General features: G+C 40.1%; 3 protein-coding genes across 6 annotated transcripts; 1 reads left to right on the top strand and 2 right to left on the bottom strand.

Annotated features, from left to right (window-relative positions):
• Positions 1–32,374: 32,374 nt before the first annotated feature.
• On the bottom strand, positions 32,375–34,990 carry SKIDA1 (SKI/DACH domain containing 1; the record flags this gene model as incomplete). The annotated part of the gene is made up of 1 exon (XM_084282184.1): positions 32,375–34,990. One exon carries the CDS (start codon positions 34,988–34,990, stop codon positions 32,375–32,377), a length of 2,616 nt encoding a protein of 871 aa, XP_084138310.1.
• Positions 34,991–50,522: 15,532 nt separating this feature from the next.
• On the top strand, positions 50,523–168,485 carry MLLT10 (MLLT10 histone lysine methyltransferase DOT1L cofactor). 4 transcript variants are annotated; one of them, XM_084282179.1, is made up of 21 exons: positions 50,523–50,760; positions 51,319–51,487; positions 55,126–55,205; positions 69,760–69,814; positions 82,938–83,047; positions 88,925–89,028; positions 91,463–91,556; positions 93,560–93,655; positions 102,105–102,200; positions 108,720–108,975; positions 110,622–111,188; positions 133,429–133,607; positions 148,991–149,108; positions 150,451–150,523; positions 154,744–154,898; positions 156,687–156,875; positions 157,297–157,385; positions 157,511–157,872; positions 163,754–163,856; positions 164,601–164,813; positions 166,808–168,485. In XM_084282179.1, the coding sequence occupies exons 1-21, from the start codon at positions 50,539–50,541 to the stop codon at positions 166,850–166,852; spliced, it is 3,375 nt and encodes a 1,124-aa protein (XP_084138305.1). In that variant the 5' UTR covers positions 50,523–50,538; the 3' UTR covers positions 166,853–168,485. The 4 variants fall into 4 exon arrangements, with proteins under 4 accessions (XP_084138305.1, XP_084138308.1, XP_084138306.1 ...); XM_084282182.1 differs by having other exon boundaries at positions 166,791–168,485; XM_084282180.1 differs by lacking the exons at positions 50,523–50,760; positions 69,760–69,814 and having other exon boundaries at positions 51,439–51,487.
• Positions 168,486–172,124: 3,639 nt separating this feature from the next.
• On the bottom strand, positions 172,125–275,816 carry DNAJC1 (DnaJ heat shock protein family (Hsp40) member C1). Its single transcript, XM_084281325.1, has 12 exons — positions 275,557–275,816; positions 239,606–239,707; positions 238,574–238,620; positions 232,028–232,193; positions 231,022–231,119; positions 229,867–229,960; positions 220,065–220,155; positions 209,997–210,163; positions 186,043–186,162; positions 175,151–175,199; positions 174,154–174,638; positions 172,125–173,095 (listed from the first exon to the last, which is right to left on the bottom strand). The coding sequence occupies exons 1-12, from the start codon at positions 275,698–275,700 to the stop codon at positions 173,027–173,029; spliced, it is 1,632 nt and encodes a 543-aa protein (XP_084137451.1). The 5' UTR covers positions 275,701–275,816; the 3' UTR covers positions 172,125–173,026.
• Positions 275,817–288,358: the final 12,542 nt, after the last annotated feature.

The raw sequence follows: 288,358 nt of genomic DNA, 5'->3' as shown, positions 1-288,358 counted from the left end.
ATGAATTTCAGCCAATTCACTTTTACTTATTCACATTTACAATTTCATTGCACATTAAAAAGCTGAACATAATATTTATTTTGAAGTCACGCATGAACTTTTAGTTATGGGATAGAAAATCTCAAGTAAACACTGCAGATTGCTTCATGGAGTGAGTCTCTCAACAGCTGCAGTCACCATCTAGTCCAAGCCTCCAGCCAGAACTGATACACCAAAATGCAAAGCTAAGCAGAAGACAGTAGGTACAGCCCCCAGTTCTGCCATGCCCAAGCAAATTCAGTTTGGCATTGAGGTCTTGCTACCAAAATGTTGGTTTCACATGTAATATTTCACCCACCAAGATAAACGGCTGAGCACATATAAAGGAAAGGGAAAAGCAAATAATATACTTGTAATGTCAAATTTTAAATAATTTCTTCCTTCTTCTCTGTTTGTATGATTTTATTTGATACTGTCCATGAGTATCAAATGTCTCTTGTTGGTAAAAATATTTAAGTGATAGCTCCCAGCTTTCATGTGTAAATGGTTAAGGCTTATTTTTTTATTATTTTTTTTAGAGTCAAACAAGATAAGGTGAAGAAGGGGGTAAAAATGATACAAGATAGGAAACTGCAGTTCTACCTTCAATACTTACCATTCTGTTTATTGAAAACCTCAGACCTGTGCTGGCCATCCTGCAATCTGGCAAGCCTGAGCTGCTCAGGCATGTGTTTTGTCTGACCACTCCAAGCACAGCAAGAGGAACAGAGGCAGATACATCTGGGACAGCAGCACCATATTCTTCATAAACAACAACACACACAGATACATGCACAAAATGTGGCTAATGGAGAGAGATGGGAGGCAACAGAAATTTTAGGCTTGTTTACTAGGAGAGGCTCACAGCAGAGCAGTGATGTCCTGTTTGTGCTCCCTGCCTGCTCTGGATGGAGAGCAGGAATAAGACCACTGAAGGGTGAAATGGGAAGCTCTCGAGCCTTGACACATTAAGGCACGGTGGCAGTCTTCAGGGTCATAATGCTGATACTGAGTGCAGTGAGATGATCACTCTGAAGTGCTTGACACTGCCTGCCCAATGTCCTTCATGAAATGACAGCCCATCATGATAGGACTGTGCTTGTCCCACCAAGGTGTCCTGCTTGGGGATGGCACCACAATGCAAGACTGCCCCAGGCATATGTCCCTGAAGCAGGGGTTCATCCTTACTCCCCGCTGCTGTGAGAAACACAGTTTCTAATCACACACATGAGCTATCTGGGCTTGAGACGCCCTCCACACATGGGATTTCTCATTAGAAGTATAGAGAGTACAGTCTGTAATGTCTCCATGTGCAAACAGTGGCTTTGTTTCAGTTTCAGAATAAGAAAAAAAATCCTGATCTGAGACCCTTACTCCCCATCCCAATATTAGGAAGCCTGTTCCAAAGCAAGAAACTCATACACTATTAAAAAACACCACTAAGAAGTTGGTTCAGATGGTTAAAGATTTACATTTTCTCCTCAGCAGATGAGCCATTTTGGCTAGTTTTCCAAATAAATTCAGCACAACCCTAGTTCACAGACAGGGAAATCTCAGTCTAAGCAGGTAACAGATGGCAGCGTTTTAAACAATTGAGAACTGGATCTTTTAGCAGAAACTAATAGGAGACCTTAATAAGAGGTCGTGCTAACATGTCTGCTCATAAAACTTAACTTTTACATGGCATATTCTTATTTCAAAGCAGACATATGAATAGTTATCATACAATTGTGTACTTACTTAACTTTATAGTTTTCATCGCCTATTTCAATAGCTCTGAGACAGTCCATGTTACACATTCATACCATATGAACTTATGAAAATAATAATAGAATCTCATACTATAAATCATTTGGAAAGGAAAGAAAGGTGATGCTTTTTAGAAAGGAGTCTATGGACTGTACACTCATTTAGGTTATTTAAGCATATATAAATATTTACATTGGCCCTTGGTATTAAAATGTTTGAGCATTATTTAAGAAGTAAAAATACAAAGGGGGGGAAGTTTGTGATCAGGAAAACATGTTTCAAGAGAGCACTGCCAAGGCCATGTTGGGGTTGGCTGGACAGGGAAATTGATCAGTGACGGCTATGGTTCCAAGCAGGTGAACACACAAAGCAACGTGCAGGAGGCAAGCTCACCACTACTTGTGAGCATGAGCTAAAGCTGCAGTTCCAGCCATGGCCACTTGCCTCGAAAATACCCGAAAAGTCGCCTTTCATGTGCCTTTGATGTGATAGATCATTTTTGATCATATAACGCCTAGGACAGGTTGACAGGTCTCAGGAACCTCTTAACCTGGGGTGCCACAGCCAACCCAGATCAGGGGTGCACAGACCATTCCTCTGCTAGTAACACAACTGTACAACTGTACGAAATCCTACCATGGAAAAGAGCATAAGACTGAGAAGGTACAAGTTCCCAATGCTCTGAAACATATTAAAAAAAAAAAAAAAAGAAAGAAAAAAAAAAGTCAGGATTCTGTTCAACATTTCTGAATTGTGGCTTATTGCCCACCAAACAAAATGTTAACAAGATAAACTTGTAATTTAAATTACTAGTACTTCCAGGATACTTAGAAATGTATATTCTTTTCATCTAGCCTGATGATTAAAAATGCCTTTGGGATTCTGCCTAGAATAATGTTTTACAGTATGGAGACCAATAAAGAGTCTTTTGCTAAAAACTTGGATCAGATACACTGTTACTGTTCCCACCTCTTAATCAATTAAAAATATATACCGTAACAGCATATGCCTTGTAAGAAGCAAAACACAGAAGTTATTCTCCTTTCCATGAACATGCGTAACTGCTACTCAATTTAATGGGACATATATATGTATAGTGAATGAAAAATATCTTCCAGAATATGAAGGATTCATAAGTATCTATAAATTATTACATGGTTAGGTGCAGATTGGCCTTTAGCCATGCAAGACTCAAAGCACCCAGTTTTGCCTTGTCTTGGAAGCTGAACAGTCACAGGCCTGGTGAACATTTCAATGCGGAGACCACATGGGAATTCAGTGTGCGTGGGCACAAGCCCAGCAGTCTCAGGGTGCTGAATATTAGACCACCGAAACTGAAAGAATGGAAGATTTCCCTCAGCTCTATCAGTACTGCCAAAGTGATGAGTGGGGAATCCCTGTTGCTCACCTGCATTTCCCTATCTTCCCAAATATTCAGATTCATTTTGAAGGGAAGTGTGCTGGAAGAATGGAAGGATACATACAAAGTGAAAGATGCAATGCAAAAAAATATCTATAAATGCAAAACAAAATTAGAAATGTAGTGAAGAAAATATCAATAATACAAGTGGTGTTTGAACACTTGAAGTCAAGTGAATGAAATCTCAGTTTGCAGAAATCTGCATGGTTTTTTAAGCACTCACCTGGGTCTGACGTGAGGCATTTTCTCTAACAAAGTAAACGAAAAGCCCTGTGGCTGCACGCATCAAACCTGTGGTGCTTGCATGCACTGTGACTGGTACCAAACCAAATGGAAAAGTACTTCTGGTTTGCAAGTACATGTACACGTATGTTGGATTTCACTGGCGTATTATAAATGACAGGAATGCTTTTGACAGTCAAAACATTTAACACGATGCTATGCTTCGAACTGAGAGTTCTAACTAATGCCTGAGGCTATTTCACAAAGCATAGAAAAAATCTAAAAAACATTTAGAGCTTCAGCAGAAAGAAGGGATCAGGGAACTGCAATAACTCCATTTCTTTGCCTTAGGTTTGACCGTGACTTTGCCTTAAGTTTGACCAGACTTCTGTGAGGTATCACAGCTTTGACAATAGCCAGTCCATGGTCTTGGAAAATGAGATCTTTTAATTACTTGATTTTTTTCTGCTTTTCTATATCTTTATCCCACCAAGAAGTGCAGAACATTTAAACTGCAAACTGTTAATGAAATACAATTAGAGAATGGTTAATGACGTTTACACACAAAGCATTTGATAGCTTAATTTTTCCTGGAATTTATTTTACTTATACTTGAACAAGCTTTCATATAGTCTTTATTTTTTAAGCAATATATATATACATATTTGTTAATTATTTTTTTTAATGTCATGGATTTAGGCACAATGAAAAAGGAAAATAAGAGGATTTATAACAAACAAGTTTTGTAAATAAAAGAAGCCATTGCTGGCAAATTACTAGTCATGATCATGTCAGTTATGCTTTCTTGGACTACCAGAATCTATAAAAACATTCCGGTACACATCTACCCAGAAATGGAAAATCTGTTGGGACTACTGACCTGGCTGGAATCAAAGGTCCAGTCCTCCTCCCAGCATTCTGCCATAACTATTTGGTTACAGCTACGCAAAATGAACACATGGATTACTAAACCAGAATAGCAGCACTTGACAACAATTTACAGGGGTGTAAAATTTCTGTGCTATGTTCTAGGCAACAAAGAACCACAGGAACTATAATCCGTTATCTGAAACTTCACTATCTGCACACACAGACAGATACAAGCCAATCCTTCACTGCAAACAGCAACGGGCTTGCTGTCATTAATCACTACAAGGAGGCTATTGAAGACAGACTCTGGGATGGATTTCAGCGGCAGGCTGCAACTTTATTAGCTTAACATATCCAAGCATTTAAGTGGATCCAGTGTAGGAGTTGCAGGACTCCCCCCATACGACTTATAATTCATGGCTGACTGTTCTCAGCCTACCTACAGAAACCAGCTTCTGCCATCTGACATCTTCTCACCTTAGCGAGAGAGAGAAGGGAGCACGGAGGGGGGCTCTCATGCTGCAGAGGCTCTGGGTCTCCTTTTTCATCAATCCACCAGCAAAACCCCAGCTCTTCATTTCTGGGAGATCGTCCTTCAGCCTCCTATCCATGCTGGATACCAGCTTCAAGTTTCAAAGTAATTACTACACTAAATATTACAAAGGTATAAAATGTACTTACTATTTATACCCATATCCTATATTAGATTTATTGCTATAATGATTCAGAAGTGGAAAAACAGACAAATGAGAAATAAAAGCACCTGTCCTTCCTCTGTTTTATCCCAACAGGAAAAGATGTTATTCTGACAACAAAACAGGCGGCCTATTAAATTTGAAAACTGCTGAAAATACAGTTCCTAGTTAATAACTACTGCTGAAAATACAGTTCCTAGTTAATAACTACAAGTCAGGAACAAAAACACAGTTTAAACCCACAATGGTAGTTCACAAAGGGAGTCCCCAGGTACTACACACACCATGCCACTTAACCTCAGGAAGCACCTTCAAGCCTCAAAAACTGTGCTTTTCTAGTAGCAGCAAACTTTCTCCTGATTTCCACCCTAAGTTTATTCTTTGGCAGCTTATAGCTCAATTGACCAAACACTGTCTGATGGTTTAAATAGCTTTTCTTCCTTCCTGGCATTTGCCTCATAACCTATTTGCAGATGTTAACCATGTTGATGAGAGAGGGAGTGCAAGGTCCTACCATCTTCCGGCCATCCAGTGGAAGAAGAAGCCCCCCTTGGAGAAGAAGAACCACTTTTTCTGTCCTCTCTGGTGCTCACTGCCCTCCCTGCTCCTTCTGCAAGCCGCTCACTACAAGCAGCTAACCAAGACTATGACCACATTTGTCATTGCTTCAGTGGAATAAAACATGGCCTAAGGTGTTTATTAGGCATGAAACAAAGAAACAATCTACCCCTAGAAGCTAAGATTTGACATTAAACAAATCATGTTGAATGGACTTGAAGTGATAGTCAAGCCAAAGAATTTTGGAAAGCTGAAGAAAAATGGGAAAAGGAAAGAATGGTATTTTGGAAGACCTGATCTGTAAGGAAAGTATTAGAAAGCTTTTGTGATCTGGGTGAGGTCAAACCTACCCCCTCCCTGATATTGTTTAGTGGATTGGCTAGGTGCAGTTCAGCATAGTGATGTGATCTGTCGTAACATGGACTCTCAGCACATCCATCCATCCTCCAGATACTCCACAGAAAGTTGGAAGTGAAGGGAATGACACAAAGTTCTCCACCGATTCACAGGCTGCATCTCCTCTCACCAAGAAAAGACAATAAGCAATGTTCTCTTTATTAGAAATCACACAAACTTGCGAAGAAATGGAATTTTAAAGTTATGTTATGTGGTTTGGAATAGTTGGCCAAAGACTGTGTCTGAGGGCACAAATGCCTCTGCCATGTCTATCTTCTCTTCAGAGATGGAAAAATGCAGATGAAAGAGATGCAGCCCTGGGTCTTGCTCCAGATTGTGGGTGGGGAATTGGAAGTGTAAAAATATAAAGGTGGTTTCTTTAGGAACTGCCAGAAGACTCCTTTGTCAGACCTTTACGCACTTGAAGAAATGGTGGGTAGTGGAGCAGTTACCCCATCAAAGAGGCTATGGGTCAGAAGCTCAGACCATAAAACTGAAGCTCAGTTTTACAAGAAATTTCCCCCCCCTGGTTCCCAAGCCAGGCATTGCCCACAGAACATGCTGGGCAGGCAATGCCACTAAGTCCAGGGAGAAACCTTATGCAAGGGAATAAAAGTGCTGGCAGACAAGATCTACCACCAGCAACTCCATGCAGAAGTGCAGCATGAGATCCTTTGGGCCTGAAGACATCAGCAGCTGGCATACCACGGTAATGGCTCAGAAGTGAAATTACTCTAGTTCTTGGGAAAAAAAAAAAAAAATATATATATATATATATATATGTGTGTATATATATATATATATGCGTATATATGTATATATATATATATATATATATATATATGCGTATATATGTATATGTATATATATATACACGCTGGCAGGAAAGAAAGTGGGTACTACACAAATAGAAACAATGGCTATCACCAAGCAGGTAACAGCAGAGGCCCAGCTCTTTCTGAAGTTGGTGAAATCAGTGTTCCTGTGCTACTGAAGCTTTAAGTAGGCAGGATTGCCATTCAGCAGAAGCATCTTCCAGACTGAAGCAAGCACAAGAGCAGGAGGTGCAGATAGTGAAAAATCAGGCCCTGGAGACAGCACCTCAAAGCCTCTCACAGCACCAGAGGTGGAAAGTGCCAAGCAGCCTGGCCGGTGTGAGCTGGAGATTGACTTAACAGAAGCCTTGGTGGAAGGCAGTGAAAGGAAGCAATTAGCGCAGCTGCGGTAACACTGCCCCAGTGCATCCTCCCAGAATAAAGGGGAGCTTGTCAAGAGATGATCAAGTGCAACATCGAATTGCGCTTAAACTGGGGAGTACTCCTGGCAGGCAGTTCCCAGCTTGAATTCCCTGAATATCAGGTAACAGCGAAGCTAAGTGATATTCTGGAGGTTAGCCCAACTGGACAATGTGCCTGACCCTGGACATCCCCACCTGCAAACTCCCAAAAGCCCAGAAGAGATGTGAAAATGTTCACAGGCTGCATGAGGTGCAATGCACGGGCAGGTTGAGGTAATTCCCTGCTTATATATACAGGCAAACACATGGATAATATGTACTTCTGAGAGCTGAAGAAGCCTTTTGCGTATTTCATAAGACACATTGGGACTGCCAATGATTCTTAAACTTTTTAAAGGTTTAAACCTAAAGAAATAAATAGCAGCCTGAAAAGAGCTGCATCCTGAGCTGCTGGTGAGGACAGGCTAAGAGCTTCAGGCCCCCACCAGAAAGAACAGCAAGCATACAAGGTACTGGCAAAACCACAGGCACAGGAGACACTGACTCTATAAAACCATTGAACATGTTATCAGAATGGACAGCACCATTTTGGCATTTAAGAAATAAATTATCCCAGCAAAGGAAGAACGCAGAGCTTAGGAATGAAACAAAGAAACGGTTTCTGAGCCACCCCTCAGCCTGTGGGAGCCTGCAGTGCCCCAGAATCTCCTGCTGACACTGGTAAAGTTGGTAGGAGATCTTTGATGAGTTTCTCACAGGTTAAACAAGGGTTGCTACAGAACTGGAGGGTTCAATTGTTGTGGAAGCCCTCAAATCCCCTCATTTACATTCCCTCAGTGAGGAATTCAGTGTACACAGACTCACAACAGCCTTTAACTCCTTATCAAGCACAGCCTAGCACGACATCCATGGAGATGGATTCACAAACTATCTGAATAAACATTCACAGCTGGACAGAAAACAAATGAAAAGTGTGACTGGTGTTTGCAGGGCACAGATGTGCACAGACTCACTCTGCTTTCTTGCTACATTGGACGAAACTGACCTAAGTATCCCAGTTATTTTTTTTTTATTCTCACTAAAAGTCTATCAAAGGAGACCCTAGTACATTTCAGGAATATAGTACTGATAGGGCAATCGCCTGGAGTTCATACGGATTAATTTCAAGGACCGAAAAATACCATCTGGAAATCTCTGCTTTCTGGTTGTGTATGACACTTCTGAAAACACATACCAGCAGAGCCACTGAAGCACGAAAGGAAGCTTGAGACTGTTACAGACACATTGACGAAAAGAGTAGTGCCGCAGTTCTGCCCATGGGGCTACATCTACAGTGAGACAGAGAGGGAACCTGGGGTAAGAGCGCCAAAAGGTTAACGTAATCATAAGATCACATCGTATATTGTATACTATATACAAACTGTGTTATAAGGTGGTTTAAGAAAGGAATGAAGAGTAATCACCTTACTGGTTTCTCACTCACAGTTCTCATCCAAGAACAGGACCGGTTGAGGAAGACACCTCCAAATAATTGCAGTTAATGAGCTCAGCTATCTGTCTGGCTCCCAGTGGGACTTTTTTTTTTAACCCCACAAACACCAGCTTGAATTTCAGAAAAGGTATCTTGCCTCCCTACAGGTGTGGGAGATGAAAGGCACCAGTTTCAGTGACCCCAGGACAACACAGTGCCAAGAGTGGCAGAGAGCTCAAGGCTCTCAGGAGTGAGCACACCAGGAATGAGATGGCAGGGGAGAGAGGAGGTAGGTGCCCATCCTGCAGGGAGGGCAATGAATCTGTACAACAGAAAAATTCTGGAGAAAAAAATCCAGACACACCTCTCCTTAAAAGGAATTTTACAAAGATATTGAGAGACTAAATAATCTATGTGTGTTGATAAAAATAGTCAGAGCATAATCCCATGTAACGTGTTAAGAAAAGTCTAGAACACTATCTTCTATGGCATTCAGTTGATCTCTTGTTTTATAGTAATTAATGAAACATTTATTATTAAGTTCTCAAAAGCCCACTGCTTTCTATGAACTGTTTTGAAAAATTTTGTTTTTTAAATGCTAGAAGGCAAGTGTCAAGTCTGAGTTAGTATGAAAGTAGGAACTTCACTGCTGCTGGATCCTCCTTACTCAGACTTCTTTCCTTTTTGAAAAAGAAATAAAAAATGTAACTTGGCAGTCTTGTATCTGACACAATTAGAGTCTATTTTGCCCAGATTTAATTTATATATTTGCAGGTAATAAAGGAGCACGAATACACACAATACCTACTTTTAATTTTAGACAAAACTTGCCAGGGATGTACAATAAGAAGATCTGGAAAGCAATTTGTCTCTGTAACCTGATTTGTGCAAGCTTCAGACAAGGACGTTTATCATTTTTCTTTCCACCTTATCCAGGAAACAGGCAGGGGAAGGCTCAGCAATAAGTAACGCCTTGCAGAGCACGCGGCGGTTAGGCAGGAAGAGGCATCCTTCCTTCCTCTTGGGGCAACACGAACTGTTCCACTTGAGCCAGCGTTTTTTGTTTTCCTGAATACCGACCTCCTTGCTACGATGTTAAGATAAGAACCCAGAATGGCCAAATTGACAAGACAGCAACAAACAAAAGACAAGAAAGAGAGACAACAGGTCTGACAGATACAATTCACTTGCAGACGTCTAGCTCCGTTAGGGTCATGGGACATTCACTTTCAACAGCATCAAAATTTGATTCAAAAAACACTTTTCCTGAGAAAAATAATACATTTTTACTCTGCAATATACGTGGCCATTGAGCTATTGCTGCTAAACAATTAAAATAAATTTCAACTACCACAGGAAAAGAAACACCTTTAAAGAGAAAACTGTAAAAATAGTTTTAGTTTGCATCATAACTGCTACACAAAAGGGGGACAGAGAAGGAAGATAGCACAGAAAACCTCTGTGTGGCATTTTCTAATCTCCAACCCCTGACTTCACACCTTCTGCTCATTTTTGTATGCAGTTTCCTGATGGAAATTTCCTTCCTGGGATGGGTGGGAGCTTTGTCAGGTGAGACCCGGCCCAACTTGCAAGGAGGAGCACCCCACCACACAGCACTGGTGCATCAGGCCTTGCCTTGGGCCCTGCCCCACACACCCATGCTCCCCAGCCCCATGTCCCCTAACTGGCCACCCACACAGCTCTTTTCCTGTCCCTTGTCCCCTCCTGGTCACCCCAGCCCCACATCTGCCACTCCACGATTTCTCTTTTTCTCCCCTTGCCTGGGTGCTGCCCTGGCCTCACCAGAGAACTATGCTGCAAGGCCAGGAGAAGCAAGAGCTCCAGCTGGGCCAAATCCTAGGGAGTCTTCTGTGGAAAATAAATAAATAAATAAAATAAAAGATGTTCCAACTGTAACTTCCCTGAGGACCAAAACTCAACCAAACTCACACACATTTTTTTCAGGAGCAGATTAAAGTATCTTTCCAAACACTGTTGTTCGCTTAAATACTAGATCATGACACCATTTCAAAAAAACATTACACCTTTTCTGTAAGGCTTTGGGTTTTCTTGTTTGTTTTAGTTTTGTCAACATACGCCAAACAAAACAATTTTCTCACTCTTGTTTTTAGAGAAATCTGAACTCTTTTAGCTGAAACTTTCCATTGCAAGTTCTGCCTCAGGCTCAATATTTCTTTGGAAAGTTTCAATCTGAGCTGTTAAAGTTTGGCTAAGGTTATAAGCATGGCCACATAACAGAGTCAGAAAGCTTTAGTTATAGGCAATATTCCTAGCTCAACCACTACTATATGTGTAAATACAGGGACACTTGCTCAAATTACAGGAAGATACACACTCATTACACCTGGAAGTGTTCAAGGCCAGGCTGGATGGGGCTTTGGGCAACCTGGTCTGGTGGGAGGTGTCCCTGACCGTGGCAGGGGGTTGGAACTGGGTGATCTTTAAGGACTCTTCCAACCCAAACCATTCCATGATTCTGTGATTCTCTGTCTGTGTAGAGACAGTGTATCTAAGTCAAGAGAAAAGAATAAAAAAGTTTTTTTAAAAATTAAGCAAGGCTAACTGTTAGGAAAAAAAAAAAATTAATGGATAAGTTATTCAGTATATGAGTATGCACAACACTGATGGCACATTATAGCATGCCATCATTTCATTTTGAAAGGGGAAAGAATTTTTATCATTTTGCCACAATGAGGAAAAAAAATGGAAAAAAAAAAAAATAAAATAACAAATGAAAACTAGCTTTTTTTCCTCTGAGGCATAAGTAGAGGATTTTTTGCTCTTTCCCTGTTCAACAGAAAAAGTCTATTGACACTTTTACCACATTCCTTCACATACCTTAATCCTCCCTCTTCGCTGGGATAATCCCCAGGCAATATGGCATACAAAGTCAGGGCAAGTGGGATGACAAATTATCACAATGAATTGCAGCTGATAACCTATGGGACACAACCACATGACTTTGCACGCAGCTCCGCATTTACTTAAACCAGCCTTTTCTGCCATCCTGACAGTGGAACAGTCCTACTGTGCAACAACCCCATTTCAGCTTTACGTGCTTATCATTCTTGTTGTTCTCAAATTGACCTAGACAGGTAAGTATTACAACTCAACTTGTAGATGGATTTTCATGCAGATCCTACTGTGATCAAGTATAGCCAGTTTGATTTTCAACAACCCTGACGGATAAAAACTTACAGCCCATCTTGAAACAAAGATGAATGGGATGATCTTTGATGTTACAAGCCCAGTAGGAGGGAAAGTAGATAAAAGATGTTTATATGCCATCTTCTGCTGTTAAAATAGTGCACAATGCAAAGTAAAAGCAAGCATTTCAGTTTTAGTAAAATCAACAGTGGCCTGCAGAAATCTGACAGGGATAAGTAGACTTTTGCAAGGAGAGGAGAGAAACAGTCTTCCCTTTATGTTTCCCTAAAATAAATTGGCCTGGTGGTAAATTTTCATATGCAGACATAGACATCAGTAATAAAGCCAGTCCTTTGTAATGGCAGAAGCATTAATTTTAAAATGAGGTTGGAAACCACAAGCAATGAACACCTTGTCAATGGAGTACAGGAATTAACACAATTAAATTAAAATATTGGTAAACTATGTAAGTGGTTACCTCAATACTTGTCATGTGAAACATTTCCCCTTATAAAACACTTTTGGAGCATATTTGGGAATTTATAATACCTTCAACTTCCTTCCAAAATATTTTTTAAATTTAGCAAAAGGAAAGACCCAGAGCCAGAAAAGTGCCTTTCCTCCATCCCCCGACTCCATGTTATGATTTGGCCAAGATATAAAGCTACGAGCATTCCTCTCAGTCGCATTTTCAACAAAAGTGGTGGCGACACACCAAAAATAACTGAGCATGCACGTTTTATCCCAAAGCCAGGCCAAGCCACCACCGAGGGAGCAGCCAGAGGACCCACTGCAAGGGGGACTGGGGGTGGCTGGGGGGAGCAGAGGGGTGCACAGCCCACTCCAAGGATGACCCCGGGAACCCATTCTCCACACCCAAAATAACACCATTATCCTAGATGCAACTCGCGCACTTAGTCTTGTAACTCAAGCTGTGGTGCCCTGCTGAAGGTTCAGGTTTCAGACCCTGCTAACAAGGAATGCTGCAGCAGTTGCCGGGAATTCCACATTGAAGGAAAAAAAAAAAAAAAAAAAAAAAGAGGGAGAGATCGTTTTCACCTTTAGAAAACCCACCCTACAAAGGAAGGTACCGAAAAGTTAGGATGCCAGAGTGTAGGTTGCTTGTGTGGATTTAATTTAGTCCCTTTTGTGCACACATAAGACAGTCTTTAATTGCACAATCATGTGTTATTAGGATTTGGTGGTGTTTTGTTTTTTTTTTTCCATGAGGCTTGATTCAGTAGTCAATAAACAGCTACAGACGTAAAGCATTAATCAGGTCTATGTAATGAATGAGGTTATTTTTAGGGAAATATTTATCTCATTGCGATTCAACGATGGATATATCTCACTGCCCTCAGCTCCAGATGAGGAATTTGTTCTGGACTGATAAATCCCAGTTTTGTATCATCCTCACTTTCCCAAAAGGGGGTTTGGAGCTCCTCGGGAACACTGGGATGGGATGGGATGGGATGGGATGGGATGGGATGGGATGGGATGGGATGGGATGGGAAGGGAAGGGGTGGGATGGGGTAGTAGGGAAGCCCCTGCTTACGTGGTTTTGGGCTCAAACAGGCGTCCCGTGAGCCTTCCTGCAGCCTCTTTTCCGCAGGAGCCGAGCGCAGGGCGCTGCGCGGCCGCGGGATGCTCAGCCCGGCGCCGAGACAGGAGAAGGGGCTGCGAGGGCAGGGGAAAGCCGGCCGTGCCCCTGTCCCCCAGCCCATCCCCGTGCTCCCCCTGCCCTCCCAGGAACCTCTTGCAGGGCCCTTCCCCTACCCGCTCCGACCCCCCCGCAGCAAGCAGCCCCCCTGCACCTCTCCCTCCCCGGCACAAGGACAGGCTCGGGGCTTAACTCTTCCCTGCCTCTCCACCCCGCCGGGAGGGTTATTAAAACCCCAATTAGAGGCCCGAAGCTGCCAAAGGAGGAGGGAGCAGGCAACGGTGCAGGGAATTAGGCACCAGGGGGGCTGCGCCCCATGGGGTCTCGGGGCTCTCTGGAGCTTGCCCGATGGAGCTGTGCTGCACGACCCCACCTTGATCCCCTTCCTAAGAGGCCACGCAGCATAACGGGGCTAATGCCTTGCTGTTATTTACAGCATCCTAAAAAAAAAAAAAAAAAAAAAAAAAAGGACATTTGGGAAGCCACATTTTCCCAGTTCCTCTTGGTTTCGCCCTGGGAACCAGGAGCAAAATGCAGTGACAGCCCCATTAGTTAAGCCCGTGGAATAAGCGGGTGAGTTTATAGCTCTCCCCCTCCGCAGATAATAGAGTTAGACGTTGGTGTAAACACTTGTGAATCTTTTCCCCCCCAAAAAAAAAAAAAGTTACCAAAAAGCGGCCAAAAAGCTGCCTAATGTAAACCAGAAGAGATGCACTTTTTTTTTCCACAGTGCTCATTCAAAGAGGAGAATGTATTATTTTGTTAAGATGGAGAAGACGTCTGCTGCTGTGTGCTGTGAGCCCACGATGTGAGCTCTGAGCTCTAGGGGAGCGTTTTAAAGCAGATGTCACTGAAATCTGTCTCTCTGCCTGGCACCGATAACTCACGTTTCGCAAGGTGATTTTCGCCTCAGCACAAAGTGTTATCAGCGGGTTTCCCTCCCTGTAAAATAACTGCTTTTTACCAGCTGGCAGAGGATTCCGGTTTTTGAAAGACTTGGTGGTGTTTAGACTGACCAAGCACTGCCTGCAGATGCTTTCATTAGCATTTTAGTTGGACCAGGCTGAAAAGGGGTTAAAAGTAACCGTAGCCTCACGGTCCAGAGAAAGCTATTGAAAAGTTTGATTATCCCTGCAGCAAAGGAAAGAGGATAGTAATACAACAGCAACCTCTCTTGGGGTGAAGTCAAGATTTAATAACCTAGGACCAAAGCAATTGTTCAAATCAAGCAAAAGGAAGTTCAAAATATTTTCACGTACAATCTATTTCCTGGTGTTTATTTTGATCAAGATGCCTTCAGATAAATAGCCCTCTTCCACGGGAGGCAATAGAAATGTCACCAGTGACTCCAGGGAGATCAGGATTGATGCCCGGACATCATGTGGGAACATTAATTTAATATTCCTCAAAAGAGTGTGGTTAAAGACTCAATATTGTCTCTCCGCTCTCTCCCTGTTTTGACAGATCTTTTTTTATTAATGCCATTTAATCAAATCACTGCCCTAGGACTCGGGGACGGAAGGGATCCAGCAGATCGAGTGATCTGTGCCTCCGGACACGAGGTTTCAGTGCTGCCTGGTGGGGTGAGGGTTTTTTTTTTTCCATGTCCCAGGTGCTAAGGGCTCCTCAAAGAGCCTTGCTGCACTTTGTGATGGCTCTCGGACCCCGATCAAACCCTGCTGTTTCTTGCCAGGCAGGAAGGCTTCCCAAATTAGTCTAACACCACGGCCGAGCACTGTGACTAATAGGCATAACCGCGCCGCTCCTGCTATCTGCAGGGCAGGTTCAGCAGGGGAAGGAGCGGCACCAGGAATGTGCCTGCTCCTCCACAGCGAGGGGCAAAATCCCAGGGAAAAAGAGCAGGGAAATGATTTGGGAGGTTAAGCAGTCCCTAGCATGAATAATTATGCAACGCAGCTCTGCTCTGGAGGTACTTCTGCAGTTACAGCTCTAGATAAACTGGAGGAAAAATGAAAATCTGCTGGGAGCAGCCTCCAGGGAAGGTGCCTGGGCTGCAGGATCTTCTCGTGTTCCTTCAGCAGATCGCTGTGCTGGTCTAGAAGGGGTGACCGTGACCCTCGGCGCTAAATCTGTGAATCTACCAAAACATCACGGCCACGAGGAGCAGATACGGTTTTGTTTATCCCCGGTCATTAGATCTTATCCGCCTCTCCCACTGTTGTGTTCAATAATTTGTCTGACAAAAACATAATTTCCAGCAAGGCTTAGAAACAATAAATAACCCTGAATTAACCACTTCCCCGGGCAGCAGCTTACAAATGAGTGCTCTCCTTCACGTGTGAATTTGTCCAGTTTCATTTTGCAGGTATTTGTTCAGGCTGTGCCTTTCCCCTTTAGTTTCCACACCTCTCATTTACACCCCATATGGTATCTCACCTTGCAATCCAGCCCCTTAAGCAGGGAGATGCTGCCAGAGGATCCTGTATGGCACTTTAGGGATTCAAAACACAAGGGGCGGAGGGGAGGGGTTCTTCTCCATGCTCTTCAAAATGTCAATATGAAAAAAAAAATAAAATTAAAAATGAAAGTGTGGCAAGGTATCATAGCCCTGCCTGGACCTGGAGATGAGGGAACGGCTTGTAAGGGAAAGGATGGGAGTAGAAGTGTGAACAGGGCAGTTGTGGGAGGGAGATCCCAGAAGCCACATTTTGGTCTTGGCTGAAGATGAAATTTTGTTTTGTTATGTGCTCCCACAGAATTTGCTCTTACCTGTTTGAATAAGTATTGCTGGGAAGCTTTGCCTTTCTCTTCTTAATACTGGTTATTGGCCTTCAAGATAAAGAGAAAAATATATTAAAAAGAAAGAGAGAAAAAATCTGAGGCCCCTGTGCAAACAAGATAATAATTTTTTTTATTTTTTTTTTTAAGGTCAGGATCACCCCTTTCTTCAATGAAACCCGGAGGAAACCTTCTGCAGTCCCTTCTCCATGGTGCCTCGTGGGGTGGGTGGGGAGCTGCACCCCGCAGCCCCGCCTGCCCGGGGGGGTCAGCAGAGTCCCAGGGGCTTGCGAGGTCCCCAGGGGCCTCCGTGAGGTCCTCGGGGGCCACCAGGTCGCGCAGCCAGGAGCTGGGGGCTTCTTGGTGCTCGAAGCCCCACGGATGGGTGCTCGGAGAGGGAGCAGCCTCCCTCCCAGTTTAAACCAGCCACTGGTGAGCAGCTCTCCTTCAGATTTCACCGCCGGGCAACCATCCATCTCTACAGTCTTGTCCATTTACTGTGACACTTGTTTTAGCCCGGGACAAAGAAGGTGTTTGATAAACCGAGGGCAATATCTTCTGCGTTTATAGAGGCAATTAGCTCCACACTCGGTGTTGTCAGAGCGCCACGGCATCAATCACGGGCAGGCACCGGCCTCTGTAAAAGTTACATTCCCTGCTGCTGGCCCTGCCAGCGCTGGACTCGCCAGCACCGTGTTTATTTTGGGGGGGGAAAACGTTTTTCATTCGGGCAACGGGAACAGAATGCGCTGGATGAGGGCTCCTCTGTCAGAAGAAGACGGAATATTCCTCTGCTTGAGATAAAAAGGGGCGATAAGGCACCTGATTTGCTGCTGCTGCTTTAATCGCGGTTATTAGGGCTCATTGCGCCACGCTCCGCTGAAGTCTATCGGATTGTTGCTTTCTCAGGGCACAGCTCGCCCCCCCCAGGACCTCGCCGCCTTCCCCTCAGCGTTACACTCATCAATAAAGCCCCGTGCGCTGATTTTCATTCCCCCCCCCCCGCACCAGCTGCTGGAGCAGCATCGCCTCGCCTCCCCAGAACCGTGCCCTCGGGGGAATTTAACAGGGTGCACATCTCTCGCTCTGCTTTCCCTGCTTTTTGCTTTCCTCCCCCCCCCGGCACGGCAGATCTGGAACAGCCAGGCTCGGGCGGGACCCGGCGCTGGCTGCTCGGCACAAACTTCGGGGGAGCAATAAAGAAAGAAAGAATGGGATGGGGGAAAAAAAAATAAATAAAATAAAAATAAGAAATATATAAATAAAAATAAGAAATATATAAATAAAATAAAATAAAATAAAATAAAATAAAATAAAATAAAATAAAATAAAATAAAATAAAATAAAATAAAATAAAATAAAATAAAATAAAATAAAATAAAATAAAATAAAATAAAATAAAATAAAATAAAATAAAATAAAATGAAAAAACCACCGAGGGGAACATCGCCCAGCCCTCACCCCTCGGGTGTGCTGCTCGGGAAGAGGGGGGGACACACCAAAGGGCCCCGGTTTTGGGGTTATTTAACTGGAGTTATTTCGGCTCGGAGGGGCGCGGGGGCTGCCCCGCCAGGGGGCCGAAGCGCGGCGCTCGCAAATCGCCGATGAAAAAAAAAAACACGAGAGGGGAACCTCGGCGTGCCTAGCGGCCTGTGCGGATTGAACTCCGTCATCTTCCAACAAAAAATATACAAAAATAAAATAAAATAAAAAATAAAATAAAAATCCCGGTGCCTGAACGTCAGAAATGTTGGCGCTGAATTTTCGGAGCAAGGACCGAGATCGGCTTTATTTTTGCGAGGAGAAGGGGTGGGAAGGCCGTGTGGTCACCGCCGCTGCTTTGCGCCCGGAAAATGCTGTAGAAGGGGGAAAAAACCCTCTAATTTTTTTTAGTATTAATAATATTTTTTTTAATTAACCTTATTTGCTGGGCTCCAGGGACGAGCAGCGGCACCCAACCGGGAGACCACCTCTCGAAGAAGGGCCGGTCCCCGGCCGGCTGGGGGCGGCGGCGGTGTCGGGCAGGGTGGGCGCGGAGCCCCCGCGGAGCGCTGCGGAGGGGCGGGGGGGGGGAGCGCGGAAGGGCCGCGCGTTCCACCTTAAGGGAGCGGCCCCTTTAAGGGGCGCGGCCGCCCGCGGGCGCTGCTGCGGCGCCGCCGCCGGCCTGCAGGGGGCGCTGCGGGACCGCGCTTGGCGGAGGCTGAGGCGGAGGAGGAGGAGGAGGAGGAGGAGGGGGAGGAAGGCGGCGGAGGCCCCTCCGCGGCCTCGCCTGGCCTCGCCCGGCGCCCCCTTTGTTCCCCCGGGGGCGCTGCCCTCCCTCGGGGCAGCCTCACAGCCCCCCTGGGTGCCGGCCTCCGCCCTGCAGCACCCCAAAATTCACAGGGGGGTCTGGGGGGGCTCCGCTCCCTTCCACTGGATCCGGAGGGAAAATTTTGGGGGAAAAAATAGGGATCCCCTTCCCCTGCCCGGCATCCCCTATTGTAACGTGCCTTTGTTCCAACTCCCTAACGAGTTAAATTGCCTTGCCCGGGTAATTCCGACCGTAATTAGGGCTGATTTTTTTTATGTATTTATTTTTTAAGAGCCTAAATAAATTAAAATAATCTCAATTTTAACGCGACGCGACCTCTGTTTTTCTCGAGCGTAATGAGAAGAAAGCAAGCCATTAATTACAGCCAAGATGTCTCCACGTACAGACGATATCTGGGTGCGGGGAGCCTCAGTTTTAACCTGAAACACCGCATTTATTGGGCGAGATCGCCGAGGTCCTAATTATTTCTATTCCTGGTCGCCGAATAAATAATAATTATAATTTTTAAAAAGTCCCATTTTCCATTGTTCAAAGAGATGACTTCTGAGAAATGCTCGGAAGTGTTGGGAATATGCTCAGAAGCTTTGGGAAGCGACCCAAAAATCGCCAGCACGGCACCCTTCCCTTCCCTTCCCTCGCACTCCCTTGGTCGTGATGCTGGCTGGGGGCTTCACCAGCCCTGCCTGCATTTCTGTCCCTGAAGGTGACAGGGAAAAAGCACTCAAATATTGAGAACCTGCTGGCCCTGAGCGGTGTTTTCGGTTGCAGGACCCCGGAACATTTTTTGGGGAATGGGTAAATCCTGCCCGCCCCTGGCCCCGACCGGGCAGCTCCTCCGGGGACCTCTTGGCACCGGTTTTTCCCTGCCCTGCCGCACACCCTGCGATGTGGTTTGCTCCCAGTTTTGTGAAAAGCAGACTTTGTCCCTACCCGACGGGTCCTCCAGGCAGAATTCAACGTCCCCCCTCGCAATTCCATCTCCTGTCTGTATTTTTTACATTTTTTCTCACTTTTTTTTTTTTTTAATATGCTTAACCTCTTTATTTTTTTCCCTCCAGTTTCTTTGCCCTTTTCCTGAAGATTTTATATGTAAAATGTTCATCATGGAAAAAAAAGCAGTGATATCTAATCAGTAATTCGTATCAGTCTGCCAAATATCCCTCTTATTAAGTTATCCCCGCGCCATGCGCCTGTTCCCAGCCCAGCTCGCCGCACGCCCGCAGGTCCCAGAAATCCACATTTTGTCGTCTTTAGCCTCCTGGTAGCGACAATATTTTTAGTTGGCAAAGTTCATTTTCTCCTCTTAAACGCTGCCTAAAATCTTAACGCCGTTTCTTCCTCTATTTTGGGGGCTTTGAGCAATTAAAGGAGCATAAAGGAGTAATTTCTTTCCTCTTTCTTTAATTTTTTTTTCTTAGAATTGGTATTTTCCCACTATAATTTAGACCGAAATAGGATTTTTAAAAGATCCAGAGTTCTAATCTCGGTTGATGTTTTGGTGAATTCACGGTAATGAGTCCTATTCCCTCGGGTCATGAAGCCCCCAAATGTCAATCAAACAAACTGATTCAGAAATGCCATTGTTCGGCTCCCACGTCACTCGCCTTCCTCTCATTTTACTTAACAATACCGGGGTTCTCTGATCACTCACTCGGAATATGGGCATTATCTGTGGAAAATGCACAAAGTGTCTTGATCTTTCGCTGGCAGATACTGTTATAGGGTTTCCGCAGAGCAGGCACTGCGTGTTTATACTTCTGCCCCCGGACTTTATTACAGCTCGCGAGAGCCAATGAATATCTTGAAAGCGAGCCGTGCCATAAATCCGTCAAAAATTAATTTGTCTGCGGAGATGTTACATTTCTATTTCCGCGGGCAGGGCTCCACGCAGCCCCCGCCGCAGCCGGCTCCGTGCCGGGGACACGCGTGGGAGCTGCCCCCGGGCAGGGGACACTGTGGGAAGCGACACCCTCTGCCAAAAAGGGGACAGGGGGTGCTCAGGGAGTGCCCCCCTCGGGGTGCCACCCCCGGGGGCAGTGCGTGGGGCACCCACGGGTGCCCCGTGGCGCGGCGGGCGGGTGCCGTGGGTGCCCCAGGCGGTCAGGGGGAGCTGGTCGAGGAGCGATCCCGGGGCTCGGCTCCAAAAAGCGCATCCCCGGGAGGGGAGGCAGCAGGACGGGGGCAGCCAGCCCTGCCCGCGGCCCCGCAGCGCCCGGCCGGGGGGATTTGCGCCGTCCCGCAGCCGGCCCCGCAGCGCTTGCGGGGCAGGAGAGGCGGCTGCACTTAAACTCCGCGGCGTGAGCTCCCCAGCAGCCCGTCCTCGGCGTTTAAAGCGCCTTTTGTCTCTTCATTTCACTTAAGCAAGGGTTTTGTTGCCGGTTGCCAAGTTCTATTACTGCAGAATTTAATCGGGAAATGCTTTTCCCCGGTCCGAGCAAGACGGGAAGAGCAGAATCCGAGGCCTAAAACGGTACGGAACAGATCCCCGGGTGATTATTGCTAATACCCTACAATTTGGTGCCGTCTTTGGGAAAAAGCACTTCTGCGGCAGCAACTTTTTGCGCTCAAAGGAAAAATTAGCCTTTTATTTTTCCTCCCCAACATGCAGCAATCACGCCCGACGCTGGAATATGAAACCGAAAAAGGATTTCTCTAAAGAGAAGGGCCTTAATTACTGGATTCCGTGTACAACTAATCCAAAGGCACACTTAAAAGGAAATTTAATAGCGCCAGTTTCTATTTCACCCCGGCTCGCATGTGTCTTGTGGCGTGATGCTCCCCGCCCGCCTCTCCCAGCGCCGCTGCAGGGCAGAGCCCGACAGCTTCCCTCCCTCTCCATTTTGGCCGGGATCAGCATCCCCTTCTCCCTGCAGCGGGAATAAATGGCAAGCCCTCTTTGGGATTAAACCTTCAGATTTTCCCCTTTGCTAACCAGGAAAGAGAAAGCGAGGGGAGAGAGGAAATGAAATTGTTATGGAGATTACAGTGGATGTCACCGGGTCTTTGGCCAGTCCCTGGGTTTTGTCGCTGAACGGTTAAGTGCAAACTTGTATTTCCCTTCACAAGAATGGACAATTTTTCTCGCTTATTTGCAGTTTTCCAAAGTTCTACACACAAATCAGTGAACCTTAAGAGACCCTTTCACTCTTTTATTGTGAATATTTGTCAGTGCTCGGGGGCCGTGATTGCAGTGACAGGTGAATCCAGGGGCCCAGCGCTGGCATCCCAACCTCATAGGTTTGGGAATGCAGGGGACTACCGGCCCTTTCTCTCGGGACGTGGCACTCAACAGGTTCACGTTTCCAGGGCTGCAATTCCCCTGCCCTGCAGCCGAGCGGGAGCGGAGCAAACCCGGTGGGTGCCCGGCCACTGCCCGGCTGAGCCCCGGAGCCCCCCGTAGCGCCCACCCCGGCATCCCCGGAGGAGGAGGAAGAGGAGGAGGAAGAGGAGGAGGAGGAGCAGGGAGGTGGCTCGAAGGGCGCAGGGGGACCCCAGACCAGCTGCCCCGCACCTTTTCCCCCTACCCCCGGCACCCGGGCGGGCTCCCGCGGGGCTCGGAAACGCCTCGCCCCTCCTCTGCCCCCTCTTTAATTTCCATGCCGCCTTTTAATTATTAATTAAAGCCGAGAAGGGCCGTGGCTGAGGAGGGTCGGGGGGGTGCGGGGGGAGGGAAGAGAGGGCTGGGGGCAGAGCGGGAGCGGAGGGTGGCTGGGGGACAGCTTTGTGTGCCGTTTTAATTGGCCTGGCCACAAAGGGGCTGCCGGGGGGGCCGGGCCGGTGCCTTTCCCCCAAAGCTCCGTCCCGTCCCGTCCTGGGCTCTCGGCTGCGGGAAAACCCCGCTGCTCCCCCAGGGCTCCCCCGGAGGGGCACCCCGGTGCGCGGCGCTGCGCGGAGCCCAGCCGCGGGGTGCGGGACGGGTGCGCAGCCCCTCCGAGGGGCCGCGACCGGGGGGGTGACCCCTGCCCCAAGCACGGCTCGGCACGGTTCGGCACGGCTCGGCACGGCTCGGCCGGGTGATGCCGAGTTTGGGCAAGCGACCTACGCGGAAGATGCGCGGCCACAGGCGCACCCCCGGCTCCGGGAGCCCCCGCTCCGGGCACTGTTTAATCCTTAATTTTCAATCCGGACAAAGCCCCATCTTTATATCAGGGAGAAACTCCATTGAGTTGGGACTAACCTTTAGGTTTATAGCCCAAATCGGGAGCTGGGAGCTTAAAGATGCTTGCCCAGCCCTCTTCTAACCTGAACAAAAAGGATCCGCAGAAAAACGCGGTTTTTTCTTTTTTCTTTTTCCTTCCAACAAAGAATTCCTAATCATTTCATCTTGGGGGTGAATTTTTATTCCCGTGTCCACTCAGGGTATTGAAATCGATCGCTGCAATATTTAATATATTACTGTCTTAGAGTCCTCTCTCTGTATGGCAGAGTTTATTTCTTCTCAGACTACGTCCCTACCTCTAACAGCTCCTCTGCACCTCCTCTGCGGTGTGAAGTAATGACAGCCCTCGCCAAACACACAGTCATTAACTGCGGTCAGTTTTCTCATTATGTGAAAAATCAAACGCCGGGCAAATAAAGGTATATTAAGAGAATAAATTCCCAATAAACTCACGGGCACTCGATTAACAAACTCAACAAACGTCTGAGGGTATAACTACAGCATAGGAACTAACCATTTTTTAATTACGTGGGGTTTATATAATGTACCCTTCATTTTTTGTTTAACTTTCCTATAGTGACCTGTCCCATAACCTTGTAATCCACTGTGGGATATTTCTTTCTGGCCTCTTTCCTTTTGTTATGCCCCCACAGGTTTCCAGCTTAGATGCCTTTTTTTTCTCTCTCTCTTGGTAAATGCGTGTTTAAAAAATATTTGACCTGTTTGACTTAGAGACGTGCAAAGACATCTGTGGATCGGGGGAGCTCTAATGTTTCTACGTGATTTCACGACCTTCCTAAAGCAGCACCTGAAAACTAAAAATGTTACTCCTAAAATGTTTGGGGGGCGATGAAAAACTGATGCATCGGCGGCGTTTGCACGCGTGGCTAACTCCCGCACCTCGGTTTTTAGGGTTAGAGCCGTGGTTTTCGGCTCTCCCTGAGAACAGATCCTCGATGGTCGAAAAAGTCCCGGCACGACCGAGTTTTTGCCACCCCATCCTGGTACGACTGAAGGTGATTGAACATCCCTTACGAAAGCCAGGGAGCACCCTAAGGTGCCTGCAGCACCCCGCTGCGAGCGGGACCTGGCTCGTAGCACGATTTTCCCTCTACCGTCGGCTCGGGGCAGCCCCAAAAGGCGAGCCGGGGGGAGGCAGGACGCAGCCCTTTAGCACAGACCCGCTTCCCTTGCCGGGAAGAAGCCGGCTGGTTTTTCAAGCATGATCGTTGCAGGTATTCGGGAGGGAAAGCATTTGAAAAGAGCGCTGAAAGCAGAGCAAGGGCGCTGCTGCTGCTTTACACCGCTGAGCAGAGCCGGGGCGAGGGGTGCTGAGCTCGCCAGCAGCCCCCCAGCACCTATGCGGGCAGAGCCAGGCAACCTTCACTCGCAAATGCCTTTTCTTTCGGCAAAGCAGCATTTATCTTCGGGAACCTGAGGCTGGTGGGGATGCAGAAACGTTAATCGCTCTCATGTCTATGCAGAGCTATTAACGCTATTGATTCTTAACTTTCTTAGCGAAGACAAATTTACCATATGTCGATGTGTAAACACTTTGGGGATAAAATTAAAACCAGCTCCGCGCAATTGTCACCGCGCTTGATTCCCCTGCAAACTATCAGATGTTTATGGAGCTCGTCTCTCGAAATGATCAGACGCAATCAGCGTCGCTAAACCAAAGACAAGCAGTAAATTGCGTCTGAAAGGCGCCTCGCATCCGCAGGTTTGGTGAAGCCAAATTCCCTCGCAATCCGTGCTGGAGTCGGGCTGGGAGCCGCTGCGGCTCTCGGCTCCCCTCCGGAGCTTTCCTGAAGCCCGGTGTCATCGCTCTCCTGCGGAAAACGGGAGGAACAAATGCGGCCCCGCAGGCGCTGGCGGAGGAGCCGGGCTCCGCGCTGGAATTTTCACGGGCAGGCTCTGCGCATCTGTGCGCCCGTGTTTACAGAGGGAGGAGGAGGGAGGAAGGCCTCTGGAAAGGCAGCAGCCGCTTTTAAGTCTGCCGCCGCCGAAGGATTTGCTGTGCCGGGTATCCTGCTTGTGTGCCACGAGCAGTGCAAACACGTTGTAGAGAGGAGCTACCGAGATTCCCAACTTTCAGGTGTGTTCTCCAAAGTTGCCCCGCTTTCAAGCCCCCCCCTTTCCGGCACGGAACAAACACGGCCGAGTGCTCGGATGGAGCCCGAGAGGTAGCGGCGGTTATCTGGAGAGCCTCGCCGTTTATCGGCCTCCCCACGGCCAGATAGCGACGGACGTCCCCGGGCTTGATGAATGGCAGGGCTGGTGGAGAATTCATACCTTTTACAGGCCCCCCTTTTACGGGAGGAGGCTACAGAAATCATAATGGCACGAATGAGCTTTTACTAGCAAAATTTGTAAACCCCAGGTAACCGTTCATAAACTTCCCCTAAAATAAAAAGGAGGCTGCGAGATCACAGGCTCGGAGAGCTGACATTATTTTATAGCACGTATTAAAGGCCGCTCTCTCTTTCCTCCCACCACATCATTCAGCGCGAACATCTTTTTCCCTCCGGCGACCTCAGCCAGCTTTTGACGGGGGGCGATTATGTCATAGCAAGAAACAACCTGAAAATCCTTCTCCCGCTTATAATGCCCTGCTTCAAACACCCGCGGCAGGCACGGCAAAGTTTCCCAAATGGGCTGGAAAACCGGTCGCGGAATAGCACGTTATCGCTATTTACCCGTCCCCAAGCTGGCATGTCCGCCTCAATGGAAACGAGCATTTCCGAGGGCGAGCGGCCCTCTTTTTATTTTTATTTTTTTTTAATTTTTTCTTTTCCTTTTTTTTTTTTTTTTTTTTCCTCCGCTTTTAATATTTCTCCTTTTGCTATTGTCTCGGCCGGTTTTACCCCGAAACCTTGGGGCATGCGAAAGCACCGTGGGTAAATCCAAACCACATGTTCGCACCCGTGCCGCGGCGCTTTTAGCGCTCGCAGCCCCTCTCTCCCTCCCGCACCAAAGCACAAAGAAGCCTGCGAAGGCCGGCCCGGGGGCTGCATCCCGCACAGCCCCGCACAGCCCCGCACTGAGGCGGCCAGGAGCCGGCAGCCGAGCCCCGGAGCCGCCCGGGAGGTGCCGCCCGCACCCGCATCGCCATCCAGCGCGTCTTTTGCAAGGCTCCGGTTGTTTGTTAGTTTATTTATTTTGCCCGGGAAGGCAGAGAAAGGGGAATGACAGGATGAAATATAATACAAAGATGTGAAGTGACCCGAGTGGCAGCTGAAGGCAAGGGTTTAGCCGGGACGTGTTTCCCAGCTAAACTCTCCGCTGCTCTTTGGGGAAAACCAAATGCAGGTTGATGGAAACATCCTGTTTGGAGGGAAATGGGCTGTACAGCCCTATCTGCCCGCTCCGACAGCACCGAGCAGCCGGGAGGAGAACTGCGGGAGCCAGCCCCGGGAAGGAGGGAGCCGAGCAGCCGACCCCTTCGCAATTCAAGCCCGGTCCCCGAAGGCACCGGGGGAAAATCGCCGGGCTCCGAGGGGCAGGGCTGGGGCTGGGGCTGCCCCGGGGAGGCTCGGCCTCGGCCCCGCAGGGAGAGCCGCGGAGGGGAAGCCAACAGATGTGGGCTGCACAACAACAGCAAAAAGGGGAAAAAAAAAAAAAAGTGAAACAAGTGCTCTAAACCCAGGGGGGATTTCTCCTAATAGCGAAATCAGAGGGAGGGAGATTTCGGGAAAGAGAATAGCCCGAGATAAGTTTCTGGGCTGGAATTTACATTTCATCGCGATTTGTATTTTATAAGGCGCCGCCACGTGCCGCCCCTACACGGCCCGGCGGCGGGGGGCTGCCCCCGCGCCCCGCTTTCCTCGGGGATCCCGGGGTTTAAGGGGGGGACGAAGTTTTGGGGAAGTTCCTTGCGGCTCCCCCTGCCCTCCCCCGGGCGGCCGGCGGTGGGAGGCGGGGGCAGGGGCACCCCAGGCCGGGGAGCCGGGGGGATAACAAAGAGGAGCGGCCCCTGCACGGCCACCAAGGGGCCGGGGGGCTCGGCCCGGAGCTGGGGGAGCCCCCCGGGGCGGCGGGGTCCCGGGGTGAGGGTGGGCAGCGAGGGGAAGGGAGGTGCGGGGCTGGGCGCGGGGCGGCCGTGTGATGGCGGCCGCGGCGATGGGGCTCGGGCAGCCCGGCACAGCCCGGCCCCGGGGTCACCGCGGCCGGCCCCGGCTCCTCGCTCCGGGCCACATTAGCGGAGCGGCCATTTACTGCCCCTCGATTGCACCCGAGACCAGGTTAGCTCATAAAGCCATTCACACCCAACAATGGGGATTTTCTCAACAATTAACAAGAAACAACATAATAAAGCCATTTACAAAGCCCCGGCTATTTACTATAAATTAGCCACTCTTTAAGAGACCAGTGCGTAATTTCACACGCTTTACAGCCCCGGCTGCGTTTTTTAAACGCGACCAAGCCAGCCGCCCTGTTGCACTCCCCGCTCCGACCCCTCTCCCCCGTCCCCTCCCCGGCTCTGCCCGGGGGGCCGCGGCGGCGGCGAACCCCGCGGCCCCCCGCGCACAAAGCAGGCAGGGCGGAGGGGCTGGGGAAGATGGACGCCCTCCGGCCGCGGAGCCCCGGAGGGGGGCGCGGGGCGGGGGCCGAGAGGCCGCTTTGAAGTGCGGGGGCCCGCGGGGTGCCTCGCCGCGTCCCCCCGCACCCGCTCCCGGCCGCGGGGAGCAGCCCCGGGGGCGGCGGGGCCGCCGAGGGTGCCGGCGGGGCCGGGCCGTGTGGCGCCGGGCAAGATGGCGGCCCGAGGCGCGCTGTCCCCCGGGCCCGCCGCGCAGGGGCCGCCCCGAGAGCGGCTCAGCGCCGCCCGCGGCCTGCGGGAGCCCGGCCGCCGAGCGGGCAGGCCCGTGTCCGCCGCTCGAGGGCCCGCTTCTCCCGCTGGGCTCGTTGGGTTTCCTCCCTCTCCCTCCATGTTTGTTATATATATATATATATATATTTTTTTTTTAAAGGCGAGGAGGCAGCCTTTAAAAGGAGAGGGAGCGGCGGCTCCCGCCGAACTCTCCCCCCCTGTTTACAAACACAGCTGTTGCCGTGTATTTGCAATGCTAAGGGTAAAGCCACCAGCGGCGAGGAGCAAACGAGGGGATGGTGCGGGAGAGGGGTCCTCGGCATCTGGAAAGGACAGGGCGCCTTGTTTTTGAAACTGTCAATTCCCTCAACCCCTATTGTGAGCGCTTCATGCAAAACATCTAGGGCCTTTTAAAGCTGGGGCTTGTGAGGCCGCCTCGGAGTGAAAAGGAGAGAGGGAGAGAGAGGGGCCTAGGGCATGGCAAATAATTATATCAGAACGGTAAAAAAAATGCGACGTGGAAGGCCTAAAATCAGTTCACCCCACGTCCCCGTGTCCCTTCCCGAGAGCTCTGGGCAGCCCCCTGCATTGCTCGGAGCGCTCCTGGGCTGCCCCGCGCCCAGCCAAGGAGCTGTGACACCGAGCTCTCCTTAAACACGATGCTAGGGCTGAAATACCAGGGGAGGCTTGTGCATGGATAATGTCTGCGAGTGTGACTTTAGCGAGGTAGAGCCCAGCGCCTCGGCCCTGGTTTTTCTAGTTGTTAGTTTTCGCGTTCCTGTGACGGCCCTGCTTTTGTACCTAGGAGCTGGCCGAAGAGATCCGAGGATGAGCCATTACATATTCCTTCCAGCAATCATCTTAACCATAAAAACCACGATTAGCAACGTTATCTGTACGTCACGTTCTCTAACATGCTGCGTACAGGGGAAATTTTCCTCCGGCTCACCACCGTGTGTAGAAAATGCTGCTTTTTTTTTACACCTCCACGTCTTAACTACTCACACGTGTGAACAGTAACAAACAAAAACATGATAGCATTGTTCTCATTTCTGCAGAAACTTTAATTTATTGGCAACTAAATCTGTTATAGGAAAAAAGGATCAGAGACCATGTAAAAAATCACCGAGTGAATGATTGAACAGCAAACTTCATACAACAGCTACCACTATTTTGCATTATTGCTTGTAGTGGTGTTTTAAATAAACAACCAGTAAAGAGATTATCCCACTGTAGTCAAGTAAGTGTAGATTATAGAACAATCACTTCTTAAAAGTAAATTGTTGTAAACTGCAAGTTACATGTTTTAAGGCAATATACCTCGTTGCTGAAGGCATTACACGTGTTCCCTTTTTAATGCTATAGAGAATTAAACATAGTCCGAAACTTTCTTTTGTCTTCAGTATGGTAACAGAAATCTTCCCAGAAAATATATCAATGAGCTCGACTCGTGGCAAATACCTATGGAGGCTGGCCCAGAAAGTACACGCACGTCCCTAGACTGCTTTTTCCTTTAGAAAATGCTGTTGGGTTTTGTGTACACCAGGAGCTGGAAAATGGTGGCAATTCATTACCAATACATTTTGCGTTTTCTCCCCTGTAAGCGTTACAACAACGTTGTGACCTGGCTCGCTGGAACACCCTTGTTTTTCCTCCTTCTGAGAACTTACCTTTCTAGGAGAGAAGGGGTTATTTATACATAACTCAGTGATACGACTTGATAGTATTAAGGCCGAAATGATAATGAATTCTGCTCGCAATAATAATCACAATGCCATCAGAAACAGCTACCAAACTACCAGAATTTTAAAGAATACCATTTCTTTCTTTCCCTTTTTTTTTTTTTTTTTTTTTTTAAATCCCTGCGTGTTATTGTACCTGGCTAATTTCTCCAACGGCAGTAAAAAACGCGAAGGCTCCTGTTAGTGGCTTGCACTAAACTGAGGTGTACACGTGTGAAAATTATTTGGCTGTTTAACTTCTTGCCTTTTGATGTTGCCTGCGTGGAGGGGAGCCCAGCGGAGCAGCAGGGCCCTGGCCCCGGCCGGTGCCTGCCCCGGGTCCCCGGTCCCGGTCCCGGGGCTGGGTCTGGGCTCCGCTGAGGGCTCCGCAGCCCCTGGCAGGGCCGGGCGCCATATTTCACGTCCTCAACTCTGCAGAGCCTATTTGGTATAAATTTATGCTTATTCCTCCCCCTCCCCCTCCAGGATTATTTAGGCAACCTGAAAAGGCACCTCTGTAATTTACAATTCCTGGCCAAATCAGCATATCTCTAATTGGAAGTAAACAGGGTCAGGGGACAGAGTTACTTTGAAAGTGATACGTTGTTTAACTGGCAAGGCGAAATTTTAGGTTTCGAGTTTGCATATTGCACCTTTGTAGCTTTTGCGTTTGGTTCTTTTTTTTTTTTTTCTCTTTTTTTTTTCTTTCTTTCTTTTTTTTTTTTTTTTTTCTTTTTGGTCAAGGGAAGACCTTTGTCAAGCAGACACGGCTTTCTACCAGAGCTGGGGGCTTTCCTGAGCAGTACGTTTGGTACGTCCTTACAGTTCTCTGGAAATAAGGCTGTAATCTGTGCGGCTCTAAACACACGAATGTAAACATTCATCTCAGAACAACTTCAGTAAGCAGATTTTTCACGACCATCGTAATTTCAGCAGAGCGGCTAAGTATGCAATGCACCTTTTGCAATTGGCAGTTTAAAGTGATGTGTGTGCGTGTGAGTGTGTGTGTGTGTGTGCGTGTGCATGCAGGGGGGAAGGGAAACTCCACTGAAAGGCAATTGTTTACTCTTTCTAAATATATTTGGCTGCAGGTATTCTTAGCCTGGGCCTTTTTACAAGGAGAGGAAAACTCCGGTGGATATAGTAAACAGAGCTGAAATCAGTCAGTGGCCGCTCGGAATATTTAGCGACACGAGGGGTTGGGAGAGGGCATCACAAAAGGCAGGAATTAAAAAACTGAAAACCAGGCAGCGGACTGCCATCAGAAATGTTGACTTTGAGTCACACAGTAAACATTACATTGTTGCTTTGTTTTCCTTTTTTTTTTTTTTTTTTTTTTCTTTTTTGATTTACGATAAATTATTCTCCCGGGATTGATCGATGAGTGGAATCCTTAAAATTTAATTTGGGGATGATCTAGTATAAATAAAATGCTAATCCAAAGAAAGAAACCAGCAATTATTCATCCTAAACTCTGCTGATTCAGCAACTCAATTAGAACTGCCTTTCTCAAGCTGCAAACTTTTCAGATTGTTTTCAGAGTTGCTGTGCCCGTCCTCCCCCCGAGACAGAGACCTTCCCCCGAGCAGCCCTGCCTCGACTCTCGGGCCTGCAGCCTTTTTTTTTTTTTTTTTTTTTTTTTTTTCCCTTTCTTTCGGAGGGGCTGGGGGGGAGGGAGGGAAACAGTTAACCTCTTGAAGCGTATTTCCTCCAAATAAAACCAGTGAACTTACAAACGGAGAGGAAACCGTGGGTAACTCTGCAATAATTCAAAGTGTATGGAATCAGGAATTTTTAAACAGTGTTTTTAATTGAAAATAAAGCTAAAGCATGCTTTTCAACAGTGCAAATTTCCATAATTTTGATTTACTGCTTCCATCATCACAATATATTATACCAGCATGTCTCACCGAGGGCTAGACTCTAGAAGTCTGCCTGTTCGACTATTTCGATATTAAGTGCAAATATAGATAATTGCCTCTGATTGTCACGTGCAGTAGAAACGTTTCTGCTACATAGAGAGGATGGTATGGAAACAAAAAACAACAACAATCAAATCGCAAGAGATGAGGATAAAACCGGGCAGTGTGCTACGGTAGAAATGCCTGAGTTTTGGTGCCAGAGAGCTCTGAATAACATGGTATTCTCATTTTGGGTATTCTCGCCACTTATGGCCTCTCGTTTCACTTTCTGTGTTGTATTTACTGCTTTGCTATTTCCTCCAGCCAGCGTGAGGGGCTGGACCATAAATTGTACTGCTATCCGGGCAAATATTTTAGTTGCTTTGCAAGTTTGTAAGGGGCATGTTCAGACCACAACTTAAGTATGACATTAGTGGGTAACAGTAACCTTATTTAAGACCTCTGGGTGAAACAAAAAAGGCTTTCCAAATGCAAAGAGTGGCTGTACAAGTAAAAAGACACCCTTTACCAAAAATAGAATTCCACATTTATTTACTGGTTTCAGATGAGGCAGCTTTTCCCAGTCCTGGGGTCGCAGGCGGACCTCAGCCTTTGCAAACCGGAGAAAAACGAGTAAGTGCAACTGCTCTTAGAAAGAGACACCCCTACACCCGAAAACAAAGCTCCCGAAAAGTAGGCTGCTGCCACATTGAATTATAGTGAACCCTTACTGTGCAACCATGTAACTTAACAAACTTTAACTGAATTAACAGTTAGACTTCCATTTTCGAAATCTAGTGCATAAATTTAATGGCTCATTCTAATATTTATTATTCAACCTTTTGACATTTATTTGCAGCAGTTGAATTGAGGTACTGGTGCATTATTAGCATTTAAACAGTAAAGTGTTCCAGCTCTACCATAATAACTGAGTTTAACTTGAGTCTTTAGCCTGAAGTACTCTGTGGAATGTAACCCCAAAAAAAAAAAAAAAAGTAAAAAAAAAAAAAAGCACCAACCAACCAACCAAAAACAAAAACAAATGAAACAGTAAAAAAAAATAAAAAAATAAAAAAGACCCAAAACAAAACAAAAACCACGGTTGTAACGGTAAAGAAAATAGTAATCCGGTTTCTGTCTTCACAATGTGATAAAACAGGATTCCAAAAGCGTGTATAGCATTAATGGGCTGGTACAAACCATCCTGCAGAGTTTAAAAACGTAAGAAAGTTAAAGGTGGTTCAAGAAAATATTTTCCAAACTATTTTATTAATTAAATTTCCTGAATTTGTGGCTAGGTGGAAGAGGTATTGCAGAACCGCCCAGCTGCCATTTCCATACAGGATGGGCCTTGTGAGGTGGTTGGGAATCCTTAGTGGTGTTTAAGGAATAAGCTGGCAACAAATCCCCATCATTGCCAATAATTAGTGATGGTGGACAGGGAAAATTTGCCATGAAATTAAATGGCCTTTTCACTGCTGATGCTACATTGCTGGCTACCCTTTTGCGTCTATTGTTAACTGTAAAATCATCCAGTGTTCCTTCATGTGTCTCAATTTTACCTGTAGGACGTGGGCTTCGAGCTGATTTCAAATTTGGTTTGACTGGAGGAGTCTGCAGTACAGGTCGCTTTCCCAAAACCAGTGTCCTGTAATTTTTTCTCACCCTCGCTCCAAATTTATACTCCCCATCCTCAGGTTTTGGAGTACCTAAAGTGCATGAGAGGACCTGACTCTGAGTCAGCGGGTTTAAGGAAGTGGTTTCTTTCTCAGTGCATGCAGAATCTTCCTTGGCTGTTAATAAAGCGTCCTGGTTATTACTCTCAGTCACACCGTAAAACTCATCCTTAGTATCATTGCACTCACACTTTAGCTTATGTGTTGTAAGGTCAGGCTCATACTCGTCGTTCGCACTGCTGTCCTCTATTTTGATTTTAATGCTGTGCAGGAATGGCAATGCCTTATTGCCTGTATCAGTGCACTGGAGCTCAGCTGCTGCTGCCCCTGGAGAAGCAGCATCCTCCTCAGGATCAGTTTGTAAAGAGGGCAAATCCGTGGCAAATTCAATACAATGAGGGATTTTGGAATCTTTCTCTGAATTTGCAGCCGCTGATGAAGAATCATTATTTAAGAACCTAGCAGCTATTGTATTGTTATCTGCACAGTGTGTAGTAGTTGCTTGAAGGCATTTCCTTGCCTCTCTGAGTATTCTTTGTTGTGGAAATGCATTGTTTGTCTTTGGGCTAGGTGAAGAGGCCCCCTTTGCAACACAGTTAATTGTTAGGTCAGTACTCTTGGCATTATTGGAAAATTCAGAGTGTGGGAATGTGAGCTCAGATACCCTATCAGCTCTTATCTCCGCGAAGCAGCTCCCCAGGCCGCCGGAGCAGCACAGCAGCGCCGGGCCGGCGGGAGCCCAGCCGGGGCGGCCCCACTCCTCCGGCGGCTCGGGCTCGGCTCCGCCGGGAGCGGCGCGGAGGGCGGGCGGCCCGCCGGGCTCCGCCGGGGCCGGGGCCGGGGCCGGGACCGTGGCCGGGGCCGGGGGCCGGGGGGCGGCGGCGGCCAGATGGTACAAGAAGTTGGCGTGGACCACGCCGGGCGGGTTGCAGAAACTGGTGCGCCTGAAGCGGATGCTCTGCACGGAGACCTGGCTGGAGACCGAGCTGGAGTCGGAGTCCGAGGTGCTGTCCTCCTCCTCCTCCTCCTCCTCTTCCTCCTCCTCCTCCTCCTCCTCTTCCTCCTCCTCCTCCTCCTCCTCCGAGCTGCCCTCGCTGGACTCCGAGCCGCCGCTGCCCTCCTCGTCCTCCTCCTCCTCCTCCTCGTCCTCCTCCTCCGAGCTGCCCTCGCTGGAGCTCGACAGGCTGGAGCCGCAGTCCGAGTCGTGGGCGGCGCGGCCGGAGCAGCAGCTGGACTCCGAGTCGCTGCTGCCGCTCTCGGCGAAGCCGGCGGCGCCCGGCGGCCCCGGCGGCACCGGCGGCGGGGGCCCGAAGCCGGGCGGCAGCGGCAGCGGCAGCCGCGGGGCTCCGCGGGGCCGGCAGGGCCGCGGCGCTGCCAGGGGCCGCCGGGCGCCTCCGGGGGGGCCCAGCACGCCCGCGGCGGCGGCGGCGGCGGCGACGGCGGCGGCGACGGCGGCGGCCGCCCCGTGGTGGTGGTGGCGGCGGCGGCGGCGGCGGCAGCGGGCGGGCAGGGGCGGGGGCCCGGCGGCCGGGAGCCGCGGCCGAGCCGCGGAGGAGGCGGCGGCGGCGGCGGAGGGAGGGGGGCGGGCGCGGAGGGGCGCGCAGCCGCCCGCCGCCGGCGCCGTTTCATAGGGAGCGGGGGGTTTGCGAGGCGCCCGGGCGAGGTCTGGGTGGCTGTGGCCAGTGTATTTACTAAAAATGTGAGGTAGGTGAGAGGCCGGCAGCGAGGCGGCGGCCCCCGGCCGCAAGGCTTTCCTCCGGAGCGGCAGCAGGGGCCGGGGGGGGTCGCTGAGCCCCAGCCAAAGTTTGTTCTCCTTCCAGAAGCCGCAGAAGGGGTCGGCGGGAGCGGGCTCCGGCCGGAGGTCGCTGGAGGCCAGAGCCCGGCCGATTTTCCTCCGTTTCGTCTTGAGGACGCGCTCGGTTTTGCAGGATGTGTACAGGGCTTCCACGTCCTCTCTGGAGATCAGGGTGCATTTGGCGGCGTGGAAGGCGATGGAGTTGATGGCTTTGAGTTTCCTCAACTCCTCCAGGTCGCAGTGATGCTTTTTGACTTTTAAATGATCCATTCGCTTGTGCACGGTAGTTCTCGGGATGTTTTTGAGCAGGTCTGTAAAAACCTGGGAGAGTGCAAACATTTGCTTTCCTTTAATGATGAGGTAGCCGAGCCTCACGCCATCCACCTCTTCAAAACCCGACTTCAGGTCTCCCATTTCGTGAATTAAATTATTCCCAGCATTTGCAGAGAGAGAGAGAGAAGAAAAAAAAAAAAGGAAAAAAAAAAAAAAAAAAAGAAAAAGCCACACACACACAATCCTCAGCCAGATGCTGTATTTGTCTCAAGGCATCCTGCTAATAAAATGTAACAAAGGCTGTTATTCCTGGTGAATGAAGTGCCAAACTTTAGACGAAATTAAAAAAGAAAAAAAAATAAATTAAAAAAAAAAAGCCCGTGAGACTACAATCGGTGTATAATCTTAAAAATCAGGTTTGCCAAAGTGTTTCTCTAAGTTGCTGCTGAAGATCAGTACCTGTTCCCTTTCATTCCCTGCTTTTCCATTGGAAACTATGATAATGGAATGTGAAGGGAGGAAGAGAAAAGAAATGCAGCTGCTATTCCCGCCGCTGCTTTAGCTACAAATAAAATGACAGAGTGAAGTGAGCTCGTCCGGAGACACCTTCATCAATTAATTCCCCTAAAGCCAACGCTGATTGGACACTCCTGACAGGTGATGCAATAAAAATTGATATTCCACCCCTTCCCCCAAAAAATCTCCCACTAATTAGCATACCCTTATACTGCCACCTCCCCTCCCAAAGTAAATAATACAGTTAGTATATAAATCTTTCTATTAAACAATCTGAGCTCAAATACGCTCAGACCTCTCAGACTTCCTCCTCGCTAGCTCCAGACGAAGGATTTGCACGCTTTTTCCCGTGTCGTTTCGTGTATTTTCAGGCTCTTTTGGCCAAACGGTGCTCTTTTGTGCACGCCGTGGTTTTAAAGGACATAAGTCTGATCGTGGCGATGGAAAATTCTTCGGTAACGTAACCGTTTTCAGCTGGTATTTTCTTCTGCATTGTGCGGAAAGCGAAGCTTAGCGAAAACGTGCAGAACAGCCTGGTATTTCCCTTCCTGGAGCTCCGAAGTTAAAGGCTCGGCTGTTAACGAGAGGGAATACTTACATTTTCGAGTTTCTCTTGATTTTCCTCTTCTGCTTAATTAGCTTTTTACAGCCGGGGACTAAGGTTATTTTGCTGCCTGGATATCGCGGGTCCCCGCACCGCGACACTGTACCACTTTTAACCGAAATCCTGCCTGTAGTATTGCGGGAGGGGGGAGGAGGAGGACGTGGGCTCACGTCAGACCCATAACAAAGCATAGATAAGCCAGAAATGTATACACTTTTCACAATTAACCGCGCCGGATCACGAGCTGGAATGCCCTATAGTCCCCGAGCCCACGTCAGGATTCCTGCGTGCTGATTGCTTCCAGCAGAGAAAGGAGAACGCGAAATATCCAAGGTGCTTCCAAGAGGCTTTACGTAATGACAAAAAAGTGCTGGCACACACAATGTACGGCTCTGCAACGGGCTAGGATGCTCCTGCCCTGCAGTTTGCATCTTCAGCTCGGGGTAGCCCTGCCGCAGCTTTCTGATGTTCCATTTACAGCAGCCCCCCTAAAATCAATTCGGAGAAGCAGCACGCAGGTTTAACCTCTTCGGAGAAACGTGAAATTATTCGAGCGTCAGCCACGACGGTTTCGAAAAATGTTGCGATAGCTGCGTGCCTCTTCCTTGTCACGTTAAAATGATGCTCGCGGTTTGCACGTTAGGCGCTGCAAAAGAAAAAGAAAAAGAAAAAAATCACCAAGCTCTGCCGTGCATCCAGCGCTCAACTGGCTGCAAACACGAGCACTTTTATGTATCGCTGCACATCCAGAATTAGACATATCCGTGAGATTAATGAGACATCTCAGATTTCTGGGACTTGGCAAAAAAAAAAAAAAAAAAAAAAGAGAGAGAGAGAGGGAAGGAGGGAAAAAAAAAAAAAGGCTTCAATTCCAAATGTCAATATCCACTCCGTGTATTGGCAACATGGTGCGGGGAGTTCGCGTTACCCCGTCAGGTAGAGCTAAAATAAAGAGCGAGATCGCCCTGCCAAAGAGGCAGCCTCGCATGCCAAGGCGAAATGCAGGCGAGCCCCCAGTTTCGCAGGAATTCTAGAGAGACCTGGGAATTTCGAGGAGTGCATCCGGAAATTGAGGAAGTCTATTGAAAGGAGCCTCTAACTCGGAGGGCAGAGATTTAGGAAAGTCAGCCCTGGACTACTGTTGCTCTCTCCGCGCAGATGTAAAAAATCGCCGCTGTTCAACTTAATCCATGTGTGCGCGAAACCGCGGTGGCTACTTCTCCCCTCGGGAAGCTAAGGAGAGCCTTCCCGTCCGAGAAACCGGAGCTAGAGCGAATTACATTTCGTCCCTCGAATTAGCAAAGGCTTCACTGGGTGGATCTCGTGATATTTCAGCCTTGAAACGCGCCCGAGAGGCAGCGGGGAACAATGCCTCGTCGCAGCTAATGCCAGCCGCCGGGGCAGCCGGCGCTGCAGCTGGCTGGAGCAGCGTGCGCCTTTCGGGAGAGAGGCATCGAGCCGTGCTCGGGGGGCTGCGAGCGAAGTTGCGAGGGAAAACAGCTGCTCCCGTTAAAAAGGAACCACCGTGGTCTTTCTAGAGCGAGAGACAATAAGGGTCGTTTCAAAATTCCTCCTGATGTACTTATACGCCGCCAACACCCCCCCCCTCCCCGCACACACACACACACACCACCCCCCTCCCCGCTGCTCTCCTCCCCCTGCTTTAAGGTTAAGGCTAGGGAGTCAACAGTGAGGGAGCAGTAAAGTCCGGGAAAGCTTTTCAGCAGACGTTAAAAAAAAAAAAAAAAAAAAAAGGAAAAAAATAGAGAAAAAGAAAACAAGAAAAACACAAAACGCCCCCCCTTAAAAAAATAAAAAGAAAAAGAAAAAAAGAAAAAAAAGAAAAAAAAGGGGGGAAAAAAGCCCCTCTGGGCTGCAAAGCCATTCGTTTGCAGGCATTTGGGGTGCTTTGGGCTCCTGTGCTGGGGCTCGCAGGCAGGGCCGCCCGCAGTCCCTGCAGCTGACAGGCTGGCAGCGGGCTCCGGCAACTATTTCAAAAATGCCTCCTTTTTGTCTGCCTCATTCCGGCGCTATCCAACGCCTCGGAGCAGGAGCGGCTATTTGGCCGAGCTCCGCTCCCGGCTAGGCACAGCCCTGAGCCTCCGGGTCGAAGGGGAGAGGGGCGGCGGGCGGTGCGAGCCGCCCCCCGTACTTACAGGCACCCGCACACCCTCTGAGCCGCATCCCTCTCCCCGGCTCCCCCGGAGCCCTCTGTTCCTCTACTTCTCCAGCGGGTTTTTGTGTGCGAGGCGAACCAGGCGGCTCTCCCCGGGCCAGCAGCACGCGTTGTGCATCCGGGGTCGTCTTGGAGCCCGCCGGGGGAGAGCCTGATAAAGGGCCGCCGGGGGCCCCTTGCACACGCACACGCGAGGCAGGGGACTTTCAGATGGATTTGCACGCACGCAGGGGAACGGCGATCAATAGCGAGCCACGTTTACGGCCGGGCTTGGGAACGCGCAAGGCGGCCGAAAGGATTAAAATTAAAAAAAATAAATAAAAAAAAGAATGAAAAAAAAAAAATCGAGGTGTCTGGTAGCAATTAGGTGCAAAGTTAGGCACTAATTTACTCGCTCGCAGCCTGCGTGGACGCCTGCGTGGCGGTGTGCTGTGCATGTGTGCGCGCAGCCGGCCGGACGTGTGGCCCTCTCTGGAAAACGAGGGAGTTTCTTTGTTAATTCCGTGGCCGGTGTCCCCCTCAGTCGCGATCAAAGATGCACATGATTAAAGGCATGGAGGTTTGGCTCGCCTTTCTGCAGATAAGGAGGCCCGGAGATGCCCGCTTTTGCCAAATCCACATGCATGCAACTCCGCGGAGTTGTGAGCACAGGGCACACACACACACACACCCCGAGACTATCAATCAAACGTGCTCCTTTTCACGTTGAGTAGCGTGCAATCTGCAATCTCCACTCTATAGGCAGTAGCGTTTCAGTCTTGAAGCTGTCTGGCCGAAGGATAAACCTCATTAGGAAAGAAAGAGAAAAAATAATATTCATAATCGCTCGCCGTGGACCTATTCCCATTTATTGGGAATCGCATACTTTCATTTTGGTAAACTTGTGTTAAAATATACGTGCTCGCGGGGAAGCGCTTAACCACATTGTTCCAGAAAGAAAACGCACGTAGCGTTTGAAATGCTCCTTTTACGCGATGTTTTGATTTATTTTCATAGGATGATTATGTTTAAATACCAGCGCAATTCAGCCTGACCTCTTCCTTCTGCAATGAAGTAATGCACACACCATTTACAGTCTTTTAAACGTGGAGTTGGGAAATGCAACAGCGATGTCCACCAGCAGTTGTACTAATGGGGAGAAATCTTTTGAAAATCTTCAGGAAAACCTAAGAGGTCACGTGCATTTTCACACTAGGATTGCCACATTATTAGAGTCTTATTATTATTTATTATTATTTGTTAAGTGCTGGGCCACGTCTCCAGGTATTGACAAGCATTAAATAAACCTTTTGCTTTCCCGGCTCTGGGCAGAAATATAGATTGCAAATGAGAACTTCTTTTCTAGCCCTATACCCTGCTTTTAGATATCGCTGTGCATATTTTGCTCAAGGAGGACACAGAAAGCAGCTAGAGGCTATCACAAAGAGTCCAGTAACGTAAATATAATAGGGTCAAAGAACAGTATAATGGGATCCTTCTGCTATTTTAAAGTCAGCCAAATGTGACTGTAGTACGTAAAATTTGCCGTAAATTCTGGTGTGACAACAAATGAGAACGTATAACTAAATCTCCTAAAAATGTAGGACAAAGAAATGCCAACCATCAGCCCGAACAAAAAATCATAATCTGGCCAACACCGCTATGCCTAGGAGTTTCAGTGGGTATTTTCTTTTCCCTTTTTTCCTTTTTTTTTTTCTTTTTTCCTAAACAAAGCAGCAATGTCGAATTCTGCCGAGTGCTTTTTAAGTTGTAATTTATCCGTGGGGGCTGGGGCGTCCCTTGCGCCTTCAAATTTTGTGCAAATTTTAATGGTCGCGAGCTAAGGCTATTTCTTGAGCTTGCTACTCCCGGTAGTTTTAAAATACTTTTTTAGCAGGAGTTTCTGGACACATACTACATGCCATGTTGTTTACTGACCCATAATCAAAATGCAGTGACCTTCTACCCTTTTTTTGCCCCTTGACCCATGCTGAATTCAATGCAGCCTTTATAAATTTGCAAATCCTTGGACGTAAAGGGGATTTGGTGAGGCTTTGTTCTGAAAGGCTCCTAAAAGTTTGCATTTTTAATTAGACAAAGGTAAAGCAACAAACATTGGGAAATAAGATCCTCTCCTGCACATAGGTGATGGCTTGTAATTTCTCCGCCAGGGAGCTACATCCTAAAAAACGTACCCTGCGAAGGGACAAGGGGTTGCAAGCAAGGGAGATCAGGAGGTTATGAATTGCACCAAATTAGCAATGTGGTACAAATCACTTCCATGACGTAAGGGCCGGCCAGGCCGCAATCTTCCGGCGCTCCTCATCTCCAAGGACTGCGCGGATCCCGGTGACCCGGGGAGAGGCAGCGATTTGAGCTGGAGCTACAGGCGCATTCCCTTATCTCCTCCGCTATCAGTCAGCTTAAAGGACACCGTAATTATGATGGTGATAAAACAATGCCCGCTTATGTGTGCTGAATAAATAAAGGATGTTTACAGCCCTAGAATGTTTCAATTCCAATTAAACGCTATCAAAGAGAAGCCCCTCTCCCCCTTCTCCCCCCTCTTTCCCCCCCACGAGTCCCTATTTACCTTGGGGGCTGTAATGCAGCCCTGTGAAAGGAACCGGCCTTCCACTTTGCCTGGGGAGGGGGCAGGGGAGACACCAAGGGACCCTGGGGGGTCGTTTTCCAGCCGGGAAGGGGGTGCTGGGGAGGGGGGGGGGTGGTCCCGGCCCCAGGATGGGCTCACCCAGCGCCCTTGGGTGCTGGGGGCCCTGGGGTCGCGCCCCCCCGTGTGTGTGTGAGCCTTGGAGCCGGGAGGCTGGAAATCCATCCCATTCACCGAGACACCGGGATCATTGCAAATATTCATTGTATCAGCAAATCTCATCATAATCAGATTAAAGCAAGGGTTGGTTCGGGGAGGGGGGGGGGGATTGCCCGTGCGGCTGGGTGCTAAACACCGATTGGGCTACAAAGGAATCGGAAAAAGGGATCCCCTCGGATCTGGTCGCAAGGGGGAAAAAAAAAAAGGAAGAAGGAAAAAAAAAAAAAAAGAAAAAAAAATGCCAGTTATTTTTTGCAAGAAAGGAGACACTGAGATTCTGCATCCACCCCCTGGGGAGCGCATTCCTCTCGGAGGTTGTTCCCCCTCAACCTTCACGGGCAGCACCGGCCTGCTTTTCGCTCGCCTCGTCCGAGGGCAGAGCTCGTCTACATTTCAGCGTTAAAATGCCTGTTTTATTCGGCTGCCCCGGGTAGAAATGTTTATGTTTGGGAGCAGAACCCAGCCCCTGCTCTGCTCTGCTCTGCTCCGCTGCCTGGGCTCAGGCCCAGGCCCCCGCTGCCCTCAGCTCCCTCGGAGGGTCCCAAACGCGGCCGTTCACCGAGGCGGGGGGCTCCAGCCTGCCACAACGTGCTCGGCAACTTAATCTCAGGCTAAAAAAAAAAAAAAAGGAGAGCGAGAGAGAGAGAGAGAGCAGGGAGCGAAAAAAGCGCGGCACACACAACTCTCCCGACGGCTGCGGTTCACTTCCGAGGTGGACCGGGCATTTTAAAGCCGAGGGGAAGGCGTGCGTGTGGGGGCAGCCGGCAAGGCACGGAGGTAAGCGGCTCGGCCTCGCCTCGCCTCACCCCACCATGCGGTAACAAAGGCGGCCGGCACCGGGCCCTCCTCCCCCCCGGGCCCGGCGGAGCTCGGCCTCGGGGCGCCGGGGGGACGAGGCGAGGGAACGGGCACCAGGCGCAGCGGATGGGGCCCGGGTGGGTGCTTCGTGGGGTGCTTTTGACGTGTTTTGGGGTGGTTCTGAGGTGGTTTTGACGTCTTTTTGGGTGTTTTTGAGGCGTTTTGGTGTGTTTTTGAGGTGTTTTGAGGTGTTTTGGGGATGGCTTTGAGGTGTTTTTGACGTGTTTTGAGGTGTTTTTGTGGTGTTTCGAGCTGTTTCTCCGCCGCCACACGCTCCCCGGCTGCCGGGAAGGGGGAGGCCGGGACCGTGTGTAAATTGGCGATTTCTTGGCGAACGCCATAAATCGCGGCACGGAGCGGGTGGGGGCGGGGAGGCGCGCACCGCCACAAAGGGCGGCCGGGCTAGAGCCGCGCCGCGCCGTGCCCGGTCCCCTCCACACATTTCTCCTCCGGGGCAGCCCCTTCGAGCCCCGTCACCCCTCTCCCCATCGTCCCGGGGCCGATCCCGGGTTGCCGCCCGCCGCCGGGTGCCGCCCGCCCCGCGGAGGCGCCGCCCGCCCTTGGCGCGGGGCCCGGCGGGCGCTGACCCCTCACCCCTCCCCCTCCCCCCCCCGGGCCGCTCTCCTACCCACAATTCCCCGCGCCGGCCGCGCTCGTGCCGCGCTCGAGCCTCCGGTGCCCGCCCCCTTCCCCCCCCCCCCCCCCGGTTCTCCTCAGCGCCCGCCCGGGAGCCGCGGCGCTGACGGGCGGCGGGGGCGGCCGCGCCTCGGGGCCCCGGAGGGGTTTTTTTTTTTTTTTTTGGGGGGGGAACCGTGGCCGAGGAGGCCCCTGGAAGGGGTGCGTGGGGGTGCGGGGAGTCTCCGCCTGTTGAACATCGCGGGCGCGCTCCCGTTGCACCGCACCTCTCGTCAGCGGCTTTCGGGAAATGAGACGTGACGCTAATCAAATCACGCGGGTGTAAACATTTATGAGTTAAATCCTAATATTATGCAATTATTTAAATCGAGGCGCCGTGGCGGTGCCTCTGTGTGTGCGTGTGGGTTTGTTATTTTTTTTTTTCCCTCTCCTTTCCCGTTCCTCCCCCCCCCCCCCCCTCGGCTGAGGGAAGGAAATGGCGGCGGGGGGACCCCCCTGAGGTGGGGGTGGGGGGGTGCTGGGGACCGTCCCCGGCGCTTCCTCTCCCCTCTGGCGGCCCGCGGGGGTGAGGGAGGAGAACAATGCTGCTGCGCGGTCTTTTGTGTGTGCAGCACCGTCCCCTGAAGGGAGGAGGCGAGCACTGCAGCGCCCAGGTGCGGCGGCGGCGGCGTCTGTAGTGCTTCCTCCTCTCCTGCTGGTAGTGCTCACGGCATGCGGGCGGCCGGGGCCGGTGGTGGTGGTGGTGGTGGTGGCGGTGGGGTCAGGGCGGCGAGCAGGAGGCCCTCGGGCTGCCCCGGAGCCCGGGATAGGCTCGGCGGAGCTGCTGGATGCGGGCCAGCCCGGTCACCCCCCCACACACACCACCACCACCATAGGGAGCTGCGGGAGGGAGAGTGTGGAGGGTGAGTAACGCCGGGGGGGGGGATGCTGAGAGAGGGGCTCCGGGGGAAGCAGGGCGGGGAGGTGCTGCGGGCCCCCAGCCCCATTGTGGGCAGGCCGCTGCCTGCTGCAAGGAGCGGGGAGCTCCCGGCCCTGTGCCCCCCCCCCCCCACCCCCCCCCCCCCCCACACACACACCCCGAGGCAGCCGCTCCGGGGGTTTTCCAGGCAGAAAAAGGGTGAACGAGGAGCTGCTGCGGGGCTGGGACTCGCCTGTGACAGCGGAGCCGGGCGTGGAGGAGGATCTGCGCCCGGGTGCATGGATGTAGGCGAGCGGGACTCCTCGCAGGAATGGAGAGGAACAGCTCCGAGCCGCAGGATTTGGAGTAGTCAATGTAGCCCAAGTTGGGAAGGAACTCGTCTTAATGGTCTGTTTATAAAAGTGAAGATTAATCTGATTCATTTGAACACCGTGAAGTCTGGATTTTTATTTTTATTTTTTTTCCAAGTGATTGCTGTATGTCGGTTTTAAAAAATTGTTTTATAGGAAAAGTGTTTGTGTCTTTTTTTTTTTCCTAAAAAATAATTGCAAGTCAAATTGTTTCGGTGTGCCACTCAGACCTGCAGTTTCTCCTGTGTTTACCTAGAGAAGAGCCGACTAACTCCATTTTCAAGAAAATTTCCAACAAGTGCCCTTGATCTTCTAAGGGAAAAAAAAATGTGTCTTTGCACGTTGTTTCTTGAAGCTTAAATTAAAACGGATAGGGGATTGTGTTTGATGACGAAAGGATTTCTAGAGAATTTTTTTTTTTTTTTTTTTTTTTTTTTTTTAAGAAAATCCTTTCTAGGAGAACCGTGCTTATTTTTAGCAAGTTATTTCAGAGTTTGTGAAATTGATTTGCAAAGGTTAGGATTGATGTCTAGCTATTTTTTTCTAAACGTATCACCAAAAAAATTTTACCATTTTACATATTCTACAAGTAAAAGAAGTTAACGGATGATGTTTACAGATAGCACCTAGCTGAAAATTATTCTCAAGTGACTTTCCCCCCACGCACACACTTGGGAAGTTGCATGCTTGCAGTCATTGTTTCAGATAATACAGTTTGGGACTTCTCTTTCACTCTTTGTAAACTTGCAGTCTTTTGTGGGATTCCTCCAAATAAAAGCCCGATTCAGTTCGGATGGTAAAAAGCAGCTATGTTACTCGAAAGCCGAAGATACAAGAAATAGTTAATAGGAAAGCACCGCTCTGGTAATATCTCAAGGCATTAACTTTAAAATCGAGGGGAAAAAAAAAAAAAAGATTTTTTTGGTTTGCTTCTCCTGCTTGAGTATTCCGGAGATGCATTTACTCTTACTTGCTGCCTGGCAATTTTCAAAAGGTAATTGCAAATTTCGAAAGCGTCCTTCAAAAAGACATTTAATGCTGTTGTATTTCCTGAAACAATATATTACTACTGGAAAACTATTTTATTGAAAAGGAAGATTAAAAAAATAGGGAGAGACCGTTTGGTGCCGTTATTCATTGCTCTTTATTTTGTTTTTGTGCGGAATGCGTTGACGTGTTTCGTATATTAGATATTTATTTTTTTTTTTCACAAAGGAGCATTGTTGTTACTTTTAATTGGGAAGTACCACGATATAAAAATTACCCACATTCCCGACTCTGAACTACCATAGTAAGATTGACAAAAAGTGATCCGAGGCTTGCGCGCTTAATTCGCCAGGAATGTTAAGCTTCCCAGATACACCCTATGTGGTCAAGTTAGACTTTCGCTCTTCGAGAGTTTTTAATGGTCAAAATGGTAGAAGAAACGTATGTATGTATGTATATATGTGGGGAATTGAAATTAGATGGTAACTAGCAGTGGGAACAGAGCTCACTGATCGAAAGACTTTTTTTTTTTTTATTGCATTTGGCAACCTCTTTCTTTCAGAGACACAATACAATTAATTAACATATTCTGGGGCGTGTTTTTGAGATTGGGAAGTGGTGGCCCCTTGTTGAGAAGAAAACACTTTAAATAAAAAAGTAACATTGTTGTGTCCAAATGGTACTGGGAAAAGCAGAGTAGGATTGCTTATACAGCCCACGGATGCGGTTGATTTACTCCAATTTGCTTTAGCATATAACAAACCAGCTTTTCCTTTCCCACGCCTATATTAGTTATGTGTTTTGTTTATACAAATCCATCTAAAATAGGTCTGTCTTTAAGGTATTTGATGGGAAATTCAGCATGTCGTTTCTCGTATTTATTGTGTAGTACAGATACGATTCCTGAATTGAAATCAAATAAATGTGACCTGTGACACGATACAGTATCACACTGCTGATCATAACACAACGAACACGAAAAAAGGCTATTAATTTATATGGAATGTTAATTTAGCAAATCCTACACGGAGGTACGCCTATGCAAGAAAAGTAATCTGAGGCTTGGTTTTGGTATGATGCGACGTAAATGTATTTAATAAAAATCCAATGAATTAATACATACCTCATAAAATCCAAACTTTGAAATGAATTATTCTTTAAAGAAAAGCCCTATGTTATGTTGAAGGCGGATATAATCTAAATTCCAGAGTTTACTAACCCAGCTTTTCAGGGCTTAATAAAACATTAATATTCAATATGGTTTGCTAGAAGTTTATTTCAGGTTCTTTTGTATCATACTGTAATTATCATTACTTTGACTTGACTCACATAAAAATGTGGTTAACATTTAAATGCCTTTTTAATGTAGAGAATTATAAATTAACTGTCACATTTAAATCTTTTAACTTCTATCACTTAGGGAATGTTAAGTCTTTTAAAAGGAAATAATCACTGTGCTTAAAGATATCCCGTGCTAGGATCCCTTATTTAGAATTTTGGTTTGAGATTGTTCATTCAAAGAAAATCCCTTGTTTCGTGTTTACTGTAAACCCCAGTCTGAAATTAACATTTAAATGCCAACATTAGTAACAGAAGCAGTACTTGAAAACCACCAATTTTATCCATTGCTGCTAGTTAAGTGGAATTTACCAAAGTCTCCAAAGGTGATAATACAATTAAAAACAAGAAAATGAATACAATAGTTGGTGAAATTACTTCCCCCTTTCTTTGCACTCTAAGGAATTACAAAATTTGTAATTATGTTCGCACAAAAGAAAAGAGCACAACATATGAAGAGGCATGGTGTCCAGGAGATGCACTGACGTGACCTTTGATGCTACTACCTGTACTTGCGTAGCGTGTAAATATATAACACGCAAACTCCCAGTGAAGAAGTGACTGCGTCTTAAATGTTAAAAACATTTTAATTATTCAGTAAATTGCACTTGGATAAGTATTAAATACAGATTTGGCCATGATATTAAAGAATAGAAGGGAAAAGAAAACTTTACTTAGTATAATTTAAGAGTAAGCCTGGAAAGATGCATTAACATTTTTAATATGGGTTCTGTAGACGTGCTATATCCTTCAAAATTGAACATGGATAGAAATAATTTGTTAGATCCAAGGCGGACTGTCATTTAAAACACACTACGTGCAAAGGTCAACACACAAGAGTCGCATTCTATTTTGTGTAAAGTGACCATTTTGCTACTGCCTTCCCGGGAATGAAGCAAATGCCCACGATTAGAATGTATTTCAGTGAAGACTGTTAATGATTTAAACCCACAGAAACAAAAGGCAGACCAACATCAATCTATTTTAAATAGATAAACAGGAGATATATTATTCTACATATTGAGAATTGCTCGGTTACTGCAATTTGCCCGGCCTCAGTTGCATGTTTAGCTGTGCAGCATGTATCCTTTTGCTCATAGGTAAAGATCAAAGCTTTCTCAACAAAGACCCAAACTGAAAAAGAAGTAAAAATGGCTGTGAGAAAATTGCTTTAAAGAACTTGCTGTATAGAAGCAAGTTTTCTCACTCTGCAATTCCAACTCCAATGTCAGTGCATGTTTTCTAATATAGCATGCTTTTTTTGTAAAATCTGTGCTTTTCGCTGTTGTTGTTATTCCTGGAAGACTCCTCTGATGATTATACCCAACTGATAATGTGGTTTTGTAAATGAAAGACTTTTTCTTGTTCAGTGCTTTGTTTTATTCACCAAACTTACAGTGATTTTGCACGTTACAGATAAAAAACAGTGGAATTTAAAACAAGTATTTCAATCTTAGCATTATTGGTGGAACTGATCAGTTGGTAGTAAAAATTTAAGGTGAATACCTCTTTATTTTTGCTAATGAAGCTAAAGTGCTATGCAGTAAAGTATGTTAATATTTTCTTCAGGAATCCCTTAAACTCTTTAAAACTATTTGCATTTGGACAGTGTAATTTTCACTCACTCATGCTTTCATCCTACTTGGAAAAGTTATCTAAAAAATATGAATACATATAATCTTGTTGCATGTTTTTTATAATCAAACTTGTTTTGCTCCTAGGTTTTGTATATTTCTTTTAAGACAATTGGATTTTCTCCTTGCATTTAGATTAACAATGAAATTATTCATTCTTACTCACTGAATTATATTCCTCTCTAATTATTTTAATCTCTTATATATCACTATAAGAAGGACAGGCTTCTTTTTTTTCAAAAAGAAAATTGGCCTTCTGTGTCATGTCAATGCTTATTAAATACTACAATCATAAGAACATATATGCTACAAGATTTTATGTTCTGATTCCATAGCTGTTACAGGCTTAGCGTTTGCAGTATTTATTTAGTGGTAATGCAGTTCTTTTCCTATTTTGCATTTCAAAGGTCTCCTCTAAATGATTGTTTTACAGAACTATCAAGAGGTTATCTAAATTTTTCCATCAAATATTACACAGTACCATAAGGTGGTAGTCATGGAGTTTCTTTCAGTCCATGCACATTCTTTGTATTGAAATAATTAAACATAAATCCATAAAAAAAAAATACAAAAAAAATGTTTTATTAAATAATTGAATGTATTAGGCTTGACTGAATTTTGACCAAAGCAAAATTTCAGGATCTTCACTACTGAGCTGGTGTTACATGGTGTGAGATTAGAGTATTTTTATTTGAAAACCACACAGTAGGTTTATCATGAATATGTTCTTGTTGCCTCGGTGCGGCTTTAATCAAGTTGTTGCAAAGTGATTAATTTTTTCCTTGGTGATGTTTCTTTATAAAACTTAAAATTGAGATTCAGAATTGCTAACGTGAAAAAAAAAAAAAGACCTGGGAATCGTACTAGTTGCTTTTCAAAGAAGATATTGCAGGAAGACCTTCTCAATGAATTAAAAAAAAAAAAAAAAGGTGTGAAAAAAAAATACAATTGTTTGTTACAATACAAGCTTACTATATGTATAAATTTATCCAACAAATTAAAATATACTTAATATATTTTCATTTTAAAAGGATATTTATTTTAATTTACCTGTCAGGGAAATAAAGGACAGATTTGCTGCTGTACCATGATTTTTTTTTTTTTTTTCTTGTCAGGGTTAACAGAATCATTGAGAATGCTTTTTAAATTAGATGTCATTTTCTTGACAAGAATGAAGAAGGGCTGGGACACTGTATCTATCAGCTCCAAATAATTTGCGTTTTTTAAAACACTAGAATATTGCTTTATTTCCTTACAAAGTAATTACTTGCACCTGCAATTTTCAGGGTATTCTTAACAAGCTTTAAAAGTAATAAAAATAGTGTTGTAAGTATGTTTTGTCACATAAGTAGTTTATGTTCAAATTTGTATTCTTCACTGTTGAGATAGAACATTCTAGTGTGGGGTATGGTTGTTTTGAGAGCAGTATCTGAATTATTTTATACAAACTGAAACATACTAAGTTCCAATCCACCCCTATTTTTATTTTTTTTACATGTGCCTTAAAAATTTCTAAACTGCCAGAGATATTAGAAAAACACATTTACAGAGAAATGTGTAGAATGCGTCTGAAATGGCTGTTATTCACGTATTTAGTTGGGCCCTTCATGTAGGAAGCTACCTCCCTCATTCCTTTTTCCCTTGCCCTCCATTCTTCTCCTAGCTATATAATTTCACTCAAAACTTTCAAGGAGAGAAAAGAGCTTGACCTAAGATACCCTGCATACAAACTTGCAGACTAAGATGTCTCTAGAGGGTAGAGAGTTGTGCACATCCCACCTCTCCCTTACGCGTAGTTTTTCTTCGTACTCTTGTACGCAAGTGCAGATGTTTTATCAGTTAACACTGTAGAAAATACAACTAGCCCTGCGTTCAGAGTTCTAGGTAGCCACACGTCCAGGAACGTACATAATTCAGCAGTGATTTGCACAGATACTGCGTCAACTATGTCGGCCTTGCAAAATCACCACCACAAATGCACAGACCACGCGCAAATTCTGCTCGTCTGCCTTTTAGCATGGTAAGATAAATCACTTGCATCTTCCTCGCCCAACACTAAATAAATAAATAAATAAATAAATAAATAAACAAAATAAATAAATAAATAAAATACTGGCCCCGGGGCAAGCGAGTGAGCAGAATTTTGCAAGGCTGCATTTCATTTCTCCGTGCCCCTACCAATCGCCACAATTAGTTCCTTCTGCTATAGGCATACCTGCTCACAATGGCGAATTGAAATGAGAGATTGGCTTGAGATTTTCCTCCCTGCTGACCACCTCGGCTCTGCCAGGTTTATTTTTTTTTTCTTTAATTAAAAGAGACAACAGAATTAGAATTATTTTAGGTAAACTGAATGAATAACCAACCCACCCACCCCAAAACACACCCGAAATCCCCCCCCCCGCGTGGGAGCAGGGCTGGGAGCTGGTGGCTTTTGTGTGTGCCTGCGGCCTCCCCGCTCGCCCCCTGCCCTAACCCCTCGCTGCCGCTGCCGGGGTGGCCACGCGTGGCTGCACCCACGCAGGCTGATTTTGGGAGCAGGAAGGTGTAATTGGCACCGCAGGATTTCGTTATCGGGCTGGCGGAGGGGAAGGGAGCGGAGGGCAAAGGAGGAGGGGGAGCGGGGCAGCGGCGAGGCCCGCCGAGGGGACATAAACAGGACAATAAAAGTTGGCAGCGGGGAGGCGTGAGCCACGTCGGGGGGAAAATAAACAAGATAGTAAAAAAAGAAGGAAAAAAAAAGAAAAAAAAGAAAAAAAAAAAACAAAAAAAACACAACCACGATTTCTGCCGGCTGCGGCGGAGGAGAGGAGAGGGGAGGGCGGGAATGGGGGCGAGTCCTCCAGTCCTCCTGAAGGGGGCATGAGCAGAGTGACATCGCGGGTGGGAGCGGGGCGCATGTCTGCCACCTCCCCCAGCCCACACGGCGGGGAGGGGGGCAGCAACAGGCCCGGGCTCGGCAGGGCAGGGCGGGCGGCTCCGCGCGGGCCGTCCCGAGCCGCGCCGAGGGCTTGCGGGGCCCGGCCCGGCGGCGCCGCCGCCATGGCTCGCCCGGGGGGGGACGCCGAGTGGCAGCACGCCGAGGTGGGTGGACGAGCCGAGCCGAGCCGAGCCGAGCCGGGGCGGGCGGGGAGGGCTGCGGGGGACGCGGGCGGGCCGTGCCGTGCCGTGCCGGGCCGGGCCATCAGGTGGCCGGGCGGGCCCCGCCGTGTGCGCGGCGCTCAGCGGGGAGGAGCGGGGGGGGGGGGGGGGGAGCGCGGCCGTGCTGCGGGCGGCCCCGCAGCCATCGCTCGGCCGGGAGGAGGCCCCGCAGGCCCGGGCCTTCCCCGCAGGGCTCCGCACTGCGCCTGCGCCGCGGCCCTGCCCGCCCGCCCGCTCCGCTGCGCGCCGCCGCCGCCGCCGCCTCAGGGCTGCCCCTCGCCGCCCGCTGCCGCCTGACGCAGCCCGGCCGGGGGCGAGCGGAGGCCGTGAGGCGGCGGGCATGGGCCCCGCGCGCCCGCCGGGGAGGCGGCGGCGGTGGTTGAGCGGCTGAGGGGTTGTTTTATTTTATTTTATTTTTTTTTTATTTTTTTATTTTTTTGTGAGGGGTTGGGGGCGAAGCGCGTGTGCGGGGGGGCTGACGGCGCTGTGTTGGCCCCGCAGATGGTGTCCAGCGAGCCCCTGCTGCTGCCCGTGTCGCTGGAGGGCGAGTTCTCCAGTAGCATGAAGGAGATGATCGGCGGGTGCTGCGTGTGCTCCGACGAGAGGGGCTGGGCCGAGAACCCGCTCGTCTACTGCGACGGGCACGGCTGCAATGTCGCAGTGCATCAAGGTGAGTGCGCGGGGCGGCTGCCCCCAGCCCCGCTCCTTCCTCAGCCTCCCAGCCCGCTCCCCTTGGGCCTAGTTCCCCCCCCAGCCCCCCTTTCCCCTTCCTTCGCCCCCCTTTACACCCCCAGGTCCCGCTTGTCACCCACGGAGCCCGTTTGGCCCCCTCCAGGGCCGCGTGCTCCCTGGGCTAAGCCGGGCTGTCATCCCGTGGCCCTCCAGCCTGCCTGGCTTTTCCCCATGGGAGATGTCCTACGCCGTGACTTCCTGTGTTATGACTGCTAGAAAGGAAGAGCAGGCCTTCCATTTTTCCCTCTCTTCCTCCTCTTTTACCTCTTCTGTGTTTATTATGCTTCCTCCTGTGCACCCTGTTAACAACCCCAGCTACGGCAGTCCAAAGACTCCAGGAAACTCCTTTCCTTTTTCACATGACTTCTCGCTGATCTCCGTTCTGGCAGTTCTTGCTGTATTTCTTTCTTCCTGCGCTCAGTTCCTGCCCTCCCTGCCTTTTCCAAGTTAAAAAAAGAAAAACTACTCGAGGGGCAGCCGATAGGTGAGGAGGGTGTAGGACCGGGAGGCAGCAGCGTGTAGAGAGGACTTAGCTGTCATGTGCTCGCTTCCCCTGCCTGCCTTTCCTTGAATGTCATTTGGCTGCTGGTGCCTGGCAGTTGAGGAGACTTCCTGTTGTGGTTCTGCAGGAGGAGGGTGCCGCTCCGAAAGGGCTGATGCAGGATTTGTTTGGATTAGTAGAGCCTGGTTGGTTGGTTTCCAGCTCAGCTCAAGAGCTGGCATGTTCCCTGTATGTGTGATTGTTTTGTTTCTGTCAGTGGGTTGACCCTTCTTTAGAGAACAGAGGGAGGGACTGGATTCTGCTGCTTACATTGTGAGAGAGGAAGTTGTGATGACTTTTGCTTTATGCATAGCAGAAACAAGGAATAAAATGGTAGCTTCTCTGTATCAACTCCCAAGCAGTCATTTGAACTCTGTGGTTGGTTCTTAGACTCCTAGGAAAGGTAAAATCTAAAATCCAGTTTATTAGTCTGAGTGGCTAGTGCATGTGAAAATCCTATTAATGTCTCTCTCATACTTGGTCTTAGAATGTAAGTTTTGGTGAACATGACGTGGCAGATGGTTTTTACATGTATATGCTCATTTGTAGACCAAGAAGTACTAATAATTTAAGGAGATGTGCATAATTCAGTTATTGGTGATGCTGGAGTTAAGGCAGAGAGGAGCTGAGAGGATCTGTGAAATTAGCCTGGTTTTGAATTAGTATGGTGTTGTCTTAAAGGCTGAATAAAGTTAACCAGTAAGTTAACTCTGCTTTTGTGGAACCCTAGGATCATGGAAAAGAACATTAAACCATGAATACTTCTGGAAGTCATACCTGAGCCACCTGTTATTTTTATATTATTCTCGGCATCTTCCTTTGCATCTAGAGCCTCGCTAATGGTTGCAGTGAACAAATTTGATGATAGCAGTTGGGTGCTCGCATACTCATGGACCTGAAATAGGGGTAACACGAAAAGTCTGTTTTGGGAAGTATTCCTCATATAGGGAGGGAATTAAGCAAGCTGGATACAAGAATATTGCACTTCTATAAGTTCAGGTCCAAATCTGAACTTGAATATGGAAGTGTGCAAAGTACTGCTTCTAAATCCAGATGCAGTTGTAGAGGCCTTAAGAGAAGGAAAACTGTATGTTTTGTCTTACTGTGTCAGTAATGTTTTACATCTTGAATTCGATGTGTCACCGAAGGTGTTAGAAGAAACTCATCCACTCTAAATTTTCTTGTAGCCCTTCTGTATTCAAAGTAGTTATTGTCAAGATTAAAGCTGGTAGTCCTCCTTTGAAATTCAGGCGTAAGTATTCTCCACAAGACTTTCGAATCTGATTTTTCTTTTTAATTATTATTTTCAGTTAGTTCAGAGGCACAGCTTTTTCCAGCATTAAGTCATTGGCAAGTTGTGGAGTACAACGTTCCTTAATGTGTTTAAAGAAGCTTTGCGTAGTAGTACAAGTATTAAACCAAAGGAAGACACGGAACTCAGTAAATGATATCAGAGCACAAACCTTTGGTGGGTGTTTTTTTTAGGCTCTAGATAGTCTCTGTTCCATTTGCAGATAAAAGAGTACCTCAGCCTTGGTCTTTGCCCAACTTGTGTTGCCTTTGGATCTGATTGCCAGCTCTGTCTCTGAGTCGCATTCTGAAATCAGTTTCTTATAATGCCCTGTCTTCTGGTAATTTAAATGTGTGATTGCACATTTAAAGTCTCCCACTTAATTTCTGGAGGAATTCAGAATTCCCCCTTTCCCATCTGTTGCTAATAGAAATGCAACTAAAACAAGATGTTTTCTCTCATGTTAAAGAACTTTATTGTACAGTGGAAAGGGGTTATCAAGATGGTTTGGTCTGTCAGTACTTGGATAACGTATTTGAAAATCTGACAACTGCTCTTAATATGACTACATGTATGCATATAATAGGAAATAATTTCATTGATGTTTCCTTGTAGAAGGAAAGGTGCATTGGCCAGATGTTTAAATACTACTACTGCATTGCTTGTTCTTCTTTTCTTTTCTTTTTTTTTGGTATAGGCTGGCACAAAACCAACAATATTTTGGGATATCTACTAGAAGATACTAATATAGCCTCAGATTTTCTCTGAACTACTAACCATTTACACCATTAACACCTTAACCGTTTTTTTATTTAAATAAAACATGTTCATAGGTAATTGAGATACTAAAAACATAATGACAGATTCAGGATAATTTTTGAGGAAAATTTCTGGATTTGTTAATTGTTATTAGTCATTAAACCCATGAGGGTGTAAGAAGACAAGTGCTATGAGCAAATCTAAAAGTTTTTTACTCCATCAGCCGTTTTTAAAGTTTCAAATTGTGTTTCAGAGATAACCAGTATTGCCAAGTTGATAAACTGTTGAATTTCTTATCAAACTCCTGTTTTTATGTACTGTGAAGACATTGATGATAGTCTTGCAGAGAAATTTGCCTATCTCAAAAAAATCTCTCTCCCAAGGGTTAATGCTGTAGCCTAGTTGTATGTAATCAGTGTTAGTCATGATGCTGAGTTTAGTTTTTATTTAAAGCTTCATGTGAATTTTCAGGGCAAAATCCCCCAACTTTTTATCTTATTTAAGTTTATTATGGATTCCCTACTTAAATATGAGTATGAAAACTTGATAGTAACTAAGCAGATGAATGAATGTATTATGACAAACATGAATGTGTTAGTTGCTTTTAGTTTTCTGTTAAAAAAAAAAAAAACACAAAACTTTACTACAAATGGCTGATGTTTGTTGCTGTAAAGCGTTTTACCTGTTTTACAGGTAAATAAATAGCAAAACATTCATATAAAACATTACTGCTTTTGAATGATTATATTACTCTTCAACCAACCTAATATTATTTAATCATAACTAATATTTTGCATAAATTGAAGTGGAAGGTTGTACTTTATTTCTAGTACCATCATGGTAGGATTTCACGTGTGATGCATAGATGTGAATTTGACTTAATTGATGTGAGATCTATTAATATGAATGTTACAAAAAAGCTTAGTATTAGTTGTACTGTAGTGCTGCTTACATGTGCTGAAATATTGTATCTTGTTCAAAACAGCTTGCTATGGAATTGTTCAAGTACCCACTGGACCTTGGTTTTGCAGAAAGTGTGAATCTCAGGAAAGAGCAGCCAGAGTGGTATGTGCTTTGTTTTTTAAGTAATGCTGGTTATAATGACTGTGTGGATGTTTGCCCGAGTATCTCAGTAACAGTAGAAAACAGCTTAGTTTCCTGTCATAATTCCATCTAGGTGCTATTCAAAAAGACTTTTTTTGAGTGGAACAATTTATCTAAGTATTCTGACAGATATTTTTCTTCAAACAACTGTTTCAAAGATGATTTCCTTACCTGTGGTGTGGGTTCTGTGTTTTTTTGTCTGTTTAATACTTTTAGAATTAGACACGGGGAGGAAATAGAATTCTTGTCCAATTTTCTTTTACAACAGCTGTAGGTTGCTAACTGAAAGATTCAGTCTAGGAACACTTAATCGATAGGGGTGTTCTTAATTGCAGAATCTAATGCTTACTTTGAATTGACCGTTGTCATCTGATACTTCTAATCCAAGAAACATTTTCTTCCTGTTTTCCTATTTGCTTATTTATTTATGGTAAGTAACGGGGATTCAGATAATCCTTCTGAGCAAAAGAAACCCCACTTTTTTCTTGATTACATGCAGTTCTACTGTTTTTTTTTGCTTGTATTTTATGAGCCCAAGCTGCATGGTATCAGGCATTTTTAGAAAAAGAGAATCATACTTCTCACTATTACTCTTTTTTGCTGTTTTTTTTTTTTTTTTTTTTTTGTCTTCCAGCAAAAGATGAAATGAGTTTCTTTAGAAAGACTAAGCTGTTGTTTTACCTCTGAAAACAAAATTTTCATATAAAAATCAGAAAAGAAGATGGTGCAGCATCTTGGGGCAGTGTAAATTATTTTTAATTTTCATATCTACAGACAAATGAAGAGCCTAACACCAAATTTTTAGTTATATCAGTGACTGGCAGCATGTTTACATGAACTTTTTGCTGTACCTATTTCCATTTCTAATATAAAGTGCTATAAAAATTGTAGGATGACCTCCCAGGTTGTGAATTTTTGGCACAGGACTGAAGGATCTCTCTTGTTCCTTTACTTTTTCCAAACTCATGATTTATATTTTCATGATGCCCTAGAAACCTAGCTTTTTTTACTCCTTCCAGAGCAGATCTGTTGTTGGGAGTAAGAGCAGATTGGAGTCAATGTGCTTTCCAAGTATTTGTCAACAGAAAATCAAAAGCACTTTCTAAGGAAAGGCCACTTCTTTCTTTTCCTGGGAAGATCATAAACAACGTAGAGATTGATGATAAATTGATAATATCGTGTTGATGATAAAGAGGAAGGATTTTTAATGTTGCTGAATTCGAGATATATATATAGTTTGACAACAAAGGAGAAAAATTGTAGAAGAAAAAAGATGTGGAAGGAGCATTTTTCTGGTTTGTGATAGGGAATTCTCATTGGGATTTAGGATATAGCTGTTCCTGGCTTCTCCTCACACAAGTTATGAAGGAGAACTGCACTGCCTTCTAAAATAAACAGTGTATCACTGCATTTCTGATAATTTATTGAGTTTACCAGAGAAAATAGCTTTGACAGGTGTTATACTGTTTCCCAAAATTAGTGAAGAATAGTGAACAACTTAACTGAATTCTCTGCCCAGTGTATTCTGTTCTTGGTTCCACCTATTAAGATATCTATTTATGGTATAGTTCAAGAACTTGATTACTGTTTTTTATAGAAGTAAGTTTTTCCTTCCATTTGTAATATAGGATAGGCTTGGGTGGTTCTTAAATGACCATGTGAGGTAGAACAGATTGGTAGTAGCTGAAATCTTAACAACTGCATGCATGTCAGTGAGTTACAAATGTGGTAACCGTCTCTGAGGTGTCTTGAAGAAGCCCTTAACATACAGAAACTGAACTGAAGATCTGATCCCAGTGGGAAAGCTGGAACTTTATTGTAATCAGTTTATCATAAGCAGAAGTTGTGCCACACTTAGACAAGCAACCCGTCAATCCAACCATCAGTACAGGAGGCTGAAGCTTAGTTTTTCTGGTGGCATTTTTGCCTAGAAACAAAACCAGAATTAAATTAACTAAATCACTTTGAACATGCACATGCTTCAACTTACTTTTAATCTTCAAAAAGACCTGCAAAGTCTTGCATTCAAAGTGTATTTTCCCATGTTGATGTGCTCAGAATGTTTTTGTTAGCTAGTTTGTTTTAAACTGCTGTGACTGGGCAAATAAGTCCCATTGGATGAGAGACAAAGGTTAGATGCTTGCACTGAAGTTAGCCTTGCTTTAGTCACTGAATGAAACAGGCTAGGACAGGAGGCTGAGGCTCAAGTAGGTGGATCACCAGAGAACTTCATGCATCAGCAGATCAGAAGTCAGCCTCCCAGATACTTTCATTTGTTCCACGCTGTTGTCTGCCCTGTTCGCTTTCCTTGGTGTCCTGCTGCTAAGCTGGTGCACGCAGCCCTGATCTGCAGCCCGTGCAAACCTCCTGGCTGACTGACTTCTGCAGTTTTGGTAGTGAGGTAGCCAGCATGGGTTTTGAATGGTCAGCTACTATTTGGAAAGCATAGGTCTGTGCCTGACAAGCTTGACTGTGTCGTACCTCTAGTGGGGTCATATTTTTGTGTGTGTGAGAGAAACTGTGATTTTGGTAAGCGTGAATTGTTTGGTTAATGGGTGCTTGAAGGTGTCTAGTAATTATTTGGCTTATAAATCATAGTCCTGCATATATAATGCATAACAAACAGAAGGATGTAATCCCAATATGCATTTTCTTAAGTTGCTGTATAAGTTTTTTTGTTTGTTTTTTAATTCTTGCTTAAAAAAATACTAATTTTTCCAAAGTTAACTAGTTTATCTTGGATGTCTCATGATGAGCATGGAACATGAATCTCTTCAAAATGGGTGGGCATCAGCACTGAGCTCTGCTGCTGTCAGCATCAGCTGTTACAACACTGTGTAGTGGCGGCCTTTTGATGTCTTCAGATGTACCTGAACTTCTGAATCAAAAAATCAGGGGAGATACGTGTTGATGTAGGAAAAAATATTATTAGGGTCCATGTGAGGATGTATATGTATGAAATGATATGTTACAGGCTTTGGGCCCTGGTTTGGGAAGTTGAAAGTGGTGTGTATGTTGCTCAGACCTGACAGTACTGCTATGCAGTATCCTAAGGAAGCTAAATTGAGGAATTGTAGCACCGCTGTTGTTCAGGAAACCTTTTTTCCCCATCATCCTGTTTTGAGCAAAGCATTTTTTGATGATCTTCTAAGAATGATTTAATTATAGTATTCAGTGGGCTATAAATAGACAGTGCATTTGTTTTACTACGAGCTACTCTTCCTCATGCTTGTCATGAGGGAGCTGGAGTAATCCATGTGATGGAGATACCAGGCAGCACAGAGACATCTGATGCTCGCAGTTAGTTTCTGTCTGGTCAGGCTTATTAGCTGCAAGGATCCTTGTGAATCCAACGTGAACCAGGGAGACAAAGAGATCTCAGTAAAACTTCCAGAAAAGTCTGAAGGTCAGTACCACCTCAAGCACAGCTCAGCTGGTACGTGGGAGGTCAGATTGCTTATGGCATTGCATGTGAATTAACGTGATGTTGGTCTGGCTCACTGGAATATGCATGTTACGAGCATGGCATTGGCTCTGGAAGAAAGGTTGGAGTTGGTTGGTAGAAATTGCTCAGACTTGGTAAAGATGCTGTTTTTTCCACTTGGCATCTCTGTGTTGTTCTTTTTTGATGTCTTGTGAAGTTGAGTGCAGTACTGGCCTAGAGCTGAATCCTCACGTTGCGTGACACTACAGCTGGCCTAACAAGCCACCTGGATTTTGGTCCTGGGAATGCGTTGTGGGAGCTGTGACTCCCTGCAGAGCTGGCCACGTTTGAGTATTGCTCATCTGGAGCTCAGATGCGTTCAGGGTTACTGGAGTCCCTGCACTCACATGTGTATTTCTTAAAATTTGGTGCAGAGACAGAAAGGCTGCGTGCAGAGCCAGTGTAGGTTGTACCATCTTTCATAGTTAAGGAGTCTGAGCTGGGGAGACCCAGCTATACTGGTTACCTCCAAAGCCAGTCCAGGTACGTTGTGCTGCTGTAGTCGTAGGTTTCTGCTACTAAATCCTGCCAGACCTGAGCTGTGCCTGCATCTGCTACACAGATGATCTGCAGTTGGAATGCTTGAGAATAAATTTTTGTAAATCTGTAATATAACAATGGTTGTAGTTCTCCTCTCCAGATCCCCCCTTATTTTTTTTTTTTTAAAGTTTTCATCACATGCATCCACAAGTTTGTTATTGAAGAACTGCTCGTATAAGAGCTGTTCGATGTATCCATAGTTTAGCCCCATTTCCCCCAGTGTTTATATAATATAAAATAACCATGCTTGCAGTATTGCGTGCATTTTGTCTAGGCAGGAAGAGGCAAAGGAGGAGGAAATAGGAATGCAGACTTCGGATTTGTAAATAGGCTTGTGATCAGAGCTCTGATAGCTCTGGCTCAACAGGTTGCCTCCAAGGGAATGGGATCTCTGTGTCTGCACTTAGAGTCAGTTTTGTTGTGGTTATTAAACCTCTATCTGAAAACTAGAGTGCACATTGGTAAATGTGGTCTCAGTGGAGGGGAACAAAATTTTGGAAGAAGAAAAAGGATGGTAATAACTTCCTTCTTTCTTTTTTCCTTTACTTTCAAATATTGGCCAAATAGCTCGTTTCAGGATTAATTTACTCTGTGTTCTCTTTGAAGATACCCCTTGAAATAATTCTTAGAGAAATTCTGAAATGAATATGTATGTGTCCATAATTTTCTTTAGAGGACATCTTTTATAAGAACATTATTACAATAGCTTTCAAGAGTACTGTAGTAGTAGAAAAGTTGCTTTAAAAAAAATAATAAAATAATACATTTATTTGTATTAAATAGATTTATTTGAAATAATTTTATTTCTACACAACAGTAGAATAATAATCTTCTAAATAAGAGAAGTGACTGTAAAATACAAATTGCCAGGAGATTTTTTTTTATAATTACGGGAAACTGCTACTTATTAATGATATCCCCATGCTTCCCCTTCCTTCCTGCCACCCCAAAAGAAGAAAAACAGCCCTGCCTTGTCTTTTATGAATGGCTGTGCAGTCTAGAAGGCAGTGAATGTTTGTTCATAGTTGGCTAACTGGAATAAAAGGTCTGTCTGAAGATACGTAGGCATATCATGTGAAACTTCTGCTTCCAGTCTGAAATCCTGTGGACTGAGAGATGTGTGTTTTTCGTCTGGTAGACCAGTGACTGCTGTTTGCTTTGCATTTCCTGAGTAGGAGAAAATCATTTTTCACGTTCAGATGATTTTCCTGTAAGTAATGATGGTAGACCTTGAACTTCGCTGCACTGTGACTCAAAGGATGAGTGAATAGCTTGGGGTCGTGCAGTAGCTGGTCAGCAGCTGGTAGTACAGGTGGCAGAAGGTGCTACAGAAATGGGCTACAGGTTCTGGGCACCTCCCTCTGTAACTGGTGCACTGAACCTTGTGCACTGTATTGTGTGCTGCGCATGTAGAAACGAGAATGTTACAGGGGTTTCTGTTTGTGCTGCTGTTCTCCTGCTCCATTTTTCTCTGCTTCTATGCATACTTGGCTACCTGGTTACTAAATAGCTAAATTCATCAACTTATTTGAAAGAGAAATTCTGCTTTTTTTTTTGGCTTTGGTTAGTCGTACCAAATGTTTACCAAAATGAACACTTTACTTCTATAGTAATTTGTACATACGTTATGCTAAATGTGGATATATAGGTTGGTCAGGCTTTTTTTTTTTTTTATTTTTTTTTTTAAAAAAAAAAAAAAGAAAAGCATAGTGTAAAGGCAGTATTACACCGGATTACAGCTGTATTATATTTCAGGAGAACACTCAAGCAAACCATCTCATACTCTGTCCTTCAGCTCTTGGTTTAGTTGGGGTACTTTTTAGCTTGGGGTGACTGGTTGGAAATCCAGCCAAACATATGATGGGTCTCTCTCCTGGCTTTCTGACACTTCCTATTTAAGATAAGTGTGTTAATTCTAAATTGTGTGTGTGCTTATAGTTGGATTCCTGTAACGTGTCAGGACTTGCTGGTCTTAAATCTGTGGTGGGAAGTTCATGGCTTTGCACTTGGGAGGTTGGAGCTGCGTGTCATCACGGCTGTTGGATTGCTCTGCATGTTACCACCTCTCTTCTCGTTAGCTTACGTGTGCTGAGTGAAAGTGTGCCTGCATGTCCCCTGCAGTACGTACTGCCTGGATGGCCTGGGAAGAATGCTGATTTGCATGTTGAGTGCCTCTAATCTTCTTGTCATATTCTGTAAATTTATTGCCTGTACTAGATGTTTTTGACAGAGCTAACTGAATCTGCATATATCTTTAGCTGATGCCTTGATAAAGAGAACTAGGTTAAGCCTCTGTAATTTATCCAGGTATAAAGCCCAAAATGCTTCAGGTAGTCACTCTGTTTTTCTTTTACCTGTCAACTGCCTGCTTAAAAAAAAAAAAAAAAGTTCCTCCTGGGACAGATGACTGAATAGAGATGGGGCAGAGATTTGGCAAATTTGTCACCATCAAGAAATGATTATTTGAAGAGGGAGATGACTTAATTTCTTAAGTTGTCAAGTTGCAGAACATAGCACTTTGGAAGAGAAGTACTGACAGCACGCGTTCGTTTGCTCTATTAGTGGTGTCAGCCGGTTGGGGATTCGGGAATGCTCTCCCCATGGTGGCAGAAGATCTGATTCCTGTTGGTTCTCTACTGCGGCTTGTAAGCACTGGAGCCTAGCATAAATCTTAGGTTAGAAACGCTGCAACTTCAGTAGTTTGCTTTTTTGGGGTTTCTTGTTTGGAAAAATTGCGTAGCAAAAGTCAGCAAGTAGCTAACTACAGATACTTATTGCAAGCTGTCATTTGGAGAGCCATTTGGATCAAAATACAGAAGGTGAGCATTTGGTGTATTTATGAATAAGGTCGTAGTTCTGAAATGCTGCAAGTTGAGGCTATTGATAAGGTATCTTGCTAGCAAGCTATAGTTTAGGAACTGATAAATAAGGAAATGTGGATTTGATAACATAGCAGTCAGATACATTACATGGATATTACAGATATTGTGTGTTATGTAGATAACACTGTAGGCTATCTGTTATCTCGATAGCAGTATTGGCTGGGCTCTATATTCCAACAGCTTTTAGAAAAGAAGTTATGTATAATTAATTCTTTTTGTTGTATTGAACAAGTGAAAATGGAAATTGACTTTGGTAAGTAATAATAGGCAAGGGCTTGAAAAATCAGAATTAAACTCTAATGGGAAGTTTGAAAGTATCTAGCTGGTTTTAAGGGAAAACCAGTTAGATACTTTCAAATCATCAAAGAAAGTATTAGTAAAATATCAGAGTGGAAGGGTTTGGTGTGAACAGGTAGCTTGAGTTTGGTGTGAGTGAAGGTTCAGTGATTTCAGTAGCACCTGGGATTTCTCGTGAGTTTCGAGGGGTTTTCTGGAGGTTTCAAGGGCCACAAGGTTGATCTTCTCTGGCTTGGCTTTCCATGTTGGCAGTATCAGTTCTGCTTCACACGAGATAGTTTGAGGAGGTGAATGGAAAAATGAAATGTCACTGGGTTCTGAGGGCTGGGGTAAGTTATTGCCAGCAGATGTAGACATGGTCAGTCTGGTGTACATCCTGTTGCTGGGTCTGTTTTTGTATGAACAGCCTGTGAATTCTCATCTGTTGATAGAATATATGCCAAGATCTAAATTTCCAGTATATCGGTATGCCCCACTCTGCAATTTTTTGTCGTTGTCTGTCGTTCAATGATTATATTTTTATGCAAGTCATTTCAGAGTATTTTGTCTGTATATAGGGGAAGCTGTGTTTACGTTGGCTGTTCAGTCCCATGTCTGCCTGAATCTAACAACCTAGTCACTAAAAGTAACCCCAAACTTTTTTTTCTTTGTTCGGTGTTTTCATTTCAATGCATTTTTTTTCCTGTCAAAGAAATGGGCCAAAACATTAGGAAGAGGAGGGATGTAGAAATAAAAGCATAAAAGGATGATGAGAAGACGTAAGGTTTCCTCCTTTGTTTGGAGAGGAAGGGATACTAATTTCATACCATTTAGGGGAGAAGGAAAACATAGAGGAAAAATGTTTCTGGCTTAGAAGATAATTTTTCATCAAAAAAGGGAATGAAGGAATTCAACTTCAGTTACATGTGGGCAGGATTACTTTTAGCAGCATTGGCAAGTCTCAAACTTTAGGCATGATTTATCATCGACTTTGTATCCAGAAATATTTTCTAGATACCCATTTTTTCAGAATTTTAAAATTTTGGACAGCAATGGGCATACATCTGCCAGCATCAAAACATTAACTGCAGGGACTACCCATGTGGATGTCTTTACCCTTCTAAACCAGTTTCTTAACTCGTATTAAGATGCTTTCTATTATCTGAAGTAGCAGTGTCTAATACTATCTGGCATATTCAAAGCCTATAGGATTGGGAAAGATCCTCTTATGTGTGATAAAGAGCATCAGAGGTGACTTCTGTGGTTCTTTTTCCTTCTAACACCCGTGGGGTGAGACAAAATGGGATGGACTGCTGGTGGTGTTAGGTGAAGCTGCACCACAGAACTTAGGGGATGAGTACCTGGACACCATCAGCTGTGCTGAAGGCCCCCACAGCTACTGATAAGTGAGAAGCTGAGGTTGCTGAGAGCATCAGGAGCTGCCAGTGAGGAAGCCCCTGATTAGAAAATAACTTTGAGATGGGCTGCTTTGGTTTACCTTTGTAAGTCCATCCCCGTGCTTTGGGGGAGTGTCCTGAGTTAGTGCAGTTAGATGCAGGTGGGAATACTCAGCGATTTAAAATAGACGTATTTTGAAGCAGATTCAGAAGTAAAGCATAAAAATTATTTCTGCCTGGCAGCTGTCTCCTAGGCTAAGATAAAGAAAGTCCTGGGTTTGTGTGTGCAGGGTCTGTTTTCACTAAAAACGCGAACTAAAACTTGCATCAAAAGCAAACGGACTTAAAGTCAGCTGGGTAATGATTAACAGGAGCGGCAGAGTAAAATGGTTTGTATGTCAAGTTTTAACTCCTGTCAAGGAAAGGATTGATGTGATTAAAGGCAAGGCTTCAAGAACTGTGATACTAATTTGGTGTAACGCTGTTTAGCAGTGTATTCTGTAAGGCATTGTGTTGTAACTTTAAGGGTCATGTGTTGTAGTGTCTTTAAGAGGTTTCCTTTCAGTTAAATCTTGTTTGTCATTGTCAAGCACTGTAAAACAGTAATTCTGTCATCAAAACATCCCAGGGATGAAAACTATCCTGGAAACGTAGCTGTCGTGCTGGGTACAGGACCATTTGGGATGGAAAATAGGCTTGTAAGCAGTCTACACACATGGCTGATGCCTGTTCCAAAACTTGGAATATCTGAGTGTCAGGTTAAAAATGATAGCCTAAGAAATGTGTCCGTATTACTATGGGGTGGCTGCGTTCCTGTCCTGCTCCCTCTCGGTGTTCCTGTTAGGTCCTTTATCTGGTGGAGGTGGCTGTATGGAGGGATGGCTCAGAGGAGTGGTCTGGCTGAAAACTAGGGGGGGGGGGAGAAGGGAGGAGTATTTTATTTTTAGCTTGCCGATCAGGATTTCCATATGGTCAAATGATTGCTCTTCCCAGAGCAAGGGAGGCAGTAGAAAGTACACAGCAGGAGATGGCCAGTGATCTTCTTTTGGCAGCAGTCAGCAATTATGTTAGCTTCCAGTGAGGCTGAATTAAAGTCAGCTGGAACTGCAGCCTCGTTTCTCAGCTAGCAGCTAGGAACCGTGCTCTGTTTGAGCTGCTGTAGATGTTTTTGGGTTATTTGGGTTAACAGGTCACATTGAGACACCCTGTTCATTGCATCACTGTAACACAGGGAGTCAGGCCTGCAGGACTTGGCTTGGCTGGACAGTCACTGCGCAGGGGAATGGCTCCGTTGGCCCAACTCAGGTCACAGCTTGCTAAAGAGCTTGCATAAGGATTTTTCAGGTTCTGTTTCCTTATGACAAGGTGCAGTCTAAAATGGATCTCTCCAAATTATGAAACTTGCTCCAAATGTAGAGAACCCCGAGGGGAGAACAAGGTTATATTCCTAAGACTCTTCTTGTCTTCCCTCCTGCTTGTATAGTCTTGTTCTTATTTACCTACCCTACCTACTACATAAGCGTCTCTTTCTCTTCATTTCAGCATGAATAATCTGGGCTGTTGGATTAAATCAGTTTCGCTGTCTTCTCTCATTTTCTAATTGAAAAATCAGTGCAGATAGATTAACCAAAAGGGCTTAATAAGAAAGGCCAATAATCCAGTAATTAGACTTGTGTAATATCTACTGCTGGTTTAGTTAGTTGTTAATCCTGGTTAAAGCGAAAAGGTGCATTTATCTAAAATGGGGAGAAAATTTGGGGCCCTGATGTGGTAGAGCCAAATTGTAATGTATATTGTAACTCAGTGTAGGAAGATGAGTTTATTTAACTCTTGCTTTGCTTGTCTTATTTTGCTCTTTCAGTCTTTAGTGGATGCCTTCATTCTTTACTCTTTTTATTTTACTGTGTTATTTTTTCTGGATTATTTTTACTTTTTTAACAATGGAAAAAAAAAATGTTCCCCTTCTCCATGGGCCTTCCTTGATTATCAGCACTTAAGGTTTCTGCTGGGTGACTTTTTGAGACTGAACCCCACAGGAGTCAGTGGGTTTTTCTTCAGACCCAGACAGCCCCGGTTCATCTGGGTGCTAAGGTTACAGGGCTGGGCTTCTCTCGCTCAATGAACTTGCTATTTATGTGGTTCCGAAGTGAGTTGTGACAGTTGCGCTGTCAGACAGTTCCAGATACAGATCTTGGAGACTGGTTTCACTTTACTCCTCTACAGGAGACCTCGCAGTCCCAAGCGATTCCTGCTGTGAGTTCGCCTGAGTTATGCTTGGACGGAAGCTTTATCTGTGAATTTAGGCTGTTCTACCAAAGCCTTGCAGAAATGAGATGTCCACGTTACGTTCTGAGAGCCAGTATTGGAATTTTTTCCACTCTCCTCCCTCAGATTTAATTCATTTGTCTGTGCCTACAGCACCACATGTGCTCATCACGTGCTCGTGCCCTTCCATGCTACAGGATTAGAGCCCTTCCACACGGCAAAGGATGTGGTTATTCCCTTGGATCGCAGTCAGCCTTTTGGTATTTACACGTGCGCTGTCTCACCTGACGTTGTTTATCCAAGTAGTTGATCAGTCAGGAGTTTGCCCTGCTCTTGCTGGGCACGAACATGCCATGTTCATTTTACGTGTCGTGTCGTCCCTCCCTTCCCCCGAGTTGATTCAGTAGTTTCACAGAACGTTTTTTGAATGCTTACACAATAAATCTCCAAATCCTCTGCCATGGCTAAGACCTATGGCCTACAGCTGGAGAAGAGAGCCCAGGCATCGTCTGCATGTGAATATTACAGATCATCCCCCCAACCCTACAGAACCCTTTGTTCAACCGGTGCGGAGATGGAAGCTTTGTTCCCCTGTGTGAGTTATATGGGGTATGGCATTTAGCAGAGACGTTCAGCTGTTGTTCACGTAAATGCTAAGGTTTGTCCATAAATTAACTGGGAGAAGGAGGCGCTGCTTGGACGTTCAAATAAGGAATTACAAGGAACTGGACTTGTGGGGTACGTCTATGTGGATGCTTTGCGTTTCTTTTCTCCTGCGGAGTCTTTTGTAAGAACATTTTGAAAATACATGAGTTTTTTTGTCACTGAAACGAATCACTTCTCTAAAGTGATACATTGCTGTCAGATTTTTAGAGCTAGTAATAAAACCTTAGTTCAAATATAATGCAAAAATCATCTGCGCCCTTAGTTTCTTGTCTTAAATAGGCAGGGATGAGGCACATCACGGCCATGTGGCAAAACTGCTGGCTTTACTGCCTGGTGCCTGTTGAAAACGGAGAGAGCAGAACAGGTAGCAGGAGCCGAGTGTGTGTAGGCGGGGAACGAGTTAGATTCATAACCCAGAGGGAAAAGGGCCAAGGGTCACTGTGGTACCTTAGATTATGATGACATTACTCTGTTGCAGGACGCAGCCAGGATTCACAGCACTTGAGCTGCTGCCTGTCTTCAGTTCCAGGCATCTCTGCAGAGGTCTCCAGCTCCCTGAAAGCAGGCATACAGCTCCGTGCCCGTGAGAGGATGCTCTGCAGAGCTCCCAGTGCTTGAGTTTCCTTCTGTTGTCAAAGCTCCCTCCTCCAATTCAGTTTTCTGTCTCCTATCTTAAATCTTCTCTGTGCAGCTGGGGCTGTACAGGAGTAATGAGGGGAGGCCTAATGGACCTGAGCCCTATGGGGATAGGAGACAAAAATAAATCAGCGTGAAACTGAGCTCTGAAGAGACTGAAGGGAGCAGGCTCAGCTCTTACACATAAAGGGTTGGTTCAGTTCCTTCTCACTTGGTGGCCTGGGATTATTTCTAAGTTTTCATTCTGCAGTTAAGTTTGCTCAAGCCGTTTGTTCCTTACTCATGAATGCTGCAGCTCCTTGCCTTCAGTTTTGCCAGCATAGCTGATTGTTGGGTTGGGTTGTGAACTCCATCAGGGATAGGACCTGGATTAAAAGTGTTAAAGAGCCATGGGTTACTTCACTCCATTGCGCTGGTTTAACTGGCAGCCTTACAGATGGTTGGGTTAGCAGCTGTGGGGGTGGTGGAAGGAGAAATTAATGAGGGAGTGGTGAAGTGAAGGAGACGAGAACCTCCTCGACTGGTTTTGCCACTAGTGAAAATGTATGACAAACTTCCACAGGCGTGCAGAGGTGGGGCAAGGCTGTGGTAAGAGTTTCCCTGTCTCTGTGCTAGATACATCATCGCAGCTCACTGCCCTTACGCTGCCAGCTCACAGCTCCGGGGTGGGAACAGACTACAGCACGGGCACTGTCACATACACCAGGCTGAGAATCTGATCCGGTGTATGGGGAATTCATTAAAGTCAACCTGCTGTTACCGAGTGTCTCTCAGCTGCTTGCATCTAGTGTTTGGAGAGCTGAAGTGTGAAGATACAGCTGAGTACTGGCTGTGTAAGGTGTTGTTTAAAATGAACTGATAGTTCATTGCAGTTTGCAAGAGAGTCCTGGCTTGGGTAAAAAGTCTTGACTTGAAAAAGTACTGATATAGTGCTCTGAGTCTGCAGGCAGTGACAAAATGGTTCAGAAGTTTTCAGACACTTAGACCTCTAAATTTCAGTGTAGACTAAATACTGCCTTGTAATAAATTGCTCATCATTGTAGCAGGTCAGTGTGAGGAGATGATGAACGAAGCAAGAGACAAAAAGCAGGAATCGTGAAGATTCTCTTTTTCTCCTGTGCATATGTCTGTACAAATGTATTCAGCAAAAATAATTCACAAACTTTTCTATTCTACCCTTCGTGAAAGCCTCTTTCCTGCTAATACCAGTTTTCTTATAGGTTAAGGGGAGTAGGTAGTCCTGAAGGTATTCCTCATCCGTATGAGTTTCAGGAATGGGATTTCTCATTCCTCCAGTAAGTTGGGGCAGTCTGTTTCGGAGGGACTTAGAGCATCATAGGCTCTCTTACCTGCTGGCTTGCCAGTTGGCTGATAATGGAGACTTGTGCTGCTCAGGGAGCACAGAGATCTGTACTGATGCCCGATGTCCCTCTCTGTTTGAAGGATGTGGTATTAAATTTGCATCTGAAGAGCTGACTGTTCCTCAGTTTCTTAAAAAACTTGTTAGATTGGTGTGCTTGGAGTTGTCTCTGATTAAGGAATGCTTAAAGGCTGTAATGATGTCTGGGTGTAGGTTCTTGTGTAGCAGTGATCCTTTGCATGTCATTTAGACCAGTTGAATGTGTATCAAACCTGTTCTGTTTCTGTCATCTCTGAACTGATTTGGAATTGATTCACGCTGCTCTGGGACACTTAGAGATGAACTGGATATTAGGAAGTTGATAGAAGCAGCTGTAGCAGAAAGATTGTGCTGTTGTCATCCTGGTATGTGTCAGAAGAATAGGATGTCAAGCTGCATCTTTCAAGGCATGCAGTCTTTGGGAATTTCAGGGATGAGTCAACTTTTGACCTCCTTTTCATGAAACAGAAAGCAAAATTGTTTTTACTTTGTCAGAATAAGTGAGAGTCAGCAGGGACTGCGAAGCCAGCTGTAGTATGTGCACTTGTACTAATTACATCCATGGCACAGCTCGGTGATTGACCATCTTGGTGAACAGGGAGATCCCAGGAGAGAGCCGTTCAGTAGGGGGTCTTTGGACTGCACCCAAGTTCCTATTTAGGGAGCCTACCCCATGCTGGTGTTCTTGGAGACTTGTCTCCAGGATGCCAGGGTGTGGAATCCAGGAATTAAAACTTGGGGGTAGAACCGTGAATAGCTTAAACATGTTGGGGTTTTAAGATCTGAAGGAGAAGGCTTTGTGACAGACTAATATTGATACCCGAGTAAGGGTTAAGGGAAAATTACCCATTCGCTTTTAAAGAATGGCTACTTTTTTAATGACACCTAACAGATTTGATTTGTGTGGTTTCTTTTGTAATGCTTCTATGATCATTCCATTTTTTTATTTTATTTTTGCTTTTTTTCCTAGAGATGTGAATTATGCCCTCATAAGGATGGTGCTTTAAAGAGAACAGATAATGGGGGTAAGTTTTATTCTTATTTTTTTTTGTGAACTCTTATTTTATGTGAGGGAAATAAGACTGTGCAAAGAATATGTAGGGATCCTAACAACGAATGAAAACGGGCAGCCGGTTTATCATGCTGGCTGGTTTGGAAAGAGGGAACTATTTTACAGTAACCTTTAGTTGTCCAGCTTAGGATGAATTTCTTTGAGAACATGGATCATTATTCTTAATTTTACTTTTAGATAAAAGTTACACAAAAGAGAAACTTAATTTTAACGCAAGATTTTGTGGGGGAAATGGATACATTTTGTGGATTTAGTTGGAGTTTCAACACTTATAGAAGTTGTTGAAAGTGCATTGTTCATGGGGAAGTGGATTTTTGTCTAGCCCTGACTGAATGCACCAGTGCATTTTCAAAGGGTAGCTCTTTCGTGCTTGGTTTACTAATAGGTTCTGTAAGAGAGGAGTTAGAGCTGAAAAGTTGCAGTAATGATTACCTGTCCCTTGCATCCTTCTAATTGTATCATTCAGCTTATCGTCATTTCTGCATCTGCTGAGTAGAAGTGCTTAAAAAGTCTCCACTGAATGTTCTGGCTTGGTTAGATTTTTGCTAATAGCTGGGTGGTGTAAATGAAGTCTTTCAGTTAAGTTCCCAGTCACTTTGGGAATGCCCTCTTCTGTCTTAATGAGACGCTTCTAAATCGTTATGCATCACCTGTTTGTAAATCTAGTCACTTTGATACTGAGATCCTCCTCTTGTGAGAGGAGATAGGGTGATCAGGATCCTGTATTTCATTTGGACAGGCTGTGTTAATTGTGTTCTGGAGATTTTATGCTGTATACATCGTATTCTACCTATTTTTTTTTTTAACCTTCAGCTTAGTGTGGATGCAGTTGAGGTGCCTGAGCACGGAGCCTGCTTGCATTTGGGCTGATCTACCCTTTCCCTTTTCTGTGCTTTGACTATAATGTGCAGTACGTGTTCCAGTATTCAGCACTCTAGTATTTGCTTATCTAGGACATATTAGCAAACCTTGCATCATTTGTGAGTGTTGGGAGATTGTCTTAGTCTGGGTGTCAGTGAAAGTAAAAACTACCTCTGAAGTGGCAGCCCATACTTTAGCCTCAAAACTGTTCTTTCTCTCTCAGACAAATTGATACCTGGCAGTGTGGAATTAATTTCTTCAGAAATGGCGACTGGAGTGTTTTCTGGCTTTATACTTACAGTAGTGTTTGGGAATGTCTTGCTATTCTGTGTGGCAATTTTTTTTTTTCTTCAAAGAAGTCTTGAGAGCATATTTTGACAGTGTGCATCAAATATCCGAGCATCCTATTGATTCTCTCTTGCAGCTACGTTCTTTGCAATGATGAATTTGTCTGAAAGTGAATGACTATATATGATTGAAATTATTTTAATAGCAAAGATGTTACATTGTACAAAGAGGATTGTCCCTACTCTAATTTTCATGGCCAGCTATTTTAATCAGTGCAAAGTTCATAGCAGAGAAATCTTGAGGATTTATGCTTTACTTCTTGGAAACAACTCTTCCTTAGTAATAGATGGTGTTGAATGCAGCAAATCCTACTTTATGGACCAAATGTCCTTTAAGTAACAGCTTTACAGAAGGATGTGAACCTTGGAAAAAATGAACTCTGAGCAGTGTTGTATTTCAGAAATCTACACTGTTAATCTGAAGCTTTCCCTTGGAAGTGTTGCCTAATAAAAGATTGTGCCAAAGCAGTTTAAGACTTAAGGTAGTACTGTAGAAGGTCATATCATGGGCTTGTCAGGTCAAAATTATTTTTACAGTAGGTTAATTTTTTTTTTTATGCTGTTGGCCAGAAAACCAAGGCAATTTTAGATTTGAATATGCCGGTAATGCATACATGGTCTGCTGCTCATGCGGGTGTATATACGTATAGATGTATTTTGCAGCAGTCTTCTGGTTATGTGCTTTTTACTAACATGAAGAAATGGTTTGTTTGGGTGTTCAAGATGCTGTATTTTGTGTTAGGAATCTTAATGTTTTTTGTCTAACGAGCTTTTACTGTAGAGGTCCATGATTTTCTTAATCTGTGGTAAGACGCTGTTATTGCAGGTAGGGTTGCTCCCTCATCCTTTGATTGCATTGGTATTCAAAACTCACTTTTTTTTTCCCCCTGGGTTCATTTTGGGCTTTTCCTGCTCCAGCTGACCATGCTTAATGCTGATACCAGGGGATGGCCAGGACTGTTCTTCCAGCAGCAGCCTAAAGCTGCCTTAATTCCGCTGTATCTGGAAGCAGCCTAACCTGCAGCTAACCAGCACTGCTTGTGTGCAGTGGTGTTACCTTGCCTTTCAGAGCTCCTGGGCACTATAACCTATATGGCAAAGATGGCAAAGTAGTCTAGGAATTAAACTTCTATTGTTTCCAGGTATTACCGACTAGGAAACAGTGACGGTGTTTGCTTTTTTTATTTTTTCCTTCTTGTCCGCTTTCCTTCCCTGTGTCATGTGAGGTTCTTTCGTGCATGTTCTTCCTCCCTCTCCCCCTCCTTTTACTCTTCTGTTACAGCTTATTTGACTTTTTGGAGATACATTGTCCTTTAAATTTGCTTTCTAGGTTTGATATTTCTGTTCGGAGACATCTCCTTTCCCTTAGTTATGCTTACTGGTACAGTTGCCGAGGGGGTAATGTTGGGTTTTCCAATGTCACAGTAATTAAGGCATTAGAGTTTTCAGCGATAGGATAAATGCAGCATTCTTGGAGCAGCTCTGTCACACAGCTCCTGCAGGACTTGAAAGTGTCAGTATGGGGTATAAAAAGAAGGGGATCCTGTTATTGAGGCCAGACTTTGTTTGGCCTGTTCTCTTTATCAGTATGAACCAGATTCTTGGGCAAGTTCTTGTATGCTTTCTCAGCATAAATTACCAGCCTACAGGTACATATGTTTTGGTACTTTTGGACTCAGTGATGTTGGTTTTGTGTTTTAATAGAACAAAAGCCCATCACACAGTTAACTTGTACACTTCTGTGCAAGGTTTTAGTGTCTGTAAGGCTGGTTGGATGGCAAGGCATCTGACAGCTGATCTGTACAATTTGTAAAAGTTGTTTACCAGTTTGTTCTCAAACCGTTAAATCACACTGCTATTTGATGCCACTTGGCAGTTGCCAAGTCGAAGGAAATGACAAAAACTAGTTACTTTATGGTCACCTTTTCAGTACAGCTAGTGGTTTTATAGACCTTTGTCATATTCTTCTTTGGTCTTCTTTTCAAGATGGAGGGCCCCAGACTGATGGGGTGTGCCTTGTATGAAGTATGTTTGTTCTCATTCTGCTTCTCTGTATCTCTTCCAAATGATACGTAATCTTTACCAGAGCTGAATACGAAATTTTAGAGAAGCAAATCTGTATCTCTCTAGGCTGCAAAATGATTACAGTATGATTTAGTGTTCCCTAAATGTAATTACAGCTCAACATTTTTTTGGTATAATTTTTTCTCATTAATAATATTCATTATATAGTATGTATATAATATAATAATATATAATTTATTCTATATATATATATAAATATATAAATATATATATATATATATATATATATTAAAAAAAAAAAAAAAAACATTTTCACTGGCCTAAAGATTGACACTACCTTGAAACTGGGATAGATCGTGAAATTGGAACAAAAATGTTAATTTCAACAAGGCTTTTTTCTGAAGGCTGTTCTTAAAATTGAGAACTCTTTCTTGAATCCCCTCTGAAAACAAAACACACAAACAATTTACATTTTTGAGGCGTTAACTGTTTTTACAGCCATTGTGAACTCTTGACTGTTTGGGTCGCTGGAGGTGGAGTGGGATAGGGGAATTGCAGTTACCCTAGGTAATCGTAACTATACGAGCTAAGTGGTTTCTCAACAGTGCTGTGTGAGTGTTCATTTAGTCAGTGTCACAGGTTCATCCAGATGGTTCTGCACTAAGGTGCTGATGTGCCTGGTTCTGGAAGGACAAAAGAGTTGAGCTGCAGTGGTAGCACCAAGTGAATCTAGTGTTTTTTGTTGGTGATAAGCTTTTTTGGTACACTGAGGAGTGCACAGATGCCTGCCTGTTCTTGGCTTCGTGATGGTGGCTGGGCTTGCTTGTAGTGAGCCCAAATTGAGAATTCAGTTTGAATTCGAGCTTCTTCCTTTTCCCTCCAGGGCTTTCCATTGTCAGAGACCTCTACTATCCCAGAACAGAAGCTGCTAAGATCTGGTTGCCCGTTTTTGTTCAGTTTCTTCACACCTTGTGAAATGGTCATTCTGCTTTGGCACTTGCACAGCCCTTGGAAACGACACAACTGCGTTTAGCAGAGTGCAGCCTGCACTAACATCCAGGATGTGTTTTATTTGCCTACACATTGTCTGCGTTGAAGATTATTAAGAGTTGACTGTCTTTAGCTACAATTTTCATTTAAATCATTTGTGCTGAGACTGCATGATTATGATCAGGGTGATTGTCAGAAACTTTAGTAATATGCATAAATAATACATTTTAATGTTTTGGCTGCTTATCATCTGCAGTTGTCTTTGGGGGAAAAAACCTCATTGGACCTTGTGGAACTAGGTTTTACATAGCATTAGAGCTCTTTCAGTGTTCATCGACTGCAGTTCTAGAAATTCTGCATTTTACTGTTTCTACTGAAAATAAAGTAGGGTTGAGATGAAAAAAGAGCTTTGGGCTTTGAAGATACTTATTAACAATTGCTTGCTAAATTGGGTATTCATGTCCATTTTGGGGCGTCACCGTGGTTAAGATACATGACTGAGTATAAAAGGTTTTGGAAACAAGGAAAAAGTGATGTGTTTCTGAGTTGTGCATTGATTGCCCTCCTATGTGTAAGAAGGCCACCTGAAAGAGCAATTAAAATATTTTTAGCAGTATCTGTACTTTGTTTGCGGGTTAGTAGTTCACAGTTTTTTTAGAAAAACAGAAAAGGAACAAGTGAGAGGTTTTTTTGAAGATGTGAGAACTGGCTCTTCGCCAGTCTTGGTTGTTTTTGATACAGTGATGTTTTCTTAACTGTTGCAGTAATTTCTTCTGGGTTTTTGACACTCAGGAGGAAATAAAATCATGATCAGCTAAACTGATTATAGTCCTTTTGAATCCTAATTCTTTCATCCTTTGAAAATATTGTGTGCAGTCTGATGGCTTTTTCTTTATTTTTAATCAAATTGTTTGTTGGGATATGTTGTTGGACCTCCCATTGAAATAGTTTTCTTACAGTAATCCTTATCCACATTTTTCTTTAAGCCTAAAAGGCTTCATTTTGGTGTACAAGTTGTTGCTTTGAAATCTGATGCCGCTGGATGATGATCAGGAATGCTGTGTAACAGCATTCTTTGTGTCGACTTTTCACCAAGACTTCTTTCATGCAGCTGCTTGGGAAAAGGCCAGCTAACAATGCCGTGGTTTTATGTCATCCTTCGGGCCCTCTTCCCATCCCCTGGGTCAGCGAAGGGATCTCCTAAGTCTATAAAAACATCGCATGCTAGCTTCTCTTACTCTTATTATTGGTGTCAGCAGCTCTCCCTGTCAGGTTTTATGGTCTGATGTTTTCCTGGTATTAATGTCTAAGAACATGGATGGCATAATGGTATATGTGCATATTTAGGAGTTTGCATTTTGCAAGAAGTGCTTATCTAAAAAAAGTCCAGGCCTGTTGTACAGATTCACAGGACGTCGTGTATGTATTTTTTTTTTTTTTTTACTAAGAAAGGCAGGGAAAGCAGACAATTTTAAAAATATTTTGCCAACCTAAACATACATCTCACCATATCATCTGTATTATATATTTACTATTTATTTCACTAGTAAATATAACATAGGAAACTACCTTACAAATGAGGAAAAATGTTTAGAGCAAGCTTTAAATAAATGTTTGACATTTCTTTCTCTTATTGTATGAAGTGACTCCTTCAGGGAGTGGGAAGAGACTCGCTAATACCATAGCATAAAGATAAAATTATTAAAGCTATCATCTTACTTAGCAGACCAGTGGAATGTAAGCTGTAGCTTCTTTGAAAGTAAACTACTTACTGTGCTTCCAAATGAAGACCCAAAGAGGATTTTTCATATGTACTAATTCTTTTGTTGGGGAGAAACTATTGGTAAATGCAGATTTTGGTGTATTTCTGTGGAGTGGAGCCTTTTCTTTGCAGATGAACTTTGTTTTAACAGCAGTTTTCCCTTCATTCTGCGCACAAATGACTGTCAGCCACAGTGGTGAGATGCCTAGCAGGTGGTGTGAGCATCCTGTTTTCGTCCATCTTTGAAGAGGGTAAATCAAATAATACAGTGAATAATACTGCATCATCTATAACAATCTCTAAAGCTGTTTGCTAGGTTAAGGAAAGTACAGTATCTCAAGCAGATGAGTCTTCTCTGCAAGTTTTATCATTTTGCCAGGAAAAGGAAGACCAGGGTCAAACCCGAAGCATATGGAATGCCTTACTGAGGAGACACGTAAAAAAAGGTCTAAAATAGTCTTACCCTCTGGCAAATAGGGACAATATTGGTCTTAAGTACATCTCTGCTGGCTTCACCCTTCAGAATGGGACACAGATGGGTCTTGGGGCCAGACAGCAGATCTGCTGGTGGTGAGGGCTGTGGGTGCAGTTTCCTGTAACCTAGGCCAGCCACCAGCCTCTGCTGTGCTTTTCCCATGACTGCTTGTTTTTTTCACCTGTGGTTTTGCTTATGGTAATCAACCTCAGCGTCTCTTGCATCAACCTGCTGATCTGACTGGAAGGTAAACTTCAGTTTTCCCCCAGGTTTAGTAACGAGATGAATACAATTTTATCTGCCCTGGTACACAGCAATCATCTGCTTCAGGGAAAGTGAAGGGTAAGGTGGGACCTTGCCTTTTGGTGGCAGGTCACAGCGGAAACGGTTTGAGTTGTATCCTTAAAATACCTCCTGAGTGGCTGTAATAAGAAACTAATGTTTCACCAAAGGAAGGTTTTCCCTTGCAAGAAAAATACACTGTCTTGGTTTAGGTGTGAGCTATAGTTACAAACAAAATAAAAGTTCCTCAGTGAGATACAATGGATTCACCAGGAACTGGCACAGAATGTGTACACAATTCTTACTTCGGAGCTGGTGCAGGCTTAGGAAATGGCCATGACAACCCAGAGCTTGGTTTTGGGGCTGGACTGGCACTGCGGCTGGACCTACGTGTCACTTTGTGGCTCTGGCTTCCAGTCTGCTATCGCTTTCCTGCACAGCTTCAACATGGATTGTGGGATGTGGCCTTAGTATAGCGCCTACTCTGTGTGTTGGTTCACTACCTTCTCTATACTTGGGTGGTGGGATGGGTTATTACTGTTAAAGTCTCCTTCTGATACTTTATTGTGATGCAAAGATCATAAATCAAGGCTTTAAAATTTGCAGTGGAAGGTGGTTGAATTTCTTTGCAGTGAAAGTGCTTGTGAATCAAGCTTTGAACAGTTGAACAGTAATTGCAGTGGCAAAAAAAAAAAGGATGGATAATGCACTGTCTGCCATTTATCTTCTTGGGTTTTCTTTGTTAATTTTACATTACTTTGTGAAAGTTTGCTTCTAGTTAGCGGGTTCTCTGGTTGCAATAGTCTCTTATTTGCTGGTGGTAAAATTCAAGTTAGCTATTCCCTGTCACTAAGATAATACGCCAACCATTTTTAGTTAGGATTCTGGAGCCTGAAATTTGTCACTCTGAATGATAAGGAATATCAAATACTCAAATTATATTTAAGTCCGTAGTGTTAGAAGTGTTCAGTTACACACCTGAAATCAAAGTCTCACTGAAAAATTTGTAAAATGTGCATAGATTCTGTGCTGGTAATTAAACATTTGGCATACCGGAGCAAAACCTAAAATTGGCAAAACTCAGTAGTGTGCCTTCCTGAGGAATAAGTCAAAATAAATTAGAAAAAAAACCCAACCAACCAAAAAAAAACTCAAGTGGGAGGCTGGAAGTTTTCATAAGACATACTTGAACTTTGAAGACGTTTTGGCATGCATTTCCAGTTTTTGATACCAGAGAAAACTGTTTCCAGTATTATTGTTATTGAAGTAGATCTTGGGGTTGTTTTATATGTGGTTTTGATGTTGTTTTAACGTTGGTTGAAGTTGTTCCCTGAGATCTCTTCAAAGGAAAGTGTTTTAGCTACACTTGTGCAATGTTATCTTAGAAAGCAAAGTGGATTTTATTTTTGAAAGGTAAGGAACATTTCCTAGAGTTACTGGACTAGAAAGTGCAATTGAAATAAATACAGGGAGTTTTAAATTGGCTGTCACCAGTAGGTTGTCTCTAATAAGCAATAGCCAAAAACTGTTGATATTTTAAAATTTCTGGATGCGGGCATTGGTTGTTGTAGAACAGTGGGATGGCTTAAAGGGAAAGAGGGAGTAAATCTGCTAGCCCTTAGCATCCTTCTGTGAGTATTTTTCTTCAGCAGTTTCAGAGAAAGCAGTTCTGATCAGAATGCACAGAAACAAGCAGAATCAGGTGCTGATTTGAATTCCGGTAACAACTTTCTTAATTTCTTAGTTTTAAGTTAAAGCCTAAGTTTATATTAAAACAAGAAAACGGGTGTTATCATCTGGTACAAATATTATTACTGGGAAATGTAAAATGGCCACCTTCTCTAGGATTGAAAAGCAGTAAGTTAAATAAGGGAAAAAACATACTGAGTTCAGAAAGCTTTAGGAATATTTTACACGATGCTAATACATGCAGTTGCAAAAATGTTTCCTCTTCCTCCCATTTCCAGTTAAAGCTCTCCTGAAGGGAGGTGAAAGTAAAAACAAATGGAGCATGAGCAATCCTATAGTAATAGTAAGACTTTGTTAGCAATTACTGTAAATTGAGATACAGAAAGTTTCGAAGTAAAATTAAAAGGAATGAAAAATAAAACTGTGGCCAGTTGCTTGTATGCAAGATGTGCACTACCAGAGTTGCAACCAAAGAAGCTTATTGATTTAAGTGAGAAAGGGTGAGGGCTATACAGATGATTTTAAAAGGCTTTTAGTAAGTTTTATAACAAAAATTATCTGAAAAAAATGGAATTAGGCCCTGGCTGAGATTGGGGAACAATTGGAAATCAGAGTATCCTGTTAGTATTTCTGTCCTGTTCTGGGTGAAGGGGAATGGTAATAACGTAACTTCAGATTCAGCACTAACTAGTAGAAAAAGTTACTGAATGTGTAGAATGGTGATACTAGAGTTTTTTTTAAATCTTAAAACTTGTGTATACAATAATATTTTCCACACTTAAATATTGGGAAAGCTCAAAAGGGCTGGATTTAATTATGTTGGGAGGGGAAGATGTATAGTTGCTGATGAAGTTGATAGCTTCCCTCAAAACGATGTAGTAAGTGATTTGAATGGGAAGTTTACAGTACAGTGTTTATAGCTTACATGAAGTTAATTGAAAAATGTGAATTTAATGGAGCTGTAAGGATTATACATCCAGATGTGAAGTGTGTGCTTGCTTCTCTTACTGGTTTGGGTGGGTGTCTCTTCAGAACGTTTTGTCATCGCAGCAGGCAAAGCATCCCTGTCATCCACTACGAAATGACAAACTCAGCTCTGAACATGGCAAGAGGTTCCCTGTTCTGCTGGGATACTGAGTGCTGGGCAGTGTGTGAGAGGAGCTGCCTGAAGAAGGACAAAGCAGCTTCTCTTGGCTGAACAGCAGAATGATGAACGTACCTGCCAAGGAAGAGGAAGGAGGAAAGCACGGGTTCTGGCCTCTCAGCCAGGGGAGGTTGAGCTTGCCAAGGAAAATGTCCTGTTATGCCTGGCTGAATAATCCCTTGGGGCTGTGTGTGTGTGGTTTAATCCTGCTTCCTAAACCTGGGCTAATACATAGCGAGGAATGCAAGATAGCTGGAGGTAGACTGTGTGTGAAGGATCATATGTAGCCTTACGGCTGTGTAGCCTTGAGATGTTTTCCTGGGGAGGATAGTCCTGGATTTCTGGTTTCTGCTTTCTCTCCTATTTATGCATGTTTGCAGAGTTTTGGATGCAAAAGTCATAAGCAGGAAGCAAAATCCTGGGCTCTCGTTTCTGAGGGGATGAGGGAGGCATTTTCTCACTCTGTTGTTTAGTCAAGGGCCTTCTTGGTTGCAGAAGCCATTCCAAGTGAAGTCTGTCTGAATGCTGCTCATTCCTTCTTCCATCAGTGAGACAAGAGAACTGTCATGCTGGCCTTGTTGGCTGCAGGTGTCCTTGTTCCCATTTCTTACTTACTGATTGTAGCAACAGTGAGTAGTCTCATTTGACATTAGTGAAAAAGGTGATGGTTGTCTGCTTCCTTTTTGGATGTCCTCTGCTACTATCTGGTCCTTGTATGGTGAAAAGGAATGTTTTCACCTCTCTTAAGCCCATGAATTTTGTGGAGGAGTCTCCAGGCCTTGTGGAGTTCTCCAAGGATGGAGATTCCTCGGCCTCCTCAGGCAGCCACTCCGTAACTGTTAGGGAACTATTTCTTCCTTATGCTTTCTTCAGGGAGAGCTGCTGAGTGTGTCTCTTACGGTTCACCCAGGTGAGCTGTGGGTTGCTTTCTCATACTTTAATTTTTCTTCAGCAGGGAAGCTTTGTCCAAAGTAACATTTAAGCTGTACTGCGTATGAGCCCTTCTTTTATCATGGAGGCTTTCGAGGCTGGTAGAGAGGGTCACGAGAGCGCTGCAACCTTCCTCATGGTTTAAATTTACATTGGACAGATTGTGACTTTTCAGCAAGGTCAGATCGTGTGGGATCTAGAGAAGATTCTGGAACCAAGTGGAGAAGGACTCTTGTGCTTATTTCCTTGAGCACTTCTGAACCCCTTGTTCAAACAGTGCGTTAGTGCTGTTGTACTTCATTTCATTATACACATCCTGGTAATGTTCTGGTGAGGGATGAAAGTGCCCACAACTGTCCTGGGTATATGACACACGCTCTTTGAAATCAGAATGCATAGATCTTGTATGTTTTGGGACATATTGTTATATTTTTTTATAGTGACAGAGTAGTGGTCAGTTAAAGTTACTTTTGAAACCGGTTTCCTGTAGTAAAAATTCTTCACTTGTGGCTTAAAATATGGAAACTCAGTTGGCTTAGTAAGTGATTTTTTTCATGATTCTGGTATATTTTTTTGTATTTATGTCTTTTTAAGTTGGTGTAGCTGGAGAACAATCTTAGTTATGTTCAATGTAAAAGCTTTTGCCATTTGTTTGTGATGGTCTTCAACTAGCTGAAGAATGGGCTTTCAAAATTTTTATCTGTCACTTTTCTGTGGGTTTAATGGCCTTATTAGATGAGTGGTGTTTATATCTGAGTTATTGCGTGGAGAAATAAATATTCACAATTAACACCATATTAACATTTGTTTATCTGTCTGTAGTAAAATGGTTCTGGTGTAGGGCATTGTGCAAGTCTTAGGAAAGTCCTTTTAAATACTGATTCTCTGGAGATATTAAGAGCAGAGAACAAAAAAACTAAGTTTTTATATTTTTTTCCAGTCTGTTAATGATAATTTTAGAATGGTCTGTAGAAAAGTTTTTAAAAACAGCTTGAGCTGGCAGTTTCTGCTTATGTTTTCCTTACTCTCTTACTAGTTTAATACTTTTTCTGTGTGTTATAAAAGTCTACAAACTGTATATGAATAAAATGGAGAAGCAGCACGGATACTGTATTTAGTTACAGATGAGATTCTAGAATGGTATGTTTGCCAGTCTGTGAATGTTGACAGTAAGATTTATGCTTGTACTTTTTCATTTTCTTACACAAACTATGACTATCAATTTAGTAAACTGGAGCATGGGGGAGGATCAGTTGGAAACAGCTAGAAAGGATTTGTGACTTAATAGATAAAGAAAAAGCATGTACCCAATTCCAGACACTAGATACCATTCCAGAGTCTCAGCAGTGGTGTTGTTTTTTGCATTATATGATACATTCACATAAAGATAGTTTACTTGCTTTACCTAATCTAATAATCTGTTAGATTAATTATATAAATGTGAAATTTTATGCCCTTAATGTTCACATACACATAAGACAGCCAGGGCAGGGGGACAGCACAACTACTTTTAAGGTGTACTGAAGGTCTTGTGATGAAAGATTTCGGTTTTCTTCCTTGGAGAGAACAGAACTCGTGTTAAATGATTAGCAACATCAAACTCACTTTGAGATGGAGTAGCTCTTCACTATGTGATAGCACTCTTGTCATTCTGTTAGTAATGTTGGTATATTTGTCTGTTGGGTTAGCTTTTGTTGAGTTTAGCCTAGGATAGGATATGGACAGTTTTTACACTTACGGCAAACTGTCCTCCACTGGAAAAAAACTTGCAACTCAGGATCTTAGTGTTCAAAGAAAGCCTGAAGGGGAATTTTCTCTCTGAATTAGCACTTTTTCCACTCCTTAAGTGAAATGCTGGAGAATTAGGTATATGTCTTTCTTGAAATGTTAAAGCACAGTATGGTAAGTAACTAAGCACTTACTGATGACCCTAAGTTAATTGCTTAGAACAGGACTGGATACAGGAGTTGATATGGTTTTGAAAAAACAGATTGGCCACGTCTTTAAATGAGGAAAAGAAGGGAGTTTGATAGGTGTGCGTTTTTGTGTGTGGGGATGGTGGTGGTGTGGTGGGATTCCTTGCTACAGAAAGAATATGTTGGTCTAGTCAAATTGAATGTTTTTGTTTAAACAAAAAAAAGTGTCTTTAAATAGAAAGAAGTCTTACATGATGGTAATGCTTGCACGAATACTAGGTTGTTCAGACAGTATTTCCCTGTTGCAGAAATTTGCATCGTTTTTAAGTGCTGACTATGTTAATCCAAGAAATTTTAAAGAACAACCTGTTTTTCCATTTGTGTGTCACTGTTTGTATAAATCATTACTATTTGCAGTCTGTGGGGTATTATTTGTAGGAATTGTCTACACAATAAACTTTAATGTGTTACAGCTCATCTTAACTTTGGCTAATATGAAATGAAATGTAAACATGGTTTAAGTAATTTATGTCTGTAACGTTCTAAATGGTTAAAGCAGTCCGTGGGGAAAAGCGCTGTTCTTCATGCTATAATTGAAATGTCCTTTGAGCTTCTAGAAAATGTTAAAATTAAATACAATTATAACTTTTTGTAGGTTGGGCTCATGTGGTTTGTGCTCTGTACATTCCCGAGGTGCAGTTTGCAAATGTTTCTACAATGGAACCTATCGTGTTGCAGTCTGTTCCTCATGACCGTTATAATAAGGTATAATTATGTGTCTTTTTATCTATATGTAACATATGTATATAACATATATATAACATATTTATCTTAAAATTTGTGAGCTTTAATAATAAAAAACTACACTTCATAAATGTAGTTTACATAAAACTCATGAATGTCTACTGTAAAGCTGTACGTTTCCTTCTGTGACTGATAAATTCAAGAATTAAGAAAGCTGTATTAGGCAATTAAGCTGCAAAGTTATCGGCAATGTCTCGTTGTTCCTTTACAGAGTAGAGACTATTTTGTTAATTACAAATATCATGATCTTTGAATAATAGTTTATTTTGAAAGCCATGTGAAATATTTCCCATATGTAAAAATGTTATTACAGCTTATTTGAAATGTTGTTATTAATTACCACTAAGTCCCACTGGTTTAAGTATTGATAAGATGTTCATAAACATTTCTCTTAGGAAGAACAGCAATGCTAATATGTTAAGGCACAAGCTTGCAGACTTTTGCTCTTGTAAACAGTGTTCACTCTAACAGGATTATTTGCTTGTAGAAGAACTGCTCCTAAATAAGCATCAGTGAGATGGAATGCTTTTGGAAGTGTGGCAAGACTTTATGTACAAGAAAAAAAAAAAGTAACTTATTAATGTTCTATCCTGAGAGCTACCTTTTTCTGCTTGTTCTTCTGCTCATGCTACCTCTTCTCTAGACTTAACTATCTCTTCCTTCATGTTTTTGTATTTTATCATCCGTAGGCAGCAAACTGTCTGCATTTCTGATTAGTTTTATTACACATTTTTCTTGTGCTGTTCCTTTTACCACCAGTGTCTTTTTCTTTTATGGTGGCTTGTGGACACTGCAAAGAAAGAAGAATAGGCTTTATTACAGAAGAAATGAGGGGAAAAAAAAAAAAAAAAGAGCATAATTTCTGGTATCCTTTCTACAGGGGAACCAGTCCTTTTCAAGTTGTTTCTGTAACCTCTCATTTTTGTTTCTTTTTTCTCAGCTTACATCTCTTTTTTTCTATTTTTTGTTATGTTGGTCTTTTCCTTGTTTGTTTCACATTCTCATAATTGCAGTTTCCTATGTTTTGCCCTTATATTTACCAGTATATGAGAAAAGCCAAGAGTCAAACTGTGGGTCCTTCTAATGCTTTCTCGTTACATACTACCTGAGTATCTGTATCAGCTTCTTGCTATTGGCTTCTTTCTGCATTGGCAAGAACATGCAACAGTGAGATTAGATGCAGAACTAATAAATCTTTTGTGTTTAGACATAAAGCTGTACAGATTTGCTGTTGCAGATAATTTTTTTTCTCTGCTCAACTTTGAGCCAACAGCGTATCTGTTTTCTCCTTTTTCCCTATAGTGGTTTCTATATTTGTAGCAGTTCTTTCTTAATGCACTTCAAAAATTTCATTGAATGCCTTGGGTTTTGTATTATGTTGCATCTTTTCCATTGATACTAGTTGACATTAGATGAGTAATTACTTGTAACTTCAAAAAAATGTACTTTGTGTTGTTTAATATTACTTGTTCACAGCATCTGTTGTTCTGTCAACAACGGATTTTTTTTTTGTCTTTTTTTTTTTTTTGAACTTAATTTACTTCTTTCTTGAACTGTTTCTTCTAAATATATGATGGATAATTTTTCCCCGATGAAATTCTCATTTGCATTTGACTGGTCTGTACTTAACAGTCTTTTTTTTTTTTTTTTTTTTTTTTTTTTTTTTTTGCTAGATAAATATTAATGGCACACAGATCATGTGGAGTTCCTGCTGTTGTCTAGCTTTTCATTTTCTACTTTTTTGGCTGATGTTCTGATTAGACTCTGGAAAATAGGCCCAAAAGCTACTTTCATACAAGCCAATAGAATATATCTTAAAATATACTAAGGTAATATATCAGAAATTGCAAGGCTTGGGACCAAACTCCTAGCCTACAAGTTGTTATTGTTAGTTATTTTTTGTTCTTTGTTTCAGAACACAGACTTTATGAATTTTATTTGGCCTTTTTGGTTCAGGGAGATAGTAATTGTGGATGTCAGGAGAATGAAATTACTGAAGTGCAGTCGATGCAGTGTACCTGATGAAATCCATCTGACTTCATTGCCTAGTCTAGTTATACAGGACAGAATGTGAGAGGGAGTCACTGATGGGGCAAGCCCAACTTTTTGAATAAATCTATAGCCAGTGCTGAGTTTAGTCCTGCTGTGGCTATGCTGCCACCAGGTCCTGAGTAGTTTTGAGCAACACCACCAAAATCAATGCAACTCCTAATTTCCTTTTCAGATAGCCTGCAACAACTTCACCACCTTGTTACTTAGTATAAATTGTATTTATTTAAATGATGGATTTTTTTTTAGATCAGCAGTTTTGTAAAGCATTTAGCTCTGACTTTATCAACTTAACACATACTGTTTAGGAGGAAATGGGAAAGAAAAGGTTTTTTCTCTTTAAATTACATATGGCAAAAAGTTCTTAAGACATAACTTCTTAAGACATTTTGAACAAATGTTCGTATTTAATTAGGGGAAAAAAAACACACTAGAGCTGCTTGCCTTTTTAGAGAGGTATAGTGCCAATTTCATTCTGTCAGTCAACTCAGGTTGGAAAGAAATGATTTTAAAGAGGGATTTCATTTCCTGTGAAGTCCTAAGTAATTCTGTGTATGTGGTTGGGTAAGTGTGGGAAGCTAGCATATGGGATTGGGGGAAAACATGGATCAGTGAAAATTATCATATGGGAGAATTCATACCATGGTCTTTAAAATCAAGACAAGCTTCTTTGGAGCTTTGCCAGGAGTTAATACTTCATGTAGGATTCTCTGTGCAGTTGTTTCTTTAATGAATACTGCAAAATATGCAAGATGACAAAGTACAAGAATTTTGAATACAAGTAAAAACACAGCTGACACCAAAGCACGAGGCTTGTTAATATAAAGGCATTTGGCCACTATTTCCACGATGTTTACCTATTTCTGGGATAAAAACCTTCACATTATAGAGTTAATCCCTTGAGTGGCCTGATTAGTGAGGTAACTAACAGGGAAGTTCTTCTTACTCAGTTGCTTCCAAAAAGAAATGGACCAGTAGATGCTCTTTTATGAAGTAGGTGCTTTTTAATTCTTGGATGCTTACGTATGGATAATCTCTTATTTTATGTGAGCTTTATTTGTCTCTTTTAGGTTCATTTGAAAGTAAGTGGTCATGGAAGAGGCTCCAAAAGCAATAATTATCTTCAGAGTTGATTAAAAATAGGTGCATTTGAAGTTCCTTGATCCACCTAGTAGTAAAGGTAGCTGATAAACTTCCATGTCAGTATTTGCTACAGCAACGAGAAATTTCTGGACAAGTTCTAAGTTTGATTCTATAAGCTGAGAATGCTTTAGGGTAGCTGTTACAATTAGAGGAGAAAGCTTCCCAAATTCTTTTTTTTTTTTTGTAAGGCTTTCCTTGCCTCATCTTACCTTCTGTCTTTTTTTTGCAGAGGAGGTTTACAGTTTGAAGAGTATTGGTAGGAAAGGAAAGGCAGCTTTGCAAAATGTCTCTTTTGCTGTTAAAGAACCTAGAATATTTGTCACATTTTTCTAGTAAAATTTCCTTGCGGAGTGCAAAGCTCTGTGTAATGCCTTATTTTCTACTGAGCTTGGGAAAAGTTTAAAGTACTCTTTTTCCCTTAAAACTTCTGTAGAGTAGTGCTGGGATGTAGAGACGTTTTACACTTCTGAATTCAAGAGGCTTCAGGGAAGGTGTGGCAATTGCACGGCTTCGCAAATGGGTAAAAATCTTCACTTTTCTGCTTTCTGAAAGGAAGATAAAGCTTCTTGAGCTTCAGGAGCTGTTTGGGCATCCAAGAGAAGATAGGAGAGGCTGAGCTTTGGAGAGAACTCACAGCCCATGTTGGGATGGGAACATGCATCATCTTTGGCCCTATTTCATGTATAGGATTAGGAAGTGGGCTTTATACTTCTGACTGTTGTAGGAAGCATGAAAGTTCATTGAGCTTCTTAAAATCTGAAGGCAGTCCACAACATTGTTTAGATTTGTTTGTAGTGTAGCTCGTCAGTCTTCATTTTTTTTTTTTTCAGTCATTTTACTGTAAATCAGTTTAAGGGGTCCTGAAGCTCACATCCTAAACACAGTGTATAGTATTGAAAAACAGGGCCTGTGTCCTTACTAAATGGAATGCTTATACCACTTCTTGTTCTGAGCTACAATGAGGAAAAATTTTAAGGCAAAACTCTAGGGAAAAAATACTGAACAGTAACGGGAGCTTGAGTTTTATGGGTCTGCTGAACTCTGCTTATAGAGGGTACCTTACTTTGAAGTGACTTAGGAATAGTTACTTAGATGCAGTTGATAGATTTTATGAACAAAATAGGTCATCATTTAAATATGTCAGGTATGATTTGGAAAGCCAGAGCGCAGCCAGTCTCAGCCCATGCCAAATGACTGACTTGCCTGTATGCACTACTGTGACGTACAGAGGGGGCAAGGGAAAGAATCAAGTCCCCCTTTCTGAGCCTTCAAATGTTTATGGTTGTTGGGCTGTATTATCTGTAGAGCATAATGCTTCCTAAAAGCCTAGTGAAAACAGTGCAAGAACGACTCATCTCTCCTGGAGCCTTGCATAGTAACAAAACTGCTTTACCTGATGTTACGTGTTGTAGATAGCTCTGTCCCATTCTGTTCTGATTTCAGAATTTCACTCATTTTCACTTCTTTCTAAACAATACTTGTTTTGCATTACATCCTTTTCCATTTTTAATCTCAATGATGTTTTGGTGTATTTTTCTTACACTGTATTTTCTACCACCATTGTTGGTGTTCTTTTTATTTATTATTCTACTTGTTTTCTTTGCAATGCAATCACAAGAAGTCAGTTACAGCTTAAATGGTAGACAAAGGAGAAACCAAGTAAAATTTGTTTCTCCTTCACTAACCACCAAAGATCTTCCAGTGGGATTTTTACACAGGTAGAAACTGTTGGTGCTTGTCCCTTCAGTACAGTTCTGTCTAATTTAGAAATAGACACTTGACTGTACTGATGCTGGAGGATATTTTCAGTAAGAATCAACTGTTAAATAGTTAAGTTTTACTTGGGCCATAGTTTGCAACTGATGATATAAATGTGACGTGATAAATCTCTCCAGATGGTACTTTGGTAATTAGAAGAGTAAATGGGAAGAAATGTAGGATCCTGGTAAGACACACACACACACACAAAAATTCTGTGAAAAGATTTTCAGGTAAAGAGAAGGTTGTTTTCATTTTCGCTTGTTTTTAAGCTTGAAATGGGCTTGGTGTATTAATTTAAACTTGGTTTAGAGAAGGTTCTTGCTTGATGAGTTTCTATGATGCCTATAATTAAGCAACATTTACAGGTAACTGAACAGCACGTGCTATGGGATTTCTGAAAACTTTTTTTACACCAAATGCACAAATAGAAAAACTGCAAGCTGAAAATTTTGTTGGTAGCTTTGTGTAGAGGTATGCAGACGTACTGTATGGTACGCATTGCATTAGGCACTCAGTCCAGTGAGATGTTTCTGAATGCCATCAGTACAGGTAACGTTAAATGATTGTGACCTAAAAGGACATGAACTCAAACTTGAAAGCAAGAAAAATCGTGAAGCCTAATGCTATTAGCCTCTGGTTCTTTGACCATTTTGGCTGAATAGGTAGCAGCATAGAATTTAAATAAGTATTCATATTGCGTTAGTATTGATGAAGTGTTACAGGTGATCTCCATTTACAAACAAATGTAACCAGACTTTTACAAAAAAAAAAATCTTACATAAAGTTACATGCAGAATTCAGCAGTTCTTACCGTAGAGTCTCCGTTGAGTAACACAGAACTTATTTGAATGCTTTTTATCATGTTAAGTATTTTCTTTTTGGTAGACCTGCTATATTTGTGATGAGCAAGGCAGAGAAAGTAAAGCAGCCTCTGGTGCTTGCATGACGTGTAATAAACATGGATGCCGACAAGCTTTTCACGTAACGTGGTAAGTATATTTTATTATTTAACATCTCTGAAAGAGTTTTCTAGAAAGAATCAATTGTATACTATGTAGTAAACTCTTTCTTTACTCAAAAACATTCTAAATAAATACAGTAAAGTGGCTCGTGTTGAAATACCCATCTCTTAGAATTTACTAACTATATGACAGTGGTAGCATATACATCTACACATTGCTGCGAGCTGCAAAAGCTGTCTGATAAGACACCCTTGTGTTGGATTAAGTACTCTGTGCTCTTGTGAACAAGGTTTAGTGTTTCTTGTTCTATGGTGGTTTTTTTCTGATGATGTTTTATAGGATACAGGAATGTGAAGACATTGCTTACCTGCTAGCTGATTTGATGTTTACTTTGGGTTAGGCAGTGGAAAGAATGTTGAAATATACATAAAAATGCAGTAAAGTGACTGCTGCTGGTATAGATTTCCAAGCATTTTAGGGTAATTCACTTCACTAGCTTTATCTAAATGGTACACATCCATCCTGAACTATTCATTTAGGTTTCATCTATAGCTGCTGGATAAAAACAGCCGTGTCCATCTGATTCATTCTGCTTCAAGATACTGTGGATGGCAAGCATTCAGGAGATGGGTGTCTCTCTTTATAGGTTTCTAAAAAGAGGATGGATAATAAGATGTAACCTCATGTAAAAGGAGACGAAGGGAATTCTACCCCAAAATTTCCAGGGGTTATTTGTTTTTTCAAATTCAGATGAAGCTATTTTATAATAGATAGCAGATTTACACAGGCTATCTGGGTACGTTATCTATGAATTTACTCATCTGCTTTATGAGTGCCCCAGTATGCTTCATCATTTCTGTGTGCTAGCTCAATCAGGGAAATGGTATTTGCACACCTACTTCAATGTGTTTTCTTCAGTGTAATCAAGAGATACTTTGAATGCCACGTGCAGATGACGTTCTGATTTCTTTGCAACTCTGCACATCCTCATTTGCAGTCAGGGCCTCTCTGTGGTTGTGTTTTTTGATGTGTTCCCCCCTCAGTACTTGAGTATCTGGCAGGATGTTGAGGTCTTAATTCATAACCATCTAATCTCTCATTAAATGTCATCAATGTCAAGTTTGGTTTTATGGTGACAATGGATTTTTCTCCTGAAAACTTGTTTACCATGTAGAGAGGTTACATATGAATGTATCATCTACTGTATTTTTTCCAAAATGATGTTATCAGTGAGTGTAAAAAGAACGTGAGAATTGTGTTCAAAATGAAAATACCATTCCTAATCTTAACATTTCTTAGGTTTTTATTTAGTTGTGAACAGGTATGTAACAAAATATCTAGCCAGAGAGTTTTATTACTATGGATATTGAAAGGCTTCTGTAATGTTTATAACAGGGCGGGAAAATGTGAAAACTACAGAAAGGAGAGGTCCAGGGCAAGGTGTGTCAGTTTTGAGTTGACAAAACTAATGTCTGAAGAAGAATGAGCTTGAGCCCATCCATTTTTGTATGAGGAGCTTAGAATGGCAAATCATAGCTTAGAGATCCTGCTAAATGTTTTCTGTAGCTGGTATCTGCTGTAGGTGTGCATGTATTTAGTAGACAGGATCTCTGGCTTGCCCAAGAACGTAATGTGTAAATAAGGGGACAATGACTTTTAAAAGCAATGAAAATAAGCTTCTGTGTATGTTGTTCTTTAGTTTAAATACTTGCTTGCATCATTCTGACTGTAACTTTGCATTATTATGCTAATTAAAGTGATGCAGAAAATGAAACTGAATATTTGTTTTTTCAATATCGAAGTTGGCTTTGGTACAGAAAATAAATCAACATTACAAATGGTGGAAAGCAAATTTGATTTGAAAAATGTAGTAGAATGAGGTAATATTAACCCAGGGAAAGTGATATTATAAGTCATTTTCTTTTAAAAAAGAAATTAACCTGCCACAGTCTTTTAAACCAATAAAATAGGGTTTGATTTATTATGTCATTGAAGTTCTATTAAAAAAAAAAAAAAAAAAAGTAATTTTCCTGGTAGAGCGTAGAAGGATATATGCAACTTTAGAAAAAAAGTCTTCTTTGGATCCACCGTATAGGCTAGGTTTTTTTTAAACAAACACAAACAAAAACGGTAACAACAAAACCCTGTTCTTTCTTGACTTGAATTTGAGATAATAAGCAGCAAACAGTTGACAAGGATTGGTTTATTTACTTGTGGGAGTAGCTGCATAATAAATGTAAATTCAAGCTATACATTTGTGTGAGTAGCTTATAGACTTAGGAAAAAAGTATCATGTCTAAATATAAACCACAACTTTTTCACTGGACTGCAAAATTGGGTAGGGTGCTGGTACAAGTCACTTAGGTTGAAATCTCTTCTATTAAATGCAGATACAAGTATCTGTACATTAACAGCTGCGATGCTTTGCTACAAGTTGATGTTTGATTTATTTTATTTTTAGTGCACAGTTTGCAGGACTTCTTTGTGAAGAAGAAGGCAATGGTGCAGATAACGTCCAATACTGTGGCTACTGTAAATACCATTTTAGTAAGCTGGTAAGTATTGGTTATGTTCTGTTACTAAATGGCACTAACTTGTTTCACTCTGAATTGCCATTAACACTAGCAATAATGTTTTCATGCATCTCAGAAAGTAGATTGGATTTTTCTAGAACAATGTTTTAATTGCCATTATAGAAGTACTAGCTAGAAATGTTTTTGTAAGTGGTTACTTTTCTAAATAGGTGTTTTTTCCCCCTCTGCCAGAAGTAGCATGCACAGTAGTTTTTAGGGTGTTTTCTAATATATACTAGTAGTAGATTATTATACTTTAAAAGTATCTGATTTCCTTAAATTCCTGTAATGTTTTCCTTTGCTATTTTTTTCAGTTGGCTTCTAGCAATTTAGTCCATTTTAGAACAATCTAGAAAATATTTTTTTCCTTGCTGTCCTGTATATTGAAATATAAAGAAGGCCTCAATTTCTTTTTCCTTCTGTCACTCTATTTTTACTGTTTTTCCTTTTGTGCTGTCTCCACTGTGTAGCCAGTGGATATTCCCTAACTAGTAGTTCTCCAAAACACAACCTCAAGGAAGTGACTTGAGGTTTATGTTTGTTTTTTTTTTTTTTTTAAAAAAAAAAAGAAGAAAAAAAACAAACACCTTTGACATTCCTCAGTTATTTCAGTAGATTCTTGAGCTACTTAGACCTCTTGAGCTTTTCATTTCACTTCTTAACACCAATTTAACCGTTCCAGATGTGTGTGTGTGTGTGTATGTGAAGGATGTATATGTGAATATTGACTTATGAAAATTAAATATACATGTATAGACTTAAATTCATATGCAACTGTAAATATGGTTAAACATGTTGCTTACTTGTGGAAAGAGTGGAATATTTGAGACTTCTGAACAAGTTGCAGTGAGGTAAAAACAGGGTCAGTGAGTCGTTTTAGATTTCTAGAAGATAAGCTTGGTGAGGTTAGCTCTGTGCTCTTGTGAATATTGATGAGTTTGCTTCATAATGAAGATAAGTCAGGGCTTTCCAGATCCTATCTAAGCTAAGACTTTTTTTAAAAAATCTTGAGCGAGGTATATAAAAAGAACAAAAAAGGTGTTTATTACTTAGCAGTGAAGGCAAACTCTTATTACGCTATTTCGTGTTTGATTTGAATGTGCCAGTGCAGCTGTGATCGAAAAACACGTATGATTATTCAAAATGTAAGATTAATGAGCAAGACACAGCTTAATATTTGACATATAATTAGTTAACTTTCCATTATGAAACTATAAGAGCAGTAAAGACTGGCAAGATCACGTTAGTGTTCTAGTGTTTCTTGAGGGATATTGTAACTGTTGATGCCTGGCAAATGCAGGTATTTATTATCTGTTACTGATGATGGTGGATGGGGTGTACCTACTGTACCACTGAAAACTTTGGAATAGCACTGACTTGAAATTCTTTATGCTACCTCAGTTATGATACAATAATTTACACGTTTTAGGCACTGGCTAACATGAAATATTTCTAGTCTCAGACTAAGCTCTCAAATGTTATGGAAATGCAGGCAATTATGTGCACTGCCTGTAAATGCATACATGACCATAGCACCCTGCGGTTTTTGTAAACAATTTAAATGAAAATATTGCAGAGAGGTCACTTGAATAATAAATTATGAAGCCATAAAACAACTCTGTCAGATTATATTTTAGGCATGTGGCAGTGTTAGCACTGTGGCTTCAGGTGATACTCGTTTGAGCAGCAACTTTTCTATTTTTGAAAACCTTTGAACTTTTGGAAGGTGGTATATCTTATTTCTTTGTTGGAAGCATATTTTGCATAGGAGATCTAAAAGTCAATATGAGGGTAGACTTAAGAATAGGATGTACAACGGGCAGTCCTGTTAATTGTACTCATGTTGGTTATTTCTTGGGTTTTCACTAACTGAGGTTTTTGTTTCTTCAAGCAGTAAGGCATTTTATCAGTTGAAATGCTTTATATTTTTTTATTTATTCAAATGATTCCTTTTTTATATCCATAAATATGTTTTCTCTTTTTAGAAAAAGAGCAAACGGGGATCTAATAGGTCATATGATCAAAGTTTAAGTGATTCTTCCTCTCACTCTCAGGATAAACATCATGAGAAGGAGAAAAAAGTAAGTGGATTTGTCGTTGCTAATTATGTGGCACATCTGCTTAATAGTAGCACTTTCTGATAAACATTTAAATAACTTTTGCTGAAAGGCATGAAGGAAATTTTGTTCCTGGAGCACTGAATAACACAGATGACAAGCTAGAGGTGCTAGGGTCCAATGAGGAAACATCTTCAGGCGCATTTGTACATGCTCCTTCATTTTCCTGTTTATTGTTTCAGTGTGCATCCCAAAACCAACATCTGTTGGGAAGGTTGTTTCCACGCAGCTTCCTTTGATTTAGATTTTCCATTAGAAATCTTTTTGTTTTAGTCTTTGTGACTAGGTGGGAAAGAAAAAAGGGAGTAGACATTTTAGGAAATGTGTGGGCAGTGAGGTGCATCTAATTCATTACGTTTTTATCTGTTGCACCTCTTCTCGTATCAAAGAAGTGACATCTGTTGTTCACACATCTTAGTGGTACTGGTGGTCATGCCTGCTGTCACAGCAGAATACTTTGTCGGTCACCTGGGAATCTTCTGGTGAGGGTGCAAAGACCATAGCTAATCACTAACTTCTTGTCAGTGGCAGATTCTTTCAAGAATTTAAATTCATATTAAGAAAAAATAAATTGTGATGATTATTAGTTTAACACAAATTTGCATTGCATCTTTGTTTATCCTCCTTTCTGAGAATACAAGCAAATCTGCTCACCTGCTTACATTCTTTACAGCTAACTTAATAACTTTTCTGAGTATGGGTGGTCTTAATTTTGTATTATTAAAAAGCATAACATGAAAATTTGAAATAAAAAATATACGTTGACCAAATATGTACTGTATGGAGGAGCTCTATTTATAGTCACAAGGAATTTAATAACATATATCCGTCTTTGGGCCCTTGGTCTCCTTAGAGACTTTTACAATTTACAACAAATTACATTTGTTTCCTCTGGATGGATGTTAATCTTCATTTTTCTATGATAACCTTCTAAAAAGTGTCTTTAGGTCTGTTTAATAGTTTAGGTGAATATTTCTATATTAATCTGTCAGTAAAGGAGTGTATGCATTGTGATGTAGTTGTACCTCTAAATGCAACTTCGTGACCAACAATAATAAAAGTATGTGGTTCTTGGCAATTTTTTCTTAGCAAAATGGAGTTAGAAGGAAACAGTTCTGAGTTACAGATGACAATTACCTGCAAGTTAAAAACTTACTAATATTTGCTTTACTTTTTTCTTCATTTGCTTAATCTTTCACCACTGTTGTATTGCTGGTCATGTTTTGTTAAAATACATTGCATGGGTTTTCACTCGCATTGGCAAAACCTTAAAGTTGAATTTGAAGAAACAAAGTTGGTGTTGAGTGGAAGTACTATGCTTCTGATAACAAAATACCTGTAAAATTTTTCAGGAACGCCTGGGGGGGTCTTTCTTACAGAGTGTGTTTGGCCAATGTATCTGCTCTTTATTCTGCTAACTGCTTGGCTTCTCCAGCACTGGGGTCTTCTAGAAATAGTTAATGGACTTCGCGTTGGCAAGTCCTGGCCTTTTGCTGCAGCTCTGAGAAGCTTTCCATAAATGAGATTAAATTTCTGGAGTATCTATGAAAGGTAGAAGATTGCATGATCTGCAAGATCAAGTGAAGCAGTGCAGTTGGCATTACCCTTGAATTGACATTCAGAGGTTCTTATGGCATGTTACAGCATGTTCACTTAAGTTTAATTTGCTTTATATGTTGTGTAATGAGGCAGTGTTCTGTCACTAAGGCACCAATTGGTACAAGAAGTTGCAATTTGACTTACTCTATGGTTAAGGAATGATTTGTGCTTTGGAAAATACTGGTCTTCGCTCAGTGGGACAGCTATGGTATTGGGAGCTCATTCTCTTCATAAAGTTGACTACCTTCTGTGTGTGATGTCTCATTTTGATGTACTGTGTATTTGATATACTGTATCTTGGAGGAGAAAAATCATTATTTAGGGTGACTTTCCTTATTTCCTCTTCTGCAAATCCATTTGGAATCTCAATTGTTGTCATATTGGAGTAAATGTGTGTATCTTTTATTTTGTATAGAAGTTTTAGGGAGGGTGTTTTTCTTCTCCCATTAAGAGCACACAGATTTATTTGTACTTTTTCTTTCATATTTGTAGTTTGGAAATTTTCTGAGAAACTATCCATTGGTTGCATATAAAATTGCCATAAGAATAGTTTGGTCTGAAAATATCTGTGTGGGTAGCTGTCATTTTTGTAAATAAACTCTGAGTTGAAAGGATGTGTTTTTTTCATAATACGTATGAGTCTCTTCTGGGCATTGCTTATAAGATCGATGGCAACTATATAAGGGTTATATACTCTAATAATAAGAGTAAAACCCCAAAAACTTGGATGTTATTTAATTGTTGTGAGGAATTTGAAATTATAAATTAATTAGCTTAGTTGCTGCCTGATTAGTCTGCTGCACTAAAAATGGATAGTTGCTATGGGAGAGAGGTTCTTCAGAAATGATTACAGATGAAGCTTTTGGTAGTACATCGTTTGACATCCTGTTATAATATCCATTTTGTCAGTGCCCAGGTGTTTACCTCAATTTTTTTGGGGGGGAAAAACTTAGTCAACGTGAGGCTGTGGAAGAACACCTTATTCCTGGTGTTGCTGATAGCTTTATCTTTGGAAGGGAATGAAACAGGAATTTTAAATGTGTCTGGGATGCATCTCTGCATAAAAGAAATGCTTTATTAAAGTAACACATAAGAAGTGCCACATGAAAGTGGCAGAAGTGCCACTTACATGAAAATTAAACAAGTTTGCTGGCATTATACGTTTATGAATTCTAAAAAATGTTCTTTTTGCAGCTGAATTAAATAAAAGTCTGTACCAGAAGTGCTTTGGTCTGGGTGGATGAGGAAGGGAAAATTTAAAATTCTTTGCTGTGATAGGGTATTAGTCTTTGTAAACTATTAAAAAATAATAATCCACGGATGGCAAAATTCTGAAACACTTTTCTGAAGAAATTCTGCTTACAGGGATTTTCAATTTCTTTAAAGTAAAGACAAGCTTTGTGTATTAGTTCTGACATGGCTGAGTGATGCAGGGAAGGACTTGAGAGAAGAGCATTAGCTGCTAGTTGTTTGTTTCTTTTGTAAAGCTCTTTCACTGTGGCTTTTGTGGGAGTTCTGAGAGGAATACTCAGTGTCAGAATTTTGAATAGATCTCTACTATAGTTTGTTTGTTTGTTTGTTTTTCTCCACATGCAGTAAACAAGAGCTGTGGTTTTATAAAGAAAAAACCACTTTGCTACTCCAGATCTCTTCGTGACCTTTCAGGGATCAACCAAAATACATTCAGTTAAAAATAGCCATTATATACTTCAGGTATTATTAGATGTTAATTTTATTTATTTTCTTCATTATGTGTGTTATTATGACATTATTTAATTTCATCAACAGCTTCAAAAACTTTGAAGTAGACTTTTTGAGAGATTGTGATTTTTGATCTTCAAGTTCAGTGTGTTGGAGCATCCTTTGCTTAACTCCCTACTGGTGGAACTCTGCCACGCTATAAGATAGAGGAGAGGTGCTTGGAACAACTGGGGTAAAAAGTAAGCTGAAACTGGATGCAACTTGGATATTTCTTGCTTGAGAAAATTATGCAATGTAGTTTGTCTTAAATTGAAAACTAAATGACACCTGAACATTAAAAATTGGTCATTATAGGTCATAGGTCTGCTTGATTTTGATTCCGTTTGTTCAATATGTCTTTGTCTAAATAACAAGAGAAAGATATTTTAAATATCAAAGGAAAAATAGCTTGTCTGAGCAAGATTTGTTGTACGTTAGCCTTGTAGGGAAGTTTTGGATGGCGTTTATATTGCCAAGTTTTGAATCTGTTAATGACTGACAGTTAAAATTCTGACCATTAGCACCATATTGAAATGAGTTTTTGGAGTCTTTTAAGTAACTGTTTCAAGGACTGGTACTTGGTAACAAGTTTTATGCCAGAGCTGAATCGGTAGCTACCTGAATAATGGCAGCAGTACTGTTCCACCTCTTCCTGGAAACCACCCTGTGTCTATATCCTTTCACTGCTGTGACCGTAGCAGCACTGCCACTGCATTTAATTTTCCTGCTGTGGTTTATTCCGTATAAAATGATAGTTGAATGCCTTACCTAGGGCTGTTTGTGTCAGAACAAGATAAATTAGGATTTGGACATGGGACGTGTGGACCATGGGCATCTTTCATTCTGGAATTGTTGTGGCCGTATCACTAAAAGCTTCCAGTCACTAGTAAGAGCCAAATAGGTCTTGTATTGGGGATTTGCAAGAGCTATACACAGCTTTTTATTGAACATGCTAGTTGTGATGGTGACAGCCATGGATTTACAAGCTTCAGGGATGGAAAGATGGTGCAGAAAATCCCGGAATAACAGTAGTACCAATATGCATACTCTGTGATAACACAACATTCAGATACATTGGAGTTATTTGAGGGAGTCAAAAATAGTGGTGACAAAATGGTGATTTAGACATTCAGACGGTGTTGCTTACAGGAATCGCTAAATTTGAAAATGTTAACTCCATGGGAACTTGGGACAGCCAAAAGCAGTAGGGGTGGTGATTTCTGTGATGGAGAAGTGGATAAAAATGGAATACTCCAAGGTCAGCCAAGCAGCTTTGTTTGAAGGGCCAAGCAGTGGTGCTTGCTGATAGCGTGCATGTGCTTTGGTAATTCCAGTGGTTAGTCTCCTGTTCTGCAGGCAGGTGAGCTGTATTCTGCGTCTGCTTCTTCATGTCCCTGTTACTGTCTGTCTTAGACTTATTCACCAAAATAACCTAACTTACTAAAACAGCAGAAAACTATCCACTTTGATTTTTTTTTTTCTTTTTGCTGCTATTGTAGAAGTTTGGGCTGGCACATAGAAGGTCTGAAAAACTACACAGCATGGGACAGGTGAGAGAGGGGCCAAGATTTTTTTTTTTTTTGTAATGGGAAACTGTTAAATGCCAAACTTCAAAACATACTTTCATGATACGAAGTACTGTTGAAATGTCTTCTGAGGAAATCGATGCATTCCAGAGACAAAAATGAATTGCAAATAAGTGTACTTACCTTTTAACAAATTAAATGATTCTTACATGTGGGAACGTTATAAATGTATGCTGTTAGAGAAAAGCTGAAGTCATCCATTCCATCTGAACTGAAAAAAGTGATCACTTGCTTAATTCAGTCTTCCTGGAGATTGAGGTCCAGCCTGGGAAACCTGGATGTGATAACACTTACTCTGTTGGTAGCAGATTAGAGCTAAATAAAATGATACAAATATATTAACTTGATATTTTGATGAGATACTTTCATTTGGTAATCTGAAAGTATGCTAAAGAAAATGAGTGGACAAGTGCTGGTCTTTGGAGTAACATGGATACTCGAAGGTGTGAATGAGCTTAACAGAACAAAAAATAACAAAAAACCAAAGAGCTGGAGCCAAACTGTATTTGTGAAATCATATTATTTAATTGTCTTGTATATCTGGTCTTTGTAGAAGAAATAGACACCATTGAGATGTGCCTTGTTGCTGTTTCCCCCCCCCCCCCCAAAAGAAGGCAATGAACAGGAGGTGCTGTAGAATTCCAGAACCCTTGGACCCCATTTGTTTTCTTACTTTGCAGCATGTAGTTATTTTAATTAAGAAGGTATTACATAGTTTTGTAGGTAAGAAACAAAAGTCCCAAATGAGCTGCCCACTGGTAAATAGAGCTTTCTGATTAATCACGACGTATGAACTCTGGGTACTTTGTATTTTGTTTAGCTACATCATCAATCAGGGCTATTCGTCTTCTAGGACAAATAATACTACAGCTGCTTATGCAATGGCTGGCTGGCAATCAGACCTCATCTTTTTCTTACAGTAAGAAAGGGTTCAGGAGCTGCCTGAACCTGGTCTGATGAGCTGCCCGTTTGTGAACCAGGACTGAAGGTTGCTTTGCCAGTTCTGTAGCTGGTCCCATATTTATTAATGTTCCTTACAATGTTTTTCTGCAAACTCTTGTTTTTTACAGGATGTATTCTGTTCGGAATAATTGAACTCATGCCTGTTAATCTTTTTTAAAAGAAGTTTTAGTATGTAAGGGGGATGCATGGGTTCTGCTTCCCCTCAGTGCTCCACTTACTAGCAGCCCTATTTTCAGTCCTTTTAACGTATATTTTCTGCTTTTTTTTTCCCATCCAGTAGAGGTTTGCTTTATGGTCAGACAGTTGCTGTCATTACTTTCTCTAGAATGGTGGCTTTCCATGTGGCTTTCAGGATAAATGTTTGTCTCAGGAGCTGTGGCTGACCAGAGGCCAGACAAAAAGCTCAGTGAATTGCCATGAAGGACCGGCTGTTCGTCTCTTTTTTTCTGATGGACGGAAAGATCATTGGTTTGTGTCCTTTGAGGCCAACTTGATTGAAAGCTTTCATGTTGATTAAATACTGTGGGAGTTCATATTCCTCTGTTACTCTTCCTGTGGATCCAGAAGCGGATCTTGCTGTACTTTGTATGTGTCTTTAGGGTGAGACAAGGTGCAACTGCAAGGGCTCACCCTGTTGGGAGCTATGTCTCTTCCTCTCAGCAGGTTGCAGGAACATTTATTCTTATCTTTGTAAAATCTGGGCCTTCATTTCAAAGGTTTTCCTGCAGTGAAATTTGCCCTGCTTCTTTGATGTTATTTGCATCTGGAGTCAATTCCCATTCAGAAGTAGGGCATCTGAACTTTCTTAGAAAGAAAAAAAAAACAGGATGGGGGGAGAGATTATTTGTCAGAGGAGGTATAACATGAAAGGACGAGGGAATATAGAGCTTAGGACATCAGACCTCCTCGGGTCGAGATCTTCCTATGCGAAAGGCCTGTGGGTGGGGTGCCCTGCCAGTGGCCCTCAGGGATGTCCAACGGTGCCATCTGCGAGCACCTGGGTAACCTGTCCTAGCTCACTGCGTGTTGGTGTTTGGGTCTGGGGGAGACATTTGATGTGGTTACTCATGTTTTCTTTTATAAGATTTAAAGCATCTTCTTTTCAGGTTCAAGTCTCTTCAAGCTAATGCTCCTGAACATCACCCTCCCCTTTTTTTCAATCCTTCCTTCCTCTCCCCTCTTTTTTGTATCCCTCTTTCCTTCTTCATGACAAATCCTTTTGTGTTGTGACTGCTATCAAAGTGATTTCAGTGCATTACAGAATATAATTCAGAATCTTTTTAACTGTTCTTTTGATCAGAATTCTACAGTCCTCTGCCTTTCAGACAAAAATAATGGTAGAAGTAAAACAAACAAAAACCCATGACAAAAAAAAAAAAACACACAAAAACAAAACGCTAGAAAGTCAACAGAAGACATTGTAAAACATGTTCACTGAATTGTTTCCTGTTGTTTACTGATGGTGCTGCAATGTTTCATCTTAAAGCGTTTGAAAATCTCTTTGCTCCAAAATTGTAAATGAAAAAAAATCCTTCAGGGTGATTCGAATTTCCTATTAAAGTGATGAAAATCAAATAGGAAGTGGCTTAGTTCTATTTCATAATTTCTTTCTTGAGGCTTGTTTTGGGGTTCAGTGAAATTGCTACTCAAGTTTATCTAAGCGTGTGCACTGATGACATGGAAAGCTGGGTAACTAGCACCACTGAAATGCTTTTGAATCAACTGTGTTGTGCTTGAAACAGATTTGATGGTGACATAGGAAACCTGGTGTAGTTGCTCTTGTTTTTTCCTGCTCCGTGCTTGTATTTTGGCAGGATGAGGTAGCACTTCTTGGACTGTTGCATTTAAGAAATGATTGAAATGACTGCGGTGCAGTTGAATCCTTCCTCTCTTTTTTCATTTTTTTTTTTTTTTCAAATTTTTACTTTCACTATCCAGAAAGCCTGAAACAAGTAATTAAATTAACACTGCCAATGCTTTATGTTGTGTTTAAAATAAATAAATAAATACATTATTTTTAGAAAAGATATGATTTTATAGCTTTTGGTATTTCGTTTGGTTTAACATAGAAAATTCATTTATAATAAAATTCATTTATTATATAAATTGTATGCACCTTTTTGGGAATGACATACAAATAACATTTCACATTCTTATGCATGGAGGTGCCAATAGGGGAGCCAAAGCTAAAACTTTAATGTACTGTAATATCCCAACAAAAATACCGTGCAGGTGTGGAGATGCATGAAGGCAGGAAAATTAGGTGTGGAAATACAGGAAGCAGAAAGCCATGTCTTTGTTTTTAATCTATTTTTTTTAGCTGCTTAATTGATTTATGGATATTAATGATGGTAGATTCATTAATACTGGTTATAACAGAAGAATTTCAATTTGTATAGTTTGAAAGTAAATAAAAGTATATAATTTGGTTTCATTAACACTGTTATCAAAATTCAAGAAAGATAAAGTGGATTACATTAAAGATGAAGCTGACCCCGGATTATGCTTTCTTTTGTAACTCACAGAAATACAAAGAGAAAGATAAACACAAGCAAAAATATAAGAAGCAGTCGGAGTCTTCGCCATCCTTGGTTCCATCTCTTACTGTAACTACAGAGAAAGTAAGTTGATGTGTTTTTCCTCTTCTTCCACTTCAGTTACTTACGTTGAAATTTCATAATGTTATCATTCTAGTGTTTTAAAATGGCAAGGATGCTGTAGTTCTCAAGCACATTTGTTATATTTTCCTGTAATGCAAAATCCAAAAACACTTTTAAGGTTTATACTAGGAAGAAAGCCTTAGATTTTTGTAGTTAAATTGGGAGTGATTTAGTGGCACCAATCAGGTGCCACTAATAACTCAGTAACTTTTATTTCAATGATTTTATGTTTAGTAGTTTGAGAAGTTTTATAAAATCTTTCCCTTGAAATTCAGTTTTGTGTGCTGAGCTGTTACTGAACCTGTAAGCATTTAAGCTGGGAATTAGGAAAATAATGGTACTTCATGTAAAAACTACATGAAACTGTACTTCATGTACTTTTAATACCAATTTATCTTTTTCAGCCATCTGCTCTGTTAGTTTCTGTGGTCTTTTTTTCCTGTTAATCTTCTAGCAAATACTTAACTCAGAGGGCAATATAGAGCATTAAATAACATAGACAGTTCTGATTATGCTTCTGTGTAATCTGACTGTTCTGGTTACTACACTAATCAATTTTGCTATCCACAAGAAAAAAAGAAAAGATATTAATGATATTACAGAATGGGCAACAGTGTTAAGAAATGAGTTTTCTCACTTCAGATTTGGAAAAATGTTTGTACCATTCACGTGGGAATGTTTGACATCTGAGTCAGGGCTGAATTAATTAGCCATCAGTAGTAGAATACTTCGTTTTTTAGAAGGGATGCTGAAGCTTTTAACTGTGTGTAGTTTGGCTGATGAGATGATTCAACAGATGTGTCAATTTGCACGTGGTACACCAAGACCATACCAGGAAAGGGTAAAACAATTGAAATACCAGCTTTCTTTAATCCCTGTGAGTAGTACATCAGCTAATGGTATCAGCTTCAGGATTCATCACCAAGAAAGGAAACCTTTTATTATGTTTTGCGTATTTTTCTGTTCTCAGTATTAAGTGCATTGACCTGAGGGTGTGTACCTGTTAACATTGTTATTTGTGACTCACGCTTCTGATAAACTGCTCTTGTTTCTGGTTCTTCTGTATTCTTGTTGATAATGATAAGTCAAGTGAGACTTACTAATCAGTGTTTTTCTGAATTTCGCGATAATTCTATCTTTATTTTTAAATAACAACTACAGTCACTTTGCCACTTTGCTCTTTTGATGTGAGATACTGCAAATAGTGAATGTGACAGGTTTTTATTGAATGTTGACTAGTTCATGTGATTCTTCATTATTTTTTTTTACTTCATTTTATTAATTTTTCCTGAAACAACTCTTAAGATACCCTGTAAAATAATTTTCTTGCTTGGAAAGTTTCTTTAGCACAAAACCTAAACAAAAGTTGTATGGTTTCCGTATGATCTTGTCTTTCCTGAATATATATCCCTTTTGTCCTTTGGTTACTTAATTATCATACAAAGTGTTACTAACAAGTGATGTTGCCATATATTTGTGTAAAAGTTAAAGAAAATCCATTCATACTGTTCTCAAAAATTTTTGATGATTAGACAAGCTTTGTTTCCTTCTGAGAATAATACTTAGTTCAGGATATTTTGCTAATATGGTAGTTTTGTGTGTGCTTTTACATAGAGTTGGCAGAATTGATTTGGGCTCGCTGTCTTTTTCACAGCAGTCTGTCTTTGCAGTGAATACTTCATTTTATGACTTCTGTAAATCACTTCTGCTATCACATTCTTCCTGTTGTGGGAACTGGAATTTGAAATGAAATGAATTTTTCTCTTCCTTTTTTAAAGAAGTGAAATCCTTTTTGGTAAGAGTGGTAATGACCTTTTATGTAAGTGGTGCCTTGGAGGATGTTTTTGTCCGGATGAGTGATTTCTTAAGTTACATTCCTGAAAAGCTACAGAGTAAACTGAGGGTTTACATTGTATGTGTGGGTGTAGTTGGTTTGGTTAGTTCTGTAAAAGTGGATTTGAAGAAATTTAATGAAGTTCCAGTCCAAATGCTGTGTTCAGCTATGGGTGTGCCTCCCAACAGGCAGTTTTGTGCATTGCTGTGATGTCTCAGCAAACACCACCTCGCCTGGATCAGTCAAATTGGAAAATCTTTGAAATAAGAAATGAACTACTCTGATTAATATATACAAACATTTTTTTCACTTGTCTTTTGGGGCATAAATACTGAATGTTTTAAGGACTGGAGTAACTTCTGGAATATTTCTCTCTATTCAGATGAGGCTTTCCCTTAGCATTTCTGTTACTTGGATGGGAATATTCTGTTCCCTTATGATCATGGGATCTGTGTAAGAGCCACCAACCTTTTAGTTAGTCCTCATAAAAAATCCTTTTTCAGGTTGTGAGCCAGGTTGGGCTTGTACTGAAAGTTGAAAAATGTGTTATCTGGTTTAACAGATCAGAAAAAAAAAAACTGACAGCCAGATTTTTCTGGGTGTAGTTCTTTCTTTAAAGAAAGAAGACAAAAGCATGCCCCGATATGCAAAGCAGTAATCTGCTTTCAAATTGTAGCCAGTGACTAAATACTTTAAAAGGCCCTGGGAGCAGAAAGTGCAGCTAACTAAGCTGTATTTTTACCAGTAGAGATACTGGTGATAAATCCTTCTCAGCTCACCCTGGTATCAGCCCAGCGTGGTTCCCGAGGGAGGTGCTTGGCCTTTGCTGCAGTAGGGTAGAGGAGGGAAGGGAAGGAGCAGGGAAATCTCCATTAGCTGTGATTGAACGTTGCTATCCTACATTAGTGAGGGGTTTGTGGGCTGTGGGGGGGGTGTGTGTGTGCATGGCTTTTTGTTTGTTTGTCTGCTTGGACCACTCTTCTACCATCTGGCACGTCTGTGGATGCTGCCTGCTGCGGTCCTCCCCTGCTCTGCAAGGGTTAGGGCTGAAGGCTTCCCAAGTGTTGGGATGCACTGTGTGCATTCAGAACGATGGTCATGCCTTTGCAGTGAAACTAAAGCTTTGCCAGAAGTTTTTAAGCCTTGCTGTACTTGCTTTCAAGATTCGCTTCAGTGTGCACAGTGATAAATGTGAGGTATCAAAATGACCATAGCTCTCTGTACCGAGTTGGCAACAGGAAAGTGAAGTTTAAGGAAAAAACTGCAAACTGGTTTATGAAGAGTAATAAAGGCACTGTGATGTGCACAGAGTTAGCTTGGTACTTGCAGTAGCAAATACTGACTTTGAGAACAGGTTTAACGTTCATGAGCTGGTTATTTAAGACCTCCCAAATAAACCAAGGAACGGACTTCGGGGCCAAGAGCTGAGTAATCTCTGTTTTTGGGGGATGTTTGTACTGAAGCAAAGGCAAATGACTGACTGCAGTGTGAGCAGTGAAGGGGGAAGCCTCCAGCTGCGTGTCCCATTTAAAAGGCATGTGCTGGGGGAAGTGGGGAAGGCAGGGGAAGCTCCAGGGGACTGCAGAGACTGAAGCCAGTTATTAAGTAACCAAAGAAGTTCTCACCCTCTTATGACCTCAGAAAAAACCCAAACCAATGTAGCTTTGCCATGGTGTAGTACTGTTTCTGTTGGTGGTGGTGTTTTCCTTCAGTGACATTTGTATTAGGTCTTCCTCTCCTAGAGTGTAGCATTTTAGAAAAAAAAAAATAAAAATTTGGGAGTGGGTACATTATTTTATGAACCAGTTAGCGTAATAATCTAAAGTTTGTGCTGCACTTTGATCTCAGAAGCGGATCTGTTTTAAGGCATTTTGCTTTAATTAACTCCTTAAAGTGAACAACACAATCTGGAAAGAAAAGCTACTGACCAAATGATACCATTTTATTTTCCTTCATGTCTGTTGCATCGCAGTGGTGTGCAAGATATGCTGAAATCTAGATGTTTATTCAGAATATGTCACAGCACCTGCTGAAACAAATGCCTGCTGGAGCAAAACTTCCAAAAGCAGAACTGCTACGTGCATGCGTGTTCTCCGGTCTGCTGAGAGCAGGGTTCAGACGTGCAGTCTTTGAATATTTCATTGGTGTTAATAGCTGAATCATATTATTCTTACCTTCGTAGTGACTGCAAATGAAAAAATATCTCCCCCTCCATAATGAAGAAGAGATGCTAGGTAACATCAAACTGTGACTGTTGATATCTCTGTAGATTTCTCTTTGCAGTTAATATTCAGCTGAGTGGGAAGGAGGTGAGGATTAGGAATGGAAGGAATTGGGTAAGAGGAGAAATAGAAGATCCTAGAAAAAGCTGACATGGAGGGGGGTGGGTTGTGGCGTGTCTGGAAACCCTTTGTTCAAATGACCCAAATTTGAACCACTGCTTCTTAACACAGGTCAGGTGACACATCAGTTTCAGGAAAATAGAGCATACTCGAGGACTTCGTAATAGTTCAAAAAGTTAACTGCTAAACTTACCTTAGAATTGGCTCCATGTTCATTAAGAACTGTTACCAATAGAGTAACATCAATGTGAGGTAAATTACTCTTAGCGTTGTACTTTAACAGACTTAAACTGATAACCCCTCTTTGCTGTTATTCAGAAAATCCCTAATATATTTTTATTGCAGTTCATAATAGGGCCATATTTGCAATTTTGAAGCGCTATGTTTTTCCTTTTTAGCTAGGTAAATGAAAATAACTTCTTTGCTAGCTTAAAAAGGAGTTGGATTTTAGTTGGGCTGTGCAGAGTTTGTTTCATGCCAGCGGATACCTTACAGATCCTTTCCACATGTTCATAAAGATGTGTATTTTTCATTAAATTATTATATGGTGAGGTTCATTTTACTGGTTTGGCTTGCTATGGATACTAAAAATAACACTGACTGAACAGTATGACAGCGTGAAACATCGTTTGGTAATTCTTGGTTTAATGGTAACACGGAGACCACTGTTACCTTTGCACCTTCAAGTCGGAAGGGTTCTCGGTGTTACTACTTTCTATTTAGGCTGCCCTCTGCTTCTTTTCACTCATGAATGAAGAGTTTGGAAGCGTCTTTGCATGGCTTTTTAATACACTAGGTCACATAGGTGTGATGCAGGGGGCTAGAGAGCCTCAGAGGGGGGAAAGTGCTTCAAGAGTGAGTTTTGTCATCTATGTTGGCCTATTCTGGATGGAGATGGAGGCACCTCTAAAATGAAGCATGAAGTCTAACCAGTTTGAACCCCTCAGATTTGTCTGTTGTTGTGCTCCCTTTGGAGTAATTTGGGTTAACTTACCTGTTGAAGTTTGGAAAGTGGTTTACAGTGCTTGTATGAAACAAGTTGAAAACAAAACAACAAAAAACATAGACTAAAACAACAGACTAGCAGAATTCAGGTCAAGCAATTTCCATGTTTTAAAGAAGCTATTGGCTGAGGGAAGGCTGGTGTGATGATGGGAAGCAAAGATGTAAGTGGAGTCAGGGTTGTTACAGTTAATGTTGGTTTGATGATGAGACTATAAAGTTTTAAAAATACAAATTCCTATGTTCTGAAGTCTTCATCAGATCCACTGCAGGTTGAACAATGTTTCCAGTTTGACTGTGCTGCATACAGGTCTTTTTAAAGTATCTTTTTTCTTCTAGTTTTTAACATGAAGCAGTAAAAATAACAACATTATATTTGAATAACCATTTATACAAGATTAATCCATTGATCTCAGTAAAAATTTCCAACAAAGTTTATGCTTGTTTGAGCATTTTTTTTGACAAAAATTTTATGCACTTCAATCACGTGTGTTGACAAACTTAGCAATTAATTGTATGTACCTTCTGCTATTGCCAGTTACCCGAGTATTTGAACATCAAGTTTGTTATTTGAAACAGTGGTTTCTTTTAACGCTGTAAGTGTATAAGAATATTTATAAAGATATTTCATATTTTACAAAACATAAATAAGCTGTGTAAGTAGACATGGAAAAACTCATATGCAAGGTGTGTGTACACACACAAGTGCAGCATGTATGTAGCGTGCACTAAAATATATATCTGAGGATTAAGAATCTTGGCCGTATGGCAATGGCAATTCAAAGATTCTCTTCCTCAAATGGTAAAAATAATTCTGATACCATCCAACTTTTTCCAGCCCTTGGCATAGAAAAATGTGTGCACGTTCTGAACTTGGTGTACTGTGAGTAGTTCTACTGACATAAATAGGATTATCAGATGAGTAAAATTGAATATACTAGCAAGTCTATAGAACTGTTTCTATGATTTTGTATAGTGTTAAAGTGCCATTACTGATTACTGATGTTTTGTATAGCAAAACTAATAGCTTTGTGTTAGCTGTGGTAGATAAGTCATCAAGTAGGCTTCCACAGATTGCTCTAATTGGTAATAAATGATCTGGCGGTACTGTGACTGAGATAAATAATTAGTAATTGACTATTCTTCGTATAAAATAATCTGTTTTAATTCTCGATTAAATTCTTAATTCTATTTTAATTCAGCAGAAACTACAGCTCCTGTAGCATTCTAGTTGTGTACATAGGTTGTTACAGGTGACCTTACCGTTTCTTTTCTTGAATTCTTTTCTTGTCACGATGCTAGACGTACACAAGCACTAGCAACAACTCCATGTCAGGCTCCTTGAAGCGGTTGGAAGATACCACGGCTCGATTTACAAATGCAAATTTCCAGGAAGTTTCTACGCACGTTTCAAGTGGAAAAGATTCTTCAGAGGCTAGAGGGTCAGAGAGCAAAGGGAAGAAATCTGCAGGTCACAGCTCAGGTCAGAGGGGAAGAAAGCCTGGTGCTGGAAGAAATCCAGGAACAACTGTGACTGCAGCTAGCCCTTTTCAGCAAGGTATTAATCGTTCCACAGTAATACTTCTTTTGCTTTGACGTGAATTAGACAGAAATCTTACATATTTCAAACAGATTACATATTGAGAAGTAGCTCATCCTTTATCCTCAATAATGAGAATGTTGTTTCACTTGGGAAAATATAACTTTTTTCAGGAAAAAGTGTTTATTGTCATAACATGAAAAAGAAGGTCGTGCATCTTTAAAGGGCAAAGGTGATACTTTTGTTTAGGTTGTTAGGGTATTTTCTTTAACTGCTAAAAACCAGAAGTTTCTTGTCTGCTGAAAAGTTGGTCTGGGGGTAACATTCAGCATATGAAATTGAGTAGAGCATTGTTTTAGCTCTTTAAGGGAATCATACAAATTTGTTTTAATTAGTCCATATTAGAGCAAAACTAGTAATGTATAGGATGTGATGACTGCTAAATAATTTTTCAAGATACAGGCATTTAAAATATACCACTTCAAAGTTAGAGATGTTGCTCTTTGAGTTTTAATTTTTACTATTGTGCAATGAACACTTCCAAATTTGTCTACTTTTCAGTTTTTATTTTTTTCATTTGAAATACTGAAGTGTTTTTTGTTTATATTTTCAAAACTTCTAAAATTGTATTCTAGAATCTCATGTCTAAAGAAAAATCATACCCACTGCAGGTAGCAAAATAGATCTTTATTACATGCATGAAATTTCTTTAAAGCCGCATTAAATTAAGTTACTTAAAATACAGAACAACACCTTTTATGATTTTTAAATTAGTGATGCAAATTTTATTTTTAAATTAAATTATAATTAATTTCATTTTTTAATATTTAGTGTCATATTTAGAAGTATTTTCTTGTTGGGATAGCGGTCACCAGTTAAAATTTTGGAAAACAGTACCCACATACGCTCACCCCTAATAAATTACTGAATGTCAGCGAAAGTAAATTGGTGTTTGGATTTCCTAACTTGCTTCATTTTCTGCCTTGCATGTGCTAATGCAGCGTTGAAATGACTGCACTCCAAATATTACAGAAGCAATGCAATTCTATTACACAAAAGATCTGTATGATTCTCTGACAATGTAAAGAAGTCTTAAAATGCCAATTTTATACACTTTGCTCCACTTCCTTTCCTGTCCTTTTGAAAAATACCTCTTCTGTGGAACACCTCCTCAGCCAGGATAAATTAAGTGCAATTGCTGTTCCCCTGACCTGTGTCAGACCCCTTATTTAGGTAGAATGGCAAGGAAGATTGCAGGCACAGTGTAGATGTGATCACAGCACGTTTTATCAGCTGCCTTCTTTTTATTTGAAAGTGTTTAAAAAGAGAAATCTTGCTGTGACTTATACTAGATGTTTGTTATGGTTTCAAAACAAGGGATATCAAAGGTGGTTTTTCTATTTTAAAAAAAAAAAAAAGTTGTTATTCTCCTTTTATTCACTTTTGCCTGGCTTGTGCCCTCAAACTTAATAATGAAAATCTGAGATTCAGATCTTGCAGAGGGAAGATCAGCAGTAGAAACAGTGAGTCATTTTAAGAACAGATTCTTTAGCTGTTGGTGACGCTTTCCATGAAGTCCTTTTACTTGAGAGTTTTTGTGTTCTATGATATTAATATTTTCTGCTAGTTTAAGAATAATTTTTGTATTTTTTCTTTTTCTGTAGGAAGCTTTTTGGGCACTCCTAGCAGCATAAAGTCATCTTCTGGAAGTTCAGTTCAGTCTCCCCAGGATTTTTTGAGTTTTACAGAAACAGATCTGCGAAATGATAGTTTCACTCATTCTCAACAGACTTCGTCAACCAAAGATGTACATAAAGGAGAGACTGGGAGTCAAGAGGGGGCTGTCAATTGTTTCACATCCTTAATTGGTCTCCCTTCATCATCAGCTGTTTCCCAATCTAAAAACTTTGACAGCTCACCTGGAGACATAGGTAATTCAAGCCTTACTTCTACAGCATACAAACGAGCTCAAACTTCTGGAATAGAAGAAGAAACTGTAACGGAGAAGAAACGGAAAGGAAATAAGCAAAGTAAACATGGGCCTGGTAGACCCAAAGGAAATAAAAGTCAAGAAAGTATTTCCCATCTTTCAGTTTCTTCTGCTTCCCCGACTTCGTCTGTGGCTTCTGCTGCAGGAAGTGTGACGAGCTCTGGTCTTCAAAAATCTCCAACTTTGCTCAGGAATGGAAGTTTACAAAGTCTTAGTGTTGGCTCATCTCCAGTGGGTTCAGGTAGGCATTTGTTGGACTTACTTTCTTATCTCAGAAGACATCTTTGTTATTTTAGCCTTAATTCTGAGTATGCTTTTCAACAACAGAGTAACATTTCAAGTATCTGGAAAGTCATGTTAGGGGAAAAAAAGGTCAAAATTAAGAGTGTAATGGTTGGAAGAGTTAAGTTTTGTTCCATAGATAGATGGCAATACATAGTAGGTGGCTGTACCAGGTTGACCTGTGTATTGACCTATATATGAGATGAATGCAGCTTTTGAGGCTGTGGGGGGAAAAATTAAGTTGTATGAAAACAGGTGCTGTGGAAACCGAGTGACGGGCTTAACTAAATTAAGAGAATGGTATATGCAGACTACATGTAGCCTGTATGTTTTGTTTTTTTTTTTTTTTTACTTAGAGAAAACAAAATCAGTACTCAAGCATATCAGCTGTGCTGACTGTCCCGAAATCTTTTTTCTTTTTCAACTTAGCTCAATTAATTAAAAAACCAAAAGGTGTGTATGGAGTCATTAGTTTAAACACATAAGAGGATATTTCTGAATCTGGACTCCTGTGTAGCCAGATGATGATTTCATGCCCTTGTGTACTTTTTTCCAATTGAAATTGGCCGGTTTGTTCTTCCTCTATTCTAAATGTATATACGATTTGGGCTGTGAGAGGCTTTCTGTTTCCAGTAAATCTGTGTGTGGAATGATGTTGCAGAATACTGTATTTACTGAAGTCTGTCTTGCTTTGAAGTTTCCCTTGAGGTCTTTATATTTGGTTGAAAACAATAGCAAACAAAGTATCTGATACTCATAACTTGAAAATTTTATCATTTTTTATTGTTCTAGTTCTTTTTTTTGGGTTCATTTTCCTTTTTTGAGGGCAAAGGAGAAATGAAACTTCAATATTTGGTTATGGATAGGTTTTTATTCTTTTACATGGTTTTCATTGTATGCAATATGTAAGTTTAAAAATATATATGCTTTAAAAAGCAAAGCCTTCATATTTGCTTCAGAACAAGGAAGATACGTAAGAACTGCACCTTGATCTCAAAAATACTTAAGTCCTTGTTAGTTGTAGGCAAATAATGATTTTTATTGAGGGTAATAATAGCAGTAGCAATAGAAAGTATTAAAAAAATATTTTCTCTGCATAGAAATTGATAGGGTGAAATGGTATGTGGCAAAACTTCCTAGCTCACTGTCTATCTTGATTGAAGTGCAGTTTTAGAAACATGTAAACCTCGTGTTTGTTATGGTCAGAGATCACCCAACACAGTATCCTGTGTTGTGATACTCATAAGTATCCTGATGAGTCTAAACTTTCTTATTCCTCTATAATCCACTTGAGGTGTGTTTTATCTGAGGTAACAGATGGAAGTACAAGCTCTTATTTTGGAGAAAATGACCTGTATTTCCTGCTTTATAATTGTCCCAGAATATTCTGCTCTTGTCAGCTCCTACAGCAGGCCTTTTTCTGGCCAGGTCCATCCTTGCTTCCTTTGTCCTGTTTATTAGATCTCGTTCCTCCATCTGTTTATAATGTTAAACACATTGTGTGAAAAGCTTTGAAATACATGGATGGGAACACCATGTAAGTTTTATTAAAGTTCTCATGATATGGAGCCTCGAATTTCACCTCGGTTAAGCAAGCTTAGATTCTTGCTCCCCACCATTAGCCCTGCCCTCCAAGCCAGCGCTATTTAGAAAGGTGCTGAAGAACATATGTATAAACAAGCAACCTCCCCCTCCCCAAAACAAAACAAAAAAAGCCCACAAAACCCAAAGAAGCAAAACCAGATGGGAAATCTGCCTTTGAGCTCCAAATTCATCCACAAGCTTATGTTTGAGTCTGGGCATATTGTTTTAATGTACTCTTCTCGCTGTTTTCCTCTCTTTCTTTTGGTTGTAGTGCTGCTTTCCTCACTTCATCATAAGCATTTTCTGGGTTTAGCAGTCCATTTACAATTTTGTTACAATGAGGAAGGGCACGTGAGTGTTATCAGTATTATCAGAAGCATACATCTTCTCATGTACGATACGCTGATTTTTCCCTTCCTTTGAGATGTCTGTGTATTGTCCGGTAACAAAATAGGACAAGTGAATCTAAACTATTTGAGCCAAGTATCATGTAAATGTAGTGAGAAAAAATGTAGAGGAAGTCGAGCCAAAAAGTTCATACCGAATCATACTGAATCCTTAATGTATTATTTTAAAGAAGCAGAATCAGGGATTAGTGAGACCATGCTAAGTGGAGCATTTGAGGCACTTTGTCAACAATTTCCTCTTTTTTTTTTTTAAATTTCCTTATGAGTTATAGTTACCTTAAACTATCATTCTTTCTCCATTCTGTTAAGTCTGTTTGTCAAGATCCATAAAAATTACAAAAATCATTCCAAATGCGTGATAATCCTATTCACAGTTGATGTTGAAATTAGATGATAGATGAAGGAAAGCACATTTAAAAAAGTAATGCCAATTCATCATGTGTTATTTATGCATGTTCCATAAAACTGTCATTCAGAATAAGTGCATTCAGCTCATTTTCTGGAAACATTTGTCATCTCCAAACTTCGTTCAGGTCCACAGAACTTCTGTTTTACTGCTTGGTAAGATGAGAGATGTACCGTTAGCAGTGTAAGGCCATGCGATTAAAAGCTGGTACAATGTTGGATTTAGTACGGTTGCCACGCCACTGATCTGATACTTCTGAAATTTTGAGCACTTGAGTTTTTCACTCCTAATGCTCTGTACAACCTTAAATGAGACACAGGATGCATTAGTTTGACAGTTTACTTACAGAAAGGAATGTAATTTAAAAAATGAAGTAAAATTTAAATGGTAGGGTAATAAAGAATTTTTATATCCAATTAACATTTCAATAATACCTCTCCCTGTTAAAAAATATAGCTACTTTAGCCAATAGCAGCTAATTTGCAATCCATACCTATTTTCCTGGTGGAAATTCACAGTCAGTATAAGTTTGTCTAATAAGACATCAGTCAGTTGTCAGTGGGAGTTACATATGGCTGATAATGCTTTTCCCCAAAGTGGATTTTGCCTGTGTGCTGTGTACTGTAAATTAGGACTGTTCTTCGGAGTGATTTCAGGATCTGTTCTTGGTTTTCTTTCAACTTTGATTCATCTTAGTTGTATTCACAGAATTAGGTTCTGTCTGAGCATCCTTCTAGGGAATAATCCTTAAAGATTTCTAGTCCTTCTAGATTTTCTAGTCGGATAACTGGATGTAGAACAGGCAGCCGTTCTGCTGAAGATTTTTCTTTTTGCAACAACGGTGATTAAAGAACAGAGAGCTTTCATCCCAATGACTGGCATCTTGTCCCATTGCTTACCTGTGCTAATAGTAACAAAATGGATCAAATAGGTTTCTCTTACCATATTTGCATTTTAATTCAGTGGCAGTGCGTTTAGTAATACTGTGGTTCAGGAGAAGAAACGTGCAGTTATAGTAAATAATTTTCACACAGTCTTTATTTTTCATTTAAGCAGCTCGGATAGGCTTTGGCCCCTCTGTTCAGAATGCACTCCAGTGAGTGGAAAACTTAGGGGAACTTGCATCCCAAAGCAATAGGAAAAAAAATCCACTTTGTGACATACAGTGCCTTCTGACTTGTGGGGTAATGCCACAGGGTAAAATGAAAAGCAATCAAGTGTCAGAAGTAAATTGAGCTTTGTCTTTTATGGTAGGTGAAGTTCTCGCAGTTGTTGTGCACGAATACTTACTGCTAGAGGAACGGCAGTGCTTGAAGCAAATAGGGACCCCTCTTCATTTCCTCCAGTTCGGTTCTTGATTTCAAGTGCACAGCCAATTGTATAGTGCCAGCTGTTGCTGAGGGCCTTCAAAGGATCATTTGTTTCAATATTTGAATTTTTGCATAATATTTTTATGCCTTTCTGAGTACTTCAAATCCTAAAAGAACCTATAGAGCCCTGTTCCCCTTCCAAATTGGTCTTCAAAATGCTGAGACCATGCTTTCTGGAATTTCCTTGTCACAGTTGAAGCAACGTTGTAATTTGTTCCTGTGTTATTATTTATGTAGCAGATGTGTTCTCCTCTAGACCAGTGTTCAGAATGCCCTGGTTGGTCATACAAGACAGTTTTTACAATAAAGGACGTATCCAAACCCAGTATTGTATTTCAATATAGCAATATTTCAAACTCTGGTTTAGAAGCAATAGATGTTTTTGGCACAGGCCCCTCTGGTTTTATCTTAAGCTTCACCCAGTCTAATTTTCAGCTTTATATAGGAGTTTACTAACCACTTCAGAATAGCCAATGTATTTTGGTTGTCTTTCTCATGTGGTTCCAGCTGTGATGATTCCTCAGCTGTTTGCTAGGCTGCTATGCAAGGAGATGATCTTACCATTAAGCTCATTGCTGTGCTGATGATAGAAGAGAGGGCTGAGCTTCTAAGCAGATCAGTAATTTAGAGTCATTCTCATGGAGTTCGAGTCCCTCAGAACTCATGCTCAGTCTTTGTGATGTTGTGTTTAAATTCCCTTGTAGCCTTTGACTTACAAGCTAAATCTATTGGGGGAAAGAGTTTAGATAAAAATATTCTGGAACAGTTTGTGCTGCTATTAATCAGCTAGGTGCCCCAGAAGCCAAAGCAGAAAAAGAAATTTTGCTGTGTTAAAAAGCCTGTTTGTATTGCAGATGGGGGAGGATGGAAGGGACAAAGAGATGGTAGTAGATATTAATGACCTGTAGGACTAAGCAGGCTGCATAGGAAACACACAAAGCAGAATTCTTGTCCAAAGTTCTTCCTGAGATGTTTTGGGCATACTGCTCTTGTCATCCCTGTGGTACTCATTTCAAGAAGTGATAGTGAAGTTCTCTTACTATAAATTATTTCAGATAGTACAACTGGTAGAGTACTTAGTTAAAACTTTTTGGAAAAAAACAAAACAAAACAACAACAACAAAATACCAAACTGAGCAGAAAGATGCAATAATTTGTAGATTACTGTATTTAATTGTACTACTTAATTCCTCCTAAAATATAAATATAGAACAATTGAGAAGAGACATAAAATGTTCAAGTTTTGACCTTTTCAGAGAGTCTTAAGCTCTTTGATAGACTGAAAAGTCTTGGAGAGCATTTACAAAACGGTTACAGATCAGTGTGATTGTAATTGTTACGCGGGAAGAACTAATATTTTGATCAAGAATTTTCCATTGGTAGTTGCACCATGACAAGAGCAAAAATGCAGACCTATAGATGGGCTACTGTGAGCAAGAAGTATTCAGCCTTTCCAGCAAAAAAAGTACACGTTATTCTTCTCCCAAAGAACTTTAGATTTTTTTTTTCTGAGTGAAAACAGGTACAAGGGCTTTCTGAAGTGATTATGTTTCCCAGGAAGGGGAAGGTAAGTTAGAACAACTAAAGTGTGGATTGCAGGTGCTTAGGTCTGCTTACAGCAGAGAAATTCTTGGCATGAGTAGAAGTGATTTCACCTGACTAGTTAACTGTTGTATGAGAACTGAGTGTCTGTCAGGTTAAAATGTATATTTTGAAGATTACTTACTTGAAACTAGATTCCCAAATTATAGTGTCACATTGGACATTAGTTTCTAGTTATATTTCAAAATCCATCATACCTATGTATATTATTTAAAGCTGTTGATATACTTACGGTGTTCTGGTAATCAAAAGCAAACAGTATGTTTAAATTACTATGTACTTCTAATACATTTTGGATTTAAAAAAGAAGTACATGGGAAAGTGGGTATTTTCCTGAGTTCCCTCATGTCTTCCATTTAAAAACAAAATGCAGAAGTTTTTGGTAGTTCTTCATTTCTGCAGAAAGTAGTAATCTTTTTTAAACAACTGAGCAGAAAGATGCAATAATTTGTAAATTATTGTTTGAAGTTGTTTTTATTCAAGCTTTGCCAATCTTCTACCCAAATACGAATTTCACAATTATTAAAATAAATTCTGTAGGTCTAGATTTTTGTCCATAAAGAATTATTTGCAAAGTTAGCATCTAAATATGATATATGTGCAACATAACAAGTACCTGCACGAATACTTTGTTCATTCTTGGCTATGTCTGTACTAGCAGAGAAGAAAATGGACTGGGCTTAAAGGTTAGTTAAGGCGCTGTGCTTACTGCTTTTCACACTCACCTACAAATCTGTACTGTTTGGTGGGGGGAGGTTTTCAAAGAAGTCTATTAGTTTTTTGTGAACTGTGCTTTTAGGTTATTTTTGACCTGTTGTAAGTCTACCATATGCTGTGTATTTGTTAGGGTTTAGGCTTAAATTCTTAATAAAAATTGTGTATTTGAGGTGTGGGTAGTCTGGGCAAACTGCACTACATGGTGTAGCTAGCTGGCAGCTTTGCTCTTACTGTTGCCTGCATAGTGATTAAAATTATCTGGTCAGTTTTCCCGAAGTTGATTATCTTCACAGATGCATCCAGTAAAAGTACGTAGTATTATTATATTAAAAAAAGAAAAGGGGAAATTTTTAAAATTATTATATAAAAAAAAGGGGAAAAAATGTACTGAAATTTCTAATTTTGAGCTTGGATTATGCCAAATTTTTTGTCTCTTTTTATAAAACTAAAAATTAAATTTTAAAATAAGAGAGGGGAATATGGAGATGCTCTGAAACAACAAAGATTTCTCTCATATCAGATGCCGTTGTTGAACGTAGTATTTGTTTTGAAGGTGTGGAGGTCTTTTGTGGAAGATCAAGTAAATCTTCAGTGAAATTCTCTTGTCGTGTGGAAAAGAAGTGAGATACAGGCCTTGTTTCCTTACTTGTAACTGCTTGGATCCCAGGATCTCCTTTAAAAATTACACTTTTGAAAACCTCTTCATTTTTTTACCTTATTTTGTACGTGCATGTATATTTTTAAATTAAAATGTACATCCTTGAGTGTGAACATTTTCCAGCATCTGGAGCCAATTTACCGGAGCACAGCATTCCTTGTAAGTCAAATGCAAGATAGGCATCAGTCTTTTACCTCCATAAAGTCTGCTGAAGGTGACAGGAGAGCATAAAGTGTGTGGGCGGGAGGAGGGAGAGAAGGGGCTTGACTGTAAAAGTGTTTCAGTTGCTTTGGGTTTGTTTCTTGTCTACCCCTCCTTGAAAACTGTACTTTTCAGATCGTACAGGCTTTCAGGTCTGTCAAAAATCAAGCTTAGCTGAAAACCAGTGAGGGATGTGTGTGTGCTGATAGTATTTGCAGCGTTTTTGTACATCTGGACTGGCCAGTTGCTGTGGTAAAATTGTTCTTTTTGTTGTTGTTCTCAATCAGAGAGGAATTGTACTTAGCGGTTAAATATTATATCCATTTGATGTGAGGAGAAGAGCCGCAGTATCAGAAGTTAAACTGTGACTGGAGGCTGTTTCAGGATTAAGATCAGAAGGAGTAACTTCTGTGGAAGAGGCTCTGATGTCCAGAGCCTGTGGTAGATTATCGTAATCCTTTCTGAGACTGGGAAGTTTTAAAAAGAAAATACAAAGGCAAACAACACCACAAAACAAGCAAAAAAACTAACGTAATATAGTGGTATAAGGAAGGTTAGATACCTTAAAATAATTGAGGTTTTAACTGAAAGAATGGGGACAAATCCATTAAGACCTAAAATTACGGATTCCAGTTCTGATGCACAGCAACTCTCAGGAGCTCTACGTCGTTTTTAAACAGAGCTTCTGATTATCAACTGTTCCTTTTCTTATGCTTTCTTGTTGTTCAAATAATTTATTTTTGTCTCTTACACAGGTTAAGTAGGGGTGATAGGAGTAAGGATCTCAGGCTTTCGAAGTTCCTCATAGCCTGCGCTGCTGTGTGGTACGGTGTGTGTGGCTTGGTACCACCTTAGGGCACGTGTACTGCAGAAATTCTTGCTCTGTAGTGCAATATTGGGATATTTGAAACCAGGCAGTGTGGATGCTGACAAACTGAATACCTAGCTCTAGTTAAAATGTGAGGAACCACATTTTTATTGGCATAGTTTTTACAGACAGGATTGAAGATTCAATATCTTTTTGTATTTCAGAACACTTTAAAATGGAAAACTGTACAATCCAGCATCTGTTGAGATGTAATGATTTGGCTTAGCTACACTAACTGACAATATATCCACTACCTTTTAACTGTATGTCAGTTCCTGATGCTTCATAACTGGTACCTCTCCTAGTTGCTTAAAACCTGCAGGATCTTTGAGTTGATTCAACTGGATGCAAGCCCATTTTCAATAAATTTCCCCAGCATAAATAAAATGCAGAAAGTTGGCACAGATAAGCCAACAGCATATTTCCAGAAGATTATTCAAGTAACCCTCTCTTTCAGGAGTATCAGGCATAATTTAAAAAATACTGTAGGAGTTTTATATGCAGGTATGCTGTACATAAGAAGTGTACTGTCAAAATACATAGCAAAGTAGTTTTTATAAGAGCTTGTGTGGTGGTAACTCAAGAAATAGTAAGTGAAACTATTTTCTACTGATAGAAAAGCTGCTTCATTTTTAATCCTGATCTGGACTTTAAAATGGAATTTTTGAACTGAGCTGGGATTTAACAACTACTTTAGATGTAAACTCACTACTTCATATTGGTCTTACACTTCTAATTTTTATTCAGCTTTAAGAGTAAAGTTCTTTTTCAAAGTCAGAGCTGGTAGATAACTTAAGGTGATTGCAAGAAGACCATCGGGATAACATAAACAAATGTGAATTTTGAATGGGATCTGGCTTGCTGCATGTTTTTGAGCGAGAGTTATATGCAGAGGTTAAAAAAATAAAATGCTGGGGGTTCTCATTAGACTAAATAACTTGAAATACTGTTCCCCCCAAAAAACAAACAAACAAGAAACGAGTATCCTCTCTGGTCTTTAGAACTGCATAGTTCTAGGAACTTTGCTTGAGAAGAGATTCATGAAAGCAGTGAACAGAGCTGAAGAACAGTAGCATGGGTCTGGGGATTTTGCATGAGTAATCCTATCATTTCACTTGTTCTTGACTTATTTAATGCTTATTTCCCTTTTTTTTTTTGTTTTTGTTTTTCGTTTTACACACTTAGGAGAAGGATTTCCTGACAAGAATGACTAGAAGTTGCAAGTAATTTTTTAAACCAAAAAGCAACCGATAAGCCATTAATGAAGTTTCTTTCATGTAAAAATCTCAAATGCAGATTTAAGGAAAAAAAAAAAAAAAAAAAAGTGTGCAATAACTATTACAGGCTGATTCCTAATCTGAAGAATTTAGTGGTTGATTAGAGCAAATAACATCCTATTGGGGTAGAAAATCAGTAGACCTTTTTTCTGTTCCAGGATTAGTGGCAAGCTTGGAATTTACTTTATGTATGCATAAGCAATTCTCTTAAAAACAGGTAATGAGCAGGAAAAGGGTGGTGACTCAGATGTAGGTGGTGATACACAGTCAGTTCTGATATATATTGAAACTGAAATTAATAAACTGGAAGCAAAAAAGTCTTCCTGACACTGTGAACAGCATTGGTTCTAAGGAATAATAATTGTGAGGTTTTAAAGCCAGCAGTAGCAGCTACCATAAAGACTAGACGAGGCTTTCAAAGGAAGGATTCAACCATGACTGGGAATAAGGTTCATAAGGCAAGCAGAGATGGAAAATAAAGGAAAACAGTGTGAAATACAATATTAAAACATGTATTTTTTTTGACATACATGATCACTGTTCACCATCCCTAACCTTTCCTGACATTTCAGCTTGCTGGAGTTCAGTGGTTTGGCTGTACACTGCAGGAGAAGTCTGGGTGGCTGGGATGGCTCCTCAATCAGAAGTCAGGAAAAGGCAGCTGCCAGGAGAGGCACTTGTACCAGGAACCCGGACAGTAGCTCTTGTTTCCTTCCAGAATAAAACACCTTTTTCTTCTTCTACCTTCTACTTACGTGTGGTTTGGGGGTGGGAACCGTACTTTTTCTGTTCTGTGTTGAGGCTTGGGGAGAGTCTAGGATGAGCTTCGTTAGTCATCTTGATTAGGAGGCACAAGGAGGGCTGACCTGGTGTTGGCCCTTCATGTAACTGTATGCAGTCAGCATTAGGATGGTTTGTTCCAAAGGAGTCAGGTTAAGCAGGATGTTTGCTTGCTCTAGGATTCCTTACATCTCCTCTCTAGGTTGAATATCAGTTACTTGTTCTGTGAGTCCACCTCTTCCATGAATTGGTCTAAATTTTTTTGAAACCATTCATGCTGTTAATACCTGAAACATGGTAGGTGAATTTCATGTTTGTGTGGTATAAGGAGGTACAGGATCTTCATTCTTTGTATCAGCAATCTTAAGGATTTAAAAAACAAAACTTTTGAAGTGAAGATCAAAACTGTCATGACATATTTGTGTAGCACATGCTTACTGAGAAAAGTTCATTCTGATAAACACGGTAGCAGATCATTAATGTCTAATACGTGTCCAGGAATCGGTACTGTTCTTCTAAGGATTTAGTAGACTGGGGATGCTTAAAATGACTTTCTGTCCATGTGTAATAGTTGCAGTCAGAAGGAGTTAGACTGCAGCTTGTTCCTCTCACTTGTCTTTAGCTCTGCTCTTGAGTTGCCAGACAACTGCTTGTGTTAACCCCATATCTCCGACAAGGGCTACGGAATTGTTTTGTCAGCTCTTTAACCGTATCTCTTCCTAATTTGTCTCTAAAGTACGTGTCCTGTGGTAGTAAATTATTCACTGGGGTGTATCTGGTGTATTCTGCTTGAAGACTCTCTGAAAGATCTGAGTGATGTTTGGGAACACGATGCATGTGATGGTTCGGGTTAGCGGCTGTCCCTGTGTTGTGTAATTTTAAAGAAACAAAATCAGAAATTACAGCTTCAGGCAATCCAGAGTGTGCTCGTTTAAGGGAAGGAAGATGATGATAAAACTAAAGGCTCCTTAAATTTGAAAGGGGCTTTCCTCAGCACCGACAGCAATGGTGGATCAAAATGGCCGCTGTTCCTTCTGTGGAAAAATTGAGCATAGCTGGAACGAATTGATATTATAATCAAATAATGGCTGGCAGAGCAAGTGTGGGTGAAATGCTTCAGCTCTTAAGGGTGGCAGACATCAGTTGCAGCCTGTCCTCTACACCTGGGTCAGAATTAGTCCCGATAGTTTAATTTATATGAACACAGTAAAGCCGTACTATCTCCACATTTTAGTGACATTATATATATATAACCATGTAAAGTAGTACTTTTGATTTTTTTTAAGCGAATTTTCGTACAATGTTATTAATTCACTAAAAACTGTTGAGGAGTTTAAAATTACTCATTTCTTTTTTATTAGATTTGTGAGTTTTCATCAATACTCATTCAGGATTTTGTATGTTGTGACTTTTTTCTCTTAATACAAAATTTCAAATTTTTTTTTTTTTTTTTTTTTTTTTTTTTTTACATTATGGACTTGGTCTGTAGTGATGTGGCAATTATAGTCAGTATTGCTGTTTTCTTCTGGTACTATTTTTTTTTTTCCTCATGGAAGTATTTTAGGCTAGTTATTAAAAGCTAGGCAGTAGGTAAAAGGCAATGATTTTAAAAAATGGTTTCTAAATTAATTTTGTGATTTTCTTATATCAATGGCAAAAGTTAAAGTTGTCTTTATTTAATTTTTTTTTTTTTAATTTTATTTTTTATTTCTGATGTTCAGAAAAATCTGGCAGTTTAAAGAGGAAAAAAAAACAGGTAGCTGCCAGTTGGGAGACTAAAGAAAAAAAAAAAAGGCATAAATGACAGGCATCCTGTTAGAATATGAACATTAATAGACCTCTTATATTACATCAGATGTCAGAGGCTGATGCTGTTTAAAAAAAAAATAAAAAAAATCACCCATGGAAGTATTGCAGGGGTGTTCGCTATATGCTGGCACTCAAAATCATTCATTCTATCATCTTGTCAAAACAGACATACATGCTGAGGGCTTCATTCGTTGTTAGTGTGCAAAAATGAAGTGGTAAATTGAAAATAACATGTAGTTGTGAGTTCATCATCATAAGTACGAATAAAGGGGTGATGCAAGTGGAGGAGGTGTGCCATCAGTCTGAGTGCCGTCACCTCGGGACAGGACAGGGCATCAGAGCGCTGTGTTACCGTGGAGGCTGAGCCCCGGAGATTTCCAGCTGCCCAGCAGAGGAGGAGAGTATTCACGGTCACTTGGGGCAGAGATCTGTGCTCTCAAGGTGCCAAAAAAAAAAAAAAAAAAAAGAAAAAAAAATGCTTGAAGAAAAGGAGGTTCATGTGAGCATCTCATGCTGGAAGTTCTTTCTGGGCGTCCAAGTCCCTTCTCAGCTGGTCACCCTAATGCCCGGGAGAGACGATCTGCTCTGTGTTCACCTTTGGATCTAGCGGTGAAGCAGGAGGGATGCCTCATGATTAAAATTAGTGAGGCAGCTTCAGTTGAAGTTTCTAAATTTGTTGCGGACAATGAAATTAAAATCGCTCTTTTGTTGGGGAGACTGATCGTCCCGGGGAAGGCTGTGACTTTTTATTTGCAGCGGGAGCACACAATGCAGCTAATTGGCGTGTGCTGGCATGTTCTCATTGTACCGGGCGTTTAAAAGCTAACAAACACTGACAAAAGAAATATAAGTAAAAAATTACAGCAGATAGAAATAAATCCATTTTACAATTTGAGCTCCTGTAAATGATCAGAGCTCTAATACAAGAAAGATGTATTCAGGTATATTATTGTTCACTGAAATTCCTGTCTATACATATATTCTTTTGTGCGTCTGTTAAACATGATCTTAACATGAAGCCCTTTTTCTCCTAACTCAAAAGCTCTCTCGAAGTTGATGAATACCATACATAATGGTAAGTTATATTAGAATCTTTTTCAGAGGTTCATTTATCACAAAGGGTAGCCTTTTGTGGAAAATCCTGATTGAAGGTCTGCATATTCTATTGATTGGGTGAAATACGGGTCTGCAGCGAGTCAATTGTTCGGTACTTGAGTGAAAACTTTGTAGATTGTCTGCAGGAGCCTGATAGGTCAATAGTTCCTCAGTTCTCCTTTGATGATCTTTTTGTGTGTGTGCAGTAAAATGATAACAGTTTTATTCTAGTTCTGAGATTCTTTTCTTTAATTTTGTGAATAGTGTTTCTAGTTCTTCTTCTGTGCTCCATTCATAGGTGTGTTACAGTGGTATCTACCTCAGGAATTCTCCCACTTACTTTCCTGACTACTTAAATTACTACGAGTAATGCATGTGAAGGTATCCATGTGTTGTCCCTTCTTTGTTCCGACAGCCCAGTGCTGCCCGTTTGTGCCATTGCTAACGGTGCTATCAGTTTCACAGGGAGCAATATTGAATCTTTAATGTATCTGATTGCAGCTTCCCTCTAGTATTCGGTGCTAGCTTTGTACCCCTAGTTCTGTATTCACTCATACTGAGTGGAAATGAAATAGAGCTTATTAAATTAGGGCTTGGTTTACTTTTTCAGGGCTTTTGTTCATTTATAGGAAACAATTGTAGCTATATTCACAAGTTACTGAAAGATTTTGGAGGGCGTATTTACAGTTAAAACACTCATGAAGATAATTTTGAAGATGTTCAACCTTATTTCTCAATGTTGTGTTTAACTGGCATCAGGAAATCTAGTAGTAAAAACTGGAATTTTTTAGTTGGGGTCAGTCAAATAGAATTATTTTTCTTGTATGTTGGAGGGGCAGTGCGATATGCATTGTAAATTGTACTGACATGGAGTTCAGCATATGCAAAAGAAATCAAATGTTTAATCTCTGCATGATGAAGTTCTTCACATTCGAAGCTAGTGATCATTAAGATTTTATAGGACTTCTGCTTTTCACTCTATTGGAGCCACAAATTACGTGTTAGGCAGATGTCTGTAGTGGTGGGTCTCTTTTATTAAAAAAAAAGTTTATATTTCATAGTCTACATGTGATGAGAAATACTGAAATTTCTCTAGATTTGCTTTGCTTTAGTAAAACAGGTTTAGCTTTTTTCCTTTTGATATAGGGTTTCCCTCTCACTCTCCCAGGTGTACAGTGCTCTGAACCAGCTTTGAGATGAAGGAAAGCAAGCTCACCATTTTTCTGAACAAAAATAAAACAGCTGAAGGGTATCTGACAAAGTGGGCTGAATTTGGACTTGGTGAGTTTCTGCTGTTTTATAAGCAGAGCATTTTTGCTGTTTGATGTCATGGAGGTACAGATTCACAAGGGAACGCAGAACAGAAATTGATGGGACACCATTTGTCGTTACTACTTTCCACATTGCAATTTTTTCAGAACTGATAGCGTATTTGTAACTCCAGCACAGAACTTGGGAGGGCATAGATGGACGTGGTTACTTAATATTGTGTGCTTTCTTGTTAAGCTTTGTAGGAACTTGTTCTTGTGGGCCAGTATAATTGTTACCTATATGTTCATTCCAGAACAGTGTTTGGACAAGGTTTATCATCTAATCTGCCCTTTTTTTTGGTGTGTGTGTGCACACATGCATGTGTGTTTGTGTGTTTTAGCTGCCTTCCCATGTTTCTTTAAATAAAATTTTAAAGTTGGTTTCTTTCCCTCCTCCCCAAACCCTGTCTTGCAGTTTTTTTAAACATCAAGGAAAAATTGTGCAGTGTGTGTAGGACGGAAAGAAGATATTAAAACTTGAGATGGTATTTAGGTATTTAGCATTTAGGTTACTCCAACAACATAATCATCTGACTCATAAGCTGAGTCTGAGGGGTTTGTGTTGTCTATAAGAGTTTTAATGGAGACAGTGTATCTAGAGCTCGTTTTTCATTGCACTGAGTTTGTTGGCTGCCTATCAGCAAGAAAGTACCAAAAAGGGAAAGAAAAAAAAAAAAAAGAGTTCTGGCTTGAGTGGAGACAACTACGAGTTTGAAACAATTTTGCTTGATAGCTCTGGTTAGTATTAAGGTGGGGGTTGAAACCAGTGAGTTGATTTTTGTGCTGACAAAGTGCAAAGGAGGAAGAATGACACCTGAAGGCTTGAACACGTTTGAAAGAGTTGGTTGAAAAGGAGGGCTAGAAAATGGAGTCATGCAAGCGGCATCTTTCAATAAAATTATCTGCCTTAATAGAAGAGAGCCAGGACACTTGAAGACAGAAGTGGTACACTGCAGTTTTGTCAGTAAGCGACAGTACTCGGTTCTTTGGTTCTTGATTTTGGTAAATATTACAGTCAATTTCTTCTATTTTGCATACTTTTTGTGTTTTAAAAAATGCAGTTGAGAGATCTGAAACATTCACTTTTATTCATGGTGTGACAACTTTGTGCTTTGTGCTTCTTAGTCTTACTCTGGACCTTCCAGTCACACTTTCTGTATTTGACCTTGAAGTCTCATCTCTTCTGCGCCATCTTTTATCACTGGAAAGCAGGAGGAGGGGATGCAGGCTTACATGTCTGCTGGGGGATTTTAGGGCATACTTAAAAAACCACCACCACAAAAAACCACCCGCAGCTATGGGGACTAATGACCTGAAGGTTGTAATTTCATGTTAAGAGCTAGCTGTAAACTGTGATGGTTGGTTGTAGCCTTTCTCTGGCTACTTCTGTTCTTACTTGTTCTGTCTGCTCTCAGTTTTATTTCTTACTCCTGTGTCTATTTTTGGGTCTACTTTCACCGTTTGTCTTACGCTATTTTTGAGTCACAATGTTGAGAGCTGTAGCACAGCACAGACAGCCATTGTGTCAGTTCCAGTACTGTGGTCATCTTTGGAAGATAGCGTCTCTGCACTAGCAACTTTACAGCTCTACGCGACTGGTCTCAGCATCAATGTGGGCAAAATTTGGTATATATGCGATGATTTTTTTTTTTTTTTAGCATGATAACTTAAACTAGGGAAAGTGTCTACTGAGCATGGATATTAAAGTTTTTTGAACCTAGCTAAATTTGGGCAGACTTTACAGTATAGATAAAAATTACATCTGCCTGTGGTGAAGCATGGGGATAGCAGTGCTCAGCTAACCGGTATATATGCTTTTTTTTTTTTTTTTTTTAAAGGTAGAGAAGGGCAATTTACAAAGGCGACTGAAATAGTTCCTTTCCGCTTATTTTAATTCCTGGCATTTTTTCAGAGTATTGACTAAAGGGCTCTCATTGTTCAGTTGTCAAATATTGCAACCTTAAATGTAACTGCTTGCCCACGAGTTTCTAAAATACCATTTTAAAGCTTTATTTATTGGTAATGACACCTATGTAGTCTATCAGCAGTTAAAGCAAGCCAGCTGTTTGCCACAACCAGAAATAACTAATCACAACAGAATTAATTCCCTTGTTACACGTGTTAGCCTCTCTAATGTCCCTGCTTTCCCAATTCTGTCTCAGTCAAGCATCCTGCAGCATACCTGCAAAGACACTAACTTCAGATCATTGGAATACAAAAGGAGAAAACTTATAGAAGAAACTCCTTTAAAATACTACATTCCTCTTCACTGCTAACAGAACATAGTGCTTCCAATGACTCCTCATTTCAGCACTGAGATAGAATGCTGTCAGACTGATTTGAAGTAATGGTAGGTTTTCTGAGATCTGAAGTTTTTAAAATTTCCAGTGAGAACTTAATGTTTTGGCTTATCACACGTCATGTTCCTACTTGGGAATACTTGTTTAATGAGCCTAATATGGTTTTATTTTTAGTGTAAGTCATATTACAGCTACTTAAATGTGTATGTCTTGGATCATCAAGACAGAAGTGAATTTATAGAAGCCATAGTCTTTATTTATCAGTTACTCTTCCATATCTAACTTCCTCTCGGAAAGATCTTTCCCTGCTTTTACATATTGGACCTTCGGGTTTTTCCTGTACTTTTGAACATATTGTGCGTATCTCAGATCTGACCACGTAGTTCTGGATCTTACTGATCTTCTTCTACAAGAGATCTTCAGAACTTATTTAACCATTCTAGAATAAGCATGTAATTCTTAACGTGCCTCATTTTATAAAGCTACATTATTTATAGATGTAAACCTTACGCAGGCTGTTACAAAGCATCTCAAAGATACAGTCTGTGAAGTCAGAACTTCTGAAGGCTCACAGTTATAAAGCAAGTAACGAATTAGGAAACTTTTCTTCACAGTGATCTCTACTGATGCTTTCATCAGGGTGATTTTTAGCATAGTTATGATAGCACAGAAGTCAATAGGGAAAGAAAATTAAGATATGCAGGCTTTTCTCCTGTAAAATTAAGCATGTAGTTATGCTGTTGAGGACAACAGTGGGTCCTATTTCCCTATTACAGATGTTTCTGTAGAAGAATAAAAGCAAAACCAACAGTTCCCTTAAATCAGTAGTCACATTATCATCTCAGCCTTTTGTACTTCCTTTTAGTATGTGATGCTGTAATATAATATATTGAATAGACCTAGATAGCACTTGGAGCAAGCTTATAAACAGCAGTATAGGTATCAGTGGTGCCAACTTTGGACCAAGACATTGTTCCTAAGTTACTTTCAGCTCGGCTATGAATTATATTTTTGGAAGCATTGTAAGGGTGCAATGAAAATCTGCCATAGGATCAGCATGATGGGATAAACCTTGGTATCCCAGTCCATATGAGCAGTCACGGTGCTGAGAGGACTGTACGCCTCTAGTACAAGTATGAGGGAGCAGTCTGCATGGTAAGAAACAAGCTGGAAGTGAGAAGGCAAAGTTACAGGGACTGAAAACTTAGGAGAATCCTTTCAGCTAATGGTTTTGAGTGCTGCGGTGGGACAAGGCAGGAATGATGTGCTTCGTGACTTGGCACTGATGTTTGTTGGACGTGTCCCAGAGGTGTATATGGTACCTGCTGGAAGCACAGTTTAGAGCGACATATTTTCCTCTAACCTGTTCTTAGAAGAAAAAGGAGAAATGACCTTGGAATTTCTGGAAGGTTTCCAAACTTTCTCTGCAAAGATGATTGTAACTAGTATACCAACCGGCGTGCTTCTCCAGGCTTTCTGTTGTGACACACAGGTTATCCCCGTTCTTCACAAACCCCTTTCTGTGCTGGGATCCCCCTTCCTCCCAAATTACCTTAGGATCTTGCAACTCGGCCATCAATATCGACCTCTTTCTCATCTAAGAATCGTCCTGCCAAAATGGCTGCCGCTGTCACAGGAACTGATAGCGCCGTGTCCTGTCATGCGCCGGGCCTCCGCCCAAGCGCAGCCCCACAAAAAAAGCCCCACAGCTTTGTCCTAGGGCGTGCTGTGGAAATCTACATCGGTTCAGAAAGGCTTGCAGGAAATCCACAGGGGCAAAGTTGGAAGCAGATCCAAGGCTATTAAGTACAAAGGCCATGCCTGAAGCTCAAAACCTGTAAGTCATAGATTTCTGGAGGCTGGGGGTGTATTTGAGGGAGGTCTTACCTTGTACATACCCCCTGCTTGTGCTTTTCCTTGTGCAGCTGCTACTGGGCGCAATAACCTGGTATTTATTTGTTTGTTTGTGCTTAGCATTAGATTCACTTTAGCTTATATTTTGTCTATATGGCAAAATAATGAATTGTGGCATAGTTTTCTTCAGATAACATTCCATTAGAGTAGAACATGTTCTTGTTTAAAAACAAAACAAAACAACCAAAACAACACTAAACCAGCTGGTTGCTTACCAACAGCCGACTGCATTAAAAGGCACTTTTTCATTTTGCTCTGTGTAGAAAATTGTTGTGGTTTTAGGGTGGATTTCCTGGCAATCGTCACAGGAAGTGGAGGTGCTGGGAATGTGTATATAGTTAATTTTTTTCTCAAGAAGCTCCTTGTTCTTAAAACTTTGATTTATGTGGGCTTCACTTCAAGACTGATTTTTTTTTTTTTTTTTTTTTTTCCCCTCCCTCTTCTTCCCCCCAAGTGGGAAGGCAAATCTTAGGTTCTGTGGTCCTGTGCAAGTTTACATTTAAAAAAAAAAACTCATTGACTAGATCGTTATTTCTTAAGCTTTGGCAAAATATGAGGGGCAGCAACCTGTGGCAGATACTCCAGATGAATAGAATAGCTGAGTTGGATGATCGCTGAAGTTCCCTCATAGCCTAACTGGAACTGCAGGGATCATGGTGTAGCTTAGTGTATTGATGTCAGCCATGAGGTGCACCAGTGTCGAAAGCGAGAAGTTCAGCTCTTTTGTTAATTCTTCAGCTCGTGGGACTACTTAGTTTGGGAGACTTTTAATGAAACCATTTCAGCTGCTCTGTGTGCCACTTCTGTGTTGCTGTGTATGTCGCTGCACAGCTAGTTATCGCTGTTCTTGAGTCTGTATAATCGGTGTGTTCCCTGCTCTATACTAACGCACTTCTTTGCTAAGCAGGCAGTTATTTCTTGTCCAGATAAGCTTTTTTTTTTTTTTTTTTTTTTTTTCTCTCTCCAGTTGCCCTTCTGGTAAGCATTTGACTCCAGCAGTGCAGGCTATACGTGCCTCTTAACTCTCAAGACCTGAAATGACGTTTTGCATGTCTTAGCGGTGTTAGGTGCAGTCAGACTTCACCCTGGCAGCCTTGTGTCCACCTGCAGTACTATTTAGCACAAGTTCTTGTTGTTTAGCTTTTCAGTCATATGGGAAGGACTTGAAGGAGATTGGTTTGTGTGGCACAACTTTGGTATGTAGTGCTGTGTTCAGTTCTTACTTCTTGCTGATTCTGAGAACGATTTATCTCCTCTCAGAAAACAAAAGGACAATTTGATATACTTTAGACATTTTAAATACGTACTTTCCTGACTTTCCGATATGATGAGCATGTAATTTTTATACAGGTATTTTTGAAATGATGTGAAAATCAAGGATTTATTTGTATGTTACACATAGAGCTCTTGAGTGCTTGCATGAAGTCTTGGTTGTATGATTAATTCCAGAAAGTGCACGGGCTTGATGTGTTAAGTAAAGTTACATGGTTACAGGCTACATGGAAGTATGTAGCCCAAGCAGAGTATTTGGATAGGTCATGTTTTCTTGTATTTTGCAACAGCAACAAACAGTGTTTAAAAACAAACAGACCAAAACAAACAAAAAACTACAACAGTAATAAAGGAAAAAAAAAAGCCTACCTCATTCCACCAGCAAATTAGTTTATTACTTGTCTGTCTTCTGAAGTAGTTTTATACCTGTGATTTTTATAACTTACTGCTTGTTTTCCACAATTTTATTGTAAAGAGGAAGAATAAACCTTACAATTGAAATAGAAGCAGCAGAAGTTCTGCAGTCATTAAATATGTAAGGATCTGAAAACGAAGGAAAATTTTAAAATATAATGTTTTAAATTGTGGAGTTGTTTTATCTTCCTGACAATCTTTTTTTTAACTTTCACAAAAATTTTTGACTTTAACAAAAATTTTTTTCCCACTCTTGATTGTTGACATTTTATGAGAGCAGTAGTGTTTGTGGTGACTAGCTCTTGTGACTTTTTAGAAGTGTTATGATATTTCTTTATTTTTTACCATTAAAACTCAGAGCCAGATAGTTCTGAGTCTCATCATTCTCAAGAAATGTTGTGGCTTTTATTGTTTTAAGTACACAACTAAAATGCTAGGGGGTGGGAGGGGACAGGGACACAAAAATCTCCTTTTTATTAATTTCAAATCTGATTTAAAACATACTTTTTTTTGAGGACCTATATCATCCTTTAGCTTCTGTGGTTTCTAATATTGCATTTAAGAATAGACTCAATAGCAAGGCTGTTTGTTAACCATGTGCATTTCGGTAGCGTGTAGGAAAAATCTAGAGCAGAATCCACAAAATTTACTCTGAGTTAGATAAGGCAGATGGAATTGGAGACAGGTCCCAATAATGTGAACGGTTTAAGGATCCTAACTGCTTGCAATGCCATAATTATAGATTTTTGGGATGCTGATGAAATAAAGGGGAGGGGATGAGATGACCATAGAAGGTGTGCTAAATGGAAGGAGAGAAGAACAGAAGCTCAGTAGAAGCAAAGCAAGTATGGAATTGTGCTATGATGAAGAGACTGGGGAGGAGATTGCAAGTGCCTAACGTAGCATAGGCAGGGGAAAAAGTGTTGTCAGAATGAGTCTTTGGCTTTTTTTCATCTCTTCCTTCTCTGTTGGGTCTGGCTGGCTTTCTCTTCAGTTTTTCTTGACTGTTAACACAGGCAGGGAATTGAAGATGCATCACTGTTTGCGTATTCTGGGTGGTTTGGGCTGATTTCCCTTGCCTGGGCTCAGAAGGAATGCTGGGTGGCACGTGGTATTTCAATATTGCATATCTTCCTGTTGCTGCCTTCTTCAGATCATTATTTGTACAAGTGACAAACTAGCTCCACCCTTTGCCTTCTAACTGGCATTTCAGTTCTGTTGCTTTTTTTGATCTAACCATGTTCATTCTACTTCTGTTTGCTCCCTGTGGCACTCTTCCTCTAACTGCAGTTCAGTGCTACCATGCTTGATATTCCTTGGCCAGCTGACAGCTCACTTTTCTAATGCACGTGGAGCCTAACAGTTTCATAGACAGGTACTACTTCTCGTCCTGGGCTTCTGGTCAGTAGGGCTTTTTCCCCATCCTATGTAATGAACGTTACCCTGCATGTAGATGAACAGAAGTAATGGCTTCACAGAGGGGTGTGAACTCTTCCCGTTTAAATCGCTAACACGCGAGTCTGACTAATGTTAATGTGTTCAGTCACTTACTTGTTGGCTGCTCTAGCAGAAATATTAGTCAAGCATTCTTTGATCACAAACAGCTTTAGTTTGTGGATAAATGAAATGCCACCAGTTCTACCAGCAAATCTGAGAACCTTATCCTCAGACTTGCTGTCACTTTTTCCTCAAAATGTACAAGAAATCCGTAGTTGCCAAAATTACAATTTTAAACAAATGTATGTTGTTCAGAAACATGTTACCTTAAAGTCAAAAAGTATTTTTCCAGTTGTATCTTGTATGTTCTGTTATACAGCCCAATACTTCATTCTTTATCTACTTTAGCTTTTACAATAATTCTCTGAAACAGTATGCTTGGATAGCAGATTCAGTTGAAGGCAGGTATTTTAACCCAAAATACTGCTACTCTTAATATTTGAGCATAGTTTGTAATGCACATAAATACTTGATCTATCACGTTTTAGTAGAACTTAGACCTGAGTCAGTCTGTGTTCCCTGAGTTGTAGAATGTCAAATGACAAGAGCACTTTTCTCAATCAGCGCGGTTAGAAATTCTACACAGGAACTTTCTGCATTATGTCTAAAATAATCTTGTTTGCTTTGATTAATTTTCTACTGCATATTTACATGGTTACTAGAAAATGGGGAGGGGGAAGAGAGAGATGCATGTAATCATTTTTGTAATTTTTTTCAGGTATTTTTAGCAGCAATGATGTAGCAGTATCATTTCCAAATGCAGTATCTGGCTCAGGATCTAGCACTCCCGTTTCCAGTTCTCATTTACCTCAGCAGGCTTCAGGCCACTTGCAGCAAGTGGGAGCTCTGTCACCTTCAACTGCGCCTTCTATAACTACTGTTGTTGCTGCAACTCAGGTAAACTATCACAAGAGTTTAAGTTAGCAAACAATGTTATTGACCCGCTTATTTTCAGTGTTACGAGAAGACATCATTTATTTGGGAAACAGGTTAATAAACGTATTTGTTGTGAAAATGTCATAGTGGCTAGAGTTTCCCCACAATATTACATATTTCTGTATCTGTAGAATACATAGATTTAAAAAAAAAAAAAAAAAAAAAGACAGTGGAAGTATGTAATAATAATGATTATATCATGTAACCCTAAATGCTGGTTACAGTTCGTCAGTGCTCCAGACAATGTCTGTTATCAGAACAGTGTTTTGAGAAGGGATTTAAAAGAGGAAATCAGGTAAAGTTTTTGAATGTTTCATGTAAATAAAATATGGTGATATCAATTAAAGGATGAATGGATTTATGTGGGAGATTTGAAAAATGGACAACTAAAGCTAGCCTTGGCAAAGAGGAGGCCGAGGTTGGCATCTTGATAGCAAATGGAAGTTGACAGACATACCATAGTTCTGTATTCAAGGTCATACAAATAAAGGTACGTAGGTTGTGTTTGCTGAAGGGGTAAGGGAGGAGGAGGAAGTATGACATGGTCAAAGTAATGAAACAGAACAATTATCTTGATGGTAGTATTTTGTGTGAATTTAAATTGGACAAGATTACATTCGGGAAAGCCATGGAGTATGAAGCTATAGCTGTAGAGAGCCAACATGATTAGAGTGAATATGAAGGAATACTGTACTGGGCATAATCGTTCTTGTACTTTGTGTTACTTGTATTTTTTGTTTTCTGTTGGGAAACTGTTTTACAACTAATATATCAAATGTATCTTTCGGTGCGTGCATACAAGTCATCAATTTTTAATTTAGAGAAACTACAGTTTCTATAGACTTAAAATAGTGTATATAAACCTGAAACCTGTGTGTGTAATAGCTGTATAGCAGAAGTACTGTATGTAGACAAGTGTAGAATGCATTTCAATATCAAATGATGCTGTTACATATAGCAGGTAGTATGTACTTTTAAAGTAATTCTTCCGGATTCATTTCCAAAACAAATAAGCCTTGTGTTATCCTAATGTGTCTGTGTCTGATTTCTGTATCATAACGTTGGAAACAGCTGTCTAGTTTTACCCAAAACTGGGTGACATCTCCACAGAAATTGATAGAAACCATTTTAAGGAAATAAATTAAAACAAAACAAAACACGCGGTGCTTTTGGGAAGAGCTAATGTAGCATTGAGCTATCATGAGGTCAACTCAAACAAAACTGCTGAACGACCTCACCAGCCTGTGTTGACAATATGGTAAGAGGGCAAATTAACTTGGTGTTAGAGGGAAAACAGTTTCTATTCAAAACAGATACAGTAGACTTGAAAGAAGTATGAGAGCAAACAATGGCAAGGACCAGCAACTTTATAAGGAATGAGTAAATGGTGTAGGACTCCTGGCCTGAAAAGGAGTCTCTGTGATTGAATAAGCCAAAGGAATGTAAAATCAGAATTAACATGGAATAGGTAAATAAGCAAGAGCTGTACACAGTTGCTTTCTATTTGTTAAACTCTGGAGGATAAATGGATTAAAAAAGCAATGGGACAGAACCCATATGCTGTTTCCCAACTTTTAGGACTCGCAAACCTAAATCTAGAATACCTCTGGCATAAAGAGAGGCTGAGGGAGCTGGGGTTGTTCAGCCTGGAGAAGAGAAGGCCCCAAGGAGACCTTACAGTGGCCTGCCAGTACCTAAAGGGGGCCTACAGGAAAGCTGGGGAGGGACTCTTGGTCGGGGGTGTGGTGATAGGACAAGGGGGAATGGCTTGAAGAGATTAGATGAGATATTAGGAAGAAATTTTTTATGATGAAGGTGGTGAGGCCCTGGCCCAGGCTGCCCAGAGAAGCTGTGGCTGCCCCATCCCTGGAGGTGTTCAAGGCCAGGCTGGATGGGGCTTTGGGCAACCTGGGCTGGTGGGAGGTGTCCCTGCCCATGGCAGGGGGTTGGAACTGGGTGATCCTTAAGGTCCCTTCCAACACAAGCAATTCTGTGATAATGATTGTGTGATGATTTAAAAAAAAAAAAAAAAAAAAAAAAAAAGGCAGTTGTCTGCGCTGTGAAAGTGTCTTTTTTTCATGCTAAATCATGATGACCACCTGTAACTTTGTTTTTCCTGGACTCTGGGAATTTTAGTTCATGAGGTCCTTACTGGTATTTGAACAGACTCAGTCAAGAGAACCTATTTTACCATGCAGTTGTTCCTAAGTCAAGAGAACCGTTTCACCATGCAGCTGTGGACATGAATGAATATGCTTCAAGGGTGAGGGTTTACCTACTTAGTTCTGCGAGGTTTCATAAGAATGCTGCATCAGCTGACTGGGTTCTTGTGGGTGTATTATCAGTGTTTACCCACCTCTTGACTATGAAAGTCTTCAAATAATGGTGTGCTAATGTGTTTTTTGTGTAGTGCTCTAATTAAAAGAAAATCAGCCAAGATGCTAGGCGTACCTACAATGATTACTAGTTAAGGTAAGCTTGTGCCCCTATAGAAGGTAAAAGGTAATGGTTTAAAAGGTTGGGTTTATTTGAACTATTATTTAAGAAAGTAACTATGCTCAAAATTTGATTGCTGAGCTGTTCGGTCAGCATGACTGATGTGCAGTTGGAATAATACTAAAAATGGGAATAGCCTCAAATATATGCTGTTAAATCACACTCCTCTAAGACTTAATTTAAGTTTTCTTTTTCTATTAGGCAACTATAAATTATGATTTTGGAGAGATCATAAATTGACAAATCTTGATGTATTTTGTATCCTTTTTTTTTTTTTTTTTAATTTTGGGGTGTTAGGAAATTCCAAAGAGAACGTCTTAGGGAAAAATCTACTTCCATAGATTGAGTCTCAAAATTGGCTGAACTGTTTTGACAAGGAGGCTGTGGTAGACATCTAATACAGAAAATTTTACTTGTAGCATTAGGAAAACTTGAAAGCAATACTACCCTGCCTGTATTGTTGAATAACTGCTGTGTCCATATAAAACTGAAGTGATGAAAACCCAAAAAAGTAGTACACCCCCCAGTACTGCTTTTTCCTCCAGCAACTAAACAACACTAATTTTAAAGCTTTTTTTTTTTTTTTTTTTTTTTTTTTGAATCCTGGAATTCTGGTTTTTAATTCTTTGATTCTCTTGACTGGTAGGATGGGATGGCTCCCTCAGTGCTTTTTGTTTGTTTTTAAGACTGGCCTCATTGTAATCGCCTTTTCTTAGGTATCTATCTCACTTTCTGTCTTCATCCCACCCATGATTTTTATTCCAATGTAATAAATTCAGAAGAGATGATTAGCTTGTGTTCCATGCTGTGCCATAACTGAATTTAACTGCTGGTGTTTCTCACCAGCTGGGAATCAGTGGTCCACTAGCTGGAAATGCGCATATATATATATACGTGTATATATATACATATATGACTGATAGATTACACAGTGCAATTAAGTAGGACTTTATTAGCATGACAATACATTTAACAATTGCAAGAGCATAAGCAAAAGACATCTTCTCTGAGAAGTATGTCTTTAACTTTTTCATGAAAATTAATGTGTGCTTTGTTAAGAAAAATCGCTTTCTTGCATTTTTGGTTTGAATATTGTCTGAATTTTTCCTTGTTAAGCCAACTCACAGTTTGGACCAACACAAGGTTCTGTTCTCAGCTTTTATTTGAAGATTTCCTTGTGTTTCATACTTGATTGTATCAAAGCTGGTGGTTACGCTGTTCTGCAACAGCCTGCTATATTGCACTTTCTGATAAGCTATTCTTAGTGACTAATACGTGTTTATAACGAAAGTAGTGACCTAGGTGCCTCAGCATCTTTTGGTATTGTCCATCAGTGTTTGTTTTCTGCTTGTCAGGAAATGCTGGTCATTAGAATAATAGAATAGTTTTTTTATTTTAAATTAGTTTTAGTAAATTACCTGTTTTGTAGTGAAGGAGATGGTTGCTGCTTTGGTTAAGATTGAGATTGGTCGAGCTGTCTATTCCTTTTGGTTCCCTAAATGAGTGAAACTACCCAAGTAGTGCTCCATGCCCGTTTGTTTCTGGGCTCTCTGTGCATGCAGAATACAGCATCAGACTGCAGAAATAGAAGTAAAGGTTTTTGGCTGGGTTTTCTCTAGTCATTGGTTAATTTCTCAGACTTCATTCTTTTAATAAAAAATCATTAATAATATTTTTAGTGCAAGTAGAATATACATGTAGTGGTTTCTTTACAATAGAACCTTTTATTTTCTAGATTTGTAGCTAATCTGCTCTTTGGTGCTGGTATTGTATGAGTCAGTAATGACTCATAGGTTATAGTAATCACGGTTTATGCAGAAATTATTTTCAGAATTTCATTTTGGAAACTGTGCTCAAGTTGCAACTTTGGATTTATTTTGCCTCCCATGTGGCGGTATCTAAGGTTCTAGTGGTTGTAAGAAACAGAACCACGGGGCAGTTTGAAGCAGTATTGCACATCCCTGACACTAACCTGTCTTACAGCTACAATCCAAAGGGTTGCTTTGTGTTTCTTAGGACAGAGAGAAAAATGTTGCTAGTAGATTCTTTCTTTTCTCAAGCTTTTTCTTCCTCCATGGTTTCTATGTTGTTTTCTCCCTAAGTATCCATCTCTTAGTTTGTGCAGCGTGTTTCCTTGACCACAGAAGCAGCTAATAGAGGGAAGAAGCAGCATCTGTAACAGCAGTCCTTGTGACTTGCACAGGGACAGGGAGACTGAATAGCTGCTGTTCGTGACTTTAGTCCAGGATTTAATTGTGGTGGTGTGAGAGGTCCACTTCAACACAGTGTAATAAACTACTGCCTCGGTGGTGGAGATGTGATAATTGGGAAGGTAGGTGCTGCTACTCAGTTGCAATTCTAAGTGAAATAAGTTTGCTTTAATCACTTCCATTATCCCTGAAGTCTGTTTGGCTTTGCTCCCCTTAGGAGCAGTAGGAAAACAGCAGGGTTTTCTTTAGCATTCATATAGTGGTGGTTATCCTCCTTTGTGTGATCCAGCCTTTAGAGAGAGATAAGGCTTAATTTTTTCAATAGGTTTGGAGTTATTTGTTAACAATAGAGGAATGTGAAAGCTCAGGAATCCTAAGATCTTTTCAGATGCTGAATGTATGGCAACTGATGTTTCAGATGTTGCTGTCCTGTGGTTTTTATTTTCTCACTTTCTGAATTACTCTAGTCCCTAGTTTTGGATCTGTGTAGCCCCCTGCTCTTTCTCTACACCATTAGTTTACACTGTTTTTGTATTTTCCTATTTTACTGTTTTTTCTTCTGTCACAGCTCATCATTTGGCATATTCTCAAGGCAACCTTCTCCTCCTTTTTCTTTTTTTTCTTTCAAAAGAAAAAAAAAACACAACACAATAACTGGCAAAAAGCAATGCTGTTCTTAATTCTTGTGCCAGCCAGCAGAGGTTAGGAGTGACTTCGAGAGCAATGCTAACGATGCCTTCCAAAATAGGGGTGGAACGTTCTCTGTAGCTGAAATGATGATTACAAAAATACAGCTTCAACAAGTAGTCCTTACTGAAAAAGCACTTTTAGTGGGCAAGTCTTCAGAAGGCAGATTTGGCATTTTTGTAGGAAAGCATAATGCACCTGATTGATAGTGCTACTGAGTTTCCAATTGTAACAACAAATTATGGATATTATATTCTCAAATTCAGTATGGCCAATGAAGATGCTCCTCCACCCATTTCTGTATCCCAGTCTTCTTCAGAGAAACATACCCTCTTTCCTATTCTTCCCTGCTTATTTTTTTAATGTTCAGCTTGAAGTAAATGTGAGGAAGGGAAGAAAGTTTCGGGATAACTGATGTGTGCTAGAGCTGGGCAGGTAAAAATGTAAGTCTGTTTAAATGAAGTTTCTGGGCCATCCTTTCTGTGGGTGCTCTAGAAAATGGTAGGTCTTGTTAGCTGTCAGTGCTTTAATGAGCTTTTCTTCAGGGGGTAGGAAAAAAAAAAAAAAAAAAAAAACATGAAAAAGGACAAACTGTCCTCAGTTGTAGGATGCTGTGACATGACAGACGTGATAATCTCGGACTTCAAGTAACCTGCACTAGATGGTTGGTTGCTTAAGTGGGCATCCTGCTTCAGTCCCAAAGGTACACATCACAACCACACGTGATGGCTGAAGTTAAGGATTTAGTATAATGCACATGTGGACGGCTTTGGGTCAGAACATCTTAAGACTTAAAACTAGAGGTGTTAAAATCATCTCAACAGACTTATTTAAATAGAATAACCCTTCCTTGCTGTGCAAAAGAATTTATCCTAATTGTGGTAAATTTAGCTGTGCAATCAAGGATAATTTCCATAACTTGGGAAGACCCTTATGTTGTTTTTATATTTCTTCAGGTCAATTTCTGAAGTCTGTTTCCTAATACAGAAATAACAGCTGTTGAATGCTTGAATAGATGTTATGATGTCCAGAGTGCAGTTAAAGAGCAGAAATCTGTACAGCCAAGCCTAGTGACTTGGCTGGGTCCTTTATATTGTATAACAGTTATTATGCCTTATAATGAAACCTCTTAACCCCTAGGAATCAGTCATTTATATAAGCATTGATAGTGCTTATGGTAATACGTTATTTTTTCTCAAATTTTTCCAAAATATATTACCTCTGGTGATCATGACATCAGGTCATACCAGGGTTTTCCTTTCTTTGATAGTAAATCAAATATATGATCTTTCTTGCAGATAAGCACTTTGTTCTGGTTTCTGTTTTTTTAAATTCTTTCTTAAGATGATTTGCTTTAAATTTGAGTGGTAATTAAAAATAGAATAATAAATCATCTCGCAATTATGATACTGCGTGGTTTTAAGCAGCATGCTTCCAGAAAAAGGAAATCGTATCCTTACAGTGATACTGTAATTCTCTAATAAATAGACGTGGTGGATACATGGAAACCACTTAACATATTTTATGTGACTATCAAAACACCTCTTGGTGATAAGATCTCTCAGAAGAGTCTCCTAGCTGTGGGGTCAAAGGTAAAATATCAACATGTATCACGGAGTGTTTGGATGTGGAGATTATTCTGTTCTCTTTATCCCTAAACTTAAGGAAAAAGGGAAAAGCAGCAGCAGCACATTCAACAAAAAGAAATCATTCTTAAAAAAGTACGCTGCTCATCCTTGGAGCTCTGCCAGAGGAAGCTGCCAATGCTGGTAGATTTAGGAAGTGTTATAAACGCATCCCTCAGTGTGCTTCAGACAGAAAGGGGTTTGGTATTGTGGTGTAAGTTTTCAATGCAAAACAGTGATTTTCCTTCCCAAACCACTAAACCATGTTTGTGTCACAGCCACTTAAATTTAAGAGACACAGAGAAACAAAAAACGTAAAAAAGAAGGATGCTGGTAAAGATTTTGTCATCTCAATTTTGTCTGTCACTTAAAAGCTGTTTTAATTCTTTGTTACTTCTAGGCAAAATGGGTAAAAATCCAATTTTCCTTTCATTCGATCTGACTGGGGATTTTTGGGGTGGGGGTGGAGGAGAGTAGCAAGGAGGAAGAATTTACAGCCAGAGGGAAAATTCCTTCTAACATGTGACCCAACTAGAAGAACAAAGGGATCATAGTTGCAAGTAATCTAGTATTTAGCCCAATTAAAATCCTTACTTTTTATTTTCCCCTTGCTTCAGTTAGATTGCATGAGTGTACGCAAAGGCAATACCCAGGTAGCCTGAGAGGCAGTTGCAGGATCTTGCGCAGCGCTGCATGCTGAGACAACTGCATCAACGTTTCGGGCTAGCAATAAATGTTTTCTGCCTTCGAGCTGAAGCTTATTTAGCTTGGCTTATCTGGTGCTGCTGTAGCAACCATCAGTCTCCAGGCAACTGAGGCACATTGACCTCTTCGTTGAACTGAGTGTAGCACTACTTCAATTTAGCTGCCTGAGACAATAGTAATGGTGGTGAATGTGAAAAATGTGAAATTTTCTAGTCCGCATGCAATGGGAAGAATGATGATTGTAAAAAAATATTAGATGAGACCAGTTGTTTAGCTTTGACTTGAAATAGATTGCAAGTTTATGTAGCATCTATCCTTTGTTACAGGCTGCAAAGTTCATTGCTGAGGCTGCGTCCTTACAGGCCTTGTGTAAAATGTTGAGTGTCTTGCAAATGTTTCTACACAGCAGCAATTCTGCTGCTATGGGTGTCCATTTCATCACTTAAACTGCAAAGACTGTTGAGCTTTATTTAGAAATTTGCAATGTCAAGATGTGTGAATAAAGAGCTGATTTATTATTACTATTTTTGAAAATACATTCTTGAAGGTAGTTACTTCTCTCAGATTCATTATTTACCATATTATGAGTGTATCTCACTAAGAGGGATTTCTTTGGGATACTTGTGAAGAAAACAGATTACCCTGTGGGTATGCGGGTCGGTTTCCTAATCGAGTCGTTCTCTCTGCTAGTCAATACGAAACTGAAATTGGGATTCCTGACGCACAGGTTGGTGCTCTTAAGGAAAACAGGTTAGTGGGCAGAATGCTGCTTCCGTTGTCTGTGTAGAGCACATCCAGGTTAAGTGCTGTGGAGACAGAGGCGGATGGAAAGGATGGAGGAACAAACTTGAGGTAAAGGGGATTTGTGTTGAAATGGTAGCTCTGGTGGCATTTAGTTTGTGCAGGGGGTGGAGGGATCCCAGAGTTTTATCGTTGTAAAACCTCCTTTTGAAATAAAAGGGGGGAGGGGAAGGGAGGAGGGAGAAAAAAAGTTTGACTTTTAGTGAGGTAGCTTTCTAGTAAATTTTTGTTCAGGCCTATTTTTTAATGTTTAATTCTTAAATAATTTGCGATGGCCTAAAATTTTCCAGTATCCAGCTTAGTTAATGTACAAGAGACCAGTAAACTGGTTCTACCATTGAGGTTATAGCTTTTTCCCATTATTGGAAGAGAGGCCTTCTACCCATGTGGTTTTTAATGACTTGATGTGCCCTTGTTGTACAGTGGGCAGAGGTATAAATTAGTTTCTGTAGGTGTGCCATTAATTTTTCATTTTGCCTTTCAAATCCCACTGAGTTTCCCAGTTGCATTCATTCATGCCTTTCTTGGCAAATATTTGAGTGCTCTTGTTTGAAGGTTAGATGATTTCATTTAATTGAAGGATTTATTTGTACATTTAATCAAAACAATTGATTCTCAAAGACAGTATTTGATTATTTGCTTGCTCATAAGCAAGAGTCTTCATCACAGTTAAAAGTTCAAAGTATTTATTTGTGCTAGTAACATAAAAAGTAATAATGATGTGAATAATATATCCATAGGATGATTTACAAGTCACATATACAGTTTTCCTAACAGATTTTAATTATAGTCATTTATACATTTGTAATTGAATGCTTTTTAATTGAAAAGTTGCTTTTTATTCAAAGATATCACAAAACTATTTTCTGATTTCCTTTTAATTTTTCCAGCATCTTAATCAAGCTTTTCTATTAATTATTTTATTTTAGCCAGTTAGTGAATTCTTTTTGTGTATGGTCCAATTAATTTCAGAAAATTGCACCCTTATTGCACCTGTTGAAAACAAAACAAAAACCCACCAAACTTCAAGGCCTTTAATGTTCTTGATGGTAATGGAGGCAGTATGGGATGGGTTATCTTTTCAATCCCAGTATTCTTTTTGGGGAATGAATGAGTAACAGGTCATAGTAAATGTTGGGGGTTGATTCGTATTGTTGATGAATGTGTGATGGCAAATGAGGGGAGATTAGCTGAAAAAAGTTGTGTGCAGTTTCTGCTTTCAGTTATCACTCTGTAGGCTGTTTTGGTCAAGAGGTCAGTATGATAGTTTGCTTAAAAGTTATATTCAACCAATAAATAAGGAAACGAATACAAAAATTCAAAAGGTATAAAGGAAGGCATTGGTTCAGTTGAAATAAATCACTGGTATTTATCATGATGCATTTTAAAATTATTCTTTTGTGCTATTCGTTTTGAAAAGTCATATGATGGTTTAAAAAAAACCCACAAAGCAAAGCAGAAATCCTTTAGGTATTTTTTTTTCCAATGGAAGCAAGGTCTAGATAAGATTTTGAAGCATATTCCATATTTGTGGTGAGTTGATGCAAGAGTTGAATTGCAGCAGTTGATTTAGCAGAACTCTCTCTTGGGGCTCCTAGAAATTTTGGTCTGTTGTTGCAGTTAACTGTGGTCTGACAACCCTTATGGTGGTGTGTTTGCCATCCCATATGAAGACTTAACAGAAATCAGAGAAGGCAAGTAATGATGCGGAGGGTTCCCCTCCACATCTCTTAAATGAAGTTAAAGAAGATACCAAAGGTACTGAAAAAGGACTTGATAGCAAGGCAATTCTTCCATTGCCTTGGATATCCAAGAAAAGCCAACTTCTACGTGCTCTGCACGGTGTGATTGGCTTAAAAAAATCTAGGGATAAAATCACCTTTCTTTGTCCAAATTAAGCTAGGAGACATAAAAGGCCACGTTGCTTTTAGAGGTATCACTTGATAGGCAAGCTCTTTCCACTTCTCAAGAAAAGCAGCTGATTTGTATGTATGTATATTATCAATTTTTATTTAGCATCATGTATATAGCATGAATATGTTTCAATATCTAAGCTCTTTCTTATTTCAATGTGGGCTATAATTCTGCTGTTATTTTTCAGATAAATGTTACTTGCCATTGACCAAAATACATTAGTCCAAAGTGACTTACAGGAAAAGCATGCTGACCTTAATATTTGGTCAAGACCTTGAATTTCCTTCCATCTTTCGTGAAGCCAATCAGTTGCATGCACTAGTAACATCTTCCCGAAGTGTAGCAGAACACCCTAAAATATTTAGCTTGAAATTTCAACTGCACTGATTATTTTATACTCTTCTCAGAAGTAGTTACCAATATAGCTTGTCGAAGTTTGCTTGGTTTTGGTGATATCTTGTGCTCTTGATCTCTTCAGCTTGTGTTAATAGGAATTGTGGGTTGTTCTGTGCTTTCTATCACAGCATCATGCTGTGGTTTAAAAAAAAAAAAAAAAAAAAAAAAAAGTATGATTAGTAAATGTTATGACCCCAAGCATGTAAATCAAAAGGGTATAGTCAGTGCAAGAGCAATGATATGTTTTTATTATAAATGGGAAATAAAAATGTCCTTTCAAGTTATTCTTGTTCAATATGTATTGGCTGGAGTAGTTAATTGAGTGATGTCACGAATTTGAAAGCCTCATCGTACTATAATGCAAAACTACAATTTAGCAATGACTGTTTTAAAGCGGAAGGGCAAAGGTATGTTGATTGGATGGAAGCTGATTAAGAAGCTGTCTCGGAATTGGTTGTGGAGGCCATCCTTGTTGTCCTATGGTGAAAGGAGGAGAGTTCAGTAATGGTTTAACTACAATTAAATCCCTCCCCTTTCTTTCTGGAAGCTCAACTGTAGGCATTTCAGCATTAGGCTAAACAATGGTTTTGAATATGTTAAGCCCCTAACAATTAGGGTGCAGTTTGGGGCATTGAATAATGTGGAGTGATGCAATTGAACCTGACAGCTTCAACAGTCAGCCTACTCATGGGACCTGAAAGTTGTTCACACTTGGTTTCATCTCTCATCACACGCTGAGTATTAAAACCTTACTGGTGTGGAGCTGAGACAGAAATGAGGCCTGTTATCAGAAAATATTTCATAGCATAGAACTTGAAAGGAACAGGGGAATTGGTGTACTCCAGGGTTCTCCAGTTTTTGGGACCTGATGCAACTGTGTGTAACCTAAGCATTGATGCATTCCCCCCTCCCCTTTGCTTTTTGGCTTAAAAAATATTTAACTTTTTACATAAGGCAATTGTATTCCCTGGAAAATTAAAGAAATGTCCAGAATGCTAATGCAAAACTTCATATTCACGGTGTTATATACTAAAATACAATTTCAAAGTCATGTAAACATTAGAGGAATACAAAAGTATTTTAAATATTCCACAGGATATTGATACGTACTAGTTTAATCCAGCTAACTTGGAAATGCAGTCCTTTGATTAGAGGAATACCCTTTCCTTCCTGCAGCAGAGGAAGTGTTTTTAGGCATCCATCAAATATTGGGCATTTATTCCTATTGCAGTCGGGCACTCAGTGAATTACAACGTATCTTCTTTCTGTGCTGTTCTGCTGCTTATTGCTTTACTGATTTATTGAACATGCCATAAATGAAAGCAGTGTATTATATACCTCTTGATGGGCTTAAATCCTTCTGCAAAAATCTTTTGGAGAAAATTTGCAGCCTTTTCAAAATACCTACTTAGCAGCCTCTTTATTAGTTCGTCCATTTTGATCGTGCGTTGTGTTGACTGTTTAAATGGACTCGGTTGGAACAAAGACTCCTATGCCTTTAAAAGTTCTGGATTTTAGAGCTTGTTTTAGTCCTGTGACCTTAATATGTATTGACAGGATGATTGCGCATTTTTAATAAATGCTTGCTACAGCTTGTTTCAACTGTGAGTGAAACATGAAGCTCCTATTTCACCTTTAAATAATGTAGTACTCCTCCACCTCCTCTACTCTCCTGTCAGATGAAGTCGTCACATACATAATAAAGCTTCACAAATCGTTATTCTTGTCATTTTACATTGCCATTTAAAAAAGTATTTCCATTTTTTTTATTTACCTCCAGCTTACTTGAACAATTTTTTTTCTAACGTGACTTTCTGCTTGGAGAGCTGCACGGGACCCGTGATGTCACCACAACTTCCGTACTTCCAGCGTGTTGTGGGACACCTTGGCTATTATTTTAAAGTATAAACAGGGGTTAAGTTTAGGGTGAACCACCACTTGTGAAAAAGATCAAGTTCTTAGATATTGTTTAAATCATGCTAAGTCTTTTGATCTGTTATATCAGCCCACTTGGCAAACATTGTTTAATTCCTTTGATGTCTTCTGTTTTGTGATGTGATAGTTACTCAACAGACTTCAGCGACTCCTTTCAAGATACTGAGATACTTTTTAGAAAGTTCTTAAAGCTATTCGGGCATGTTTCAGTCAAATAAACGTCTGTTCTCCTTGCTGATTATAGCTGCCCTGCCATTATGAATTAATATATATAGTTGTTACTGTACAGTTTTAAGCAGCCTCACAGTGAACTACACAGAAGGGGAGTAACAATACAGCAGCTTCTGTGTAACACATGAGCAGTAAAGTTACTAGAATTAAGAAAAATCTTTTATAGAAATATGCTAAAACTAGACACCAATAACATTATGCTTGTAGTGTAAGAACTAGCAAGCTATTTTAGAATTCATAATCACAACCCATTTATTTATATTAATAAGAGTGTGTAGATTTTTAATTTGCTAGCCTTGTCTCTTAGATATGGAAGCAAATTATGGCTGTATCTTAACATGTTGTTCTCTAAGATTTCTTCAGCGAAAGAGGCTTTTTTTTTTTTTTTTTTTTTTTTTTTGGAGAGGAAAACAAGGAAAATTTACTAATGAGCAATAGTAGTTGATTTGAAACCACTCTGTGTGCTTATGTTGAAGAAAACAGCAGGAGTTGTGCACTCTTGCCTTCTGCATCAGTAAGTGTCACAGTCCTAATACGTATTGTATTACTGGGAGCTGTTGTGTCCAGGTAGGTGGAAATGCCCGTGTTATTTTAAGGCTTAAAATGAATTGAGATTAATTCTACTGGAGACAGGCAGTTCTGTTTTTTTTTTTTTTTTTTTTTTTTTTTTTTTTAAAAAAAGAGCCAGATTTGAAGTGAAACTGCAGTTCTGTGTCTAGCAATCTCGCACATACCTTTAAAATGAGAAGTGAAAAAAGCCTCATCATTGTAAGTAATTACTTGTGGCTTTTCCGAACTTCGTGACAGTAGAAGAATGCAAGTATCAAGCGCAATTTCTCACCAGTATATAGTAAATAAAGCATCATTGAAAACAGTTGTGTGAATTCATAAAAGTCCATTCATCAAGTTTAATATGTTGGCTGAAAGCCAAAACTTAATGGTAGTGTGTGATTCTTTCCAGAGACATAGTTTATACTCTGTAATATTTTGCTGTAATAACCAGTATGTTTCCCTCGTCTCTTGTGTGCAGTTAGACATGTCAAAATGTCCCACAAATTGAGTTCCTTACTGTTCACCTTTTTTTTTTTTTTTTTCCATTTCTCAAAAAAAAAGTTTCCTTTGTAAAGGTTGTTTACTTGCTCTTAAAATGTTCGTTCTAAAATGTAAGATCACACAGTTGTGTATCTGTGGATCCCCCCCCTCTGAATATTGCAATCTTTTTTGTTTGTTCTGAAATAAGTCCTTTTGTCAGGTAGAAAAATGCCTTTTTAATAAGCAGCGCTGCCTTTTTTTTTTTTTTTCTTTTTTTCTTTTCTTTGATTGCTTGTCTCTGAAACTCAGCGTTTGACACAAATCTTTTCTTCGAAAGGGGAAAAAGCATAAGCGGCCAAGGAGGAAGGTATTTTTATTGCGTTGGATTATGCAAGATTTTGGCCAGCCTCCTTAGCTTCATCTGTTTAAGGGTTCATTTTCGCTTGTTTGGCACAAGTCCCAGCAGAGACCTTCAGAATTGTGGTTAGCAACATGAATGAACACAAACTTTGGGAGCTCTTCAATAAGTAGAGCTGGCCCGCGGCCAAAAATACAGTCCCTTATATGGGGTCAGGGCAAAGCTGGGATTCGTTGAGCCCCCTATTGTATAGAAAACATACTTGTAATGGCTGTTTGCGTTCTTGAAAATAAAAACAAAACACAACAAAAAAACACCAGGCTTCCGAAGTCTATCAAAATAGGAAGTAACAAAATAGTGTGCAGGTTTTACTAATGACGGAGCAGAGCAAAGGAAATATGGCTCGGTGTAGTTAAACTATAGAGCTGAAAGTTGGACCTTTTGACCTCCACAGCCGGCTTGTGATGTAAGGAACCCGAGCATTTGTGAGACATCTGTTGTCTACCTGCCCTTATTTTGTAAATGGTTTAATAAGATTAAATAATTAGTAGGATAACCACATGGTCGCCATGCCACTAAGTCCTAGCACTGAGTGCATACTTGGGGATTGCAAGGGGGTCTGCCCACCCTGTTCCGTGGTGGGTGTTTTAAAATGCAATTTAGGTCTTGTAATATTTGCTACAATAAACATTTACTAGAAGTTTTTAAAATGAACATATCTACCAAAGGCTGTACTTTAATACTGGATGTGTTTTGAAAATACTGCAATTCTATTTCCGCACTCACATATGGAAAATACATTTTTCTGTTGAATGCATTCCATATTTTTTTTCAAAGTTAACGTTAAAAAAAAATATACAAATTACTGTGCAGTAGGAAGACTTCTTGAAAAATATATTCAGTATTCCTCCCCATTTTCAAACAGCGATTCAAGTTTTAATTGGTTTCTTGCAGGCAAACACACTACCTGGATCTTCTCTCAGTCTGCCTCCATCCCACATGTATGGCAATAGGCTGAATCCCAATTCAGCCATGGCAACACTTATAGCTCAGACTGAAAACAGCCAAGCAGGTAAGCTTCCCGGTGGTGCTGGAAAAACGGTGATACTTTATGGACTTCAGTATTTTTAAAAAGATTGTTTATTTTTGAACTCTGCCCAGCATTTGGTTATTAAATGTCTGTATAAAGTTACATGTGCTGGAAGTAAATTCTTGGTTGTGCAGAACCGCTTTTTTCTTTTTCTTTTTTTTTTTTTTTTTTTTTTACTGTCTGAAATGTAAATGTTTAAGCAGAGCCATCAGCAGGCAGGAATGCAACAATGTCTCCTGTGACTTCTGTGATTGATGTGTTCAGTTCTTAGCTCTTTGCAACGAGAGTAACACAGCTCTGGGTTTTGTCGTGAATAGTTTAAACCTTTATTTGCATAATTCATGAAATTGCATTACATACAACTTGGGGTGAAAGAGATCCGTTAGCGAACTTCTGCAGCATTCAGTAATCTTGTGAATATTTACCGATTGACATTTGGTAACATTCGCTCTCCTCTCCAGTTTTAATGAGCCACTGGATTTGCTTTGTTTCATTCCATCCGTTCGGATTTGTTGACATGTCGTAGTAGTCATGCCTGTTTGGGGGAAGGGAATGAGTTTAGCAGTTTACCAAGAATGGATCAGTCATGTCTTTGCCCTCCGAGAGGTCGGGGGTCACTTGACTCAGAATAGGGGGAGGGCAACCTTGAAGGGGGCAGATAGGGTTATTTTATTGAGAGGCCATAGGGAAAATAACCCTTTTGAGTCCTTCCAAGCAAAACGTTTTTGTATATTTAATGAGGCCTTTTTTGTTTGTTTTACTACCTTTTTAGCAAGGGACTTTCCTATACTTCTGCTTATAAATAGGAATTTGTGAATTACACGCTTTCATAAAGTTTTCAGTAAATTTGCAGAATAACACGTGCTTGTTAGGCGGTAGTGGTAAGTTTAATGCGTTACGTATTTTATGAGTTGTTTTGGGATGCAAAGTGTTAAAAAAAAAAAAAAAAAATACAGAGCATCAGGATTTGCTGTGATAAGCATACAGATTAGCTGTCCACAGCTGTGATTCATTACTTTCACCGTAGAAATTAAAAGTGGCTGAGGGGAGGGTACTGCAAATGCAAACCACGCTTCTGTGCTGTAAAACTGAAAGGAATGAAAGAAGGGAACATAATCCATGGCCTGGTACAGCCTCAGAAATGTGTAAGGACAACACCTTACATGCTACAGTTCAGCAATCTTAAACTAGTTATGGATTCGCTCTTCAGCGCTAACTGCGGAGCGAAGTTAAGATTTAAGATATTTTAAAAATATCTACATCAGCTTTAAAACCCTTATCTAAGAAGAGGCGATTTATCAGCTGTGAAATATTTACACTGCAGATCAAGATCTTGGAGATAATAGCCGCAGCCTCGTTGGCAGAGGAGGTTCGCCCAGAGGAAGTCTCTCACCACGGTAAGCGTTATTTACATTGGGGAGTGCAGGCAGAGGAAATGTTTTAAGATTTGGAAACTTCACTGTCTTTTTAGTAGTAATACGTAAGCGTTTTAAAAGCCTGTATGTATAAATATATATATCAAAAACCCTAACATGTCCAGATAGCTGAAAATGGTCTGAAATTTACTTTTATATTGTTGAAATCAGGTTTACAAAGGAAGGCCTTACGAAACGGAGATTTGCTTTAAAGGGATTTATTTATCATTTAATCCACACATACTACTTCCTCACAATACAATTACCTCCTCAGATTTATTATTGTAATTACATTTTATTCAAATTTGCAAAAGTCCAAAAACCCATAGACTTGAAGACTACAAAGATCACAGTTAAAAGACTGTCTGAGAAATTAACTATTAGTAAACAGTTTGAAACAAATTTCCCTCACCACGTCAAATATGCGGGGATTCTTAGCAGGGGAAAAAACAACACTTTTTGTTCTGCAATTCACCTCTATTGCAGGAAGCTGATATAAGAGTTCTGGTGCTGGAATTCTATCAAATTACTTAGATTTAAAATATTTACTGTTAAAATTTCAAATTTGCGTATTAAATACTTCAGTAATATTTTCCATTTATATATATATATATATAGAGAGAGAGAGAGAGAGTGTACATCTTTTTGTTTTTAAGGGTTTCATTTTCCATTTTGGATCTTACGTTGATTAGCTTATGTATCGATATTAGATTTTTTTTTTTTTTAACCGAGGGACTAAGTGTAGGAATTTTATCTTAAATAATTTTAGTATGGCTAAAAAAATGTAGTTACACAGATACAGCATTGTGACAATGAATTTTATTGTTACACCCTGTGTTCATTGTAGTAATTGATCATGAATATCTCAAATTAGGTAATTTAATGTACATGTCTTGTTGATCTTGTGTTATATTCCTTAATTAATCAAAAGACTTCTTGTTGAATTGGGTGAGAATGTCCATTATAATACTTAAGTGGTGTTACCTATTCATGAACTGGCTTTTAAGATTTCAAATGCATGTTTCTTCTAAAGCAATAAATAGAGAATTTACAAATTAGGTTAGACTCTGTTCTTTGTATAAAAATGTGTATTTATATTACCATATAATGACTTATATAAATAAGAAACATGCCTATATATATCTGCAGAAGTAGGTTAGAGATTTTTGCACAGGGAAATGCCCCACAATTAGGAAATTCCAGACCCTTGATATTATGTAATCATTAAGTAGTCCTCGTATGCACATGTGTTGTGGTAATTAGAAGTTTTAGTGCTTATTCAGTTGTTTTGCAGAGGCCTGGGTGTCGTATGATCCGAGGTGGCCAGAGTTGTTATTCGGGCTGGCTCTAGACAGAAAATTTCAAAAGCTAAACTCCTTAAATATGTTTTTAACTCATATTTAAAACACTTTTATTGGCTGTATGCTCAGGGTATGTGTAGTCCAGTGTTTATAATATAATTAGATTTCAGCTGATTTTCATTAGCATCGTAAAGGAGAACTACACGATTCAAAAGCCATCTCAGAGCAGGCTTCCATCCAGATCTACCTTAAATCTGGGGGGGGAATCGCTACTGTATTTCTGAAATTGAAAGATGAAAAAAATCAGCCTGAAATATCTAGCATGAAAAAAAGAAAAAAGAAAACGTACCTGTGTAAGTTCACTAGCCAGGAAATTTTACTGCTGGTCTGCAGTGTGTTTCTAGCTATTTAACATAGCCAGTGCCTAGCGATCTGCTGCTGTTGCACACAGCATGCAGTCGCTTCTGAATTGTTTAGGTAATTCCTCACTGTCCTGAGTTAAATAAATAATTAACTTTGGATAGTTAAAATACGGTTTATGGTGAATAAAAAGCTAACTCTGAAAATCTGCTATCTGAAAACTTTGCGATGTTACTTGCACTATGTATTATAAGTATTTTTCCTACAAGTTATGATTTGTCCCTTTGAAGCTTATGAGATTCATAAATACCACTTCTCCAAAAGAATAGTGATTCCAAAATAGCTGTTAAAAATACAAACATTCGAGGAAAGAAGTGTTTGCTGTTGATGACAGCTGATTGCTCCCTTCTCAGAAGATGCGTGTGACTCACGAGCTGTGTGGTCATTTCAATTTCATATTGCTGTATCTTTGTACCCCCACGTAATCAGAGTTTGATATTTAAGCTCTCATGGTTAAAATTGTTATATAGAGAATATGAAATATGTGTGAAATACAAATATACAGGGGATATGTGAGCAGTTTTTATTTTGTAAAGGAATTGCTGCTTTTCCCAAGGTAGCGCTTAAACTCTTTTCACCCAGCGCTTCACCTTAAATTTAAGAATGTGTTTCGTAATACCTGCATTGTTATACGTATATATGCCTATATCTAAATGCAGATCACTTGTGATACTACTTAAAATTAATACTGTAAGAGTATGGATAGTATACCCCAAACAAAAAACAGTTGTGAAAGTAAGCAAGATGTGAAACACGAAACAGAGAAGGGATTGCCATCTCAGTGGCTGCATCAAAGCTTCGCATACAGCACATTTATAATACGACTGGAAAAGAAGATCACATACTGTTTGGAATAAGGATTCAAACCTAGTGTGCAGAAATGATCATATATAAGGGGTGAAGTAGATGATCATCTCTAAGAGGATTGATTGACTAATGTTGATAGAGAAGTCTAGATTTTTTTCCCCCTCTCTAAAAGCTTCCAGGGAAGGGTTGAGAGTTTTTGTAGTTGTATGTTGCTTTATTTTATGCTTTTATGAAGTCGACAGGAAACGGTCCTAAGCCCAACAAGACTTTTTGTCTTTTTTTGTTGTTGATTTTTGCTTCACGTGGAATAATCTGTTAGGGCAGTGTTACGTGCCTGTAAAAGTGCATGCAGAGAAGTTGCTGGGGTGTGTGTGTGTGTATGCTTTTTGCTTGTTTGTTTAATTTGAATCGGTTGTTTGTGCAGAGTGTAGTACATCTGTTCAGAACGTTTCTGCATAAACTTCCATTCTTATCACTTCAGCATGTCATGTAAACAACTAGTTTTAAGGCTGTGTTTTTCGTGTCTGTGCTGACCTGTTAAATGCTGTGGAGTTGTCATCTCTTGTCAAAAAGCACTGCCTTGGTTACCCATTCATCAGACTTCTTTTAACAAGTGTTGCTTCTCTTTCATCCTGTATGCAAAAGAGGAATATTTACAAATACCTACAGAGCTCTTAAGTCACCTACTTAAAACCTTTTCTCATAAAAATCACTTTGCTCTGGTGCCTACACAATGCTTGACAGTCATTAGGTAGCTAATGTGCTGTGACCACCGCTTATTACACTAATCATAATTAACACACTGATTTCCTGAGTGCTCTGTGTTGGCCTGTACTGGGACCGCGGTGGTCTTGTTGGTAAGTTTGCGCTGTGTTGAGCAGTACAGCTGCGATCCTCTGTTGGGGCAAATATTTATTACTACAGTAATAGCAGATACATAAGAACCTGGATTTCAGCTCACTCGAGTTTAAAAACAAAATAATAAGAAAACCCAACAACTTTTAGTGGGCCTTGGTGTTGATTCTGTATGAGGGGTATGCGTACAGGAGGCCAGAATTACAGAAATACACTGAGGGTCAGCTCACAGGTTAGATTTTGCCCTATGCAATGAAAAAGAAGACTTTTTGTAGGACTTGAGGTTATTTTATAGTGGCTGTATGCTGAATATTTGATTTTCTCCTGGACAAGAAGAGGCATGTTGCAAAGGGATTATTCTTTAAACTATGTGTGATTGTAAGCAAAAAAGAAAAAATGTACTTGAAGTGTGTGCAGGACAAGCAGAGGACAGCTTCCATTGTGTTCCTTGTGAAATAATATTTTCCTGTAGTCCTTCAAAAATCTGTTTTTACATGATTTTTTTTAGAACAAGTTAGGCAGTGAATTTGTATGACCTTTCTGTGTGGAAGTGCTATTCTGTGCTAGTCTGTACGCAAGAAGTTATGTGTTTTCCTGGTATAAATTCTCATGCTATGAAATATTATATCATTATTATTTAAATCCAAGCCTTAGTACTGAGAGCCAGGAGTTCTGGCTGATTTTGATGAACTAGCTTCGTCTTTGAGGTGTGTAGATGCTAAGGGCAGATACAAGGTAAGAAAAAACTCAGCAGGTTTTTGCTAATACATTTCCTTAAATCATTTTCTTTTAAACAATACATTGCAATATTTTCAACAGATCCCCTGTAAGCAGCTTGCAGATTCGCTATGATCAATCAGGGAACAACTGCGGGGAAAACTTGCCCCCAGTAGCAGCCAGCATAGAACAGCTTCTGGAGAGGCAATGGAGTGAAGGACAGCAGTTTTTACTCGAACAAGGCACCCCTAGTGACAGTAAGTACTTGCGTTCTGTTCTGGCACTGTTTTGTTACCTGTGTTGCCCTTAATTGCTGCTCAGGTGTTGTCCAAGATTTTTTTAAAGGCTTATTTTCTGTTGTGAAAAGAATTATAACTGTGGTGTTGCTTTGCAACCTAGTTCTTAGTGTGGCAGTTGGCTTCAGTAGATTACAGAAGAGTTTTCTATCTAAATTTTTATGGATGGGGAAATTGTGTCATGCAAGAGGAAGTGACTTGTAGATCCAGCTGGTCGACTGCAGAGCTTGAAAACAAGTTCTGGACTCTTAAATTCCATACTCTTAGATCCCCTGCTGCAAATCTGCACAACTTTCACAAACTGTGCATGAGTAAAACCCAGTTGCTCAGTTTGCTTTATTGGTACAGTGACTTTTTCATTTTTAAAATCTTAACTGCCTACTTCTGTTGCTGTTTCAAAATACTTGTATTTATAAATGTCAGGCAAGTGTCCTAGTAGGCTTTCATATCTTTATTAAGTTCTGTGTTTATCATGAAATTCTCAAAGTAAGCAAATCATTTTTTTTCAAGTTACATTTAATAGGATGGAATAGTCCAAGACCGAGTACGCTAAATGTGGAACTGATGAGCAGATCACTTACATCTCTGTACTCCAGAAAATAGCAGTGTCTAAGGAAATGATTGAATACATTTAAAAGAAAATTAATACCAGCTTGGGTTTTGTGTTATATTTTATTGAACGTGTTATTCTTTTTGGTAGTGTAAAGTGGTATCTAGTTGGTGTTTTTATGAATGGTATCCTGACAAAAATGCTAATTGTCAGGAAATTCATGCAGGGATAATCCTTTAAACATGATAGCTGGAGGACAGGTTTAGCTAAGTCTTATTGCATCTCATTTGGGCTCACTGAGGGTTCCTTTGTATGTTCTTGAAGAGGAGGGATAAAAGCTAAATCCTTGGGAAATGACCAGATGTGCCTATACCAGTAGACTTATGTCTGTAGTAGGCCCAGAGGTCATGTTAAACAAATACAATTTAGAATTTAAAAAAAAAAAAAAAAGGCTATCCCTGTGGCTTTACAGTCACACTCTAGCACTAGTTGGGAAATCCAAGTTCTGAAACAAAGTCGGAGTTTGAAAAAACTGAGCTCGGTAAAGAAAATCATGTTAGGACAGAAGATGATGCCCTTTTTCTGGGGGCCGAGGGGGAGAAGAGGGTGGTAACTGCAGTGCTCACACAGTGCTCCCTGCTGGGTGATTTGTAGATCGACGCTCACAGCAAATGAGAGTGCTCCCAGCAAGGTGTGTCCTGGTAACTTAACAATGGGTGAAATTCTGCCATTGTGTAACTTTGGGATTCCTTCTGCAGGAGATTAAAACCGAATAATGCTCTTTTCACAAGCTTTTGTTTATTTTTACATGAAGTTGTTGGTTGGATGTACTGTTAGTTGAATGCATACGTATCAAACCCTTTCTGTTTTCATGATGTTTTTCCCAGCTACGCTGCCAACCTGTGCTGCTAAAATAATACTGTTCTTGTGTTCCGCTTTTTGGAGCGAGTTATCATGTACTCAATTTTTCTTAAAATGACTGTCACCCCTGATGATGAGACATTATCCCATTAATGTTTTTATTTTCACATATAAATGCATTTGCTAGTCTTGATTTATAATATATAAATTAAAGTCAAGGTGTTACTTATTTTATTTAAATTTAGCAACAATGGTGTCGTTGAATGATTTTTTTTTTTTTAACAAAAGAGTAAAACTTTGAATCTGGTTGTAAAAGATAACATGCGTTTTTATCTTAGTTTTAGGAATGCTTAAATCATTACACCAACTTCAGGTTGAAAATAGGAGATTAGAAGAACAGATAAAGAACCTGACTGCTAAAAAGGAACGGCTCCAGCTACTCAATGCGCAGCTTTCAGTGCCCTTTCCAACAATAACTTCAAATCCTAGCCCTTCTCATCAAGTACATGCCTTTCCAGTGCAAGCAGGTAAATAGTGTGAAAGTGTGGAAGAAATTCGAATGATTTATATGAAATACCCGTTTCATCTACAAATGCCATCAGTGGGAGATGCGTGTACCTATATTATCAGAATAAATATTTTTGTGGGGATTAAATCAAACAAACAAACCCACAAAACCCCAAACCTCTAATGTTTAAAATCTAGTGGAAGACTTGTATAAACCGTTACTACTTGTTTCAGTGTGGGTTTTTTCTTCAGTCTGGAGGACATCTGTTTGAATCTATTGATTCACTAATCATTTAGTTAATATTTTACTATTCAGCAGTGATTCTACGGTTGACTTTACATTTTGTATGTTTACCTTTGACATTATTTTAAAATAATTGCTCTGAATCTTCTTACATGTTGCAGAAATTTAATCACTGTTTTTTGAACTAATTGCTTTAGCACCTAGCACCGATTCCTTGAACAGCAGTAAAAGCCCTCATCTGGGAAACAGTTTTTTACCAGACAATTCTCTTCCTGTATTAAATCAGGTAATATTTATTTGTTCCTTCTAAACTTAAACTTGTTACAAGTTAACTCATCATAGCTGTTGTATTTTGCTGCTATGCGAAACTTTATGCAGCTGAGGGGGTTTTGTTGTTTGTTTTTACACCAGGAGATAACCTCCAGCGGACAAAGCACCAGCAGTTCATCAGCCCTTTCCACTCCACCACCTGCTGGGCAGAGTCCAGCTCAGCAAGGCTCAGGAGTCACAGGAGTTCAACAGGTCAATGGTGTGACAGTGGGGGCACTAGCTAGTGGTATGCAGACTGTAACCTCCACCATTCCTGCAGTGCCTGGTGTGGGTGGAATAATTGGAGCACTGCCAGCCAGCCAGCTGGCAATCAATGGAATTGTAGGGGCTTTAAATGGGGTAATTCAGACCCCGGCAACAATATCACAGAACCCTTCTCCTCTCACTCATGCAACCGTGCCACCCAATGCAACGCATCCTCTGCCAACTACGTTAAATAACAGGTAAGAATTTGCTGATTTATGTTTTTTTCGATAGTGTCTGTCTTTGGTTTAGCTGTATTTTTAGCTGCCTTATTCAAATGGTACATTTTCTGCCTTAGCCTTTAATTGTCAAACTAGGTTCTGCTCCTGATCTGTGAAAGAAAATAACAGCATTTAATGGAAGCGTGAAGGTTAAAGAAGAAAGGTTTTCTGTTTAGCTTTTGTGAATCGTAGTTCGTATCCATTTATTCTTGTTTTTTAATCGAGTCACATTCCAAAACAAATGTAATTATGCAAATGTGCTTCAGATCTTTTTTTAGTTCAGAAAACAATATTCTTTGTCCTGCCAATTGTTCTTCCAGGATTAAAGCAGCACTGGAAAAGCTACCATTTGTTGCAGTTGTGGGGGTGGAGGGGAAGCAGAAGGGGAACAGTATACGGTCATGTAGTTAAAGAGGTAATAGGCATAACTAACAAGAGTAGTGATGCAGCTGTGTGGTGTTTTCAGTTCTCTGCATCTGACTCCAAAGCAAGAAAACTATTTTTTGAAGTCATATTCCTAAAGGTTTTTAAGTGCATAAAAAGATCCATGTTTGAGTACAACAACCCTTTCCCCAAAACCAGGTATCCTAAGCAGCCTAAACTGCTGCTGCTGCTTGAGATACAAGGTAAATGGGTAACAAAAGGAGACAGCTGCGTTCCAGGAGGGGTTTGAACTGCTTGGTCTGGAAGTATTTTGGGATAGAGCAGAGCCAGGGATAACTAATTCACTTAACTCCTGATAACTCCAAGGATAACTCCCACTTCCCTTCCCCCTACCCTCTCGTATTGCCCTGCACTTAGGAAGAACAACCACTTTTCTGTGTAGAAAGAAATGCCTGCAAACAGGGAGTGGACTGCTTGTCTTTGAGTCTATTTTTGGAGATTATGCTGGATTACCCAACAAAAATGCATATGTGATTGGCATGTGATGGAAGGGATCCCTGGTTTTGTAGCTTTCTTCCATTTTTTCCCCTCACTGTTAATTGGCACTATCTGAATGTTCCTGTACAGTATCACTGGTACTGCTTTGTTAGGCTCACAAACCTGATACTTTCAAATGTGTCCTGGTTTGTTTTCATGTGCTAGGATATTTTTACTGAGCAGATTGTTTTTCTTAGCTTGTATATGAATGTAACATTTCATAGGTTAAACAAAAGACATTTCCTTAACAAGAAGATACTCTCTTTTCTTGTGTAGCAGAGGTCTGCAGAGAACACAAGAATTTTGATTTACTCTCCCCCAAAATCTGAGGAGTTGTTTGTAGTGAGAAAAACTAGACAAAATCAGTTATATTGACAGGTTGTACAATAATTCCCCATTTCTGGTCATGCCAAGGTATCACTGGCCATGCTGTTCTTTTCTTATTCTTTTTTGTTAATCCACAGATTATTTACTTCTGCTTCTCTGTAGTGCAGAAGATCTTTTGTTTCTCTTTGATATCAATCTTAATTGCTGTCACTCTTGAGTGTGTAGCCTAGAAATAGACTACTCCAGTTCATGCAGAGTATGGAAACTCATGTACTGCTGGTTAGCTCTCATTCTAGCTTAGATCAGACTCTAGAGTATTCCTGGCATTTTTCTGTTCTCTCCTACAAAAAGCTCGAGATGGCCTATAACTGTCAGAATTTCCATTTCCTTATCTTGCATGATCTCAATCTGCATTGCTCCCTTAATAACATTATTTTTATTGTGTTTTTTACACAGTTTTCTACTTTTTCTGAGCTCGTGTCCCCCCCCCCCCCCTTTTTTTTTTCTGGGCCCCCTTCCTTTTGAGAAGTTTCCCCGTTACTCACAAATTGGTGCTAATTGGATTTTAGTAGTGGTACATACGTTCCTTATCCCCGTTTTTTCCATCAAAAACATTCTTGTGAAAAAACTTTCAAACAAAACAAAATTCACCTGTTGTTACAAAAAAAAAGCTATGTTGTGCAGAGACTCTGGTTTGATTTTGGATAAAGAAAATTGGAAAAGACTTTCATATTTTTTTCCCCATTGGCTGGGATCATTGTTTCTGAAACTCCAGGGTACGCCGTTTGTTCCTGCCACCCTCGAGGTCAGCGCTGACTCAGTGGCAAGTAGCTGGCTGTTCCTGTAGTGTTAAATTCCTCTGGCTATCACTACTCTTTGAACTGCGTCAGTGGGAGGGTGAGCTTGTGAAAAGCACGGGCAGGCATGGAGCTTTGCTGCTGCCCTGGTAGCAGCTCTCCGACCCTGGTTAGATGACGTGGTGGTGAACCAGGTTGGAGCTGGGTTAAATCACTGTTCCCAAGATGATGGCAAGTCATGCGAGAACCCAGCTCCACTTTTTAACTTTTTTTTTAATATTGTTTTATAATGAAAAGGCCTCCCAGATACTCCTGTAAGTTGCTGTTGATGGTAACTTCCCCAGTTTCAGAATCTGTCCTGTTTGATGTGAAAAGTAGCTGGGTTATTTATTGATACCTGAAAAGTGGTGTATACAACTGTTGGGTATAGTCCTTGTTCCCATGAGCTCTCTGTTAACCGTGGGATGTGGGGAAGCAAGAAAACACCGATTTTGCATGCTCTTCTTTGGGAAAGTTTCAAATGCTAGGTAAAAGCCTGCCTTCATTCAGTAGAGAAAAATACGAGGTCTTTTGGGGGGGCAGGGAGGGAAAGTTTAAAGCAGATTGCGTCCTACCTTCAGAGCAACAAGGAGATCAAGTGATTGAAGGGAGAAGATAGGATTGTTTCTTCCACAGTCTAGCAACTGGAGAAGGCTGCAGGATGGAGAGGTTCAGACCAATTGTACCTTTTACTGAGAAGCTAAAAAGGATTAAATTTACATGCCAAACTGGTCTGATTTAGAGGAAGGTCCGTGGTGAAATCCAGTGAGCTGCCTTTTCCAGCAGGCTCAGGAGCCGCAGGGTTGTGTCTTCTACAGTTTGCCTTTGTTTCTAGGTGCATCTCAGCTGCTGGCTGTGGGTATTTTCCTTCAAGTGCCTTTGTAGAGCAGGAGAGGAAAACAGAGTGGGGAAAACAGCAACAGAAAAAATAAGGGCAAAGATGAAACGTGATGTAGGAAAAAAGAGATAATGAGATTTTAATAAGTGAAAAAAAACACACACAGTGGAGAAGATTCATTCCAGTACAGAAAAACACACAATAAGTGAGCTAAAAGAGAAAAAGGAAGTAATAGTATTAGTCAAGTTGAGGATGCTTATTTTTTGCAGTTTTTACAAAAAAAAAAAAAAAGCTACATTTATTTAAAGCTGACTGAAAGAATTTCAAATGATTGAAAGTTGTTTGAAAGAGCCACATGTAGAGCAAACAGTTCTGACTTATTCGTATGTGATGTCAGGCCTCACTTTTCATGTCATAGCTCAGGATGGAAATGTGGGAGTTTCTTTGGATGGGTGAAATGTCATCTCAGTGCTCATCAACAACCAGACAAACATAGCTGGAATTATTGGGGATTAAACAGATTGTGCAGTGGACACCCCGTTATGTCACCTTAAATCCCTGCTGTGTCGGCGCCTTGAATATCAGGTGTACTTCTGATTACGCAATTTCTAAAAATGCACGTAAGAAAAAAGCCAAAGAATACAGCGAGATTAACCAGAGGCAAAAGGGTTTGCACAGGACAGGGTTAGGAGAATTGATTTATTGGCTTGGGCAAAAGAGCACGTTGCACGAGAGCTTGGAGAACCAGGAGAGTGCCAGACATGGGAGGAAGCGAATGGTGTGAAGCAGATGATAGGAGTAAGTGTAGCCCAGCACGTGTTTCCCTGGCTCTGGAGCCATGCAGTGAGATCTGAAACAGTTGGTTTGTCACCTGCCCTGTCCCAGCGATAGAGAATGGCCATGCTATGCGTGTTGTCACACCGGCTGGGTGATACCAAGTAAGTGTCCACGTGGAGCAGTGTGATGGATGCTGTAGGAAGACAAGGGAAATACCGTGCCCTGAAGAGCTGCTGATGGTAACCTGGCTGATTTGATTTAATTCCTTCCTACTGCTTGCAACTAGGAGTCCTGGTGGTCATCCTGCACACAGCTCCATGCTGCTGCCAGTGCTGGTGCCTTCGTACAATAGCTTCCTCTGCATTAATGGACAATCTTCTGGCGTTTTTTGTGCTGGCTTTGGTTTCAGCTCGGTTCCCGTGAGATGCAGCTCATTGTGCAAGAGCTAGGGCAAGGGGAGGGGACAAAAATGCACAGCCGAAAGGGAAATACTTAACCTTTCAACAGCGGGATAAGCTTATATTAGCTTAAACCTATTGCAAAACTGCACCTAGTAATTTGCTGGGTGTTTTAAACTAATAAAAGCTAACAATGCTACCAAAAGAATAAATCCAGCCACCATCCCGATTCTGTTCCAGAACCATCCTTGAGCGTGCTGTTGGTATTGCAGTGAGCTGGCACAGCTGAAGAAACCCTTTATTCACAGAGCAGTTATCAGCTGGATCGGTTCCCTGCCCCGTTTCGTAAAGAGCTGCGGAAAGGCTTGTGTGGGCACAGAAAGTGGGGCTGGGAGCAAAGTTGTAGCCAGCCTCCTGTCTGTGACAGCATCAGCTGAGCTGCTTCAAGGCTGAATTGTTTGCTAAATAACAGACAAGGTGTAGGCAGTAGTGATAGATCTGAATGTAACCGAAGATCAGAGTTGGAAGGAAACCAGGGCAGAGGAACTGCCGGTGAACTTGGTGTGTGCCTTTAAAATCCAAACAAACCAAGCACACACGTGCACACAGCTTTATGAACTGTTTTGTAGGTACATAATAAGAGAAAGATTCGGAAGATGATGAATTTGATCAGCGTGTGCTCGTATGAGGATCCTTAAATAGAACAGAGCCAGATTTACCCTAACTGAAACTCCTGTGCATTCACTTCAGCCAAACTGGTGTAACCCCAGGCTTGAGGAACAATTGCTTGGCTTGCAGTTCTGCACCAGGGCAGTAACTGCTGAGTGGAGACTCCTACATGCTGGCACGAGTTGGCTCTTACACTTTTAATGTAGTTCAAGACATTGCCCTGCCCAGCTGCCTGCTCTGTCTCTGCCTCAGCAACAGAAACAGGAGAAGGAGCAGGATAACTGCTCTGTCTGCGTGTGTTTTAAAGCCATCAAGACTAGCATATGAACTTCAATTGCCACATTTCTAACTTAATCTGTCAGGCTGTCATTTGCAGTAATTGAGGAGTCAGCACATACTCATTTCTGTCCTCTTCCATTACGGGAGCATTACCTCCGGGTAGGGCTGGGAGTGCTGTCCACTGCAGCACGCTCAGAGCAGTCAGATCAGCTCACGTGGTGAAGTTCTCGTGGCAAAATGGTGATGGGGGTAAGAATCTGCATGCTGCACAGAGCAGCCAGTGCTTCGTAATTCGGGGTGCTCATCAGGTTGCTGGCACAGCTTGCCCTGTGGTGGGTGGCGTTTTTAGAAGAAGCTGAAAATTGCATCTAAAAAAGACTGAGAAGCAACTTGAAGGATTTGAGTTGATGAGAGTACGTCCAAGAACTGGGGTAGGACCGTGGTCCTTGCTCCAGTATTACACATGAATATGAGTGGTGAGATTGTGTCTGTTCAGCTGAGAAGCAAATACAGTTCCAGTAGCAGGCGTACCAGGTTTGGTAACAGACATGTAAGTAGTATTAAAGGCTGGTAGGGGCTTCCATAGAAAGGCCGTGTTTTAGATTACGTGAAATCTAAACTGGGATGGCAGTGGTAACGTCTAGCTATGGATCAAAAATGCCAGTTGACAGATTTTAATATTTGATGATATGCGATCAAAATACTGAACAGGAACTCTCTGTTTACATAATTTTTTTTTTGTTTCAATGGAATGCTGAAGTAAAAAGTTCTCGTACTTCCATGTAAACTGCAGTATTACCTGTCACACCCCACAGTGCCTCGGGACTAGGATTGCTTCCTGACCAACAGAGACAACTTCTCCTCCATCAGCAGCACCAGCAATTCCAGCAGTTACTGAGTACCCAGCAGCTCACGTCGGTAAGTCTTCCAGTTATAATTCACTTATTCGTCTGGTATAGTCTTAGGCATGGATAGATTCTCCAGCCTAATGCAAATACCAGAAATGTGTTTAATTTATGTTACAGCTTTTGAAAATCATTCAGTTTGGCGGTTGCTTCAGCCTTTTTGGATGACAGTCATGGGCTGCATCTGCGTGTATTGCTGTCAGAATTGCTGCTTAATGCCTTCAGTCCCATTTCATCCCTTGTGGAGTTGGTGGCTTGTCTCTCTAAGCATTAGCTGTGGGCAGTAGAGTCTGGAGCCATATTCAGGCTCTAGCAATATCCTAAACAAATTCCTGATACCACTGGGACTCTAGCACAGAAGATTTTTGGAAATATCTCGTGAGCTGTCTTCACTCTGCCTTTCAGTATTCGTGTATGCCATAGGTAACTGGTTTAACTATTCGTACTGCCAGTTGTGTAGCTTTAGTGGTGTGATAGAAACATGGTTTGATATTCTCAGAGAGGCTTCTTTTGATAGAGACCTGGGAGGAGCCAGCAGGCTTTGCTGAACATGAGCTACTGATTTTGGGAAGTTTTATAGGCACTTCCTTCCCTTTCCCACAGACTTGTGGAGCTTCGTTAGTGTAACCTAAATTAGCTGGGATTAGGTTAAGGGTTGCACTGGCTGAAGATCTGGATAAGCAAGAACCCAGGGAGCAGCTATTATTCTGTAAGTAACCCTTGATTATTTCCCCCCCGTCCCATCTTATTGCTGCAGGAACAACATCAGGCCCTTTTGTATCAGTTAGTGCAGCAGCAGCACCACCACCAACACCACCACCAGTCCGAAGTACAGCAACTGCAGATTACTGGAGGAGCACAGATACCCATCAACAACTTACTTTCAGGCACCCAGGCGTCACCACTAAATGCAGCTTCTACCAACCCATTCCTTACAATCCATGGAGATAACGCAGCTCAGAAGGTGACAGTAAGTATATTTCTCACCTCGCTTTCAAGGAAGTAGCTCCGTGAGGTAACTGAACGATAAGCATGTTACGTGCATGTATTTACAACTCAAGGATGGTGGAATTTTTTCTTTTCTTTCTATTTTTGAAGCCTTGGTCCACATTTAATGAGGTTCACAACTCATTGTATAAGTGACTAACTTGCAGTCACTTATACCCAGCCTCTTTGCTGCATGCTCCTGCTTCCCTGGATCAGGACTCGTCCAGTGATTCCTGTCTTCGTCTTGTAAAACCATGCGCATAGCCCTTCTCACCCCACCTTATTCCCCAGCTTTGTGTCTCCCATGTTGTCAGTCATTTGTCTCACCACCTTACTTGAAGAGCTTCACCTCAGCAGGCCTCAGGTAGCTGCAGAGGTTGGTTGATGACTTGAGAGACGAGGAGCCCATTGTTTGGATGGTGAAATAGGCATTAAGAGAATGGCTGTGGGTGTCTTGGTTCTGGCATGGGGAGACGAGGCTGTACACTAGGAGACTGAGCAACTCCTCCTGCGCCTGTTATACCAATGAAACCTTTCCTGGACAGACTAAAAAGTAAGATGTTTTTCCAGCAAAGATGTTCCATTTTTCTTAAACAGTGCCCTGTAACCTCCACCCCCAAGAGGCAAATTCTTCATTGCTCCTCAAGAAGTCAGAGAATAGACTTCTCTCAGGGTCATGCAATTAAGATAGGTGAAACACAGAAGATAATGTGATGAATTTTCAAGACAGTTTTCCTAGAAACAGCTCCGTTCTGCTCAGAAATGTGAGCATTTACTTTTTGTGTGCGTGGTAGTTGTCACTTTCCAGCTTGGTCCATTACTGTGATGGAAACCATGCTGCACACTGCAGTACTGCAGCAAGACCATGTTCTTTGCTGGTCACCAAGTGGAAGAGCACAAAGGCTGTATCAGGAGTTTGCTCAGTGCTTTGTCTCCTTTTAGAAATGCAAGCGATTTGTTCTGTTATGCTTAAAATTATCTCCCCTTCGTTTTCTGAAAATTAGTAGGGAATGGGATTGAGACCGTCTACTTTTTTTTTTTTTTTTTTTTTTTTTTTTTTTTTTTTACATGGGAACAACCTGTTTTATACGTGATGTGCTTGCTTTGAGTTTTTTGAAATGGCTATTACTAGCTTTAGAGAAAATGACCAGGCAGCAGTCATTTTACGAATGTGATGTTACAGCTGTATTTAGTGTTTTTGAAACAGTTACCTGTAAACAATTCAAGGAAATCTCAGAACATCTCCCAAATATAAAACCCTTAGAAATAATTATTTTTTAAAATTGCTTTCTTTTTAAGGTTATAGCTGAGTTTGCATTGGATTGTTGAATTATTTTAATCCAAAAATAATTTTTAACTAATTCTTGATTAGCAAAAGTTTTGAATGTTTTAACCTCATCTTGAATTGGAACAGGGTTTTCGAGCATTTCTGAAGCTCAGTGAATGAAGTGAGGCTCGGTTCTGTTCAGTACTTGCAGGAAATAGCAGCTTTGTCACAATTTATGAAAGAAACATATCAGTGACAGGGACAAAATGGGAACTGTATTTCTATTCTGTTGGCAAAGGACAGATTTTACCCCTCTCCAGGGAGTAAAACTTAGCAAAGGTCACCTTGTATTATTCTTGACCATCATGTGGATCCAAGGGCAGAGCAGCAGCCAGGAACAGAAAGGCCTGTTAGAAGGGAAGGTACAAGCAGTTCGTGTTTTGTTACGGCAGCTGGGATAAACTTAGTCTGAGGTCCTTCAGAGGTGGTGCTGCTCCTTTAACTGTTCTGTCCTTTCCTGTCTTTATTCTATGATATTTGATTATTCTTTACAATGCAAAAGTAAATTGCTTATTATTTAGATAGCTCTATTCAATTTACCTCATCTGCTTTGTGTAACATCCATCTCGGCTTTGTTATCTGCATGAATTTGATTGTATTTACCTCTGTATTTTATAATCTGATTTTTAGAAGTATTTTCTCTTACACAGAGGCTCAGTGATAAAACTGGACCAGTTGCGTCAGAGAAGAGTTGACATTTGAGTGATACTTGAGAACTGCATGTCCTGCTGTTATAGCACTTCATCTGGCTGCAAACTGCAGTTTTCCTTTCTGCAGATGTGAAGAAATGCAACAAGGAACTCTTACTGCACAGGAAAAGGTTAATAATTTTCAAAAGGATATTTTTGGTAGGCTTTGATTTGCTTTCTTGTTGCACTAAAGTGGATGTACTTTTTCATGTTTCAGACTGTGAAGTAGATAAAATTCTGCAAACTATAGTTATTTTGTCAATTTGATGGTACTAAGTACAAATTCAACCACGGAGAAACACATACTTGACTTTTCAGTACTAATCTTATAAAGGCTGGTAAACTGTTCGCAGTTATGCATTACATCGATTTCAGAGCAGTAGTTTAAAAAAACAAAAAGAAAAAATAACATCAAAAAAAAAAATAAAAAAATGAAGCAAAACCCAAACCTAGCCAGTCTGAACCTCTGCTGCAGTTGCAATCCTTTTAGACTGTGCTTGTGATGGCAGTCTGGACTTGCTACTTGTTTGTTTTTACACACACACATTTTGAAATCTGACTCATAAGGGAATCTACTTCTGAACTTTTTATCCCTTTAAATCCCGATTGTTATATAGGAGGAGTTTTTCCTGATTAAGAGTTTAAGAATTACAGTATGGAATCCAAAGTTTGTTAATTTTGGTGTAGGTTTTAGAGTTCTGAGGTTTTTAAAGGAACTGGTTTGGTTCCAGTGAGAAAGTTTTTTTTCTTACCAGATGAGAAGGCCACACTGGAAGAAGTATGTGCAGTGTTTGGCCTAAACCAAGTGCCTGTTGCTACCTCTGTTTTGTTGAAATGGCTGCAAACAGCTGATCATGCACTAGACGTGTCCTTGTTAGCAGCAGGAATATTCAGTGTTGCACCAGCAGCCTTGTTGTTCTGCCTTTACTAGAAGTGTTTATACCACTGTAGAAGAGAGCTCAGGCAGATTGTTACCTGGGTCGCTTTTCACTAAGAAACTACCAAAAAAGTGAGTTGATATTTCCCACTAGGATTTAGCAGTGGTTGAAACGGGTGAACTCGTGTTAGGGCACTTCCACCAACAGCAGCTGATTTCCTGGCGTGACTCTATGCAGTACGGTGAAGTAAATTAAATTGGGGTAATGACCACTAATCAATAGTACGGTGGGAAATATTAGAGGAAAAGACCCAGCTGTAATTAGACCTCCACTGTGTACTTATTTGGAAGAACATGTTAATTCTGCAATATGTTTCTTAGTTGAACATTGCACAGTTCTTACCTCATTTCTGTAAATAAAGTTTTGTGAATCTGTTTTGTATTGTGAAGAATTCATAAGAAAACATTGATATTTTGATTTGTAATATTTCTAATTAGTAGATTTAATTGAAAAAGTAAAAATAATTTATTTTTATATGTTCTGGGGAATTTTTTAAAAATGTCACAAATCACTTTTGTAGATACTTTACAAAAGGAAACCAGTGGTTTATTTTACCTTCTCAACCCACTGGTGAATATTCTGTAACAATTTGTACAAAAGGTAAGATGGAAATGTGCTGTTATTTTGCCTAGATGTAAAATTCCAAGTGTATGAAAAGATATGTACAAAGCTTTTGTTAATAAACTTTAATAATGTTTATAGTTGCATATGGCTTGTGTGAACGTGAGTCTTGTAGAAAACCTGAGCATTTGTTAACATTATACAACGAGCAGGATTTTAATTGCACGTGACTGCTAAGCTTCATTACAATAACTTTTTAAAAGATGTTTTTCATCCTTAGTTTGTGCTTTCAGGAGACACTGATGCAGCTGTAACACTGTCCTGAGACATCTGTGCTTCCTGGACTTGGATGTCCAGTTGCAGTCCCATGCTGTGGTCTGATGTCAGAGGTTTCTTTTTCATGCTTTCAGGAGCAGTTGCTGTGAGATTGCAGGAGCAGTGAGCTGTGGTACTTAGTAATGCCCCAAACTCATATTCAAATAACTTGATGAGAGCTCTGTGGAGATGGGACATGTTCTTCATCTATGGTGGTGCCTATGCTGACATGATCAAGATCTTTGGGTTTTGTTGTGATTTTTGTACTGTATTTCTGTAAAATTAGTTCATTTTTCTTCAGGAATTTTGCTTGCTGTCCATGAAGGTGGTGGTGAACACCAACAAAGCTGCTGGTCTTTTATTTGCCAGATGGCAAGGAGGAAACGCAACCCTTCCCTTACTGTCACTGAGTCTGAGCTTTGTGATAGCGCAGCTTTTGGCAGACGAGGGATGCTTGGTGCTGCCTTCGTGACTTCATTCCTTGCTAGTCAGGTGCAGGCTGTGGGCTGAGAACAGCTTTGGAACAAGCAGCAAGGTGGTGCTGCTACAGGCCTGTGGCATTTGTACGTCATCTCCTTTGCTCAAGTTCTAAGGATCAAATATTTGTTCTGTTTCTGAAGGGGAAAACTGAAGTCTGGAAAGACTGATAAATGAGCAAGCTCAGAATTAACGATAGGGAGATGTGAAACATCCTTTGCCAGAGCCATCACTAATTCCCCCCTCCTACTGCGTAAACAAATACCAAACCAGTGGAAGGGGTAAGCCTTGCTTTTCGTTGCCCATTCCTCTTCTCTGAGTTACCTGGTTCCTGGTAAGATGTAGAGAAACAAGAAGGGGCCAGAGTTGGAAGGACCGGTGAGACTGCCAGCCTCGGGACCTTCTTACCATCTTCATTTGTCAGAGCTTGGTGCCAGCAGCCTGAGATAGCGATGGCTGTTGTACGGTGCTCCTATTCCTGACGGACCAACAATCAACAGCAGGGAAGTAATGAAAAGGACAGTTCTGACATCTAAACAAAACTCCAATTCGCTGGTCTTTAAAGAAAGAGACCACATCAAAGCCAAGTTCACATGAGGGCCAGATGCAGTCAAAACCAACCTTGTTTCAATGATTTTGCAGATCCCGACATCAAAGATCCTGCTCTGTGGCTGACTTGGCACCAGTTCAGCAGGCGCTGAGGCTGCCGTCCCTGTGGAATGTCTCTGCTGCCAAAGCAGCACAAGCACTGATGCAGGTCCCTGTCAGCCGAGGCCCAGGTTACTGACACCCCTCAAAATGCAGCAGGAACTGCTCCAGATTCAGTGCCACGGGAGCAGCCAGCTTGCTGCTGCTCCTGCACCTCCCTGGGCCTGTGCTTCAGGTAGGTTGGCTCTTCCAGCCCACTGCCTCCATCCAGGCAGGCCCAGCGCCACGTTTCAGCAGTCACACACACAAAAACGTCACCAAGATCGTGTGCGCCTCTGCTGCTTCAGGCATGCAACCAGAGCAGGGTGCCCTAATGGCCTGCACAATCATTGTGCAGCCTTAAGGCTTTGCTGTCAGATAACCTGCATTGGTCAGGCACAGCGCTGCATCAAGCAGCTTGGTTTGCCTGGCCCTACAAACTAAAAAGGAGACAGTGCTTCTTACCTGTACGTGGCGCTCCTCCTTGGGGCCTCTGCTTGGAGCTTCTAGGGCTAGGAGGAGCTGAAGGTGCGGGGCACGCAGCGTGTGATTTGTGCCAAACACGCAGTACTAACACAGGCAAATCATAAGCAAAGCTCTTAGGTGGTTTTTAAAGATTTCCAATGATAAATGCGCTCAAAGTCCTTATTTTTTCCCCATTCTCTGCCTTAACTAAGCCCACTTGGACTCTTCAGAGCCACAACCGTGGAACGTTTTTGTATTGAGTGCATCAAGGAGATGACAGAAGCTCCTTTCTCCACAGTTGCAGATTTCTCTCTCTCTAGTGTGCAGCGTACACCACCACCACCTTCTGTGCTTCCTGGCAACTCTGGTTTGTAGCCCCTGGATTGTGCTGAGTTCTCTTTTTTTTTTTTTTTTTTTTTGTTGTCGTTTTTTTTCCTTTTTCTTCTGCTTGGTCTACACCTTCCCTGCAGTGTGCTGTATAACGCTGGGCACTCCATTCCAGGTGAAGTCTCCTAGTAAATACTCAGTGAGTACAAAGGAAAGATGACTTTTTTTTTTCCCTCACAGGCTGTATTCTATTACTTGCTTTGAACCTGCAGGGCATTGCCAGCTTAATGTGAGTGGATTACAAATCCACCACGGATCCTGTTCTTGAAGAGCTATTACCTCACCAGTTACTTGCCAGCTACTGTTACAGCACTTGAGCTGTTTTGAAGAAGACAATGTTCTTACCCTGAGGCCTGGGTTATTCCAAATTTGGATTCTAATTTGAAAGAAGTAACTTGTAAGAAGATGGTTTTGCAGTAAAATTGTGTAAACTCAGTGCAGCTAAGCAGCACGGGGCTGAGTTTTTCCATTTCAGTGGCCACCCCAAGCCCAGCCCCTCCTGTTACAAGTACCCAGAGGCTGGAGCTCCCTCTTCCCGTTCATTATACTTCTGGTTGCCACCTGGTTGTAGAAGGCTGTTCACAGCCTTGCTACTCAGCAGAAACATTTCAATTACCTGGCTAATTTTTTTCATGAACAATACACCTCCAGTCCTACCTCATCCTTGTCAGTGCTGCCAAGTTAATTTTCACCGATTCACCTAACCACTTTAGCAGGCTTTTCTTCGTAGCCATTTCAATTACCTTGCTACAGTCAGCTTACAGTGACTGGATGACTTTAAAGTTAAGCTTTCCTGATTGCTTTTGAAAATACATCACTTGATTTCAGCAAAGACTCCTTTCATAGGAGCCCTAGTAGCACACAACTACTGCTTGATCAATTAGCACACAGATTTTAGTACACCTACTAAATGTTTGTTTTCCTACGTAGTAAACATTTACGTTTTGTTTCACAAAGAAATCTAAATGCATTACCGTGTCTAGTAAGCCTTCCATATTTTCTTTTTTTTGACAGCCTAAGATTAGTGTTTTTAACACGACCGAACAAATCAGTATGTTCCACTTGGTAAAGAACCACTACAGAACCCTCTCATCTTCCCTAAATCGTTGTCCCTTGAAGTTTTATGGAAATGGGATCAAATTTTGTGCAATGCTGATGTGACAAAAGCAACACAACTGGCAAGTAATTACTGGAAGAAATCTTCAGAATAAATCTCAGAAAATTAACCGATTTTTGGGCCATCAAGCTCTGCGTTTGAGCCTTCCAATTTTGAGTTTTCCAAATACGTGGTATTCTGATTTTTCATTTTAATTTTCAATTGAGGTTCAAAAGCTTATTAAAATCCTACTATTAAATCAGAATCTGGGTGGTAAATCTTGTTTTTGTTTTTTAAAAAAGCAAGTCTTTAAATGTTTTTTGCAAAAGACAATAATCACTGCTCTGATTTATTGATACTGTTTACAGCCCATTAAGTACCCATTATTCAGCACTTTAAGCTTTGTATAACTTTTCCAGAAATACGAAAAATAATATTGCAAATAACGAACAATAACTCTTATTACCCACTCTTCAAATATGAAATCAAACTCTATTGAATCCAGCATATATGAAAAACAAGATATAAGAAATCTTAGCATAATAACGTTGGCTTTTAAGTGCAATTCTGTACTTAAAAACTGGTCATGAAGATTATGCTTTAAATATCTTAAAGACCTTTAACCTTTTTACTCATTTCAACTTTACCAAATAACAGCACTACTGAAAATCGCTGTGTATGAAGCTGCAGGTTTAGAGAAGAGAAATTATATAGCAAGTGCATGTACATGTACATGTACAGGGACGTTAAGACTAGAAATACTCCTATTTCTAAATAGGAGAAGGGACATTTTATGTAGCAGCAGACATGCTTTATAAGCATCTTGTCTTGTATTTATAGCTGGAAAAAATTAAAACACAAAAACCCTTGAGTGCAGAATTCCATTATTCTCATGCTTGCTTAACATTTTCAGATCAATTCTGTCTTTCAAAGCACCACTTGAAATTCCTCATATTCTGTATGATTTTAACTGTAAACCTACCCGTTCCAGTATGCAGTTATCGCTGGGAGTTTTCCTTAAGATCCACAGATTTTTAAGACATTCTCACGTATGTGCACAAGCAGCTCTCCTGCACAAAAATACACCTTCATTCTTCAACACACAAACTAGATGATGGCAGATTTATTGATATTTTCTTTTACTAAGGCACATGACATATAGAAATACTGAGGTACAAAAATGCAGTTTCCTGCATATGAGTTTTAAAACCCCATTTTGACAAAGACAACCTAAATCTCTTCTGCTCTGAACGTTCAGTTTTTAGCCATTTTTTTCTTTTGTACCAGTTCCACAAGCAGTTTGTATCTTGCTATACACTCCTCCTGAAAGGAAAAACAAAAGTATTAATTAAAATTTGGTATTTTAGTATTGCTTTACCTCTATACATGCTACCTTGTTATAAGAGAGCTGTTCTGTGTTTTTTTTTTTTTTTCTCCCCCAAAGTTAGTCATGTGATGAATTTCAGAAGAACATACATCTCCTGAAAAGTGGATTCGATAAATGAACTTTGTTTACCTTTCTTAGCAGGTAATTTCTCTCTTCAAAGAGCACACAAAGCCAAGAAAACATTTGTTCAGTGTTTCTTGACAATGGCTGTAAAAGCAATTGTTGAGCAGTTGCATTGTGCTGCCTATTCCAGAACAGGTACTCGGGCATGAGCCGCACCGCAGGTAAAGATGAGCCTTTACGCTCACTCTAACAGCTCCTACTGACAGCCACATCAGCTTCATAGCCAGAGAACTACTTGGAGCCTGTATTTCCTGCTCTCTCACCCTGTTTTTGGCACAAATAAGATAAGGATTTTCTGCAGCTACCATGACTGAAGCAAGCACACTAAGCTAGCACAACTATTACGGAATCTACCACAGACCAGCTACACCAATGACAGCAAATGCTATTTTAAGAAGGTTGTACTTACTAAGAGAATATTAGATAGGTTACTGAGCATTTAACACTTGCAGCTGGGTTACTTGTTTTGTTTGTTCATTGAGGTGGGCTGAGAAGGGTATTGTGAAAGTGTAAACAAAGCAGGTCACTGACATTTGGTTACTAACTTTGAATCAAAATTTGTTTTAAAATCTAGTTTGTTCTGCAACTGAAGATCTGAAAGGCAGAGGAGAGGAAGGTATTTTAAATGGAACAGGAGCTACTTCAACATTTTCTGTAATATAGTAAACAAAGTGATTTAAATGAAAATATCTTTATGAAAGCAACCATGACAGTAATGATCTTTAGGTCAAACACGTCCTGCCTGGTAGTTACAAGTTAAGTAAAGACCTCGCTTTCCTGCGTGGACCTTCAGTTCTTAGGGTAATCATAAACTGGTAGACAATCATTTTCCTCTTGATTTACACTACAATTCAAACAACACTGACTGTACCTTGCTTTTTCCAGGAACACACTTTGCTATTTTATCCCAACGATCTGTTGTTCCCTTTGGATACTGCTGCAAGGCCATTTCGAGAAGTTTCTGTTGATTTTGAGTCCACAAGTCTTCTAAGGCACGGCTTTTCTCCCTTTTTCTGCTCTCATCATCACTCTCTTCCTCTTGCTCTGTGTTATCAAAATCTTTCTGGCGTCTTCCTCTGCCCTTCTCTTCTGGTACCTCTTTCGTTGCTGTCAGACCTGTTTCAGGAGCTTTGACAAGTTTTCGTTTGCGATGCCTGGTTTCGCTCGCAGCGGTCTCCTTGAGATCCATTTGGCTGTCTGTCTGCTCCGGGATATGACTGAAATTCCCTTCCTCCGCCTCCTCCTCTTCCTCCTCTCTTTCTCTCTGGGTGATTATGTGGTCTGGTAAATTCACGTTGACTTTGACGTTCTTGGAATTCTGGGCCAAGGTTTTAAGCTCGGAGAGCCTGATGACACCTGTTGAGGTACCGATATTACACGTCTAAACAAATAAACCACCACCAAGAGGGAACTGCCAGATAGAAGGGACCCGAAATTGTGCAGACAGCAGATGAAGCTCGTATGGATTAAGAGCTCAATTCCTTACGTTTATCCTGAAATCAAGGTTTTTGTTGTAATAAAAGCAATATAATAGAAAGCAATGGACTTTGCCAATTATAGCTTAGCTGGTATATGTGAAGTGACTAATAAATTACCACACGGATATAAACAAACAGAACAGCATAAACAAATGAACAAAACCCACAACAAACTGGCTAAGAAAGGCTGGGAAGAGGTGGCTTAAAAAGGAAACATTCCCTCAGAACACCCGTGGGTTCTCTTTGTTGCTCAGAGTAAAGCAAGGCTGCAAAAGCCTGGCTGCAAAGTGACAAGGTGTACCTGGAAGTTACAAAAGGCACTCATCTGCATAGCAATTATCTAACTGCAGTGCTTGTTGTAAGCATCAGTGAGGATCTAGAGGCACACACCTGGTGTATATGTAACAGAATCCTTCAGTTGCTTGGCTTTCATGGTAACCTGCAGGAAAGAAAAAAAGACTAATAAAAATCACATTATTTGTGCTTTTGAAGATTTCATAGTGAGCATACATTAAATACTGCAAGGCTAATGTTTGGCTGGCGTTTTTCACAAATGGATCCCAAATTGGCAACTGGTAACTTTTTGGACTTTGTCCTTTAAAACAATTCTTATCTCGTTATATCTATTCTTATCTTGTTGAAGTAAATGTAAGCAATGCTATACACTTCTATCACCATAATGCATTATTGCAGCTAATACTCAAATTTCTTCTTTCACTGGTAAGCCCTTTATCTCTAACCTGAAAATGCTACGGGGAGAGGGGGAAAAGGAAACAAGTTGTCTTCTAGGTATTAGTTTCTCAACACTGAACGGAAGAACAAAATAACCCACATAGGTCTAGATGCTGAAGCATGCTAATGGACAGGCATTCAGTCCCAAAAATACATACCGTGCGATAGTCTGACTGCCAAACATACACAAAGATACCTCTTATATCATGGTCACTCAGGAAAAAAGTCTAGTACATGAGTATCTTCTGCTTCTCGTCTAAGTCTGCGTGGTTCCTCCCACCACATTTCTGCCCATGAAACTGTGAGACTTTGCTTTAAGAACAGACGAGTGCGGGACCTCTTTAATGAAACGGCAGCGACACTTAACAAGGCAAAGTGGTCTATTTTCCCCACAAATTAAACCTCATTTTCTGGGATGATTAGATTTAAATGAGACCTCCGTGGGCAAAAAAATCCCAGCTCCCATTAACCAAAGCCTTCATCCAGAGGTAGACAGCTGGCATAAAAGGTCCAGTTCCTACTGTTGCAGTATGGTAAAATTTTAATCATTCAAGGAGAACGCTGAGGTGAACAGGTAATGTTAACCAGCACTTACAGTTCTGTCTGTGAACTACATGGTCCTGATTTAGAAAAAACAGGATGGATCCCCCTTGTCAGAGGTAAACCACTAATGGAAATCACCTTCCTTGAAAAGCTTAAGAGTCTAAATTCATTCAAATCAAAATGTTTAAGTCCCATTACTAGCAGAGCATCCCTGTAGGCCCAATACTATAAAAGACTAAACAGAGGAATGCATCCTTGACCGCTGAACAGAATGGATCCTAAGCTGAGACCTGCTATGCAGCTCTTAAATAGAAATTACCGTAATCTAAACTAGATGATAATAAATTATTTTGAAAAGAATGAGGAGAACTTGTCACACAGTCAAGTTGCTGATCCTGCTGAGCTTCCTGCAATGACGCAGTGGATTCGTTGTGAGTATCACAAGGAATCGCCTATGTTCACGGACTCCAGAAAGCTGTTCCTAAACCACTGTCCTACTTTTGAAGTACTTCTTTCAAAGATTTCCAAACTACTCAAAAGGGAAAAGTGAGGAGAAGAGACAAGAAGAGACCCACAAGCTGAACAGAGCAGAATAAACGGCAAGCAATTCCTATACCATCCTTCTGTTTTCTCTATGTTGAGCCACCATCATTTTAGGAGGTTGGCAATTATTGCTTCATCTTTGACACTGGGCCTACACGTGCAGCATAAACTGCGTTGGAAGTGGTGCGAATCAATATCCTGTACTCACGTTTCCTTTACAAGATGGATGTTCCCAAATTAGGTCAATACAGGTAGCCCATACCAGACATAAATTTTGCTGCATGTTACACCTAATTGAATTAGAACCTGAAACGGCCGTCTCCTACGACAGTGAAGGACTTAGATTTATGCCTAGATCCTAATGGCATTTCACATTCCCCCTGCATGTAAGCAGAAGTAACAGTCTTATCTTAGGTTATCTTTTCTTGGATGCCTTCAGCACTAGGAACTTGGTAAACCCAGATTTAGCATTTGTAGTCAGTTACTCCATTTATTACACTTTCTCTTCTGAGGGCATTACGATACCTGTTCACATTTTTGGTGGATTTTCAATTTGAATATCCATCAGGTAATCCCAAAATAAAAACCGTGTGTATGGTTCAGATATTGGGAATCTACAATATCAAACACTGAACAAGCTTGGTCAAGCACCTTCAGCTGACTTAACTCATCAAGCTTCTTACTAACAGCTTTACTACCATCCTTCACAGGTTGTGTAAGAAGATGAAATATCTATTATTCTTTTTCCTTTTTTTTTTTTTCCATCTTTCTCCTTTTTGGATGATTTGGATGAATCATAACCTGTCAGTACTGACCTATGAGGGATCATTAGGAATCCGTCCTATGGCATGTAGGAAATCTGTATTGCAGTTTGATCTGTTTTGAGTTTAATCATTGCTCGTGCCACTCACATTTGCGGAGTCCTCTGGTGCCAGTTCCTCCACACTTTCTGACATCCCTAATATTAATTTAAAGTTGTGGTGAGCTGTGTTATCTACTAGGTATTTCTGATCAGTTAGTTTGAAAAGCGTTAAGTTGCTCTGCTGCTTTCTCTACTCCATTTCTTCCTATAACTTGCTTCGATTTATTACTCTTTCATTAGATGACAGATAACTTACTCAGAAGTACAGTTACTCAAAGTATGGAGTGGTTATAGAACTATGCTTCTAATTATTATTGCTGATTTCAAGTACACAAAGCTGTAAAACTATAGTTTTAATCTGTACTGAATTATGAGTTTTATCATTGCTGTGAAAAGTTGGACTAAAATCCTGTTATTGACAACAGCTTTCACAAAAGTCTTAGTCAGCTCTTAAGGAAACCTGGGTCTGGGGACACTTTAAATAATCAGGATCAAGACTGTGAAATTGATTTAAAACAGAAGAGGGCAGATCTTGTATTCCTGCAAGGATTTTTACCGCTGCACAGCCATACTGCATTATTCCATAGGAACCAACTGCATCTTTTCCATGCCCAAATCACCTAGGCATCCTCGTAGTCCGCCAGGGATAACAGAAGTCACAATGTCAGGTAATCACATGCACAATGAAATGTTTTCTTAGACAAAAGAAGACGACAAAAAAATGTTGACTGCAAGCAATCAAACTGAGATAGAAATTGAAGCATCTTACTCTGGGACGTATAGAAAGGGACCACAGGAATAGTTTGCTTCTACATGACCTCCTTTCCTTTCTGAATGCCGGCATAAGAAAGCACAGAATTGTGACAGATGTAGGGCAAAACTCCTGTGAAGTCTGGCACAGTGATCCTTCTGACACCAAACAGACAGAAGGAGCCCGCTCACAGAAGATGAAGCTCCATTCCCCCGCAGCCACCACCACGCTGTCGCGTTAGCTGGTCCTGCTGGCTCCCTGGCTTCACGGGGCTCTGGCACCACTCTGCTCTCTCCAGGCAATCCTCTCCAGGCAGTCTACCTTCCTGCTCTGAATACGATGCTGTTCTGATCAGTTCTGATCACCAGCTAATTACAGAAGCACAGCGTCATTCTGAGAAAACATCAGTGGACAAACAGACAACCCATGTCACTTGGCTTCCCAGATGCAAAGAAGGGCAACACGTGGGTGACATATTGTGTTGCTGGACATACTAGTACAATTCTTTCCTACTACTATCATCTTCCTAAGCAAAAGTTCTCTAAATATACAAAAAAGATAAAAATTATAAAATAGAAGTTCACTGCTAAAGCTGCCAGAGTTTCTCATCATCCTCTATTGTCAGCTTGCTGTCTCTGTAGCAGAGTTCTGTTCACCCGGTTGTTTGTTGCCTTTCTGATGCTCTCCTCTCCATCTATTTCTGTTGTGTGAAAAAGTCAAAATCTAAGGAATAATGGAAAAAAATGGATACAGCCTTTCAAGTAGTTCAACCTAGTATGCAGCAATGAGAAAGTTCTCGAATCTGTGAGTCTAATTTGAGTTAAAATCACATTTTTCTCACACAGGAAAACCAGACGCGGAAGGATTTTTAGTTCTTTCCTGGCTTTGTCAAAGAAATAGGCCTTGTCGATCTTACCTTTCAGAACAGCACGGGATGAACTGCCAGATTTTAAGTTCCCTTCTCACAGCCAAAACACCACTTGCTGCACTGAGCTGTTCTGGATCTAAGCAGCTTTTTCACAACAACCACAACTACCTGAAGAGCTGTTTGACCCACGTCAGCCAACAATAATGACCCATTCCTTTACTTTCACGTGGTAGACTCAAAACTTGTTGCTTTATAAACTGCCTTCCTGTAAATTTATTAAAAGACTGCTAAAACTGTCTTCCAGTTTTAACAGATCGGTGAAACTTGATCAAGCCCAATCATTCTGCCTATTTTTTAAACCAATATCCTTATTTACAACTTTCTGGATCTCCAGAAATGAAGCATTGCCAATGAGAAGATGCACCTTTGCGTTGACACTGCTCCCACCAGTGTGCTCAGCAGGCTGGTAGTGACTGTCCCAGAGGTGTGAACCACAACCAGTCTTTATCCGCTGTGTAAATTACACCTTGAATTTAATACTAACACAGTGTATGAGAATTTAAGGCCAACACGCTTTTATTCTTGAAGGAACCAAGAGACGTGTTACAAATTTTACCTCAATTTCCTTAGACCCACCACTGACAGCCTCCAACAGCATAGTTTTCTTACGTTTACAGGCTTTGAAGCTGTGTGACTCCAAACCTTGCCACAGCAGACGGTGCGGAGGTAGCTACAGCAGAAATCCCAACAGCTGTGTGTGCAATTACGGGGCAGTCAAAGATGTGGCCTGCGAAACTGGCAAACTTGGCCTAAATCACTGGATTCAGAGCACCAGTTGCTCTCCATTTGAAGTGCCCAAATAGTTAATTTGCAACAGCAGAAGAATCGCTCCTCCTTTCAGGACACAAAGAACTCAGCAACTACAATTGGGATGATGTTGGATACTTCGAACCATGTTTTTTTTGGTTTTGTCATTTGAAATCCATGTTTGTGAGTCTTTAGCTCAGTACTATTAATACTCAGGTAACAGAGGGGTTAGGCTCCAATGCCCTTTGCAACAACTGCTTGGACATCCTATTTTATCACTGCTGATGCAAACTGCATTACCTTTCCTGAGAGCCAGAAGATTTGAATTCTGCAGTGGAATTCAAACCCAACTCACCAGGATGTACGTGGGCCATTAGATTATTCAAGCCACACTCAAAAGTTATAGCAGCACGGGCCTGACCTTCCATACGACATCTATTTGAATTAAAGCTAGTGTCTCACTGGCTTCTGTAAAAAGCTTTCTCCTTTCAGTGGCAGGAATGCTCTGGCCATGCTTCACAAGGAGGAAATCAATCTGTTTTGCATTTGGGTATGAAACGTACCATGCTGCCCAGTTCTGCAAAAACAGGGCCACCTGTACAGAAGAGCTTGTAAAAAATAAGAAAATAAAATAAAAATTGTGCAATGAGGGAATTGTAAACAGCAACTCCTTTTTCCTTCCCACCAAGTATCAACAGACACTCTGGTGTGTCGGTGGGATTAGACAGGTGTTTTGAAGATTTCACTCTCAGATTGAGGGATCTACATGACCTACATACCATCTAAATCCCATCTTAGATATTCATAACCTCTTTTGGACCTTGATCCCGAGGTAGATCTTTATACTTCAATAAGCATCTGAAAGGACTATTGATTACATAAATATATGCAAGCTGAGCGACGGTTTCAGAATAGCCACCACTGGAGATCACAGTCACTGAGGTACCACATGCATAGGATATAAAATGAAATATAAAACAGACTTAGGAAAACACTTAATCTCCAGGAGCAAAGAAAAACCCTAATAAATTCATTAACTTTTACATATGGATCTTTTCTCATATAGGTGTTTTCTTGCTGGCAGTGTAATGAGCTTGCATTTGCCAAAAATAAGAGATCTCTTTTATAATGACATGTAAAAGCATAGTGCATATGAACTCACGCACTTAGACTTAAAGGCTGAAACTGCTGTCTGGAGAGATGGGAAATAATCAGAAAATAAGCACTGCCTCCAAACCTTGTGCTTTCAGGTCTCCTGAAAACTCCGAATGCCTGCTCACATATCTACACCTGCCTATTGTTTTTGCTGTCTACCTCAGTCCTTTTCCATACAAGCAGCAAATCCCTATCAGCCTGTTTTTGCAACACAAGTGCACGAGATTAGTGACTGCAGGAGCAAACAGAATCAGTTTAAATCCTGTAAGACAAGTGAATGATATTACTTCACAAGTATGAAATCTGAGATCTCTTTGCCTTTAATTTAAAAAACCTGTACCTAATAATCACATTAAAGTCTGTTTGGCATGCCAGACAGCTTTTACTTCCTCTGTTATTTTTACAATTTGAATGTCCTTTGTAGTTACTGAAATTAATTTATGCCTTTCAGCAAATATTTTTTTTAAACTTTTTTTTTTAATCTATAAGGAGGCATTGTCAAGTAAAATATACTGTTACAATTTCACATCTAAGTGCCTTTTCTCAATCTCTGAATTCGGCAAAAGCTAACAATCCTTATAAATCTTCATAAGGCTCAGCGTTTGTCAAATCAAACAATGTAATTTTTGTAGAAATAGTAGTCTTGAAATTCTATTCATAATTTATACCATAGAGTGTTCCCAGTGCTTAGGAAATTCAAGCACAACTTTTTATTTTGTTTTAAGAGGCCAATTATTTCCTTAAGTATTGGAGGACAGGAATGAGAACTAACCCTGGAGCAACAAATTCAGCAAGGAAAATGGGTCAAAGAACAGATGTTCAGGGGATGGCAGGGAGCAGCGGTACAGGTAACCAGGTCAGCCGGCAGGAACTCTGATTAGAGTTAACTGAACTCCATTTCCCTTTCATAATCAAAATACTTGAAAATCTAATTTATACCACCAGCCAATTGCAATAAAAATGATTTAAAAAGCTGTAGAAGCTTTCAGTTGTGAAAGCAATACGATTTCATTACACTAAGGCAGTTGAAAATTATCTTTATGGGAGAAGATTGATAAATCCCCAATATCCACATATTAAAATGAAAATTAGCAATTTAAATCATTAAACTAACTGAGCACAACTTCATCGGTTTTGGGCTACCTATTCATTGGCTGTTAAAGGGTGTTTTCCTGAAGGCAGATAAGATAACAGATAGCCTGTACTCAACATGACAGAAGTTGGAGTAACAAGTCTTCGCACAGTATGTCTATGCCACAGTTGCAAGCTTAACCGAGCTGAAGATCACAGGAATACGTTGCAAAGATATTCATGCTGGTATCAGATGAGACAGCATGAATAGAAACGGTAGAGTTGCATGGGCTCAGATGCACTACAGCATGGACACAGCTGCTTATTGTCAGATTTTGGCTGGCACTTTGCCACTGTCCTGCATCAGGTTGTGTGGATGTGTCTGTTTGGACAGGGAAGCTGGGGGACATACCAGGATAACAGATCTTATAGCAATTCTTATTTGTGAAGTACTTCGAGAAATCCCACAATGAACAGACTTAGATGTCCAGAAAAAAAAACACAATTGATTTTGATAATAGTAGAAAAGAAAAAGCACCTGAAAGATTACTTGTTTGGAATTACTGAATTTACGCACCGTCAAGCTAAGGCATACGCAGTGATTACTAACCAGCTATATATAGTCACTATCTGGCTTTAATTTTACATTTTTTAAAGAGAGTTCACACATGCTTCCAATTGTAGGAAGGTTTTGTTTCCTCCCCCTTTCCTCCTAGATAGCTTGCACTTGCTAGTCTAATCACAGCCTGCATGAAGAGAAGGACCTAACCTCAGGCAGAATCACTGTATCGATGTCGTTTCTTGCAGATGTTTGTCTAACCTGGCTTTTAAAGGCCTTCAGAGCTGGATACTCTACAGCAGCTTATTCCACTGCTTTACTATCCATTTTAATTCTTTGCCCCTCAGTGTCTAACTCTGCAGTCTATGATAAAATTTCAGGTAATTACTTCTTGCCCTATAAAACTGAGTCAGAGCATATAGCCCCTTCCTTCTTAACGGTTCTCTTTTTACATAGTCAAATACTTATATTCTCAGGTCATATTTTATTTCAGTTCAACCACATGAATTCCCTTACAGGCTTTTCTTGTAGGTAACACTTTAGAGACTTGCTATGCTTATTCTCTTCTGGTCACTGTATGGAATCACACATTTAAGTGCAATACTGAAAAACTGGACCCAAACAAGGATGTATATATGTAGGTTTACCATCCTCCTATTTGTCTTTTCTCAGTAAGATGATTGCCCATTTCCAAAAAAAAAAAAAAGGCCATTTGCTGACCCATATCTAGCTAATTATCTCTTGCATTCCCTGCATCCCTCCTGCTTTTCACAAGCTATCCCTAGCTGTTTGCCATCTTTTATTTGTGAACCTGATCACCATTTTGCTGTGCATACTAGCACATATTGCCTGTTTCATTTGCCTATCGCAAACTCTAACCCTGTTTTTTGCATATTATTTCTCATTTTTGTCCTGACCTTTTTGAATTCTACTCATCTTCCACTATATATGCAGTTCCTCTTAGCTTTGTAAGAGGTACAAACAGTGAACAAGTTCAAGAAGTAGTTATGCTATTCCATCATCTTTCTTCAGACAGGTCAGGTGAAAAACACCACCACGTCCAGAACACAGCCTGTTGAATTATTTGATGAGCTCCTTCATTTGGACAGTGAACAACTAATGACTTTTGCAAAACTGGTGGGATGGATGCATCCCTCATGCAGTGGGGGGGGGGGGTCCATAAAACACACTATTACACCCTCTGATCCAGGAGAGAAAGAGATAAGCAACCGAAAAGCACAACTTCCGTTGGCATTGCACTGTTGTCTTTAATTAATGTCTATTTAACTTTGAATGACAAAGATCTTGGGGAAATTGTGCCAATATGAAAGATTCAATGGGCAGTACTTCCTACGTAGATGAGGCTACTGTTTGGACATGTGCAAACTGGGTTCTAAGGTATCACAGTAATGTTCTAGCAAAATCATGGAAGATTTTTCCAAGAAGAACAAATCTCTGGAAATAAGCAAGAAACACAAACTTTTCAGGCCTTCTTTACATGTGAAAGAAGCAGTGCTAAAACTCTGGGCATTACAAATTTGCTTCATACTGTTTAAAGAGTCATTAAAAAGTGCAGACTGCAGATTGCAATGCAATAATAAAAGGAGCAGAAACACTAATACGTAGTCTACATTAGGAAAGCTGACCTAGCATCAACAGTGGGAAATTTTTAGAGAAATTAAAAATTGTATGGAGAACACTTGCATTAATCATATAGTTTCATTACTGGCAGTAAAGAAGGATCACACTCAGACCTTTCTCCACAAATGAAAATCCCTGAAAACTCCTTTGTTCATACCAGAAGACAGCTCTTAGAGCACAAACCTTTCTTTCATTTCTCTATCCAATTCACTGAAAAGAAGAGCATGCCATTGAAAACTTTGCACCTCATGGAAGAAGCGAGCTTCATTTTTCTTTCCAGCACTGGATATGTGCAAGTATGGTGTCCAAATATATCATATTATGCAAAGGACTCTTGGTAAAGAACATTTTCATATCTGCCTTGAGGAAGAAAGCAGAAAATTGGTGCAAGAGGAAGTCTCAAGATGACGTTAGCTTTGTGATGGGCATAATGTGGAAGCATTCCGCATGTCTGTACTGTCATTAACCAGTGAATTCACCCTTTTGGAAGGCAATCTCAAAGATCTATCCCATGCGCACTGCATGCTATCAAGTCATGTGAAATATTTTGCTATTAAAATCTGCTTAGGAAAATATAGCAGCTTTTTACAGTCACTCCACTTCAGTATTATGATGAATAACACTAAACAAAAACAAAAAAAGGAATCAATTCCATTTGCATAGCGGGTTAGTAACTTATTGCTTACTTTCATTTATTACTTGCAAATAATCTGTCTTGTTCTAAAATGATAGGAATGCAAATGGCTCATTTTCCAGTATAAATGAGTAATGAAACTCTACAGATGCATTAAATCTTTAAAAATAACGTCTAAAAACATATTTTTGTGATTGTATCAATAAGAAAAAAAACAAACACTTAAGCATTCAAATTGCCCAGAAGGTTATAGTGGGTTACGTTTCACTCTAGCTTGAGGCTTTGTTTCACATTATTTAAGATAATTCCTGAAATATAATAAATGAAGAATATCTAATCTCAAAACGTACATCAACGGATTTAAACATTATTCTCATTAACCCCTCCAAAGCCTATAAAATAGGGTCAGCTGAAAAGGCTTTCAAATGGTCCTCAGCAGACACTACATCATGTTCTAGTGATCTATTGCTTGAAAAGGAAAAGTCTTTTACAGCCTAGCCCCTAAGGGTTTTAAGATCGTAACACTTAAAATCCATAAGTACAAGCTTTCTTTGATATGTGGTACAATACTATAAAATATGAATTAACAAGGATATTAATCATTTTACACAGTATTATTGCCCATGCTATAATCTAGAAAAACGGACTGAAACAGTATCATATGTATAACTTGTTTTACAGTTCGCACAGATATTTCAGTTTAATTAATGGAAACCACCTGTCTAAACACCATTAGCTCATCTACGCTTTTTAAGGACTGGCTTGAAACAGCAATGTAATCTTTAACCAAGACCCACAAATATTTGCTTGCAGTCAAAGGGGGTTCCTACAAACCCCGAAGTGGCATTGTTTGGCTGTTACTGGGTTACAGTAGCTCGAGTCTCCAAGCACCAGAATCCCCCATACAGCTGATCAGTTACAGCTGTTAATTGCGGAGCGAGAAACTGGCTGACATCTGCTTCTTGCATAGTTAGTTAATGGTTCACTTCCAGGTCCTAAAAGGATTGTAGCCTCTCTCAAAAGACAATGTCAGCCCCCATATATGTCTGCCTTCTACACTGCCTGTCTTGTTCTGGTTTGTCACTCTCTCTACAATGCAAATCTGAGTGAACTCACATCTGCCACTGATCGACCCAATTCGTGAGCAATCTTTTCCCATCGACCTGGGGTCCCCCCTGGGAACTTAACCATACTTCTTGTCAGCTGGCTGAGGTCCTCTTCTGTCCATTCAGGTGCCTGTAAAACATTTGTAAAACATTCATTACACTGGGATATTGGACATATTTCTGTGAGGTAATATACTGGAAAAAATCCACACGAATTAATCAAATCTTGTAAAAAAATTACAATGTAATAGTTTCAAATATCTAGGTACTATCTCCCTGTTTTATTGCCGAAAATACATAAGAACATCAGACCAACAGTAAGGTATTAGAAATGCTTACCATGCAAAAAATGCATTTTGTATATTACATACATTAATTCATTCAATCTATATTAGCATATTTATACAATGGATAAACACTATAAAACTGCAGTAAAGTAAAAGCAACAATACTTTCATAAACGATTAAATCACAGTTTATGATAAAAAAATTGTAATTTCTGTAATTTCACATGCAAGATTTTACCAGCAAAGACAAAGAAAAAAATCCTCATTTTTATATTTCAAAAAGCTTCTTAACAGAACAGTTATTTTAGCTTTTAGTCACTGTAATCATCATATGTTTTAGCATTCTTGTATGATTCAGGAATGAAATCTGTTGATTCCAATATTCACTAACACTATTAAACAACCCCCACGCACCCAGCAACAAAACCCCAGTCACACCACAAACAGGATGCTTCTACCATCCAACAAGCAAAACATACTGAAATGTTGCACTCTAACTACAATAAGACTATCTGTTGGAAAAAAAAAACGTGCTCATAATGGCCAAATGAAAGTGAACAAAGCAAGGGAGCACACAATTACAGCAGCTTAAGCCATGAAATCTTGCTTGCCTCAGAAGGCAGGACACAGTAACCATCTTTGACATTTGCAGCATCTTCGGCGACATCTGCAGAGCTGAATCTTTGTTACAATCCGCAGTTTGCCGTTTTATTTATTTTTAAGGAATTCCTTATGACATACCTCTTCTAATCACCATTTCCGATAATGACCAGCACATATCAAGCAGTTTGCATTACAGAGCCATCAGCACAGAACAACAGTCAGAGGTGAGTGACCCCAGGGACCATCTCCACAACTACAGCAAAGCTTCTCCCTGACACTAATCCTGCCTGTCATTCTCCCACTGTGCTCTAACCACACTGACATCCGCCTGCCGCACTGCAAGCTTAACTGGGCCCTTCCTGACTTTTTACTGTCTCCCCCAATCAATGGTTCAAGCGTGCTCTTTTCACCATGTCCAAATGGCAGCTTCACTCATAATCAAAGTGCATTGCTCCTGTTAAAGGGCTTCCCGAAAGGCTCCACCATTTGCATTCATTTGCAAAGCAAACTACTTTTATTCACTTTGTTCTGCTATCAAGAGTGTTCCCTGAAGCAGATAAATTGGCATAAATACAACCTGCCACTTAAAAGACAGTAAATAATAGCCAATAGTAGCAAGGATTTCATCAATCGTCCTGGTTTGGATCCATGTAGTCCTTTCTTCAATGCTGAAAGCCTCAGACATTCATATTTGGATAGTTTTTAATACAAGTCTAGCATATATTTGAGTCATTGCAGATAATTCAAGATGCTTAAATACTGTGTGTAACGTGCGCCATAGATCTCTCATTCGTTACAGGCATAATGATACAATTACACGATGGCCTATGGAAGAAATGGGAAATACATGGCACATCTCCACATGGCTCAATAATCTTCTTTCTTGTATTGTATTAAGCAAGGTGATATTTTATTCTAAGACATCTCCCTGAGATTTTTTTGAAGGGAAGTTTTGGGGTAACGTTCTACTTGATGAAAATTTCATCACTGTCATTTCAATAATGAATTCTTACTGCGTTTTGGTTAAAAGCATTTTGTTCAAAAAATTAGTCAAACTTCATATCTCAAAATTAGCCTTAATAAGCAACTTACTGTAATTTTCTATTTAATCTGTATTAAAACTGTTTTTTTTTTTTTTTAATTTTAGGTAAATTCAGAGCTATTCTTTCTTACCACATCCAAAGCATATCTAAGCAATTACACATGGAAATCAGGATGATCTTTTCAGAGATGTGCACACTTCAGAAGCTTTCTGATAAGCTGCATTTTCAGACTTCTTGATAAGGGTTTTTCTCCATGCTCAAAAACTTTACTAACCACTTGTAAATATTACAGAAGTAATTTTATCTTCCTAAATAACAGACTATACTGTAATCATTCTGTAGATCTGAAACTGATTATATAGCCAACTCACAGCACAAGAATTCATTAGCTAAATTAAAATATCAACTGATTAATCTTATTTGAAGCTGACAATTCCAGAATGTAAAGATCTGAAACATCTATAAATTTGGAAAATCTTTGAAAAAGCTTTTAGGAAATCCACCCGTAACCGCTAAAGCTGTAAAGAGCTTTTGTGAATTTGCAATTCCTCAGCAACAGTTAATTGTGCCTTTAGATGCAACAGCGCCTACTGTGATCCAACTACTAAAAGCAGCTATGAGGGTGGTCATGGTGTGAATGTATTCTCCCTGTTCTAATCTGTAGCCAACTGTAACTGCGAGAGTCAAATAAATGCATAAACATCCTGCTTTGTCACCTAAAACCATGTGTGTCCAATATTACTGAAACACTGGGCCAAAATTCATCTCTACAGTAAAGCAATGGAAGACACCACATGGTGAGGGGACAGCTGTTGTTACTACACAAGCATTCAGATTTTGCATCAAAAAAGCCCCGTTCTGGGATTAACTTCCCATACTGAATACAAAATAAAAAGTACAGAGTTACGCTCTATTGTCTTGAAAATGAAAATATACTACAAGTGGACACACAAAAAAAATCATAGCACTCCCTTAAATAATAATCCCTTAACATGGTTTAGCACACATAACTGGCAATACTGGAGGATTAGTTCATCCAAACCACTCTGGACCTTTTACAGCAAAAATAAGAATGCAGTTTATTGTTTAGCACCACACTTATGCATGCATCAGCACTTAGCAAGTTCATACCATCTCTTTCAGCATAACAGAGTTTACACTATTAGGATTTTTTTTTTTTTTTTCAAAAAATAAGAGAAGCTATATTTTCAATGACATGAAAAGCCGATTTTTAGACAACAAAGCATTTGTTAGCAAGAAAGCAGAGTGATATGTTTAGACCTGTTAATGTTAAATATAAAAACTTCACACTATTTTATTGATAGAATTGGGAAGTGGTTAGTATTAGAGTTTATAAAGAAGTTTAAAAGGTATTTACATTGACTTGACAACAAGAAGTAATTGGATTTTTTAGATTCAATTTTAGCTTTAGACTGTCATCAAGACACTGTTAAATTCTTCGATTAAGATGAAAGTTATACGGAAGTTTGGAAAATGTTTTAAATTTGCCCAGAACTTTGTGCTATATATCATTGACGATCTTGAGGTCTCTCCCAACCTACACAATTCTGTGATTCTGTGATCTAAATTTGGTAATTTACTGATTTGAGCATATCTAGATAAAGATCTTGCAAATGAACCCTAAGGCAGTGTGTACTTAAAAATATCTGTGGATACATTTGTAATACAAGGGTTCTAGTGAACTCCCAAAGTTTTGCAATTCAGCATACATTTAACCTACAAGTAGGTGGTGCTTCTACCCAGTAACCATCAGAACAGGATGAAAAAGGATTGTTGATTTAATTTCTTACCTGTATTGTCTTATTCTTATATTATTATTTTGTATTCTTAAAATTTATTGCTTTACCTGTATTAAATCTGAAGTTGTTCTTTTATCTCATACACATCTGATACTGTGATCCAGCTGTTTGCTGCACACTTAAGATCTGCTAAAACTCTAAAGATCTGCTAAATTATTAATGATCTGAATTCACATTCAAAGCCACAACATGTTCGCATAACCCTTTGGTCCTTCAAAGCTCTTAGTCAAATCCAACTTCTACTAGGACAATTGTTATTACGTGAGCCAACAAAAAAAGACAGCTACTGTTTCAGACCAATGGCCAAGCTAGGCCAGCAAGCTCATAATTAGTGCTCAGGGAGTGCAACTGCAGAAAACTTTAACATATACTTTGTGATAACAAGGAGGACTCCGTTTTATCATTTATCCTTTCCAGTCCCCCTCTCTTTGAAAGAGGAGGGGCCATATGCAGATACCAACAGTCAGAGGGAAGCAAGCATGTATGTTAACCATAATTTCCCTAACAATTTCCCTACCTCCAATTATTTTCAGATTAAGGAATCTCTTTAGCCTGATTCATTTTTTCTATTTAGTAACCCTCAATGAATCTCTCTTTCAATGGTTTGTCCACTCTTTCCCGAACTATCTAAAATTTCTGCATTTGTGAAACAGCCTTCATGAGAAGCTGCACAGATCTACTAGCCATTACGCAAAGAATTGCCTCATTTTTTGTTTTGAACCTGGCTCCTGCTAGCTTTGAAAACATCTGTCTCCTGGTTTTGAGTCCCTGTCTACTCACCTCCGCATCACATCATTCAAAATACCCCTCTAAAATATTTCCCTGTAAGTTGTTTCTTCTAGGCTAAAGAGTCCAAGCCTATTGAGCTGATTTCTCATGTAAAAGCCATCTCGTGCACGATACTTTCTTCATGCCTTTTTCAAAACCTTCTCCAATTCCAATATAACCTCTGTGAAATTATGTGCCAAACTGCACACAGCAGTCAAGGGAGGATTAATCAGAAATTTACACAATGGAACTCTGCTTGTTTTTACTACTGTTTTTAAATCGGCGCACATACTGATACCATTCATTTTGTAATTTCAAAAAATCACCCAGCATAGAACTTATCTCACCAGTCTGTACTACCCAGAATCCAAAATGAAGTCCAAAAATCAGTATCCTGTTTCCATCTCTCATTGCAACACTCCTTTAAGTAATTGCTAAAATATTAACAGCAGTGTTAGATAGCTTTAGAGTTCTTTTTAGATCAACTGATAGTGAAGGAGCATTTTTTTTTTATTTATCAACTTCAGATGAATGCTTCAACCTTAAAATATTTCCTCCTCATTTGCCTCCTATATCTGATGTTTTCAGCTCCCTAAGATGCTTTGTAGTAAACATGGGTGAAAAGGACTTCTAGCCCTAGCATTCTTGAAATTGCTTCTTACTTTGATAATCCCCTAGTTCAATAAAATCCTTCGCAGTGCTCCCGCATCTATTTTGTTTGAAAAAAAGTAATAATTTTTCACACGTTTAACAAGATGTTCCTCAGAGTTCTTGGGCATGCCTTATTATGGATTTGCATTTGTGTTTCAAATCTTACACTCTTCCGCATAAGCCTTCCCCTTTCTGAAGCTTTTTTCCCCACTCAAGCAGCTATCTTCAGTTTTTAGTTGGAGACATGAATAATAATTCCAGTAAAGTAGGTATATCTGAGATTCTTCCACTGACTACCACGTTGATGATACAGAAGTTTGACATTTTTTGAAAACCTTCAAGCACTCTGTTCATTCATCCTAACTGTAGTAGATTATTTTTAAATCAAATAATAATTTTAAATAATCTTGTTAGTAGACTATTTTTAAACACTGAAAAATAGAAAGTTATAAATTTACGATGAGAATTTAAACAACTTATAAACCCAAATTCAAATATCTTCATAAATTTATACTGTCAATGTTACAGCTCTCCTGTGTTTTTAGGAAAGCAAATTCCATCTATTCAGAAACTTCATAGTTAATATGGGTCAAAATAGTATTATTGTTCAGCTCATTCCTAAGCTGTGTACCTATATGGGGTACATATATGTACCTATATATAGGTATAATCACAGAATCATTCAGGTTGGAAGAGACCTCTAAGATTATCTAGTCCAATCTTTAACCTAGTACTAAAGCCCACCAATAAACCGTTCTATGAAGTTCTAGATCTACAAGTTGCCTGAAGACCTCCAGGGATGGTGACTCGACCACCTCTCTGGGCAGCCTGTTTCAATGCCACACAACCCTTGCAGTAAAGTGTCTCCTAATATCCAACCTAAACCTCCCCTGGCACAACTTGAGGCCATTTCCCCTCCTCTTGTCACTTGGTGCTTGGGAGACAAGCCCGATCCCCACCCCTCTACAACCTCCTTTAAGGTAGCTGTAAAGTACAACGAGGTCTCCCCTGAGCCTTCTTTTCTCCAGGCTAAACAACCCCAGAGCCCTCAGCCGCTCCTCATAAGACTTGCTGTTCTCTAGACCCTTCACCAGCTTCGTTTCCCTTCTCTGGACATGCTCCAGCACCTCGATGTCCTTGTTGTAGTGAGGGGTCCAAATCTGAGCACGTTATTTGAGGTTTGGCCTCACCAGAGCCAAGTAATATATAAGCTTACATATATATAGATATATATGTAATTTTATAATTATATTTATTGTTTCCTTAACCTCTTGCAGGCAGGCAACCACTGATAGTATTATGTGGTGCTGCCACACTATTCATATAATAAGCTGTATCTTAACACAGAAAAATGTGTGTTTTGATAGACAAAAAGGAGGGGAAGAGGATGAGAAGTCAATACAAATCAAGCTAAGCAGCTGCTACGTGAAGCAGTAAGGCAGTTTTTAATGTTATGACTACATTCAGAAAGTTGCAAATACTCCAAAACAGTAGTGATCAGTCATCTGACAGAAAAAGTGGCAAACAGTGACTTAAAAATGAAACAGCTCTATACTCACAAGATGATTACTATTACACTAGATCCATTTTACTGTCTCTGGCTTGCACTCCTAGCCACTGGCCCTCTATTTCTTCCTCTTAGACTGAACAGCCCTTTAGCACCAAGAATTTCCTACCATGAAGGTACCTGCTAAAGCTAAAAAACAGTAAATCCACATTGCTAGAGAGGGATCCCTTACAGCAATATACTGCTGTAAGGGCAGCTGCTCTACAATTCATTTTGTGTGTTCATACTTGGGGTTCTACCAGGCTTTGATTCTAGATTTAATATGGAGCTCTCCAACACACAGCAGTTAACGTGACCAGACATATGCAGGAATGTTTCAAATACCTGCCTACATTTCCATAATGCAACCTGAATATTCTTCCTAGACAGTAGAGAGTTTTCAAAAACATGAAAAATAATTCAAACTATGACATTTTCATGGCTTTTGAAATGAAAATTTTCTGTAGCATTTATACAAAACCCAGATTAGTTGTGTGTGTGTGGTGTTTTGTTGTTATTTTTTTTTTTTCTTCCCTGTTTGTCATTATAGCAAACCATGGGGGAAAAAGACAGGTTATTTCCTGCTGCATTCTCAAAATCAAATCTACTTTTCCATCAAGCAAGCCAAAGGAAAAATGTCACAATTAAATGGCTCATAAATATAACACTAAAATTACTATTTAAGTCAATGTAATTGAACAGAAATTAAAATGTAGTTTTTAATTGCATATTACAACTTAAATGGTTGCACTTAGCAGAAAGTGTTAACTCATTTATTTTTTAATTGTTAGCTGCTTCAAGGCAATGCAGAAAAAAGTGAGAAGCTCTTCAGTAAATTTGATTGTAGGACACTCAGGCATGCAGATCAAATAAACTATCGGTTGAATAGGTAATTAGGTTTGGCCTGTGATACATTAATGTGGAGACAAATTCCCAAAGAAAGGGAATAACTGTTTAGTTTAATTCTCTCTCAAAACACCACTCTATTTGGATATTTAAAAGCAGTTTCAAAAGTATTTCCATTTGATATAGAATATGATATTGCAAACCTTCTAGAATGTATGTCAGTTAATTCTTCAGGAAAATAATTTTGTAGCTTTCAGAAACTTCAATAAATAAGTGCATAGGGTATAAGTAAACAATAGACTGCAGGTGGCAACTTTTTTTTTTCATAATTATTTGGTACATTTTAAATCTTTGGCCATGCTGTTCAATTTGCTAGGTGAGATGAACCCAGAGACATTTAGATACATTAAAGCATATGATTAGTCTTTATTATTACAGTGTTTGTGCTTGCAGGCTTACTTTGTCTCACACAATACTAAGCAGACTAAGCAAGTCTCAAACACTTAACAGCTTTGGACAGTGTAAAACACTCTCTTCCTTGGCCCACATCAGGATAATGTAGCACGTTATGGGTATTTTGAAACTATTAATGTATGATATTAAAAATATATATCCAATATTCTAAACCATATTCAATCTCAAAGACTGTTATAACAAGCACAATATTATTACCCTGCTAATCCTGTTGATGACACTCTCTGTGCTGCTCACTTCTGTTCGTTGTCCAGCTTTTTCCTGTCTTCCTTCCTGGCATACTTTATCATAACATAGATCTTAATCTCACTAACATCTAGATTTTTATTTTTTTTTTTAACCTTGGTCTGTTACTGGCAACTTGTTTCTCCTACCTTCATCCACCTTAAATAGCTTATCCAAAAATCAGTGTCCGTTACGTTGACCCATGCCTTTCTTCATAATGCAGCTTGAAGTGTTTCCATCAGAACTACTTCAACACCACAACTAATGTCTGGATAACATTCTTCCTTCCGTTATTCCCTAAAATAGCTCAGATATTCTGATCTCTTGATTTTTTTACCTTGAATGCAGGAGGTACTGTGGATCACAAACATGCATGAGCATGCCACACAACTACAAAGCAGTTAGTGACATCAGTAATATTCAAATATTTCTTCTATGTTAAGTATGGCTCATCGAGTTAGCTCAATCAATATATTAAACTCAAAGGAGATCTCCTGCACCCTTCTCCAAATGTACAAGATGACCAAGGATGATAACAGTCTGCTATGCAGAATACCAATATTTAAAGATTTGGTTTCAATACACTAGTTCTCTTCAGCAAAGACCCGAACTTCAGAATGTTATCTAGCCTACTGCCTAACATTTTTTGTACATGGTTCAAAACAACTGGTTGTGAAGAATATATAAAATATATAAAAAGAAAAATAATCTACTGACCCAATGGAATACGTCTGCGAGAATCAGAAACGATACACACTTAGGACCCAAACAAACTACCCGGAAAACATCATGAACATGGACTGTACTAAACTAAGCTTTTTCTTCCACTTTGCAACAGTCCAAGTTGTCATGTAATAACACAGGAAAGAAAAAATCTGACAAGTTTTCACAAATTCATAAAACACATCTGTGATGGCAACTTCAAGTATCTGCACCTCCAAGGGAAACCTAAATTTCAAAATTGTTTTAATTATCATGAAAGTGTTTGTATAACTGAGAATAAGGGCAACTCTACTTCAACTACTTAACATATAGACATTGAATCTGCCTGTCAAATTACCAAACATAACCATGAAGGCTGGGCTACTTTTTCCGCTGTGAAAGTCTGAGGGCTGCAGCCAAACGCAGGTTTTCCTTTCACAGCACAGCACTCAATGGCAAATGATGCATGAACCTCCCCTCCTTCACAGGGTGCACCTTCAGCACAGTCACCCTATTTCTGAAGTGCTGCCTCCTGGAAATAGTGGGAAGTGCTGTAACCACCATGAAAACACCCCATGACTGCAATATGCAGATTCTCATAACGTGTCATCAATTAATAGTGCTCTCCCCTTTTGCGGGTTTGGGTAAGTAATATGTAATCCAGCTACATTTTATAAAGGATTCGTCAGGCCAAATAATTTGTATCCCAACTCCAAGGGTACTTAACTTCAAACATGGACACAATTCCTGTTCACTTAAACAGAATGTAACTGCATGCTTAACTGTGCTCAGCTGAGGGTTTGAAGACTAAAGGTGATATTTTCAAGACCGCTTCCTGCCTGTCAAAAACTATACAGAAAATGGCTAATAACCAGATCGAGGTTCTCTGAAAAGTCCTAAGTGGCAAAATGCTTATGACAATAGTATCAAATCATTCCTCGGCAAAGGCAGGATTACATATTTATCTTTACTGGTGAAACAAAAGCCAAGTATCTCACATTGTTCAGTGTATTTTTAGTTGCTGGAGTCTACCCTAGATTATAATTTCTAGGCAATTTCTATAAATAAATGTGACCAGAAGCCATTATAGTCATGGACTCAGGAAGAGAAGAAGCAGCATTGTGCATTATGCAAGAAAGTCAGACGTTGAATTGAACCAGATTTTTTTTTCCCCAACTGATTTATCTGAAAAAGATGATACAGAAATACTGAAAAATCAGTATTTATTTACATTTATAAACTAAAACTAGATTTATTTGATACTAGCTTCATTCTCCAATTTAAAAATAGCTGGACTTATACTGAGAAAAGTAACTATTTTGCCACCGTCTAAACATTTCAAATTTAGATTCAAAAAGCTGGAAGAAGAATGAGCGAAATGCACTACAGATGCTAACACCATGAACTGCAAACTCTTCCTGATCCCCAAGTTGTGGATCCTGTGAAAATCCCATTTCAGGGATATTTATAGTCCCTGCCTCTGGTTTATTGGAGAAACTCCACGGATACATGTCAAAGCAGGACTGTTCCCTCTCCTTCTTGCTGGATGGGCAGCAGCAAGTGGGGCAAGGTCACAGTGAGTGACTAGCTTCTACCTCTTTCTCCAGCTTCCACCCCTTACACAACTGCAGTCTTCTCTTTGCTTCTTTGCTCTTCTTTTCTGCATTAGAGACAGGAGCCACTACACATTTTGTGAGGTGACAGGCAAGAAGAATACTGCCGAGGGAAACTGGGATTTCCAGTGCCTCTTGGGCCCACCTGGGCCCCCACTGAAGCAGCCTCCCCCACGTTGAGACGAAGACAAGACCTGTGCAATGAAGACTAGTATTTACAAGTGATAATCTTGCAAATTTATGTAAAATGGATATAAGAGTCAAGTCAGAAGAGACACTCTGGCCAGAGTCAGATTGTCAAGGGCTGCTTGGGAAAGTTCACATCCCTGTTTCTCCTCACATGTACCAGGCTTCCTTACGTCAACTACCGTGTCTCCCTGTGACAGACAGCCATCACGTCAGCCTCAGAAATGAAACAAGGCTTAGGACATGAGGTAAATGAAGAAGTTCAGCCTGACTTCTAAAAGTTAACATAACAGGATTTACATTAGCCCTGGAAGTGATGCAGCCCGAGCCTGGGCCCAGGCAGGTGTCTAACTAGAGGTTATAGTGCTGCCCAGTGAGAAAGGAGAGCTGTGACTGGAAAGCCCTGCAGGTTTGTACACTTCGAACAATTAACCTGAGCTTTTGGTGGTTTTCAGCTGTCAGGCTCCAAAAATTGTGGACTAGGTATGGAAAATACACGTGTAAAATTGTGTGGTCAGACAACTAGGGTGATGGTTGGACCAGATGATCTCGAAGGTCTCTTCCAACCTTAACGATTCTATGATTCTATGAACAATGGCTGCAGGTCACAGAAATCACATCTTCAGGAACACAGATTCAGTTGGAAAACCGCTGAAAGCTGTACCTGGACATGGACACCACAGCATCGGCAGCACGGAGCTGAAATCAGGCTGCACGAGTCTGCTCTGCCCAGGACAAGAACCTACCCTGCTATATTTAATTAGACAGAAAGTTTAAAAACTCATTCAAGATAAGGAAATATCAGACAAATATCAACTGCATGGCCTTAATTCAGTACATCTGCATTGCTGTTTTTGTATTTTTTTTTTGAACTAGCATAAGAGTGTTTATACAACATATTGTAACTATGCATTGGAAACGCCCTTAGGGGAATATATATTTTGCCTGTTTGTTTTCTTTGCAAACTAGACAATTCTGGTAGTCCTGTGAAACATGCACTGTTAACAAAAACTTTCTCCCTAAATGTCATATCAAATAATTTATACGATATTTAGATTCTTTTCTATAATCTCCTTAAAGGTTCCTAGCATAGCTTTCCTGCTTGCATGGATTACGACACCTCTCCACCCAGACTAATTCTGGCCAGCCACAGTACAGCTGAGAGCAGAATATTACTGAATTACATATTTATAAACATTCCATTGCTTTCTATAAATAAAATAAATAAAGAAATAAAGTTTCCTATGCTTTGTCAACCTATCCAACCTAAATAATAGGTCAAAGAGAGAAAGACATAAAAGGAAATATATAAATTCCACATTCTTACATAGCAGTGGCTCAGTTGGGATTTATTCCCAGTCTTTTTCTATTCCTGACCAATTTGGGGCAGAACTCCACAATTCTTGGTGCAATGTTTATCACTTCTAGCATTTACACATTCTGGCATTTACACCAGTCACAAAAACTCTATTTTATTCTGAACCCATCGCTATGATAATTTATTTTCTTCATTTTGTATTTATAAATACAATTTGTTCATTGATGGGTATCTGTCATACCACTGAAGACACCAACTTGAGATGTTAGTCAAAGAATTTATTGCAATCATCCTTCAACTTAATTCTTCCTTAGGAAAAGCTGAGGAAGTTAAAGGCATTGCATGTTAAATACTGCAAATGAAATTAGATTTTTACCCTAATGATTTGATATTCATGGCTGAACAGCAGAAAGGTCTTATTCCTGATTTAAAGACGTGGGTCATCCTCCCCAAGGAAAACTAAAAATAGTATTTGAGAAAAAAATAAAATAAATCACACTTAGTTTCTTCTTGAAAGCTATTCAAGTCCAAAGTAAAGTCCATAGGGGTGTAAATATTTCAGGCACAAGTCTGAAAGAAACACTATTTTCTGCATTCAGGGAAAAAGGATTCAAAAAGCAAATAATTACATTGTTTCTAAAGAAAATTAAAAATACATTAGCTGTATTTTTAATTGAAGAGTTATTTTAAAATATAAAAACCAACATTTTACTCATGCTAAGTCTGCAACATCTGCAGTGACACAAACCATAATAAACCACAGGAAAGCCTGGAGTCTTCTGACTTAACACTTTCAGTACCATGGTAATGCAGATTTTTATGTTTTTTTAAATGAAGTTATCTTTTCAGTGACACTACATTGCTTAAGAGATTGGTAATAGAATACTGAGATTTTCACCTCAGGGTCACTAAATTCAATATGGCCCAGATCAATAGTGACTCCAAGTCATCACCATTTGATGAGAGTTTGGAGCTCAGGTTAAAATGTATTATGAGCTTAGACTAGCTCCTAGTGAATAGCATCATAACTGACACTAACAGGTATGGTTGCTGGCAGTCTCAATATAGAAGCTTAAACTCAATGGGCATACAGAGTGATTTACTTTCTCAACCTACAGCAATCCCTCTGGGTCAGGGTCGAGGCACACTAGCAGGACACCATGTGCAACCTCAGACTGCTAGTTACTCACGTGTCTCTGTCCCAAGAATAAAAGAGAGTTAGAATACAAACACACTTTTCAGATACTGCATTTCTTTCACTGCTTAGAGTAAGAAAATTGAGTATTTCAAAACTAGGTGACCTCAGGTAGCACACTAAAACAGTATAATCCTTTCCCTCAAAGACCAATTTATTAAAACATCTGGTTTACGCAGCACCTTAATCCTGCTAAGATACAAACTGCTTGCTTGAAGAATTAACATTTTTTAAAAGCCTGGAAACTGTATTCAGGTAATCTGTCATATGATGTCTGATTAGAACAAGCACCATGTTATTTGCTACTAAAGAGAAAGCATACTCAGATTTCAAAGCAGCACAGATGTGGGAAGATTCAAGGCAGAAGAGAGCAGGTGGCAGGCTAGCTGGCAATTATGAAATGTGCAAGATTATAAAATGACTAAGATTTAATTGTCCAAACCATACTTTTTAAGCTAACAAAATAATAATTTAATATTTGTATAGCATTTTGCCTTATAGTGTTATAAAGTGGAGAGACCTCTGTTGTTTGGTTACAGCTTAGTTATTTTATACCATTGCTCCACAGTCAGCTTTCAAATAAAACCTTCGTGATTACATATCTGACTCAGTTATCAATATCCCATCTATGACGTATAGTACTTTGAAGTCTCAGGCTGAGAAGAATAAAAAATACAATCAGCATTTTAACCACAAAGAGTCCAGTACAAGATCACTACAGCCTACAGTTCAACAATTGGAAAAAAAAGGTAATTACTATGTTTCCAGCATCTACTAATAAACTGTAAATCAATGCTTACATATTCTTTTGTAGTATTTTTAATTTTCCTAATTTAAGGCCAAAAACTAAAATGTAGAAAATGCAGGAGATTCAAGTTATCTAAGCTTCCCATCTCTGTGCACAAAAGTAGTTTTTACTACTCCTGCTTTAGTAAAATCAAGCCAGGTGCTCCAGCAATATCAAAAACACCCAAATGCCAAGAAGTGCTGCAGGATGACATGAAAAACAAAAATAATGAGAAACATGATTTTTTATCCATACATCTGGTCCAGCTGGAAGGGATCAGGCACTGTCTTTCTCCACCTTTATTTCCCCTTAACAGAGCAAGCAAATATCAAAAGGTCAAAAGTATTCATCCCTCATTGAGGTAGAACTTGGAATCCTATCTTCAGAGATGAATGAAGTCAAATAATGATATGGAATGAATAGGAGATTCCAGTGGGAGAAAATGAAGAATCTGTAAACCAAAAGGAATTATAATCCTGCTCCCACTGAAGACCATGATAAATCTCCCATTGATTTCTCAAGGGCCAAGATTTTCCTACAACAACAACATTATTCACATAAACAAAGAACTCTCGTGAAAACGTTTGGTACAAATCACGTAAAATCAAATCAGAACAAAGATTATGAGAGAAATCCCTCTGGTAGAGAAATTACTTGGAAATGATTCATCAATAGAGTGACTCCAGAAATGTTAAGTACATACATTCTTTGCATGAATATTTGCAGAAAGGACAGAACAAGTTCAGATGCAACTTAGCATGTCCCTTAACAAGCTGCTCTTTTTTCATCCAGTTCTACATAACAGGTTGCCTTACAGGAAAGTGAAGGGTTAAATGGCTACAAAGCAATGAAATACTTAAATAACATTACAGGGCAACAAAATAGTGTAACCTAGAAGGAAGCCTACAGTAACACTGCACTCCTTAAATCTTAACAAGCATACACAGAACACTTATTCTGGTCAATTTTTGGTGGCAGGTAAGTGAAAATTGGAAGCTCAAGCTAAGTAAATTTATCTACTTATCTGCTCTTAACAACTTTAAAGAAGTTCTAATCTGGCAGCATAAACATTTAATGACCAAACAAAGATAGTTTTAGAAATTCTTTCAAACAAGTACAGAAAAAGTTTGTCAACTGGCATGAGAATGAGCTTTTAGTAATTCCTCTCAGCTTCGTAATCATATGCAGTTCATATGAATACTGTAGACAGTGTTACATGAATATGCAATTTAGGGCTAGCTAAGTACGTATTTCCTATACTGAAAAAAATCTCAAGAGTCTCATTACTTCATTTCCATGCTCTCAAATACAATTGAGTCTGCTCACACTATTTTTTACAGATGGAGTTCAAGAACAGGATAGACAACTGAAGAAGGTTTCATAAATGGTCTGTGTAACATGCTCTAGTCATGTGTCTCCACATACACATTCACACATTTCAATTTAAACTTCCTTGTTGCAAATTAAATTCAATATTTCTTTCTCTCTGTATTTATGAACGGTTGTATTTATTATTTTACCTAGAACAGCCTGGAATGGACTGGAAAAACAATGCATCCAGTTATTCCCAACAGCTTCCCTTTTCTGGACTAAAACTCAACCTATTCAACTTTTCCTCATAAATAAAGATTTTCTATGTTTCTTTTACTGCTGATCTATTCTTCCTGTTATTTTTTTTTTCCTTTCTGAAAAGTGTAACAATGAAAACTATACAAAATTCTAAATGGGGGTGGACCACTGCTGCTGAGAATTGCAGGAAAATTACTTCTTAGTTCTGTTATACCGAACATTATCTGAGTATCTCCCAAAGGAGATTTGCCATAGTTTCTTTTAACATCCAGTTTCAAGCAGAGTAACAACCTGGTGAGACAAACTCCCTTGAGAACATGGTAAGCTTAGGTCCCTAAGTAAGAGAGGAGAATAACGTTATTGCACTAGGAGCGTGTTTTCAGTGAGCTATGTACCCTTATGAGTTGTATATATTTTTCCATTATTTTGTAGACCATTTTAACTTGCCTAAGAAGCAAGTTTTCATCTCTATAGCCTGTTCCTTATCTACTTCAGTGTTTAAACCCTGTGGAAACAGTAATTAATTAATAGCTTTAATAGCTTCCACACCATATACAGACAACATACAGGGAAAAAAAAGGTTTCTGAACTACCAATAAAAATTAGTAGAACAATCTGAAACACACGTTGGTACTCCCCAATCTATTTTATATTATTTTTCATGTATATTTGCATTACTACTATTCCTTTCTTAACTGACAGGTTACTTGGTAGTTTGACAGGTTTTTCTTTCTTAAAACAAAGAAGAACTATATTTGCTCTTCTGTATCATCAAATTGCATCATCTAGACTTGGGATACTGACATCAGAGAGAGCAATTCCAATACCTTAGTTCTAGATGGATGATGTAGTAACATACTGTTTTATTGAGCCACTTTGATCTTTTCACATGGATAACCACTCTCAAGTCTGGCTTACTGCATGTAGTGCACATCCCTAAGCTATTGTAAGAAGGAGGAAAAAAACCCACAACTTAACAACCTTTCAAATGAGTGAAGCATGACAATCGCAAGAAAAAGTCTGATGGCAAAATGATTTGTGAAAGAGTAACTTTTCCCTCAGACAAACAGAAATGAACGTTACACATCACTTTATTGTATGTCCATGCAACAAGCAGAAGAGGGAGACAGATGCCATCCAGGTTCACATCAATGATGTGTTATGGAGGAAAATACAACTTTCCAAAATGGAAAATGAGTTGAATGACAGTCAGAAACAATTCACTCATGGTACAAGCATTTTCCCAGTGAGCTTATTACAAATCATATGACACAAACATCCGTATATAGACATACAAATGTGTCTTAGAAGCTACTACAGCCAGCAACATATATTCTCAATTTCTTTGCACAGTTTATGAATCTGTTGCTCTTTACTACTGTATTAAATGTTTATTTTACATTGCAGCTACATACTAGATGTCATGGGGAGGAAGCATACCTCATCACAGCTTGTTCAGGTCAAACACCTTACCCAGACAGTACACCTGCAAACTGCCTGTCAGTCCCTAAAATGTTAACCCCATCTGTAGCAGAATAGAATTCAAAAAATTAGCTTATGGACCAATGAGATGAGATTCAGCAATACTGAACCTCCAAGTATAAGCGTAGAAAAACAAATTACTTACCTTTTAAGAACAGTTCTTCAAGATGTTTTCATTTCTGTGATTCTTATTTCTGAAAGGATGTACATACAGCTTTTGTTCCCTTAGCAGTGTCTCCGAGGACACAGCTTCTACATAACGTTATGTAGCAGGTACAAAAGCATAGATGGAATAGGCCTAGTCTCATTCAATGGAAATCTGAAGGAAGACTTTCATGGAAAGTCAAAGAAAGACGCAGCTTCCATCAGAGGGGTAGCTGAATTTGGGGATCCATACAGTCCAACAAACATACAACCAATTCAAACTATAGTAAACAAACACACATCATACGTATTTCTTCTTTAATAATTTGCCAACACAGACTGGTAGAAAAAGCTGGTTTACAGAAATTAAACTAGCAGGAATCCACAAGGATTTCTTGTGTTAAGATACACAAAGCAATCAATGACTGTAAACATGTGCTCTTAACTCCCAGGCAACTCATCCACAGAACTAAGGATTGGAGTTCCTACTTAGAGAAAGGGGGTGAAAATATGCTCCAGTGTGTAAGGAAGAATTCAGAGTTTCAATTCCTTACACAGAAGCGAAAAGCTGAGCATATTTGCAGAAGAGATCTGTTACAGAAATATAAAAGTAAACATAATGCAGATGTACTAAATAATAGAGAAAGAGAGAATCAATAGGCATAAAAACATACAGCAAGAGAAACTTGGCAACTGGGAAGTCATGAAGCTTAGGAATCCAGTACTGGCAGATGAATAAATCTGACATACAAGATGCAAATTACTTCTGTAAAAATTTTAGGTCTGTATGAAAAAGGAGAGGGAGTATTCTCTACAGGCTTTCAACCAACTAATGGAGTGAGAAAATCTGCAGCACAGAATAAACAAACAAATGACAGAAGGAACTTTTTTCACTATTTTGACACTAATGTCAATGTGTTGCCCTAACTTCACCCGGAACACAATCCTTCTCATCTCAGTCTGCCAGGCAAGGCAGATTTTCAAGTACGGAGTCCAATTTACAACATTTCTTCTGTCAACTCAGTTCTAAGATGAAAACTATACATTTTCAAGCCACTGTTTTTTAATAAACTTTACCAGAACTTAATTACACTGCTACTAAGAACCCTGACCTCTAAGTAGCAGGAATCTTAACAATAGACATTGTCCTGGTTTCAGTTAGCACAGAATTAATTTTCTTCCTAGTAGCTGGTGGAATGCTGTGTTTTGGCTTAGAATGAGAAGAGTGCTGATAACACCCCGATGCTTTAATTGTTGCAGAGCAGTGCTTATACTAAGCCAAGGACATCTCAGCCTTTGCTCTGTCCTGCCAACAGGCAGGCTGGGGGGTGCAGTAAGAGCTGGGAGGGGACAGACCCAGGACAGGTGACCCAAACTAGCCAAAGGGGTATTCCATACCATCTGACGTCATGCTAAACAATATATAGGGGTGGCTAGCCGGGGGGAGGGGGCCGGACTGCTCGGGGTTAGGCTGGGCATCGGTCAGCGGGTGGTGAGCAATTGCATTGTGCATCACTTGTTTGTACATACTATTATTACTTTCGTATTATCCCCATTGTATCATCATTATTATTATTGTTATTATTATTGTTGTTATTTTTTTTTCCTGTCTTATTAAACTGTCTTTATCTCAACTCACGGGCTTCACTTTCCATTTCTCTCCCCCGTCCCAGAGAGGGAGGGGGGAGGGTGAGCGAACGGCTGCGTGGTGTTTAGCTGCCGGTCGGGTTAAACCACGACAGTCTTTTTGGCGCCCAACGTGGGGCCCGAAAGGTTGAGATAACGGCAGATCTGATCAGAGTGTGTTAAACTAAAATTGGTGTAAGGATTAGACCTGCTTAATAGTCACTTGTCATGATGCTGATTGCTTTAATCACAACTCTGCTGCGCCTGTTTTCCAAATTGAGTATTATAGTACATTATTTTCCGTATTTGCTCTCTGTAGTGTTGTTTCTCCTCTCCGGGCCCTGGTTTCAGACCATTATGGTACTAAGTGTTATAGCAATGGCTTATGAGACGATAAGATATCTGGTCATGACTCTAACTTGGTATTTATACTCAGTAACATCGTGGACTCTGTACTTTGGAAACAGCATCTTGGGAACTATTAGCAATTATACCTATTGTTTTTCTCCATTAGAGAGTCAATCTGTGGAGGGGAAAGGGGAGGATATTTTTCCTTACTTGCTTACTCTCCCTTTCTCCTTCACCACCCCTGTATCCTCCTGGGTCACTCTGCCTTCCTCCTTCACCACCCTCTTATCCCCTGAGCTTGTCACAATAGCTCTCCAAGATATTGAATATTTCTGGAATACTCAGAATACCATAGTCTTGTTGTTCTGCCTCATGAATGCACTTCAGATTCTGCTTAAAGTTAAACAACTACTTATGAAGCTCATCCGGAGATCTGCCCGGAGGCAGTATAGTTGTGGAGTGACAGGGGGATCTCAGCAGTTGACTGTATTGGAGGCTGAAGTGAGTCTGACTGGGAATGAGTGGGAAAAGCACCGCATTGTGACTGGTCCGGATGCTCCATGTATCCTTGGCATAGACTATCTTAGAAGAGGATACTGCAAGGACCCAAAAGGGTTCCGGTGGGCTTTTGGTATTGCTGCCTTAGAGACAGAGGGCATTAAACAATTATCTACCTTGCCTGGTCTCTCAGAGGACCCCTCTGTTGTGGGGTTGCTGAGGGTCGAAGAACAGCAAGTGCCAATTGCTACCACAACTGTGCACCGGCGGCAATATCGCACCAACCGAGACTCCCTGATTCCCATCCATAAGCTAATTCGTCAATTGGAGAGCCAAGGAGTGATCAGCAAGACTCATTCACCTTTCAATAGTCCCATATGGCCAGTGCGAAAGTCTAATGGCGAGTGGAGACTAACAGTGGACTATCGCGGCTTGAACGAAGTCACGCCACCACTGAGTGCTGCAGTGCCGGACATGCTGGAACTTCAGTATGAACTTGAATCGAAGGCAGCCAAGTGGTACGCCACAATTGATATCGCTAATGCATTTTTCTCCATCCCTCTAGCAGCAGAGTGCAGGCCACAATTTGCCTTCACTTGGAGGGGAGTCCAATATACTTGGAATAGGCTGCCCCAGGGGTGGAAACACAGCCCTACCATTTGCCATGGGCTGATCCAGTCTGCACTAGAGCAGGGGGAAGCTCCTGAACACCTGCAGTACATCGATGACATTATTGTGTGGGGTGACACAGCAGAGGAAGTTTTCGAGAAAGGGAAGAAAATAGTCCAAATCCTTCTGAAAGCCGGTTTTGCCATAAAACAAAATAAAGTCAAAGGACCTGCACGGGAGATCCAGTTTTTAGGAATAAAATGGCAAGATGGACGTCGTCAAATCCCAATGGATGTGATCAACAAAATAACAGCTATGTCTCCACCAACTAACAAAAAAGAAACACAGACTTTCCTAGGTGTTGTGGGGTTTTGGAGAATGCACATCCCAAATTACAGTCTGATTGTAAACCCACTCTACCAAGTAACTCGCAAGAAGAATGAGTTTGAATGGGGCCCTGAACAACGACAAGCCTTTGAACAAATCAAGCAGGAAATAGTCCATGCAGTAGCCCTTGGGCCAGTTCGAACAGGACCAGATGTAAAGAATGTGCTCTACACTGCAGCCGGGGAGAACGGCCCCACCTGGAGCCTCTGGCAGAAAGAACCTGGGGAAACTCGAGGTCGGCCTCTGGGGTTTTGGAGTCGGGGATACAGAGGATCTGAGGCCCGCTATACTCCAACTGAAAAGGAGATATTGGCAGCATATGAAGGAGTTCGATCTGCTTCGGAGGTGGTCGGTACTGAAGCGCAGCTCCTCCTAGCACCCCGATTACCGGTACTAGGCTGGATGTTCAAGGGAAGGGTCCCCTCTACGCATCATGCAACTGATGCTACATGGAGCAAGTGGGTTGCACTGATTACTCAGCGGGCTCGAATAGGAAACCCCAGTCGCCCAGGAATATTGGAAGTGATCATGGACTGGCCAGAAGGCAAATACTTTGGGATATCATCAGAGGAGGAGGTGGGTCGTGCTGAAGAAGCCCCACTGTACAACCAGTTGCCAGAGAATGAAAAGAAATATGCCCTGTTCACTGATGGGTCCTGTCGTATTGTGGGGAAGCATCGGAGATGGAAGGCTGCTGTATGGAGTCCTACGCGACGAGTTGCAGAAGCTGCTGAGGGAGAAGGTGAATCGAGTCAGTTTGCAGAAGTGAAAGCCATTCAGCTGGCTTTAGACATTGCTGAACGAGAAAAATGGCCAGTTCTCTATCTCTACACCGATTCATGGATGGTAGCAAATGCCCTGTGGGGATGGTTACAGCAATGGAAGCAAAACAACTGGCAGCGTAGGGGCAAACCTATCTGGGCTGCTGCATTGTGGCAAGATATTGCTGCTCGGGTAGAGAACCTGGCTGTGAAAGTACGCCACGTAGATGCTCATGTGCCCAAGAATCGGGCTACTGAAGAACATCAAAACAACCAGCAGGTGGATCAGGCTGCTAAGATTGAAGTAGCTCAGGTGGACCTGGATTGGCAGCATAAAGGTGAATTATTTATAGCCCGATGGGCCCATGACACCTCAGGCCATCAAGGTAGAGATGCAACATACAGATGGGCTCGTGATCGAGGGGTGGACTTGACCATGGACGCTATAGCACAGGTTATTCATGACTGTGAAACATGTGCTGCAATCAAGCAAGCCAAACGGTCAAAGCCTCTTTGGTATGGAGGACGATGGCTGAAATATAAATATGGAGAGGCCTGGCAGATTGATTACATCACACTCCCTCAAACTCGCAATGGCAAGCGCCACGTACTTACAATGGTGGAAGCAACCACCGGATGGCTGGAAACATATCCTGTGCCTCATGCTACCGCCCGGAACACCATCCTGGGCCTTGAAAAGCAAGTCCTATGGCGACATGGCACCCCAGAAAGAATAGAATCAGATAATGGGACTCACTTCCGAAACAACCTTATAGACACTTGGGCCAAAGAACATGGTATTGAATGGGTGTATCACATCCCCTATCATGCACCAGCCTCCGGGAAAGTTGAACGATACAATGGCCTGTTAAAGACTACCTTGAAAGCAATGGGCGCTGGGACGTTCAAAAACTGGGATACGCATTTGGCAAAGGCCACCTGGTTAGTCAATACTAGGGGATCTACCAACCGAGCTGGACCTGCCCAATCAAACCTGTTACGTACTGTAGATGGGGATAAAGTTCCTGTAGTGCATGTAAAAAATATGCTGGGTAAAACAGTCTGGGCTACTCCTGCCTCAGGAAAAGGCAAACCTATTCGTGGAATTGTTTTCGCTCAGGGACCTGGATATACTTGGTGGGTGATGCAAAAGAACGGAGAGGTCCGGTGTGTACCTCAAGGAGATTTAATACTGGGTGAGAATAGCCCATGAACTGAATTGCACCATGTTAAATAGTATATTATACTGTATGTTATCACTACCATGATTACTATAGGTGACTAATTAGAATGTATGGAAAAGAGTGTAACCTGAGCATGACATAAATGGTATGGAATAAGGGGTGGATAGATGTCCTGGTTTCAGTTAGCACAGAATTAATTTTCTTCCTAGTAGCTGGTGGAATGCTGTGTTTTGGCTTAGAATGAGAAGAGTGCTGATAACACCCCGATGCTTTAATTGTTGCAGAGCAGTGCTTATACTAAGCCAAGGACATCTCAGCCTTTGCTCTGTCCTGCCAACAGGCAGGCTGGGGGGTGCAGTAAGAGCTGGGAGGGGACAGACCCAGGACAGGTGACCCAAACTAGCCAAAGGGGTATTCCATACCATCTGACGTCATGCTAAACAATATATAGGGGTGGCTAGCCGGGGGGAGGGGGCCGGACTGCTCGGGGTTAGGCTGGGCATCGGTCAGCGGGTGGTGAGCAATTGCATTGTGCATCACTTGTTTGTACATACTATTATTACTTTCGTATTATCCCCATTGTATCATCATTATTATTATTGTTATTATTATTGTTGTTATTTTTTTTTCCTGTCTTATTAAACTGTCTTTATCTCAACTCACGGGCTTCACTTTCCATTTCTCTCCCCCGTCCCAGAGAGGGAGGGGGGAGGGTGAGCGAACGGCTGCGTGGTGTTTAGCTGCCGGTCGGGTTAAACCACGACAGACATATGTCATATTGTTAGGACTTCTTCACGTACAGTTAGGACACTTCAAATGTACGAAGTACATAAGCAGTTCCATAATCAAAAGGTACTACTCCTGGATATTATGAAGGCTTATTCTTTCCTTTTTTTTTTTTTTTTTTTTTTCCCAATAGAGAAGCTATTCTGACAAGCAAAATGTTATTAACTGCAATTAAGAGAAAGAACCAAACCTCATGTAACTTGACGGCACTATGTTCCAATAATTTCTAGTGACCAAGAATAGTATTTATATTAGAAATCATAGAGAGCTTTCATATGTTTTAATTAACTACATCCCATTATAACAACATTTCCAGTATCATTACACAAATTATATTGAACATCGATATAGTCTTTTCCATTATGTCTCTGCTTGAAAATTGAAACTTCTCTAGACTTCAGTGGTATACAAATATTGTAGTGGCATTCATACACCATGCCTCTTAAGAGGCAAGGAAATGAATCAATATTTAAAATAGATAACTACATTAAAGATTTTGAACTTGCCTTCTTTTTGTGTGCTCTGTTCCTGTTTCCCAACCAGTCATCCATCTGTTCCTCAATCTCTTCAATAGAAACTCCATGGTCATATGATGGTATGTATGCATTTGATTCCTGAACTGTGTATACAGGGAATTCAGATTTTGGTTTCTTGACTTTAGGCTTCTTCTCCTCTGCACAAAAACAAAAAAGAAAAAAGAAAACCAATGCTAAAAATACTGCAGAGAAGTATACGTCAGAAGCAGGCTTATCTCCCCAACTTCTAATGCTATATTCAATTTTCATTTTGGAAGAGGCTTAAATTTCTTTTTTAAAAAGGCAGCTTAGTAATTTGCATAACCATTTTATTTTTATGAAAAGTAAATAGCAACGTATATACTTAGCCCCTCTTCTACCTGCAACTATGACTTAAAGTGCCAAATGAGGAGCACCTCAAAAAAAGCAGTTAGCTCTTGTCATCTGACAATTAAAATTAGTAGAGGCGAAAGCATAGGCAGCTGTTACAAGATTTCCAAAGTCCTGCTGGCTTCAAAGAAAAACAAAAAGAAACAGCAACGGCAGAAAAGTGAGTTTTAGATAATTCTGTACTGCTTTATGGTTAGATGTGTTGAGTAAAAGCTTCTGAACCAACAGACAGCTTTGCTGTTATTGGATTCCTCTAAGTACAGATAGCTCTGTTGTATCACTTAAACTTAAAGGACTTTTTAAATACTGCACCTCATTTCCCATAGTGACCACTGTTTTCTGCTCTCACTGTCCTTCAAATGATATTAAATGGGATTGGCAAACTTAGGGACAATAGGGAAGGAGGAACAACAACAACCTAAATCCCAGTAACTGAACACAGCTCCACCATACAAGTGGATCTCAAAAGAAAGCTTTACGATTGACTAAAGACTGCCGTAACTTTAGGAAAGACAGGAAGAGGATTGGAAAAGAGAAGCATAAAGACCCAGAAAGCATTCAGAAGCCTCAGGTATACCTTTTTTTTTGTTTGTTTGTTTAAATATGCTGTACTCACAATACCTGGATGTTCCTAAAGATGCAATCAACAAACTGAAAGAGCTGATCTAATGGCTGGCTGCAGCCAAAAGAGGAAAGTTGTACACTGCTTTCACCTTTCTACTCCCTACTGTGTGCCTGTGTGCTCCTCTCTTCTCTTTCTGCTTTGACAGTCATTCAACCACTTCATAAACATATTCCATTCACTAATCTAGTAGAAAATTACCCCTTTACACTCAACAAAAAGAAAATATCTAAGTCAGTTAAAGGTGGTAGGAATGGAAGAGGAGAGACAGGAACACTCAGCTATGAGATCAGCTTTTATCTGCCTTTTTTTTTCCTCTCATGAAAATCTTCTTTTACAAATTCCTAAAGAGGACAGGGAAACTGCTCCCTACAGAGTGTAATGCAGAATTCCTTTTCCTAACGTTATAGGTACAAGGAGAGCCTGGTGATTATATCCCATGTACCTGGCAAGCTCCTAGGAATTGAACACTTAAGAAAAAAACAACTGGAGTGAGAATAGTTCCATGGCACCTTCCAGAGGTCATAAGAAACAGATCAGAAAAGTCATGACCTTTTAAATTTATTTTGTTCTGAGAACTTCTGTGAAAATCTCTAACTTTGCCTGTAACTGTTGTCAAATTACTCTCAATAAATATTAAGTAAAGACCTCATCCCTAGATTGTTTTGGCATCTTTCTTTAGGAATTCATAGTAAATATAATTAAATTACGTACAATCAGAAAAAAAAAAAAAAAAAGATAACAAAAAAACAGAACTAAAAAAAGCCCCAAAATGTTAACCAGCATTCCTGTCATTGTCCAGATGAGAGAAATTTTCATTAAAGACAATACCTGTGCAAAATTCTTTTTGTCTATTGCAAAAGGTAATTTTCACAACCAAGCCATAGACATCAACTGTTATCTCATTTTTCTCCAAAGCAGCCACATGTAATAACTTCTGGAGTCAGCACTAAGATTTACAGGGACAAGTAACAACAACTTCGCTGACTATTTACTACAAACACATCAACTGACAAAAATGTTCTAGAAAGTTGCCTGAAGTGACAATTTTTACCAATGTATTTCAATCCTGCAAAATAATCAAGTATACAGTGAGTGGTCATTTGGGATTACTGAACAGTGAACACATACTCAGACAGTTGGTTTTCCTGTATTTTGTACCTCATCAGTTACTGTTTGCTGATTTTCCCTCTCAAAGGACACAAATAGATAAAGCCTGGGTAGTTACAGCTTTAACTTCTAAAAATGTAGAGTCTAGGCTCTTTTATATTTCCAGAAGTAATTCTGCAACAGTATTTCCAGAGGGCACTGCACCCCAATTTAAAATCTAGTATCGAAGACAGTATCTAGGCTTTCTTCAGGCAGATAAGCAAGGAAGACCTAATACAGATAAGACATCCTTCTGATTGTTAACTACTAAAGGAAAGAGAAATCCTGCCTAAAGATGGCTGTACATTCTCAAACAAGCACTCAACTAGAATTAAGAAACCTGTCTCCACTATCTCCCATGCAGATACTAAAAGATGAAAGAGTTTTGGCCTACCCCCTACATACCACAATGGCTGTCAGACACAATGAATTTTTTTAAAAAATAAATAAAACTGAAGTCGCAGCACCTTTGACACAGGGCTCTTTGTAACTCACTGAAAACAGCTTCACCTCCTAATTTCAAAAGCCACATTTCAGAACAGGAAAGCACACAGTTTGAATGGCAACACCATACAGGATTTCAGATAGGGGAATATTTACTATTTTAAAATAATGGCACATTAAGAGTTTTGGTGAAACGCTAACGGCCTTCAAGTACTGCCAGTAAAAACTTGGTCGGTGTGAGTTACGAAGAATGCTGTTCAGAAGCAATGACGTGTAATGTTTCTAAAGCTCCCACTTAGGGCAGCGGAGCACTGTTCTTTCAGGTGAAGACGGAGGAAGCAAACCAGATCGCTGAAATTTCATTTAGCTGAGCATCAGAAGTCCACAGCAGACACCTTGGATGAAAACGTATCGGTTTCTACGTTATCTTTTCATTATCAGCACTTTAACTGGCAGGCCAAAAGACACTTCTGACCTTACTTGCTGCTTTCCTCTGAAGAGAATAAGGATCAGGTTTTCTATACAGCAAATGATGCCTATAGAGCTGAATCCTACAACTGCTGAGGTCTGGCAGACAACCAGGAAGCTGGTGCTGCTGCCACCACCACAACCTAAGCCAAGGATGTGTTTGATGGTGCTGACAGTAGCAACAATTGCAGCCATGATTCGAAGTTTGAAAATGCAGATCTTCCCTTAATATTAATTATACTGACCTATAAACCTAACTGAAAGGTAGGAAAAACATACAAAGAAGGATTTGAAAGATTCCTCCCAGTTTTGTGACAGCCTGCCCACTATCCACTGGAGACCTAATTAGAGCACTATGTCCCACACGGGCACCAACATCCAGTGGGCCTTAATTAAGACCAGAGTTACTGGTGCTCATACAACTATGATGTAGAGAGAAACAGCCTTGGTGAAACCAGGGCCAGACGTCAGGCTCAACAGGATAATTCCCACTCTCACTACTATTTTCTGAGAACATTATGTATTTTAATTCCCAAATTACAGTGTACTAACTCTTCTAGTTTATTAGGTAGAATAAAAAAGAAACAGGCAACAACAGAAAGTAAATGGATAATGCAATAGCATAAGCACCACGCTAATCGTTTGATACCTACTACTACTATTTAAAATGATCAGCATTTTCCATGAGTTTCCATGAGTTGGCTTTTCTGTACTTCTAGTCTTTGTAGCAGGAGAAATTTTGATCTATCATTTGCTGAATTCATACTGCAAGGATACTAATTTTCTGTATTTTCCACCTTTAGAACTATGGAGTTCTTCACCAAAAGACTAAATCTGCCTGTGTATTTAACATCTTAGGGTAAAAAAATAAAAATAATAAAAAAATGCTCCCTATGTTTAAACAGCATATAAGATACTTGACGCTGAGATCCCCAGACCTAAACCATAGCAATTAGCTAACTCTCTTACCTGTATAGTACTTAATGCTTCTAAAGGCCTCCAGTACTGGCTATATGCTTTGCTGATTTATAATGATTCACATATGGAAGTCTGATGAATGACTTACACATAATCGGATACTTTGGACTTCCTTGCTAGTCCTTTTACCTTGTTATCATGTTAATTTTACCTCATCAGTGGAAGAGTTAACTGGGGCTAAGGGCTATTTACTTTAAGATCCACCAGCTGCCATTTTCAGAAGATAAGGAATCAGCCAGCATTTTGGATCAAGAGTGCCATGTAATAAAACAATAGTGCTTTTTTCATAAAAACAAAACAAAACAGGGATACGTATTTCAAAGTTTTCTGAAAACTATATCCTGATTTTACCTGCCAGCTGATATAACCCTAAAGAATTCAAAGAGCATTTACCAGTTCCACAGAAAAAAGACTACTTCATATAGGAAAGAAGGAAAAAGAAAAAAAAAAAAAAAAAAAGCAATCCACACAAGTGCTGAGCCTCTACAATGAAGTATGACATGTTAAGCCGGAGTTCTCTCTCTCAGCAAGACTTAAAAGCCTTACATTTCAGCATCAGTAAGAACTCACGGAAGAAATAGTCAAAAAAAGACAATGATGTCTTGAAAGTCACAGAAAGGGGACACTGACTGCTATGTTGTATGTTGATAAGCAAAAAATGTGACCACAATCACAGGTAGACAGCAAGCATCTTTCCGGCAAGTCACTGAGATACTGCATTGAGATCTCTCTTTCTTTCAATACTGTTCTCTTACCTATGTAACTACTAAAGACAAGCAAAGCAGTTACAGCATTAAAATTTGCTTAAAACATGTCAGAAAAATTCACTTGCATGTAGATATATATCCAATATATATCTATTTTGGATCCAATAGATCCAAAAGTCTGGAAAAAATGTTGTCCCCAAGTTTTTGCTGTCTATTGAAAAAATGGACCATACTAATTTAAAACTAAAGCAATTATGGAGCAAACAATCACGTGTTAAAAAAAATACACATATCAGTATTCGTAATAAAATCAACGGGATCACATGAATGCATCACCAGTAACAGCCATATATACATGCGCCACATGAAGACCTGGAACTTAGTTTTTTGAGCAAACTGATTAAAAACTTAGTAATTAATGCATCCTCAACTACAAAAAAAGGCCCACAAGCTAAAAGACTTGATGTCTTTCATCTTTTCTGTAAATATCTATCCTTCCCCCAACTTTCTGTTCCCTCTAAATACCTCAACTCAATACCTCAATACGAAAGGGTTAGAAGTACACATCTAAATATTTAAGAATTAATCTGCCTTGCAGCAAACATAAAAGGAGACACGTCTCTTTCAAATGAACCTCATAACACTGCCTGTTAGCTGAATATTTATTTTCTGTAAAATCTGAAGGAAGTTTTGCAGGGAGAGGTATCACAGAGACTAGCTGATCCAACTGGAAAAAGCACATGAGCCACAAGTTCAGAATTCCTTCAGCAGGCCTGCCAAAACAATCAGTGAAACAGATGATACTTAGTTTGCCATAATTAGGCTTCAGAGGTAACAATTAAGTGATCAGAACATTCACACCCACGCTAACCAAAAAAGCATGCATTATATGAATTAATTTTCTCTGAACCTGTCTGTCAGCAAATCATTGCTGAGCAGGCATGTGAACACTGCATTTTGGCAGGGATTAATACTAAACACAATTATCCAAGATACTTGTCAATTATTTGGAAATAAATGAAAAGTCATCTTCAGCATATTTTTGGATTACATAAATTTGGGCAAAACCATTTAAAATGAATAGGAACATACTGCAAGATGTAGGGACGTGGACTGGCTGGCAGTCTGGGATTATTCAAACCAAAAGTATTTTGGATCACACTGCTTAGGACCTTAGGCCATATCTGCACTTAAGAGGGACTGTGTGCAAAGAAGCTTTGATGTAAAAGCTCACAGTTATTTCAAGTGATCTGAAATGTGCTATCAGAGCTGGGGAAATAATGCGATCTGTGACTCTGTAAACACAACACTAATAACAGCAGAAATATGATTTTATAATCAGATGGCAAATGTTAGAATGCTATACACAAAAGCCGGTGTCCAATACCTACAGCTACACTAGAAAACAACTCAGTACAGAAAAGCCACAGAAATTAAGGGCTAAAGAAATGCTTTTCATAAAGAAAACCTGCAGATATATACAAGTTATTTTTTCAAGCAGAGACAATTGCTGCTGATGAAAACCTGAAAGCTATAGCTAGAGAAATCCATACTGCAATTAAGATATACCTATGTAACAGTAAAATTCTGTAAACTAGCCACGAGGAATGGAAGCCTTCTCAAAGTCTTCTGATCAATGTTGTATCTTGCATAACAACATGCCAAAAGCTAAAACACATCACTGATACCTGGTTATCTCCAGACAACTGCAAGATAATGATAATCAGTATTTTTCACTGATTTGTACCTGTAAGGGCCTGAAAAAAAAACACATTAGACTAAATGATCTAGTGATGTCTTTAACCCCTAAGTTTTATGAAACAATGTAAAAAGCTACCCAAACAACTTGCTATATTCTAAAATGTCTTGAAAGGGAGAACCACCCAAACTTTACTAAACTTAATGAAATCAAGGTTTCAGTACCACTCGGGAATTTTCATGGCAGTAAGGCAGTCACATCTTACTATAAAGCCCCATACAGAGAGATAAATACCATTATCAATACCATTCTAAAACCAGAACACAGAAAGAAGGCTGGTCACACACCTACAGGTGTATACATGTAACTTTTTATTTTAGTTCAAGCTTGAATTATAAGAGTGAATAAAATACAAAAACAAACAAAAAAAACATACTACTCAATGTGGCTTATAACTAGAAAGAAGCTCATTTCTTGCCATGGATTATTACAGATGCCTCGTACATCTGGGCAAGAATTCTGGATTTAAAGGGTTTTCAAATATGTCTGGTAAATGAGAAGTTCACCTACAATATCTAGCAGCAGCTTTTTATTTAAAAAGTTGTATTAAAATCCAAGTTTAAGCCCTCCTATTGGAGGGCAGGGAAAACAAGCGTAAACAAGAACAGAGAGTAAGAGAACTACCAAAGTTAAGCAGTTAAGCATAAAAAAATAAAATAGATGGGTTTTCCCTCAAAACTGATGCAGCTGAAAGAAGCACTCTGTATTCCATGAGAAGCCAGTACAACTGCTGGAATCAGTCTTGATAAATACTGAAACTTTGCAATTTAAGTTTAAACACTGGCTGAGTCTACTGTCCTGACAATGTATGCTTACATCTCCACAGCTTAATGACTATCCAGATCAGTTAATATATATTCTATTTTACATCCCATGACTACAAAGAACAGGACTATTGTAACAGAATCATTGCCTGATGCAGGGATTATATGCAAGTGTGACAGTACTGGAAAAGGAAAAGTTAACAGCAAGTTGTATTAATTTCAATAATTGCTTAATAATTTGTATTAAGTGTTTTCTTTTAAAAAAGGAATTTTGTGTTCTGGTACCTGAATGTGAAAAGGACACCAAAACTGTAAGGCAAACCATTTCTATTTTTGTAGATGAAACTCACAGTTATCTCTAATTGCACACAAAATACATTTCCTACAAATACAGCCTGTATTGTAAGTTGCTGTATTTTCTAAGGTGAACTTCTACAGTTGCTCTAGTTTCCTTAGGTAGTAACAAGTGTTTTGAATTGACTGAGAAGTGATAACATAAACAGTGCAAAAGTGCCAAAAAATAAGTCAGTATTATGCACGCTTTTGATTTACCAAGAAATTACTTTTTCCCCACTCCTTACCAAATATAGCACTTCAATGACATCTCAGAGCTGTCCTCTCTCTCTCTCCTACTTTGCAAATTGTATTTTCCTCCTCTGATATCCTTCTCTGGTTTTAGTTCAAGGCGCCTACAGAAGACTGCACAATTTCAGCAGGAAAAGCAGACAGACGTGGGGGTAAACTAGCAATTAGGTCATGAAAAAACAATCACTGTAAAACAGCTATTGCTAATCTGCATGAGATGCATTTACTCAATTAGATAGATGGATCTGTTATTATGAACTCACACTCTACGGATTGTCTCTAAAATTAAGAATGGGAACAAGCGATCACCAAACGCTCATTTGGTGATTTACAACCTCGCCATGCTATTCTGAAGTGTACAATACAGAGCAATATAATGAAATAAGCAAATTTAGCAGATGCTTTGCATGCAAGTTTCAGAGAAAAAAAGGTATTTATTTATTTATATTTTTTTTATTTTTTGTCTACAGATATATCTTCTTGTTCCTCTGGAAGTCCCATTTCTTTTAAAAAATGAGAAATAATGGCTTGTTCTTTTGCCCTGCAAAAGCACTGTGCTGGTTAACCAAATTAATGCTATGCTAAATTTCAAACTCCACTAAGTACAGGTGGTGACTACCAGTCCCTCCTCTTGCTCCATGTGTGTGCCACTGGTTCACCTGACAGGCAGGGGGGTCAGATGCCAGCTCTCATTCTGGTGTGACAGCAGACAGTGATGCTACTGTCACAAGTCACGAGAGGCCTGGGGGGGTTAAGGGCACCAAACCTGCACCTCTCGATGTGGGCACTGCTACTGGCAGGGGCCCACAGAAGAGGAGATGAAACCAGCAAATCCCACGTGACACCTGGCAGATCTGCACAGAGGAGAAACACCAAAGGGTGTTGACTGAAAGTGAAACTCAGCAATTCAGTGAAATGTAGGACCACACACACGATGGTTTTAATGACCTCCTACTTTCACTTGCACTTCTGTTTTCAGAAACTAGTCTTTTTAAAACAATATATACAAAGTACGTAGTAGTTCAAAGATTTCATCTATGCCAAACAATCAAAACATTGCTATCTGACAACAAATTTTTAATAACTGGAGTCAAGACCTATTGCGAGGGCCCATTTTGCGGTAGGTATTTCCTGCGTGATGGCAGGTCTCCCTAACAAGCATTACATGCACTCGTCTGCTAGATTTTGCCTGGGTCCACGGTGCTCACTGAGGTGCTGAACATCAGCCATTTTCTCAAAATAGATTTAGTTACGGATAAGTTAGGAATTATTGCTCAAGCTTCATCATGTTGCTGATTTTACAAAATTAAGCTATTTTGTAAATATAAATAATGCAGCTGTATTTTAAGTGCCTAAAGGCTTATGCATACTCAAAGCTAGGAAATTATTATAGGGCACTCAATGCACTTGTCAGAATAAAGGAACTTAAAAGCATGCACTTAAGTACAGTAAATAAAGCAAGCACGCACACAAACAAAAATCTTTTAAAATTGTCTTCAGAAGAGGGTAGGTTTAATCATTGTCAAAAGGAAATAGCTGAGAGAAGAAAAGGAAGTCACCTATAATTATTCTGAATACTTTATTACATGAAATGCTAATTGCCTTCTCTGGTCTTTTATAAGAGTATAAAGACTTTAAAGACATTTATTTCAACAATAGCATGAATCCATCTCCAAAGTCTGCATCCATGCTTTTGGAAATTCGAGTTATTTTCAATTTCTATTTGTACAAACTCGATTTATATAAAATAGCACAAAATATATCATTTTTAAAAGTTATTTACAGAAAAAAAGTATTACAGGAATACTCAAAACCGAGAGGTCACTTCTGAATATGTATACTTCAAGATCTATGCTTTTGAAATTCCCCTCTCCTGTAAAGCAACATCTCTAGCAAAGTATGCTTTTCTTGCTATATAGTTACAAGTATATAGTTACTATATAGTTATAGTTTTCTTGCTATACATAGTTACTATATAACTATAACCTGAGTTTTATGCTTCTGCAGAAAACAGCCAGCAGAGTACTGCAAAATTAGTCACCAAATTAAAAGCTCATTTAAATTCAACAGCAGTATAGAAATAAATAAAGCACATATTTTAGAAGATTACAAACATAATTTGTTCACATTCATGTCGTGGAGTAGGTACGTTATATTACATCTTGGTTTATTAAGACAGTGATAAAAACTCACTCTGAAGTGTTTCAAGTTCAGCCTTAGCCAGGGCATCTTCTTTCTCCTTCATTTTTGTTTCTTTATATTCTACATATAATTGTCTGGCATCCTTTAAGAAAATGTTGCAATGACATTAGCATCCTTATACAAACAAGTTATTCAACGGCTCTGCTTTAATTTCTCATTTAACCTCACAAAAAGATAAAAAGAAAATTCAAGATACATTTGTTTCTTGAAATACAGAATTTGTCAGTATAGAAATTATTTGCTTAGACTGTAGAACTTTTGTAGAATAAATGTTCTAATAGTGTAATAGTGTTGACATTATAGGTTATGATGCTTATTGACAACCTGAAAAGCAAAATGGTTAGAAAAACATTTCTCATCACTATTTACAACTTTTTAAGAGTCCATGCACCCACTTTGCTCACATCAGCAATCTGGAAGTTCAAAGAAGAAACAAAAGCTTTTAATTAGAGTACTATGTGCAGGGACAAAGGCAATTGCTAGGCAGTGATCTTCTTACCACAAACTCATTAAGTATCACTAACTGCACGTTATGAGAACCAATGTATTTTTTTTTTTTTAGTAACTTCTACATTGCTATTATAGCGTTAAAAAGTTTTTTTTTTTTTTTTTTTTTTTCCCCCTCCAGGGATTAGATTAGATTCTAATGTGAAATCTATTTAGTATATTTACACATAAAATTGGAAGTCCTGTCAAAAATCTCGTAAGATACAAATTTCCAAAATTTGATGAATTAGCAATTATAGATTTGTGTTGAAAGCTTTCCAAACGTGAGCAACCAGATTGCTGAATTAGGAGATATGGAGAGTTTTCTTACTCTCACTTACCAGTTTAAGAGATTTATATACTCATTCAAAATCAAAGAAACTATAATAGAAATACTGAAACAGGCAAACTATTACTTATTATTTCCAAACATGCAGAACATTTCTTGTATTATACCAAAAATAATTACATGATTAGGTTAACCTATTTTTTACTTCTTCACAGTCAAAAATAATTTTTCTCTTGTTATTGCATCACGGTCCCGCTTTTTACACATAATGTATGATTTAAATGTTAATGTAGAAGGTATTGTAAAACCTTGGTAAATACTTTTAGAATTTCAACTAGAATCCCATAAACCTGAAAATAAACTAGTCTTATTAAAAATGAAAAAAATAAAATCTTAATAAATTTTGGAAATAAAAGCTGAGTTAAGCAGACATGACTGCTGCATCTAATGGTGGAAGCCATATAGAAACGTGGCCTCCTGCAAAGGAGGATAACATGACCCAACAATTGTTCTTTGCATTACACTGTGTTATTTATCTACCTCTTCAAAGACATGTGAGGGAGATGGGACAACACGGAGGACAGAATTGTGTCCTAGCTCTGAGCAGAACGCCGTAATGTTTCGGAGAAAGCCCACCAATGTAAGTCAGCACTCCTGAACAACTCTGACAATAACATTACCTCTCCTTCCAAACTACTTTTCCTTACTCTGTCTCTTTACGCTTGGGCACAGTAAACAAGAATATACATTTCTCTGTCAGGATTACATAGGTCACTCTGAGCACAGAAGAAATTTCAAGGAGTTTAAGTAACTTTTCACTACTGGCATACAACAGATGAGGGCATCTCATTTGCTTATGGTTTTGTTTTAGGGAATTAGGAAGAGGTGCTGGTTTTTAGTAAAACCAGGGCTAAAACCATTTAAAAGGGTACACCATGCAGGAGGATTACCATTTACAGCAGATATAAAGGCTTCAAAGAAATATATTCAGTTTATATGTTAAAACATACAATTACAAAATTCGGGTTAGCACTGGTTCTCTCTTCAGTTTACCTGAAATATGAAATCCCTACCACATATGGAAACTTTCCTTGCAGTCTCCAGGTCTGGACTATTTGCATTAGAAACAGAATTAAGAAACAGAAAGAGGCACAGCTGTAATGGTTAACTTCTGCTGCAAGTTGGAGACGTTTGGGTTGTGTGGCCTACACAAGCCTTAGACGTACTGATACGCTAAAAATGCTTTTGTTTAAGGCTATGACTTCAAAATGGCTACAATTAACCGGCATTTAAATTTAACCCATTTGACACTGAAAGCCAATATTTGATGCTAAATTCCGGTGTAAAATCCATTATTGCTTGTGGGATCTCCAGACAGCAGGCACTAGGGGGTAACTGTCAATCTCTCCAGCATGTCAATCACAGAACAATTGGAAATGTGGCTCAGATGAAAATGAGACACAATAGCTGAACAACAAAGAAAACTAGTCAGAAGCACGTAAATGAAATTTAGTGGCATTGTTGCTTTATAGATATCAAATGGATTATCGCTGCAAATGAAGTAATATGCAGGTAACAAATGCAGCACTGATCTTTTATCTTATTAATCACAGGTTATTATTGCTGATACCATAATCACAAAAAACAGGCGTACTGAGCATTTTGAAGAGCCTGTGAAAATGTATACATATAAAGCAAAGCAAAAAATAAATAAGAATTGAATCAAAGTGGATTTTAAAGATTTGAGAACTGAAACCTTTCCACCAAAGCAGAAGAAATAGCTCTACAGGTTGTGAATAGGAATTAAAAGACATACCTGAATAAAGATTTTAGCCACAGACACAGACTATATGGATAAAACACCTGGGAAGTTACAATGAAAGAAACACTAGGAAACAGTTAAAAATAGGAGGTTCTTTAAAGAAAACTTCTGCCTCAGCATAAATCAGACCATTTCATTTTTTTCTCATTATTTTTCAATTGTATCAGTCTAAAAAATTAGTTTTCAAGCATATTCAGTTTCAGTAGTAAATTTCAAAATAAATTTATGTTCAGATTTTTTCCTTTTCCAACCTGATAAACAATCACTTTGCCTCAATGCAAGTATTTTGGAGCCAAAATGATCCGAGAATTACCCTAAAACCAACAAAAAACATGGATACAGCCTCTTCCAACCTACTGCTCCTTCTCCAAGGTTCAGTAATTTTTTCTTGAAGAGCATCTTTTGTCCCCAGCAGTACAAAATATGCACAACCCCAAAATTTTATACTTGATGTGCCCTTCAATAGTTAACAAACAAGTGACATTTTGAACCTTCTGGGGGTGGAAAGGGACAGAGAAAAGGCACAGGCAAATACAAAGCTTGGAATTATTCTAACTATTCCAGCTTACCTAACCAGAACAGAAATATTTTGTTCTCATTTGCAACGGGTTGAGAAGTTTTCAAAAAGAACACAAATACACTACTTTACTGCCAAAGCAGCAATATATGTGTAGTCAAGTAAGAATAATAATGAAGTGGGCAAAGACATGCTGGTTTATTATACTGTGATTCAAATATCCACTTTCCAATAGGAAACAGAATGAGAAGGGAGTGTATTAGAAACTCAGAATTGTGCTACTGGTATTTCTAAATTATATTTCATCTACCAGGTATAGGAAGTTCCTGTGATTACCCTTATAGCTAATTAAAATTTTCAAAAAGTGCTGCAGAAGAAAAATAAAATTGACAGATAAACACTTCATTAATGTATTTTCAATATTTCAACCACAAATAAGAATGAAGAATATTGTGGAATTCTTGTATTTCAGTCCTTCTCAATATGTGAATTGTCTCCTGTTAATAAACTTGAGACTGCCAGGACAAAACTGCACTCATTATTGAGGTATGTACAAATACAGTAATTCTTGATACTGGACTTTTAAGTTTGTTTGTTTTTGTTTTGTTTTGTTTTTAATGATAGATACACTTTTTATTTAAACTGTGCTAATCCTGGAACTAAAATCTTCAGTTCTGAATAAGGCTCAGTCACTCCAACCTCTCCTTGACTTCTGGGAGGGTGACAAGGTTTTGTTGCTCTATTTGCTTTCTGAGTTTTTTTCCTTTCCTTTCTTTTTTTTTTTTTTTTTTCCTCCAGTTTATCTTCCTGGTCTACTTTAGAAAGACTGCAGATTAGAGAAATAAGTGAAACATTGGAAACAACTTGCATTATTGACCATATCTGAATCTTCATTACAGATTTTGTGATAGAACCAGCCTCCCATTCTACATCTCAGGAGTGAGGGGCTAATACAAACAAAATGCACCCCCCTCTTACAGTTAACTGGAAGCTTTCCTACAAGCATATTTAAAATCAGTATAATGAAACCATTTTCTTTGCATTAATCTTAAGTCAATCTACCAATTTAAATATTCACATGAAGTTCTTGAACTGGTTTTTGTCTTTGAGTACAGTGTTCTTGTACAATTTGTACGCGAGTGACATCAGTCACAGAAGAGAGCACATTTGTATACGATTGTTGATGATAAAGGAGTAAAATTAAAATGATTGCAACATCCAACCTTCAATTTGCTATTTGTTTGCAATAAAAATGCCAGGCATTACACCACAGGAAAACCACTTTTTTTGATGGGCTTACACGTCAGTATTATCAACGTGTTATGGCAAGAAATAATGTAAAAAAAGTTAAAACACTGATTTGAATGGTTGTTATTTTTACATGTTTACTCAAAGACAAACCAGTAAATAAATAGGAATTGCATTACTTCCTTCCTTTTAATCAGGAAATTATTTCCTTTGACCTTGGAATAATACTAGGTGTGGCCAGGCAGTTGGAGAGTGGTTCCCAAGCCTCAGATGCAGCAAGTGACCAGCAGCAGGCTGTGCTAATGCAGAATCTGCTGGGTATTCCAGATCCACAGTGGGAAAACAAAGGCAACCAGAAGGAGGAACTGTAGCCAGTGCTGCAAGGCCTCCCTGGGAACCTCATTCATACTCAGCGAAGCCTCACACCCCAAGAGAATGGTTCAATTCATTCAGAGCCAGTATCACCTTGTACTCACAGGCTACACTTGGAGCTACACTCCTTTAAAATGCTGAGATATTCAGACATATTGTGAGTAATTATTTGAAGGAGCAGAACAAACCTGGCTACCACAGAACAACACGCAATTAAAGGCAAATTTGTTTTGTGTCTTATGTTCACTTGAAACTTTTACTACGCAACAAAGCACGTTTTTTCTCCAGAAAACCCCGTTAGAAGTAAATTATTTTTGTTCACTTGCATACATGCAGAACACTTGTTTTACCATCTACTCTCCTCTGACCTTTATCTTATCTTCTAACTGACCTCAGGGTCAAGAGCTTCATCCCTACTTTGGTTCTTGAAATAGCTGTGAAATAGCAAGAAACAGAGCAAATGGGCAATCACTTGTGCCACACATCTTGCATCTGCTCACCCTCCACAACTTTTATCAGCACTGGTGCTGTACAGTGCATTGGAATACCTCAAAACCCTGTAACCTCGGAATTACTGAGATATTTAACCTTTGTGACTTGAACAAATCCCTCTGAAAATATATATTTTAAAGCAGACATTACTAAATGCAGTATTTTTTTTGAATCTCATATTGTGATTTTATATAAAGTCATATGTGAAGACAAAATCAACCACGTAATTGTTGGCTGACCTAATCGAATCTCGTCTAAAAGCTAACTTTGCCAAAAGAGATGCCCTGCTGGCAAAGCCTCTCGAGTTTAATGACACATTGCCAATCCGTTTAAGGCCAGGGCTGAACCATCTCTAAGCAGGTGTTGAAATGTAATCATGGATTAAAAGAAAACCTGAGGAAAAAATGCCAAGAAATTAAACACCTCTGGGTCACTAGTTTGAATCTATTCCAGGCTACTAAATCAGCTTCAGTAATTACCATCTGGTAGTCTACATAAAACTAAATTACTGGCTTTTTTGTTTTAATTCACTTCATACTACACAAAGGTCTTTGTAAACAAAAGTTTCAATCATAATTGAAAGCTTTGTTCATAATCTCACTAGGTTATACCCAGTGCAACTACATCTTGAGCTTGGACTGCCTTCTCATCACTGGAGAGCCACCAGAAGTTCTTCTAGCAGCTCACTGATAGGGTATGCAACACACCTACGTTATCACGGACAGGAGATAATAGGGAAATTTATTTTCTTAATAAGAATCCACATTTCCGTATGAAACAAACAAAAAATGCTTTCTGCTTCATTACTCTCAGAACAACAGTAGGATCATAATTCAACTAATAAAAAACATTTCCTAGCATTGAAGTTGGTGAAAAAAAATAAATACATTCCTGACTAAGCTTCACCACATAAAGCTGGATGAAAAATATTTGTCAGGAATATGAAGAAATGCTCTTCTCTTCAGTCTTCCAAATGAAATATTTTGTGAAGACTAAGGAAGAGCATTTTTAAGAAATACCACTTTTCTTAAACTGTCTGCACAACCCAATTAAAAACTGGTCAGCTATTTTGGGAATAAAATCCATTTTACACGACTATTCTGCCACAAAAAAAAAGGATAATCACCAACACCACCTATTTATTTTACATGGACTATTTGAACTGAAATACTTGCACACTGTATTTAGCTGTTTAGCTGACTTTGTGAGAACAGTTTTCACTTCCAACAAGCATTTTTACTGAGTTTCTTGGTTTTTCAGTAGATAGCCTTCTTCCAGGTCATTCTGATGACCCTAGAAAAAACTTGCATTCTTTGTTCTATCTTTTTCTTGTGTCTTCATTAGAAGAATTAAAATTGGTAATAGTCCATGTAATTTACACTCCACTTAATGTTTCTTTCACATCACAGATATTTGATTTATGATACATTTTATGGATTCTTTTCTCTTCACTTCTTCAAACGAGCTTTAAGATGTTGTTTTCACCCCGACATTTAACTACACTAAATGCAGGGATATAAAAACCTATGTAGTCCCCCTCAAAATACAATTGTCAACAGTTAAAAAAACAATCATTTTTGAGTTTCTCTCATCCTCCTCTCACCCATTTTTCTTCCAATTTCTTGACATAAAATGCAGACTACAATAAAATGGCATAGGCCATCATGAGGGCATGCAAACAAAGCATTTTTCTTCAGTAAAGGCCCACCTTAATTATTTTAAGTGCCTCCTTCTGAAATCTGACATTTTGAAGGACGAGGGGAAGTAGGAGAAAGACACTCAATTGGATAAATGAGACTCAAGCATGGGCAGAAGCTCAGAAACCTGAATCCTCAGACAGAGCTGTTGTAAAAATAATATTCACTTTACTAATGGGTGGGATGCTAGGTAAAGGGAATCATCAATATGAGAAGTGGCAAAAAGTTTAAATTGACTTCATCCTCACTTTAAAAAGAGGTTTCCTTTGAGGAAGATCTTGTATGCACAGGCAGGTACTTTTGTTTCCTTCATTTGAAGAAACAGTTCAGCTATTTCATGACAGTCCTGAGGGATTTGAAACTCTGTAGCAGAAGCCACACTTAATTATAAGCATTGCTAAAACTCTTAATGTTTTCTGTCCCAATCATGGTTTATTTAAATATGGATGACATTTTTAGAACTTAGTCTACGATTGCATTAGCTGCAGATGAATGCCAGTCAACTTTGAAAATAATTTGTTGGCTCTTAAGTGACTGAAAAAATCATTGAGATGAACTCAATAAACACCTAAAATCTGTAACAGCTATCCCTACGTCAACCCTTGTAACACCTTGTAACTAGCACACACAACAAGACTGAGTTACTCAGTACCTCAGATGTTGGCATCTCATCTTGTAGATAAGCTGCCCTAGGGATTGTACTTACTGAAAGCCTGAAATACTCTGAAACCTCAAACCTATGTCAGTGTATTATTGAAGTGAACAGTGTGTATATTCAATAGAGGATCTCTGTACCAGGGTAGAACCACATGAGCACAACTACTCTTTTGCTAGATATTGATAACTGGAATTAAGATAGAACTTGCTGAAACCTTAAATACAACTAAAGGGCCCAGAAGTCCCTCTGTCCTGCTAGCTAAAACATACAAAGAATGTTTTGCACTGTTCTTTCAAGGAGCAGGCCCATCATAAGGTCACTGCTGCTCTCATGCTCTTCAGAAGAGGTCACACTACCTGTTTTAATTAATAAACTACAGTAATTCAGTTATCTAAAGTTCTGGATATTGTTAACATTGAAGCCTACTTATAATTTATTGCATTTTCACTTAAATAATTGGCAGGTCATCTTAAACAACAACAAAACGTACCCCACCATTAAGAACTAGAATAATTTATGTATGGGGTGATTCACTCTAGAATCCCATCTCTTTGCTTCGTCCAAAGCTTTTCTGCATTGAATTCCTCTAAATCCTGCTTCCCCTGCCACCATATCCCTGCTTGATGGTCTCCAATGGGACAGTTTGTTTTACCCTATCATTAATTTTATGGATTATGATACACAGCAACAGTTATTGATCTATAAAGCTCAAAACATCATTTTGGTTATATTAATCTGTTTCTGGGCAGTCTAGCAGAGATAGGACCTGCTGTCTGAACAGAAATCTGAAACACTTTATAATGACTTCTTAATAGACTCTCTCAAAATGAAGAAACAGAGAATATGACAACTTAAAAAGATTATTAGAAGTCCCATTTTAAATTTCTTGATGAATTTTACTATATCCTGTAAGATTTTTTAATATTTTTCAATTAAGGCAAAAGGGAAAGTACTGTAATTATAAAGAAAGTTTCAAAAGTACAGCAGCAGCAATTGGTGAAATTAATTCTTTTCCATCTGACTCACCTCAATCAAGGAGGTACATCAAAGCTTACTCTGGACACTTTAACAGTTGATTTAATTATGCATTGTCATTTTTACTTTAAGATCATGCAAAAAGATTAAGAAAGATTGCTTTAATAAAATAACCACACGGTCCTGATGAAACATTTAAAAGATGAAAGGGTATTAACTTTTGCATCTCTTTGTAGGAAAAGTTATAGGCTATAAAAATAGAAGCTGAAACACCAGAATTTTCTTTATTGCATTTATAACTTTTACAAGCCTTTTGGCTAACAGATTAGGAATTATGAATTATACACTTCTTTTAGGCTTGCACACAGAGAGAAAATGAACATTTATGCTATTTATACTTCAGAATTAACACTTACTACTTCTGTAAACCAAAGTAAAATCCACCTTAAATTCCCTGATCTCTATTCATTACTCAGCAGTGATTACAGTACTAAAAACAAATAGATGTGGTCAAGGGAAACGAAAAGAAAAAGTATCTGATATTTGAAGTTATTCTGATAACTGACCTTCTGACAATAATTATGCTGACTGAATATCAGCTAAATTTTAAAATTTATAGTATTCACATTAAAAAAAAGAAAAAAAAGAAAAAACACAACTATGGCCAACTTTGCCATGTTTAAGTATCTAAATGACAACAATCTTTGGTACTTTATTAATTTCAGATATAAATTTAAATATACGATTTAAAACAGGTAAAAATAAAAGATTGTTAAGATAGATATAAAGGTAAATGTATGATTATCCTGTGACTCAATTGAAAGCTCACTTATTCAGAAGTAATTTCACTGTTCTCTCAAATATAAATACATAGCATTTGCCTATTTGAGATAAAAATATTTTTGTTAACAGATTGTTTAAAAGACATTGTTATTTCTAATATAGGCGTGTATATATTTTAACCTTCTCCTACCATTCATTCCTGTACTTCTGCTCAGCAGGAACTGCTGCTGAATTACCTAAGCATGTTAAGATTAATAACCATTTTTAATATATTCATGTTTAGATGAACTTACGATACTAAATTGTCCTCAAAGAGTAATTTTATATAAATATATATAAATATAAAAATAAATAACATGTGCTTGAGCCTGAAAATTCATATAAACGTGCAACACACATGATTATTTATAACACCATCAAGAAAGATAATGTAACTTAAAAATATTAGTATTACCTGGAATAGCTGAGGTAAAGCTTTCACAGTGAGACAGAACCATATTCCCAGCTTGCACGGAAGTAAATCATGCCACTGTGGTTTGTCCAGTACTCTGCAGCCAAATAAAATTTAAAATATTTCAATATTGCCACAAAATCTCAACGTCAGAACTCTCCCATTATCCTTTAAAATGATTAGCACTTGTCAATTCATATAAAAATGTTTCATTACATAATACAAAATATGTTTTGAATATTTAATTCAAAATATATAGCACAACAGCTAACTTCTAATCATCTCTGTATTTTAATCTCTTAAAAAGGGCTTTTCTTCAAGAAAATAAATTCATAAGGCACATAATCACTCAGTTTAAAAAAAAAGCTCAAGCCTCAATCAAGTGTTCACAAGTGCTGACAACCAGATATGAAGACTGTAGCATAAACAAAACAATACATAAAAATTAATGTCATTTGCAGTTCACTGAAGCATTACTCACTGATGTCATCAGGAAAGACGACAGGCAGAATGGTCTCTGATCTCCATCCTGCATTGATCCAGTTCATGCCCCTGCTGTGTGAACTATTTAAACCCTTTATTTCTTTCTATGAATCAATAGAAGAAATGGTGGTATCTTTTGGAGTGTCCTGAAAGTCACCATTTCCCTATGTATTTCTTAACTAAACAATAGTGTTAGAAGCCTTTACCAACACGCTCGTTTTTAAGTTAATCAGACAAAAGCATTAATTCAGACAAGCATTAAGAAAACATAAAAACTCCTCACACGGTATGGTAATAAATTACAGCTTAAATAAAGTGAAATTTCTTAATTAATCAAAAGCAAATCTTCAAGGACAGGAAAAGTTGTAACATCTTATAAAAAACAAAAACAAAAACAAACAACAACTTGTAGAAATAGCAGCCTTCTACAAGCAAGACACCTTTAATTTAGCCTTAATATTTCACTTATTGTTCATCTGCTGAATAAATACCACACATTTATTTACAAAATCTAAAACTGAAAGCACATCTACACTGGCACTTTATATCAGCAATGACCGTTACAGATATTTTTCTTGTTAAAATATTTCGAAAACACGAGGAGAAAATTACAGACCTAAACCAGTAGCTCGTGAAATGCTTTAAAATGCAGAAAACAAAAGAGTTTCTTCCCACCTTTCATTTTTGTCAAGAGCAGCAAGTTTGGCTTCATCTGTACCCCTGCCTCCTGCTTTTTTCTTCTTCTCCCTCTTTTTTCTGGTAAGCAGTTCATCCTTGATGTAGAAAGAACTACGGTTACAGGTTATCATTAACATGTAAACCACAAATGTTACTGGGACTCTTCTGTGAAGGGTAAACATTAGAGTAGCATTTATGCAAATGTAGCTAGGGGTCCTACATGATTAAGTAAAATGATCTATCTTAACAATAACTGTTGCCATGGCACCCAGTCTTTAAACACACATGAAGTCCAGTTCTGTCACTCATGTGTATCTCCATAGCAATCAAAGTTTTCTAAGAGGAGAAAGCATTCAACTTGCCTTTCTCATTCATCAACTTCAATAATGCAGTAGAAAATAAAAAAGTAAACAAATGCTAACGGTTGAATATTTTTCAAGTTATGCTTAGTTTTTGTTTGTTTGTTTGTTTTTCCTAGTCTAGCAATAGACTTTTACATGAGGAAAAAAAAAATCCAACAAAAATGGTTTATACTGCTTACCAATGCTTATCCTGTTAACAAAAAGCCAAAGCAAAACAAAACAAAAAAAAAGCATTTAGCTAAGAACAAAGGCAAAGCAAGTATGACTTCTAAATGAATAAAAACTGATTATTTTTAAATAACATTAGGAAAACCATAAACATGACTACAGCAGCATGTGATTCTGCATCAATAGATGATAGAAGAGTTTTTATTCCTCTTCTTTCCTCCAGTTAGAAACCACAGAAGCATCTCTCTCTATTTATTAATGATTCTTGATAAAATAAGCAGGATTTAGATTACTATTTGTGATGTTGAGTATCTCATTCTGTATTTATCACCATTTTAAATATTATCATTCTAAAATACGAAAAATCCAAATCTGAAGCAGGAAAACTGGTAGAGATCCCTATAATATGCAAACTTTTGCAGGGAATTCAATACTAATAATTGAAGCGAGTTTGATTTATTACCAATACTTACCAGCTGTTTTTCCAGGTAGATTGACCAAACCACAGCATAATGACCCACTGTGAGTATAATGAACAAGAGTAATGCCAGCTCAGCATTGCTCATTTTTCTCACCCGCCTGTAGTAGAATACAGGCTGTCGCCAATCTGGTAGTCCATTGATCAGAATATCATCATACCTACAGTAGCAAATATAACAGGCTTTCATGGAGAGCTAAAAATAAAATAAGCCAAACCATCCAATTATAAAAACAAAACAAATGACAGTCCACAGACTGCTTGAATAGAAGGCACACAAAAGATCATTTAGTAATTTTTTTTTTTTTTTTTTTTTTTTTTTTTAACACAGCAGCGTCTTGTTTTGTCAACTGCTAGGCTGGGACCTGGAAACAAACAAAATCCAGAACTAAACGCTGTGGAAATCTGTCCAGGCTTTGTTCAGAAAACCCAGTAACCCAACCACTCCTGCGATGCGACTGATGAGCAAGGGGGCTGTGCTCTACCTGCCTACCGAGCAGCGGCCGGGCCTTCGTGAAGGAAGCAAACACCAGGCCACGAAGTACTAAATGTAAGGTAGCGAGGAACAAACGTCTCCGGCACTGTAACCCCTTTTTCCTTTTCCAAATTAAAAGCACAAGTGCTGGGGGGAGGGGGGAAGTATCTGTGCTTTTGTTTTGTTCTCCGGTGGCACCACGGCCATGAGGTGCTGGCAGAGCGAGTATCCCTTCTGGAGTCAGATATGAAATTGCGTTAAGGGCTTGATTACGTTGTTAGAAAACAAAGTTCACCACAGCTAGACGATTTTGATTTTCTATTTGAAAAGCTGTCTCCAGAATCAATCTATTCTAATACTGCTTAATTTTACTAATGCCACTGTCTCTATAGGAACCGTTTTTATGACAATTTGTCAGTTTTTCTCCACAGAAAAATCTTGAAGTATCTTACCATGTCTGCAGCGTCTTTTAATTACAGAACGTTAACATAATCAAATTTAAAAAATTAAACACAGAGGTGAGAAACTTACATTTTTTTCTATTAGCTACCTTTTCAGAGTGAAGTTTCAAACAGATCTATACAGCGAACTCCAAAACCTGTGTGCTCAAGACGCACAACCTGTTAATCTTAAATTGCACCCCACTCATTACATATTCCAATCACACCATTTCCAGAATTAAATCTGCACTGAAAGGCCTAATTTGGTGCAACACATTGACCAAAATATTTTAATTAAAAATATTCTGAGTTAGTCGCAGGCCTAATTACAGGAATAGAAATAGGGCCTATATTGTCATGCAGGTCAGTAGAACTCAGTAGTAGGTTTTTCTCAAGTAAATTGACCGATCCAGGAATAATAGCGCAGCTGCTAAACTGCCAGTCTTGACATGTAAATCAATTTAAATGCAACAACTGCACTAGCTACTTTGATAGTTATTAAATTGATACCTTGGAGATGTACTAAAAAAAAAAAATTTCCACAAGCAAAATCATTTTTTTTTAAGCGGGAAAAAGAGGCAGTGGTTTTAAATTAAAAAAAAAAAAAAATCCTTTAATTCAGCACATCTAAACCTGACTTCTGATTAAACATTTGTTCAAGTTGCCAAGTGTTGCTAGGCTGTGTCTGTGCAAAAGCTTCAGCACCTCAAGGTTCTGCAGTGTTCTGAATGGCACCCCAAGTAAAACTGGGATTGCAGAATTTTATCTTCCGTGACAATTATGAGGATACGAAGATTAATATCCGTTAACAGGAATTTTGATGTAATTTTTCCTTTCCCAGTAAGTCCGAAGGAGGTTAACTACTGATGCTTTAACACAAATTCCTTGTTCAGAAAAAAAAAAAAGCATGTTGTTTCAAAACTAAATCTCTCTTAACTTTTTCTTTAAGAATCACAGAGAGGTTTTAGCATTTATAAAAATATAACAATGTATTTGCAACATTTTACAGTTAAAATAAAAGCTAGAAATATCTTGAATATCTTAGAAACAAAACCACTTTTTAAAAATGGGTTGATAAAAAGCCTTCACAAAATATGTTCTGGTGAAAGCTTTAGGGAAATAAATATGTAGAATCCAAAAAGAACAAATTGTTTTCATACTACTATACATTTAATAAGCATTTGCTTTCTTATACAATAAGAAATGTTAATTGAGGCACCGAAAATTTGTCTACAAATTGAATAGGGTCCATATATGCTAATGGCAACAATACAGGAATACTCAAAAAAGCACTGGGAAAAAATGTTTGACAACCACATTCTATTATAAATTATCTGTTCAGAAAAAATAAATTAAGACAGCAGAGTCTCTTGCATTAAACACTTTAAACAGCACTCTGTATTTACTAGGCTATGTCCGCTGTTCAGAACAACAGTCTCCAAGGATTAAGTCTCAGAATCAATGCTCTATTGATTTTACTATCAATGAGCATTATGGCTCACACGACTGGCCATTTTAAGGGAAGATAGCTTCTATTATAACCCACTTTTTAGAATATATACTGTTAAAAGATAAATCACTGCTTTCAATACTAATTAAGCTCTGTATTTGAAAAATAAAAATATCAATGATTTTTAGGTTTTCAACTGGAAAACGATCCTACTGAAACTGAGAAGCTTCCCATAATTTTTAAATCTTACTTTCCAAATTTAGGATGTGGTTTAATTAAAAGTAGATTTCTCATTAAATAATTTCTTTATAGAAACCTGTATTAAGGACGAAGGATAGTCATGTGTAGAACTGCATTCAAAACTGAATTACAAAGCATTCTTTTGGTGACCTGTATTAATTGCTACCCTACGTAAGAAAAATCAAACTGAAAGGGAAATATATATCTGCAGTATTTTTTCTCAGACCTAAGTACACAGAATGCAGCAAATATTTTGCATGGGAGTATGCTTACCAGGTACCTCTGAAATGTAGAAGTCAGCAAACTAAAAACCCCCAAAGCACCAGTTCATAAACAAAAGGACGAATATATATATATGTATAACTTAAATTGAATCTCTCTTTAAAAACTGGGGATTCTATACAAGACTTGGTAGTCTGCTGTAGAATGTAACCAATTGCATGACTATTAAAATTTCATTCTTCTGTAAAGTTTCATAAAATAGTTTTTAGAGCTCTTTGTAGAATCAATTATACTGCAAGAAAAATCCATTAACTGTGGTAGCTAATTACAGTATCATCTATTTAAATATAATTATAATTTACTCCTCCCTTTAATCAAGCCACTGCATTTCATATTTCAAATTATTTCAGAAATCTGATATAGTTTATATACTATAAGCTTGAATTAATGAGATCTATTCTGATCTATGGGAATAATCCACCAGTGTTTTTTATTCTAGGGGCTTTTTCTCCTCGAGCTGTCAAAGACATCCAGTTCAACGTCAGCCAGAACAATTTATTCCTATGAATATACACATGTAATTATAATGAGAGCTAAGATAAACACCTTTCTTACTCTAAACAAGTATATCTTGATTCCTTTACAAATGCTTCCTGTAATCAAGTCCATATTGTTAAAGAGGATAAGCCTTGTAGGTAAAGAGAAAGCTCCTTAAAATGGCAACAATGAAATTAACATCTAAGATTCTTGCCTAATTACAATTAATAGAACTGTGTAAACTTTTTCATAAATTAAAAATAATCAAAAAATAATAAAATACATCGACTTTATTTACCCTCAAATGACTTAGGTTCGTTTCCTGAAATACATAAGACTATCTCTGCATACCCTCCTAAAGAAACTTTTCTGTAGAATTTCATACACTCCGCAACGTTTACAGAGCATGAAGTATTAAACCAAGCTGCACGCATGCTTAATGTTAATGCTGTATTAAACAATGCTGCATGTACGTTTCATGTTAGAATATTACAATGTTATGATTACACAGCAGTTAAAATGTGTAAGTGAAAAGTACCACCATGGTGGGATTACTACAGAATATAGCACTCAAGAGTGTTCGTGTATTTAGTATCCTTACTTATACAAGCAACTATATACCCTTCTCAAATAAGCAAGCCACATTTTAATTATAAAGCCTTGTATTAAATTTTTCAGTAGAACTATAATATTTTAAGAAAGGCTTCTGTCATCAGATAAAAATTCAGTGCTACATACAAAAAATAAAAGAAAAAAAGAAGAAAGGCTTTAAAAAAATGATTACATTCAGCTAGCCAACAGATCTGCCTTTCAGAACGCTTTCTGTATACACACAAACAATTAACACCTCTGACATTCACCAAGACATGGAGGAAGGGTTTAATTAGACAGAGTTTTATTGTTTCAAAATGAGTTTGTCACTCACTTATACAGGGCAGGTCCTTATTCCCGCTTTAACTGTTTCTACACTCTGTGCAAGCACCAAAATCAATGCCAGATTACATCACCTGAGATGAACAGGTCCAGCTGACTTCCCTGTATGAAGTGTCTAAAACCCGCTCTTCCCAAGGTGATGTAATCCCGTGCCCCAAACCATTCACATGTCCTTTTCCAAAGGGATTCCCTGCTAAACTGCCAGGATGTGCCACCAACTAATTTGCAAGAACTGGGACCGATTTCCCTCTCACCCCTGCAGGACTTTGAGTTACTTTAGAAATAAAAACTACCACACTGCCAAGGGAAAACAAAACAAAACAAAACACAAAAACCAACAAACTGGCAGAAAGCCTCGTTAAAGCAGACCCAGAGAGCTGTCTCTGGAATTAGGATAAAAGTAAATCAGTAAGCCCCGAGGTAGACAAAGGGTGCAGCATAGCTTTGCCCCTGTGCACGGGGATGATGGTAAACTTCGAGCCTCTTCCCCTAGGTCCAACACCTCCCACAACAAATATCCAGAGTAGGAAAATCCCCAGAAGCAACCACACTCTCCCCTTTCATTTGCCATATGGTTCCAAGAAACGCATGAGTTACCTTACAACAGAAACATTAGAGGGGGGCAGTCCCTAGCACATTTACTTAAGACTTGTTTTAAGGACATGAGGCAACAACGCCTTACAGGATAAAGGAGAAAAGACTCCATTCACCAGCTCAACCGTGTTTACCGTTAGACAGTGTAATAAATCCGATGAATAAAGGTTTCCATACAGTAAAGAGAACTTACACTGTTATTCTAAATTCTGCGTATTATTTCCAGAAAATTCTCTGAATGCTGTTTATTCAGCTATATTTATACTTAATCAGTGACAGAAGAAATATCAACTACGTATCTACACGGTGCAAGAAAAATACAACAGCTGTTGCCTACATACAAAAGAAGTTAGCGACAATGAAATCCCCATAAGCTGGAGCAATCTACCACTGCTTTGACTCCTCATTTGCAATTACTGTGTTATACTAATTAACAATATTTTCTCAAACAAGCTGGGTAAATTAGGAAGTGTCATATATACAAGGCTTAAAATATAATGCTCACAAGCTACTGCATCACAGCTCCATGAAAAAAGCCACTGTACAGCTGCAAGGTAATTCTGGGCAGTTTCATGCTAGAAAGAAATCCCACAGAGGCAGTATCACAAAGTATATGTAAACAATGTTATAAACAAATAGGTGAAAAAAATTGGGGGATAACTAACTTTTCAAGTGGTCTGCAGCCTCTTAACTAATCATTTTATTATTATTATTATTTAAAGCTTTCATTGATTAGGACTTCACAAGGAACTTATCTGGTAAGAATGAAATAAAAAAAAAATAAATACAAATTTCCAAAAGTACTTCTGTGAAGTACATTTTCATGACACTTAAAGAGAGGATTATCAAAACGTAGATTGTCTGTACTATAAAACCTGGACTCATGCCAAGATATCTAGAAAGCCAAAACCCCTTCAAGAAATGTCTTGTAAAGCCCAGCTTAAAGACTTGTAAGCTGAAAGATGATTTACTAAAACTCCAAGCTAAAAGCAAAACTTTTTCAATAGCTCTGTTGTCCAGATAATCGTTAGTTTAAATGGACAGCCTCTTAAAAAGAAAAGTCTTCCAGAAAACCACAGATTTTCAGACTTATCCCCTTCATGTACTGCTGGATCTACTCCTATGGCAATTATCAATTATCAAAACATATAATGGTATCCACATCAAAGTTTACAATATTATAGACAACACATTTGAAAGAAAAGCTATGAAACAAGCAGCAGAAAACAATGCTACATAAGGTATACACTGGAAATAATCCCTAAATACTGTGAAAATAAATTCTTATTGATATAGTGAGATATAACTGGCAGTTGAATCAATGGACTATATATTCAACCACAGCTTTAATAAAACAAGCAATTATAATTAACACAACTCATAAAAAGTGAGTGCTAAGTGTTAAAAAATAAGTTTGCTCCAAAGAACAAACAGCTTTTAAAATTCTTTCATATTAAGGGAGAAAAATCAGTATATCACAAAAAATACATAACCAGCTTCCCCTTTAAGCCCACACAATATCCAATTAAACAGCTACAGAAGAATTACAAACTAAATTATACAAAAATCACCCAAATACTTACAGTTAAATTAAATAGGGCTTCAATTTATCACTGGCATAAACGAATAGTTTATTTAAGATTAACTCACCTCTGCCTCCTTTCTTCATCCTTTAAAATTTCATAGATAGCCACCAGCTAAAACAAATCAAACAAACAAAAAGACAAAAAAAAGGAGTTGACTTTAGAATTGAGTTTATATAAATGTAAATAGTAGCACTGTATTTACATTTGCCAGAAAATGCTCTTTGATAGTTTTCACTTTTCTCCCCACAACACTAGGAATTAAACTCAGCATGCAAAAAACAAAAAAAAAAACAAAAACAAAAAAAAAAAACACAACAAACCACAGTGACATAACCATATCAGATTATCAGATTACACATATCAGATACACAAACAAGCAACTTCTGACAAAAGCAAAGGGCTTTTTCCTCCTCCAATCTCTGAACAAAACACAATACTACAACAACAGTAACAAAAAAACTATGTATCATTTGTTTCATCCAAAAGATTTTATTGAAATTAAGTAGCTGATCTTTAGTCATCTGGAGTATATTTTTAAAGGCAGAACTAATGACAACAGTCTCATGGTTTCATACTGTAAAGATTCGAAAGAAGAAAACATTCAGAAACAAAAATACAATCTTAGAATCATAGAATGAGTTATATAAGGCATTATTTTCATAGAATGGTAGAATTATTTAGATTGGAAGGGACCTTAAAGATCACCTAAGTCCAACCCCCCTGCCATTTAATTTTCATTAAATTATTCCCACATATGATTTGCATTGAGAACTGATCAGAAATTTTAGTCACTGCTGTTGAAAAGGATGGTTATAAGCAGTCTTCAGATAAAGAACAAAACATACATATTCCTCTTAGGAGTAAATGTCCAAGTATTATGTTTGAATTATTTTTAATATTCAGGTAAATATTAAAGGTGACTTATTTAACAAGATAATTCAAAATCTGTGTATTTTTTAAAATCTGGCTACCGTGGAAAAAATGTAATGTTCAATGTAATAATTTCAAAGACATATCCTTGTTCTTACTAAAATAATTATGAAAAACTTCTGATCCTATTTTCCATAAAACCTTTATTACCACATGTTGCACTTACTTGCCTAAACTGTGTTTCTGCATTTTCATCTTTATTCTTGTCTGGGTGCAAAATAAGCGAAAGCTTTCGATATGCTTTCCGAATATCTGCAGATGAAGCATCCTGAAAAATGGAAACGAAACGTCAGAAACAAATTCCCAGACCTTTGTTAGGATGTGATGACAGTCATGCAAGTGCTTAACTAAGGCGTAACATTTGACAAATCTAACCACCAAACCATGCAACCAGACTAGCCCAAACGACTGAACAATCACTGAGCCTAGTTCATCTTTCATCTTAACTTCCTTCATTACCAGACATTCGTTACAAAAATATTTGCCAAAACTTTCTTGCTTAAAAATTAACCAGTGCACCTTCTGCACCCCTTGAAAGTTCCAGTAAAAACTGGAAATTATTGCAGCTGTGTACCTTCACGTCATCGTTTCTGCAAATTATCATGCTCAATTTCCCAAACTCAGGACTTGCCACAAACACTTCCCTTATTAACATTTACGTGAAATTCAGCACTAATAGGACTTCCATTCAACTTCAGCTTCACCACATCTAAAGAACTGTATTTTTCTAAAGTAGCTTCAAATTACACTTTTAAAGCTGTTTTGTAGCACTGACATCAACCTATATCTGGATGATGATAAAAATAGCACACATTGGGAGAAAAAATAAAATTCAGAAATGAAAAATGCATCCATGAGACAATGATTTGCAACCATATGAATTAGCTGCACAATGGCCAAACTTCAGAAGTAATGTCTGCCATGCAGTACAAGCTACGAAGATATCCAGAAAAGGAAGATTTCAGGAATTGGATATATCGGGGTTACACTCGTCAAAATATCTGCAAAGCTCTAAATTTAAACAGAAGTACTTGCATTCCTTAACAAACATGGCCAAGGAGACGTTTTAGAAATAAAGTATTCCTCTGACAACTTTGATTTCATAGTTTTAGATACGTATTGCTCCCAGTATAGTCTCTTTATCAAAATTATAGTGTCAATAGGGATTTAAACACACCCAAAGAACAGATCTGAACTAGCTGTGAGAGGAACGGGGCTGAAATAAGATAATAATTAACGCAATACTGTAATTAGTCTGTCAAGCTTTTTTATTATAAATCATTATTTTCATTTTTAAAATTTCAGTTTTATAACAAAAGGCTGGGTACCAGTTGGGCCAGGAGGGAACAACAGAGAAAGATTTGGGAGAGGGGAAGGGGAAAAGGAGAAAGTGGGAAAAGTGAATGACACACCGTAAGGAAATTGGTGTTATCCCCTAATGCAACACCAAAATTTCCATAGTCTATTGTTTGTCCAAAGAGGATGCTTTGATTTCTCACACAGAAAATTTATCCTAGAAGACTGCATATTTTTTTCATTTTTAAATTTTCCAGCAGCTACTCCTATGGCACACACAAGCAAATTTGACTAAGTACCTGCTCGTTTCCATCTTGCTTACTGCAAGGGAGGTATTTCAGATTAACATCGTTTAATATGTTTATTTCTAACACTTAGTTAAGGGGAAAGAAGAGACAGTTTGACTAAATATCTCTTCTAAACCCTACAAAACATGACATTCCTGAGATGCAGGCTTAGTAGAATTACATGAAATAAGAGGGAAAACACAATATAAACAAATCTTTTAAAAATGAGGGATTGAGACCATGATAACCTCAAGAAATGAGTCTCTCCAGGCTTTGTGCTTGGGATAGACCACAGCTTATTCCTTCTCTACTACACATTTAGAAGTGCTTGGCATAATTTTTTGAACACTCCCAATGAACAGTTTAAAACCTGAGAAAGCCATAGTTTTAGGAGCCGTCTGGCAGAAATCTTCCAACTACTTCAAACAACAAACACGCAAAAAAGTTACAGTGTTTTCAGTTTTATCTGGACGATTTAAGCTAAAGTTTCATACAGGGGCAACATATTTTTTTTTGTGTAGAAGACCAGGAAAAATGTTTTTCTGTTTCATACTTAATCAAAGCATGAGATCCCAAGTCAACTTTGAAAAAGAAAAAATTGCTTAAACTTATATGTTGCTTCATCTTGAGAATGTGAAACAAAAATTTACAGAAATAGGTTATTCACCTTAGTTAACAGAAATAATTGGTATATGAAGGCAAAACAATCTTTCAACCCAGTCAGCCACTTCATACACAACATGGGCTTGTCCTTAATACAAAATACAGTATTTCAATGCTACCATAGCAAATAAAAATCAAGAATAAGCTTACTGGCCATGGTTTTAGCTAAATAATCTAAGTGATCTTTATTAACATACCAGCTAATTGTAATTAAACCCCCCGAAGGTCAAAGATGGGACAATAACAACAAGAAATGATTCAATATTTGCTATGATGTTGCTGTAAATGATTTCATCACTACTGATTCACATACATTTCCGAAATGACAGTAAGCCTGCCAGCTAACTGATTGATTCTTCACAGCATAACACAGAAAAATATCATGTGTGTTGAAAATCAAGTTCCAAACATGTTAATTAGTGCTACCTGTGGGTAACGTTACACATCTAGGAAAGGTTCCAGATCCTTCAGGAGCTGTCCTGAATGGCTTTAGGGGTGCAAACTGAAGGCATTTTAACAAAAACCTCTCATCTCCACAGAACTTACTAGTACTGTATGGCCCAAAATAGGCTACAAGAATAATTATTTTTGAACTAATAAATAAATATCTACCATATTGAAGCCAGCTGTTCCAAGAGACTTTCATTTATAGCTAGCTGACTGTTGGCCACCCTCAGTAAGATTTCCATGAAGGCTGAGGAGCAAAACACCAAGTTGAAGAATCAGTGCTTTCTACAGTAAGCTATGATTTTACCTACTAGGGAAAAAGTCCAAAGACTAGGGAGAAAAGACCAGGACTCTCGTTTTGTTCGTTTTAAAGACAGAGCTCAGAGGAGAAGCTGGATGGCGTCGTTTACTTTTCAGAACTATTCACTGCAGTGGCAGCTACGCTTCTGTGCCTAATTCTGCTTTCATGAGAGCCTTCCAATGTTTGTCAGTAGGAAAAAGTCAATTCTCCGTCATGCATATTTTGTGAGAAAAAAAAATTAAAAAAGCATAATGTAAGCACTTACATTAAAAGGCAATGCAAAATGAACTCTCTAAGCTAAACCAAAAACTGCTCAGTTGCCAGCTGTGTAGCTGGGAAGAAGGCACACAGTAGACAAGTCAAGGGAGGAAAAGGTGTTTTATGCTAGAATTAGTTCTCAGAAATACCAAACAAGCCTATATGTTGTCAGGCCACAGCCTGGCCTCTTTTGTATGCAAATGTATGCAAGTATTCTTGAGGGAATTTTTTAATTACTAACACTTTATTGAACAAGTAGAGTTCCGTGTATTTAGTTACAAGATTTCCAAGTAGAAGTTCATCTTTTACATCTTTCAGCAAAGGCCTTTGCACTGCAAACAAGTTTTTTAACATAGAATCAAGCTTACCATTTGAAGGAATCAACCATATGACAAAGAAGTTAACCACATACATAAGGTACTCTGTTTTAATTATTTTCATTTTTTTTTCTGAAGGACAATACCTATCAGATTCCCAGGGTAGGCAAGAAAAAGAAACATTCTTCTCTTTATTTATGCCATTTATTTTTTGCAGCTTGTTTAATTCAGATGATGAAAAACGTATTACTAAATATTATTTTACTCAGCATCATTTTTGCATTACTCAGTATTGTAAAGAAAAGTTACATCGTTAGACTACAACCACATCAGGAGAAACAAAGAATGGATTTTTTGTCACAAACAATAACAGACAAAAATAATGTACATTTGCTTTCTGTTTTAAAAAATTAAACTCTTGCTGAAAATCCATAAGAGCTGACAGATTTAAATCTAGTCTTGTCATCTGCCTATACAAATTCAGAGTCCCACCCACAGAGTCCACTTCCACCTTTATAATAAACAGAAAAACTGGTGTAGAGCAGTGCAACTCTATTACTCTGTTGCCTGCTATGCCTAATGTAACTATGATTACTAATGAAGCTTCAAAAAAGCCTCATTGTGGTCCCAAGACAATTCTTGGCGAACACATAACATATCAGATATTGCCATAGGCAAACAATGATTAGGTCAAGGGGAAAAAAATAATCAATGTCTACATAGTTTTCACTTACCAACATATACAATTCAAAACCTAAATTGTTCCCCTGAGTGCAATGCAGTTATAGAACAAGACTTAGTTACTTACAATTTAGCAACTGCTTCCAACGCAGGAAATGTGCTCAATTCATCTTGGGTTTTAAATATGCCTGCCGATGTCTTCAAAGAGGTGGCGTTATCTTTATTAGCAAGGGGAAGGCACGTGGTCCAAAGGACCGGGTAGCTGACACAAGTCCCATTTCTATTTACTTGCCGCTTGTCCAATCACTTGTTAATGGGCTGAAAGAGGATGGCATCGGTGTGTCTGTACCACTGCAGCGCTGCTGTGCAGGATTTGCCACAGGCTGTACTGCTGGAGCTGTATGGCAACCAGAAGTGATGCCTGCACACAGCCCCAGCGAGCTGCACTGCCGTGTGTGAAATCTTAGACCTGTCAATGACCCCAGCACAGGCAGGCCTTCACGAGCCATGAAATGTAAAAACCTTTTCACATGTTGTGTTGGAGCACGTGGGGATAGAAGAGCAACTGCACTTGCTCCAGAACCCTTCCTAGGTAATTCTCACCAAATTCCTACCAAAACTGTACAATTCAATGGCTTGCATTCACTCTACACCTTGTATCCTTTTTTTCTCTTTTTAATAAAGTGAAAAGAGCCCCTCAGTAAATCAAACACACACACAAAATTCCCACCATCAGTACTAACAGCCTTACATTTCACATGTATTTTGTGCACAAACACCGCTGTTTCCCCTAACATCTTCAAGTAATTTCCCTAAAGGAAAAAAAAAATCACACCCACATGGTATTTCTGCACTGACAAATTGTTCAATAACACCAGGAGGAAAAGCAACAGCAAGAGGCAGCAGGCAGAGCCACGTACTCCTCTACCACCAGCACACGGCTAGGAAATAAATGAAGGCTCAGCCATACCAAACCTGACTGAAATACCACTCCCCTATGTGCTTCCCTACATGCATTCACCGCAACCCGGTCTCAATTTCAGCTCTGATGAACACATCAGGTCCACGAAGTACACCTGGGTTTGCCAAGTCGATACTTGGAAATGCATCTAGGATGGAAATAGTCTTGTAGCAAATTCCAGAGGAGGGGAGGACATGCTGGCAATCCTGAAGGCCATCCCTCTCCCAGAAGACCCCGCGGTATCTACGATCCTTTATAGCTAACAGATGCGAGCCGAGTTTTGGCTTTCTTGCTGCATAACCTTTGTTCAACTCCCCCTTTATTTTTACGGAGCTTCTTCCTAAGGCACTCCTCTTTCTCAAGGACGGAGCACGAGCTTAACCCCCACTTGGTGCTTCTCTGCAGATGACAGCTCCCAGCGCGCCCAGGACGGCGCCGAGCGCTGCTCTGCCGCAGACGGAGCCATGCGCCTCTCCACATTCCCTTGATTTACACAGAATAACAGCACAGCAGGGAAATATGCAGGGACCAAAAATAATGCTAAAAAGGTGTTTTAATGCTTTTTGATGCCGCTAAGTTTTAAAGCAATTCATGAAATGAAAATGAACACAAACCAGCACAATGTATTCCTGTAGGCTTCTGGTAACTGGCACAATCCCTTGGCTGGCATGTTTGTTTACAGGGGAGTGTGTCAAATGAAAGAAGACTCTGCTTCCAGCCTCGCGTGCCAAATGAATGAAAATTCTGCTGCCTCATGCTTGAGAAACCTAAAAAAGTGTGTTCTCCTCGGCACATGTGCACAATTACACCAGCTCCAGTTTTCTTGGCCGATCTGAACAACAGTATTTGTATGTATTTTGTTTTTCTGCTGAAACTATTTTAGCATTTTACCTTTTTTTACTTAGATTTTCAGCAATTCATTATTTTCATATGAAAAATTAGATTGCCCAAGAGAACATCAACATGTATAGCCACAAATTATGATTTAACACGAGCTTCGTATCTGAGATGCAAAGAACACTCACTAATTCTGTCACGACGATTTTAGAATTATTCCCTCAAATTCAAAACGAGGAAAAGCTATCAAACAATCACTAAGGACATAATTCAAGCCAATACAGACTAATCTAAAATCCTGCCCTACTGTTATGGTTTATTTTCATTTAGTTTTTCATTCTAGTAGTTCAAAAGGAAGGAATAAGTAGGTATCCTTTATTTATTTCACACAATTTTCCAGGAATGCTGTCATATATTTATTATTTTATGTATTGCATTTATTGCTTAGATTTTTATAAAATGTTATCTACATTTTTTAGTATAGATAGTTGTGTATACGTATTTACAAAATGTGTGTGTGTGTGTGTGTATTCCCTTGCAGACTAAGAAAAGTTATTTCTCAGGGGTTCTCCTGAAAATCTGCATATTGCTGCACAGATTTCCAGTCTACAGCTCTCAGATAAATGCATCACCTAGAAGACTCCTGATCCTGCAACGTAATCCCAGGAACAGAAAACGCGACAGCCCCTGGTTCACACAGGAGGGAACACTGCTATAACCATGGATGGCTGATGCTGTACTCGACAGCTGTGGAGCACCAGTACAAGGCAGTTTTTGGGTGTTGGATCTGACAAGTTCCAACCCTTCCTTCTATGTAATGCCCCAAATATGCTGCCACTTCATTGGTAATATATTTTTCTTGCTACATTTTAGCTTTAGTATGTTCCTAAGTATGTAAGGAATTAAAGGAAATCAGAATCAGCAAGGCTACACCCATCCAAGGCTCTTATCTCCTCCTCCTCTGGCTTATCCTGTTCCCATTACATCCTGCCACCAGAACTGACGTTACGGACCCACTCTCCCACCTACCTAGCCTGTCCTTCCAAGTAACAGCTTCCCAGACCTCAATGTAAGCAGAAATTTTGGAGGGAGATCACTGATGACCACAGACTTAATTATGAAGGTGTTCAAGAAAATCAAAGACCAAAGTAAATAAAAAATAACACACACACAAAAAAAAAAAAAGCTTTGGCTACTTTCTAATTACTGACTCCCATGGTACCTGAATTGTTTCTGTGACTTTTGTGACTACATCTTTAATTGACTTGTAAGCTCTAAAAGTATGTAAAACTTTTTAGTTCTGAAAGGTATTTATAACCCTCAGTTCTGATGTTCCAAAAATGAGAAGAAAAAGGACATATGAGAAAACAGGATATAGGATGTATGGCTGAAAAGATTAGAAAGCCATACAAGAAGCCAAGAGAGAACAACTATCTCTAACACAGCTGTTAAAATCTGCCCACTAGCTTATGCATCAGCACAGCATTTACATGGTGAGTAATCCCCACAGACATTTACTTTCAAAATAAATGTTAACTATTTAGTTGCAACTTCCTCAGCCCCATCAGCTGTGAAGGACACTAATTTATATGCCCCACTACACACATCCATCAAATATGTATTTTCACACACGGATGCTGGTATAAAAACTCATGTAAACAAGTTTAATTCTCCAGCAGTTCTTCACGTTTATACAGTGCTTTAATTTATATTTTTAATTGTTGCTCGACTTCACAAGCATTTTAAGGCCATTTAAATAAAAGCTGTTACCTAAGCTTGGAATGAATACACAGTGAACATTTTCCTACCTTCGGTAATGCTTTTAATGAACAAAAATCTTTAAACAAATGAAAAAAACATGGGTAACATGGAACTTCTACTGCAGGTGCAAAACCAATAGGAAAGAAAAAAAAACATACCTTGAATAGTTATAGGATCTATCAAAAACAAAAAGATGTATCAAATAGGATTTTATCAGCTCTGTCTCAGGTCCAGTGATACTCAGTATTTTTACTGTCAGGTTGAGTTACAGGATCACCATTATGCTGGTAGCTACCACTAACCTCGGAAAGCCCACAGAGATGCTGTAGAACAGAATTCAAATCCTACAAGATCCCAACAAACAGCACAACTGCTCTAAAGATGCATTATTTTGTAAGGGAAGGACTAATGGTCCGCATCTGGACAGAAATCATTGACTGTGCGACCACGGGATGGAAAAAAGCAGTCAGGCAGCAAGGAGGGGTGAATCCCAAGCAGAGCGAGAGGCAGTGTCACGCTGCTGCCTCTCTGTGACACCAGCGGCACGGCTGCGAGCAGCCACGCCACGCCACGCCGCAGCTGCAAGAGCTCAGCAGATTGCTGCCTCCGCTCCAGCAACGCTCCCGAAGACAGCTCTGAGCCCATCTGGAAGAAATGCAGAGGGAAGCAACAGATTGGAGTAGTAAGAGGTGTGGGAGAAACAAAAAGTGACTTGTTCAGGGAAACTGAAAGAACAGGAGTGACTTTAGCCTGAAGGAAAGGCAGGTGACTAGGAACACATTGCCTTCAAACACCACTGAATGGGCTGACGAAGCCTCTGTTTCCAGCAGATCTTGCATGGGTTTATCAGGTGGGACTCAGACTTAATCGGTTCTGCCACAGTCAGGTATAGTGGATCACTAACAGTCCTGTGCTTCAGGATCCAAATATCCCTTTGAAGACCAATTTAGTACTTACACTGACAATATTCCAACAGGATTTATTGCAACTGTGCCGGTAGTTTAGAAGTTCCTAGCTGGAGGACAGTACTCCTGTCACAGTGACGATGGCAGCTCTGCCTGCCAAAACAGAGTCCGTGAGGTTTTCACAGAACCTAAGTGGTCCTCAGAAGGAGCAGCAAATACCAGGAGGAGGCAGGAGCTCTTCTTTTCTAGGAATCTGAAGCCCAGAAGGGGCCTGCTCAGTGACCTGCACTGCTAGACATTGGGCTTATTTTTCCTGCTACAGACCAGTTAATCTGAATCATTGAGAAAATCATCCTGTAAGAGATGTTCATGAATAAGTTATCCATATTATCTGAGTTTAGAAGACTCCATCAGATTTATCAGCTTTAAGCCTAGGAAGATACCATAAACAGACAGGATCAGCAAGGTTTCCTTGGGAATGCCAGATGAAAAGAAGAAAACAGGATGAGAAAAAAAGCAGGCAGGAGTTTCAACAATGATCATAAAAACTTGAAAACGAATGAAAGTATTTCATTAATATTTGGTTTATTTCGTAATATTTGGTTTATTATAAATGCACATTTAATTCCTGCAACAAAAACACCTATTTGAGGATACGGTAGAGACACTGTATTAAGCCATATCCAGGCATGGCAGTCATAATACCTTCATTTACGACAGCAAGAAGGAGCACCTCTCTCAAAACTCTGTATTTCTTAATGTCATATTTGTTTCCACCCTCCTTTCCCCACTATTTACCTAGTTTCTGTACCGTACTGTAATATTTCTGAGGCGGTCATTTTTCAGCAGCAATGTTATTTTTCTTAGCTTAGTGATGCCTAAAAATAGTCCTGGCCACCGAACCTGACTCCTGAGCTCTAGATGTACTTCAGCATGCAGTCTTTTACTGGTTTCTTTGTCCTTACAGAGCCTGGAAGAAGACAGGAAGAGCTGAATGAATTCAAAAAGGTTTTCATCAATCTGCTACAAAATCTAGGTAAATCTTTAAAACCTTACTCCAGAAAATAACATCAGCTAAATGCAACCCACAGAAAAGTGACCAGGCCATGAAGATCTCATGAATCAGGTAGTTACGTTTTCCATAAACAACATCATATTATGTTTCTCTCCTCCTCCCTCAGAAAAAAAAATAGAATTGTTTCACCATTTATTTTTGCTATACAGAACAGAAAATGCCTACGGATCTTGAAATGTTAAATAAATAAATAACAGGGATTTTTCCCCATAATCAACTAATCAAGATTGGCAAAATGCTGCAGATTTTTAACTAAAGATTTTTCATCACAAACTATACTAAAGTAACTCTGATTCCTCTGAAAGCCCTGAAGTACATTCAGAAACAGGTATTAATTTATTCAAAATGTATTTGAGTGTTGTTTTTTTTTTTCCAAACGCATTGCTGTAAATAGCTAGGTTTATAAAGAACTACCAGCAGCATTTATCAAATTCCTTCCGTCTTTATTTAGACCACTTTCTACAGAACTAGTTAGGATTTAGCCCTACCCACCACGTAAAGGAGTTGCATAATGACCCCTTTATACTCATTAACTACCATTTTAATGAGCTATTACTACCTCGGGACTCAGAAGACCTCAGGGAGGTTGTAACATGCCACTACCCATATAGTAATTCACTGCTGAGTTAGTACATAGCCTCCTTGAAAGAATATAGGAATGCCCTCCATCACTCTCTGTAGTACAGATGCCAGCGTCAGCAAAATTTCTGTAAGACACAACCCAGCCTAAACCCTAATAAAAAACCATCTCAGTTAAACTCCAATAAGCTTAACAGATTTCCTATTACTACGGCCCACCGCTTTGCTAAAAGTTGCCACCCTCCTAACAGGGTGAGCTGAAAGCAGGAGCACTGCCTGCCTGCAGCTCAGTTTGATGGCATACAGCAAGGCACATCTGATAAAGGGACACGGCAGAAAGCAGAGGACATCCCAAACGACCATTCACAAAAGCTGACAGGTCTTTATGGGCCATAAACTAGCCAAGGGATGTTCAAAGGAACCTGCATAAAGAAATCAAGCTTATCATTAGGAACCGTCAATTAAAACTCTCTCACACACATTGAATTTATACGTCACTGAAAGCTGAAGTAAAACAAAACTAAATTATTTTTCATTAAAAAATCTTGCCCTTATTTGAAAAAACATATATATGCCATGACTTGTGATGGAACTGAACTGAACACAGCCCTTCCCATTCACTAGTGACTTTGTATGGAAATCGGTATTACGGTTGCTAAAAATGCCTATCTGACATTATTTCCAGTGTGAACAAGCCAAGTACACCTGAAGAAAGATACTCACCTCTCAAAATTTATGGCAGCTGTAGGCAGACGCTGTTACACACAGTGGCACACTGTTCCCTGAATTGCCCTCTATGTTTTTTAAATCCAAGTGCTTGCACTGAACCCAAGTGAGAGGCAGAAAGTTGCACATGCCCAAGTGGGAGGCAGAAAGATCACTTTCCTGCTTTTCATAAAGCCATTCCCTGCAAGGAGTTACTGTTCTTTTCCAGTACTACCTTGGAGGCACTCCGTTTGTGCCAGGAAAGGAGGGAATTCATTCATTCAGATCCATAAACTGCAAACCTCCTGGTCTGCAAGAGGCAGAAGACCAGAGCAAGACCTCCAGGCACTACTCACATGTGGAGGGCACAGAAGGCAGTGGGTACCAAACACGTGTATGAGCACACACGTGCCTGCTCCTCTCCTCACCGAGACTTTAAGATAATTCAGTGCAAACGAGCCTTTTTTGCTGGGAAGCTAAGTAGTCTGTCAGCACTGTCACAGGGCTGAGAGAGACAAAATAATAGTTCTCACCCTCTGAAGTCAAAGTAATGGAGCAAATGTACGGCCATTTTTCAGTCACTGATAGGAAAAGGCAGCATTTGGAGGGACCGTAGTTGCCTCCTCTCATCTCTCATTCACCCACAGAGCCCCATTCTCATCATAAGGAATGTATCTGTTTGCTCCCTCTCCGTTTTCATTTCCTCACCATCACGAGCCCAAGCAACAAGCAGATAAGAGGCATTTTCTCCTGGCACTGGAAGGAGAGCTCCTCAATCTGGAGGCAGCAGCCGACTGCAGGAAGCAGAGAGTTGGCTGAGCAGAGCTGGTAGCAAGACAAACTGCAAAAGGAGGAAAGATCAAAATAAAGGGGAAGAGCGTGCATTTTTCTACGCCTATGGAAAAGAAGAATTAGCAGTTGAGTGAACAGCAATAAAAACTTGGCACAGGTTACATGCCATTAACTACGCTACGAGAAATCTGTTTCAGCCAACTGACCGCAGAAGATAGTGACTATTACTAATTCATTTACTTGCCTCTCAACGTAGGATTACGGGATTATCAGCATTAAAGATAACAGTGAAAGTCAGCAGATAAAACTCTGATACCACGGTCTCTAGAAGAAGCACTGACAAACGTAGGCTGTTTCAAAACCAAAAGCCATAGCAAAAGTTTTGTGACCATGGGACGTAAGTGAATCAAAGATAAATTACCATACAATATTTTAAAATGGGTTCTTCCCCAGAAGTTATAAACAGAAAGTCAGGACTTGATGAAAGATTAACAGGCAGGCGAGAATATTTAGTAACTTTTGCCACAGGTAGAGAAGAAAGGAATAAAGCTGCAAGCCTGCAAGCTACTATGTGGAAAAAGCATTCCGTTACTGACAACCCCACAAGCACAAACCGCAGGCCAAAGCCACGTTTCCTTCTATCTCATAACCTCAGCTGTGGAATCGAATCCAAGAAATTGCATCAGCCAGATGCAATTTCTTCCTCTCGTAACTTGTTAGGGGCGGGGGAAGGCTCTTTGTCAGAACAAACAAAACAAAAACCAAATAGCGGTGGCAGAAATACTGCAAAATTATTTCTGGAAGAGTAAGTCACAGCAAGTGTCACTGGCCAAAATAAAAGAAATACTTGCTGCGGGGCAAAGAAACTGAGTAAGCAGGCAGAAACGGGACTGGAATGAGCGTTTCCTTGTCGAGCTTCCCTCTCCCAATTAGTCCCACACAAACCCCGAGCAGTCCGGCAGATGCCAGCAGTGGGAGCCGAATACCCCGTGGCAATGTCAACAAAGAGCACGCTGTTGGCAAACAGACACCGAAAGGATAAAAAGTTTTGGTCGAGCTCTATTTCTGTTCTCTTTTGTTATCAGGAGAAAAGTTGGTACCTTATTTTTTGGGTGTTGGTTTGGTTTGTTTTTTTAGTAAGCATCAAGAGAAATGACTGTTTAAAAGAGTGGGATTGTTAAAAGATTGATTTCTTTAAATTCTAAACTTCCAGTTTAAAAATTAAGGGGTAACAGAAACATGACAATGATTATTCTGAACAGGTAAAGGAGATTTGGGGAGAGCTTGGTGTTTCCATGGAAAGGGACTCCAGCCTTTCCCCACTGCTCCGCCGCCCTGCCTTTATGTGTCGCACAGAGGACGGCTGCTTCCCCAGCCAGCAGCTATTCAGGATTTCTCTCCACACGTTTGTTCATGTGTGGCCTCATCCACTCGTAGCTGCATGCTATTCAAACACGCTTCCAAGACGTGGTTATTTGTTTTGAAGCCCATCACAATGGCATCGGAGTTCATCAATAACATTATTCACCTTTGTAACATCATTAAGATAAGTGTGCAGTACTTTCCTTTTTTTAATGCATTGCAATTTTTTTATATACTTTTTTTTTTTTTTAAATGCATTGCAAAATGAGGCACAGACTAAGGTAAAATCTTCAGTCATCTCAGGTGCTAATTTTTTATCTCAGATAGGATTTTGCTGAGCGCTTGGTATCAAACACCATTCCATACAGCCTGGGCACAGACTTTAATCGACTTCAGCTGCAGCTGCAAGCCCTCAGTTTTTCTGCATATCAGCCCCTAGTACCTCAAATTATGCAACCAGAATTGCAGAGCACTCAAATCAATTAGTCACCACTTGGGAAAAGTTTCATTTAAACGACTTGCCTAGCATCACATAGGAATTCTGTGGCAGAGAGAGGCACAGAATCCAATCCTCAAGGGCACTTTCCGTCTGACTAGCTTACCCATGAAACCACTTTTTTTCCCCCTGCAATCTTCTCCCCCACCCTCTACATCCCCTCAACATCTACAGGTTAAACAGTTTTTACAGACAACAGTCTCTTTCAATACATAAGCCTGAAGCTGCACTGGGGCCCGATCTCTCCCTGAGCCTGAATAAGTAAAGACCCTGTAGGATATAATGTAGTGAATTAAAAATCATCACAATGAACAAGCACAAAGAAACCAAATTAAGATTTGAGACATTCTAAAAACTGACATTGCCTAATTTTACAGCATGCATCCCCAGAAATTTGTTAGCAGCCTTCAGACGTGGTATTCTGGTACGTGAGTTCATAATGCTGGCGGAGGAAAAGGCAGGAACGAGTGGATTCAAAACATAAATTGCACAAGCAGCGCAGAGCTGCTTTATAATACTAACTTACATGCAACGGTGATTTTTCCCCTACAAATAAGCGCAGGCTCTCTGAAGGATCTGAAGCCCAATCTGGCTAATTAGCAGCTATTTCAGATTGCAGAGCTGAAGGCAAACCTAACCCAGGACGGCTCGTTCCTTAAAACACTGAGGGTGCAGCATTTCCGAGGCGGGCAGCAGCAGGCTGTGTGCAGGCAGCTGAAAACCAGCACACCCATCTCAGGGCGGCAGGGAGCAAGCAGCAAACGCAGCCCAGCGCTGAAGGAGGGGAGGGAAAGGCAGAGCCCGGATTAAAATCAGATGAGCCCGGGTGTGCACGGACAATTGGGAAGCACGCAGCGTCCAGGCGAGCGGCAGTTCTCCTGCGGGGACGTGCACCTTTTGTCTCCCCAGCCCCTGAAGTATTTCCCAAGCGTTTTCTCTGCCAGGCGTGTGTATTTCCATCGCCTGAGACAAAGAAGGACGAGACCCAGCACCTTGTAAAATCTCTCAAGTATAATGAAAGTAATGAGATTCTAAAAATAATGGCGGCCGCACGAGAAACAGGCTAAGCTTGTTAATTACTAATTTTGTTAAGGTGCAGTAGAGTTCTTCGTTAATAATTCAGCATTATTTCTCTACACGTGAGAGTACTCCAGAAGCACAAATGAAGATGTCTACTTTCAGACTGCAAGTGACTGAAACTATTTTTTTATCAAAATTACTGGGAATCTTGTCAAAATGTAAATTGAGGCACATTTCCAGAGGTTATAAATAATCCTGAAGTGTTGTGCTTATGTGAATGGTATTGTCAGCATTCAGCAATACAAGACATACTTGCAATACTTTTGTACCTCTGCCTCATTTCATCACCGCATTTAATGTAAATCATTTGTATAGGAATTAAACCTTATGCGCTCTGGAAGATGAACTCCGAGAAGCTGAATAAACATGAGTAACCTACATCTTTTCTTCTTTTTTTTTTTTTTTTTTTTTAAAAAAGTAAAAAAGAATTAAGAATGTATTTGTACTTGTGCTTTTGAAACAATATTTCATGTGGTTTGTGTTGGATGGAGTTTTCCTGCGCTATTTAATAATAAAATAATGTAAAATAAAGAACTGTATTATTCCCATGTGGATCAATCAAAATTTGCATACAATTTCAACAAGATTATTTTTAAATTTAAAATTGCAATTCTGCAAGCTTCTGGGAAATGCTAGGACTCATACGTGAGTCCAATCCGACAGCTGCCTAAACACTTGTAGAGTTGCACCCCCAAATAAACTGTCAGGCACTAAGCTTTCACCCACCAATATTTACGGATCTTGACTCAGACTTCAATATCCATGAACTGAAAAATTAAGGGCACCTTTATCAGCAAGACAATTTTCCATACGGAGAACAGTTTGTTTTACCCAAGAAAACTTTGCTTTTTGTATTGAGCTCAAGCTGGAAGAAAGAGTCCTGCTTATAAAGGATTCTTAACACAGCAAGGACCCTTTGAAAAACTGAAATGGGAACAATTTCCATAATCATTTCAGAAAGACTCTACACACACAGATTATAATCTGTATACATACACTCTATAATGTTCTTCACCTGAAAGACATTATATTAACAATTTTTTGAAACAACTACGTTACCACTTATCTCTTTTCAACTAGTAATCTTGAAAACACCAAGTGGGAAACTGGGGGAGAGAAGCAACTCTCAGAAATGAGGAAATGACAAAAGGAAATTGGGATGTGGTCCATCAGGATACATTACAGCTATAATTAGTTTCCACATTTCTGTGTCAGCATTTGTACCAAAAGAGTGACAATGAAAATATTTTTTAGAAGACAACTAGACAACTACTCAAGGCTATTTGTTCAGTTAATCTTTATGATGGAGGTACAAGGAAAACCAGACAGAAAAAAAAAAATAATAGCTTTAGTGCTAAAAAAAAAAATAATATATATTTTTATTTTTTTGTGTTCTCTACTGAAATAAGTCTACTGAATTTTTTAATTGGGTCTGAAATTTAGGCAAATATCAGATAAAGGCACACAAACAAAAAGTGCCTGCTCACTGCATTGATGTGTTGCAACACAATGAAATTAAAATTCTGAAGTGCTCTCGTATGGTAAAACAAAACAAAAACCTGAAGAGTTAATTCTCCAAGCAATTTTAAGTTCTTTGTGTTTATTTATTCTGCTCTCCTTAAACATTAGGACAGTTTTATAGGATCACTTTTTCATAAAGTAAAATAAAACTGTTTAGACGATCTCATCACAGAAGGGAAACTTCTGATTATTTTCACTAATTCATGATTAGCATTAATTAGTGTAGCTTTTCCATCACTGGAAAAGTAAACTAGGGCTTGAAAAATGAACTCCACAACAATACCGAGTCTTCAGTTCTGGCAGGGCATTTTTACTTGCAAACAACAAAAGTGAAGTGTTGTCTACAGATCTGGGATTCATTCTTTGCAAATCCAGTAACGTTCAAGGAAATTTTGTCTATCCATCGGTTGGTAGTTTTTGCGATTTTATGCTTTTTCCAAGAACTCACTTGTTCCCTCAACCAAAGCAGGAAGTAACCGTTTGAGCTCTGCTCAGCAGACAAAGAAAAATAAAAATGCCATCACCGTTTTGTTTTGTTTTTAAATGCCAAACAACCTCAGAGTTTTAATGATAAATTAATACACAGATGCAACAAAGACAATTGCAGAGCAAAAATGACCCCAAGATTTAGTACAATAAAAGAAAAAAGCCAAAGGACTTTTAAAAGATCAATATGAATTCGTTGGCTTTAACAAAACCTAGAAGCTGAGACGTCTAGCATTACCAACAACTCTCAATCAGATACGGAGAAATAAAAATAACACATTGCTGCTGGGGAATTGCTACTACGGCTCTGATTAATACAGAAACTCTCTAGTACAAACTAGTTAGCCTTCAGGAAGTGTGAGCTGCATTATGCCCACGGTCTTTTTTTCCCTTTTGTAAAGAAAAGAGATTTCTTGAACGTAAGATTTAGCAGTTGTATGTAGTCATAAAATAAATACCCGAATGAATAAATTGCCCGTCGGCCAAGAGAAGTTTACCTCTAGGTAAAATTCGTGCCTCCGGGGGGGGAAAGAAAAAAAAGACTACTTCTTGAGTTACATTTGCTAAATTTCTTGACAATCACCTAGAAGAACAAAGTTTATTTTGCACATACATATCTATTCTGTCCGTATCTGATTCTTGGCAATTATGCTATTCAACCTGGCATGCAGACGAAGCAAGATTAACACTAACTTCCTAAAACAAATTGATTTCATGTTCCAAATGCTGTGATAATTTTGTTAGTACCTTTCAAATTTCAGATTCCCCTAAATCAAATAGTAGCAGCTGGCAAAGCTTGCACCAGCTTCTTTTAAAATCATATTGCACCACAGTAGCTAAAATTTTCCACTGACATTAAAATAAATACAACCAACTTATACCACACGATGAAGTGAAACTTCATAAAACATTATTTTCTAACAAATCCTACTCAAAACAGCACTGATAAGGAACTCATTACAATACCACTGATGAAGAAGTGCCACAGTATGACAAGGACATTTCAGTCGGGCAAACAGACGCCAGCTAATACTAGAAATAGTGAGTTTAAATGCTTTATTAAAATAAGAATGCTTTTTAAAAATACCAACAGCAACTGCAACCAAAGTAAATATGTGATAACTGCCGCGAATTTTTATTTATTTTCATCCAAGAGTTTACATCGTATTGCCTTTCACAGAACTAGAACAATCCTACTAATGATTAAGATATTTAATAGCTATGCAGAGTCATCATTTGCTTTTTTGGTATTTTCTAAAATTAATAACAGGCTGTACTTTTCACAAAACTCAACAAGCCGATGTCTTTCTTCAGTATTCAATCAAAAAAACTTAACTGTAAAATATTAGGTGTGTGTATTTTAAATGAACAAGTTCAATCAAGTTGCTTGCTATTATCTGTATGGATGGTTTTGATACTCATTCAAAATCACTTACATGTCAAAGACACTGCATGAAATTGAAACCTTTACTAATGCCAAGGTTTGACCCAGGATCCAAAATAAATCTGCATGTACAGACCCTTGTACCTACACAAAGCACCAATTACTTCAAATAAGGTTTTGTCTGTGCGCTAGAGTCCACCCATGTGGAGCCAATTACTATAGCAGGGCCATTATATGGTTCATTTCCCCATACCAGCTTGGCAAGAGGTGTACATGGGTGTAGGGAGTGCAAAAGAGCCTAAAGAGCCTTCGCTAATAAAGTGCCTCAGACGCACGGATGTGCACTGTGATATTTAATGCTACAACAAACGCTGCTGCGCCAAGGCTTGGCCACGCAAAACAATAAATACCACAGGACACTAGACAATTTCAACCCCATGTTTCTGTTCTTGGTCCACCAATAAAATCAACCTAACCTTATAAAAAAAATCTTGAATAATTACGCCGATACTCAATCTACATAGCATATTTTTACCAATATCTGAGAATTCCTAAGAGCGTTTAGAGGCAGTAGGATTTGAAGAGAAGAGTGAGAAAACTGTCAGAATTTCATGCTCTTCAAGAGGGATAGTATGTTTGTAATAGCAGAAGCACCGATATTACTTATTGATTATGTCTGGTATCATTCCATTCCTAAATGGGGAAGTTGCTGCTTGAAATAATTATTATAAATAGGAGCAAACCACTCGTCCCCATTGGAAGTACTGAAGCTCCATCTAGAGGCTTTCCTTCCTCTGCTGTCATTTGTGGTGTATGTAATATCACCTAGAAATGTGAACAATATTAAATGTCAGAGGCTTCCTTTGTACCTCCTCTTTTGTTATTCATAATGGTTCTTGCCCTGAACCTTTGCCTGGCAACACTAGCTCCTTCACTGCCATCAAGTGGTAAGAAACCAAAACTGAACTTAAAGATGTAAAATCTCAATAATCAGATTAAATGATCACCATAGTGCAGAGACAACTATGAATACAGAGTACCGACAACCTTCACGGCTCTTATCACTGAAGTTCTTGCACATCTGCTCTGGAGCGCTCAGAAGCCTCACGCAAAAAATTCTGCAATGGTTGCAAAATCCACGTTTCGTTTTTACTTCAAATTGCACAGAATAAAGGTCTACATCCATATTCCCCAACATCATATTGAGAACAACAAGGTCTCACAATATAAACACTTTTTTTAGCAATAATGGAAGCAAGACATTACGGTTGAAATGCACTTGAATACACTTGAAAAATACTGAATTTGGCGATGAGAAGGAAAACCGCAACGTTAATTAAAGGGAAGAGCACAAGCATCTCCTCAGCCTTAGCGTTGCCTACTGGCAGTCCCTCAAAAGCAGGGGCTGCAGTGACTTTGGCAGCACCAAAAAAAAAAAAAAAGCATGCAGCTATGGCAGCCTCTGCCTTTGTGCGCCCAGCTGTGAGAAGTGGGGACATTCGCTGTGTCAGAAGGCTCTGCTATCAACACCAACCTATGGGACACAAACACAGACCGCACCAAAACCTGGGAGGGTTTGTCTAGGTGGAATAAATAGGAAACCCAGCTAATGAGGAGCAGCAGAATAAAGCCACACTGCAACCCCTTGGTTACTTTGATTTAAACACCTTGACTTAGGGTTCAACCTTCTCGCGGTCGCTCATCACAGTTACAGAAACCTCACAAGGTCTTCACCACGACTTGAAATACCTCTACCTTAGTACAGAAACAACCACTGAATACCTTCTACCAGATCCCATACAGACCAGCCCACAGATTAAATCTGTGCTGCCAAAGAACCGGGTGGCCGCTCACCTACTTCCACTGAGCAGCGAGCTCTGCCAAGAAGCTCTTGGCTCACACAAAGGCATCCGTGCCATTGGGAAAGCAACCTCCAGAGACCCACGCTACCCATGTGCCAAAAGGCAGTCCGAGAGATCTGACTTCTCTGATTGCTTGGCCCAAAAACCCAGCCTGCACGTCCAACGATGCTGAAATGCTGAAATTCGCAAACACCGTTGTGGAAAATTCTCCTTCATAACAACCACTGGTGTAACACCTATATACCAAAATTGAGACCACATCAAATATTTGCTCAAGGATGACTAGAGAAAGCCACAAATGATCAGGAATACGTATTATGAAACTCAGGACAATGATTTCTTCTGCACTGTTGAGGGAGGGAGAACAGGATTTGCATTGACATGCAGAAATGCAAATGGACCTTCAGAAACAACATGAGTACAAAGATACCAAAAAATGAAAAATATGAGATTTTTTTTTTTAAAGCAAGAAAGTAAGAGAATAAAAAAGAAACACAGAGAAGAATTATAACTTGCAGCCTAAAATCACTAGCAGCTTTAAGCTCGAGGCAGCTCTAACCGCCTGTTGCTTGGCAATCCAATCTCGAGGTCCAACTGAAAAGCCAACACCAATTTTAGACAGTCATTTTAGTTACAGAAAGCACAGGGATTAGACAAAAAGGCTCTTCCTGAAGCAATTAAAATGTAAGTTAACCAGGGTGCACACAAGCACTTCAGCTCCTGAGCTAAAAGAAAGGACTGAATTTATGATGAGCAGTGAAAGCCACAGTAAAACATGACGGCAGCAGGAATACATTTAAAAACCAACAAACCAACCACAGAATAAAGAGAAAAGATGACCTCCAAGATTAAGAGTGACAAACAGAAGTAGAAGACATTGGAGATTTAAAAAATGAAATAAAATCCTTAGTTATTCTTACTGAACATGACTACTTGTAACCCAAGCTAATCGCAGATCTCTCAGAAGGCTGTATTGAATGCGCTGATAGGGAAATGTAACCAGAGACAGCGTGTTTTAAAAGTTACGGTATCTCTGACTGATAAATGTAGTTCTTAATAAGAGGATTAAAAAAAAAAAAGAGGAATGAGAAGACAAAGTATAGTATATGCTTGAGCAGGACAGAGCACTGTCAGACTGCTCACTCCTTCTATTTCTGAAAGTTAGAACAGAAGGAAGAAAACCAACAGCACAAAAGCCATGGAAAACATCATCAAAAAAGACAGAATAATTATTAGCTCCAGGGGTTGCGTGGACAATCACCATGAACTGCAACACAGAGGGTTCCTAAGAGGTATTTACACAGCCTTTGCACTCGAGCATCGGTGTCAGCTCAGCGATTCTCAGCTGCGGCCACCAGGGACCCCATATACCGCCCTCGATAAAGAAAAACCCTCAGTGCAGCCCCAGAAACAATGCTGTCTTGGTGGAAAATAAAGCCCGTGGCACGGCAAAGAAAAACAAGCATTATATTTAGGTAACTATCTTGTTCCCTATCATTATTCTGGGATTGATAATTTGAAGAGAATGGAAACGGCAAAATGAAAATAAAAATTCTGTGATGCCCAGTGAAAACTGCAGACCTTTTCCCAAATATTAGATTAACCTAGGAAACACAACCCTAGTGGGCAGGTCTAAGCAGATCTGCCATGAAGTCTAGAGAGGAACAGAGAGAAATTCACTCATTTCAGGGATTTGTTTGGATCTTTTCTGGGCGAAGGGTGTCTCACTCCTAGAAGGAACGCTATGGCCTAGAAATTTAAGATCAACTCATCCAAAACATTGTCTGGACACTGCTTTGGCAGAAAACAAGCATCCACACATCATCTGAGTAAAACTACCAAGGTTTAACTTAACCAGAAATCAAAGAGCGTCCTGATAAGCAAGATGTAACTCAAAACGTCACCAAAAGATCAGCAACGTTTCATTTGAAGACTGGCTTCTTTCTTTGGTTTGTATTAGCAACTACAAGACTTCCTCCAGATTACTGATGCTTAAAATCAAACAGTTTTAAAGCATTTGTACCGGAGCATATGCAAACATTCTTGCTAAGATCGCCAATTCAACATGTACCTTAAAAATTTAATGCAGAAGAGCTCGAGGCTGTGAAGTAATCTGCAAAGCAGTGGTAAGAAACATCCCGGCAGCGGCTGCTCCAAGTACCCGCTGGAATTCTCCGGCTTCCCTTCCTCTCACCAGCGTGTTAAGACCCAGCAAAGTGCTATCCCACACTGTATCACACTTGGCTAGGTGATAGATTTTACACTAGTATAACTCACCTCGAGGTTTTTTTTCTTCACCTCTTGTAATGATACTTTTCACTAATCAAGTCGTTACAAGACAGATCTTCGTGAGAATGAGTCCTGTTCTCAAGGTGCCTGCTGCCAGTACGCGGATCTGTTATTCCTGACGTTCCAGGGATGCCAAAGCACGGGCACGTGACAGGGTCAGAACTGCATTTTCTAAAGCCTGTACGATTATCTCAAGTACTCCTACCATAAAACAGCATTTTTCTGCATGCAAATTAACATTCATTTAGTATTAATGTAGTTACGCAAAGACACCATTAAATACTGGGGGGAAAAGTTCAGTTAATTCCCATTTTGCAGCCCACCAGTTTTCTTTCGTTTTTCATTCTTAGGGCTATCTGAGTGATCAATGTCCTTCAAGGAGCCTTTCCTCCTCCTACGTTGGTGTATAAAACAGAGCCATTTTACAATGAAGGTTAACACGGTTTTCTAATCAGATCTAGATAAAGTTCAGCTTTAAGGGAGATTTGGAGGCACATCTGATGCTATTTTAATTTTAGGATGCAATACTTGGCAATACTAAAAAAAAATAAATCTGTTTTTAAAAATGTTTTTTGGTTGATGATCCTTATGCTCTCAGCAGAGCCAGCAACAAAGAGCATGTGGTGCTGCTGAACAGCTGAGCCAGAAGGAATGAGAGCATAAGCAATAACAAAGGGGTTTTCATCTGTAAGAATAGCTCTGATATTAAAAAGAATAAAAGGAGAAAATTAATGTATACCTGGAATGTTGTTTCAGTTTTCCACAATATCTTAGCGGACTAAGAAGTTAACGCAGCATTTGAAAGCCTGCAGTTTTGTTTTTGGCTTGCTTCTTGGTGTTCTTGCTTTTGCTTAGTATGTTGTGTCTGGTAAAAGTTTGTTTTGCTCAATTTTGGGTTATGAAACAGTAGTGTGTGTACATATTTTTTTTCTGAAGCTTTTTTTCATAAAATACGAAGAGATTGTTGGGCTTTTTAGCAGTTTGTGAGACTGTCAACCTTGTTTGGGCATTATAGTTTTGTATAAAAGTGGTTATTTGTAAACAATTCGAATGCACGCGGCAGCCTATGTTGTACATGTGGTGTGCATTACTGTTCTATAAACAAGAACACAGTTTGAATGTAACCCTTGAAAACCGGGTTGAAACCCCTGGCAGAGTTTGTGCCAAGATGCTGGGTATTACTGGGCTCCCATCTGATGGATGGCTTAGGTGCAAATTTCTTAAACGACCTGGCTCCCGGGCCTTCCAAGTGTTCTTCTTGGTGTCAAGCAAACAAACAGTGGAATCAGACCACGAGACAGTTAATATGCAGTCCCTCATCTTTGCTACATCTGAAATTCTTCTCAGTGCTGATCTGGAAAACTTTTGGAGAAAATCTGAAGATGCACTGGAGATTTTGAAATAACATCACTCCAGTCGTTCCCTGACTACAGAGGAAAGGCAGAACTAGTGTAGTTGTGCTTTGTACATGGCTATAGCTCTGAAATGCTGCTGTCTCAACACAAAGCATGTCTGCTTGTTGAAGGAGCCTCACTGCACTGATACAGATAAGTAGCTTCTTCCTTAAGGGGCAGTAATTATCATTACCAGAGGTAATCACTGTGGTTGGAAGACCCGTAAGATCATCAAGTCCAACCATCACGTAACAGGACCAAGTCCACCCCTAAACCATGTCCCTAAATACCCCATCCACACATCTGTCTCACCCGACATATTTTGTGATCGATTCTGCAATGATTCTGATTAAATTTCAAACTGATTTAGATTGGTTTTTACAGTTAATGTAGTTAATAATCACCATTTCATAGTCACTGATTAATTCACCCGGTGTTATCTTATGGAATATAAATGCTGTGATGGTAAGGTAGAAAAGCTGAATGCCACGTAGAGTTTTATGACAGTTTATAACTATATTAGTCATTGCTTTTACTGGATCTTGTGCCTAACCATGGCTACTACAATAAAACAGTAAGTATTATATTTTTTAAAATATCTGAAATGGAAGCCTCTTTTCATTTCCTATTAGGAATTATTTAAAAGCTTACTCAATGGAAAGATAAAAATCTCAAGTACTTCTTTCAATTGATCAAAAATTCTGAATAAACTTGTTTTCCAACACAAGTTTCCCAGCTAACAAGTATGAAATACTGCTGTGAGTTTGTAACATGTAGTTTGTAGTTTCACTTCCACCGATTTTTTTTTTTCCTGCTCCAATACTTTTTCAACACTACAAGCTTAACCCAGCAATGATCAAAACAAAACTGTGGATTCAAATGTTGGACTCTATCTACCGAAATACAGATGGAAGGTGTCAGGCAGTCAGTTGCATTTTGCAGTTTACAACGGTGAAAGAACAAACCTCTCCTGTACCTAAGTTATGTGCTGTACTTAAAGATGAAATATAACTGATGTACTTTCATGTTCAGTTCTGTAGTGAGAGTTCCCAAGCTGGTGCACACCAGTAATCCATTCAGTAAATCTTCTTGGTCTTTGTGTTTTCTGGTTAATATGAGAAATTTAACCAGAAAGCTCTGTTAATTTTGCAAACAAAAGCTGCTTCTCTACTGGTCAGGTAGAGCCTAGCCTGTCCATGAGTTACTGATTTGCTAATTATCTGGATCATGGGGATTTCTGCCTTTTATACCTTTACACTTAACTTTCTTACTAATAAATGACTACAATGTGTAGACACCTTAATTTTCTGGCAGAAGTGCTGACATAGAGCAGGATAGAGCAGGTAGCTGACAGACTACCAGGGCCCTGTGACTGAGTGGTTGAAGATCACAACCTCCGTGCACTTACACGTTCCTCTGATCGCTGGAGATATCAATTTAAAAAGGAAATACGCATCTTTTCCTCAGTGGTGCCATTCAGGCATGGCTTCCAAAGAGGATTTATAGTTGGATAAATATGTATCAGTTTAGATTTTTTCGTGTTATTAGCAATTGAGAAAGCTGAATAGCTTTACCTTGTTTTGGATGCCTTCCAGGAAGGCTGGATGCTGTGTGCACTGCCTGGTTTCCTATGTATACGCTCCTGACCAGGTGACCCTTAAATTTACTTCTTAAGCAAAAATAATACAGCCAAGAGCAATGGATGGTGGTACCTGAGGAGAACATGTGAACCTAGTCATCTTTTGCAACCCAGTTTTTCCCTGCACCTCTCAGACTCCCCGGTTTTTGATCAGCAATGTTAGGGGGTGCATTCTGGACGGCACCGTTCAACCAGCTGCTGCTGCGCTGGGTTTGGAGAGCTGTCAGCAGCATCTAAGGTCGCTTCATGGTTTGTAATTGCCAGCTTCAAGTTCTGCTCTGTAACTATGGCTTTATATATTTTTGCCTGTCACCTTACCCTTACCTACAGTGAAGTTAATCTCACAGTACCACGAGATGTCACCAGGTGTTTTGTTCTTCAGCTTGTCACTGGAAGTGTTGCATCCAGCCAGTCCCCACACCAATCCCCCAGCAGGACACCTTTCAGCTGCCTAGTCTCAGCCCTGAAAACTGGCCATTAAACCTTGCTTTTTGTGTCCTGACCATCAATCTTGTGCTTTTAAGACTCCCTCGTCCCATCCTGTGGCAAGTTAGTTTCCTGGATAGCCCCTGGTGTGGAACCCTGTCAAAACCTTTTGCCAAACCAGACAGTCCCGTGCCTGCTGGATCCTCTCTCCATGCCCTCACTAGAGCACACCAGGACTCTGGTGGGTCAGTGAGGCAGGGTTTCCCCTTGCAGAAGCCATGCTGTGTCTTTCCAACAGACCAAGCACATCCTGGCTCCAGAGACTTCACTTTTATAGACCCTACTGCCTTCAGCAAGGATGGATGTCAGACTTCCTGGGCTGTAGCTCTCGGGATCTCTTCTCATTTATTTACTGGTACGGATGGGAACCAGCTCCCTGGCAGCACAGTTTGTGGTGTCCTCACCCCAGTACTGAGGTCCTCCTTCACCTGCAGGTCTGCAGCTTTGTACAGAAATTTCCTTCAACAATGATCTCAAGTGGAAGCCATCATCCTGGCAACATCTTCACATTTGATTTTCCTGTATGCATATATATATATATATTTAAACGTGCCTGTATATTTACTTCAAATTGAATTAGCTAATTAGCTTCTCTTGATCTGTTTACTGCAAAGAATGCATCAGTGTTGGAATCTCCTGAACACCTCCAACAGGAAAGACTCACGAAATGAGTTAACCAATTGCAGGGCTGTAGCTTTATTCCCAAATGAAACTTTTTATATTTTTGTCATCAAGCACTCCATAGCCAGCACCCTGCTTTTGATTACATTTAAAGAAATACAGAGGTTTTGAAAAGACAAGCAGTTTGATATTTTAGTTTGCTCTGGCAAACTAAATAAGAAGTCTATAATAACAAATTAGAAGTAGTCCACACATTTTTTAGCTGCATATTTAAACAATTCTACGGGAACTGGCCCAGAAACGACCAAATAGCCATTTTATTCATCAATTACTTAAAAGAATAGCTGCTATTAATGCAGCTTTGTTGTTCTACTGTTATCCATGTATGATTACACACATTTTCTTGGGAGCCCGGGCCTCTGAGATATTCTGAAGGATTTTGAGACTGTATCACCTGCTTCTGTTAACTTTGCACCTAGCAGTAACTGCGTACCATCTCAGACTTGGACAGGAGTTGTCTTTTCGGAAGGTCCTGGGGAGGCTTTGGGTTTGTATTGTTGCTTGAGGTAAGGTTAATGCAGAGTTGTTCCCCACCCCCTTTTGACTAATGGTACCTTCATACCCTACTAATTCCGTGGATTTATCAACACCTAAGCAAGCTTCTTATTGTGATGTTCTGAAGTTCATCATCTTGGAAGCAATGAGATTACTTATTTTACTCAAGATCTCCTAATTCTGATGCTGCCACTTATTAGTAAGGTCACTGATCATTCCTGTTGGCTAAGTAAGATTTTGTTGTTTGTTTTTTTTTGGTTATACACCATGAAAACTTCAATTTTCATTTTCTATCAAATGCTAGCCTTGAATCATTGAGGAAAAAGACATGAAGTGGTTTTATGATACACCATCACTTCTCCAAGTTTCTAAAACTTACTAAAATAAATCTCACACCAGGGAACCTGGTTGAAATGTGGGAACTCTAAGTTGGCATATGAAAGTTAAAAGTTGTATTGAATCAAGTATTTCAAGGGTTTAGCATAGTTCTTTAGTGTACAATCGATTTTCTTTTTCTGCTAAACAGAGTTTCTTGAGATACTCATACTTCTAGGTATTACCTAAAGTAATTAAACCCTGGATCTAATCCTACCCTCTGCTTCCATGCTGTGCATGCACCTTGACTAATGCCAAGGTATGTGAATTTGGGGTAGACTTGGCTCTTTGCTGTCATCTGCACTGCTGAAGAGTGAGAGATTGTTTGAGAAGCCAGAAGAACAATAATTAGCATGAGACAATGAAAGACTAAATTGATCTGCACCTTCCAGGAAGTCTAGCTTTGTAGGTACAAGGTATTCGGTGCAGCATTTGGATGGTCTTAAGATCAGACAGTTTCATAGGAGAGGTGTTGGTGAATGATTTCTAGTTTGAGCTACCTTAACAGTTGGACCTAAGAGTGTCCTGAGTAGGCTCCAATTTGTCATAGCGTGACAGCAAACTGAAATACATTAGAGCAATTATTTAGTAGCGTAGCTGATCTTTATCACACATGCCTAAGCTTTATCTCAGCTTTGTGGTAAAACCACAATGTTTAATTTTGAGCCTTTTTTTAAGCCTTTGAAGTTGTAAGTTTGTCATATTACCTGAACATACATGCTACTCATTCTCCCTGTAAAAGGGATAGAGTTAGAGAGAAATACACTTGAAGTACAAATTCTACCTTAATAATAGAGAACTTTAATCCTGATGTTGTGTGTCATATTTTAAACTGAGATGTTTTGAAGATTTCAGTACAAAATATTTCTTATATTCATTTTAATTTTTATTTGAAGTTTAGAAAAAATTGGGACACTTATTTAAGTGCTCTTGCACAGGTTGCTGTTTTACCCTGCAACACATCAACTTCTCATGCAAATACATCTGTGAATATAAACAGCACTTAACACTGACTACAGATGTCTTGTTTTCTTCCTAAAATATAATTTCATTTGTTGTCTTTGTGTTTGCTTTCCTCAGAGTTCAGGTCTTTAACAAAGAAGAACTTTTAAAGAAAACCTGTGTGATATTTAGAGAACTATCAGCAGGGGCATGGTATCTTCTAAAATTTCTGTCCTAAAGCAAGCAGAAAACTGTAAAACTTGAGCTTCTTCACTTCTGGAATATGTAAGATGCATTCCCATAGCTTCCATATTTTTTTCTAACAAATTCAATGGCAGTGTCTTAATTAACAGGATTCCATCATCATCAGGGCACTGGTTATCCTGCCTGCTATCAGGAAGTATGAGGGCCTTTGATGACAGTTGGCTAAACCTAATTAAATTAATACCATGGCCAGAAAAGACAATACTGGACTGGGTTGGTCTCTGAAATTGATTTCTCAGTCAAGATAGAACTGTATCTTGAGCAGGTATTCGATATTTTGCAGTCCAGATAGGACAAATATGCAGTGTTTCCCATTCCAGCTGCATGAGCAGAACTTGCTATTAGCAACCAACCCACCCACGGCTCGCACAAGGGTCGCTTGTAGAGTCCCAGGTGGTTTGGCTGCAAGCCGTGAAGCAGTGAAGATATTGCACTCATTTCCAGTCTTCACCCCAGTATCACATTCATGGGACATTTTAGGAAGATAATTATTTTTGACGGGGTAGCTTGCTCAAACAACCACGCTTTTTGGATATTCCACTGGAACACAGCTGCCTCCCCTCCCATGTATGCCACATAAGGGGGAGATGGCACGAGTCCTGATGTGGTGGTCAACATCATCCCATACAGAACTGCAGCAAAGGACATGAATTCAAGACGAGCATAAAAACACACCCGTGTTCAAGCAGCAGAGGCCACCGGTACAGGTCACCTACCATTCTCCCCCCCCCAACAAACTGGTTACTCAACCAATTGCAAATCAAATGCAGAACTTCTAGGAGCTAAAATAGCACGTTGTTTATTTCTGTGATTTGAAGACCAAGCTATTATGGACACATCCTTAACGGATTAGCAAAGTGGAAAGCACAGAGAGCAAGAGAAGAACAGCTAAAACATTATTGTTGCTGCAGACAAAACAAATAAATCATCACTCCTTATTTTATCCCTTCCACAGCCCTTTGCATGCTGTTAGCTCCCTTGGGTTCCCTGCTGCACATCCCTCTGCACAGCAAGAAAAAAAGAAAAATAATCTGAAATAAAGCAGAAAAGTATGACATGACTGAGTTGTCAAGGATAGCTATCAGTAAGTGTCTGAAACTACCTCTAATGGCAAATTCCACAACGCTTTCATGTCTTTAAGACAGGAGCCAACAACAATCAAAGCAAAAAAAAAAAGTAATAAAAACAACAACAGAAACAAAAATAGATTTCCTTGGACAGTGTCCAAGCAAAAAGTCAGTAGAAGACAATACAGAAAACACATTTTACTGGAAAATGTAAGTTTTTCAAGCCTAGACTTCTCAATCATTTTAAAATAGTGCAACCATGAACAAAAGCATCAGGGACTGTTATTCACACACGATACCTGTCGGTGCACCTACACAACACATTACATAAAGTAGCAGCAGCTTACCTGAGAGTTCAGCACTGTTAAAAACAAGAAATACAAAATCCAGCAGCCTGCTCCATTCTCAGTTACAAATCTGAGCACAGGTATCACAAGTGGTTCTCTATGGCGTTTCTTCCAAGCAAACCATCCCGTAGGTCAAAACAAGTTGGCTCGATATGATCCAAGTGAATAATCTCAACAACGACTTTGCACAACTTGCATTGATTTACATTTCTGATGAAAAACAGTTTCCAGAACTGCTGGAAATCTCACTTCCATGTATAACTTCAACATGGCAGATTTAAATAGAAAGCTAAAAAGCATGAAGGGATGCAGAGTTATGTCTAAATAACATATTGAGAAAAAACACACAATTACTTTTGTGGAATAAACCAAAATTACAGCAAAAGCCACTAGCAAGAAATCTGTTGGGATTTTTTTTATTGCTATTTTTGTTTGGAGTACTGCAACAAAGTCTACTACAGCTTCAATGTCGATGAGTGGGTTTGGTGGTCTTCCTGGCTGTAACTGGCATCAGCTGTAATTGCCGTAACAGGAACCAAAGTCAAAAAAAAGATTCTGAAGAACCCTTCCTTTCATCCACCACCCAAAAGAAACATGCAGATTCGAGAAATAACTGTGATCTCTCACCATCCAAAGAAAAGTCTGCTACTACTATGCGCAGTTGGATGTTACAGAAGTTAATTATTTTTGACAGACTGGAGCATTGAAGTTGATGCAACATTTCATTTTCTGGCCATGGAATTCAGATTCTGTGGCCAACTGTGCATTGAAGTCTAACCCTTCCAAAACTACTAGACCCCCTTAATATGTATTTTGAACATGAAGCAGAAAATCTGAAACAGGTTTCTGAATCTAGAATCTGAATCATTAGACGCGATGCTTCATCCCCATCCCAGCAACTTTGATTCCTCCCATGCGAGTAGTGAGCCATCAAACTGCTACGTGGTGCTTCGTGGCACAAGGCTTTCAAAAGTCGGAGTGAATATCCGAATTGTCATGCAAAGACAAAGTAATCTTACAAAACAAAGTAAGAAAAGCCTAAAGCTCACAGCTTTGTCACAATCATCTCAGCAAGTCGTCGTAATTGCGCGAGTGTGAAGCTCTATCTCACTGAATCAAATACTTACAAAGCTTGGGAGACTAAACCAGTGTTACCAACCGAGGGTTTTTTTTCTCCCTAAAACATTTGCAGATGACTTTAGTAACACTGCGCCCACATACGTTACCCTTCGAAAGCATCAGGGAAGAGAACAGCCTTGAGTGTTAGAAGGAGCAACCAAAATAAGCCTTTAGAGCACGATACAATTTGTCACTAGGAAGATGAAACAGACTGCTCAGTTTCTGGGCATCTCTCCTATTTCTCCTACCTCATCCTGCTTACACACACTTCGCCAGCCCCAGGAGAGAGAAAACCTCCACAGGTAGGCTGTTTTTGCTGAGGACTCGAGAGCATTCCTTGAATAGATACTGCTCTCCCTTACACACCTCCTCCCACTTGAGGGGACCACTCTGTGTACTCAAGTTCCCCAAAAGCTCTACAGCAAAAATCTTTTTGTCTAGTTGGTTGGGTTTTGTTTTGGTTGATGCTTTTTTTTTTTTTGGACAGTGACCACTCAAAGCAAGAACCGAGGCAGCACCAGACGATGTAACACTGACAGGTTCAGAGGTGTCCAGAATGAATGGCTAAGAAATGACCAGCTCTGTGCCCAGGAACTTTCTTACACACGTGAATCTGCAGCTTTAGAACTGCGGTGATGAGTATCAGCAGCCAACACACTTGCAGCATGCAAGAACTTATTAGAGAAAGTTTTCTTCGACTGACATCATGCCTGGGAATATCGTAAGAGCCAGGTAATTTGTCACAGGGCTCATTTCTGGCAAGGTTCTGCCTTACTAGGCAACGCCAAGAGGTAAAATCCAGCATAAGCCATTTCCCATAAAGCACATCTACCTCAGTTTCTTAGCAAGGATGTGCTAAGGAGCATACCAAGGACATACCAAGCAAGCTTCCTTACTTTTCCCACTGACAGCGTGCCATGAAGCAGCCCTGCAGGGGCCGAACTGGGCTCCTTTCAGGCAGGACCAAGCTGTAATACACACACCAGGAGCTTCAACACAAGTGGGCACCAAGCCCACGTGGCCAGCCTGGAATGAGTTCAGCAACAAAATCCCCTGAAAGGCAAACAGTGTGGGCATCAGCTCCTCGGCACCAAGCGCTGCACTCTGCAGACAGGGCCCTGCCGGGCTGCGCCGCTTGCGAGGGCACACACAGCCTCTCTGTTCCTGCGGCCTTTGAAGGGGCCCGTTGGCCCAACACCTCCAGCTGGCCTTGGCTTCTCGCAGCCAAGGAAACCCGATGCCTGGGTTTTCACGTCTTGCAGTTTCTGGGAACTGCTAACACACCAGGAGCTGCAGGCTGCAGCTCTGACCTGGCACTGCACCGTCACCGAGCAAATCTGCTGCCTAGTAGTGACACCAATGCAGCATCCAGCTTTTCCAAAATAAAACTCATGTGCCACAAGGAAGGTACAAACCGCTACTAAAGAAGGCACTCAATATTTTTGGAGGCTATATATTCACCCACAGTGTCGGCCAGCAAGTCGCACCCCCACATTAAGTTTTCCTCGGGAATACAAGGTCCCAGGGCCTCTTCTACCATGTCAAAGGATGCTTGGAGAAACTTTGTGTTTGCTTTCATACACAGCCCGTGCCCAGCAGAACTTACAATACAAACCTGTTCCCTTATCTGACGGCCAGCAGAAACCAAAGGTTCATTCAGAAATTCCTTGGTCCCCACTGATTCGAGGCATGCTGCCCTGCCCTGGTCAATTCTCACAGTACAGCTCGTGCACTTGAGCACTTCTTCATGTGACCGGCATGCTGCCGAGTGTTGGTAACACCAACAAACATGCAACATTTCCTAAAAACCTCTCCATCAAACCTCTCGTATTCTATAGCAAATCCTAAAGCTTCACAAGACATCAGAGGCCTGCGGTGCCTTCCTTCCAGCGAGCCAGAAATAGTAAAGCAGCGGGCAGTCCCCCTGAAGCCACATACACACAGTTATAATCAACAGCATACCTTGGCAAGAAGTTGCACGGGTGCAGCTGATGCCAGCTCGATTCATCCAGAGCATGCCACATTCATGCAGGTATTGGCTAGTAAAAGCTGTAACAGATACAGTTAACTCCACCGGGGCATGTGTTGCCCTACAAGCTCACAGTTCCCCAGATCCTCCTGGATTTTTTCCAAAAAGTTGACATCGCTTCTGCACATTCACATTCTCAGGTAACAAGGTAATTTTATGACCAGGTCTGCACAGTCTCTGGTTTAATTCAGCAACTTCATCTGAGTTTTGAGATGAGTGCTATCTGGTCCTGATCCCTTTGGCAGTCTGAAGCTCTCCATATTGAAGTGATTATGGGAGCGATTATTACAGCTGATCTGTCAAGAGTTTATGATTCTAATTTGCCTCATTTGGACACAACTTCGGTAAAGAACTGGAAGACATGGAAATGTAATCTTTTATCAAGCCAAAGGTTATCTTAATCTCTCCATTTTGCTAGGTCAAACTTCTTTAGAACCGTAATATTTTAAGTGAGCCATTCGAGTTAATCACATCATCAATTTAAGCACAACCAAAGAAATATGAAGGTAGAGCAATTTAGGAATTGCTCACAATGGCAGTAGAAAAAAAATATCTAAGTTTAATTCTCCTTTATAAATGGTATGTTATTATGGATCCAATGGCTTAACAGACAGATTGTGTCCTTGCATCCCATTCAGATACTTCTTCCTCTAGGTACTCGACTTGGATGCTGGCTAAGATGACCTCCAGAGGCCCCTTCCGTCCTCAAACCCTTGTAGATTTCTCAGCCAACTCTTCCTTGAATTCAAGCGCTAACCACAGTTATTAGAATAACTAAGTCACAATCTTACTCTTTGTCGTTCCATTTTCACAACAAAACTTGTTTTCATTATAACATCCTCCAACATCCCTGCCACTGATGCCGGAAAGCACAACAGCAGTAGCATTTGAACCTAACGCTCTGCGAGTGCAATGCCAGAAGGTCACCAAAAAGGCAAAACACAAACCCCTTAGTCCAGTAAATATGGACTAGCAACCAAAGTCATAATTTCTTTCCAATTCCAGGGGAAAATCCAGCAGCCAGAGGCTTCATCAAAGCACGCGAGAGAGTTAGAGGACTTCCCACAGTCACCTTGTCATTTGAGGGCAATAGCAGCTTCTGACAGTGCATGCGAGGTTCAGCAAAACACCAGTACCACAATTCTCCTACCAAGATCTAATACTGTAATGCCTTTAGAAAGCACTGGACTCATTCCCTGTATTTTTTTATTTTATTTTTTTTTAAATACAAGGTGACATGTCTGGAGAAATATGGCAGCCTGATATGCTGCCATTCATAAGCATGGTTGAGCATCTGCATTTTAGACATGGAACTTACATCCTGCTTCCAATCTCCCTCTCCCATAAATACATGGGGGAAGGGATTATCAAGACACAATACAAGGCAATGAATACCAATGAACACCAGAGGAATACGGAGACAGGGGAAAAAAAAAAAACAACCAGCTTTGATGAATGAGAGATTGTGAAACAGTCCAAAGGCACAGCCACAAAGGCTATATTCACACAGTCTCTGTCCCTCTTATGTGAAAACCCCAAGAAAAACACCTGAGCATCTGGGCACACAACCACCAGCGCCAGAACTACGAGATAATCACAGCACTGTAGTCAAAGGCATGCCAACTAAAACAATAGTGACGTACAAAATAACCAGTAAATTATCTCCATTGAGTCATAGCTCTAGAAAATAGCAGAAAACCTGAAGAAATGTGCAAACAGAACACAGAGACATTATGGTAAAAGGCAGCTTTGTGTTAAGGCATCCAAGGCAGAGTACAAAATACCTGACATTTGTGCACTTCCTTGACCCCATTACAAGACCAGTCACCTTCTGGCCACGGTAACCCAAACCACAGCTGTGACCTTACGAGTCAGCCCAAGTCAGAGCCCTACTTCAGTGCCGTGTCTGAAAGGCAGGGACAGGCCAGAGCTGGAGAAGCAAGCAGCAGGAGAAGACGCCACGTGGAAGAAACTGTGAACCTGTACAGCTTTTTCGACTTTTTCTCTGCTTGCACATTGCAGGAGATTCAAGTTCTCCATTGTGATCTTCTAGTCATGTAATGCCCAAGTTGAAGTATGACATCAGTAAGGAAGTACTCTGTTAGTTCACGTTATATTTTGTTAGTCTGATTGTGCAAGGTACAGGCTCAGCCCTAAACAAAAGGTCTGTGGAGGGTACGAACAAAAAGATGAGCATCTGATTTGAACATCACTAATCAAAACATGAAGTATTGTATCCCTAAATTACCTAAACACTAAAATTGCCTTTCAGGAATTAAAAAGGCAATCTTTAGGCTCATGAACATGAGATTTGTGCAGCAGAGGTTTCTGGGGTGTACGTAGGATGACATCCCATAGTATTTCACACCAGAAGCTTAAGAAGTAAAACAAAAAGAGATGAAAGGCTCGGAATCCCCCACCTACCATCTTGCAACTGGTAATTTCCAAAAACCAGGACCCTTCCAGGTGCAGACACCTCCCTTTTTTTTTTGCAGAGGCCCTAACGAGATGCACCTTAATATAGCCTTATTCCCAATAACTACAAGGACCACACAGGACAGGCTTTAAAGTTAAGGGAGTCATTACAACAGCAGGGTCACCCACCATAACATAGGGGTGCTAGGAGAGAAACCTAAAAGGAAGGGTCTTTTGGGGACAGCGTTAAAGATATAAAGGATTAGATACTCAGGAGAGGAACGCTGCCTGGAGACAGCGCCAAGAAGATGGCAGAGGTGTGCGAGAGGTGCAGCCAGGCTGTGCACGGAGCACAGAGCTCCCAGGAGCGGGCAGGCCACCAGGTGGGCACCAGCACAGCCCAGGTGAAGGTGCAGAGTGGCAGCGAAGCCAGCAACGAGGAACCCGGGGGCGAGCTGCAGGGGGCAGGGTCCGGGTGCCCGGGGGGAGGGGGGGGGTCCATGGGGTTCCCCCGCTCACCTGCTGCACCCCGAGGAAGTCGTAGAAGTTCCGCGGCACCTCCTCCACCAGGTCGAACAGCTCCAGGTCGCCGCTGTCCCACGCGCGGCCGCGGGGCAGGAGCAGCGCCAGCAGCAGCAGCGGCAGCAGCGGCCGGCGGCCCATGGCGAGGGCGAGGACGTGGCCGGGCGGGCGCAGCAGCAGCGGCGGCGGCAGCGGCCGGGCGCGGAGGGAAGGCGCCAGGCCCGGCCCCGCCGGCTGCCGGCCCCAGCGGGGGCGGGCGGCGGGGAGGGAGGGAGGGAGGGCAGCGCGGAATTTCCCCGCGGCCAATCGCCGCCGCTGCGCGCCGTGACGTCAGCTGCCCCGGCAACCGGCGGCGCTGGCGCAGTGGAGGCGGTGGAGGGGGGGGGAAGGGTGGTGCTGCCCCCTCCCCTTCCTGCCTCGGCCTTCCTCCTCCTCCTCCTCCTCCTCCTCCTCCTCCTCCTCCTCCTCTCGCCGTATCCCCTTCCCCTCCAGGCCCAGCTGTCGCCCTGAGGAAGGCCGTTGTCAGTCACCGCCAAAATACCCGTGGTTTTCTGAAGCTAACCTCAGAAGGCATTTTTTATTTTTTTTCCACTTCACCAAAATCCTTTCCTGACTGTATCTTACCAAAATCCCGGCTGCTAACTTGACGTCCTAGCAGGAGTGAGGCACTGCGTACACCAGCCTTGGGTGCGTGCTGGGGGCAGTGAGACGTGGCTCCCTGCTGCATTCAGATCGGGCTGGAAACAACCCCCATCAATTCATATTATATCACAATTTCATAGAAGTTATATCATACATACATAATTCATCTATCACGCACATCATCACCTTTATCGTGTTCTATGATTCTATAATTTTCCAACTCGGAGGAGTCTCAGGCATTCTCTTCTATTGAAGCTGTTCCCCCTTGAGTAAACTACTTAAATATTAATCAGATTGACATTTAAACTTATGTTTCCACATCCCATATGCATGCCCTCTGGGCTGTTAGGACCACAATTCTGCCTCTGGCTCTGTTTCCTGAAAAGACACCTAAACCCATTTGCCAGGAAATGATAATTTAACCAACATCTGATGTTGACTTTTTTTTTTTTTTTTTTTTAATTCACACCTCTCAAAAAGGAGCGCTTAACTGTTAATTCTGATCATCTTAAAAAGTGCTTCTTTCACTTCATCACAGAGCCATAAAAATAATCCTTTCCTAGAGAATCGCAAAGTCATGAGGAAGTCTTGGGCTAGCTGTTTTATCAGCTGCTTTGTTTTGCTGGAGTAACTGAATCTGTTACAAATTGGTTTCTTCCCTCTTAATTATTTTCTTCATCTATTCTTTTTTGCAGAGCAGTACTCATAGCATAAATTCCCTTTGTTGCCTAGTCTGTCTGATTCTCCTTGCTTTCAAGCCTCAAGCTTTATTGCACAAAAATACCAGCTTTCAATTCAAAAAGTTACCAACCCACAAGGCTGTAGTACAAAGTCTAAAGATGCAAAGTACCATCAGAAACCACAGGCAAATGAAGAGCTCAACAAGGCAGTATGTTTTTTAAACCAGCTTAAAGAGTTTTTTTAAATGTCAGACTAACAATACTCCAGTCCCCTTAGTATATGCTTTCCAAACTCGCCTTCCTTTCTGCCGTGTTTTGTATCTTCAATATGTACTTCATTTTGCCTCATTAGCTCCTAAGCCTCTTTAGTTAAGCTGATCTAGTACAATGATCATCCTTTGAAAAGAAGCCTTTTTAATTTTGATCTTATTTTTTATCATTCAGAATTTGTAACAGAGGATGACCGCTTTCAAAATCTGTCTCTGGTTGCTCTTGCTGAAACTGAAGTTAAAACCTTGAAAAAAATGATAAAAGTAGCTGATCAGTTCTGTTGAGACTAGGAAAAACTGTCCTAATGCTGACCACCAATTTCAGGTAGATTGTGGCTTCAATCCTTTATAGAGCAACAGAAGATGATAGTTACTTTGAAAGAAACATCTCAGAATTCTTCAGCTAAATTATGCTGCCTTTCACTCGAGAGGAATGGGAATTTAGAAAGAATAACAGGAAAAAAAAAACACTGATGATAATAGGATTATGATTCTTATATTTAAGAGATATCTTACATTTAAGTCAGCATACTTCAATTATTCCAATCAGTTTTAACAATGTGGAAAATTTGAATACCCATTTTTTTACACTGTTTTGTAAACTATTAGAAGAGAAGGCCTGATACTGCATGTAACATTTCTAAATTTTTATTTATATATATTTTTTTAATGCTAGACAATGAGATTGGTTTAAAAGTTTCCATTAAAATCATTCTGTACCCCAAGAATAAATACTGATATTTTTTGGAAGAAAATGCTAAAAATGCTATTAAAAGACTTGAAGTACCACCATAATAATGTCAGTTTCTTCCATTTTTCTGTTTTCCTGTTTCAGTCATAAGCAGTTATTTTTTCTTGGTGAGTCATTAGAGTCCTTCCCCCTTCTCCAACACTTCAATTAATCCAAGTCACATTAGACTTCCACAGCACAAAATAGAGCAACTAAATTAGAAGTCAGTTCTCTCTCTCGGATTCAGAAAAATACTTAAAATACAAAGCAAACATAAACCAATTCAGCAATGCTTGCTGAAAGAGTATATGTGAGAAATCTGCAGTGACAGGGGCAGTGACGGCTGAGTGAGATGAGCAGTGATGACAGTTTAAGTCTTGGTATTGCTAACTCTGACACAAACGCAGAGAAGGTAGAAAATTCCACACAACTTTGTCATCGTGGTCTAAAGTTACTCATGTTGGGAGGTATTACTATTTGTTTCTAACACGTATACATGACATTTGAATGGCTAGAGGATCAGAGGAGGGTTTTTAATTGAGCACCATATTCTGTACGCAGCCTCCCCAGCTGGGCAGCACCTTTATTTTAAGAACATTGGGAGCTGCAAAGGCAAGTATGGCATTTCCTTTCCCTGCCTTGAAGTTTCTCTGCCTGCACACACAGGCAGGTATCACCGAACCAGGTACACTCAGCCACTAAGCTCTCCTTTGCAAACCGTAAGGGCAAGAAACATACGCAGGAATATATCTTGTTTAAATAAATCTATGTTCTGATGCTAATTGACAGTAGCACCCGAGGCCCGAGGCATGAACCGGTTATTATTACTGTTTTAACACCACTGAAAGACCAACATACTTTAAAGCCCAGTAGGATTCACACAATCATATTCTGAATAGCTAAAGAGTGAGCCTGCTATTTTGGTGTCTCAAATAGAAGAAGACCAGTGGAAAGAGCTTATTAAAGGACCACTTTTTTTTTTTTTTTTTTTTTTTTTTTTTTTTTTTTTTTTTTTTTTTTCCCTAAAGGTAAACCTTCTCTCTTAGCAATTCACGAGTTTGACTGCTCCGCATTCTATTCTGATTTTCCCTTCTGGCTGCTCAGTTTGGGTGCTTCTGCATGGGTTTGGATAGTAACAGTAGTTTTCTGTGCTAACAAAGCTGGCTTAAGAGTTTCCTGCGCCCTCCCCCAGCCCAGACGCTTGTTCCCACCTCTGCGCCGCTGTTCGCTGCCTCCTCGGCTGTGCTAATTCACCTCTTTGTGGGCCACGTTATAAATCAAATGACTGAAATGATCCAGGTTTTTCCAAAAAAGAAAAAAAAAAAAAGCTGTTCGCACACACATACATACACATACGCACACAAAAACTCGGATTTATTTCAGTGATCCAATTTACAGCGCGGCCCAGAAACAGCTGCATCGGCACAATCAAGGGGACAGCGAACTGCGATGAAGGAGCAAGAACAAGAGGGCATAGCAGGCAGGAAACTGCCTGGCTTAGACCGGCTTTCCCATCGGAAAAAAATAAAAATACAACCTTTGTATAAGTATACCCTGAGAGCTCAAAGCAAGCTGTTCCCCAGGCAGTGAGGCTAAACGCAGTGGAGGGAGGCATTCTCCTTGGCAGCTGGCAGGGAATTTCGGAGGGCTCTGCTGCCTTCCCACAGAGGGTGAGAAGGCAGGCACCTTGCTCAGAGATGTTCCCTAGCGCTCTGTCCTGCCAGCCAACTGATCTGGCTTTTTAAAGGGTTTGTTTGTTACAGCCAGATCATTTCCCAGATCCACACAGATGGATGTAACCACACAGATGGATGAGTCAGAACGGAGCAGAGAAGGAGGGAAGGTAGCATCCAGCATGGCAGTGGAAAAATAAGGGGGAACAGGATCCCTGCCCCCTGAAAGGTATAGCAACCCTGCCCCCTGAAAGATTTGTAAGGAATATGCCATTTGTGTAGACCAGCTGTTACCTTAGGCCAGACATAAGTCAAAGTAATGAGAAAGAAATGTGGGAATGGAAAGAGAAGCAAAAGCAACAGAGCTAAAAACAGAAAGCTGACTCTATTACAGTCCATCAGACATGAAAGAATATTATTTAGGAAATAGCTATTTCATGCCTGGTCTGGGCAGCTCAGTCCTCTCTTTTAGCTATGTTAATTTTTTTTTTTTTTTTCTTTCCCCTCATGTTACATCATTAGTACCAAAACCAAAACAAGCCCTGCCTTGAGTATGCCATACCTGGTGATGTTATTTTCCAAACTGAAAAGCTACCTGAATCCACATTAACATCATACAGGATAACTCACACACCATGGGACAGAGAAAAAGGTTTCATCTTCAGAATGCCAACCACTTCCCAACAGTGTAAGGCCAACAAGTGAAAGGCTTGATCATCATAAGTGGCCTTTTCCCAGCATAAATGCATAATGTTTTGCTCCATGACATGACAGTAGTTTGTCATTATATTTGAATATGTATTTTCCTGTAGCAGAACATCAACATAGGGAAGCACAGTCTCAGGCAGAATTCAGGAGGCACAAGAATTAAAAGACAAGACAAAATCAGCGATTTGAAGGCTTATACCATCTTCTTAAATAATGTATTCTTAACACCTTTCAAAATGATCTGTGGTTTAAACTGAAAGTGGATGACTTCCATGCCAGTTTTATTATTGCTATTCCAAGAACGATATCCTGGTACTCCACCTACCTCCTCACTCCATATACTCAGGCTGAAAACCTCAAGTCAGCCTTTAGAAATAGGTACAGGTCTTTTAATATTGTACCAGGGAATATTGTACTGGTCTCCAAGAATGAGAGCTCTGAGTGTGTAGATGATACTAGTAGTCTCCAGAGTGGGGTCTATCTAAAGATACTGTGCATGAATATAATTTCTTCAGTCTGTAATATAAGAACACTGGAAATGAGTTATTCTCAAGATTACAACATGTTCTCAAGACATTTGTGTTAAACCCAGAGACCAGGCAAAATGAGAAACATGACTTAGAAATGCAGAAGTTCTCGCAGGGTTTTTGAATGGTGATGTTGATTCATTTTGTTCTGTTCTGTAGTGGCTATCAAAGACCGATGAAGCTTGTTCATTACAGGATTTTCCTTAATTATGTTTGACACATTAAGTGTTGTTTATCAGTTTACTTTTACTGGTATTCGCTGAAGCAACTAGTATCCCTTTTTAATTTCAAGTAAACTTTCCTAAAAGTGTTTTGTAATATTTTTAAAAATTAATTCACCACCAGGGGGCAAAGAACTATTTCTCCGGAGAGAACGTTTTATACCAGTTTCATGGATGCATGACCCTTCCAAGGTCCTTTTCTACTTCACAGTAATTACAGACTTGATAAATATATATATATTAAAAAAAAAAAAAAAAAAAAAAGTGTGCAGACCTAGTAATACACCAGAGGGACATCTTTACCATTTTTTTTTTCCAATCTTGACTACTCTGATTTTAAGACAAAAGCTGGGAAAGCAATCTGAAGGACCATGAAGAAGTGGAACAAGATGGCTGCTATGTGAGAGCAGCTTTGGTCCTCTTTGTACACGTAGTGGTTTTACCACTCCTCTGCCAGGTCCCACACTATGTTTACAAGAAAAAAACATGTAGGTGCTAAGGATGGTGACAATACCTTCCTTATAATAACTCAATGATACCTATAACCAGTGTCCTAACATTTGTATTTGTATTATATGTCCTAACATATTGTATTTGTATTGTTGGTTTTAATTGCCTGCACTGGTCCCTCCTTGTATTCTTCATTGCCTTACCACAGTAAACCTGGTGTTAGGGATAAGAAAAAAAAACAAATTTGATTTGGCAAATGAAAAAGGATGAGTTTAACATTGCATATTATCAAAGAATTTGCTTATTGCTATGAAGAGGTACCAAATCCCAGACGATACAATTCTGTTTGTGACACTATGTAACACTTACCTCCCAATTATTAAAATGGAGGTACCTATGTTTGTGACATTTGCAAAAATCACTCTCCCAAGAAGGGAAGATATTAGCACCAAAAAATGCTGGAGAAGAGAATAACAGTAAATTAAAGCCAAAGATAAAAATACATCACCACAAAATATATTAGTGCACAGAACTGTGACCATGCACGGAAAGGCTGACCAGCCGCAAGCACAACATGACAAAAATATGAGGGAAGAGCTTGTTACAGCAAACGTATATAGGAGTTAATCATGGACAGTGCTTGTTTTTAACAACATATCACAGCATCTTGCTGCTGGTAGTTTATATTTGATTTTTCCTCAAATTGTAACAAAAATAGCCCAAATCCTTCCTCTCTGTCTGTACAGTTTGGCTTCCATTTGCTCTCAAGGAGTCAATTTCAGAAAATAGAGAGAGATAATACTTTCATTACAACTGCAAACCATTATTTTCAGAAAAACAAAATGCCGTCCAGAGCACTTTGCCAAAATTCTGCAATACAATTTCTCACAAAAACCTATTGCCCAGTACAATTTCTCCAGATCTATACTCTCCAGTAGGTAGTCTTGAGAGCTTTAACAGCTCTCAACAATGTGGACATTTTGTTGTTGCTGTTATTAGATTTTGCTGGAGTATGAATTTCACTCATTACAACTACATGACAGAAAAACAACAGAAAAGTAAAAATAAAGATTTCTCTTACTAAGAACCTGCCGCTGAAGATAAAAGGTGCCCCAAACATGAAGAACCTTAATGGTCCAGATCTTAGAGAAGTAGGCCACCTCTGGAGATGCCCTGAAACACCATTTTCAGATGAATCATGTCTGCTGTGAATAGTCATTTACGGCCCTCCTTAAGTATTATTTGTTATTTAAAATATTTAATTTAAAAAACCTAAATTCAAAATATCTGAGCTTGTCGTGCTGCTTGTTTTTCTCAGAACCACTGTTGTCATACAGAAATACTTTGTGTTCCGTCCATGCCCTTTAATCACTTTTTTCTTCCTCCTGTATTTGCATTCTTTCTCACCTCCCCCATATCTACTGCGTTGTGCTACCAAATAAATATTAAATATGGTGCACTCATTTAGTCCTTCTTAACAGGCATTCAATTCACATAACAAATACTTCCTCCTTATGCAAATATTAGACAAGGAATGTGTAATATAGGGTGTTATTTAGCAAAATATATTTAATGAATTCTATCAAGTATGACGTATAAATATTGACTTCTTCATGTGGCATGTACAGAAAGAAATCACTTAAGTTTGTGGATGCTCCTGTTAGGTGTTCCCAGGCATTGGCGTGCTGAGAAGGCAGCTTCGAGGGCATAGAGCAGGACCTTGCACAGAGGCATTGCCTGGATCCACTTTTGTGTCCATCATACCAATTAATCATCCTTTGAGCACAAAGTATCCAAAAGTTGCAACACAAAAATTGCTATATTTAATAGATCATCAATAGCATGGCAATCTTCCCAAAATGAAGACTGTGAAAGCTGGGAAAAGGAACCACATTTTAATAGATGTTTTAATGGATGCAATAGCTAAATTATAGATCCACAAATGTGTTTGACTTGGGTTGCCACACAAGTATTCTCTTCTTTTTTAGCCCACAATGCGAGCTCAGAAAACTCATAGCCTGCAAATATTAAGGAATTTGATGACCCTTTGTCTATAAATATTAAAGCTTAAGAACAGCCCTATAGTCCTTATCCCATTTATCCCAGATTTGATTGCATAGTCAAATTCTATTTTTGGCTTTATTTTTGTAGCAACATATTTATTTTGAAACAGTAAACAAGCATCAGACCAACAGTTTTAATCAGCACTAGATCAAAGTGCTGTTATCTGTGTCTACAGGCCAGTGAAGGACTCCATTATATCACTTAAGCACCATTTAGAGCTGAGTAGGTGATTTATTCTTGCGGCGTGTTAGAGGGAAGGGCAGAAGGAATTCTCTCTGCAGTACCTCCTGCTGGGTGCAGGCTGCCCTCCCACAACTCCTGTGTCACTGATGGATAATTTATGTGCCACCAGCCATCAGTGACTGCGGGCGTACCGACGACAGGGCAAGAGATTGTGCCTAGAAAGCCGTGAGGGTCCTGGGCAGCCGCACTGCACGCGTGCAGATTTGTGCACGTGCAGGAAATCACGCACCTGGCAGGTGAAGCAGGCAGACTGAGCATGTCCAACCATGCAGTTTTGAAGATAACTGCTGTCAAAAAACAGGCACGTTTGTTTCCTGCATGATGGCCACACAAAGGGGCACAACTTCCATACGGGACGCTGTGTCACAAGGGACCTCTGCCATCCACCAGCAGCTCAAGCGCCACAGCAGCGCTGCCCCTTCCAAGCTTTGTGCAGCCTCCTCTGCCTCTGCTCCATCCACCCCAGCCCCTCCGAGCTCCCTGGCTGTTCCCCCAGCCTGGCAGTGGCTGAGGAGCTGGGACCAAGGCGTATTTGTCCCCTCTTGGCACAGCAGGATTCTCCATCCAGAGGCAAAGCTGACCCAGGCTTGGGAACACACCTGGTAACCTTCCAGGTCTCCTCATAGCGGACAAATTTTTCACAAAAGACCTAAGCAACCACCCAGCTCTCCTTTAACAGGGCAGCTTTTCCTTTCACAAAACAGGGCTTTGGGGCAAAACAGGCCTGTTCTGTCACCAGGTCCAGCTGGGAACGGGTCAAGTACTCTGGTCATAACAGCCAAGCAGAAGAAGGTCAGAGGAGCATGAAGCATGTCCCTGTGACCACCAGCCCCTGAAGAACTGACGGAGAGAAGGACGAGCCCTCTAGATGGTGCAGCTCCTAGTTAGTGTAGAAATATTCCTAGCATTTTGCTAAATCTTTCTGTTAAAGAATGCAGTGCATTCAAACACAAGAGGTAAAAAATAATGAGGCTTGCTGCTGAAAAGATTAACTGTGTTTTTTCTTGGTCTCTGTTTTGATTTTGAATGATTTTTACTTATCCCTTGGGCACACGTGTGACTGTTAGTGGTGCCTGGTTTCCCAGCAGTATTAAAAAATGTAACCTAGGCCTTTCTGCAATTAAAAGAGAGCTAACTTACACACCTGCTCCCCATGTTCAGGCCCAGTAACAGATCCTGCCCCCACTCCCCACACTACGTCTCCTGTTCCCACCAGTCACAACAATTTTGCCTCCCCACCACCCGCTCCTCCTTTGTCATCCCCAGATGGGTTGTCGCTTCTGCGCGACAGTCCCAAGAGCTGGCAGCTTTAATCCCAGCACACCTCCACCCAGCCGCCTCTGCTCCCCTTCCTCTTCCTCCATTCCCCTGTCTCCAGGAGTTTTGTCCTGGGAGAACAGGGAGGGGGAAAGCTGCTCTGGGTCTCTGCATCCCCATGTCTAAACTCCGTGTTCTTTCTCCCCAGCTCTTCATGCTCCTGCGTAGAAGGTGGGCAAATGGATAAGGCTCCTACTTAGCAGTCATCCCCCAGCCAGGGCTAAAATTCATCAGAATGATGGCACTTTCATAATGACAGTGCTTGCAGTCTGTGCCAAAATCTCATCATCTGTGCAGTGTTTTTACAGTACAGAAATACTGAAAAAAAAAAGAAAGAAGAAAAAGATCTGGAAAGAGGCATGGGTGCAGGAATGAGTCCCTCCTGAGCTGGAATGACTATTTGTCTTTATAGAAAATTTTAAATACTGCTGCAGTCAGCTTTCTAAAACCGTAATTTCACTCCATGGCTCACTGCTGAAGATAATCATCTGTTAATTTACATGAAAAATATATTTGCCTCATGGAAAAGAATATTCAGCAAGTGTTTTGCAAAAGGATATGTAGGGAAACTAGAGACACTGTCTCGTCCATACTAAGAACTGTACAAAATAGCAATGGCACTCAAAGTAAACTCAAATGGTGGTCATGATAGTCTTCTGGCTATCATTTAAATATACATTTTCTTACGTACAAGGTTGTCTTACAAATCATTCTGTCACGCTTTTATCAGTATTTTTTGAAAGCTGTCTCCTGAAACTGCAGCTCGCTCTGCAAAACCTAGCACACAACATCAATCTACGTGCCTGTTAATAGAGAGATCTGGATCTAAAATCAAACTGGTCAGTTTAAACATCTAAATTGCCTTTAGCTATCAGCTTTCTAAGACAAAGAGCTATAATTACCATGAAGTACTTACTGTTGTTGCTTTCTGTTTGTACTTCTCTGTTATATTTGGAGTTATTGCAGATTATACTACAGTTACTATAAAGTAATATTTCCCATGAGAAAAGACCCTTCACAAACTGTTGTCTTACTTCCTGTCTTCATTTTCACCAGCAAGTTACCAAAACATCTGTTAGAAGGACAGAGAAGCAACATAAAGGTTTATTTTGGAGAAAAAAAGAAAAAAGAAAAAAAAAAAAAAGAGCTTATGCAGTCGAGGAATGAGCAAATTGGATCTTGTTGCTTTCTGTTTCCATTTTGTTTTCTTCCTGAACAATAAGTGAGACAAAATGGTGGTTTCTCAGCTACGTTGATTTTAGAAATACAGTAATTAAATCTTTTTTATATTAAAGTATTGTACCTGTATCCTGTGCTTGTTGTAGGTCTGAGGCTTGCCAAGTTTCATTCAATTAGAAAGAGACCGGTGATTTCAGAACTGAAAGCAGTTTTCTGGAATACCTCCATAAAAACAACATTGAATAATTCAACTGAACATTAGAACTCCTAAACTGTAAGGCATTACAAGCCAATTTTTAACCTCGCTCTTTTAAATTTGGTGTGTAAATATTCCACTTAGCTCCTTCCTCATTTAACTTCAGAGACAGTTATAAGTACATAACACCTATGAATAACACTCATGGTAAAAGGCACTTTAAGCATTCTAGTTTGAAGCAGTTCTTGTTACACTCAGCCAGCGCTACCCACCTGATTGAGTAGGACATGCAGATCTTTCCCCAACATCAGCTTATCTTTAGTTATAATAATGATTTGTTGTACTTACAAATCACAATTTGGAGTTGTGTTTCATTGCCACCTCAGAAAAACATATACTAGCAGCAATGGCATAGATACACAAGTAGAAGAAAAGACAGCAAGCATAGGGTACCTTAGAGAAATCATTAATGACTACAAGATACCTCTAACTTTTAAGAAATGCACTAGAAAACTGAAGCAAAGTGGGTGAAGTATTTTTTCTATTCCTGAGAAAATTATAATTAGCCTAAAAATACTGCTGGTCAGGAATACCAGATTTAATCAATAGCCTACATGCAGGTGAAAAAAGAACAAGACAACTATTTCATAGTGCTAAAGAAATGAACAATATTCTTCAGTTACAGAAAGGCAAAGTTGAGGAGGTATCACTTTCATATAAGAAATCAAAAAGGAGACGTGCTGCTTTATATGTATTAAACTGTAAATCCACAAAAAGATGCAACTGCAAAACAAACCAGAAGGCTCTATAGAGAAGTCTACAAAATACAATCAGAGTGGATTTGCAAGAAGTCACATAAAGATTGCACAAAGATTTGAAATAAAATATAGACCAAAGCAGCCTTTAGGCAAATCCATTATATTTGGAAGGAACAAAACTATTCTGCAAAAGTCTGCAGACCAGAGCAGAAGAGAAACAAAGAGCTAGAAAGGATAAATCATTAGCAAAAATTATTCAAGAGATGAACATGCAAAGACTGGATAATAGCTTTGAATATGAAAAGACTGCATGCTATTTAGTTGGACACAGCACACAAGTAATATTATATTTGAAGTTACAGCAAGACTTTTGAAATTAAAATCTAATTGTGTTGAATACAAACAAAAATTCAGCTCATAGGAGGCTAATTGTGCTGTGGTGAGTGTGAACTGCAAGCAAAGGCAAGACAAAATTAGGAAAGGTTAACATTTGCAATTGTTTCAGAAATGAAGTGCTGTTTCTATTCTAGTACTGCAAAAGTCAGATATTAGATGAAAAAAAAAAACACATTGAAGAAAAACAGAACTTCAAGGAAACAGAAAACAAAAATATAAAAAGAAAGTAGAACCTTATGAAATGGATAATTGTATAGAGAAGTAGCATAGGAAAGGTAGCTTGTCTGTAACTCTTTTGCTTTGAGGTACGTGGCTAAATGTCACTCATACTGTCAGTGTAACTATACCCAAGCACGGTTAGCCAGATTTTTTTTTTCTGAGTCCAAGAGACATAATATCAAAGGTATGCCAGACAGCTCGGTCCTGGAAGCATGTGGCTTTGGAACAGCTGATAAAAATCATTCTTCCAACTCAGACAGAATTCTGACACTACTTATGAAGGTATTCAGGATGAGTATAAAAGGTAAACTCTAAAAAGAGGTAGTAAACAGCATTCTGTATATAAGAAACCCACCATTTCTTTTTACTCTCCTGACCAAAATAGCTGCAAGGCTGATTTCACTTGGAAATGAAGGAAACATTTGGAACAAGTCATTGGTTTGGAAAGTGTCCTACCAAGGATAAAAGGACAAGCTTATAAGGCAATGAGTTACAAGCCTGTGACGGGAAGAAACTTTGGGGTGTTT

The sequence above is a fragment of the Netta rufina genome (assembly GCF_964035555.1).
Source record: "Netta rufina genome assembly, chromosome: 2".
NCBI lineage: Eukaryota > Metazoa > Chordata > Aves > Anseriformes > Anatidae > Netta > Netta rufina.
Note: the sequence above shows the minus strand (reverse complement) of the source record. Positions and strands in the feature narration are given on the sequence as shown.

What these genes read in the sequence shown, in the direction of transcription:
- MLLT10 (XM_084282182.1), top strand. Translation starts at nt 50,539, where the DNA reads ATGAGCAGAGTGACATCGCGGGTGGGAGCGGGGCGCATGTCTGCCACC. An exon ending in AGCTAGCCCTTTTCAGCAAG is followed by an intron (nt 108,976 to 110,621) that starts GTATTAATCGTT and finishes CTTTTTCTGTAG; the next exon opens with GAAGCTTTTTGGGCACTCCT. An exon ending in CTCATCTCCAGTGGGTTCAG is followed by an intron (nt 111,189 to 133,428) that starts GTAGGCATTTGT and finishes AATTTTTTTCAG; the next exon opens with GTATTTTTAGCAGCAATGAT.
- DNAJC1 (XM_084281325.1), bottom strand. Translation starts at nt 275,700, where the DNA reads ATGGGCCGCCGGCCGCTGCTGCCGCTGCTGCTGCTGGCGCTGCTCCTG. An exon ending in CTTTACCTCAGCTATTCCAG is followed by an intron (nt 220,156 to 229,866) that starts GTAATACTAATA and finishes ATTTTCTTAAAG; the next exon opens with GATGCCAGACAATTATATGT. An exon ending in TGAACTTGAAACACTTCAGA is followed by an intron (nt 210,164 to 220,064) that starts GTGAGTTTTTAT and finishes GTTTTTGTGCAG; the next exon opens with AGGAGAAGAAGCCTAAAGTC.